Raw genomic sequence first — 288,358 nt, 5'->3', positions numbered from 1 at the left:
CCACGTGACACATGTGCGTAGCTCTGAAGGGCGCTGTGCGCCTGCGCACCTCCTTCGCTGCGCCACACTTGTACAAGAAGGTCATCAGGAAGGACGTCATCCACACTGCAGGCTGGGGCACACTTGATGCTAAAGGGGGTCCTCCAGGATCCCTACCCTGTGAGAAACAGAGCTGCTCTTCCCGGCTGAGGGAAGAATGAAGAATGAAGAATGAAGCTGCCATTGGGCTCCAAGAAGGTCATCTCCTCAGCCAGCAGAGCTGTGGTCTGTGTAGTGGCCTGAGGTGGCTGCACTTAAAAGCCCATCCTGAAGGCCACTGTGCCTACCACAAGTATAAAGATGCACCACACATGCAGGATGTGACCATGAACCCTGTGGAGCGTCTCCTCAGAGGTGGTAACCACCAGCTTATGAGCAAACCTGGTACCATCCTCAGAGATGCCCCCACCGGCTGCAAAGTGGGTCTCATCACTGCCCAGGGGACTGGGCATCTCAGAGAAACCAAGACTATGCAGGAGAACATGAATAGGATTGAGGAGGCTCAATAAAGTATCTTTCTGCCACATAAAAAAGGTGAAAAATAACAACAAAAAAACACACTTCTGGGAGGAGACGGGGATTGTAAAATTGCCCATCTCCCATATAGAAGTATTTCGCTGATAAGGAGGCTCAGAAGAAAAAAGGAAGTTCCTATCCACCCTCTGAAGTCACTAGAGACTATTCACACCCTTGGGGTATATGAGGAATCGGGGCCTAGAAGTTTAATCCACTTACCCCAGGTCTCTTAAGTCCCTTAGATACCAAGGTAAAGCTAGGACTCTAATTCAGACCTCCCTAGAAAAGCAGTTATCCATTTATCCATTCATTCTGTTTGTCTGTATCTCTGCCTCTCCTATCTCTATTCCTGTCTCACTTCCAGATTTCCCTCCCTATAAAGCATTAGGTCACTTATGTTTGAATAATTAAAGTCCCCTGAGATTCAGTTGGCCAATCAAATTAGATTGAAAGGCTTGAAAGTGAAATTGCCCACTGAGAATTTACCAGGTAAAATAACCTGCAGTGTTTTCTGTCTAATCCTTAGCACAAATCCAGTTATGGGAAATGTGATTTTTGAAGGATACCCAGAGACAATAGAGCTCATGCTCTAAATACTACAACCTTAACTCTTAGATTAAGCCAGAGCATTAGAGACTCTAAGCCTCTGTTTGACTTTACTGAATTGTAAAACATGTGACGTCATTAATCTGCACTGAAAGTTAATATAAAAAGCTAAAGTCTACTTTTAAAGTTCTCAAGCAAAATCTTAAGTTCCTAAATACTATAAATCAATTCCTAAAGTGCCCAATTCACTACTTCATTCCTTTGAAACAGTATGAAGAAATTTCAGATATTTCTAAATAATTCCATGATACTATCAGAATTTGCATGAATTATATCCTACAACTCTGCCCCATAAAGCTTTATGCCTCATAAAAATATATACCTGAATTTGAAGCAATGTAACTGAGAATGACACCGTTTCCCATTAGTACTCTTGTTAGGATTTTTGAAAATTTTGTTAATTTCTACAGAAAATAGAGAAATTCTAGTGGGTATAAATCTCAAACTATAAGCGCAGGGTGACCACTAGCTTAAATAGGCAGGGGAAAAGTAGAAGAAAATTAAAAATATAAGTAAGTACCTGAAATATTATCTGGCCACACTTTTATTTTTCAGTATTTACATGGGTTCTCAGATACCTTTCTGAAACATTTTTGTATCTGTTATTAGCATCCTTATTAAAATAAATAAATTCATTTTTACTTCTAACCCCACTTCCCTCAAATTGAGTATTTCTCTGCTGTGTCCCTATGTTTCCATACTACCAAGAATCATAAGACTTGAAAAGATAAATTAAACCTGACCCACAAAATCAGGGCATCTGATCATCTGCACTAAGGAAACTGGGAATAGTAACATCTTCTAATCATTTATTGATTTATCATAGAGGTGGGCAGGAGCCTAGAATGCTTTTGCCGCATTATTTATATTAGCAAAAAATTAGAAACAACTTGAATGTCCAATTATAGAGAATTGTGGTTTGTTGGGGTTTTTTTAGGATTTTACTTATTTGACAGAGCGAGAGAGCACAAGCAAGGGGAGCAGTAGAGTGAAAGGGAGAAGTATGCTCCCCACTGAGAAGGGAGCCCAATGTGGGGCTCAATGCAGGGCTCAACGCAGGGCTCAATCCCAAACCCTGGCATCATGACTGGAGCGTAAGGCAGATGCTTAACCATTTCAGCTACCCAGGCGCCCCTGGAATTGCTTAAATAGTGTGAGATCACAGGATAAAATTTTATGCAGCTGTTAAATGCCAAAATGTGAAAGAATATCTGATGATATAGGAAAATATTCACAATAAAAATAATAAAGCTAGTACAATCAATGCAATTACAACTTTATAAAGTACATATTTGAATAGCACCTATAGAAAAAGGTTGGAAATTTCCTTACCAGAATGTTAAAAATGATCCTTGTGTGGTGGTATTATGAGTGAGATTATTAAGTGATAATTATTTTCTTTCCATATCTTAAAATATCTCTACAATGTGCATGTATTTTTTCATAATCAGAGAAATAGTGTTATTTGAAAAACCAAAGGAATTTATTGAGATTATAATTTGTGCACCGTCTATATGCTATACCTCAACAAAAGGATTTTTTTTTTTGGAAGATTTTATTTGAGAGAGTGAGTGAGCAAGAGAGAGGCACATGAGCAGAGGAAGAGGGAGAAGCAGACTCCCCAGCTGAGCAGGGAGCCCGACTTGGGACTGGATCCCAGGACCCCGAGATCATGACCTGAGCTGAAGGCAGATGCTTAACTGACTGAGCCACCCAGGTGCCCCTACAAAAGGATTTTTTAAAAAATAAATAAGAGCAGGGGCACCTGGGTGGCTCAGTGGGTAAAACATCCAACTCTTTGATTTCAGCTTAGGTCATGGTCTCAGGATCGTGGGATCAAACCTGGAGCTCTGCACTCAGCACAGCATCTCCTTGTCGCTCTCCCTCTGCTCCTTCCCAACTCATGCACTCTCTCTCTCTCAAATAAATATAATATTTTTAAAAAATAAGTAAATAAACAAGAGCAGAGATCTTCAATAACAATAATAAGAAAGAAAAGAAACATTTGCTGAGATAATCTCAGCCCTGGTTAGGTTCCTTGCTCACTAAAGAAATGTTTTACAGTAATTAAATTTCTTAGCTAGCCCATAGAAAATATAGTACTGATTTTTTTAAATTCTCAAGTATTAATATGCTTAGTAAAACCATTTTGCAATTCGTGGGCACACTAATTGCTGATCCAAAGAGATTGTACTACAAGAGTACTGTCTCTCCACAGTACACTTCAGAACTAGGAAGTAACTTGAATATGTCATACAGATTTCCAGTGTGCTGGTTCACAGGTTAAGTGAGTCACCAAGAATCCGTTGAGTAAAATTCTGGTCTGACGACTTGTCTTGGACTTCATAACTCCTGACTCCACCCTTTGTCTCCAGGCTCTGCTCTGGCTGTCCCACAGCCCCACCTACTCACATAGGCTTGCAGGTTAGATGAGGAGGAGCAATGGTATTTAGAAGGAGGATTGGAACTTGATCCAAGCATGTCTAGTGAAGAATTATGAATGTGAAGGATAAGAACCCACCTGTCACCCTGAATCTGGGTCTGATTTCAACCTACAGCCACTTTATTTTTCTTCTTATATCTGAGTCAGTTATCTTTAGCTCCCTTTGGAGTCATAAAATGGTTTGCTTCATTCAGCGATGTCATCTTCCGCTGTTTTGTTTGGGTTTAGCATTGCTTTGTAACTAGAGTGGTATAAAGGGGATGGTTTCTATCTTTGTGCTGAGAGCTGTACCATGGTTAACATTCTTTTAATCAACTCCGACACTCAAAATTACATCCTGGATATTTAGGTCTAGTTGACGTTTGATAAACATTAGTTTAACCTCCAGGATTTTAATTATCCTCAATTCATTCATTCCTTTCATTCAACTATGTATTGAATGCCAGGAAGTTTAAGACTATGTGAGGCACCAGGGATAAAATCTTGAACAAAACAGATACAGTTCCTGCCTATGAAACTTTAGGTTTAGACAGTACAGACCAAAAACATAAAAGCAACATAAATGATTTAAAAAACAGAAAAGAAAAGAAAAACAGGCCATCCTAATACACCGTAGTAAAAGGTCTGATAGAGAAATTACAAAGTGCTACAGGAGTAGGTAATAGTTTGGAAGTTTGAGATCAAGGTGTCAGCAGGGTTGATTTCTACTGAGGCCTCCATCCTTTCTATGGTCATCTTCTCCCTTTGTCTTTCCATGGTCTTCTGTCAGTATGTTTGTGTCCTAATTTCCTCTTCTTATAAGGACACCAGTCATATTGAATTAGGGCCCACCCTAGTGACCTCATTTTAAATTAATCACATCTTTAAAGGCCCAATCTTCAAATAAGTCCCATTCTGAGGTACTGGACATTAGGGCTTCAACATGAATTGGGAGGAAGGGACATAATGTAGCCCATAACAGACCTGACAGATAAAGAGGAGTCAGACAGGCAAATGGAAGCACAGAGAGGGGTTCCCAGCATAAGCAAAGAGGCAAAGAGAAGGGTACCTTAGGAGAATTTAGCAAGAACCAAATCAGAAAGTTCATATAAGCCATGTTAAAGGGAGACAAGTGTACCCTGAGAACAATAGAATGTTATTTTAACTAAGGAAACAATATGATCGGATTTGCTTTTTAGAAGACATATTTGGCTGTTGTGTAAGGATGGAGCATTGTCAAAAGGGGAAGACTGGAGAAGCTACGGCAGTTATTCAAGAGAGACATAATCATGGCCCGAATGTGGGTGGTGCAATCCAGATGGAAGGAAGTAGATGGAGTCCATTGTAACCGACAGTAGATGGTGATCACTTCAAGAGGGGGCTGAGAGTGGGCAAAGAGTGAAGAGTGACACCCATCTTTCCAAGTTGGGAAATGAGAGGACCAAGACGTGGGACACAGAAGGAGAAGAAACAGAAAACGAAGGGGGTCATCAGAGGTAGATAGACCCTGCAACCAAGAGACCATCCATCATTACCTACCCAATAACTCCACTAAGGACCACACATTATATCAGAAAAAGAAAGAAGAAAAAAAAATACTTAAGTATTCAGCCTGATATGGTTAATGATAATGATGAGGCTTTTTAATCTCGCCAATCTCAAATATAAAAAATTAATCCAGGGGCGCCTGGGTGGCTCAGTGGGTTAAGCCTCTGCCTTCAGCTCAGGTCATGATCTCAGGGTCCTGGGATTGAGCCACACATCGGGCTCTCTGCTCAGCAGGGAGTCTGCTTCCTCCTCTCTGCCTGCCTCTCTGCCTACTTGTGATCTCTCTCAATAATAAACAATAAACAAAATTTAAAAAAAAAAAAATTAATCCAAACCCCAAATGCATTCTTCCAATATGTTTTATTTTCTTTATCTCTCTGTATATTTCTAGATCCTTCAAAGATGCAGTTGAGGATGCAAAATGTAAGGATGCTTGCTAGGCTATCTGGAAATGAAAATACAACTAGCTTCCATTTATGGGACACTACATATGCCGGACACGGGGAGAAATGCTCCACACGCATTCTCTATTGAACCTTCACAGCCCTGTGAGGTGGTTATTATTTATATTTCACAGACAATTAAACTGGTGCTCAAAAAGGCAAAGTCACATACCCAGGGTTACAGAACCAGACAGATTCTTGAGCCCAGCCATCTCTGACTCCAAAGCCCATTTAACCACTGTGCTTTCTACCTCCAGTGACCTCTCCTTTGAAAACATGGATGACTTTAAAGCCATCTCATAAAAGCCTTCTTGCCCATTATGTACATTTTTACTGAAAAATAAGAAACTGTCCTTAGTAAAAACATCCCACAGACTGGAGCTCCACTTTAGAATATAGTGCAAAGAACACCCCTGGAATTGTGTAACCTAACATCCTCATATCTATACCAGCTTAGATCAAACTATGAGGCCTTCAGCTTAAATTCAGAGCAGGCATACAGACTGCCAAGCAACTCATTTATAAGAACAGATTAGATGAGCAAACTGTCGAAACATCTGGACCAGCCCTTGGCCAGCAGAGCAGAGAATCTGAAGCCCAGCTGATTGTCAAGGCTGCCCATCTGTGAAAAATGATTATGGAAGAATGTTTAAAGGAGATCCAATGAATCTAGTGTTCTGGATACTTTAGATTTTAACTTTGAATTAAGTGAGCTCAAGGGATTTTCATGCTGATCATTTTATTACTCAAAATTGCTTTTGCTGAACTGCCCTTCAGCCAATATAAAAGAAACAGGATTTCTAAGTCTTGTGGAACTTGCGTGTAGCATAGGGATATGGTGAAGGCAGCTCTGTCACTGCTTTTCATCTCTCCTCCTGTAGGACTATGGAGGAAATGTCCATCAGGCCTTGCCCTCAGGGAATAGCTGTGCTTATCAAAAGAAACTGGTTTGTTTTTATTTTCTCTTCTCCATGAATTGTTTAACTAATCTTGTTTTCCCTCTCTGCTTTGGCTTCAAGGACTTTAAAATCCAAATCTGTGGCTTGCCTGGACAACTAGCCCTACCTTAGAAAAGCCACCATTTCGTGTAAAAAACCACACCTTGGCTTCAATTTCTTTTCTTCTTTTATTTTCTTTCTCTCCTCCATTCCCGATTTCCCCAATTGCATACAGTACAAGTTCATTTTGTTGCTTTGTCGGAAGCACCTAGGCATGCTGATTCAAATCCTTTTTAGAATATTGCAGGGTAAAAATAGAAAATTCTTTCAAGACAGAGAGTCTAGGGTTGTGTGAATTATATTTAAACCCAGACATTAAAGAAAATAACCAGTGCCAAATAATCATTCTGTTTGCAACTATAAACCCCTCTTTAGTTGTTTCACAGGTTTCTCAATTCTGGCCAGGTCCCTGGCTTGTCCACAGTTGTTGCCCATAACAGAGACTGCCAAGGTTCTGGCTACCGACCATTGGCAGGGGTGCCCTGCCTTTCTTGCCTGGAAGCTGCTTGTCTCTCTGGAGCACAGCCATTTTCTGTCTGAAAATACAGAAAATATTTCTCCACTTATCTGGAAAGTATAAGCCCAGCTTATCTGTAGAAAGAAAAGAAAAGCCGGGAAAGAAAAGAAAAATGTGACCCTTCCCATTCTCGCATCTGTGAAATTGTGTTTTATCACTAGAGAGACACACATATGCAGATGGACACCAGAAGGAGTTCCAACCTATTGGCAAAGTGATTGACTGGATAAACCACGGGAAGTTCCCAAGTTGTGGAGCAACATTTTTTTTTTAAGTATTTGAGAAAGAGTTTGGTTTTCCGGAGGAGCTGGAAGGGTGGGATCCAGCCAGGAAGTGTCAGCAATAATCTGGTAAGGGTGTGATGAAAGCTTTGTTGAAGTGGCACCTGTGAAACAGCAAGGAAGGGTGAATTTGAGAGACTTGTGAAATCAGAACTGCAGTACATCTGAGTGGTTCCTAGCGATATTGCCCCTGGACTTCTATACACTGAGCCTTGAGGATAGAGTTTTTTAGTATCTCCGAAGTATAATGCCAAGAACTCATTTATTCAGTTTAGTGTAAGGTTTATATTACTAATATTCTATTTCAGTCTTTAGAAGGTCCCTCTATAAAAATAGAGTATTTCCAAATATCAATGAATTTGACATAAGAGTTTTAAAGTTTAACTCTGCCTTCCCTTCCTTCCCAGGGTGGCTAGTTCCGTGGAAGGGAAAAGGAACACAGGAAAGGTTAAAATGGTGTAATGTAAGCCCAAGGTAGGTTTTTCTTTTCTGTAATGCAAATGCATGACAGAAGCTTTGATTGCTGGGACATCCACTTCAAAGAAGCATCCACTTCAGAGATGGCTATCTTGAATAAATTCATTGCCAGCTACAAGACTAGACAAAGAGCCAGGCCACTCCTCCCCCTCTCACCCGCACCAGGGCTCCTCTGTTTTAGAGATCTTGGTCGGTTTTAACAACTGAGTGGGCAATTTATTTTTTCTCTTACCACACTTTAAATTCCTGCTCTTATGTTTTAAATTCACCAGTAAAGAATAACCCTGCAAAACCTCACCCTCGACCTTAATAAAAGCAGATCCGCAGGCACACGCTTGCACTCTCTCAGGCTCCCTCTCCTACCTCTCTACCTGTGACGTCACTGTGTGGCCCCACATGCATCACGTAACTTCCAGGACATGTGAAGAGTATACTCCCCACCCCCCAAAGTATACTGTTGCTGAAGGTGTCCTGCAATCATAATAAAAACCACAGGCTGAAAAAAAAGTAAAGAAAAAAGAAAAAGAAAGAAAAAGAAAACCAACCACAAGGCTGGTCCGGCCACACATTGGTTATCTATAGGGCACAAAAACAAACGGAAACGACACAGAAAGCAAAGGGACTCCACAGGTTGTGGAGAAATATTGCTCAGCTTGGTTTTCAATAAATGATGTGGTAGTGTTATACTTACCATCTGTCCCCTTCTGATTAAAGAGCTCCACCTGCCCAGGGACACAATCCTCAGCTACAACGGGGGGTGTGGTCACTGAGTTAAGACAAACACTTTTAAGTACCAGCCCATTACATGGCCTGCATTGGATGTTCCACAACACAAACCCAGAACCCGTGCACGTAATTGAAGTAAATACCATGCGTTACCAGCATTTGCCTTAACTCTTTCCTTGGGCTGTTTTCGTTTGTTTTCTCTTTGTAAAAATGGCTGCCTTCCAGCAATGAACTGCTCTTCCAGATTTCCAACTGTGCACCTCCCTAATGTATCCACAAACTCAGGACACCAACATTATAAGTTGCTAGGCCTCTAAATTTAGTACGTGCAAGAATCATCTAGGGAGCTTCTTTAAAATGCAGTTTCTAAGACTCACTCCCATGGGATATGAATTTAATAAATATGGGATAGAGCTCAGAAAGCATCCCAGGGGATTCAGATCATATGTTGGGAAGTACTACTAAGTTGAACCCAGCAATACAATCCACAAAGCTAAAACTCATAAATTACCATTTCCCAAGAATCCTTTGAGAGCATGGCCCTATGCTTATGCATGAGTCGATTTTTCCCAGGGCGTAAACTGACACAAAGTCGTGTTGGGAGATGCCTGTGATCCCAGTGTGTGTTTGGGCAGGGGCAGAATTTTCTCCCTAGGGAGAGGTGCAGCAACACTGATTGCTTAATATTACTCCACCCTGGCTTTTATTATTAGTCATATAAATTGACCGAGCCAACTCCAGTATTGCCAGTTTGTTTTACGAGCATTCACAGTGGGTAGACCCTACAATTCACTTCCCTCTCCACTCAGAGTAAACGTGCAACCCAACTCATAGACCAGGCTACTGAGCAAAAGTCTGAATGATCCCCAAGGTCATACAAGCTTTTCTGCATTGTTTTGGAGACTACCCAAAAGCTACCAGGGTTGCTGAGAACACCAGTTACTTTATCCTGTGGAGTAGGAGGCGAATGATTGCTGTTACACTCACTTTAGAATTAAGAAAAACTGTAGGTTCCTGAAAGATTTATTCTTGAAGGATGACAACCTGGTTGTTTCTACAACCCTCCAAACTATGTTCCCAACCTCACCTAATGTCCTGGCACCAAGAGGGGTGCTCTAGGGCCAGCATGGCACTCAGACTTGTTGGCTTTAAGTACATTAGTCTCACCTTCATTCTCAGCATACATGGATAAATCTCAAAGTTAGGCAAGTCAGGGACCATTAAAGCAGCTGTGGGTTAAAAGCCACCTTATATCCCCATCCCAGCCTTCCCTACCCCTAGTGCGTCTCCATGCCTAACCACCGCAAGGTATGCACCTCTAACTCATGAAGTTCAGAACTCACCTTTTGGGAACATCATGAACACTCTATGAAGGCACACACATGAGTTGTGTCTCTCCACAATGTCCACTTTATTTAGTCATAAAGCAAAGCTGACAGAATGATAAAGCAGGTCAGGATTCTAAACTCAGGGACATTTCACTACGTGTTTAACTTGGCTTCCTACATGTCACACAAAGCAAAGCACAAGACAAGTCACACAACAAACAAGATAAAGCAGAGGGTAGGAGGTTAACAAATCAAACGCAAAGTCAGTCTGTGAACATGCAGTTGAGGTAAGACCTCGGTCCTGTACGGATCAGGTCTTGGCACTTACTGCTTCTAATGTTCAAGCGGTGAAAGACCTTTGTTCTTTTCAGAAATTGATCAGGCAGAGCCTTCAGCAGCAGCTCCCTTTCTGAAGTGGTCAGACACAGAGGGATTAGTGTCTGAGGAGACTGACTTGTAAAAAACCTCTCTTTTTAAAAGGACTTAATCAGTCTTGGGCCTTTGCAGACCTCCTCTGTTTCAGCTGGTTATAAGTTCTGAGAGTATCATCAGCTAATGCTGGTCTCGGAGATATCTGGTGTTAGCTGCAATGCCCTTAGCTGCTTGAGTCATTGCTTAACACAGCTCCCTGCTTGACCCTAGTGACTCCATCTAGCTCTCTACAGGGGATCTCCTTGGGGGCTTCACTCTCTGCTCATTACTGGCAACCACCACCAATGGATAGCCAAAGTCCTCTATGGCCAGAATTTTTTTTTCCTTTGCCTTGTCTTGGCTAGAATTTTTGTTATCTTTTGCAATGGAAAGATTTTTCTTGCAGTTTCAAGGATTTTCCATGGACAGAGAAGACAGGGACGTTGAGGAAACTCCAAGAAGCTAGAATGCCATGAATCCAATAATTAGGATGTGATTGGCTAAGAAATGCTTTCATATGTACCTTCTTCTTTTTTATTTTTTTTAAAGATTTTATTTATTTATTTGACAGAGAGAGAGAGATCACACATAGAGCAGCAGGCAGAGAGAGAGGGGAAGCAGTCTCCCCACCAAGCAGAGAGCCCGACGCGGGGCTCAATCCCAGGACCCTGAAACCACAACCCGAGCCAAAGGCAGAGGCCCAGCCCACTGAACCACCCAGGCACCCCATGTACCCTCTTCTTTTTTAAAAATTATTTTATTTGTTTCTTTGAGAGAGTGATTGAGCAAGAGAGAGAGGGAGAAGCAGACTCCCTCGCTGACCAGGAGGCTTATGATCCTGGGACTCGATCCTGGGACTCCAGAATCAAGACCTGAGCCAAAGGCAGACACTTAACTGACTGAGCCACCCAGGTGTCCCTGTACCTTCTACTTTTTAAAAGAGTTACTATCCGCTCAATTAATGATAATCCTTTAACATCATACTTAGTGGTGAAAAGCTGAAAGCTTTCCTCTAAGATCAGTTTTTTTATTCAATATAATCTCACCAATTTTTATTCAATATAATCTTGGAAGTCCTAGCCAAAGAAATTAGCAGGGTGGTGGGCTGAAGGCATCCAAATTGGAATGGAAGAAGTAAAATTGTCTCTCTTTGAGAATGAGCAGATGATATAATATATAGGGAAAATTCTTAAGACCCCATCAAAAATGTGTTACAATTAATAAATTCAGAAAAGTTGCAGGATTTAGCACCAATATACAAAAATCAGTTGCATTTCTATACACTACCAATGAACTCTCAGAATTTAAGGAAACAATCCCATTTACAATAGTATCACACAGAATAAAATACTTAGGTAATGATTTAACCAAGGAAGTGAAAGATCTGCACCCTGAAAAGTATAAAACATTGATGAAAGAAATTGAGGAAGACACAAATGGAAAGATATCTTGTTTTGATGGACTGGAAGAATTAATATTATCAAAATGCCCATGCTATCCACAGTAATCCACAGATTCAATGCAATCCCTATCAATAATCCAATGGCATTTTTCACAGAATTTTTTTAATCCTAAAATTTGTATGGAACCACAAAAGACCCCAAATAGCCAAAGCAATCTTGAAAAAGAAGAACAAAGCTGGAGGCATCATATTTCCTAATTAAAGGCTATATTGCAAGGCTAATAATCAAAACAGTATGGGATTGGCATAAAAACAGACACACAGATCAATGGAACAGAATAGAGAGCTCAGAAATAAACCCACAGAAATATGCTCAATTTGTTTTTTAAGTTTTTATTAATTCTAGTTATTTAACATACAGTATAATATTAGTTTCAGATGTATATGGTCAATTAATTTTTGACAAAGGATCCAAAATATACAATGGGGAAAATATTCTCTTCAATGAACGGTGTTGGAAAAACTGGAGAGCCACATGCAAAAGAATGAAATTGGATCCCTATCTCTTACCATATGTGTAAATCAAATCAAAATGTGTTAAAGTCTTGAATATAAGACCTTCAGCTGTAAAACTTCCAGAAGAAAACACAGTGGGTAAACTCCTTGACATTGGTCTGAGTGATGATTTTTTTTAGATTTCACACCAAAAACAAAGGTTAAGAAAGCAAAAATAAACAAGTAAGACTGCATCAAACTAAAAAGCTTCTGCACAGCAAATGAAACCGTTATCAAAATGAAAAGGTAACCTAAAGAATGAGAGAAAATATTTGCAAACCACACATCCAGTAAGGAGCTAATAACCAAAATACACAAGGAACTCACACAACTTAATAGCAAAAAAAAAAAAAAAATTTTTTTTAAAGGGCAAATGATCAAAGAAGACATACAAATAGCCAACAGGTACTCAAAAAGGTACTCAAGATCACAAATCATGAGAGAAATGCAAATCAAAACTACAATGAGAACATCTCACACCTGTTAGGATGTCTACTATCAAAAAAAAAAAAAAAAAAGAGAGAGAGAGGTACCCAGCTGGCTCAGTCAGTAGAGCATGTGACTCCTGATCTTGGGGTCATGAGTTCAAGCCTCATGTTGGGCATAGAGCTTATTTTAAAAAAAAATTTAAAGACAATAGATACAATAGGATATGATTCAGCCATAAAAAAGAAGGAACTCCTGCCATTTGTGACAACATGGATGGATTTCAAGAGCATTATTTCACTAAGTGAAATAAGTCAGACAGAGAGAGACAATATATGTGTAAACTTAAAAAAATGGAACTCATTAGAAACAGTGATTTGGTGGTTGCTGGGGGAAGGGGTGGATGGATGGGTGAGAGTAGTTAAAAGGTATAAAATTCCAGTTATGAGATTAGTAAGTTCTGGGAATGTAATGTACAGCATGGTGACTATAGTTAATAATATACTTGAAAGTTGCTGAGAGTAAATGTTTAAAATTGTCACCATAAAAAAGAAGTAACTATGAGAGGTTATGGTTGTGTTAACCTTACTGTGATACTCATTTTGAAATATGTATATATGTCAAATCATCACACCTTAAACTTACACAATATTATATGTCAATAATATCTCAATAAAGCTGAGAGAAAAAAGAGAAGAGATAACAAATCCTGTCTAGGATGTGAAGAAAAGGAACCCTGCACAGTTGGTAGGAAGGTAAACTATCAGTTAGTAGGAAGGTACAGCCACTATGGAAAACAGTAGGAGGTTCCTCAGGAGATTAAAAATAGAACTACCATATCATTCTGCAGTCCAACTTCTAGATATATATCCAAAGAAAACAAATCACTATCTTGAAGAGATACCTATGTTCCCATGTTCATTGCAATAATATTCACAATAGCCAAAGTATGGAAAAAATCTGTGTCGGTTGACAACTGAATGGACAAAGAAAATGTGAACACACACAGGAATATTATTCTGCCTTAAAAAAGAAGGAACCCCTGCACATGGCTGAATTTGGAAGGCATTGTGATAAATGAAATAAGCCAGACAGAGAAAAACAGATACTGCAGAGTATCACTTATATGAGGAATCTAACAACAACAAAAAGTCTAACATGCAAAAACAGAGCAAAAGGATGGTTGCTAGATGGGACACTTGAGTGGCTCAGTTGGTTAAGTATCCAGCTCTTGATTTAGGCTCAGGTCATGATCTCAGGGTTGTAGGACCAGGCCCTGAACCCAATAATTAGTGGCAAGTCTGCTTGAGATTCTCTCTCTTCCTCTCCCTCTGCCCCCCACCCCTGCTCGATCTGTCTCTCCTTTCACTAAAAGAAATAAGCAAATCTTTTTAAAAAATGGTGGTTGTTAGAATTTGGGACTGGGAAAAATAGGGAAAGGCTGGTAAAGGGTATAAATTTTCAGTTAAAATACAAATAAGATCTGAGGATCTAATGAATAACATGGTAACTATAGTTGATAATTCTTACTATATAATTGAAATTTGCTAAGAGAATAGAACTTAAGTGTTGTCTTACACACAAAGGTAACTATGTGAGGTGATGGAGACATAGATGTATTCATTACCTCTGTGAGAATTCTTTCACAATGTATACGTACATCAAATCATAGTGATATACACTTTTTTGTTTATTTAAATTCAATTGGGCAACATACAGTGCATCATGAGTTTCAGATGTAGTGTTCCATAATTCATCAGTTGCATATAACACCCAGTACTCTTCACATCACGTGCCCTCCTTAATCCCCACCCACCAGTTTATCCCATCTCCCCACTCATCTCCCCTTCAGCAATACTCAGTTTGTTTCCCAGAGTTAAGAGTCTCTCATGGTTTGTCTCCCTTTTTGATTTCTTCCCATTCAGTTTCTCTCCCTTCCTTTATGATCCTCTGTGCTATTTCTTATATTTCATATATGAGTGAAACCATACAATTGTCTTCCTCTGATTAACTTATTTCACTTAGCCTAATACTCTCCAGTTCCATCCACGTCGATATAAATGTTAAGTATTCATCCTTTCTGATGTCCATTGTATATATGGACCACATCTTCTCTATCCATTCATCTGTCAATGGACATCTTGGCTCCTTCCACAGTTTGGCTATTGTGGACATTGCTGATATGAACATTAGGGTGCAGGTGCCCCTTCTTTTCACTACATCTGTATCCTTGAAGTAAATACCTAGTAGTACAATTGCTGGGTCATAAGATAGCTCTATTTTTTAACTTCTTGAGGAATCTCCATACTGTTTTCCAGAGTGGCTGCACCAACTTGCATTCCCACTAACAGTGTAAGAGGGTTCCCCTTTCTCCACATCCTCACCAACATTTGTTGTTTCCTGTTCTTGTTCATTTTAGCCATTCTGACTGGTGTAAAGTGATATCTCTTTGTGGTTTTGATTTGTATTTCCTTGATGACAAATGATCCAGTCATGGATTTGGTAGAAGACATGAACAGACATTTATCCAAAGGAGACACACAAATGGCCAACAGACAAGTGAAAAATGCTCAACATCATGTCATCAGGGAAATACAAATCAAAGCCACAATGCGATGTACACTTTAAAAATATTATAATTTTGTCAATTATACCTCAACAAGGCTAAAAGAATCATTAAAGAAGATTTAGTGCAGACACTTACCAGTCACTAAATTGTATATTTAAATAAAGTTTATAATCTAGAGAATATGTAAGTAAATATAAACACCTGGGGACAATTAGATATATTTTTCATTAAGTTTTCAACTATTCTCTAAAATTATTTAATCCAACGTTGTTTTTTTCCATAATATAAAACTACCTCCCTCCTTGTGAGCAACTTTTGCCAACTTTAGACTGTTGGAATGGTTAGAGATGGGTCCCTGGGGAAGGATGGAGGTAGAAGAAACATTTGGGGTCTAACAAGTTAGAACAAGTTTTTGAAGCAGGGAAACACCAGCTTTAACATGTCAACAAGGTAGGTGAACACCAAACTGGTGTGATCAATAGGTACTATGAACACTCTACTTCCTATAATTTATTTGTTCATTGCATGCATAAAACTTCACCATTACATTTCTTCATCTCAGCCAAATGTCAACACTCATGGGTGATTTTTGTTAGTCATCTATACTTTTTTTTTGTGAAAGATTTGCAGATTCTTTTGCAAGAGTAAGTTTTAATAGATGAGATAGGAAAAATAGGTGAGTACAGTAACCCGTAAGGGTATTGGGGGAGGGACGGAAATCTGAGAGTCTCACAATTTTGGCTACAGCACTTCTTAAGTTCATGTAACTGGTTACAAGCAGTTGGCATTTAGGGCCTTTACCAACAGCAGACCTATATACACAATAGGAACATTGTTCTTAGGGGCAATAGAATAAAGTTAACAACCATATACCATTTCCTTCCACATTTCTTACTCTTTGGATCTAGATTTCCTTGGCAAGATACCTGATATTTGCTGCCTTCCCCCATTCTCTTGGCTTACCAGGCCCTGACAGGGAAAAGGCCTTAATAATAAGTGCATAAACCCACGTTTACATAGTCAACTTATTTGCATAAGATATCAAGAAAATTCAATGTGAAAGAAAGATGGATTTTCCCCCCAATAAGTGATATTGGAACAACTAGCTATCCATAAAGAAAAACAAAGGAAATTTGACCTCCCTCACACACCATACAAAAATAAATTTGAGATGGATCATACATTTAAATGTAAAAGCTAAAATCATAAAATGTCTAAAAGGAAATATAAAAAGATATATTACTGAATCTTAATGTCAGTGAATATTTTTTAAACATGACATAGGCAATAACCATGAAAAAAAGTGGACTTCATCAAAATTAAAAACACCTACTCATCAAAAACACCCATTATGAAAGTAAAAAAGACAAGCTATAGACTGGAAGAAAATTCGCAATATAAATATATACATGTGTGATGAAGAACTCACATCCAAAATACATAAAGAACTTTTCCATAGAGAAAAAGAAGGAGGAGGCAAGACTTGAAGAGAGGCTTCATGAAAGAAAATATCGAAATGATTCTTACACCACATACAAAATAGATGGAAGACCTAAATGTGAGACAGAAAACTAAAACTCCTCCAAGAGAGGATAGGCAGAAACCTTTTGACATCAGCCATAGCAACTTTTTTTCTAGATATGTCTCTTAAGGGCAAGGGAAACAAGAGCAAAAATAAACTATTGGGACTATCTAAAAATAAAAAGCTTCTGCATAGCAAAGGAAACAATCAACAAAACTAAAAGACACTCTACAGAATGGGAGAATGTCATTTGCAAATGACATTATCTGATAAATGGTTAGTATCCAAAATGTATAAAGAACTTATACAACTCAACATTCAAAATATACATAATCCAATTAAAAAATGGACTGAAGACATGAACTGACATTTCTCCAAAGACATACAGATGCCAACAGATACATGAAAATATGTTCATCATCACTTACCATGAGGGAAATGCAAATCAAAACTACAATGAGATCTCACCTCACACCTGTCAGAATAGCTAAAATTACGAACATAGGAAACAACAGGTGTTACCAGGATGTGGAGAAAGGGGAACTCTCATGCGCTGTTGGTGGGAATGCAAACCGGTGTAGCTACTCTGGAATACAATATGGAGGTGCCTCAAAAAGTTAAAAATAGAACTACCCTACAATCATAGTAGTACTGGTACTACTTGGTATTTACCCAAAGAATACAAAAGCACTAATTCAAAGGCATTTGGAAGTAGCCCAGTATCCACTGATTGTTAAATGGATAAAGAAGATGTGGTATATATATATGATAGAAGATTATTCACCCATAAAAAAGAATGAAATCTCTCCATTTGCAACAACATGAATGGAGCTAGAGAGTATTGTGCTAAGCAAAATCAGTCAGTCAGAGTAAGACAAATGCCATATGATTTCACTCATATGTGGACTTTAAGAAACAAAACAAATGAGCAAGCAGAAAAAAGGGAGAGAGAGAAATCAAGAAACAGACTCTTACTTATAGGGAACAAAGTGATGTTAACCAGAAACATCACTTAAGTAGGTGATGGGTATTAAGGAGTGCACTTGTGATGCATAATGGGTGATATATGGAACTGTTGAATCGCTATATCATACAAATGAAACTAACATAACACTGTATGTTAACTAACTGGAATTAAAATAAAAAAGGAAAATATCCAAGTGATTGATAAGCACATGAAAAGGTGCTAAAAATTATTACTCATCAAGGAGATGCGAATTAAAATCACAGGGAGATACACTATATATTCACAGAAATGTCTAAAATTAAAAAGGCTAACATAACAATACCAATTTTTGAAGTGGATAGTGAAACCAGAACTTTCATGAACTGTTGATTGGAGTTTGAAATGGTAAAACTACATTGGAAATTTTTTGGCAGTTTCTAATAAAGTTAAACATACACCTTCCTTATATCCCAGGATTTCCACTCCTAGGTATATACTCAAGAGAAATGACTTATTTATAGAAGATTTATTCAAAATAAGCAAAAATAGAAATAACCCAAATGCCCATCAGTAGAATAAACAAACATGGCTTATGCATATAATGGAATAGCATACAGAAATAAAGGAGTAAACTATTTGATAAAAGCAACAGCATGGGTGAATGTCAAAATCATTTTGCTGAGCTGAAGAAGCCAAACACAAAAGAATATCTATAGTATGAGATTTCTCTCATATGTGGAATTTAAGAAACAAAACAGATGAACATAGGGGAAGGGAAGGAAAAATAAAATAAGATAAAAACACGGAGGAAGGCAAACCGGAAGAGACTCTTAACTATAGAGAACAAACTGAAAGTTGCTGGATGGGAGGTGAGTAAGGGGAAGGGATAATTGGGTGATGGGCATTAAGGAGGGCATGTGATATAAGGAGCGTTGGGTGTTATATGCAACTGACGGGTCACTAAATTCTACCTCTGAAACTTATAATACTCTACATGTTAACTAAATTGGATTTAAATTTAAAAAAAGAAAATCTATAGTATGAGCCCACTTATATAAAATTTAAAACCTGGAAAAGTACTGGTTGAGCAGACTGTAGTGACTGGGAAGGGATATGAGGGAACTTTCTGAGATGATGAAACTATTCTATAACATTATGTGGATGTATACAACTATAAAAACTTAAGCACCTATTATTGAGGTATACATTAAAAATGTGTTCATCTTGCCACATATAAATTGTACCTCAATTTAAAAGAAGTGTGGGAGGGGGAAGAATCCCACATGGAACCCCAAATATATGCCATCCAGATGGGAACTGGGAACTGCCCAGCCAAAGAGACCAGTTTGGAGAGGAGGAAGTTCTATGCCTCCCCAGGAGTTTGGCGGAGCTCTAAGGGCTCACTCTACTTATTCCCTCCTATCTGCTCTATTTTGCTACGCAGCAATTCAGGCATGAAACTCTGACAACGAGCTCTGTTTAAAAAAAAAAAAAAAAATCCACTCCTACCAAGCATTTTGTAAGTTTAGTCAACTTTTTTAAGCTCGAGGTTCAAAGTCACAGAGAACAGTCTCATCTTAAAGCACAGGCTGGCCCTCTTGAAACCTGGCTAGCTGAATGGTCTCCCCTTCTCTCCAAATGCAGAATAAAAACTGCTTTTCTCAAGACAAGATGCCAACTTTCACACCCAGATCACAGAGTCACAGCTTTCTCCCCAAAAGGCCTGGACAAGGAAGTTCTTTCATAAGAATAGAGCTCTCCTTCTGAAAGGAATTCTTTCAGAGATCTCCCTCTTCTCTGTGCTTAGCCATACCACTCTGGCTGAAGCAAAGAACGGAGACAAAGCTTTGTAGCTAAGTGCTCTTTTCCCCTCCCCCATTTCTTCTCCCCCTCCCCTCCAAGCCCTGGGGGAGCTCTGAGAAACCTTTAGAGCCCTTGAGGGCAATTTGAAAACTACTGTACTAATGTGGGGGGAGGAAAGACTGACAAAAGTTGAGTTTGAGAAAGGAGCCCTTTCTCCTGAGTATGGAGTTGGAGTAGAGCAAGAGCAGAGATTCTAGTTCCATGAGTGTTGATGGCACTGGGCCCTTTGAGGTCTGCCATGGTCACAGGCTGCCACCCACCAACTGTCTCAACAGCCCACGTGCATCTCTAACATATTATCTGCTGAACAGGGGCTGTTGACCCCCAACTCTCCTCCCCTCCACTGATGCTTCCTCACCTTCCTCTGGGCTCTTACTCCCACCTCCCACTGTCTTAGCCCCTCCTCCAGGTCTACCATGATTTCAGTTGGCAGGACTGGCATGGCTTTCCTCAGTTCCAGTGTTGGCCAACACCTCCTTGAAGGCTGGTTCTGCAGTTCTCTGCAGTTCTCCGCAAGGCCTTTGTCCAACCCTAATGATGACAAGGGAAGCCTGAGCTTCGTAGTCCTCTGAAAAGTATGAGAAACTTATTCGTATCATTTATAAAAAGTAGCTATTTTATGAGAAAATAATTGGGTTTGCCAAACAAGTCTTATCCCTGTCAAAGTTCATCAGAAATTTGTTTAAGTATGTTATCAAGAAAGCTAATTTCTTCTCAGAAAGAGATTATAAATTATATAATTATATAATACAAATATATAAATAAATTATATAATACAAAGAAAGTTCTGTCCTAGACCATATTTGAAAAATAATTGTATTTCATGGTAGCTAACATCTGGCTACTATGGGAGAGACTCTTGTGCTTCTTAATGAAGTAATAAGACAGAAGTTCAAATTTTTGGTGACTTACTAAGATGGAATAAATTCAAATTAAGCAAGAACTTCATATACCCAGCACTCCTGTTTTGCCCCAGAGATCATTGGTATGTTAATGTTCCCTAGCCTTCTCTCCTTTCTCATTTTCACGGAGTTAGAATGTCCAGTCTAGCATTTTTTTTTATTCCACAAGACTTTTTATGAAATATGATTGAAAATCAAATTTTTATAACTAAGGCCTCTGAAATATCAAGACTCATTATTTCTGATTTCTGCATTACATTAACAATCCTTTGACTAAATTCTTTTGCCAAGGTCTTCATTCTCCCTAGGATTTGCCTGGAAAAGGGGGAGAGGTGGTTTTCTTTTCCCAGTTATACACTTATATATTCAGTATTGACCAACTTGTTTAAATATGTTTTCATTCCTATATATCCAAATTCTATTTAATGGTACAGTTATCTTCCTAGTCATCCAAACAAAATACCTACATCAAACACTGATTCCCTTTTTTCTTGTCCCCGCTTCCCTCCCAATACTCTTTTTTATAAATTGTCATACCCATTCCTCTCCAATTCATTCAACACAACATTGGATCAGGATTAACTTTTCATTGTTCCACTTCGAAAACTCTCTGATCAATCTTTCTGTCTTTAAGATCTTGTCCCTCAATTCAGCCTACACATTGCTTCCAATTTTATCTTTCTAAAGCACACATGGTTTCTGTACAGTTCAAAAATTTTAGTGAACTCTGTTACCTGACAACTAAAGTTTAAAAACTTTCACCTGTTTCTATGACCTATCTTCAATCAACCTTACCTCTTACTTTTCGCCTCACCATGAGCATTGCCAGGAGGAATAACTTTGTCCTCCTTTGGGGCACACACTTCAAATGGGGTCTTTACAACCATTTTTAAGGCAACATGTTGATACGGTGGTAGCTGAGACTCTAATGGAAGATATTAGAGGAAGCAGTATAAAATATAAAAGCGAGGGGCGCCTGGGTGGCTCAGTTGTTATGCATCTCCTTTGGTTCAGGTCATGATCCCAGGGTCCTAGGATCAAGCAACACGTCAGGCTCCCTGCTCAGTGGGAAGCCTCCTTCTCAACTCCCACTCCCCTGCTTGTGTTCCCTTTCTCACTGTGTCTCTCTCTGTCAAATAAATAAATAAAATATTAAAATATATATATATATATATATATATATACATATATATATAAAAGCAAGAACAAGAGACACATAAACAAGGTGTTTAAAAGGTAGTGCTTTTTTACCTCAGCTTTTTTTTGGGGGGGGGTGTAACTTACATACAATAAAGTCCACCCATTTTAAGTGTACAATTTCATGAATTTGGGTAACTGTATACCATTGCATAACCACCACCACTATCCAGATATAGAACAGTACCATCTCCTGAAAATATTTCCTGTGCCTCTTTGCATTATATCCTTTCTCCCACTTCCAGCCAGAGGCAACCTCTGATCTGTTTTTGTCACTTTAATTTTTATTAACAGAGATATTAATTTTTGTGCTTTTCTTTTCTGCACTTCCATGTGTATGACTCTTCCCTATCAGAGGCATCCATACTCCCTTGAGAAGAGCTAGGACATAGTAGAAATGCAAAGACAAAAGGAGTATTTACTTTGAGTCAGTTTTTTCTTCTAAAAGAAATTTTTGAGACTCAACGGGGAATACCCAAGAGTAACAAGCATAGAAAGAGAACAGAAGATATGCTGCTTACCCCATGCCTGACCACCGGGGAGATTAGATAAGTATCTCCTGAGCCAGTTGGTAAACAGAGAGGCAGAAATGGACGTGGCCTTGAGAAAAAGTTGAAGGCCTAGATATGAGAGGACCTGACTTAGAAAGGTCACAGGAAGATGTGAAGGATTATCTATGGCCAGAGCTAAGTCTTCAGATGACCCGTGGCCTCTTGAGTGAGCACCATGTCATTCACATTTGCTCTTTCTCTCAATACATGGATGAGGGCATTCCGTGGACATCCATCTGCATAGCAAGACTTAGATTATCCTGTAAGACACCCACCTATCTCCAAAAATTTGTCAAGCACCTGCCAAACTTTATAAAGAATGAAGCACCTTTCTAATATATAATTTATATAATATATTACACATCAATTATAATATGAAAGTATCAATGTATAGTATAATAATATAAAACAACCTCCAAAATATATTGTTAGGGATAAAGCAAAGCATATAATAGATGATGCGGTAGGGTACCATTTGTACCATTTATAGAAGAAAAGTATATACACACATATATGTATGTGTGTAGTTAATTATTTACATATTTATACGTATAAAGAATAACTCTGAAGGATACAGAAGCTGATGACAGAGAATAGAAGGGTGGCTGAGGAATGGAGTGGGTGAAGAATTCCTTATACTGGAAACTCTTTCATTCCTTTTGAACATTTTTATCATGTGTGTGTGTTATACACTCTAAAAACTGAATAAAATAATGCAGATAAATATTCACCCAAAACAGCAATTTTGCTTCAAGATAATTTCCCTCCAGAAGCTGTTACATATGTACAAAAGGGAAAGATGCAATATTGGGTTTTTTTTAAAAAGATTTTATTTATTTATTTGACAGACAGAGATCACAAGCAGGCAGAGAGGCAGGCAGAGAGGTAGGCAGAGAGAGAGGAAGGGAAGCAGGCTCACCGCTGAGCAGAGAGCTCGACGAGGGGCTCGATCCCAGGACCCTGGGATCATGACCTGAGCCGAAGGCAGAGGCTTTAACCCACTGAGCCACCCAGGCATCCCGCAATATTGTTTATAAGGGTAAAAAACTAGAAACAACCAAAGTCTTCATCAGTAGGGGAATAAGTATGTAAAATGTGGAATAGCATATAGCAGTTAGATAGAATAGATGATGGTAGGTAGGTAGGTAAATAGATAGAGATCAATCAATCATCAAGTAACAATTAAAGGAAATAAGCCAGATTGATCTATCTGTGTGTCAACACAGAACATCTCAAAAACATGCTGGACAGAAAAAAGTATATATAGAGTACATGTTTATCATATAACATATGCAAATTTTTTAAAAAAACACACTAAGTAAATGTATGAAATGGCCTAGAAGGATACCAAACTCACAGTATAGTTTATCTCTGCAGAGGGCAAAGTTGGGGGGTCGGGGGTGGGAGTGGGAGACTGGTAATACTGTATTTCCTAACAACAACTACGAAAGAAGAAGGAAGGAAGGAAGGAAGGGAGGGAGAAAGAGAGAGAGAAAAAGAGAGGGAGAAAGGGAAGAAGGAAGGAAAGAAAACAGGGAAAGTAGGTAAGATAAAATGTTAAAAGTTTTAAATCTGGGTGATAGGAATATAGGTGATTGTTGTTTTACCCTTTGTGTTTTTCTATAGTTCTAGAAGTATAAAACAAACAAACAAACAGTAAAATTCAAGTATCCAGCCAAGGTTCTCCAGACAGACCCTTTTGCTTTCTTTATAAAGTCAAGTAAATTCTAAACAATCAACCTTGACATTATTAATACACGTACCTTTAAAGTATAAAACTTTGTATTAGAAGTTTTAAACATTGGGAAACTCTGGTCATTGCTCCAGATTTCATTCTTCAGATGCAACAGGATGGAACCAATGTCGAAGAGAACACGGGGAAGTCTGACTCCCTGTGAGGATGTGACTCGCTGGGCACACCCATTTGTTCATCCTCAGCCCTCAATCTCCCCAATTCCTACTGGCATATTCTGTTGAGGAAACAGCATGGCTTGCTTTGAGAATTATTCATTTTCCCTGTGCCTTTTTGCTCTTTGTGAAAAAGAGAACTTTCTGGAGGCGGAGCTTGTTGAGCAACACCCTCTTTAAAAACCAGAGTCGCCACGCTTCCTTGATCACTTCAGTTCCAGCATCCTGCCTAGCAAAGAAGCAATTAGCCAAAATGATACCTGGAGGCTTAACTGAAGCCAAACCGGCCACTCCAGAAATCCAGGAGATTGCTAATGAGGTGAGTTGGTATATCTCATGAAGAGGATTGATCCAAAATCTTGGTTCCTAGGGGGGCCGTGTTAAGTGTGTGGGTGAACATGAAAACCAGCAGAACATTGGGAAATGTGCGGTTTTGTTCGGGCTTCCTTACAACTAAAAACCTTTTCAGCTGAAACCTCTAATAATCCCAACCATGAGAGTGATCTTGAACATGTAACACCCCTTCTCAGAGCCTCGGTTTCCCCATTTATAAAAGAATTTATATTGGGTCATCTTTATAGGCTTACAATGTATGATACTAGGATTATTAATTCAGTTTCTGATGAAGCTTCTAATCTTACCAAATGGAGCCAACATGTAATTAAAGTCAGCTTTTTAACAATTTGACAAACTAGACTTCACACGCTCTGTGGGGAAATTTTTTTTAAATGGGTTAAATGAAGAACAACATTGCAAAGACAATCCACTTACACACTTCCTGCCAATTTGACTACATAGAAAAAAATTATAGTCTTATCATATTTAGAATATGATTAAACTAGAAGGGAAGAGGAGTGGCATAGTCTATGCTGATTTGGAAACTGATGATGGTGAAAACAGAATCAATGTTTTTAGCAAGTTGATACATTTTTTACATGTTTGATTAGCTATCAGCTATATGATAAAATTTTATTATACTGTTTATTTTATGAAAAGAAAATATATATAAATTACCATTTTAGGTTTGTAAATTGTTTCCCTATTTTCTTGTATCATTCCTTGTTTTTTCTCTCTGAAACTTCTATGACCCTGGCAAATAAGACTGGCTTCTTGTGTAAGTGAAAGAGATAGGATTTCTATGTTAGGGCTCTGGAATGCTCTCTAGAGATGCGATGCCTAGATTTCTGTCAACTCATTCTTTGGGGATAAATGTTTCCCTTTCAAGAGTTCTTTTTGAAAAAAGATACTTTTGTAGCTTTTCTTCTTCCAAAAGATAATGTTAAGTCATTAGTACCTTTATTTGAGGTCAGAATTCTCAATCTTCAATGTACAGGTCAGTATTCGCAAACTTCAATGTATACATATATTACCTGGGGAGTCTTGTTAAAATGGAGATTCTGACTCAGAATCTGGGGTAGGGTGGGTCTGAGAGCCTGAATTTCTAGCCCGCTCCCTGGTGATATCCAGGCTGCTGTCCATGACCTCACTGGCTACAGATCTGGAGATACATAAATCCAAGAGGCCTATGGGAGATGGGTTTTCTAAAAGCAGAACACTGGGGGCACCTGGGTGGTGCAGTCTGTTGAGCCTCTGAATCTTGGTTTCAGCTCAGGTCATGATCACAGGGTCTGAGATCAAGCCCTGCGTCAGGCTCTGCGCTCAGCACACAGTCTGCTTAAGACTCTCTCCCTCTCCCTCTGCCCCACTCCCTGCTCTCTCTCTCTTTCAAATAGATAGATAAATCTTTTTAAAAAATAAATAAAAAATAAAAGCAGAGCACTGCAAAAAAAAATTCTTAATTCTATTTGTGAGATGAAGATCACACCTCTTGCTCTGCTGATCTCAGAGCTGTAAGGACTACATAAGGTGATGTGCATAAAATGACCTGGAAACAAGAAAAAAATATGCATAGGTGAGTCTTCACAGTTATTTGCTTCAAATCTTTGCCCAAAGTTACCCGTGACCCTGGAAAATCCCCCCTGAGACTTTCTAGGAAACAGAGCTATAAGGGAAATGGGGGAATAACAGAGATTCCACATAGAGAGAGTGTGCAGAAAATTTCAATGATTTTTAAAAAGCCTATCTTGGTTAGCAAGAATAATTTTTTTAGTAAGAAGCTATAAGAAGGCCTTGCATTAAAAAAAAAACCATCTGTGAGCCACATCTTAAATTATGAAATTAATTTGAAAGTGTGTTTCTTGCTGCTTACCTCAGGCTCCAGCCCCATCAAGAAGGCAGAATGAGAGATAGGTATGAACAATAGTTATATCACTCTAGAAAGGTGCATTGCAGTTTTAAAAGCCTTGTCCTCCATTTGACCTCTCATTTGGTCTTTATAACCCCGGGCACAGGGAAGGAAATCATCATGTCCATATCTCAGATGAGATTTCAAACTGAGATTCAAAGAGGTTAATATCTGCCTAGTTAAGAAGCTAGCCTATCTTCAGATTTTTGACCACTTGCCTTTTCCACTATACAGTGGCAGGAGCATCGAGAAGCATGGGGGTTGAGGGAAATATGTGGTATGGCAAATTGCCTTATTTGTGTGAGCAGCCAGGCTCAGATTTCAATCAATTTGAGAAATGAATATCAATGAATCATTTCTTGACTATCTCTTAGGTGTCCAGCATTGTGTTAAATGTTACAGAAGACACATAAGGACTTTAAGACATGGCCCCCTTCCTCAAGGGGTTTAGAGTCCATTTAGAGAAGCCAAGATAACTGGGACATAATAAAACAACCTCCAATTAGGAACACTGTTTAAATCATAGGTTTGGGACCAGGAAGGACATTAGAGTTTGCCCATCAAAGCTCCTAACTTTCAAGTGAATAATTACTGTGTAGTAGTTCAGCTTCTCAGGTATTAAGCTCCCAGTTATCATTTGGCTTCCCTCTCCCAGGAGAACCTTAGGGGGGCAATTCCCAAATAACTATTAGAAGGCAGAAGAATTGGCAGTTTAGGAAGCACTTTCCCATGAAGGATAAAATTAATCTCCCCACAAACAACCTCAAGAGGCAGGTATTACCAAAACCACCTGTAGGTGAAGAAATATAATCAAACACCTTCTCCAAGATTACAGAGTTAGTTAGGGGCCCAGTCAGAGTCAGACAAATGAGTAAGTTTTGGTAGTCATACGCTTAGTATGATCTGAGGTGGTCCTAGGGAAGACCACCACTACCTGTCGTTTACCTTGTAATTTTATCCCTTTGTTTTTTAATATATTCTAATTTTTTAAAAAATCACTTTTTAAAATGCAGGTATTCTTAGAGGAGCTTAAGTTTATCAGCTCTCACTCTCCTTAACAGAGAGTTTTCTTAGTGGAATGCCAGCTGAAGGAAGAACTCCATTTGGGAGAGAAGGGAAGGAGGGGAAAGCCATCTCAGAGAGGTGAAGCATCAAAGAAAAAATGAGAACTGCAGGTTTAAGGAATTTGACATCAAAATGAAAAAGGAAGGGATGCCTACATGGCTCAGTCAGTTAAGTATCTGCCTTCAGCTTGGGTCATGGGATCGAGTCCCACATCAGGCTCCCTGCTCAGCAGGAAGCCTGTTTCTCCCTCTGCCTGCCATTTCAATTCCCCTGCTTATGCTCCCACTTTGTCTCTCTCTCTCTCTCTCCCCCTGATAAATAAATAAATAAATAGCTTACTTTAAAAAAAAAAATTGAAAGAGGGGTGTTGGGTGAGGTCAGAAAGAGAAGAAAATCAAACAAAGAGTTCCAGGTTGAGGAGACTTGAACATTTCTGAAGGCAGGAGAAAAGAGTCCCCATTCTGAAGATGAAGGAGACTGAATGGTAGTTATGTATCATGGATCACTAAAGGATGCAAATAGAGCTTGGGTCCCAAGTACACATGGAAGAAATCCCCTTTTCCAGGATTCTCTATATTAGTTGAGTGTCTCTGCTATCCCCTTCTATCCTCTTATCCTTTCTAGGAAGACAAGGTGCCATGAAGAAAAACAGCCCTGGTTTCTTCATTCAGAAAACATTATGTACACAGTACTGTGTGAATTGCTATAGGGACAGAAGGGACACAAAGATGGTTCTTGCCTTCAGAAAAGTTTACAAAGGGGATACACTCAAGGAAATAAGGACTATATTTGACCTGAGAATTGGGATGAGAATTCTGAGTATGTTCATTGCAGGAAAAAACTGTTATTTCAATAATTACTCTTGGAAATGAAGGGTACTGTTACGTACTCACAGGTAGATACAGACAACACGCACATGCACACGTGCACACACCCCTACGTCAAACCTAATTGCTGAATGCCATTCCTGTCATCCACACAGACCATAACATCATACAAACACCCCCTCTGCATACCATCATGGATACCACACCCAGAGCTTAGCATGTCACCGCTGTCACTCACCCACATATTTGTGTTCTCCTCTCTGACCAACAGCCTCCCCATCAATCACCTCTCCCACTGCCCCACACCCAGAGAACCTGCCATTCAGCCACACCACAATTTTTCAGGCCCTCACCCTCCCATCTTCATCATCAGAACATGCTCAGGCCCACTTGAGGGCTCATCCAGCCTGGACCGTGATTGGCTTCATGCATTCTTCCACCCTTGATTTCTGTTGACCCTGTGAAATTCTGGCATTCCAGTCCTCAATTAGAGATCACTCCCATTGCCACCACTTCCTCTTCAGCTTCTGCTCAGGTTCAGAGAACTTTGCTCAAGGAAGTTGCAGAACCACAGAAACTCAGTACAAATTTATGAATGTATGCCAGCAAACAACTGCAACAGGAACCTAGGGCTGCCGGAACATCCTTTCAGTCATATCCTGTTGACCCTTTTCTAGAAGCCCCAGAGAGGTGGACCTGGGCCTTCTCTCTTCTTGGCTTCTCACTCTCTCCCATCCCCATGGCCCCTCCAGCCTGTGCCTCAGTTCCATCTCTTAAAGATTGCAGTCAACTGGTACAAGAAAATACTCCCAATTTCCTTATCCCTTGCTGGATCTCATTCCTCCATCCAGTCGAAGACTCTGCCCTTCCTCTCTTATGTGGGGTGCCATCATTTCTTGCATAGTAGGTGCCTTGCCCCACACTTGGCCTTCCCTCAAAAACATAGTCAGATGACAAATGTCTGTAGGTCACTTCTCATCAGTCCTACTATACTTTCATGCTATACCCAAACTCTCCTTCCTTACTCTGTAAAACATGCCAAAATATGGCCTACCCATGTTGCCACTATTAACTTTCTATCCATTCTTCCCTATTTTATGCATAGTCCAAAGTTTCTGCAGAATGATTTTAGATAGGGAAAATGCCTAGGTGTGTTGGGTGCAACGTGGCTCAAATCCTCAGATCTCAGAGGACTAACAACTCACCAAGATTCATGCTCTACAACAATAAAAATATATGAACAGCCCTAGGGTAATTGTATTTTACCAGCTGCTCCTCCCTGAGAGCATCCTTTTCCGGGCTGGGGCCCGAGTGACAGTGGCTAGGCCCATACTGTTTCTTCCATCATCTCAGCCACAACTGAATATGGCAGGATGGGGAAGGTGAACACCAACTGTGTTCAGTCCAAGGTCTGTCTGTATTCCAGCAGGTCCCAGACCACCACTCCCAGCTGACATCCACCCTCCCAGCACCCATCCCTGGGGTAGTCTTTCAATACCAAGCTTGCCTTCTGAAAATTAAGGTTTCACTGACCAGTTCCTTCTTATTCTGCCCCCTTTCCTGCTCCTCAGCTTAGACCTCAACCTCCACCCCTCCCACACCCAGTTCATAGCATCCAACATTAGAAGAATACCAGCCTGTTCTACTCAGAAGAGAGAGCAAGGCTACAGGCTCTAGGTACAGTAAACCTGAAATCACAGCACACAGTCTGAAGGTGTCAGCGCACTTACCAAAACAAACCAGGACATTGGAAATCAGCTCTCTTATGGAAAATTCTGGACTTGTAAACTGCACAGATGCAATGAAAAGGTTAGAGATTTTGTCTGTTTTTTAAGACAAGGACAAATAGAAATAAAATTTTCTGATATGTGGTTAAAAAAAAATGACCAAAAGACTGGAAACCAGAAGGAATACAGATCATTACAACAGATAAATCAGATACTTAAGCTACCAGGCAAGGGATTAAAAACCTTAAATAACTGTAATTAATAATTTTTCAGCCTTAAGCAGTCATAGTCTCCTCATAGCCTCGGGTCCCTCATTTGTAAAATGAGGTTTAACTAGATAATTTTGGGTTTGGAGATTAACCCTTTCCAACTCAGCTTCTAACTTGACCAGTACCCAGCATTGATGCAGAAGTGTTAGATAGGAGAAGCAAGAAGACAGTAACTCTTCTCCTTACTTGACTTCTCTCTGCACTTCTGTCTACCATTTTTCCTCTCTCTCTTGCACCCACCTCTTCCCATTTCTGATTTTTCCCCCTTACAATTTGTCTTCTTCTTTTCTCCACTCTGAAGCTTCATTTTCCATCTCAAGAAAGCAATATCACATTCTTTCCATCTATTCTGAAGGTCACAGGAGAAATGGGTGGTGGTCCGTGAGTGTTTTACCCTCAAAAGTGGTCTAAGAACTCAAAAAGTTGGAAAACATTTACATCTTTGAAAACCAATTCTGGCACCCAAACCACAGGGCCGATAGAAAAGGAATTCAATATGTCCGCCCACTGATGGGAAGGCCTGAATGGCCTTGGGAGAACTAGATGCGTGGGAGGCCTGCCTGAAAAACGTAAAATGCTTTAGTGAAGAGCAGGGAGACAACTTCCCAATAAACAAGGTATATTGAACATACACATCTATTTTCTTTTCCCTCTAGATGACAGGAAAAAATAAGGGGGGAAAGGGCACAAACCCACACATAGAAAGACAACAGAGATAGGCAAACACCACCTCAAAGATACTGACCAAACCTTGGAAGATGGGAAACAGATGAACAATGGAAAATGACTGGCCACTTAGGTGGAGCCCAATACCAGATGGGAGTGATAAGCCAGCAGCAAGCGGATTCGTGGTGCAGAATTCCAAAATGGCTCAAACACGAGCAATGCCAGAAATGTATGACAATGAGAGTGAGGCATGGGGCTAAAGCCAGGAAAACTGAGAGCAGATCTGTTTGAGGAGCAGTTAGGCCACCCCGAGATCTTTCCCTTTCATTTCTTCCAAGCTCTGGCAGAATTCTGGAGCCCTACTCTTCACAGAAAGTGAGTCAGAGAGAACACAGTGGAAAGTAGCATATCAGGCTCAGCTGAGAGAAGGAATGAAGGACCGATACTGAAAACTGATAGATCCAGTAAAAGTTCACATATTGAATTTGAGGCACACCATTCCCTTGTCATGTCAGGTTTAGGCATGCTGCCACCAAAGTTTATAATCCCTCTGTGGTAGACAGAATGGTGGCCAACATCCTAATCCCTGAGTCTTGTAAATGTGCTATCTTACATGGCAAAGGAAATTACAGATGTGATTAGATCAAGGATCTTGAGGTATACTATACTACTTTTGTAACTTTGAGTCTGAAATTACTTTAAAATAAAAAAAATTAGGTGAAATAGTAATTATTGCTCTCCCATTTTTATTACTCAAAGACATATATATCAGAGTTCTACTAGTGAAAACATTACCATGTTGCCATATTACCACACTGACTTGATGCAAATTCAGCCTAAAGCCACAAAATTTAACATTTTAGTTAGCTCATGTAATCTTATTAAAGGCAGATCTTTTCTTTTCCTTGAAATACTGTAAATAGCTCTTATTATGATGTTTGAGGACCTTTAAAAGCACGAGTTTCCCAGACCTGAAAATCACATAAGTGGGGTCCATTATAGCTTTGATATAATGTGTTTCCTTTTTTCTCCTCCTAAGGTTAAACCTCAGCTTGAAGAAAAAACAAATGAGACTTACGAAGAATTTGAAGCTGTAGAGTATAAAACTCAAGTAGTTGCTGGAATAAATTACTACATTAAGGTTAGAGTTCAACATCCTTGTTGGGTTCACATTGGTACTAAAAGACACTGCATTTCCCACTTTGTGTGATGTTCCCTGTTACCCCGACCATATATTTTGTCCCTTCTGGTTGTCCTAAATGAAGGTGCTTCCCTAGCATGAAATTTCCCAAGTGTTAGACTTTCAAATTTGGCAGATGATGATATATTTCCACCATCTGTTTCCTGTGAATTTAGAAAGCTTTCCAAATTGACTCCTTCCAAATTACCATTACAATTTACAAATTACAATTTTTGGAAATTGTATAGAAAGAAATTTCATAACGTTTCCAAGGACGCTTAGTTTGTGGCCATGGCACTTTTTATGTGAAATGAGAAGATATCTCGGTTGCCTGAAGGCCTGGAGCTGGACCAGATGCTATCTTGAAACTTATTCCACTTTTATGGAATCCTTGTGAATCTATGTGTCTAAATTAAATGGATTTTAGGAATGATTTAAAGTAATTTTAGATGGGAAAATAGCTGAAGCTACTGTTGTTCTTTACACAGCATTTTGATTAATAAAATTTAAATAATTTGGCAATTCAAGTAAGTGGATTCAATTTGTGGCACTGTAGGTATAGTTTAAAACAGTGGAGCATTTAAAATAATTTTAAGATTCATTTTATAACTATATCATTAAACTAAATGATGCACTATGCAGTTCTAATTGAAGAAAATGGTTGCGAAGTTGAGAGGGAACCAATTCAACTAGTCAACCATCTATATTTGAGAACCATCTTCATTCTTTCGCACTGAGATGATAATTCCGATTTAATAAATCAGATAAATAAATAATAACAACAGACATTCAAACACATGTACTTGAGATTTACAAAACCATTGGACCAAGGCACAGTCTGGCTTATTCCTCTTTAACAATTAGCTACTTAAGAAATAAAATGTTAAAAAAATGTTTTCAGGGACGCCTGGGTGGCTCATGTCTGCTGTTGGCGTCTGCCATGGTCTCCAGTCATGATCTCAGGGTCCTAAGATCGAGTCCCGCATCAGGCTCCTTGCTCAGTGGGGAGCCTGCTTCTCCCTCTGCCTGCTGCTCCCCCTGCTTGTATACTCTCTTTCCCTCTCTCTCTCTCAGATAGATAAATAAATAAATAAATAAATAAAATCTTTTTTAAAAATGTTTTCAGCAAAAAATAAAATAAAATAAAATAAGAGGTCCTAACCACCTCAGCATAGGAAAACTACAACATTGGGTCATGTAAATGGATCAGCCCAGTCCTACCAAATTTGAGCTCCTAGTATATGACAGGTCCTGGGGTGGCTCACATGAATGAGATCCCGCCTGATACTCCGAAAGCAGCGACATTGTTTCCCCCTTTCTCAATCTGCTTTCTTCACAGCTGAAAAATGTATTTCCAGTTAAAAATGATTTTGTTCAAAGACAAGAAACATTCCACCAAAATTGGGATCATTATTTTAATAATTTACAATTAGTCCAAGTTCATAAATTTCATATAGTAACCAGCTGATGCATTTCTTAAAAAACTCATCAGAAAACTTAAAATTTTTCATCCCTTAAGACCACTTGCCTGAAAGGATTAAAAAAGAGAGAGAGAGAGAGACCACCTGCCTTGTCAAATTTCTCCTACTGGATTACAACTCCTAACTCCAGTTCCTTCATTATTTCCTGGCTGTCTAGTTGATCTCTGCTCTGAACCGCTCTCTACATTTAAGGTCTTTCTGGTGAAGTGACCTTCTGTGTTCTTTCCCAAGTATCTGTCTATCAAGAGGCAGGTGGAGGAATGGAAGGGCTGCAGGCTTTCTGGTGTCAGACAGTTCCGGGTTGGAACCCTTATTCAACTTGTTCCACTAGGCAGTGCCTGGGTGATCACAGCCCCTCATCTTCCCTGAGCCTCAATGCCCTTATCTGCACGATGCAGATAAAAACCTACTTTGTGGGGCGCCTGGGTGGCTCAGTGGGTTAAAGCCTCTGCCTTTGGCTCAGGTCGTGATCCCAGGGTCCTGGGATAGAGCCCGCACCGGGCTCTCTGCTCAGCAGGGAGCCTGCTTCCTCCTCTCTCTCTCTGCCTGTCTCTCAGCCTATTTGTGATCTCTGTCTGTCAAATAAATAAATAAAATCTAAAAAAAAAAAAAAAAGTAAAAATTTTAAAAAAAAACCCTACTTTGCCAGGTGTTATGTGAAATAAATGAGCTAGAAATTTACTGAACACTTAACAACGTGCCAGGCTCTAAGAGTTGAGCATGTATTATCTCTTTTAATCCTCTCAACAAATCTATGAGATAAGTATGATCATTTCCCTTGTGTCACTGATGAAAAAATGGAGCCTCAGGGAGATGAGGTAACTAACAAAGGTCATACAATTATAAGAGCAGAGCCAGGATTTGAACCCAGGTGGTCTGATTCTTATGTACTGGCTATGCTGCTTCTAATAATGTCTGCAAAGGCTGATGTCCTGTCCAAACGCAGAATACTTTTTTTTTTTTTTTAAGATTTTATTTATTTATTTGACAGACAGAGATCACAAGTAGGCAGAGAGGCAGGAAGAGAGAGAGAGAGAGGAGGAAGCAGGCTCCCTGCTGAGTGCAGAGAGCCCGAGCGAGGCTCGATTCCAGGACCCTGGGATCACAACCTGAGCCGAAGGCAGAGGCTTTAACCCACTGAGCCACCCAGGCGCCCCGAAACGCAGAATACTTTTAAAATGTTAAACAGTAAGGGAATCTGGGTGGCTCAGTTCGTTGAGCATCCAACTCTTGCTCTCAGCTCAGGTCTTGATCTCAGGGTTGTGAGTTCAGGCCCTGCACTGGGTTCCATGCTGGGTGTGGAACCTACATGAAAAAAAAATGTGGTTACACTATAGAGTGAAAAGAACATAGATGTTGGACTCTAGATTTAGGTTTTGACTCTGTCGATTATTAGTTGAGAGATTTATGGAAAATTATTTAATCTCTCCTAATCTGCTTCTCCATCTGTAAAACTGTCATTGTTCTACCTTTGTTCAGGCCTATAGTAAGAAGTATATACAATGTTCATCATAGCCTTCAAATCATAGTAAACATTTGCTGAATGGTATTTGTTAATTAGGAAGGGACATCAGAACATAAAAAATATTATTCTAAGACAAAAATTTTATTGTCCCAACCAAAACAAAGGTAGAAATTCTTACCATGATTTTCTAGGTTTCAGATTCATGCCCATACTACCATTTCAATTTTCACACCAATGACTAACCAGCAAAATCCCTTTACTTTAAAGGGACACTAGACTGTCCATCCCCTGCTGTCTGCTCAGTCCTATCAGTGGGCTTTTATAATGTAGGTGCTAATATAGATATGGGAACCACACCTCCCAAATTTTCTAGGACAATTCTGACTTTCTCCTCCCTTTTCAAATCATGTGGCTAATAAAGTACCTCAGTTTGGAAGTCAGAAAACAGAATCAATAAGGAGACTGTCACTTGTTTTCTTGCTTTGTGCATCTTTGAAAATGAAATGCACTTTCATTGTGCCCAAGCAGTAGGAAATTATAAAATAAAATAAAATAATGAAATAAAATAAGGGCTTATGCCTCTAGCCTGTCCTTTCTCATAAAATAAGGTGGTAGGTTTATGAAAATCAAGGTCTAAGAATTCTGATCTAGAAATACTGTTCCTGAAAAGCTTATTTCACTTGACATAGATCCATCTGAATGAATCTCCTTTTCATTTTTTTCTTTTTTTATCTTTTAGGTGCGAGTAGGTGATAATAGTTATATTCACATGAAAGTATTCAAAGGCCTTCCTCAACAAAATTCAACTTTGACACTTACTGCTTACCAGACTGACAAAAGCAAGGACGATGAGATCACAGGCTTTTAGCAGCATGTTCCCGAAGTGGTCTGATATTTTCCACTGGCTACTGATTATGTTCCCTGCTAATAAATGTAACTATCAATAAAGAAGCATTCCTTTTCAAATAAATTGATTTCTTCAACCATTTCTCTTTTATTGTACTAAATAGTATTTACCTTTTCTTTCTCAAAGTCAATGTTATTGTTTTAGAGAAGAAATTCTATACAACTTAATGTCAATTGGAAATCTTACAGAAACTGGTCAGGCCCAATGCTACCTGCTAAAGGATAAGACCACCACCACGACCATTCCCACACACCATAGGCAGGCTAGATCATGGGCTAGCAGTGCCCCGTGGTTGAGGAGAATCCAATATTCCATCCCCTAGCCTCACATTTTAAAATTAAATCAGGAATTTTACAAAAGATATTTATATTTTGAAATGCCTTCAAAATTACAGATAAGTGGCAAAAAAACTTTTTTCCCAGACATTGAGAGTAAGTTACCTACAGTGATGACCCATCACTAACAAATACTTTAGAGTGCATTTCCTACAAACCAGCATTTTCTCCTGAATAGCTGAAATACAACCATCAAAATCAGGAAATTAACACTGATACATTTACTAACATTTAGTCCCCAGACACCATTCAGTTTCCCCAGTCGTTCCCAAAATGTCTTTAATTGCTAAGGACTCCAGTCCAAAACCACATGTTTCATTTAATTGCCATTTTTCTTTTTTCTAACACTCCATTGAGAAATAATTTATATACCATATAATTCACCCAATTAAACTATACAATTCAATAGTTTTTCGTATATTTAAAAATGTGTGTGACTGTCGCATAGATAATTTGAGAACATTTCCATCACCTCAAAAAGAAACCCCCCACACCTTTTAGCTATCATCCCCCATCCTCCTGCACATCTTCACCCCTAAGCAACCACTAATTTACTTACTTTCTATGTGTCTCTGTAAATTTGCCTATTCTAGACATTCCATATGTATGAAATTACATATGGGTTTTTGCAACTGGCTCCTTCCACTTGGCATGTTTTGGAGATTCATCTATGTTGAAGCATGTGCCGATATTTTATTCCATTTTATGGTCAAGTAATATTCAGTTTTATGGATATTTTGCTCATCCACTTATCAGTTGGTGGATATTTGGGTTGCTTTCACCTTTTGACTATTATGGACAATGTATAAACATTTGCATACTTTTTTTTTTTTTTTGCCCGTACATGTTTTCATTTCTCTTGGGTTGATACCTAAGAGTGAAATTGTTGTTTCATATGGCAACTCTGTATGTTTAATTGTTCAAGGAACTTACAGACTGTTTTCTAAAGTAGCTGCACCATTTTACATTCCCATCAGCAGTGTAGGATAGGAGGGTTTGGATTTCTCCCCATCCTGAACACTTGTTATTATCTGCCTTTCTGAATCTAGCCATCAAAGTGGGCATGAAGTGGTATCATATTATGGTTTTGATTTGCATTTCCCTGATGACAAATGATGTCAAGTACCCCTCATGATCTTAATATCCATTTGCATATCTTCCTAGTTGGAGAAATATCTATTCAGATCCTTTGCCCATTTTTATATCATTTTGTCTTTATTATTGAGTTATAAGATTTCTTTGCAATATTTGGGATACAAGTCCCTCATCAGATATATGATTTGTAATTATTTTCTCCTCTTCTGTGGTTCTTTTTACTTTTTGATGCTGTCCTTTGAAGTGTAAAAGTTTTTGATTTTAATGAAATCCAAATTATGTTTTTTTTCTCTTAAGTTGTGCTTTCTCTTAAGTTGTGTCAGATTTAAGGATCCTTTACCAAATCCAAGCACATAATGATTTACTCCTATGTTTTTTTAAGAGTTGCGTAGTTTTACTTTTTAAGAAAACTTAGAGAGTTGGTTTTTTTTTTCATTTTTAAAAACATTTTAATGCTTTTTAAAAATTAACATAAAATGTATTATTTGCCCCAGGGGTACAGGTCTGTGAATCATCAGGAGTTGTGTAGTTTTAATATTTACCTTTAGGCGCTTGATCCCTTTTGAGTTAATTTTTTTTTTAGTTTATTTTTATAAATAGTACGAGGTAAGGATCCAACCCGATTATTTTGTAAGTGGCTATCTAGTTGTTCCACCACCATTTGTTGAAAAGTCTATTCATTTCCACATTGAATGGTCTTGGCACCCTTGTCAAAACATCACAGTCACATAAATTCATTTCTGGACCCTCATTTCTATTCCATTAATCTACATGTCTTTCTTTAGCCTGTACCATGCTTTTTTTTTTTTTTTTAATTTTATTTATTTGAGACAGAGCACGAGCATGAGCAGGGGGGGCGGGCAGAGGAAGAGGGAGAAGCAGACTCCCTACTAAGCAAGGAGCCCAATTTGGGACTTAATCCCAGGACCCTGGGATCATGACCCGAACATGACCTAGGCAGATGTTTAACTGAGTGAGTCACCCAGGTGCCCAGTACCACACTTTTCTTGATAACTGTTGCTTCGTGGTAAGTTTTGAAATCAACAAGTTGGAATCCTCCAACTTTGTTCTTCTTTTTCAAGAATGTTTTGGTTCTTCTGGCCCTTTGAAATTCTGTATGAATTTTTGAATCAGCTTCTAAGTTTCTACAAAGAAGTCAGCTAGGATTCTGATAGGGATTATGTTGAATCTGTAGATTTGAGGAGTAATGCCATTTTAACAACATTAAACCATGAACATGGGATATTTCCTCAAATATTTACATTTTCTGTAATTTCTTTAGACAGTGTCCTATACTTTTCAGAGTATGTTTTGCACATATTTGTTAAACTTATTTCTAAGGATTTTATTCTTATGGATGCTATTGTAAATGAAATCATTTTCTTAATTTCATTTGGCTTGTTAATTGCATGTGTATAGAAAGGCAATCAATTTTTGTATATTGGTCTTGTATTCTTCAATCTTGCTGAACTTGTTTATTGGTAGATTTCTCAGGATTTTCCTATACAACAAGGTCATGCCATCTACGAAGAGAGATAGTTTTACTTCTTCCTTTCCAATCTGAGTATCTTTTATTTCATCTTTACTGTCTAGAACCTCTGGTATAAAGTTAAATAGAAGTGGTGAGAGTGTGCATTGTTGTCTTGTTCCTGATCTTAGGAATCAGGATCCCTAAGGGATTCTTAGGGAACAGGATCTTATCCAGTCATTCACTATTTAATATGCTATTAGCTGTGGGGTTTTGTAGATGCCGTTTATCAAGTTGATGACATTTTCTTTTGGGTTTTTTTTTTAATCATTATTATGAAAAGCTATGGATTTTTTAAAAGATTTTAATTATTTATTGGACAGAGAGAGAGATCACAAGTAGGCAGAGCAGCAGGCAGAGAGGGGTGGGGGGAAGCAGGCTCCCCGCTGAGCAGAGAGCCCAACAGGGGACTTGATCCCAGGATCCTGAGATCATGACCTGAGCCGAAGGCCGAGGCCCAACCCACTGAGCCACCCAGGCACCCAAGGCTATTGGATTTTGTCAAATGCCTTTTTTTCTATGTCTTTTAAGATGTTCATGTGGTTTTGTTTTTATTCTTTCACTATAGTGCTTTACATTAATTGGTTTTTGAATGTTAAACCAACTTCACATTCCTAGAATGAATCCCATGTGGTCATGGTGTGTAATTATTTTTTATGTGCTAGATTTGGTTTGCTAGCATTTTGTTGAGGATTTTTACATCCATATTCATGAGAGATATTGATCTGTAGTTTTCTTATGATGTCTTTGGCTTTGGTATCTATGTAATACTGGTCTCATTGAATGAGTAGGAAAGTCTTCCTCTTCTACTTTTTGGAAGAGTTTGTATAGAATTGGTATTTACTCTTCTTTAAATGTTTGGTAGAATTCAGCAGTGGAGCTATCTGGGCCTGGGCTTTTTTTTATGGGAAGTTTTTGATTACAATTTTAATCTCTTCACTTGTTGTAGGTCTATTTAGATTCTTCTTAAGATGGTTTTGGTATTGTCTTTCTAAAAATTCATCCATTTCATCTGTATTATCTAATTTATTGGCATATAATTGTTCATTGTATTCCTTCCTTGGGCCTACCTAATGGATTTTGGACTGAATTGTTAGGAAGGAGTATAAGGAAGAAGTAGAAGGAATGGGACGGAGAAATGAGAGGAGGGAAAAGAAATTCGTTTTAAAGATGCCCTAAATAATGTCTCCCTCTGTGTTCTGCACTATGTTCATCACCCTAATAGTGCCACTTGTTAATTTCCCTGCCCAAATAGTAATAGTATATATTAAGTGCTTATTATATACCAGGTAGTAAAGACTTTACACATACAACTCATTTAATTCCCATAACAACCTCATGAGTAAACATTGTTATTATCCCCTCTTTACAGAAGACTGAGTGTAGAGAGGTTAAGTTACTGCCCCGGGCCTCATGGCTAGCTAATAAAGTGAAGATATAACCCAGGCTATTTGCCTCCAGGACCAATGTTCTTCACCCCTACACTCTACTAACACAAGCTCAGAATTCATTTGCTCAGCTATTCTGACCCCTGGAGGAGGCAAGGGAGAGCTTGAAATAGTGTAGTGATATATATGTATGTAATGACCCCTGCTAGATGCTTCATAATAAGGAAACTGTCCTATTCATCTGCCTTCAGCTCCTAGCACATAGATATTAAGTTCAATCAATGAACTAAAAGATCTCCACTAAATGGCTAATATTAATGCCATAGGGCTCTTAGGTAACAGAGACTACCAGAAATTATCTCACCGCCTAATAAAAAGAATCCTTTTCTGAGCAATGCAAACATGGACACAAACATCTGTAGTTATAAACTCAGAGCAGGATACCTAAAACTCTATAATCAGATTGATTAGATTTATTTGTACTTTATCCTGATTTTGGTATAGAAGACTGAATATAACACATATTTAAGAATTAATCTAATAGGGCCCCTGGGTGGCTCAGTGGGTTAAGACTCTGCCTTCGGCTCAGGTCATGATCTCAGGGTCCTGGGATCGAGGCCCACATCGGGCTCTCTGCTCAGTGGGGAGCCTGCTTCCCCCTCTCTCTCTGCCTACCTATGACCTCTCTCTCTCTCTCTCTCAAATAAATAAAATCTTTAAAATAAAAAAATTAATCTAATAAGGGACATACAGAACATATGCAAAGACAATTACAGCACTTCATTGTCAGAAATAAAAGACTTAAATAAATGGATAAACACATCTCATCACTGGTTAAGCAGACTTCCTATTAGCGAGAACATAGTAACAAATAGGAATAAGTAGGAAAGAAGATCAAGTAATGTGTGCAGTGATTCTCAATCATCCCTGCATATTAGGGTCACTTAATTTATAAATTTTTTAGATGTCCCAAGTCAGGGGGCATCTGGGTGACTCCATCCGTTAAGCATTTGCCTTTGGCTCAGGTTATGATCCAGGAGTCCCGAAATGGAGCCCTGAGTTGGGCTCCCTGCTCAGTGGGGAGTCTGCTTCTCCCTCTCTGTGCCCCCCCCAACCCCCGCTCATGCTCTCTCTCAAAGAAATAAAATCTTTAAAATAAAAAGTCCCAAGTCAGGCCCCACACAGATTAATTGAATAAGAATCTGAAATAGATTCCAGATGATTCTAATGTCACCCAGGGTTGAGTACTAGAGTGATATAAAGGAAAGGGGAAAAAGTTTAATGGAAATACTTGCCCTAATAGAATTGAAAATATATTTCAAAGCTTAAAATATTATAAAAAAATTCTGATAGTAGGTTAAAAACAGAATAGGTGTGTAGGGTAAACCCCGACAGTTGTTTGTTTGCTTTGCTTTTGTAATACAAGTGCCTCATTTAAGCTTTGGTGAGGCATCCACTTCAAAGACCTATCCTCTTTGCAGATAACGATCTCAAATAAACACAGCGCCACCCACAGACCAAGTGAAGAACCAAGTCACCTCCCCCAAATGTGGGCTCCCTTGTTTTAGAGATCTCGGTTAATTTAGGTAACTAACCATCTGGGCCACTTCCTTTCTTTCTCTCTTCCCATGCTTTAAATTTCCACTCTTACATTTTAAATTCACCAATAAAGAGTGAGCCTGCAAAACCCTAGGTTCCCCCACCCTCTACCCCAATAAAAGCAGAACTCCTGGCCGGTACAATCTCTTTCTCTCTCCTTGCGACTTCACTTTGTGGCCTCAGGTGTGCTTTGTAATGTCCAGGTCTTGTAAGTAATAATGCTTCTCTTCCAACATTTCTTGAGTTATTGCTGAAGGGCTGAAGGGTGTCTTGCATTCATAATAAGAACTGCAAGTGCTGATCCAGCCACATTGGTTATTTTTAGGCTGAAACCAGCCTAAAACAAGATGATGAAAACAAAATAAAACAAAAAATGCATGTCAGAAAATGTAACCCAAATCTGTTTAGTCCCGGTAAAATATAAAGTGTGAAAATAATTTTTCATTTACTAAATGTTATTGGAAAATTACACTATTGTTGAAGATTTACACTATGTTGAAAAATTAAATTATTCCTTTTAAAAACAATTTTAACATAGAAGACAACTTTTTAAAGGGAGTGACTTATTTTTAAAAATAAGGAAGTGGTATTTGAACAATTAGACTTGTTTTCCAAGAACTGTTGGGATTCCAAGAAAAACAAAAAATAGGTCTAGAACTGGATAATTGTAGGCCATCCTGTTGATGGAAAGGGTGTTTAAAAGTTTATTGGTCATTGAGGGCTTATCCAGATAAAGGAGCAATTTCTCCAAACAAAAACAGAAACACCAAACAAAAAATCCTTGCCTTCCTTTACAGTACCATTGCAACCAAAGGCAATATTGCATTTCTGAAGCATTTCCCCCATCAAATTTGAAATGGAATCTGGGAGCAAGAATTGTACTCTACGGCAAAAATTGTCTTGTTTAACCCAAGAGAAAAACTGAGAGAATGTACCCTTGCCTTGCAAGGGTGAAGGACTCAACCCCAGCTGTCTGTCAAGCCCTCCCAAATTCTCTGCCACAGACTGTTTCTAAATGAGCAGTATTTGGCCAAGTGACAACTCAGAGGGTGTGATTCTGCTCAGGGTTGTAGGCAAGGCCTTTTCTGTTCTGTCTTGGGAAACAGGTTTCTTCACTTGCCTGAGGGAGTGAATCTATGATTTTCTGCCTGGTTTCTTATTTTAGGAGAGAGCCAAAGACTCATCCTGGACCGTGGAGGCTTCCGAGGCTTCCTGCTGGAACTTGGTTCAGACACAGTGGGGAGTTTTTCCCAAGGAACTATCCAAGCACATAGCTGTTGCTTTAAATGACATGAGGAGATACTGGATGAGGAAAAATGTCCAAATGTCAATGGATAGTTAAATAGGGAGATATTGGGTACAATATTGCACCATTTCCTAAACTGTTATCTTTGAAGCATGACTTAGAAAAAGAGAATGACCACAGCGCCTCACTGGCGCTGGCTCAGTTGGTAGACCATGCGGCTCTTGATCTTGGGGTTTTGAGCCCGTTGGGTATACCGACTACTTTAAAAAAAAGAGAGAGAGAGAGAGAATGACTTACTAGGACACTTCCTTTTTATTACTGCATTTATTTTGTATATTTGTCTCTATTTAGGGTTTTTCAAAGGCGAGGGCATTATAATATTCTCTAATCAACTGAAATTAGTCATTGGCCACCTACTCTCCAGTCCCCATTCCAGATTCTCTTTTTGGCGCGTAGCTTTATTACCTTTTAGCATACTATATGCTTTACTTCTTTACTACTGTCTCTCTTCACCACATATAAGTTCTTCAAGAGTAGATTTTTTTTTTTAATGTTTTGTTCAGTGATGTATTAGTATTGGGTAACAGTGCCTAGAACATGGGAGACACTCAAACGCTTGTTAAAAATCAGTGTTTCTTCTATGGCTATCTTCTGTCCTGCCAAGGAAGAGCCAAACTCACCTCTGAACTTTTGTATTCTGCTTCTTCTCCCTCTCTCCCTGACCATCCTTCAAGCCAACAAAATCGACAATTATTGTTAAGGCAGCAAGTATATGCAAGACACTTTCCAGAATCAACTTTCAATAGCATGCCCTCCCTTTCTCTTCATATGTGAGGATTTAAATTCTATTCATCACAAACTAAACATACTAATATTCATTATACTAAAAGTCACTGATTGCTGCAATCGCACCTTTTTCATGTTACATTGGGATGATTCAGGCATCCTACTACCATAATTGGATTAGCTAGACAGTATTTTAGCACACCTGAAATTCTGGAAAAGCTGTTACAAATCCTTTCCAACGACTGTTTCTCAATTTCCTCTTGATCATCAGGAAGATCTTTATTTATTGAGTCTTTTTTTTTTATTGAGTCCTTTCAGCGAAAGGACACATGCAAGAAAAAAAAAATATCAACTTTCTGTCAGGCACCATTCACTTTAAGTCCTATAGAAAATCTTTTTTTCTGCTCGCCCTAAGAGATTTTCCCTCTTTTAAGAAGACTAAATTATAATCTCCACGGAAGTAGGTTTTATGTATCAATATCCCCAACAACTAAGACAATACTTGACCACAGTAAGTGCTCAAAAGATCTGTTGAAAGAATGGTGTACATTTTATATTTTTATTGCTCACTTCTAAGTGCATAATCTGGTGAGTTCACATACTGAAACATAGGCCAACCTATGACCCAGGTGGTCAATCTAACTGTGCCAGAGCCTGGTGGCTTGTTTAAATCATCATGGTAGGCAGAATCCTAAAATGTCCCACTGTAATCCCTTAGACTGTGACTAGGCGACATTATATCTCTGATGTTACCTTACCCGGCAAAAGGGATTTGCAGATGTAATTAAGGTTATCATCATTTGACTCTGAGTTCATCAAAAGGAAGACTGTCATGGTAGGCCAAATCTGATCACACAGACCGTTTGAAAGCAGAATTTGTCTGGTTTATAGCAGAAAAGGAAGTCAGTTACCAAGCATGAGAATTCAATACACTGCTGCTAGCTAAAAGGAGGGGGCCATGCGCCAAGAAATGTGAGTAGCTTCTAATTTAGAGTGGCCTCTGATTAACAGCAAAGGAATGGGCACATCAGTCCTACAACCACAAGGATCGGAATTCTGCCAACAAACTGAATAAGCCAAGAAGCACATTCTTTCTATTGAGGTGCCAGACAAGAGCCCAGCCTCGCTGACCTGATTTCAGCTTATGAGACCCCAAACAGAGAACCCAGTCTTGGACTTCTGACCTACAGAACTGTAAAACAATAAAGGTGTGATTTTAAGCTGCTCAACTGTGATAATTTGTTAAGCAGCAATAGAAAACTAATATGATCATCCTGTACTAGAAAGTACTTTCTCTGCAATGACAGAATTCTGCAATGATATGTTTTTTACAGACTCATCTGAATACTATCATCAAGCCCTCCTCTGCCTTTCCCAAATTTATTTTACTGTTTTCTTTTTCACTGTCCATGGAAATATTGTCCAGGAAAATTCCACCCAAAATTAGTTTTTGCATATGAAAACAAGATAAATTAAGGTATCAAGAGAAAGTTTCTTTGGACAGTAACCAGCTTATCATATTACCGTCCTACTTATTAGGATCAATAAACCCCACAAAGATAAATGAAAGGATAAAATCATCAGTGACCCAAAAAGGTCCATGTTCCTACCAATAAATGTGTAAAAATCAAAAAGCTGTAATACAAATCAAATCAGATACTGAAACTATATTCAAATTCTGTTATAAGAACTTATTATCTCAACTTGGAAAACAATCAAATAAATATGTACACTGAGTCAGAAAATTATTTTAATAGTTACAAAACATCTTTTTTTTTTTTTTTTTACAGAATCAGTATAAAATAGCAGTTGATTTCTCCATAATTATCAGAATTATTTGTACTTAAGGTCTTGGCTAAGTGGGGCTGAAATCAACAAAAGGTCTTGGACTGTTGGCTCAGAAATCATCCTAGGAAGCCCACCTTGTTGATGTCTGTCATGCTTAGCTCTTATGAGATGTCCCGGTCCTTTTTTTTTTTTTTGTAAAAAAAGTATCTTTTTATTCATTCTTTGGAGGCTTGAAGTGAATTCGACAGCGTTCATTAAACACCTAAGGTATTTAAACAGAAATAAATGTTGTTGAGTCATCTTATATAAATCGAGCCTGGAACTAAACTAAATTTAGCATGGTTCAGGAGGATATAACTATTTTTATCCCAAGTCAACAGATTTAGGGAACAGAGATTTTTCCTCAGGAGTTCAAACTGACTTACAGGCACTAAGAATACAGAAGACTTTGATATCTATTTATAAGACAATTTTGATTTTTTAATAAGATTTATATTATTCAAGGAAAAAATCATCATAAGCTAGCTTATTTAGTAATAGTAACTAACAAACATTTTCATTACATATTCTGGAGAGTTAGACAAAAATATCTAAAATGGTTTAAGATAAAGCTTTTTTCCCTCTTTTTATAATGTGTTTTTTATTTAGCTATCTGTTGTGATTTTCTAAATGAGTATTGGATCCTTTTCACAAGTAGGTATACTTGAAGAGAGATCAGGTCTTTGTTAAACTGTGTAAATTTGTAAAATGTTTTGTGCTATATATCTTGCTTCCTAAAAATCTAAACAAATAACATAAATGTTAAAAGAACATTCTATTATTCAGTGTCTGTCAGTATGGGACTGTGTTAAATAAAAATTTTGGTATAGCCCTTCAATGGAATATAATGTAAACATAAAAGAATAAGGAAGCTCTGTATGTTCTGATTTAGAAAGCTCTCCAAGATATATTAAAGAAAAAAAAAATGTGGATAGTATACTTTCGTAGATGTGATAAATGGGAAACACACATATATAAAATCAGAAAAGGTGCAAATATCTAAAAAAGCATGTACCATCGTTTTAGAAGTAAGGGGAAGGAGGTGGCTGAGAGGGAGGAGTGAGAAGTAGAATTTTTACATTTTAATATTTAAAAAAATTTTTAATCATTCCTAAAAAATTTTAAGTGTTCAAAATAAAAATCTGAAAGAATTTCTTCTTAGAATTTACCCTCATACTTCACTGACATAAGGAACAAATCATTTTTAAGGATAAAAAACAAAACACAAAAAACAAACTATATTGGTCACTGTGAACTATCATAAGAAAATAAAAGAAAAATCTACACAGGGAGCTTAATATTCCTTAAATTCTATATGTTGCATACTCTTTGATATGTGCTATCTCATAATTAAAAGAAAAGAGTGTAGAAATTATACAAGACTCTTTCTGGCCCTTCTATCTTATAGCTCATCTCTTGTCAGTTCCCAGCCCTGATATCTCCCTTAAGTTCCCAGTGCTCAAACTGGGGAAGGCTTCAGATTAGTGGCCTTGGAACCCTGGGTGGCATGGTACATATGACTTGGCCAAACTTCTCCAAATCCTTTTCCTAAATTCCTTCCTAACCACTTTTGCTGACCTAGTGTACCATAGTCACATTTTCTTTTTATACTATCAGGTAGGGAACCTGAATTTTTGTAGACTGGATGAAGCATATTTTCTTTAAAACTAGATCAAATCTAAAAATGCTTCACTTGGGGTGCCTGGGTGGCTGAGTCAGTTAAGTGGCCAACTCTTAATTTCAGCTCAGGTCCTTAGCTCAGGGTTGTGAGCTCAAGCCCCACTTTGGGCTCCACACTAGTCACAGAGGCTACTTAAAAATAATTTTTAAAAATAATAATAAAAAAATAAAAATGCTTCCCTTGTCCCACTACATTTGACATGTATCAACCTCTCCATTGGGCTTTTCTTTTCTTTTTTTTTTTTTTTAAAGATTTATTTATTTATTTATTTGACAGACAGAGATCACAAGTAGGCAGAGAGGCAGGCAGAGAGAGAGGAAGGGAAGCAGGCTCCCCGCTGAGCAGAGAGCCCAATGCGGGGCTCAATCTCAGGACCCTGAGATCATGACCTGAGCTGAAGGCAGAGGCTTAAGCCACTGAGCCACCCAGGCGCCCTCCATTGGGCTTTTCAAACCAGATATTCATTGTACTCCTCCCCTATCCCATCCCATGAGTAAATATTCTCTCTCTGGAGAACATAAATGAACAAGTAACACCAGAATCTTTCAAGTAGCAAACACCTCCTCACATTGGTAGAAAGGGCAGAAATAGGAAACACTGGCAAAGTGGACGGAATAAAGAAAAGTGATAAGGCAAAGAAAATCAATTTGTACTTTGCAATTTATAGCTCTGCAAGTTGAGTCATTCTAGTTTGTGTTCAGTTAACCTCTGTCTGTGTTTAACCTCATTCCACTGGTCAATTTCAAAGGATGAAACAGAATTTCCCATTTATTCCTTCAGATTTAATAGATTATTTCCCTTCGGAAATCTCTGAACTTTTAGAGAAGGGTATAAAAATACACCATTTCATACAATTAAAGTCAGCATTTTATGATATTTAACTACAAGTAAAATCCTGGAATCCTGGTCCCCCGATCTCATTCCTATTCAGAACTATGCAGGTGGTAATAAGGAACATGTGTACCTGGGAGCCATAAGAAGCCCTACTGTCAGATATGAGAAAAGTTATATGCAAACAAGTCTCATGATCAATATGTTAGAAAGCAAGCAACTGCAAAGGGTAGCTAATGATATGAAAATTTATGCAAAGTAATAGGGTTCAAAAAGTTTAATTTTAACAAATAACACCACTGAAGGTTCTAAGTTAACTAGTAATAACCCTAATAACAAGCCCATTTAGTATTAAGAAACATACAGAATGCCTCCAGTTCTGTTACCATGACAGGTCATACAATCTACCATATGACTGTAAAGCTGGTTTTTATAAGTTGGCTCTATTCAGATGCCAACTGTGCCCCTTCTCAAAGTTAAAACCTTCAGTTACTTATAAATGAAACATGTCTTTTCTAAAGAGGCCCAAGGCACTCCTTACTCCCCCTCCCTTGGTTTCCCTTTGCTAGTTCAGTCATAGTTCTCTCCAAGAGCCAGCATTATTTTATACCTTCCAGCTCCTGTCATTTACAACTTCTTCAACATTTAGTTCTGACTGCATCCATTTCAACTGCAAAAAGGAAAAGAAAAAAGTCAGAGTTAGGAAAATTCAAATTAAAGAACTAAAACCAAATTCTATTTATAGTTTCCTAATAAAAGGAGCTCCTGCTGCTACATTCTTTGTTAATGGTATCACCTGGGCTAGATCTTGGATACAGCCCATTCTCCCCATATCTAATCAGCTGTTAAACCTTCTGAAGCCATGGTTCTCAAGCATATTATAATCACCTTGAAGGGTCATTAAAAAAAAATCAGATGTCCAGGTAGTTCACAAAAAATACAAATGGCCAATAAACGTTTTTTAAATGTACAATCTTACTTGTATATAAAGAAACACAAATTAAGCCACAATATGACAAAAATTTTTAAAAATGAGTACTTCTGATAAAACCTACTACTAGTAGGGCGCCTGGGTGGCTCAGTTGGTTAAAGCCTCTGCCTTCGGCTCGGGTCATGGTCTCAGTGTCCTGGGATCGAGCCCCGCATCGGGCTTTCTGCTCAGCGGGGAGCCTGCTTCCTCCTCTCTCTCTCTCTGCCTGCCCCTCTGACTACTTGTGATCTCTGTCTGTCAAATAAATAAAAATAAAAAAAAAAAAACAAAAAAAACAAAAACCCTACTACTAGTGAGGGTATGGAAAAAGATACACATACACATTTTTAGCATGGAAGGCAATTTGGTAAGATTTATAAAAACATAAATTCACATGTCCTTGAACTCAATAATTTCAGTTCTAGTTACTGATCCTATAATAGTGATTTGCAAAGACAGCACAGAGGAATAAAAAGAAGGAGGTGGCAATCTAATTTGGATGAAGAAAAAAAGAACCAGGAAGAAAGAGAAGAGAAGGGGAGAACATAAGGCCCAAAAGATCTAGAAAGGCATGAGCTTTCCACACCTTGAGCATACAGGCAGAGGTCTGAGGCTAAAGATGCTAAAGTCTTTCTAACCTTCTTGATAACTGGCAACCTAATTACACCATCAGAAAAGTAGCTAATTCCACTGCCAGGCCCAGATGGCAGGGTCCATCATACTCATAGCCTCTTCTAGTCACAAAAACTTAAAAGAAGCTAGCTAGTTCCAGGAAGGAGGCTTGAAAATATTCAGGAAAATAAGGAGGGAAAAAGCATGAGCTATAGGTCAAAGCAGCCAAGAGATTAAAACCAGGATGGTCTCCTTAGGCTCAAGACTCAGGCCAGGAGACTTGGGAACAAAATGCCAGAGAAATAGACAAGATCTAGGCAACCATGAGTTAGGCACCCAGACCAAAGGACCTGACAAGTCAGGAGCAGAGCTCAGGGGACATTTAAGCAATGAGCATATAACACTAATTAGACAGGAACTTGGTACTGATCCAGTGGCTCTTTGTAAATTCCCTTGCTAGACTCAGAAGCAGTGCCGGAGTATAGACAGGCATAAAAGACTCAAACGAGAATGAGAGGAAGAACTGCATTTCTGACAACCAGTATCATGCTATAAAATAGTAACGCACCTGAAGAAGCCCCCCTGCTTATATCAAAGCAACCGCAGTTTCAGACTGGGATCAGCTACATGGACCAGAAATCAGTAAAGCTTCACTGCTCTCTGTTAAAGCCCGAACTGAATGCAAAAAAAATTAACAAGCTCAGTCAAAAAACAGGGTCATGGGACACCTGGGTGGCATAGTTGGTTAAGCCTCCTCTGACTCTTGGTTTTGGCTCAAGTCATGAAGTCAGGGGCGTGAGATCGAGCTCCACATCAGGCTCTGCACTCAGCGCCGAGTCTGCTTGGGATTCTCTTTCCCTCGCTCTCTCTGCCCCTCCTGCTCATGCTCTTTCTCTCAAATAAATAATAAAATAAATCTTTAAAAAAAAAAAGTTTACCACATGCCACTAGGGCAGTCTTCATAACTGCTCTCAAATATTTAAAGAGAGGTCATACAGAAATGCATTTCAACTTATCCTATATACCCGCAGAGGGAAGATTAAGGAGCAGTAATCACATGTTACAGAGAGGCAGATTTTCACAATATATAAGAAAATCTCTGAATAATTACAACCATCCAAAAAGGGAATACACTGCTACAGAAGATTCCAGTATTCCTCCTCCCCTGCCCCCTTAAGTAGTAGCTAAACATAAGGTAGAAACCACTGGTTGGGAGATACTGTAAGGAGGATTAATATAACAAACATGGATCCCAGAGACTAAAAAAGGAAAGGAAAGCAACTACTAAGTGTATCAGGGATATGTGAGCGCTTACACACATTATATAATTTAATCCTAAACCCTAAAAATGAAAATGTAAAAGTCCCAATTGCATTTTACAAACTAAAAATCTGATTACTTCAGGGCAATTAATTTATAAGTGTACAAAGCCACCACGTGGTGAATGGGATTTATTTCCTTTGAGCTATCTGCCTTTATAACCCATGTTTTTTCTATTCTTGAATGCTGCAGATATTACAACCAACATCTAATATAATTTTAGTGCTACTGACATAATGTTACCTCTGAGAGGATTGTTTTTGAGGCTCTAGGTCTTAAACTGGTAAACTTCCTTTCAAAGGCCACTAACAGGTGACAACAGTTACATAGTTTCAGCAAGGAATGTATTTTTTCTGCATTAAGAACTCAGGGAAAGAACTGGGACTTTTAGACTGGTGTTTCTGCACATAAATATGTTCACTTAAGAATGAGAATTTGAGGGGTGCCTGGGTGGCTCAGTGGGTTAAAGCCTCTGTCTTCAGCTCAGATCATGATCTCAGGGTCCTGGGATCGAGCCCCGCGTCGGCTCTCTGCTCAGCAGGGAGCCTGCTTCCTCCTCTCTCTCTGCCTGCCTCTCTGCCTACGTGTGATCTCTGTCTGTCAAATAAATAAATAAAATCTTTAAAAAAAAAAAAAAAGAATGAGAATTTGACTATCAGTAACAATTTAATGTACAAACAGGAATCCAGAGTCAGAAGAGGTGGGTTAAAGTCCCAGCTCTATCACTTTGGGGATGTCAGTATCTCTGAGTCTCAGTTTTCCCATTCAGAAAAGGAAGAGGTAGAGCTGGATCATCTCTAAGAGTTCTCTTTCTGATTCCTTAAGCTTCATGACAAACTTGAAAATTTAAAAAAATAATTCAAGCTTCCTTATTTGGCTAAGTACTATTCATAGTCATCCTCTAGTTCTATAAAGTTATCAGTCTAGAAAGCTACCTTTTATAACTTGCTAACTGGTTTTTTTTTTTTTTTTTTTTTTTATTTACTTGGCAGACAGAGATCACAAGTAGGCAGAGAGGCAGGAAGAGAGAGAGGGGAAGCAGGCTCCCTGCCGAGCAGAGAGCCCGATGCGGGGCTCGATCCCAGGACCCTGGGATCATGACCTGAGCCGAAGGCAGCGGCTTTAACCCACTGAGCCACCCAGGCGCCCTGCTAACTGGTTTTTAAAACTACTCCTTGCAATGGTCATCCTGGTGATTCTCTCTGGGCCCTAAAGTCTAAAGGGCAGAATGATATTATGTGATATATCACTCCCAAGTACTCAATGGTTTCTGAACTTTGCTCTCCACTAACAAGAGTCATTCTAGTCTTTGTTTAACTTAACATGCAAATAATCAGTTTTCCGTTTCAGATATAATAGGCCTGCCCTGGTGTTTCCTTTGTCAATACCTTCAAAAGTCTGTTAAAATACAAAATCCAAAATAACTAGATTTTATCCTGCTTTATATAAATCATCTGTAAGACTTCATAAACACTGATTAAGATGACCATTACAGCATAAGTTCACATGAGGAACCCTCCACTGCCTGGTGAATGGAATACAGGACTGAAGCAGACATCATGAACAAAGAACAGTGAAGACTGGGGATGAATCCCACACCCAGCAAGACATGCTGTATCAGTTGGACGACTGAGCAAGCATGCATACTCACTGGTGGGCAGTTACAAGAGTAAAGGCTTAAGAGAGAAGATAAGGTCCCCTTTTCAAAGTTTGGCTACATTACTAAACAAGGGGCAGACTTCATGACTGTTTAGTAATGATAAATACTGGATTTTCAATCACCTGAAAGGTGACTACATGCAAGGATCAGTAAGTCACCTATTGTGCCATTTATTTATTTATTTATTTATTTATTTAAAGATTTTATGTATTTATTTGACAGACAGAGATCACAAGTAGGCAGAGAGGCAGGCAGAGAGAAAGAGAGGGAAGCAGGCTATCTGCTGAGCAGAGAACCCGATGTGGGGCTCGATCCCAGGACCCTGGGATCATAACCTGAGCTGAAGGCAGAGGTTTTAACCCACTGAGCCACCCAGGTGCCCCCTATTGTGCCATTTAAAACACAGACATCATTTTGATAATTGCTCAGTGGTCATGCAGAAAAAAGCCCCTCTTCTTAGGTAATGACCAACATATGTAAGGGGCAAAGGAAGCCTGTATCCAACATTCTTGCCAAATGGTTCAGGAAAAAAAATGCCTACCTGTAGTAGGAAGTGGCTGAAAACTGGGAAAGGACAGAAGGAGGAGGGAGAAGGAGGCGTAGAGAGAATGTATTGCAAAGCAGGTGGGGCAAAATGTAAACAATGGGTGAATATAGGTAAAGGGTACATGTGAGCTCCTTGTACTATTCCTGCAACTTTTCTGTAAATTTGAAATTATACCAAAATAGAAAGTTACTCTTTAAGCACCACCCCCAAAAGGAAGACAGCAATGCATTCCACTTAATAAAATATGGTACACATCTCAACTGTTTTGATATGTCATCATTAAGAGCTATAAACAAACTGTTCTTTTCCATTTACCATACTCTGAGGTCTGTCTACACCCTATCTACATTAGCTGACTTTGGGAAAATATGGCTTCCTCTGACACATCACTCAGTGGACACTTGTTTTCTTAAAAGCAAAAACTGCAGGGATGGGAGATGAAGTGGAAACAAAAAAGTGTCCAAAAAGGGCCAAAGACCCACAGCAACTTCTCTGCAGTAGGGAAATAAATTATAATGAGGTTCTAGTATATCTGGTTATATTCAAATAGTACTATATTTTTATGGCTGAAGAGGGTACTATTCTGAAATATCTGTATTCCATTTCAGCAAATTCCTACACATGAAACCTCAAAACTATCTCAAAATATAAATATATTTTTAAAAGTTTATTCTCAAGTCAATCCTTCAAACATTGATACAGATGTATTTCCCTAGATTTTCTGATGTAGTGTTGGGTCAATACTAATCCTTTTATCTTTAACAGTATAACATATAAAGAAATGGAAAGAAAATATGACTACATGCTTCCTTAAGCTAAAGCTACTACACAGCATATATGCATGAAATGCACATTAACTTACCAACTAATACCTAAATGTAATAAAATAAAGCCCACTAAAAATGAAGTATTACTCTCCCAGTCACTTTTGTAAAAAAAAAGTAATGACCATTTCTTACTCTAAAATTTTCATATTAAAAACTGCCTTTATAAAATCTTTAAAAAAACCCTGACTTTATTAAATTTGGAAATCAGAAATATAATCTTGTTCAACTTACCTTTGTCTGTTCTTTTCTAAGTTGCTTTAATAACGTTAAATCATCCAAATTCTTTTCTCTTTCTTCTCGGAGCTGTTTTACTACTGATGAGGTCTGAGCTATACAATTTTTTATGACTCTGTCCCTGCTGGCATGAGCCTCCCTCAACTAAAAGAACAAAGGAACACAAGAGAAAAATCACATCAATTTTTCACATTTTAGTTTTTTTTAAAAAATCCTATTTTTAGGTTACAGAAATGTATTACTTTCTAAGCAATTTTTAAAAATTCAATCTTTTGAAGCGAAGATTTTGCTGAACCAGCTAAACACCTAAAAACAGATCAAAGGAAGCACCTCTCCTGGTGGAAAGTATGTGGTCAGGTTGCCTTCTTCCTCAATATGCTTCCGCAACTTATCACTCCCCAAGGGGCTTTTCATGTCAGTCCTTTCTCCCTACATTTCTCTCCCCAGTTTTCCAACCCTGTGTTGTGTTCTTCTACCCTCCACCCACCCCCACACACTTTCAGGGCCATTACTGCTATTCTTCCTCTTTTTTTTGTCCCTTCATGGTTTTTTTTCAGCCCTACACTGTCACTAGGTGCAAGAAATTATACAGTAGGTGATGTAGAGAAGCAGTTCACTACAATGAAGAAAAACAAAGAATGCTACATTTACCTATGTAAGACAGAGCCCTTTCCAAGATTTCAAAGTTCAAGTATTAATATGGAAAAACTGTGTATGAGGGGCAGACTACTGGTTTCATGAAAGGACATCTGGCAGGGCAATTCTTTACTAAACTTTCATCTTTATATAAAAAATCCAATACATCAATTTGCATCTATTTTCTTCCTTGATTCACAAAATATGATGGCCATGACTCAAATACATTCCCATGATCATAACCAAATTCTGATGACAACACCCCAATAATCTGGGGGGGAGGAATAACCAAGTAATAAAATGTATATAACTGCCATTATAACTAATGGAGCATTAAAAAAGGTGATTCACCACCAACTAAAATTTAGGTATTAACTTGCTCCAAGTAATCATGTTAAATCATTCCTCCTTCCCTCTTACGAGAGAATATCTTAATGCTACCCTAGTGACAGTTATACTAGGGATAACCTAACCATTATGTATATATTTATACAAAATTTAGGACTAAACCATTCTATAAGCATTCTTCATAAGTTAGCTGAAACACATCTCTTAAATGATCATCTCAGGACCCTGAAGTTAAGAATTACTGGTCTAATATGCACCAGAAAAAAAATACATCTTTGCATTTTTAGAGTGCAATAGTACTAAAAGTGTGTTGGTTATAAACCATACTTATGTGAAGAGAAGGAAATTAAAACAATAGACATTAGCCCCACAGTAAATTTCTCTAATATGCTAATTTTTTTCATCATAATAGTTAGGATTCACAAGGACAGCCCAAGGCCTATATTTCACTGGCTAATATGCTGCTTCTGTTACTTGTTTCCTCCTTCAGGTATAATTCCAGAAAATGAAAGGAGCCATTGAGGGTAGGAAACTTCCCTAAATAGAGTAAGAAGAACCATCATTAGAGTTAAGACGCTCTTCCCGTGTGAGACTGGCTAAATGATTAGTATTTCCAGGCTTCAGCTTCCTCTTTTGCAAAACTATGGATTATGAGTAAATCATCACTAACATCTTTTCTACCCCTAAAATTTAAGGGTAATTCAACTCAATACACTGCTCAGATGACTGATATTTTGTCCAAACCCCCAACAACTGGTAAAGTTACATTAACACCAACTAGGAGTCTGTCACAGTACTTTCATTTTTCTATCTGCATTTTAAAATCAAATTCAAATTGTGTACATTTTGTTAGAATGTTCAAGGTTTTCCTTCTAGTCTCTCTCACCACAGAGCTTCCTCCCTTAGCTGGGCTTTCATCCACTGTTCCCGTCTTTAACTTGGCCCCTTTCCTGTGGATACACTTCTAGCTGAAGACCACCCTCCTACCCTCACCTGCATAGTTTTCCTTCAGATTAGCCCCACTGTGAAGCCACTCCCCTGTGGACAGAAGTTACTGATCAAATCATCTTTTACTCAGTATTATCAATTATTTTAGTCTAGTGGTCATGACCATCCTTCAACAAAATTCAGAATTAAGAGCCATTGGCAAGAGGATTATGCATGGACTTCTGTGCACATATGTCAAAGAAATGAGGACGCTTGATAACTAGTATTAAGACTGTGTGACATAAACCTACCAGAGAAAAACAGCACAAAATCAGACTTACTAGCTCATTAGTAATTCAGATGTTTCAGAAGTTGGGTCACATGAGAATTGTTTCTGATATGCAAAGTGCTTGTCAAAGGAACGAAGATAAAATTTATCAAGAAACTTGGTAAGGTAAAAGGCAAGGCCTTTGGTTAGAGGAGAAAATTCCTGAATGATAACCATTATCATAACCAAACTTCCTTTGATTTGGGGTAAGCAATTCTGAAATGAAGGCATTTGGGATGGGGCAGGAAAATGATTCAAAACTAGTAACAGGGGTCTACCTAGGACTTCCCAGTTTTATTTTACTTTACCAAAATGCTAAGAACTTCTTTTAGTCAAATTTTCACCTATTATATCTTTTAACCACTATTTTATAACAATGCCTTTTGCCTTTAAGGGAAACAATGCCTAGAGTTTTTCTGACTGTAGTTTTTTTGGTGTTTTTCTTTCCAGAACAAAGGTTGATTCTAAATTAACTCTGCACTAAATTCTAATTTCCCGAACATCATTTGTTTTAGAACCCTGACAATGATCCTTTAACTATCATTAAAAACAAAATAAAAACTACTAAGTTTTTGTCATGGCACTTTGTTTTAAATCTTCCTCTAGAACTTCTGACAAAAAGATGCGAGAGGAAACATACCATTTAAACATAGTTCCAAAAATTCATTATATTAAAGAGATACCTTTAAGAATTACCCTAAATCAATCACTGTGACACTAATAATAGTTTTGCATTTGTAAAGCACTGTTCCAAGTTCATAGACTTTTTAAGGCTCAGTACTGAATTTTATATTTAACTTGAGAATAAACAATAAACAATGTACAACTAGAAAAACTTCATAAATTCAAGGGAATATGCTCTAATAGGGATATCTCACTAAAATTATTTTTATTAAGAGTATACTTTTAAGATGTGGAATTTCTACAATTAGTGCTTCATAATAACTTTGCTGATCATCTGCTATGAAGAAGTATTATCATTAGAGAGTTCAAACATTCCTTCCTTAGCTATGGAAGGAAGGGCTGGGGTTAAAGAAAGTCAAGGTAGCCCTAAGTAACCTGGACATTTCACAGAGTTCAATTCTTAACTGCGACAATATTTAAGGGAACTCAGTGAGACTTCTTAGCATGGGCACTCTGCTGCAGGCTCGATCACAGGCACAAAACTACTAGATAAACAATCCTTTCTCTGATGGTCATGTCACTGGAGGCCTTTAGGGTTCAGACAGAGCAAAATCCAAACACATACATAATATCCAAAACAGAAAGATCCTAAATATCCAAAACAAAAGGTTCTAGTGTGCAAGATTATCCTCGTCCAACAAAGCGATAAGAAATAACAACAACAGTAATAGAAGCAGCAAACATTTATATGTAAGACATTTAGTACAGTAAGCACTTCACATTACCTCAGTTAGGCCTCTAACAACCCTATGAACTAGGGACTATTATGATATTATTTTACAAATAAGGAAGCTGAGGCAAAAAGTTATGTAACATGTTCAAGGTTACCAGCTAGGAAGGTAGGTAGGATTTAATCTAGATGCAGAATCCATGTTGTTAATCCCTACACTACAAATTTTCAAGTTAATAAAAAGACTGTAAATGGAAACAACTGAATAGATTACAGAGATTATATAGTTAGTGAGATCATAAATTTCCCATTCTTCAGACAGAGCTACCCAAAGAAACTAAGTGAAGTGTCAAAACAACCTCAAAATAAACCAGGGTTTGGACTCTGGCTCCCTACTTCCAATGCTGGATTCTACTTATTAAAACCTACAACCCTGGAATTTTCAAGCTACAAGAATTACCTGACTACTCAATGAAGTAACACACTTTCACATAAAAGCAGAGTAAAAATATCAGCAATTATTAATGCTTTGAATTTAACTGATATGATTAAGCTTATCCAAAACTTTTTTTTCATAACTGACAAATAAAAAATTTATGTTTATGTAATACCTTCTTTACAAGAATCCAAATAGTAATCTTGTGCTAAAGAAGCAAATGCCATTTGAACATTAGCTTCCAAGTTAACGAAAAGATATAAGTAAATTACAAAAAAAAAAACTTAGCTACATTACTATTTCCTTCTGCTTTTGGAAATTATAAAGAGACATAAAGGGGATCTTTAAGAGGCAATGAAAAAATATGTACTTGAGAAACCAAAGCCTCAGGAAAGGACAATTTATCAGTGTCTTCTCTCCCAACTGCTAAGTGCTTCTATTCCCCTTCCTGATGATTGAGGGAAGAAAAAAGATATGGAAAGTGTGAAACATTTTAATTCTTCATTGTATCAGGTGTCTGGGTTCCTAGGATTGATTCATTCAAAGCCCTTGCTCTTGTTTCACTGCTTTACTTGACTATTTCACTCTCTCCTTCACTGCCTGGTGCATAAGATTTCCTTAAGTTAAAGGCCACCCTGGATGGGGCCAAAACAACTACTGCTCTCATTCCTTAGAATGGTCTCTTCACAGACTTGTGCATAAGATCACACACTTTCTTTAAGTTTGTAGCAACCAGATCAAAACTTATACACACCCCCAGATGTAGGCAAGAAAACATGAAGATGTCATACTTTTATCCAGTTTAATTATAGGTCAGTTGGTTTCTTATTTTGCCTGCAAAGAAAGGCATAAAGGAAGCACAAAAGACTCAAAAGATACACTTACAGACTCATAAAGTTGTTTACAGGTTTGGCTTGCATCAATTTTCCCTGCAAAGGAAGCTGTTGGAACCGTAGTGTTTAATTCATGTACTATTCTGTCATCAATCGTCCTCATCACCTTGAGTAATTCCTATATATGTTTAAAATAAAAGAATAATAACCTGAATGGAAAGTTAAGTGATAAAAAAGAAACATTTAAACAAAAAAAAAATTATAAAGCTCTTGGATATTTTACAACTTTCTAAGTTAGGAGTAGAGAAACCATGCTTAATTTAGTGCAACCACAGGAAAATCTTTATTACAAGAATAGGTACGTTATGTAATAGTAATTCTAAGAATGGGCACCAACACTGTTTCCTCAGCTCAAATGTGACCATCTCAAGGGTCAAGATTGTTTTATTCACTTTTAAACCCCACCTGCTAACACAGTGCTTCCCAAACTGTGTGTGCTCTTTCCATTCCCAGCACACAGAAAGGGTTCTACTGAACTCAATTACCTCAAATTGTCCCAGATAATCCAGCATAATTGCTTGCTCTATTCCCTCTTTGTCTATTGTTCTAAAATGTGGTGGTAGATAGAAAAATTCTGTAAAGATATATAAGAAAACTCAGTTGTGGTTCACTTGTAGAAATTAACCTATAACCTTTCAGTCTTTTTGTTTTTTTTTAATTTTTTACTATGATTGTGTATTATTTTTGTAACAAAAATAAGTAAAACAAAGCATGCTGCTTGAGAATGAATCAAATCTCTTCATGGCTTTCTTGTTCTCAGAACAAACAGCAATTAGTTTTACCTTTTCTTAATGACCCTACTCAGATTTCCCAAGGATCTCCCACTCCTGAAAAGGCTCAAACTCTCAAAAAACCAACCAAAAGAAAAATAATACCGAAAGGACAGAGGACTTGGAAAGACTCTGGTAAGTATACCTACACAGGCTAGTCCCTTTGCTCTCCATTTTGATTAGGGTACTTCTTTTCACTTGTCACTAGAGAAAGGCTGGGCATCAGCTACCCTCTGTCTCCAGAAAACACAAACTCTACAACCAGTTTCTACGAGTATACCCTTTTCTTTTCTTTTTGTTCTCTCTGCCTCTGAGCCCAGCAAAACATAATGACTAAAAATCATAAGGAAAACTGAAGTATATAATGCTAGAAATATATCTATTAAAAAGCTCCAACTTCAATATTGAAGTGTATTAAAAGCAACTTTGCTTGAACCTCTGCCTCACCTCCTTCAACATACCAAACCATTTCTTTCCTTTGCCAAACTGAAATCCACGACTGAAACCAACTTCTTCATTTCTTTCTTCATCCGTTTGTTAAAATAAACCCTTTTATTATGATTAAACTATTACACAGTCATTTTAGGAAAATTAGAAAAACTTACAAATAAAGATCATCCACAGTTAACCATTATTAATATTATAAGATGTACCTTTAGTTTTTTCTGTACATATTTATATTTTTATAAACTTGAGGTCCTTTGTAACACTCTAAAGTCCTGCTTAATGACATTATGCCATTAGCATTTTGCCTTTCTTACTAAAAGTGCCATGAAGACATTTTTAATAGTTGCATGAACATCCTATGGAGGTGTCACAACCTGTAAGACGACTTCCCCAATAACGAATACTTAAGTGTTTCCAATTATAATAACTATTTAAGCCAGCCAGTCTAAATCTGCAGTTTAGATTCTGTTCCTATCAGTCTATTAATCTTTAATTAGTAATTTAATGGCCTTTTTTAGATCTCAATTTAGAAGTTAAACAGCTTATAGAAGGCTCATAATTTAGACTAATAAACATATGCAAATGTCAGATCTAAAACCAATTTCACTATCTTACCCCCTCTTCCCGTGTCCTTCTATTTTTGTCAATAGTAGTATTATTCTCTGTAAAATGGAATTCTGAAGGGATAATCTCAACGTACTCCTTAAGAAACCACCACATTAATTGTTTTTTGTACAGTGGAGGATACATGTGTCTGAGTGGCAAATTCCAAACAAACAGTGGCAGCACCACCATTTGGTGTCAAAAACCAGGTAAGTAGCAGTATTAGCAGACAGGGACCTTCCTTGAAACTTCAGCACCTACAACTTGACTATTCAAAAAGCAGCAGCAGCAGCAGCAGTAGCTGCTGTGCCACCTCTTTTAAAAATCTCTTTTCCCCTAGATAAATAGAAATGATCTTCTGAGACTGAGGTTTAAGTTACACTTTCCAGATAAAGCTTTCCTTGGCTGAGAGTCCTTGCAATCTTTCTTCTTTAAACATATGCAGCAGTTAGATTATAGCACAATTCGTTTACTAACTCACACTTTATTCAAAAAACATTTGGTAATGTCTAGTATGTGTCAGACACCATTCTAAACACCAGGGCCACAGTGGTGACTAAAACAGAAAAGGTCCTTACTCTCTGGAAACAAAATTCTCAAATAGGGAGACAGACAATAAGCAAGTACCTCAATAAACAAGATAGTTTTAGTACTGAATAATGCTATGAAAAAGAAAACAAACTGAGGTAATGGGATAAAGAATGGCAGTGGGGCTGAGAGGCTAGCACTTAAGACAAGGAGATCAAGAAAGGCCTGAGGATGCAGCATCTGAGCTGAGAACTGAATGATAGGAATGAGCCAACTTAGAATAACATCTGGGGAAGTAAGTCACAATGAGGCAAGAACAAACTGGGGTCTATGAAGAACTAAAACAAGGCAAATGGATTGGGAGTGAATCTGGGAGAAAGTGGTGTTAGCTGAGGTCGGAAAGACCAGAAAATGAGGAATAACAGAGACCAAGAAAACAATTAAGGATTCTGTTCTAAAGGAAACAGGCTTTTAGGCAAGGGAATGCTGTTAACATGATTAATTCTTTAAAAGATAACTTCGCCTCTATGTGGAGAATGGACTATAGAGAGGAGAATGGAAATACGGTGACTATATTAATATGGTGGTCTAGGCAAGAGATAAAGATAGTTTGGGAGGTAGCAGTAGAGTTAGGGAGAGGAAGCTGGATTCTAGATGTATTTTGAAAATAAGAGTAGATAGGACTTGTTGATGAACTGGCGGTGGGGAATGAGAAAAGAAAACAAGATAACTGTTAGCTATGAGGCCTGAGCAACTGAATGGATGGTAGTGCCGTTAACATATGTTGGGGAGAGACTGGAGGAGGAAAAGATTTGTAAGGAAAGAGAAGATCAAGGTTGTCATGACGCACAGGATATTTGATGATACTTAGGATTACTGTTAATTGTATGTGATACTGGTATTGTGTTCAAAATTACAATCTTTTAGAGATACAGACTAAAACTATTTACAGAAAAAAGATAAGATATCTGGGGTGTGCTGCAAAATAATCTGGATAGAATGGGGTGAGTGGTAGAATATAAATGAAAACAAGAGTGGCCATGAATTGATTGTTGAAGCTAAGGGTTGGGTACATAGAGATTCATGGCAGAAACTCTCCTTTTGGACAGGACTGAAATTTTGCACACAAAAAAGTTTTTGTTTCTTTTTTTAAAGGTTCTGTTCTGGACATCTTAAGTTTGAGATGCTTATTAAATATCTGGTTGACAAGTTGAAGAAAAAGCTGAAAATACCAGTGTGACACTGAACCAGGCTAGAGTTACATTAACACACTGATATTATTAAAAGCCACGTGATGAGAAGAGATCACGGAGGGAGACTGTAGGGATGGGAGGCGGGTGTCAAGAAAGAACTCTAGCAATTAAAGTACAGGAGAAAAACTGTGATATCAAACAAGTCAGAAGAAAGGCTGCAAGGAGGGAATGGTCACCTGTGTTGAATGGTTACAAGGAAGTTAAAGAATAATGAGAACAGAAATTAACTTTCAGATTTAGCAGCATGGAAACCTGGGTGATCGTAATAAGAGTCATCTGAATAGAATGTTTAATGGACTGAAAGTTAATGTGGCTTATGTACAGAGAGTAAGAGAAAACAGGGTATAAAATGAAGCCCACCATTATAGGTCACATTATAGGATTTTAATCTTTTTCCTGAGAGAATGCAGAACCAAATAAGTGTTTAAGTATGGTGGGGTTATATGATCAAGTTTGTACTCTGAAATGATTGCTTAGGTTAAAGTATTAAAATACAGAAAATGAATTAGATAGGAACAAGAGTAAATGCAAAAGGATCAGTTAGGAGATGAATACAGCAATCCAGGTAAAAGATTATAAAGCTTGACATTTCACGGGATTTTTATTTACTCAGAACTTTAACCAGTTTTGAGTCTGAACACTGGCTATATAGCCAAATTCCTCTCCATTAAAACAATGTGGACATAACTGTTAAGTTCCTTTATACAGCAACGGGAATTTATCTGCATTAAACTAGGTAATTTCACAGTCATACCAATGGAACCTACAACTGTGGATTTTCAAATATACCAATTCTCAGTGTTCTAGAGAACCATCAATATATGATCTAGAGATTGACTTTTAATATGGCAGACACTAGCTATGAGGTTATTTTAATTAAAATTAAATAAATTAAAATTTAGTTCCTCAGTTGCACTTGCCACATTTCAAGTGCTCAAGAGCCGTATATTGCTGGTGGATGGCACAAATTTCCACCACCACAGTTGTAGTGGACAGTGCAGAATTCAAGAAAATAGAATGACAATTTCTGAACTGATAATGCAGTTGTTCAGGGATTGCTGAAAACTATAAGCTATTCTTAAATGTCTCAGAAAAGATACCCAAAAAATAAAGGGGAAAGGGGGGTAGGTAAGATTCAGAAAGGAATTTCTTTCAAAACCACTAAGGGAGAAGGAAAAGAACTATAAACCACTTCACTAGGTACACATTTTTTAACAGTGTAAAAAGTGCCAGAGCTGTTAAGGCAGCTGCAGAAGGGTCTAAAGAAAAGCTTGAGTGGCCCTCACAGACTGAGAGTGAATGAAGGTTAACGCTGACACCACAATGCCGCCATTAAATCATGTGTTATTATTCATAAGGAATTACTGATTACCTATCTGATGCCTGGCTCCAATGGCACCCTCCCCTCCCTTTCCCTCACAAATTCACTAAGAAAATATAAAGAAAACAAGAAAACACCCCTGAGTAGACACCATACACAATAAACCAGATTCTGATAAATCATGAATCTCTAATTTTAGGCTGGCCCTTAAAAATTATTCAGACACTTATCTTAGAATTGCATTTTATGTCTTACCTGTCATTGTGGGGTGAAAATCTCATCCACTGAGAAGCCAATTTTGGTATCAAAGGAGTGTCCATATTTAGTAGGGAGGGGTAGAGAAAACTTTCTATTGCCCCTATAATTATACTACAACACTACCCCTAGGGTTAATCCTCAGGTAAATGCCTTTTGTTATTTTGGGCAGCTTCTAGGGTGGTAAAAGGTCTATTACACGACAGTAAAATAAAAATGTACTTCAAAGAATGCCCCAAATACGTAAAATATGTAAAATTTTCTGCCTACATACTATTCCTTCTATCTAGAATTCCCCTGGTCCTGCCCACCTAAGGCCCAACTTAATTGCCACCTCTTGATTTATTTCTCCCTGACCTGTTAGAGCACTTTATTCACATTCTCAGTATCTTCTACATGTTTTGTATCCTTGCTTGCATTACATTCCTTATTTTATATTCTGTCCACTAAGTCTTCCCAAGTGCCTGGTACCTAACAGTATCTGTTATGAACAGACATGTGTCCCCTCCCCACACCAGATTCATATATTGAAGCCCTAACCCCCAAAATGACTGTGTTTGGAGACAGGGCCTATAGGAAGGTAATTAAGGTTAAATGAGGTCATAAGGGTGGAGCCCTAATCCTACAGAACTGGTGTCCATATAAGAGGAAGAGACACCAGCCATCTCTCTCTCTCTCTCTGTGCACAGAGGCCATATGAGAACACAGCAATGAGGCTGCAATATGCAAGCCAGGAAGAGACCGTGAACCAGAAACCAACTCTGAAAGGACTTTGATCTTGGACTTTGAGCCTCTGGAACGGAACTGTGAAAAAATGAATTTGTTGTTTAAACCACCCAGTTTGTGGAATTTGTTATGGCAGCCCTAGGAGACTAATACAATATCCAATAAATTCTTGCTAAATGAGTGTTCAAGTGGAATCCCAGAAACTCAATTTTAAACAACGTTTTGTGGATTTTTATGTCATTTTAGAAACAGTACGTTTTCCAGGAGTATTAAGTCCAACTTTTATAACAGAAAAATAAAAATTGTAAAAACTTAAAATAACTTAAAAATTCTTAAGCTTTAAAACATGCACATGGAAAAAAATCAGGAAAGTAGTTCTAAGAAGGGAGGAGGAGGGATATATGGGCAGGGATTGACTGGGAAGGGGCATGAGAAACTTTTGAGGGTGACGGTATTACTCTCTGTTAATAGAGGTATATGTAAATGTTAAAAGAACGGTGTGCTTAAGATTAGTGCATTTCACCGCATACAAATTTTATAGAATGAATGTGAGCAAATATTGAACTACAGTAAATGATATGAATAGTGACATGTTTAGGAGTGATATGGATGTTTGCAACCTATTTTGAAATGCATCAAAAAAATAAAAAGGCGGGGCATGGTGGCTCAGTTGGTTAAGCGTTTGCCTTCAGCTTGGGTCTTGATCCTAGGGTCCTAGGATCTAGTCCTACATCAGGCTCCCTGCTCCATGGAGAGCTTGTTTCTCCCTCTGCCTCCACCTCCATCTCTTATGAATAAAAATAAATCTTAAAAATAAAAAAAATCTTTTAAAAATAGTAAAATAAAATAAAAAGGCAGGGCGCCTTTGTGGCTCAGTCAGCTAAGCCTCTGCCTATGGTTCAGGTCATGATTCCAGGGTCCGGGGATGGAGCCCCCTATAGGCTCCCTGCTCAGCAGGGAGTCTGCTTCTCTCTCTCCTCCTACCTGCCCCCCTCCACCGTGATGTCTCTCTCTCTCTCCCAAATAAATAAATAAAATCTTAAAAAAAAAAAAAAGTGAATTGATGACTATATTGAGAGAGGGATATGTGGTAATAGTAACAGTAAATACAGCAAATCACTGATTATAGAAGCTAGATGTACAGAGGTGTTCATCGCAAGATTCTTTCAAGTTTTCTATAGCGTTTGAACATCTTCACAATAAAATTCTAAAGTACCTAAATCTTTATAATAAAAATACATGTTTTCCTGTTTCTCTTCCACCATATTCAGTGCAGTGCTTTTCACATTTAGGTTACTTACATACAAAATGTAATGGTTTCATAGCTTTAAAAAAATACTAACTTTAGGACACCGAGGTGGCTCAGTGGGTTAAAGCCTCTGCCTTCGGCTCTGGTCATGATCTCAGGGTCCTGGGATCAAGCCACAAGTCGGGCTCTCTGCTCAGCAGGGAGCCTGCTTCCTCTTCTCTTTCTCTGCCTGCCTCTCTTGCCTACTTGTGATTTCTGTCTGTCAAATAAATAAATAAAATCTTTAAAAAATATACTAACTTTAATTGATAATCTGTGAGTATGTCAGTTAACCACAGCTTATAATTTTACCCAATTCACCTAAACCTAAATGTTATACTAAATTTTTAAGTTTTACAGCACCTTCACTTATGTTCACGTGTGCCTGACATAGTTGGGGCAAATGTTCTTATACTTATTTACAATGAGGTTAAATGATATGCCAAGGCAGCTCTGGAAAACCAGATCTGACTTTTAACCCATGGTATTCTCCATTATAAACCATGAAACTGATTTTATGATCTTTTTATTTACATTTTCCTGTGAATGGAATGGTTCTACAATGAGAGTTTAGCTTTTCTTCCCCTTATATCTTATGTGACTTCCAAAAGAAAAATACAAGTGTTTTTTCAGCACTGCTGGGTATTTTAATAGAGATCCTTTGAAATTTAGTTTCAGAGGGGCATCTGGGTGACTCAGTTGCTTAAGTGTCCATCTCGGGTCAGGTCATGATCATGATCTCACGTCATGATCTCAGAGTGGTGGGACTGAGCTTCCCCACTGGCCAAAGCTTGTGCTCAGCGCATAGCCTGTTTGTCCCTCTCCCTCTGCTCCTCCCCCCACTTGTGCACAATCTCTCTCTCTCTCTCAAATAAATAAAATCTTAAATTCAGTTTTAGAGATTCAAATAATTATAGAGATGGAAGCAGTTTTAAATGTTACACAACATAATCTTATTTTACAGATTCAAAAGTTAATTCCTAAATGTTAAGCAATTAGCTCAAAGTTCCAAAGCTGTTAAAGGCAGAAGCAGTATTAGAACCCAGATCATCTAACTCCCTAACCAGTGCTCATTCTAATAAACCTTAAAGCTATCACTGCTCAGTTATCTGAGCTCATTAACTCAAATCAAGTCACAGTACTAATGTGAAAAACCAAGGCCACACATGGGCCGTTAACCTTAAATATTCCATACACATTATACTCTAATGGTCTTTTTCCATTTCATCTAAGATTTTTACAAATATCTGTATTTGTAAGGCACTTTGATCACATGTGAAGTTGGCTGCTGTTGTGCTGATCTAATCTGAGGAGCAGCTGAAGGGTGAAGAGGGTACAAGTAATGGTGGAAAGACCCCATATAAATTTCTTTGGCCAAATAGTATCTGTCAAATAATTCAGTCTGCTGAGGTTATCTTCAAGAATACCGCTCTCTACAAAATGGCTCACATCACAAAACTTCCTACAGATAGATCAGCGTTACTTTAAATTATTTTTCATTACCTTTGATTAAACATACATTCGTAAGGTCAGGATTTTTAAAATTCAAGTCTTTATCTAGACAGCAGCACGTTTATGCCTACATTGGAACAGAAAACTTTTATAGCAACTTAGAATCTAGACCCTTGTTCTTTAATTTATAGCCTGATCTTAGCCCTAGTCCTCTGGTATTTGAATATAAAAAAGATACAGCCTTTTCCTTACATGTTACATTTCCTCTAATTGCTAGGAAGGCAGAAGCACTACGGCAGGTACTAAAATTAATCGCCCCTCCAAGGCTCCAAACGTTCTGCCCCACTAAAATAGTAAAACTTTTACCAAGTTTGTTTTGTTTTATCAAGCAAGTAAGTTCTTCACTTTCCTCTCTCCTACCAATGCTCTACTTAAGTAGGAGGAGTACCGAAGAGGCTAGGAACTGGGTTCAGGGGGTGGCTTAAAAGGTGGTTACAATCCCTACCACCCGGCCCAAGCTCGGTTTTACCACCTCGGAAAGTTACTCAAGGTCTGGGCGCTGCAGAAAGAACCATGACCCCCACGGAGCTGCCTTGCTCTCTACGGCCAAGCCCGCGCCCCCGTGACCTCCAATGACTGGAAAAAGGAGCCTTGAACTGCCCGCTTCTTCCACAACTGGTCCGCACTCCCTCCCAGGCCACAGCAGGGAACAGAGTACGGGGACAAACGGAGGGACACGCCTGCCACATGAGGAAAACCCCATCACCTGGAACTCGGCGAACTCCTCACAGTTCACACCGCCACTGGGCGCCGCCATATTGGACAAACGCGAGGCCCCCGCCGCGAGCCAATCACCACGGAGCAAGGGTGTCCGCGCCGCCGCCTAACAAAATTTATTCTGAAGGCAATCAGCGAGGAACCTAAAGTAAGCTAAGCTAAGGTTTGTCTTTCCCCTGGATTTTATCTACATCCAAACCTGTAACTCTGCTGTCTTTCCTTTCGCTCCGACCCCTTTAACACGGCTTCCTGGAACCGGCCTAGATGTATCGGAGAGTCTTGGAACTTGAAGGAAAGTTTTACTCCAATCCCATTTTTTTTTTCTTTTACACAAAGGGAAACGGTTTCTTGGCCGCAGCTACCTGGTCGTTCGAGTAGCAAATTTAGAGTAGAAGTGAGATTTTTCTTAACCCTCCCACTTCATTATTTACCAACCGTCCCTTGAGCAGAGGGGCCTTTGTTCATCAAGAACTTGGGACTACTAAGAAAAGTTTTTAGAAAAGACTTTGACTGGGGTAAGAGTTGAATAAGGTGTTCAGGTGTGGAAATAAAATGTTTGGTTTATAAAAATAGGCAAATCAAAGAAATAGGAAAGCATGTGTGTGAATTTCTCAGGTAGACTAAGAAACACTCTCAAAGCCAGTAAGACGTGGGGTCGCTCAGTTACTAGGAGCCCGACTGTGTGGTTTTGATGAACTGATACATACCCATTGAAAATGCTGGAAAAACAGTATTGAAATACTGGTTTTCTAAGCAGTGCGATTCCAGGGTCTACAGCTCACAAAAGCTCTATAGTGAGCACATTTCTTCCATTTTAAATGGCGCTTTCTTAGACTCAGGGAATGACTACAAAGGCCCGTGATACCCAGATCCCGAAAGCCATTCCTAAACACTCGTCAAGCACTGTGCGGGGAGGAACCGGGCTCACCTCCCGCATAGTCCGCGCGTCACGCACGTCCCACACGCTCCGCGCGCCACGCAGGCTCCGCCCACACGCCCAGCCGCGTCACGCCCGACCTGCTCGGTCCGCCCTCAAGTAGCCCAAGTCCTCCCGCCTTCGCAGGCCGCCTCTTGCCGATTGCGGGCGTTTGGTGACATTGAATGCGGCCGCGTTGTCACCGCCCGGGAGGCGCTGTCGGGTCAGCGGAGTAGGTGGCCATGGGGAGCCTGCGCGGCCTGCGCCAGGCAGCGGGTGAGACGCGGGCCGGGCTTGGGGAGGTTGGGAAGCCAGTTTGGCTGCTGGAGATTGAGGAATCCTGCAGCTTCCCCAGGTCTGGTAGTTGCTCGGTTTTACCGCGCACTCCGAAGTTGCAGGAGAGAGTAAAGGCTGAGCGAGCAACTGCTAAGCAGGTAGTAGGGAGGGGTTGGCCCAGAATGACCGTCGCGCCTGGCCCTCCATCCACCCACCTCCCACCAACTTAACAAGCCCTTGCTCCCCGATCCTTATCTACCCCCCATTCCCAGTGTCCTCTGAGTTCAGTGCTTAATGCACCTGCCATCCCTAGAACTCCCCCGTTTCCTGATTGATTAAGCTTTCCACCCTGACCTCTCGCGTCCGTAGCTCTACTTGAGTCTCTCCTGCCTCCACCATCTCAAGAGTTTATACCTGCTCTCAGAGAAAACTTAAGAGTCTAGAATTTCCTACTCACTTAGTATCTGATTGGGCAAGGGATTTAAAGTCTTACCGAATAATACTAATTGTTTTCCTAAAATGGGGTATACATTTCTTTTAAACAATTCGACAGTTAAGTGTTATGTAGAATCTGCAGTTTATTTTTCTTGTAGACATTTGTGTAATGAGTATTTGGAGTCAGAGCTTAATTTGTCTTCTTGGGGAACCAGCACAGCCTTTGCTTAATAGGGGCTGAGAAATGAGAATGTTTGCCGCTTGGCTCTTTTCTAGGCACCTGGGCGAATCACTTTTGGTCACCTTTATGAACTTCGGTAAGGTGTAATGACTGATCTTTTATTTCTTGGCAGCAAATTATTAAAAAGTTGTTTATTTAAAATTTTAAAGGAAGAATCACCCGAGACTTGCCTATTGAAATAATGTAAATGTACGCTGCAAATGTAAATGAAGTTATGTACAGTTACCTTTTATATCCTTATTTTGTGTTCCAATGGAGAATGGACTGGAAAACATGTCTCAAACTGGAGAATATTATTTACTTCCTTTAAAATAAACATTTCCTCCTCTAAAAGAGATTGATTTCATTGATTTCTTTAGCTTCTGTTGAACTAATTTACCCTAAAATCTTTTGTGTACATCCTTTTGACCTGTTAGCTATTACAAGGTAAATCAAAGAATCAGTGCTCTGTAAAAAAGCTAAAATACATTGAGTAGAAGGGACTTTGACTGTAAAGGAACTAAGACCCTATGGTTTTAAGTAGTCTATCTTCCTGCCTTGAAAATATATTTATGCATTATAAAGATTCCAAAGCCTCTCTGCAGACTTTTGATATTTAAGAACCTCACTTTTGGGCACTCAGTCAAAACAAAATTCCTTGAGCAATTTAAGAACAATTTATTTTATTCCAGATAGATCCACTAAGAATGTTTTATAAAGAACTCTTTCCAAAGGAACTTCTTTGAATGTCTGATGTTTTGTGAGCAACTCTAAGCAATCTGCCCTTTCACCTACTTGTGTCCATTTTATAGCTAAATACTTTGACATACATTATTTTACTTGATTGATTTCTTATAGTACCCTTCTTAGGTAAGTCTTATCCTCCGTTTTCCAATGTACAAATGAATAAACCTAGGTCAGATGGTTAAATGACTTGTTCATGATCATTTAGCCATAAAATGTTAGAGCTAGGAGATGAGTAAGTGCCTTCTAACTCAGGAACTTGTGCTCTTTATTGCATTCAAGATGCTTATTCAGGATATGTGTGTATTGTGTCCGTGTTTGTCATAATTGAGTCTCTCTGATACGAAATGGAAGAGTCATGAAATGCAGATTTACTTGTGAAATGGAAGCACACATTTATGTGCAAATGGATTTTCACGTAAGAAAACTGATTTATCAGGCAACCTTAACCAAAGGAAAGGCAGATCAAATAGAAACCTAATCTAGGCATGCTTCACTTATCCAGAATATTATATGGAATAAGATATTCTAGGTGAGTGAAATTTCAAATAGCCAAAGCTTAATCCTTTAAACAATGGACCTTTTTAAAAATTGTTTCTGTTACGGGGCGCCTGGGTGGCTCAGTGGTTTAAGCTTCTGCCTTCGGCCCAGGTCATGATCTCAGGGTCCTGGGATCTGAGCCCCGCATTGGGCTCTCTGCTCAGCGGGGAGCCTGCTTCCCCCTCTCTCTCTCTGCCTGCCTCTCTGCCTGCTTGTGATCTCTGTCTGTCAAGTAAATAAATAAAATCTTCTTAAAAAAAATTGTTTCTGTTAGTAATCTTTGCTGTATTTTCTTAGCAAACAATACAGGTTTTTATGAGCTTGAATTTGTTTCTCATTTTGCGGTTGTAGCTGGAGATACAGGTCAGAGTTGTTAACTTGTGGTTCTTGGACCCTTTCACAGATGAGTGGTCCTGTGAACCTCTGAAAATTGTATTCATTTTTTATGTTTTGGGAAGAGAGGATCCATAGCTTGCATCTGTTCCTTAGAGCAGTCTGTGTTCTTTAAGTTAAAAGGCACTGATACATGATTTGGACCTAAATGGCTACTGACCCATACTCCTATGGGTTGCATGAGGGTAGAGACTAAACTGTTTTTACTAAATCCTTAGCACTTACCAGTGCCGAGCTCACAGACAGGCAGTAGATACTCTATGGAATAATTATTATTTTTTTAAAGATTTACTTATGAGAGAGAGAGTGCGTGCGCTCAAGCAGGAGAGGTGGGTAGCGGGAGAAGCAGACTCTCCACTGAGCTGGAAGGCCCATGCAGGGCTCATCCTAGGACTCTGGGATCGTGACTGGAGCCAAAGGCAAACGCTTAACCTACTGAGCCACCCAGGCGCCCCTCTTTGGGATAATTATTTTTAATTATTTTAAATAATTAATAATTTTTTAAATTAAAATTATTATTTTTAGTAAGTTATTAATTTCTACAGAATAATTATTAAGTCAAAAGAATGGAATGGCTTTACAAGAATGTTTCTTCCCACCTTCAGAAAAATTTTGTTGTCCTAAACTTTGCTGGATTACCAACAGATTTTTTTTTTTAAGATTTTATTTATTTACTTGACAGAGAGAGAGATATCACAAGTAGGCAGAGAGGCAGGCAGAGAGAGAGAGGAGGAAGCAGGCTCCCCACTGAGCAGAGAGCCCGATGCGGGGCTCGATCCCAAGACCCTGGGATCATGACCTGAGCTGAAGGCAGAGGCTTTAACCCACTGAGCCACCCAGGCGCCCACCAACAGATTTTTAAATGATTTAGTTATTATCATTATTATACCAATACAGTGGACCATAGACAGTGTCCTTGTCAATTTAACGGACATTCCACAGCATTAGAATCAAGAGATAACATTTAAGTCTTGTAGTGTAGTCCCCTAATTTTATAGGTGAGGAAACTTAAGGCTTCAGAGGGAAATTAACTTGACTTCAGAAGAGTCATACAGGTACAAAGCTGGGACATAACCAGTATCTCCTGACTCCCATTCTGATTTTATTTCACTTACATGCTACTCCTTCATTGTCCTTTCTGTTGGTTCTTGCTAACCAACCCTAAATGAGTACATGCCCATTTTTACTGCTCTTTGGCTTTCACTCCCACCAGGTCTTGTCATCAGGTTTTTATTGAGCACACACTATGTGCCCTGTACACTATGAAAGCTCTAAAATGAGTGGACTCCCACTCTTCCTAGAGCTGGAGTTTGTTGCAGTGAACAAATATACCTGTATAATACATCTGGAGAGCTTATGCATGACAGTATATTAAGTTCTGGATTGCAGAACAGATTTTAAGTGCTGCTCTGGTGCCTTGGAGCCGATTCCTATTGGCTTTGTGCACATCTTTTCCAAATTAGTCATGTTATATTGGTAGCTTAAAATCTACTGTGGTGAGGATTATTGACAAACACTACAAATCAGGGCTTTTTCCCACTGACCTCCTCCCAAGACCCAGCATAGCACTGGCTTTAAGAAAGGAATTGAAGTATAGGTTCAAATTATCGAAGGCATCGTTAAAACAGAAGGCATGGGAGAGAGACAGGAGCAAAGGTAGGGGCAGTAATGAGTCTGGAGGGGATGTGGAAGGAGAAAAGATAGTAAGGAGGAAGGGTTACCTTGGATTTCAGTCAGGAGGTAATAGATAAGGTGTGGCCTTTGAGGGTTTTGAACCACTTGAATTTGGGCAAAAGGAAGTCTTCCAGCAGAAGTCATTAAAGAAACATTTTTGGAAAATTAACATGGTTGCTACATACAACATGGATAGCTATGTCCTGTGAAGATATTACAGAAATCCATGTGTGAGTTGATGATGGAAGTGCCAGAAAGGGAATATATCTAGGAAGTGTTTTTGAAGAAATCAGTGCAGCTTTGTGAGACATAGGGTGATTTAAGGGAGACTGAAGTTTTTGAGTGTGGAGAACTGAAGGAGTATTGCCCTGTTGTCTGAAGTAAGGAAGGTAAGAAGGGATACTGCTGTGGCAGAGAGGGTCATGCATTATTGAGTGGTAGGTGGCACTGAGTTATAGGTGAATATGGGACCTCTTAGTCAAAGACCAGGGGACAAAGGAGGGAGTCTTCCCCGAGGCAGATGAATGTGGGATAGAGGCAAAGACTGAGTCTTGGAGGCCTGATATAATGTAAGTAATAGGACGTGACAAAGAGGACATTAAAGATGTACATCATACAGGTCAGAGTTGAAGGGAGAAAATGTAGCAGTAAAATGTTAGGAGAGACAGAGGCCTTGCAGAAGGCTGAGGTCAGTAGAGTCAAATGGCTTTAAAGATGGGAGGAGTAGAATCAAATGAGCTAATGATGAGATTCTAAGAAACATAATCATGGGACTAGAAAGAGATCACTAATGTTAGAGCAATTTTAGTAAAATGAGTGGGGGAAGAAACATTATAGTAAAATGTGTGGGTAGTGAGGCCAAGGTAATAAGTTAAATACATGCCACTTATTCAGTCATTTGAACTATGAAATGAAGGAGATTAGTATTTTATTTACAGAAACTGTTGAGAACAATTGATTGGTTTTTTGTTGTTGTTGTTGGTTTTTTTGTTTTGTTTTTGTCAAAGATAGTGTGCCCTCAGTGCCACCGTGGTATAATGAGATAAGAATTCTCATCAACTACAGGTAAAAATGTAAATCCGGTTCTGCCTTTCTAGAAAGCAGTTCTGTTCTTAAAAAGGTTCATATTTGCTAACCCTTCACTACCAGGATTCCGTATAAGAAAATAATCAGAAACATCATCAAAGATTTATGTAGAAAACTGTTCCTTTGTAGTAGTGAAATTGGGAAACATAAAGTCAAGGGAATGATTGAATTAGGCTTATATCCATATGTTGGATGTTATATAGCTGTCAAAAGCAATTTTTAATTAATATCTTGGAGAAGTATTTTGACATAAGCAAGATGTAGTAGTACTTATTTATGAAAAATGTGTATGTTGTATGTAAGCATAGGAAAAAGTCTGGGAAAGATATATCAAGTTGTTATCCCTGGATGATGTGATTATAAGTGTTTTTATTTTTCTTCATACCTTTTTTTAAGCTTCGAAATTTTCTGTAATGAACAAGTGTTACTTTTGTAATTTAAAGTTTATTTTTTTAAGGGCAGGCAGACATTTGGCAAGAAAGGGGCTGAGGGAAGGATCTAGAGGTGACAAGATAAGTTTGGTACAACATCCTTTAGTAAGAGGGATCACAGATGGAACATTTCACTAGTTTAGAGTGAAGGAAGGCTTAGTGTTCTTATAAACCTGAAGGGAAGGATGAGAAATAGATGGAGAAGGGAATCAGTTTCTGTCAAAAAGCAGATTTAGGTCAATGGCTAAGGCCAAGAGAATTTCAAATAACCACTCTTGGGAATGGGCTGGAATGTTAATGGGAGTGAAAAAAGTCGCCAAGAAATGGCCCCATCTCACTAAAGTTTGGCCACCAGATAGTTTCCTCCCCACTTAAAAACTGGCCAGGTTTCAAAGGTTTATTTTTAAATCTGTTTTTTGAACTCCAAGTTTTTTTCCCATAGAAGCAATGTTACAAATGGTGATTAGGGTTCTGTCCAGCCCACAAAAGTTCATAATGTCAATCTCTCTTGCCATTTTTCCTCCGTAGTATTTTTGACATCTGTTAGGTCCTCTCTGTTAGGACCTATAGCTGTCTTATTTCCTTTATACAACCCACTTGAACTACAGTGTTGTGACACCACCAAAAATGAGGTTTCCATAATTATGTCTTGCTACTCCTGCTCCCTTTACCCTGACTCGTCCCTTGCCCCTGGCCCATCCTGCATCCTGCACTTAGATTTACTTTATGAAATCACCATTGTTAGTGTTTTTTTCCTGCCTAAAACTGCTCGGCCTGTTTCCCAAATCCTTTTGGGAGTTTGGCAGACAAAAGGAATCTTACTGTGGGGGAAACATGGATAGGCACAGTACCCAGATTCAGAGTGAGTTAGGCTAGAGTCTTAACTTAAATTCGAAGCCCTAGAACATCAGCAAGGACCTTATTAAGAAGGCAGGTTTGTGAGTGATGGGAGCCTGGCAGGCAGATTTGGAAATCTTTGTTGCATACAAGAACTGGGCAAATCAGAGTGTGAAGCCAAAAAATTCCATCCTTCTCAGAATAATTGCAGATAGGAAATATCAAACCTGATCATTGAAAAAGCTCAGAGTAAGTTAATACCTCAGGTTCATTTGTTTGTTTTGTTGTGGCCAGCCTTTAGAGTAGCCCAGTTTTGCTTATAATGTGGAAAGTAAATCAGTGGTTCTCTAATTTAAATGAGTTCTGAGTAGGGATAAGTCTCTAATTTCTCTAATTACCCTCACTTAGTCATTCTTCTAGGTCTGCTGAGTGGCTACAAACATTTGACATACAGTTTCATCGTAATGATATAAAATATAGTATTGATTAAAGAGTGTATGTATATATGCTTTGCGGTTGTCAGGGTAAGCATACATTTAGCTTTGTCCTCCTGACACTTAAAAATGATTTGATTCTCAAAACAACCTTTCAGTTTTCCTTCCTCAGATTTGCCCTTTCCTATCATAGCAAACATTTTAGGACTAGCAGTATCCTATTTGAATTCTAGGAGGATTAAATAGGCATTTGTGGGCTAACATGAGAACCGTTCACCTAAGTATTTAGATTTTAAAAATCTTTCCACAGGGATGCCTGGGTGGCTCAGTGGGTTGAGCCGCTGCCTTCGGCGCTGGCCATGATCCCAGAGTCCGGGGATCGAGTCCCGCATCAGGCTCCTTGCTCAGTGGGGAGCCTGCTTCTCTCTCTGCCTCTGCCTGCCACTCTGCCTGCTTGTGCTCTCTCTCTCTCTGACAAATAAATAAAACAAAATCTTAAAAAAAAAAAAAAAAAACCTTTCCATAGGACATGAAAAGGGAACATTGTTCCCCAGAAACAAGCTGTTTCTCCCAGCCAGGGTTATGGTAGCTCCTGACCTTCTGGTACACTAGGAAAAGAGAAGGTGGTTGGGCAAACAGTCTCATAGCAGCATAGTAGGATCAGCCTGGTGGGCTCTGATCATTCATTGTGAGATAGTCAGATAGTGGTCCTTTACCAATGAGGGGTAGTCAGCTGCTGTGGAGGCTGGAGGAGGGATGTGAAATAGAGCCTTTTCCAAAGGGAATGAGGAGGTAAGACAACTGTAGAACAATTGACAGTGCATGTCGTTAACTACTAAGTAGTGGAGGAGTCTACATGCTCCCGTAAAATCTGAAAGTCGGGTATACAACTCTACAGAGATTCCAAACTTGCAATGTAGTGAGTTATATATTATTGATCTGCAGAAGTTAGAAATAAAACAGAACTTATTTTCAGTAAATGAGTTGTTGAAAAGACGGATTTTGAACTCTGCCAGAGACCAGTATTGAGCTCTGGAGGTGCCCTGGTCATCCACGTGACCTGTGCTCCAACAGGGACTCCCACTGATTGTGTTGAAGAGCAGTGATTCTCAAACATGGCAGCACATTAGAATCACTTGGAGAATTTTAAAAAATATTTATGCCAGACTCCTACTCCCAGACACTGGGATTTAATTGGATGGCCTTGTGCATTTAAAAAAATTTTTTTTTAATTTTTAAAAAAATACTTAAAAAAATTTTTTAAAGCTACTTTGGTGATTCTTTTATGCACAGTTTGAAATTTCACTTTTCTAGAACTTTGGTGATTTTTTTATGCACGATTTGAAATTCACTTTTCTAGAACACTTGCTTCTTAAACTTTAGTGTGCATAAGCATCAGCTTAGAGGGCTTATTAAAACATTTTCCTAGGCCATACTCCAGGAGATTCTGAAGGTTTGGGGTGGGGTCTGAGAACTTGAATTTCTATGAAGCTCCCAGCTGAGGCTGAATAAATAGTACTGTTCTAGACTTCAGAATATGTGGTACTAGTCTCCATGTGTCTGGCACATAGTGAGTACTCGTTAACTGTTGAATGAATATGGGTATCTATTTGCTTCTCAAAATTTAATGTTCATATGAATCATGTGGATGTCTCACTGAAGGGTGTATAAGCTTTGCAATTGTCAGGATAAGCATTCCTTTAGCTTTGTCCTCCTGAGACTTACAACTGTTCTGATTCTCAAAACAAAAGTAAAAAATTCAGACTCAGAATCTGTAGGTCTGGGGTGGGGGCCAAGAATCTGCATTTCTAACAAGCTCCCAGGCAATGTCAGCCACATTTGAGAATAGTGAGGTGTGACAAGATACATACCAACATGTATAATTTTCTCCTCTCCTTTCTACCAGTGTACATTAGTCAGAGGACCTTCATTTTCTTCTACCTTAGATTGGGCACATTCCCGACTATACCCTATTTTTTTCTTTTTCTGTCTCATTCCAAAAGCATATTAGAGTGCAAGTGAGTGAGAATGACATTTTTATAGAGATAACATCAAATTCTTGCTAATTTTAAAAAAGAATAAAAATCAAGTAAATATAAAATATTTATAAAACATGTAAGAAGTAAAAACAAGATATACTGATAGCCAAGTACTCATTTTTTTTTTAAGATTTTATTTTATTTGACAGATAGAGATCACAAGTAGGTGAGAGGCAGGCAGAGAGAGAGAGAGGAGGAAGCAGGCTCCCTGCTGAACAGAGAGCCCGATGCGGGGCTCGATCCCAGGATCCTGGGACCATGACCTGAGCCGAAGGCAGAGGCTTTAACCCACTGAGCCACCCAGGCACCCCAGTACTCATGTTTTTAAAAATGTTTTTATTTTGGAATAATTTTAATTTACAGAAAAGTTGCAAAGATAGTACAAGAGTTTTGTATACTTCTCACCCAGTTGCCCCTAATGTTAACATCTTGTAAAACTATAGTGTATTTGTCAGAACTGAAAAATTAACTGTCAGCTAAAGGACAGACTTTATTCGGGTCTCACTGGTTATTGTACTGATGTCCCATTTTCTGTTCCAGGATGCCACATCACATTCAGTTGTTACGTCTCTTTAGCCTCCTCTGATCGTGACAGCTTCACATTTGATTGTCATGATCGTGATACTTTTGAAGAATACAAGTCAGATATTTTTGTAGAATGTCTCTCAGTTTGGGTTTGATGCTTTCTCATGATGAGACCAGGGTTATGGGTTTGAGGACAGAGTAACTAGCAGAGAGGTCAAGTGTCTTTCCGACGGTACACAGTATCCAAATGATTCATGACTGGTGATTTAACCTTGGTCAGTTTGTTCCTTCCTTGTAAAGTTACTGTTTTTCTCTTCCCATATTCTGTTCTTTGGAAACAAGTTCCAAAGTCCAACTCGTACTTTCCCACAAGAGGAAAGGAATCCAGGAGGAAAGAGAATCTACTTGTATTTGGGATTTTTTCCCAAAAGACAAGATTTGTCCCTTCTCCCTCATTTATTTATTCAGTTATTATTTATATTAATATGGATTCGTGTATTTTATACGTTAAGTTGTAATCTATTACTACATTATTTTGTTGCTAAAATTATTCCAGGTTAGGCTGTATCAGATCAGCTCTTAAGTCTCTTTGCATGCCCCTACCCAAAAACATTCTTGTGTTTTTTGCATATTTCCTTTCTGGCATTACAGGGTATTCTTGATTCATCTCGTATTCTCTCTGCTTCAGCCTAGAACCAGTCATTTTTCTCCAAGGAGCCCTAGTTCCCTTTATTAGGTAATGGTATTTAGAAATCAAGATCTGGGCACTGAGGTGAGCTTGTTCCCACCGAAGTGTCACTGATTCCAGGCCCTCCCGCTGGTAGAGCTAGGAAATACATGTACTACTAACCCGTGTGTACACACATACTTAGGATTATGTCTGTATCTGTCTTACATCTATCAACTCTTCATACACATACATGCATACAAATAACATATAACCTATAAATAAATAAATGTTTATTTATATATGTTAATAAACAGCAATGTAAAACTGTTTATTCTGAATTCTCTGACTGATCCAGCACCTCATTCATTCTAGCCTTCTCCCCTTGCTTTTGGAACTTCTTTCTCTGGGCTGTCATTATCTACCACTTATTTACTTATTTGTTCAGTCCTGGTTTACTTGTAGTTTCAGGATTGTTAACCCATGCTCCTATAAGAAACAAATTGCCAACTAGAGTGCAGTGTTTATGTATAGTTCTTTTTGTCTTTAGTCTTAAAGTTTCCAGTCAAAAGGATGTTTCCAAAGTTAACTTAGGTCAGCTTCTTTTTTCCCACCTTGAAGGTTGTGGGGTTAGGTCATGTTATACATTTCTAGTACAGTTTGATACATTTGTCACAATCTGCATTCCAGTCTGGGATTCTCCCAACATCCTGCTTGATTCTTAAACATTTGCATATATTAAAGCTCTCTGTGATATACAGTTTTATGAGTTTTGACAAATGCCATGATTTTATTTTTAAGCAAATCATTAGGGCCTTCGTAGTTAGCAACGTACTTACAACACACTTGGCAACTGGTCTTCACACAGGTTATAAAACACTAAATTAGATCATCTAAAAGCCTCTTTCTCCCATAGCATTCATTGAACCTTCATTTATCAATTCTAAGGTCACATCACTGATGGTTTTCTCCAGGAGTGTTGAAAGATTCTGAGAAAAAAAGCCTCTCCACCTCTCTGCACTGTCCATCATGAGGTTGGAAAGGCTTTTTATGGAAAGGAGGGGGCAACAAGGCAAAAGCCAGTACTTGAACCAGACTCATCCCAGCTGACCCATTTCAGTCTCCAGCTACTGGGAAAACCTGTAAGATACTGGTTTTCAAATTGTGAACCCCCAGAACAATAGTAGCAGCATCACCTGGGAAACTGTTAGAAATAGGAATTCTCAGGTTCCACCCATACTCACTGAATCAAAAACTCTGGAACTGGATTCTGGTAATCTATTACAAGTCCTCTGGGTGATTCTGAGGCACAGTAAAGTTTGAGAACCTCTACTCTAGGTTAACCAGACATTCCTCAGTCACATCCTTAGAGGCAGGAGTGAGGGTTCATATTGACTTCCTGTTAGGGCCCTGGGGGATCCAGAACCGGTCAGCTGAGGGCAGGCTGCAAGTGCAGCCATAGGGTTAAAGGGCTGTTTTCCTTTTGGTTTGTATGTTTGTTCTTAATTGTGATCCACCAAAGGATGGAAAATTTCTGTCTTGGATGTCTGTAGGGCAAGATATGTTATCTCTTTGAGACAGAAAAGGAAGTCTTAATGATACTAAAACTTTCATGTGCTTTTATTTTTTTGTAATTGCAAAATAACAAATCACGTTAAGTATGTCACAATTTTCTTTAGTGATTTCAGTTTTTTTAAATTATTTTTTACATTTGTTATTTCTAATATATATAATATGACCATATTTGCATGTTTTAATTAACCTTTATACTTTAGGGAGGTAAAAATTATTGGCATCCAGTATGAAGTTGTAGTAAGAAAAAAGTTGGGAGATATTTTCTGATCTAGGTAAACCCTCATGCCTTCAAGTCCTTAATTTCACCTCCACTCCAGGTACTTCATTGGCCTCAAATCTTACTCCTCTTACTCTGTTCCAGCCACACTGGCCTCCTCTTTGAGGTTCCTAGAATATACTGTAGGGCCTTTGTACTTAACAGTTCTTTCTGTTTGGAATATCCTGCCACCACATATCTGCATAGCTAGTTCCCTCACTTCCTTTGACAGTGGCATTCTCAAAGAGAGCTCACCCTGCTAGTCTACCTAAAATCTCATACACACACCCCATTCCAAGCACACAAACACTTCTGCATGTCACGTTCCCACTGTTCATTTTCTCTCTCGGTCATTTATTGTCTAACTGTGTGTGTGTGTGTATCTGTATGTGCGTATATGTATATATGCGTGTATGTGTGCATATGTGTGTATATTTTCTCTCCAGTAGAAAACGTAAGTTTTACTAGCATAGATTTTTATCTGTTTGTATATTGTCTAGAACAATGTCTGATACATAGTAGGTACTCAGTTATTATTTGTTGAATGAATATCTCCAAACATGCATTTATATGACTGGTAGTAATTAGGGGTACACGATAGCATTTTTGCCTTGTCAGTATTACCCAAACTGAGCTGAGAGGCATCTTGTCGTCTCTCCTCCTAAGCTGTCTCTGTTCTAATTAAGAGGGATGGGGAAGGGCAATACCTAAGGAAATAATTCCTGATTCTTCTTGCTTCCTGTGGACCTTGCAGCTCACTGCCAGTTAACCTTGTTCCTTTCTGTCTCAGTGCCTGCAAGAAGGGAATGGGGCAGGCTGATGCGAGATGGGGACTTGTAGGTCACAGTAAATAAGGGATTCTCTGGGGAAGATGAAAAAGTCCTGGAGATGAATGGTGGTGATGGTGTACAACAGTGTGAATATACTTAATGCCACAGAACTGTACACTTAAAAATGGTAAAAATGGTAAATTTTATGTTACGTATATTTTACCACAATTTTAAAAAAAATGGGGGCACCTGGGTGGTTCAGTGGGTTAAGCCTCTGCCTTCGGCTCAGGTCATGATCTCGGGGTCCTGGGATCGAGCCCCGCATCGGGCTCTCTGCTCAGCGGGGAGCCTGCTTCCTCCTCTCTCTCTCTCTGCCTGCCTCTCTGCCTGCTTATAATTTCTGTTTGTCAAATAAGTAAATAAAATATTTAAAACAGAACATAGTGGTTCTGAAAGGGTAGTGTCAAATCATTAGTAGCGGCTTCACCTAGGAACTTGTTAGAAATCCAGATTCCCAGCCTCCACCCCAGAACTGTTGATTCTGAACAAGCCATTCAGGTGGTTCTGGCACACACTGACGTTTGAGACTCACAATATTACAGCATTTTGTTTTAATCCCAAGAGCTATGAAGAACTGTTGTAAAGTTTTATAGAATATCTTTATGCCCTGGTAACTGCATAAAATTACCTTGGTGAGAAGTTCTGACTACTCTAAAGGTAAAATTGAAAAGTGCTATGGAAATGTTTTGAAAATTACTGGTTTAAGTCATGCTTCAAAAACAAACTTAAAATTTAGAGGAACCTGCCGTGTTTCAAGCATCTTGCCAAATGCTCTCACGTTTGTTTTTCCGGTTCCCTCAAATCAGTGCTGGAGCAGTAAATACTACATTATCCACATTTAAAATGAGGAAAGAATCAGAGATCGATTACACTGTGATTGATCTACTTTCTTCCTGGTGCACACTTACTGTCACTAGGTGGCAGTGGTGGCGTGGTTACCCAGACTGGGGTAAGGCCTTCTGGGATTAGACTTAGAAAATGAAATAAATGTAGCCCCTTACAAAAGAAATCAGATGGCAAATAACCACAATCTTTATATAAACAGGTTCCAATCTCCAGTATGTAAGAGGACCTCTGAAAATCCACTCCTATATAAAAACAATGAGGGGTACCTAGGTGGCTCAGTCGGTGAAGTGTCCGACTTTTGATTTCAGCTCAGGTCATGATCTCAGGGTCGTGGGATAGAGCCCTGTATAGGCTCGGTGCCGAGTGCGGAATCTGTTTCTCCCTCTCCCTCTGCTCCTCCCCTGCTCACACACACGCTCTCTCTCGCACTCTCTCTCTTACTCTCAAGTAAATAAATTTTTAAAAAGTAAAATCAATGAAAACACTGCCAAAAATCCTTAAAGTCAAATTTTTTCGGAACTAGAAAATAACCAGAGGCTTGTGACAATCTGAGTAGCATTTACCCAAGAAAAATGACTTAATCATGGTAAGAATAGCAAAGTTTATAATAGCTTTAACAGTTTTATGTCACCTGTCAGTTTCCCAGTAGCTTGAAAATGAATAGCCTCTCAATGAAAACCTGCAGTTCTAGCAGGCACTGAAGAGGGCAGAATGGGTTTGGAGCTCCCTAAAGTCCCCAGCCCCCAAGAATTGTTACAATTAGCTTGTCTGGCACTTCCCTGGAAATTCCCACTCACCGGACTTGCCTGTTTTTCACCTGACTCAACTAATTCAGTGGAAACAGCTTCTCCCCGACCCACCCCAGAGCATGCTACAACAGGCACATGAAGCCCTTTGGCAAAGGCTGGCAAATTTCTTGGTGGAAAGCATCAAAGGACATCTCTGTCCAATGACTAGGTAACCACTAAGCTAATACATCATAGAATAGAAGGGAATATAGATTAATGGAACAGAATTCAGAGTCCAGAAATAAACCCTCACATTTATGGTCAGTTGATTTTTCTGTATTGTGCCAAAATAATTCAACCGGGGGGAGAATCGTTTTGTTTTTTTTTTTCAACCAATGATGCTAGGAAAACTGAATTTTGAAAACCTGCAAAAGAATGGAGGTGGATCCTTTCCACACATAATATACCAATATTAGCTCAAAATCGATCATATCTAAATGTTAATAATAAAACAGTAACTTTCTAAGAAGATAACATAGAAGTAAGCTTTTGTGACCTTGTGTAAGACACCAAAAGCTCAAGCAACAAAAGAAAAAATGGTTAAGTTGGACCTCGTCAAAATTTGAAACATCTTTCTGGGATGATGAGAATCTTTTGGAATTAGATGGTAGTGATCAGTACACAATTTCGTGATTAAGCTAGAAATCACTGAGTTGTACACTTTAAAAGGACGAATTTGGGGTACCTGGTTGGCTCAATCGATTAAGCATCCGACTCTTGGTTTCAGCTGAGGTCATGATCTTAGGGTCACAAGGAGTCTGCTTTAGATTCTCTCTTTGCCTCTCCCTCTGTCCCTCCCTCCCCCCAATTAAATAAATAAATCTTTTTTTAAAAAATGAATTTTAGGGGCGCCTGGGTGGCTCAGTGGGCTAAGCCTCTGCCTTCAGCTCAGGTCATGATCTCAGGGTCCTGGGATCAAGCCCCACATCGGGCTCTCTGCTCAGCAGGGAGCCTGCTTCCCCCCCTCTCTCTCTGCCTGCCTCTCTGCCTACTTGTGATCTCTGTCTGCCAAATAAATAAATAAAATCCTGAAAAAAAATGAATTTTATGATACGGAGTTACATATCCGTAAGTTACTTTAAAAATCTTTACACAAATATAAACATATGTCCATATAAAGTCTATAGAAATATCTTCTAAATTGTTACATTAAAGTTTTTTTTAACAGCAAGGGAAAAAAAGTGAAGAAGTCATGTTTCTCACCAGCTTTGGGAAGTCTACCTCTAACCATATTTTATTCCTATTCCCTCTTTTGCCTCTCTTTATTGCTCCAACTCTGAAGCTACAAAGATATCCAAGTTGGAGTTTGGAAATCTATTAACAAATAGATTTCAAAAACTACTTGAACTTTCCTGTGAGCTTTTATCCACATAGCTGTGAGAGCACATTCTTGTTGCATTAAAGGCAAGTCTTGGGCATTCCTTTTTTGGTTACACAGAGCATCAGGCAGTGCCAGGACAGTAATCAGATTTATCACTGGTGCCTTTCCGACTTTCTTTCTCTGTTCCATTGTACTTCATAGTGCTCCACTTTTTCCATGTTCTAGGATTGTAGGGCAATTCTGATTCTGAATCCTATACCAGCCTTGGTCTCTCCATACCATGACTCCTATACTCAGAATCACACACCCCCTTTTCTCTCATCCTCATCCAAACTATTTTTGGCTGTCTGTGCTTTGAATTCTGATTAATTATGACTGATTTTAAAATTTTATGCTAAGACTGAAGGTGAAAATGGCTAACTAAAATTAAATATTTTTTTAAACATTTATTTTTATTTTAGAGAGCATGAGCAGGAGGGGCAGAGAGAGGGGAAGTGAGAATCTCAAGCAGACTCCAAGCTGAGTACAGAGCCCAACACAGGGCTCAATCTCATGACCTTGGGCCAAAACCAAGAGTTGGACGCTTAACTGACTGTGCCCCATAGCCCCCGAAACTGAGTTCTTAAGCATACATTTGTTTTAAGAATGAATTAGTTTCCTAGTTTTGTTCACTGAGAAGGCATGGAAACAATGACAAACTCACTAACAATGAGCCTTCCTAAGGCATGTCTAAAAATACTTCCTCTTTAAAGGAACCAGAGCACACTCAAGGAATGTCTGATTCCAAATCAGGGGCAAGAAGCATTCAAAATGAATCTGGAATGTCATGTCAGAAAGTAAGGAAAGTATCAATGATCACTGAGCACATGTTGAAAGTACTCAGGAGCCAACATAGAAGGGTCCCTAATGACTAAAAATGGGATTATCTGAGCATCAAAAATAAAAATGACTCAAATGGGCTGGGGAACATGTGTTAAAATGCAAGAGTTATGTTATTTTTATTTATTTTCTTTAAAGATTTCTCCGCTTAATCCAAGAGAGCGCGCGCGTACAAGCTCATGCATACAAATGGGGGGAGGGGCAGAGGGAGCGAATCTTCAAGCAGACCCTCTGCTGAGCATGGAGTTGGACATGGGGCTCAATCCCACAACCCATGAGATCATGGCCTAAGCCAAAACCAAGAGTTGGAACCTCAACCGATTGAGCCACCCAGGCCCCCTACCTTTATCTTATTTTTAAACAAATTATCACTTGCTACAAGGAAAGCAATCCATTAATTTGAAAACTGGCAAATAGGAAGAACCAAGCATTTATTCCACATTTCTTGCGGACTTTTACCTTAGGATAATCAAATAGTTAATGTAGAATATGACCATTTTACAATCCATTTTGAAATAATAGATCTAGGTAACATCATCAAGGTCTGCTAAAAACATCAAATGAAAGGTTGACGGTGGTGGTGGTCTTTATAAGGTATGAGGAGTCAGACTGATACAGTTGGATCAGTACAGTAGGATACAGTAGGAATATACAGTACTGCCTATGGCATATTCTTGCTAAAAATTCAAAATCTGATGAAGCCTCAAAAATCTGTTTATAAGGAAAAGAATTTAGAAGAATATGTTGAACAACATCAAGGGGACACCATCAGCAAAATCCCAAATGAGGGAAATTCTATAGAACCTAGCTTCTTCAACAAATGATAGGAAAGGAGGGGGAGACCTACACGGGACACATCAACCATATTCAGTGTGCACCTATTTAGAATAAACCAACTATTAAAAAAATTATAAGCCCATTGGGAAAATTTATTATTTGATCATCACATGCTAATATAAAGGATGTAATATTTTCAATTAAGCTAATAGTATTCTGGATAATGGTTTTGAAAAGTTGCTGTTTTGAGATGCATACTGAAGTATTTATAGATGAACTAATAGGATATTTTGGATTTGCTCTAAAATAATTCATCAAGAGGTTGCCTGGGTGGTTCAGTCAGTTGAGTATCCAGCTCTTGACTTTGGCTCAGGTCATGATCTCAGGGTGGTGAGATTGAGTCCTGGGTTGGGCTGTGCGCTCAGCACAGAGTCTGAGGATTCTCTCTCTTCCTCTTCCTCCCTCTCTCCCGACTCTCTCTCTCTGTCTCTCTCAAAACTAAATAAATTAAATCTTTAAAAATAAGATAATCTAGATGGGAGTTGGGGGTGTTCAGATGAAACCGTATTTATTGGCTTAATTGTTGACACTGGGCAGTGAGTACATGGAGATTTATAATACTGATCCCTATGTGTACTTAGATTTTCAAAATTTATATATATATACACACACATACATATATATATGTATGTGTATATATATACACACACACAGTTTTATACAGTTTTAAATATATAGTTTAAAAATTTTACACAATTCATGACTACACCTAAAGTTGATTTCCAGTTGGAGAATTACAGCTTGGGTGGGAGAAGGCTTTCTAGAGCCCCTTGATGGCCATTACAGCCTACCCAGAGTTTACCAGAGTAGTACTGACATCTTGGCATCTGGTTTAACTGCCCAGGGCTATAATATGTAATATTTCCACCAGAACCATTGTTATGACAAGATACATGTGAGAAGTACTTTTATAGAACTTAGAGCTGATAAAATGTTTATAGTATAAATTGCTAACATATAATATAAACATGTATAGTTTAAAACAGCACCAAGTATCATATCTTAAATATGTTTATCTTACATAGTAGTATGTTCACTTTTTAAATGAGTTAATTTTTATAAGTGAAATATATATTCTGTAGGCATTTTTATTTTGAGATATTAGATTTCCTTTCTCTGAAACATGTCTCTGTCTTTTCTAGGAAGTTATTTTAGGATATATGAAAGAGGTGCTTCCTCATCTCTAAGACTTACCAGAAACTCTAATTTGAAGAGAATAAATGGATATTGTGCCAAGCCACAAGAAAGTCCAAAAGCTCCAGCCTGTAAGTTTTTATTCATTTTTCCAGATACAGATGAAGGAGTTCCCAAAGAGTGAAACAACTTGGAATCAAAAGACCCTAAAAGACAGGTTGTTCCAGGGGTTCCTACGTCCTTCCCTATCTTGTAGTTCATGCCTCCCAGATTGTACTTATATTGGCTCATGTGAAGCTTTGCTTTCTTCATTTTCCTCGTCTGTCATTTTTAGATTGGACCTTTTTGTTGGAGAATAAATGCACCAAAGTAAATAGTGATTTCGAAATGGTCTTTTAAGGAACGCCAAAGATGAACCAAATTGGGAAACGGGATTTTAGGTACAATAAAACTAGGGCTAGCCTCTGGCTTGGGAATTAATTTCAGCTATCATTAGTCTTATTCTTAACTCAAACACTTGTCACTGTCCACTGTGGAAATAAGGAGTATAATATATAAACTGTAGGGTCCCATGAACTATTTGCTTATTACTTCTTCATGGGAGTATACTAGCGTCAGGCAGGTCTTGGTAAATAGAAAAGAACTGTCCTCAAAGAATATTTATCAAGAGTTTAAAAATGTTTATACCCTTCAACCTGGTATTTCATTTCTGGGGAATCTATCCTCAGGAATAATCCCTATATGTGGAAAAAAGCTCTGAATATAAAGCTCTTCCCATATTTTGTGTATAATAGGAAAATGAGAACTGATCTAAATGTCAGATAATGTGGGAATGATTGATCCGTATGTTAGATCTACTTGATGAGATTGTGCAGCTGTAGGAAATGGTGCTTATAAATACCATGTACTAGCGTGGGAAATGTTTGTCATAATGTCAGTGAACAAATCAGGATACAGACTTTTATATCGTGTGTAAGCGTAGCATGATACCCATATAAATATGTAAATTTATATAAAAGGCATATAAACCCCCATACTTATGGGGCTAAGACTTAGGAAACACTACCAAAATGAAAATACAGTGATTCTGCTATGACAGGAGAATTAGGGATAGTTTTTATCGTCTTTTTTTACATCTATACTTTCCAAATTGTCTTTCATGTACTTAAAATGAAAACAACAAAAAAACAGTAACTATAGAGCTGTGCTAAGTGTTGGAAGGGTTAAAAGATAAAACTAGAGCAATACTATTTCTATACTTTTAAACCTCTTTTCTCACCTTCAGTTCTTTATGGATTTTTCTCCTAGGGACTTTACATCTGCTTTGCTGTTGCCTTCTGATTAAGCGAAAAGAACAGCACAAGCAAAGGTGCGGAGGTGGGCATGAGCGTGTCATATAGGCAGCAAAGTCAAGGAGATCGTCTGTCTGCAGGAGATGTAGGCAGTATATGGAAGTTGGATGAAATTATCTTCAGGGTCCCTTCTAATGCTAACATTCTGTGACTCCCTAACTTTTTCTGCTCCTTCAGTGACATCTCCTTTTTTTTGAAGGAGTCTACAGTCTGTGGTTGTGCACCTTTCTTATTCATCTCCCTCTGTAGCCACTGCATTTTCCTCTGCTGCCCCTTTCTCCTGTCCCCTCTCTTGGGTCTTTATCACCTTCACTGGCTCTCCCTTTGCACTGTTATCTCGACTCTGACTTCATTAAGGAGGCCTATTCAGATGGCATAAATTTAGACTCAATATAAAAAGGCATACATACTTTTTCCTTTTCCTAACTGGTTCTTTTCACAGTCTCCTTCTCTTGGTTAACAGTACTGCTGTTGTCTTACTCATTCACGTTTGAGGTTCTTCTTTGATCCCTTCCTGGTCTTAATTTAATCAGCCTCCAAACCCTTTCAGTCATCTTCATATAGACTTTTTTGTCTCTGTTCCCACCGTTACAACTCCAGTTCAGAACATATCACCTCATTCTCTTTACAGCTTCCCATTTGAACTTGTTGCCCACTCTATTCTATCCTTCTTTTCTCTCTTCCGTCTATTATGCAGATTAATCTTCTAAAACATTAACTTCTTCCTTACTTCAAAGTGTACAGTGGTTCCCAAATCAGGTTTAAAAAGCGTAGCCTGGCATTCAAGGTCTTTTGTGATCTTATTTTACCTTATAACCTTTCTCTTTTTCTACTGAAGTCATATAAGCTTCTCATTGTTCCCTTCTTAGTTCATCTTTACCTTTTTTTTTTTTTAAAGATTTTTATTTATTTGACAGACAGAGATCACAAGTAGGCAGAGAGGCAGGCAGAGAGAGAGGGGGAAGCAGGCTCCCTGCTGAGCAGAGAACCCGATGCGGGGCTCGATCCCAGGACCCTGGGATCATGACCTGAGCCGAAGGCAGAGGCTTCAACCCACTGAGCCACCCAGGCACCCCCATCTTTACCTTTACGTTTGTTTCTGGTGTTCTTTCAACTTTCAGTGGCTAGGAAATATTTTTATTTTACCTCAGTCCCCACAGAATTTTGGAACCTCATTTGAGAAATAAGGCATCCTAAGAAATCCCATTAGAATAAAGCTCAAATTAGCTGGAGGTTTCTCAATGTTTCTGTTTCATGAATAGCTAAAAAAGCACAAATAGCATTTTTTAATTGCTAAATTTGAGAGTCATAACCTCAAATAAGATACCTTGTCTTATTTTTTCTCATAGACACTTACAGCCACAGAGTGCCATTACACAAACCTACAAACTGGGAGAGGAAGATCTTGATATGGTCAGGCCGCTTCAAAAAGGAGGAGGATATCCCAGAGACTATCTCGTGAGTGCCGAACATAGGGGTTATAAGCAGCTTTTCTTCCTTGCTGATTTCAAAGGCAAAACATTTCCTTTGAATCTGACTAAGAACTTTCAACCAAATTTTAGAATAGTTGTCACATCTCAAAATGTTTATTCTTTGGCAAGTACCTGCAATAAAAACAGTGCTGGAAGACCTTGTATCTCATTGATAGGCTATGTTGTGCCTACTGGAGAGCTGTCGCATACTCTGAAGTCAATTGACTGATTTCTTTCCTGAGCTACAGGAATGTGACTAAGCAGTGATGGTCACTGTTCTTAGCTTATTTTTAATCTGGGTGTATCAGTTAGGTGCCATTGACAATAATTAATAGTTATATTCTATAAAATCCACTCAGGTATTCAATAATACTTGAATAAAAAGTTATTTTTTTATTCATAATAGCATAAAAGTATTTAAGAGTAACATATTCTCTTACTGTGATCCCAGAAAGCATGCTTTCCTATCCCTCTCACCAACTTCCTTAAACCCAGCCCTCCCAGGATCCTGGGACTTTTTCAGAGTCTGTGGACGAGGGTAGATTCCTCTAACCCAGGGTTTCTCAACCCCAGTGCTATCAGCATTTTGGGCCAGATAGTTCTTTGTTGGTGGGTGCTGTTGTGTACATGGTAGGATGCTTAGCAGCACCTCGCTTGGCCTTTTCATTTCCCGAATGCCAGTAACACTCAGTGAAAAAGGTCTCCAGACTTTGTCAGATGTCCCCTGGGGGGACAGAAAAAAACCCTGATTAACAACCATTGCTCCAGCCTGATGTTAAAGACCCTGACTGGTTTGCATCTTAGCCAAGAGAGATTCTGAGAAGCAGGTGCCATCTCCCCTGTGGGGCACCATCCTCTTCGGAGATAGGGACTCGGGACAAAGCTTCTAGACTTTCCCTTCTGGTAAGAACCTATTCCTTGAACTTCTGGCTTCTGGTTTCAAGGCATGATTTTAAGCGATCTGAGTTCATTCAGGGTTATCTTTTCCCAGGAAGAGAAGTGTTAATTGCTTTTTTTGTTTACAATGGCTTTAACAGCCATTCTACTTCTGCCGGTCAAAATGACAGTGTACTCTCCTGGGAAATAAGAGCAAGCTGGAAATAACAATGATATTAAGGTGGGTTTTTTTTTTAATATTATTTATTCATTTGAGACGGAGGTACAGAGAGAGAGAGAGAGAGCAGGAGCAGGGGAAGAGGCAGAGGAAGAGGGAGAAGCAGACTTGCTGCTGAGCAGGGAGCAGGACTTGGGGCTCCATCCCGGGACCCTGAGATCATGATCTGAGCCAAAGGCAGATGTTCAGCCGACTGAGCCACCCAGGCACCCCGATATTAAGTTCTTGCCTGTGTCTTAATTTCTTCCTCAGTATTCCAGGAGAAAACAAGCTACTGCATACCCATGGCCCTAATAAGTGCTATATAGATTTTTGCCATGGAATACCTTCCTCAGTCTGCCTTACGGGTGGTTCCAGGATCCCCCTCAAGCCTAAAGTACTACCTACTGAGTCACCCTAGAATGTTCTGCTGTGAGCCTGGGCAAGTGTTCATCCATATGCTGGTAGTTCTGAAAAGGCACTGCTTAACTTGCCCATTCTGATTGCTTCCCATAGAATGGAGGGCAATCTCAGGACCTTATTTAAATGTATTTTACTTTTATAATGTAAAATATTTTTAATGTATAATACTTAAAAAAAAAGATTTATTTATTTGACAGACATAGATCACAAGTAGGCAGAGAGGCAGGCGGGCGGGGACGGGGAACAGGGGAGCAGGTGTCCCATTGAGCAGAGAGCCCAACGCAGGGCTCCATCCCAGGACCCTGAGATCATGACCTGAGCCAAAGGCAGAGGCTTAACCCACTGAGCCACCCAGATGCCCCTAATACTTACTTGTTTAAATTTTTTAGAGAGAGAGCACGCTGGCATAAGAGCAGGTGGCGGAGGGGCAGAGGGAGAGAGAGAATCCCAACCAGGCTCCATGTTCTGCGAGGAGTCCGACTCAGGGCTTGATCCCACAACCCTGAGCTCATGACCTGAACCAAAATCATCAAGAGTTGGCTGCTTAACCGAATGAGCCACCGGGTGCCCCCAAATGTAAAATACTTCTAATGAAAAGTAAAATATATTACTTTTCAGGAATATCGCAGCACTTTAGTTGGAAATGCCAGTTCACATAAAATACTGCCAACATGGGTAGTTTGTGGTTGGTGGACTCTCAGGTGCTCTTAATAGAGCAATCCATTGTCCTTAGCAATTGTCCCTGGTTCCTCTTACCCTGCTGCAGGCCGAGCTTCAGTGCCTGGAGAACTCCGTTCACATGGCTGCCTCCCTGGGTCCCCTCTTACATCACAACATCTATCCTTTCAGGCTTCTCCTACCACCTGCAATGCCTGGACCCTGTACCTCCTTCCAAGCATTTTTAAAGTACTTTTTCCCTCCCGATTTGAAAAGTATTGTGTGTTAAAAATCTGGGGGTGGGGGTGGGGAGAAAGAAGGAAGTTAGCACTTTAATCCCACCATCTCGATATAATCACTTCCTATCCACACCCCTACTGAGTAGGCCTGTGTTCGTTCAAGAGTCCATTTGGACTCTTCATGCCCGGCCCTGAGGATCTGCAAGACTCTTGTAACAGAACCACAGTTCACTGGCTACAGACGGACTCACAAAGGTGGAGTGGCCTTCCCTTTAGACTCTTCCTTGGTGGACCTCTTCGCTTTCACACAAGAACAATAATCCAACCCTCAATTTTCTGTTAAGGCACACGGGGTCTCTATTCAGTGGACAGGTTCAAAGAGGAACTTTCCAAAGAGCACAGTCTCAAGTTCACTGTCATGCAATTTCAGCAAAATGTAAGTTAAAAGGTAAACACTGAGGGAGTATTGCTTAAAGAATCTTTCTGCTGTTTCAGATAGTCTCTGGAATCTATACCTGGTTCTAAATCTAAGTATTAGATTTAGATTATTAAAACTATGCCTGTTTCAAGGCAGAGAGCGAAAACTTAGGTATAAAGATCATATTGTTTGACTTTCTCCCACATTTGTTTTCTGAACTGTGATTTGTGTTGAAATGTACAAAACTCAAGAAGTTCATTGCAGTATCTCTTATTATTAGACAATCACTGTATCATGTAACATCTTCTTAAGAACCCCCCGGGAGAAACAGCTCCGGTTTTCACTTTAGCATTCGCTGCTAGTGTGAAACTTGGAAGCCAAAATTGGCTTCCAAGCCAATAGCAAGCATAGAGTAATACCCCTTGCCTTTTTTCCCCCTTTGTTCCTCGATCCACTTCCTGTCTTTTGCTTTCTTCTCTTTTTCTTACTTTAAAGTTTGTGTTATCTTACTGGATTTTATTAATAAGTTTAAGGTGCGTTGTGAAAATGCCTCATCTTCCCCCTCACCTTACCCCCAATCCTTCAAGATTTCCAGGCCCGCATCTTTTTTTTCTATTTGTGGTACCACTCCATTTCTGATTTGTGTTACACAGAGTTTTATTCCCTACTGGAAACTTCAGAAAGAAAAAGTTAACTTTCCTTCGTAATCTCATTGTGTTATTAGGTTTGAGATGCTTGATGCCGCAAAGAACAAGATCCGAGTGAAGGTCAGCTATGCAATGATTGCCCTGACAGTGGCAGGATGCATCTGGATGGTTATTGAGGGCAAGAAGGTGAGCACGGATTTCCTCTCTGCCACTGTTTTCTACAAAGGATCTACAGGAAATCAGGGGTTGACCCTTTTATTTATTCTCTTGAGAAGAGGGGGCTACTTTCTACATGAGAAATGATAAAAAACAAATAGTGATAAGAAATGAGACACAGTAGGGGCAAACCTGGGATGTCATGCCTGGGGATAAATAGCAAATCCTATTTTTGGCAAGGTAAAGGACTAAATTAGTTTCACACAAAGTAAAAAGCAAGTGTTTAGTTATCACAGATGTCATAAATAATGTGAAACCAGAAAAATGTCCCTGGTGTATCTAATGATGACACCGGCATGTCTGTACAGCACTCCTGGTAAGTGAGTGTCTTTATCCATGCTCCAGCTGCCTTAGCCCTGGTGCGCATTCTAGTCACTGCTCTGGACTTGAAGTTTGGCCGTACGGGGCCATATGTGTAAGGACAATAGCTCCTAAACAAGTACATAGGCATTCAAGTCTAGGAATCTTTGTTTTAACCTAGACCGTTATTAATAGCTGTCATTAATTAAATACTCACTGTCTTCTAAGCACTTGGCTTTTCTTTCATTTGAACCTCACAGCAGCATGGCAAAATAGGTACTATTATTAGGACCTCATTTATAGATGAAACATAGCTAAGAAAGCGCTGCTAATTTGCCCAAGGCCACACATCTCCTAAACGGCAAAGCCGCAGTTTGAAACTAGACCTAACTGAGGCGATAGTAAAATTGCTCCCACTTATCAAGGGCTCATTATACAGCAGGCACTGTTAAACTCACCACAATATCCTAATAAACTAAGCAGTAGGTTCTCTTATTATCCATACTTTATAAAAGAGGAAACTGAAGCTTAGAGATACTAAGTCATTTTCCCAAAGTCACATAGCTGGTAAGTGGCAGGATAAAAATTTAGAACCAAGTTTGCAAGTTCCCAAACTCTCATAATATTATCTTGTGCTTAAAATAAAGGGGTTTTTTATATGCATGCAGCAATGGTCAAACCCTTATTTTAATACCATGTCTAATTTTATATATCACAGCTTCCATGTGCAAAGAGATGTCTTGTATCTGTTATCAGATATTAAAAAGGCTCTTCTACCATCCTAGCAGTAACTGACTTCCCTTATCTCCAGTGAGTGCAGAGTAAAAGGAAATGAACTTCTGGCTCTCTTCAGACTTTAGGAGTGGAAAATACCATTTAGATTGAGCTTTTGGGAGCATGAAAGACAAGTGTGCAGGACTGGGTGAAGCTCTTTTGACATCTCTATTCTCCCCCACTTCAGATTTTCTTCTGGCTTCCTCTTTGACTTCTCATGCTTAGTTCTCAGACTGAAACTTACAGAAGCATGTGGACAGGGCATAGGGACTTCTAGAATTCCAAGAAGTCTGCATTGCTTTTGTATACCTGATTGTACTGAGTCTAAATACTGTAGAAACAAGTTACCCCTTGGGAATTCTTCTAGCCTCATCTAATGGTATACACCATGAACTTTAAGAGCGTTTCTCTCCTTTATATGCCAGAAAACCGTCTCATTTGTTTGACGTGGAACTATCCATTCCTTACAAGTTGGTAAATGCTACTAGAGTGGAGAACTTTTAGACTTAGTGCTATTTAAAAGAGAGGAATTAGCCATTGTATGTTTTGTCCTCACCATCAACTTAAGATTCCCTTTCTCCTCTCCCTTCCCATACCTAATTCTTTATATGTGAAATTACACAGATAGAAGAAAATCCCACCTTATATATAGGGTGCTAGTTTCATTTATTTGGTATAAAACTTTGGAAACTGGTCTGCTTATGTAAGCTTTACAAGTATGTAACAGTTCACATGGAGGAAAACAAGGGAAGAGGATGGTTGGCTCTCCCCCACTGCTGTTTGCTGTCAAAGAATGGAGTAGTGCAATAGATACTGCTGAGACTCATTAATCACAGTATTTGGTAAAGTCTGGGATCCCAAAGCTGAATATTTTTGGTAAAAGAGGAATAAGGAGTTAGAAGGGTATGAAAGTATACAAATGAGTTGGGGAAGGAGAAATGGTAGCAACAAAGAACAGGGAAAGGGAAAAAAGGATAGAAATGGAAACAAAAAGGTATTCAGTACTAAAGAGCGGAAAAGGGAAAAGATAAGGGAAGAAATTATAAGGGAAGAAGCTGGATTTAAAGAAATAGGCCAGAAAAAAGGTGGAGGGTATGGCATTTCTCTTGTGCTTGACTGGATGGGCTATTGGACTGTGAAGTTCTAGAGGAAGCAGAAGGCACCCAGAGGGGGCTTCTGTGCTCAGTGTGCCCACGGCAGAGCATTTTGGGACTGCACTGGCCTAGTTAATCTGCTGACATCAGTGTAGGGTAATGACATCCTCCCCAAACCCGCATAAATAATCACTTTTTCAAATTTGTTTTATTTTAGGCTGTCAAAAGAAACGAGTCTTTAACAAGCCTGAACTTAGAAAAAAAAGCTCGCCTGAGAGAAGAAGCAACTCTGAAGGCCAAAACAGAGTAGCAGAGGTATCTGTGTTGGCTGGATTTTGAAATTGCAAGAATAACGTTGCAGCAATTAGCCTGTATTAAAAAATACGGTATGAGGATCCATTTCATGAAAGTATGGTTTGCACAGATTTGTAATTTCCCCATTCCTGATATAGTGGGACGAATAAATGTCTTTAAAGAAACTACTTGTCTATATTTTTGTGGCTGTGATCCAGGTTAAATGCAGCCTTCCAGCTTTTTGGAGGAAATGAATGAAAAATGGGGCAAGTTATTTAAACTTTAGTATTAACTCTTTAGAGAGTCAGATACCCTATCTTTAATTTCCATTACCAAAGTGATTTTCTGTGCAGAAGCTAAATGGCTTCTAGTTCTGTATTTCTGTGTATTCATTTCTAGAGAGATAAGGAAGGCCAGCTGCATACACTGCCTAGGTGCATCTTGGAGAGCTAACCTCCCCAATGCAGTGGTGCTGCTAAGAGTCCTGCAAAACAGCCTTATCAGACTCTTCCATCTTCGGGCATGCTGACAGACAGAGGCTTGTCAGAGAGCAGTCTTGTAAAAGGTTCCTGTAAGGTGATGAGAGTGTTCTGGCCAGAAGTTTCTGAGAACTCTGAAATCCCAGCACCATGAAGTTGCTTGGGACCATCAGTCACCTTTTCTACTCCATAGCTTAGAATTCCCAATTAGTCCTTTTCCTTTTGCCTTTACACTGAATTTCTCAATTATGAATATCTTTCAAATACATTTTCTTACAAGTTTTGAAAGATAAGCATTTGCATGTGGTTATATATTTCATTTACATTTTGGGATGCCAAGCCATTTCATTTTTAGGTATTGGATGCTGGTTTCTCTTTTAAGTATTTCATATATTCTCACATGACTCATATTTATGGATGACATGGACAAGTTTGCATAGCCATCCCAACCTGCCAGTTGTCTCCAGAGGAGTATAACCGATAGAAAGTAATATATGCATCTTCATTGGAACTTGACTTAATAAACTACTAAGTGAAATGGAATATACCACATTTGATTTCATTATCTGATGATGTCGGTGATGTCTGTTGATACTTTTAGAGTAATTTGACATCAGCTTTTTAGATACCAACTTCTTTGATTTTAACCTATTTCTTTCAAAAATAAGTTAATTTTTCTTCATAGAACACTATCATTTTTAACTTCTGAATAAGTATTTTAAAGTGTTATCTTGGAGATTTATTGCCAAAAAAAAAAAGTTTCATTAAACCAAAACTCACAAATGTTACTGTTCAGCAAGAATTTTCATGATCATATTTCATTTTGTCTCATTCTCCTAGTCAGTTACTTAGAGTAACTACTTCTTTATGGATTAAATATAAATTTCTTGGCCAGAATTTTGGACTTGTCTCTGTCCAATCCAAGTTTTCTCACTACCCTCACATAATACCTTCTTGACAGTCATTCCTTACTAATAACTCTAATACCTCATATTCCTCAGAATTTGTCTAACAAATCAGACTTTATGTGCGCTATTTTAAGATACTAAAGCATACAAAAAAAGGCAGTTTGCCCCTGTTACTTTCAATTATTGTTTTACTATTTTTTGCTTAATTTCTATTTTTTTTCACATTTATCATGTCTCTGTAGGTAAAGTGGGCAGAAACCATTTCCCACTTTTTATTTCCTATAAGCCCTGTCTGAATAAAGTTAATACACAAGCCTATGGTCAGATACTTTTTTAATAAACAAAAATAGTATGGGGACATGATTCCAAACGTTTATTGAAAGTAGGCAAAGAGTGAATAAAATGGTGGTATAATTCATTGTCATTCATCAAACATTACCTTAATCCCTTATATATATATATATAAATACTGAGAATACAAAATGAGTAAAACATACTTCTTTACAGAGCTCATAATTTATGGAAACATGGCCCATGAAACAGCTACAATACAAACTGGTAAAAGATATATTCTGAACTTTATATAACAGTAGCTATAGAAACAAAACCTCAGCTGTCAGTTGTGGTTCCAGTCAAGCAGGCAGTGCTGGTCCACAAAGTAGTGATTTCTGTTTGAAGCATGGGTAGGAGTTACTAGGTCAGACACATAGTGAAAGAGAATAGCCACACCATTTAGACATTTCGTTTGCTTGATAATCATGAGGCACAGTCTGACCAGGGTAGTGAGAAGTCCCTCAGCAAAATGCCATTTATAATGTTTTGGTTTACTTTCAGTTTTTATCTCAATACAAAACTTAAGATGTTTAACAGACCTCACCAATGACTTATTTTTCCCAATTTATAGACTTGATTCCATGGAACCATTTCATGTGTGAGTGGCATCTGCCATACATCTCCATTCCATCACTATCCCAGGATTATGTTCTTATTCATCTGATCTCCCAAATCAGGAGCACTAGAGTTATGGCAAACTCTGGCTCCCCTCACTTAATAAGTCATTCTGTTTTGTAAACCTTACTTTCAAATATTTCTCAAATAAACTCAGAGGAACAGAATGGGAACCTATTCAGGAATAGACATGAGTTAATACCAGACCTGAAGATTAAAAGTCAGAAGCCCTAGGTTCTAGACTTGCTTTTCCAGTTGTCTTGTTTTGTAAATTTAGGTTATAGGTCTGAAATCTTTTAATCTAAGACAATGGGTTTTTTTGGTTGTTTTTAAGATTTCGTTTATTTGTCACAGAGAGAGAGAACATGTGAGCACAAGCTGGCTCCCCTCTGAGCAAGAAGCCCAATGCGGGACTTGATCCCAGGACTCTGGGATCATGACCTGAGCCGAAGGCAGGCACTTAATTGACTGAGCCACCCAGGCATTCCACCACCACCCCCCTTCTTTTTTTAAAAGATTTTATTTATTTATTTGTCAGAGAGAGTAAGACAATGTTAAAAAGAAACACAAAACCATACCAAAATTAAGAGAAACCATCTTTTTAAATACCTTTTTTTTTTTTTTTTGCCAACTTGGCTCTACTAGTTGATTTCTAAAGGGTTTAGTAGTTACTCATCCACAGTTTAATTGTTCTGTCATTTCCTAATGCTGCTGATGCAATGATGTTTTCTGTAGGATGACAAGCTGCTGAGATTACAACATCTGTATGACCTTGTAATTTCTGTACAATCTCTTTAGTCTGAAGGTTCCAAATGTAAACCAGATTATCTTCTGATCCAGACACAATCCATTTTCCACCAGTAACTGAAAAATTGGCAAATATGCAGTATTTCTCATTCTTATGACCAGTGTATGTTTTCAGACATCGGCCTCTGCTATAATCCCACAGTTTAAGAGTATTGTCCAAAGTTGCAATTAGAAGATATCTTCCATTTGGAGAAAATTTTACAAAAGAGATAGGAGGGTTATCATCATCAACAAGTGTTTTTAAACACTGACCTGATGCAGCATCCCAAATTCTACAGATACCATCATAGCTACCTGACACAATCAAAGAACCACTACAATTAAAATGAACAGCAGAAACTGGGTCAGAATGAGCAGACAAAGTCTTAAGGCACTTTCCTGTTTTCACCTCCCATATTTTCACACTCTCATCAAAAGATCCTGAAATGATGAGATTGGATGGTGGATTGAAATTACAGCAAAAAACATAATTACTATGCCCCTTCAGCGTTTTCAAACATTTTCCAGATCTCACATCCCAAATCTTTAGCGTCTTATCATCTGAGGCAGAAACAAGGCGACTGGAATCTGATGACCAGGCAACATCTGATATTTCCAGATTGTGACCATGAAGTGTTTTCTCATACTTTCCATCATAGGCTCCCCAAATTATAATTACTTTGTCAGCAGAAGAACTTGCTAACCATTCTCCATTGGGACTAAACTTAACCGATGATACTGCTTCCGTATGTCCCACGAGAGTAAATTTAAGAGCATAGTTTGGTTTTTCAGACATTTGCTTGTTCGGTTTGGCTGATGAGGGGAGGAGGCCCAACTCTGCTGCTCTAGCATCTCCGGCCTCCTTTGTCCCCATGGTTCTGAAGCTCCCAAGTCAGTAGGTTAGGTAAGCGTCCGGCCCTGAACCAGGAAGCTCAATATTCTTTCTGCCCAGCAAAATGAAGATAAAAACATCAGACTCAAAAATAAACAGCCTTTTAGTGATTATTATTTCCGGACTGTCGTTAAACTTCTCTATACAAGGATTCAGCAGCACGGCATGGACCTCTTTTTCCTGACTTCAACTTTGTAAACAAATACTTGATAAACACATTAAAAGGGTCCAATGCGCTGTCGGCAAGTGAGGTACGTTTTGAGTATTTTGTGAACGTATAAAGCCGTGCAAAGCGAAGAGAGGCAAGGGTGACCTACAGGAAGTATTTTCTCACCTCCCCTCCCCCTACCCCGAAACGTTTAGAACACCTAAGCAAGCCTACCAGTCAGATAGACTTTCGGTACTTGAGCATGAATGAATCACCAACTTAAACAAACGATTTCAGGAGGTTAAAAAAAAGTAATAACGACAAACAAAAAAACCTGCGTAAGCATCCTGAACTGCGGCCCGGGGAGCCAGTGGGCTGCAGTCGGCGGATAAACACCGGGGCACACGTCTGCGTCAATCCAACCCAGCCCGCAGGACAGCGGAGCGCATGAGCACGCCAACTTCGAGCTGAGAAGACCAATGGGAGAGGTCGGCCTGCGCTTGCGCAAAGAAAGGCGCTGGCGTTCTCTTCCGGTCGTCTTCGCCGGAGGCTGCCGCACGCAAAAGCGGGGCTTCCTTGTTTGGCGTGTGGGTAGGTCGAGTGGCATTATCCCAGACCTGACTGACTAGCGTCAGTAGCAGTGAATGTTTCAAAGAACATTCATTTCATTTTGGAAGCCGTGTCACAAGAAAGAACTGAATTTTCCGATTCCGTTAGTGGAAAGTTAGCTCACATTTGGCACTAGCTAGTCGTCGAGTCCCCCGCCCCAGGCGCCGGTGACTGAGCGTCAGCTTCACCGGCGGCTTCTGCTCCTCTCTACTCTTGTGGTACAGAGCTGGTGGCGTGTACTTAAGACTGCAGATAGGCAAGGGGGAGGTTGACTGAATTTATGCCCAGATTATAAAGCTTCTGGTTTAAAAGTTTGGGGTAAACATTTCGGGAAGGAATGTGTTGTGGGCCTCCAGAAGCCAGTGCTTTGGGCGTGGTAGTGCCGGGGAAACGAGCAAACGTTTGTTTTAGCATTTCCTTACGCTTTCTTAAACCTTCTGAGAGAACAGGTCAAATCTGCATAGGTGCTTGAGACCGAAAAAGAGAAGTTGGTGGGACGTGGTTGAGAAATGTGTAAAGTTAACTCGTAATTGGCTGCAGAGTCTGAAGCTTTAAGACCTGTTTAATGGCCCTTAGAGTGCTATGTAAAGATGTATGCTTTTCAGATGTTAAGTTACTGTCTTTAAACAAGAATAGGTTTACTGCGGTGTCTGTCTGGTTCAGTCCCTAGAGCATGCAACTCTTGATCTCCGAGTCTCGATTTCAAGCCCCACCGTGGGCGAAGAGCTAACTTAAAAAAAAAAAAAAAAAAAGTTTACCAAAAAAATTGGAAGCCTGATGAATTTCTACTTACCTGTAATTGCTCAATAAAGAGTGCTCAAGAATGTTGTTGTTTACAAGGTTTCCCCTTTCGCTGAGCTAAAGTCTAGAGGCAAGTATCTCTTTTGCTTTTTTTTTTTTTTTCTTTTTAACGTAAGCGCAAGAGTTAACGTGCTCTAGCACTTCGCCAGCCAGGCGCCCCGCCGCAAGTATCTCTTAATGATGTTTTCTGTTAGCCAGCAGTTAAAAGCATTTGGGAACGAATTCTCTTAGCCTATATTTATTAGGGATAATTGAAAGTCTGGCCTTTAAATGAGGCACAACGACATAATTAAATCACCTGTAACAATCGTATAATAGTATAATCGTATAATAGTATAAGCTCATTACCTTAAGACCCTACTACTCTAGTTTGGAATTTGGACAGGAATTGGACAAAAGCTTCAGTCTTAGGTAGTGCAAATTAACGGTGTAATGATAACGAGATGCTGGAAGTAGGAAGAGGATCTTTTAAGTGGTTTGGAACATCATTTATATACATTAAATTAGGATTCTTCTTAGATCTTTTTTAAGGCAAGGCCACCATGGACCTTTCCCTCTAACATTTGAAAAGAACTTTTCCCTTTTATGTATCTTAAAGGTCAGTTATGATTAAACTCTGCCATTTCCCTCTCCTTTCTTCCCGTTAGCCTGAATTGGTATGATTTTTACTGGGAAGCTTAGAAACACTCTAAAATTCTGCATCAGTTGAGACTATTTTCATTTTTACTGACTCATTAAAAAATAGGGGCGCCTAGGTTGGCTCAGTGGGTTAAAGCCTCTGCCGTCGTCTCAGGTCATGATCCCAGAGTCCTGGGATGGAGCCCCTCATGGGGGGGGGGGGCTCTGCTCAGCAGGGAGCCTGCTCCCCCCCACTGCCTGCTCCCCCCCCCACTGCCTGCCTCCCTGCCTACTTGTCACCTCTTCTGTCAAATAAATAAATAAAATCTTGAAAAAGAAAAAAAGTGCTATAGAGAACAAAGTGTAGGCTTTATTTCAAAGATTTTAATTTGTATTTTTCCAATAACTTCTATACAGTAGGAGAGTAAAGAAAGAAATTAGACAAGGTAAATTTGTGACGTGAGGGCTAGGACGGGGTGTTGGTGCTGGAGTATGTTTTAGTAACCCACTAGAAATGTCACACCAGAGGGACAGTCAAGAATGTCTTGGTAGGGGGCGCCTGGCTGGCTCAGTACAGCTTGCCACTTTTGATCTAAGAATGGTGAGTTCAAGCCCACATTAGGGGTAGAGTTTACTTAAAAAAAAGAAAAAAATGTGTTGATAGGAATAACTAGAAATAATTTTTCTCCAGATTTTCCCTGAATGTGAAGAAATTTCCACTATTAAAATCCATTTCTAGATGTCAGAATTTTTTGTTTACAAATAGCATCAGGAAATTGTGTAAAGAAATTAAAGCTCTGAATATAACTAAAATCTTTTTATCATGTTCTAATATGTAGTCCTGATATTGTAGTCCTTATGAATTGGGCCTAAGAATTTTGTGGCATAGGTCCTTGGGAGGAGGGGAGCATCAGCAATGTGGAGTGCATAGCAGTAGGAAATACTGATATGGGTAAACCTAAAGTGGCAGAAACCATAATTAGAGCTTTGCATTTGCTGCTGTCAAGCAAAGTTCCTCACACGGTCCTGTTTTTAACTATTTATATTTTTGCTGTTCCTAATCTTCACCAGATAGGTGATTTGGAAGTTTCCCTCTCTGTAGAAACCAATTTTTCTTTAGATTTCCCACAAAACTTTTAGAACTGAAAGTCTCGGTGGTGGAAAGGTTTATTTCCCTTCCCCTCAGTCAAGTTTGCTGCAGATATTATAAATAGAAATGCCACAAGTTTAGGTCATTTTGTTTTTTAATAATTTTTTTTTGTAATGTATGTCAGGATTGAGATTAAGTCCTATTTTAAGGACTGTCTTGACCAACTCCTTTCATTCAATTCCAGTTACCAAATCCAGTCCTCAAAAATCAACCACAACAGAACGATGTACAGTTGCTTAGGACCATTAGCAATTTAAATCTATAAAAATCTAGTTGGACTAAATATGCAGTGGCGCAGAATTTATCTAAACTGAGACCTTTTTTAAAGTGAAGGGGGGAGACACTAAAATAATCAGCTGATGTTAATTGATCTAAAACCCAGGACTATACCTAGCAAACCGGTATAATCACTGACTTTTGGAGAATTCTCCTCATAAATCACAACTTAATTTTGGAAAATTCTACACTCTCTATATGGTGATAACCCTGTGCCCCTTCCCCACCACTGTAGTCTCCTGGGTTTCTATTTTCTCCTCACCCAACACTAATGCTAGGCGCAAGTGGTTTAGATAAGGCAGTGATCCAAACTGGATTTCCATGGGCTTCCTCAGGTGAAATGAGTATATAAAGGAATTTAAAGAATAATTCTATTCTCTGCAGAAACATTCAAGATCACAGATAGGACTTTATATTGACTTTAAAATCAGAAAAAAAAAAAAGACTTTTTCAAATTGGCAAATGAAAAAAGGGGCAACAGTCATCTATGCTAGCTTTAATAAATTTGTAAACTCAGCCATTCTGCACTATAGATGGCAGTGTAGTCTGCAGGAACTAATTCTATTTTGCTTTAAGATTCTCTTTTCAGAAAAAAATACCTGGCCAGTAGAATCAGCAATACATACAATAGTAAAAATGTTAAAAAAAAAAAAAAAAAAAAAAGGAAAAGAGAAAGAAAGGAAAACACACCCTATTTAATAGCCTAAGGCAACCATTAGCTTCCACATAAGTTGGATGTAATTAACAAAATTGTTTTTCTTAACTTTAGAATAGGTCTGAAGAGATTAATGTGCTATTTTTGATAATACAAACACATGGGGTTGATTATATAAGTTATCCTGTAAAATATATCCATAACTTTTCACAGAAGGCGTAAGGTTTTTTGTTTTTATATAATGAACTGCTATGACAGTGTCTTGCTTTTGTAAACTAAAGGTCAAATTAATGTCCTCCTGAAAGATAACCACATATAAAACATAAGTTGAGACACTAAGTCTAAGAGCTGTTAATTTCTGGCTTCAAACAGCAGCATAAAAGAATTCCTTTGAATTTTCTTTTGTAACCAAGTACCCTTTACTAATATCACATCGATGCATATTCCTTCAGTCATTTAGTATTTATTGAATAGTCTACTATGTGCAAGGCACTCACCCATGGCCTGACAGACCACATTCAAGTACAAAGAATCATCAGATCCATTCCAAATCAAAGCGTAAGAACACTTTGAACAGCAACATAGAGTGGTCATAATGATGAAGTAAGCAGAACATAACAACATACATTAAAAGGTGATCTTTCTAACTTTTGATATTCCTGGGGACAATACTCCTTTAGGAAGTCAGCTGTGTTAAATTCACGTCCATGGATGGCACTGCTTTCTAAGGCAGAATTCTTCATTCCAAAGCCTTTCACTGTGTCAGTACCTTCTACATTTGAGTTTGTTGAATGGAAACATGTTTACCCATTATGCTACTAAACTCAAAATCTATCGTTTGTTTAATGGAAACATGTTTACCCATTATGCTACTAAACTCAAAATCTATCATTTGCATATATATTTTTTTGACTTCTGTTGTTTTGTCAGGTCATATACAGAATTTTAGCACCACAGAAGGGAAAAAGAAGTTTGGGCTGAAAAGCTCTACTTTACCAAATTATGTAACCTAAAAGCAACTTCATACCTTAGTTATTTTAAGGGTGCTCTTGAGACAGAGCCAGAAAGACTGGTCTGACAAAAAGCTGGACCAGCTCTGGCTGTTGTGTAAGTCTAGTTCTGGGAGTTCCTGGCCCAGAACACCACCTCCACCGTGACTGCTGCTTTCTTCCAGACACAAACTGCATAGCTCTGTCCCACCACTAGACAGAGTCTGAGGTTATGACCTTGGGGCAAAATAAACTCTCCTAAGTCTTGACTCTGTCACCTATAGTGACAGTTATCCACCTCAAAGTGTAGTTGGAGGATTAAAAGAGAAAAAATGGAAGCCCTTACCCAGGCACCTGGCACACAACAGAGGCTGAAAGACTAGATGCCTTTTTGACCTACGGGAATCTACCCATAATCTTTTCTTCTTGCCCCACACTTCCAAATTTTATACCCAGTAGCAATTTGATATTGTTAAAATTAGCACATATTTGCTTTACTTCATGACACATTTTTGTGATGTCCTGGTACCCACTACTATTACCTATCCTTTTCTGAAATAAAGCATATTATAGAATACTCTGCGTTAGCGTAGACTTATGGTACTGGTGTCCCATCTGGCCTTCCACTAGTTGAACTTTAAAAAATAATTTTTTTTTTTTAAAGGACTCTCTATTCCCAACATGGGGCTCAAACTCATGACCCTAAGATCGAGAGTTGCATGCTCTACTGACTGAGCCAGCCAAGCACCCCATGAGGAAGCAATTTTTTTTTGTCATTCTTTTTCATTTTTAAATTGTTTTTAAAGTAAGATAACTTTTGAGTAGGCTCCACACCCAGCGTGGGGCTGGAACTCAGGACCCTGAGATCAGGAGTCACATGCTCTACCCACTGACCCATCCAGGTGCCTGATAAACACTTTAACTTTTGATAGAGAAATGTAGCCAAAAATATTTCCCAGGTTGGCAGATATGTTTTTACTCTTCTCACCTAACAGCAGATGAAAGTGGCTCTGTTAGTTTCAGGTGGCAAAAAATTCAGATTTGAGACTTCATATATAGATAAGTACACCTGTTTCTCAAATGAGCAAATTTTGGAATGTAGGAGGTAGAACATAGTATATAAATATGAAAAGCAAACAATGCCCCTTTCTAAAAGTGGATCCCTTTTCTTCACTGAAAAACATCCTTACACATCAAGATTTCATATATATATGTATATATACACACACACACGTGTGTGTATGTATGTATCCACAAGCCCTAAAACATCAACATGCAATGACTTGCCTACTGATAGAAAAAAATGTCACAAAACTAATCAAGCAAGAAAGAAAAATCTTTCAACTTGAGGAAAACCCTTTTATAATGCAATCCCAAATTGAGGGATTATAAATGTTTGTGTAGCACTGGAAAGTAAATTCAAAGTTGCCTGTGAGTGGTCACATACAACAGGATTTAACTGACAAAATTTAGTTTCTAAAGTATGTTACATACTTTTTTCCTCAGGCAAAATCAGCAACAATCTGGAATAATAATTCAAATTTACTATGGGGTAATAGTCATTGCTTGTATTTGTGACAATATGAAAAAATGGCCCAGAGCCCATTTAGCTTTATCTGGCACAAGACAATCCTAGGGCAATAGTTTTCAAAAACAGTGTAGCTGACAAAGGTTTAAAAAGGCGCCCTATGTAGTGACAAGAAGATGAGTTAAAATGTTGCACAGAAAACTCTCTCCTTAATCTCTTTTCCTTTCCTGGTATTTCTCAATCTAACCATATCTACCCTGCTGGTCCTTCAAATACAGGGTACCTTTACATCCTAAAGGCTTTCAATGCCTTTCTTCCCCCACCTAAGTTTTCATTTCAAAGAATATACTTTGAAAATGTGGAGGAGGAAGAAGGGAGGGGGGTGGATAATCAAGCTACTCTCCCCCCAGATTAGTATATATTGCAGAAGAGTTTTCTTATGTTGAAATTAACACACTTTTGTAATAGGTAACATCTTAGTGATAGGGTTTCAATAAATGCAGTGTAAATTAATAGAATCTGCCAGCCAGAGAACTAAAATTAGGACTCAGTTACCTCCTAAAGTCTCACTTCTATAAACAAAAGGGCTGCTTTATTTCAAACTGTTATGCTGGGATTTAACTTTGAGTTAATTCCAATTTTTATATTAATATTTTATTGCAAAAAAAAATTTAGCTAATCTCTCATGAACTTCCAGGACAGGAACAAGATAAATTCCTGTTTTCGACAGAAAACAGACCAAAATAGTTAAATGGACTTTAATTCATTCAACTGAGACACCCACAAATGCAAAACTCCCGATGTACACTCTTCTTACTAACCTAGGGAAACAACTTTGTGTGCTTTATCCTTTTTCCATTCAAATTGGTTTACCAAAAATGAATTGAAATTTTTTAAATTATCTAGCAGAAGGTACATAATTTAAAACATCCTAGAGAAACGATGTGTTACCAGTGATGTACAGGTTAAAAAAACTCAGCCACAAGAAAAATCAAAGCTAAAAACAAGATTTTTACTATGAATCAGTGCTTCTATTACCCTTCTGAAAGAAGTTATATTTTAATGTGATGTAAAGGCAAAATTTAAAGTCTTTCTTTAAATTAACCACCTAATTTGTCCCTAAAATTACAAAGAATCAAAGTCTTTTACAGGTCAAGTGCAGTAAACTAAAATGTCCTTTCAGCACAAAGCAGCACTAGAAAAAGTTATAGATGGGAGTTGACTAGTTTTGCAGTGGCTGCTCCATCAGTAACAGGCAGACGGTATCCATCCAGAGCACAGACACAACTACAGACTAGATGCGAAGAATGCGTCACACACTTGGCTGATAAACGTCCTTTGTCTTTGTATCTTTCTACTTTGAATGAAGTGGACTTTTTTAAAGTTTAAATCAGGTCACGTAAGTTGGCTGTTTAAATAACAACATGATGAGGTATGAAAGCTCTGAATATCCCTAACATTCAGCAGGATTTACCAGAGATGCATAATAACCTGTCAGGGGAACTTCCAAATAGTTACATTTTGGGGTTATAATGAATTCTAGAAGAGGACAAGATTAAAGAGGCTTTAAAGGATATTTCTCTGAAACAGAAGTGAGCAACTTTTCCTTCAGAATTCATTTTGAACAGCATATCAACAAAAAAATCTTCTCTGATAGTGTGTCCCAACATTGAGCCAAGATGGCCAACTAGCACCAAGAAGTCGTATTGAACTCAGTTGCAGTTCTCTTGGCAATTAAGCTTATATTTTCATTCCAGTCCAAGCACAAATGTGGATCACTGAAGACAGTACTGGAAGCGCCATTTGCAGGTACATTGCAGTTATCATTAAATGAGCCAGAAGGTAGAAACTTTTCATTTTATGGGGGGACTTGACTGGGCAGTACTAGTAGATGAAATGATTAGGGAACAGTGAGGTTATTTAAAAAAAAAAAAAAAAAAATCCCTGCCCTTATTTGGGTTGAACAGGTCATGTTGAGAAGATGATTATTTGTTTAAGAAAGGATGCTACATTAAAAGGATCATGTGTGTAGCATGAATACATTAGAATCAAGCTGCACTGGGCTATGAAAAAAGGTTTCCCGAAGTAACCTTTAAAAGTATGTGTTATCTGCCAGTCACAGTGGGGGAAAAGCACCTAGGGTGAACTCCAATTTAATGAGGACCTTGATCAGGACCACAAAGCCTGAAACATTTGTTTTAATGCAGAAACACAGCCTCTAGTCACACTGGTTGAGTCTGGGGAAATTGGAGGGATTTTTTTTGTTTTTTTGGGTGTTTGGTTTTTTTTGTTTTTTTTTTTTACTTTTTTACTGAATTACAGGATATTGTTTTGATTACTAAGGATTCTAAATCTTCATACCAGCATTAAAACTGAACCACTTCCAAATCCTAAGACACATAAGACCAAAGAGAAGCAATAGCCATACAAATTAATGTGCCCCTCTCCTTTCTGCTCTAAGGGAATCTTCAAACCAGTATCACATTTAAGAGTCAAAGTGTTAATTCTTCAGCATTCCTGACAACTAGAAAGCACATTCACTGAAGGCTGAAGGTGAGGGAGCGGATGGTTTAACTTTAATATCTGTGAAGAATGGCGCCAATAGAGGAAAGAAAACCATCCAGTCTCAGTAAGGATTAATGCAAATTTGGCTAGAAAAGCCACCAGGTAATCCAAGGGTTCACTGTGGAAGAACTCACGAGAAGTACTCTGAAGTGTACACAACAGGTCTAAACATCTCCCCTTGTTGCAAGTAGTTGTGTGAAATTCAAGATAAAGGTTTAGTCTCATCTTTTAATATCAGTGTTTTTCCCCACTTTAAAGGGAATGAGGAGGAGTCCTCTTTTTCCCCCACAAAGACAGGGAGCCACATTAATATGTGTATAATCCCATGACTCTTATAATATATAAGTGCGGATCTCCAAAGCCTAGGGATTTTCCGTGAGAGTGGGCCGTTCTGGTTACCCTTTTTATTAGAAGGGTATTCCACCACAGAGAGCCAGAGGTTTTCCAGATGTGTGTAAGAGAGCAGGTGCGCAAGGCAAGCATATGAGCGCAAACAGTATTATGGAAAACATTTGAGAAGTTAGCTCCATGAGGACTGTGGGCTCCACAAGAGGACTTGACTGGGTAGCCTGGTCTGACACAGGAACATGAAAGCAGAGTATTGCTTCAAAGCTGGAAACCTTCCATAGGAGCCTCACACTGCTGGAAGATGTACTGCTGCTGACTAAGATCAACCTGGGGCGCAATGCTGCTGTCCTCATCCTCGGTCCCGAAGTAATGCTCGATAAGATCAAAGGCCTTCTGGTAGATCTCCTGGTTTTCGTGACTCTGTAAGAACTCAATTTTATCCAGACCTAGAATGAAGAATAAAGAAGAATCTGTGTCTATGTACATACACATTCTTTGTATGTATCTGTTGGAAATGCCAATGAAACTGTATTTTGCCATGACTCCTTATTGTAAAGGAAGATTTTCTTCTCTATATCTCGTTAGTATTTTGTAACAGCATAGAAAGTATCACTGGGATTATATCTGAATGCTCATATTACAAAATGACATCTTAAACAATGCAAGCAACAATCAGTCCCCAGAAGCAACAATTTCCCTAACAGTCTTCACATATCATCCAGTGGCTAAGGCCAGTAGCAGAAGTGTTCCTTTTGACCTGTATCTATAACCTAATTAATTCTTGGCTCTAATCCTAAGTTCTGAGCTATCCAATATGTCAACAAATGTATATAATACCCTTAAAATAGCCAGAGTCAATTTCTACTGCTTAAACTAAGAAGTCCAACTAGAACAACTAGCCAACATATTCCCTTTACTAAGTTTAAGCCCATCTGAGCTAGGTTTTTCTTTTACTTAAGTAAGCAGCCATAAGCAACCTAATCGCTATAGCAATACTGGAAATAAATGTTAATATTGCTCAAAGGAAAAAAATACATATTCATACACATCACCATGTTAAAATATATATACTTCAAAAAATTAACAATAGCTATTTCTGTGGAGAAACATCTCCAGGTAGAGGAACTGTAAGGTTTTTTTTTTAATGGTAATTTGTTAAAATCACTTTGATACAATCAGTTCTGTATTATCTGATAAACGGGAAGACAAACATACCCTATGATCCCTAATTCTAATTTTAGGAATAAACCCTAGAGTAGTGGTTTTCAACCCTAGGTATTAATATCACTTAGGGAACTAAAACGTACGTAAGTAAACAAGTAACCAAGTTAATACTGAGACTGGAAGAATGAAGAAACCAAAAGGCAAATAGTGACTCTTCAAAATGAGACCTCTAAATCTTACAAAAGAAAAGGAGTAGAATCCGGCATCATCTACAGTAGATGCAGATGTTCTTAAGCTCAGATGGACTAGTAAGAATATAAAAGCACCCACAAAGGCAAGCAGAGTCTAGGAACTGGGAAGATCCTTTAAAGCCCAGTGTAAAAATGGCTAAACTGAAGGGTACTCACTTCTCTGAACAATTAATGCATATTCTTTTCCAGTCATTCTACCTACTAAATGTTATTATTCATAAGAGAATAAATTTTTCATATGAGTTTGTGCTCATGGACAGATATGGACAAGTCAGAAAACCAAAAAGAAAAATATAATTTCAGGACATCTACTAAACACTCTGTCTTACCATAAGCTTCTTCAATCAAAGCACAGTAAGGGTTAATGCCAGTGCCATTCCTTTTGGCTTCTTGTTCTCCAAGCCTCAGGATATTTTCCAAGCCATTTAGGGCAACCTGTACAATCTTAGAGTCCATGACCGTGAGGAGATCACAAAGTGGCTTGATACAACCAAGTTCTACGAGGTACCTAAATTAATACAAAGAACAATTTAGTCAAAGCATTCAATTTCATAAAACTTTCATGAAATAAGTGGGTCATCCTCGAACTGTAGAGATAAAAATAAGCACCCATTCAACCATATAGGCCACATCTTACCACAAAGCTACAAATAAATGAAACAAAACCAATTCTCTAACACCATCTCCATTTGTTCCCCCTCCACAATTACCGGATTCCAAGAATCTGAATACCCTCTTACTCTGAATATGAGCAACTCATCAAAACAGTATACTTCTGACTAATTTCATCTTTGTTTCTGTAGAACCACACCTCTGAAACAGGTGCTAAAGGCCAAACAGGCCAATTCTATTTTGTACAAAGATCTCTTAAAACTCCAAGAAAACAAATAATTTAAAAATGGGCAAAGGATATGAACATACATTTCACCAAAGATCCGATGGCAAATTAAATATGAAAAGATGCTCAACATCATTAATGTCATCAGGGGACTGCAAATTAAAACAGTGATACCACACCTATTAAAATGGCTAAAATGCAAAACAATGGACAATACCAAATGCTGACAAGAATGAGGGGCAACAGGAACTCTCATTTATTTGCTGGTGGGAATGCAACATGGGATAATCACTTTTGAAGACAGCTTGGCAGTTTTTTTTACAAAGCTTTCTGTATAATCCAGCAATCATACTGTGGACACTCACCCAACTGAGATGAAAACTTAGGTCCACACCAAAACCTATACACAGATATTTGTAACAGATTTATTTGTAACTGCCAAAAAACCAGAAGCAACCAAGATGTTCTTAAACAGGATAATGGATAAACTGTAGTATATCCAGACAATGGACTATTAGTCAGTGATAAAAAGAAATGCACTATCAAGCCATGAAAAGACATGAAAGAAAACTTAGACATGCTAAGTGTATGAAGGAGGAGTCTGAAAAGACTCCACACTATATGATTCCAAACACATGACATTCTGGAAAAGACAAACTTTTATAAAGACAATAAAAAGTGGGGTCCCTGGGTGGATCAGTTGGTTAAACATCTGACTCTTGATTTCAGCTCAGTCCTGTGCCAGGCTCCACCCCTGGCATGGAACCTGCTTAAGATTTTTTCTCTGACTCACCCCCTGCCCCTCTCCCTTAAAAAAAAAAAAAACAAAACAAAAAGTATAGTGGTTGCCAGGGGTATGAGCTGTGGGGGTAGAGGACTACTCAGGAATAGGTGAAGCTGACATAATCATACTGTAGAACTATTCTTTTTTTTTTTTTTTTTTAAAGTAGAATTATTCTGGGGCGCCTGGGTGGTTCAGTGGGTTAAGCCTCTGCCTTCTGCTCAGGTCATGATCCCAGGGTCCTGGGATCAAGCCCCGAGTCGGGCTCTCTGCTCAGCAGGGAGCCTGCTTCCTCCTCTCTCTCTGCCTGCCTGTCTGCCTACTTGTGATCTCTGTCTGTCAAATAAATAAATAAATAAATCTTTAAAAAAAAATCTGTTAAAAAAATAATAAAATATAGTAGACCTATTCTGTGTAACGCTACAATGGTCCCATTTCTACCATTCCAATACCTATAGAATTACACAACACAAAAATTGTATACAACACAAAAAGTTTTCAGCTCTGATCATGATCTCAGGATCCTGGGATCAAGCCCTGCATCAAGCTCTGCACTCAGTGGGGCATCTGCTTCTCTGCCCCTCCCCTTACTCGCACTCACACTCTCTCTCACATAAATAAATCTTAAAAAAACAAACAAACAAACAAAAAAAAAACCTAGCCTATTTTACGATTATAAATGTTAGTTACAGATTTGAAAATCAGAAAAGCATAAAGAAAAAGTACACAGAGATTAACCACCACTATTATATCCTACTATTTCTTCCTCTTTGTCCTAATTAAATACACCTACCATTTTCCCTAGTTACCTTAGACTCTTCCCTTTCCTTGCTACTTAAAGCCTGCCAGCAAGTCCTACATATCCTTCTTTCCTGTACTGAGACTCGTTATCTCATGCTACAACTATTATGTTAATCCTGGCCATATACTAACTACTGTAATGGCATCTTGATTACTCTTTCCTCCTCAAAATATTATGTTCTTCATATTACTCTCAAGGCTAAAGACACTGAGGCTTCCCAATACTCAAGACGAAGGCCTTCTGGGGCGCCTGGCTGGCTCAGCGGTTAAGCTTCTGCCTTCGGCTCAGGTCATGATCCCAGGATTCTGGGACTGAGCCCCACATCAGGCTCACCGCTCAATAGGAGGCCTGCTTTCCCTCTACTACTCCCCCTACTTGTAGTTCCTGCTCTCGGTGTCTATCTCTCTGTCAAATAAATAAAAAAAAATCTTAAGAAAAGAAAAAAAAAAAAAAAAAAGACTAAGGCCTTCATCCCAGTTTCCAAAGCCCATCAATTACTTAATTCCTCATCTTGCAAAAGAACAATTTATAGTAGGGTGCCTGGATGGCCCAGTTGGTTGAGCATCTGCTTTCATTTCTGGTCATGATCTCAGGGCCCTGGGAGCAAGCCCCACGATGGGCTCTCCACTCAGCAGGGCATCTGCTTTTCCCTGTCCCTCTCCCTCTGTGATAGCTCTCTCTCTTGAATAAATAAAATCTTTTTTAAAAAAAGGTTCTTTTTTTAAAAAAGATTTTATTTATTTATTTGACATTCTTAAGAATAAACATCAAATAAAAAAGCTTTAAATCTTTAGGCTAAATATAATCAAATGCTAATCTACAGGTTCTTAAGAATGACATTTATTCTTTATATTTAACCTAAAATTATTCTTAACCTAAAATTATGAATATTTCCTAAGTTACTCTAGTTGGTTCTTACATCTAAGTCTTGTCTACTCATTAAGAATAAGCAAATCCACACAGATGTCTTTTATCACTGATAAAGCCAGTTTATTTTCTATAATTTGGACTGTAATGTTTTTGTAATTTTTTTTTTTAATTTTATTTATTTGACAGAGAGAGAGAGATCACAGGCAGAGAGGCAGGCAGAGAAAGAGGGGGAAGCAGGCTCCTCACCAAGCAGAGAGCCCGATGCGGGGCTTGATCCCAGGACACCAAGATCATGACCTGAGCTGAAGGCAGAGGCTTAACCCACTGAGCCACCCAGGTACCCTATTTTTGTAATATTTTTCAAGGTAACTCTTCATCTGGTTAAGAAGAAACTGCTAGGAGATTGATAATGAATTTCATTAATATAAACAGCTATGCTGAATTTTAAAAAGGAATAGTTAAGGAGCCTTTCTATTCTTCTCTAACAGAGCAAAATACCCCTGAACACTTTCTGATGAAATCTACCACAGTATCTTAAAAATGTTTTAAAAATATGTGTATAGTTTAACCACTTCAGTTAAGAAACCGTATTATAACTTCTACAGTACTTCTACTACCATCACTGGGATAAATGTCATTACCAGTGGTGGCATACTTATAATCATAGTACTCCAGAACCAGAATCTTAGGAGGTTAAAAAAGACCTTAATCTCATAAAAAATGCCTCTGAAGACCACTTAGTCTTCCTTGAAAACCTGTCCATGATGAACTTTACCAAAACAGCTATTTGCAGTGTTAATTTATTTTATTATTTTAGGTACACAGTTACCTTCTCTACCTAATCAACTTCTGAAATGTTAGGACTACCTTTTACATTCCTACAGAGACCTAAAAATTAGTATTGGTTAATTAGTGCCAATACTTAACCCACAAAGCAACAATACAGAAGTAGCTGTATCGTTCTGATAGTATATATAAGGAAGGGGTAAGAACTTCAACGTTCATTTTAAATCACCTTCCCCTCATCTGAATTCCCCATAAAGAAAGTTAAGGCAGGCTAAGAAGAGTCTAAGTTCCATTTTTTCTCTTCATCATTCATCTTTTAATTGAAAAACTCAATGTCCATAATTTAACATTTAAGTATATGATGTTTTCTTTGAGGAACTGATTCCTATCCATATTTATGCCTTCTCTGGCCATTAAGATTATAAACCACCCAAGGGGCCATTTAAGTCTCAGCTACTACAGCTCTCTCCCTTTACTGAACATTACAGGAATTTAGTATCCACTGACTCCAGTGAATTTGGCATTTTATTCTCAGATATACCTCTCTTTCAAAGTCTGATCAAAATCTATTAAGACATCGAAACTAAAATAGCAAAAGTTAAATACCAAAGTGGGACTCTAAGGACTCTACTAACCTTCTAGACTACCTAAGATTTTTCTGATCAAAAAGCTCCAGAGTAGGCTAAAGCCACCCCATAAATACTTCTTTTCTCTCAAACCTCAACTGTGCCTTACTTCTATTATCCTGGAATTATTTCAGCAGGAAGGAATGGGAGAAAAATTAAATACACATTTGAGTCTAGTTAGGAAACTCAGAACAGTCTTCCAAGAGGTTAGAACTGAGCATTCGTAACTAGCAAACCTGATTTTTCCTTTAATTTACAAGATGCTACCTAGCTAGTACTTACTTGATCTGTTCAGCTGATCCTCCAGAAGTTGCATTTGTGATGGCCCAAGCTGCTTCTTTCCTTGTCCGAAACTCAGCAGTTTGTAATATACTAATGAGGGCTGGAAAAATGTTGGCATCTATCACAGTCTGAAATTAAATGAAAAGGGAAATTACAAATTTCAAAAATGTTCATGATGCTAATTATAACTTTATAGCTGGCTTCACTAATGACACCCCTCCCCCTGTTAAAAATTAACTGGAAGGAGTTTAAATTCTCGTACCCATAACCTTTCAACCATACTTGGTATCACTGGTAACACTCCCTGGAGTCTGGGATCTTTTTTTTTTTTTTAAAGATTTTATTTATTTATTTGACAGACAGAGATCGCAAGTAGGCAGAGAGGCAGGCAGAGAGAGAGGAGGAAGCAGGTTCCCCGCTGAGCAGAGAGCCCGATTCGGGGCTCGATCCCAGAACTCTGGGATCATGACCTAAGCCGGAGGCAGAGGCTTTAACCCACTGAGCCACCCAGGTGCCCCTGGAGTCTGGGATCTTATAATCTCTTAGTTTTTCCTTGAGTTCTTTTCTCTTTGATTGTCCTCTCTTGTTTCACCCACAGTAATAAATTACAAAAGTTCAATTTTCTGTTCCTCTGCTAGTCTCATTTCTTTCACAGCCTCCAACTCTGACATGTGTATTGTAACCCTCCAGTCCTCACTTTTGGGTGCCCCAGCCCATGGTGGCCAACAGCTTGCTTAAGATCTGCTAACCACTTTAAACCTCATCCACCCTCTATATAAGGTCTCCTCTCAAACACCTCTTTTTGTATTTACAAAGGCTCTTTTTATATTTACTTATTCTAAATATTATCAGTCACTAAGTCTCCTTTACATTCTATATTTAAAACATCCCGATCCTATTCCAACCTACCACCTCCCACCCAGATTACCAGCATAGCCTGTAGTTGGACAGAGTACTTTCACTCACTTCCCCTTCATATATGAATACTAAACAAACCTGCCTCATTTTTCTCCTAAGTCCAAAAACCTAAAATGGGTTTTGTATCATTTCCTCTATCAAGAAACTGAGAAATTCTACATGAGAGCCTGACAGTAGCAGGCAATCAACTATAGCTTAAATCACCTCGTATGTACTGTTAATAGCTATCAATCTCAGTCCCTGGCAGCATTCTGGGGATGACTAACTATGCTTTTTTTGTTTTGTTTGTTTCAAGTTTGTATTTAAATTCTAGTTAGTTAACATATAGTGTAATATTGGTTTCAGGAGTAGAATTTAATGATTCATCAACCACGGTTTCCTGATCAAGAACTCTGTTACACTGGTGAAGGAAGTCAGCAAAGTTAGTGGAAAGACACTTCATCTTGATCCTGTCATTTACTAGGGGTGTCCTTGAGCAAATTACTTTCTCTGATCCTCAGTTTCATCCTTAAAAAAGAATACTGGATGAGATAACCTCTATGATTCCACTCAGCTCAAAGTCCCACAGGTCTGTGTTTTATCTTTCATAACCAGTTGTTAGCTTTTCTTAGGACCCATGCGACCTTCAGCCCACTGCTTGCTTTATCTTCCACTTGGGTTACTTTCCCACCTAATAGAAGAATAAAATTAAAAGGCAGATAACCATTTAGAGAAAAATGGGTCCCCAAAGGTTTTATAAAAAACTGAAATTACCCAATACATGGGTCTACTAGAAAAAAAATCTTATTTGGCAAGAGTAAAGCCAAGCTGTTTAGTAAAAAGATCATCAAAACCTTTAGAAAATGTAAGACACTATCTACTGGGTCTCAGCAAATCATCAAATATTGAAGGCAAAGGGAAAAAACCAAAGTTTCGAAAGTCTGAACTTTTGTAAGGTAGGTTAAAATAAAAAAAAGTAAACTAAACAAGACAACAGTGTTGGAAGTTCATGGTCTCCAAGGTAGTAACGAAAAAAAAATTTAAGGCTAACTGAAAAAAACCTAAAACCTAAAAATAAAAATAGAAGAAAAAAGATAGATGCTATGGGATTACCTGAATCTGTGCTCTATTTCCAGCTGTGATATTAGATATTGTCCAACATGCTTCCTTTTTGATAGATTCCTTTGGGCTACTCAGCAAATGCAATAAACTCTGCAGAGCTGAGCAATTCAAAATTACCTAAACAGAGAAGTTTGAAACTTACTCTCTATTGACCAAACAGGTAAATCTTTAACTCATTTATTTTAGGAACAATATAAGCAAAGAAATGATGTCTCCCCTTGAAATTTTAGTAAGAAATAACTTTATACATGTAAAAAAGTATTCAGTGCCAGTAAGTATTAGTTTCTAAGATTATCAAAGCAGTTTTGTTATACACATTACAATCGTATAACTGCTACCTCATAAGGCATAATAATGTATTAGTCCTTCACCTTCCTATCCTCATAGGAATGAAAAAGTCTTTTGGGTGGGTAAACAGATCAAGTGGCCAGAAATTCAGAAGTGGTCTCAGATTTTTAAGTCTTCTGATAACACTCTAGCTGGTCATCAATCAATACCCACTTACTGAAGTACACCAAGTGCTTCAGAGGACAGAAAGACAGGATATGTCTCCAGCTTTCAAACAGCTTACAAAGCGGAGGGAGAGTAAGACAAAGACACATGAAGGAGATCTAGTCTACCAAAACTAAACTCATAAGTTACAATGACTGAAACAGTATGTGGTAGGCTCAAGAATCAATCACTGAGTAACAGTAATAGAACGGGCATCTAGTCCAGAAACTAATGCAGGTCTTTATAAGGAATTAAATACATAATAAAGTTCCTCCAGAGGTTAACTAGTTGAAAAACATTTCTTATTTTTAAAAAGTATTTTTTAGAAAGTCCAATTCTTGACCCATTACCAAAATAAACTCACAACTAATTTAAAGAGTACACATACAAACACACCAAAAAACAAAGAAAATACCAGTAAATAACTGGTTTGGGGATAGTGAAGGACTTTACAAGCATAAAAACAATGGAAGAAATTACAGGGGAAAATAAAACTTCATCAAATATTTGCATGTCAAAAAAATATAAAAATTAAAATGCAGACTACATAATGTAAAAAAAAATTTCAACAGATAAAAGGATTGCTGTCTTTAATATATAAATTGTTAAAAGAAACAATTTTAATAGATTACCTCCCTCACAAGTAATGAAAGAAATGCAAATTAAAATGAAGCCATTTCTGCCTATCTAATACAGCTCAAAAAATAATAAAACATGTGGTTAAAGAAACACAATTTTAACAGCATAAGATACTACAAAGCAATTTTTTTTAAAGATTTTACTTATTTATTTGACAGACAGAGATCACAAGTAGGCAGAGAGGCAGGCAGAGAGAGAAGGAAGCACGCTCCCTGCCAAGCAGAGAGCCCGATGCAGGGCTCAATCCCAGGACCCTGGGGTCATGACCTGAGCCGAAGGCAGAGGCTTTAACCCTGAGCCACCCAGGCGCCCACAAAGCAATTTTTTAAATCCAAAGATGTGATTTAGAAAATACACATGCCAAAAAAATAATAATAAACCTGTCACCAATTAAAGACAATACTCTCGGAGTTGTCAGGAAAAAAGGCTTTGTGGGGTTGGGGGAAGTGCCCTGAAACACAGATAGGATTTCATAAGCAAAGAAGAGGGAGGGCACAGCAGATAAGAAAGACTGGCAATGAAAAAGTGCTGAGACAAGCTACCACAAAGTACCAAAATAAGGAAAGAATAGAGCAATAAGGCTTTATTAAGGAAGAGTTCATTAACCCCAAAATTAACAGTAGGGTCCAAGAAAGAGACTTAAAATCCTTAAGTACAAATTCTTTAGTCTTTCAAGATTCTTTATCTCATAATCATTAAAGAAGTTCACTGTTTCTGAAAGGAAGGTAATGTGAACAAGGTTGTTGTAGGAAAGATTAAACTATTACTAGGAAGAGTCAAATGAGAGGGGTAAATGCTGGGGAGACTAGGAAGATAAATCAGGTAGGTACAGCAGTGACCCTTGTGTGTGAGAAAACATAGACCAAACTAAGGTAATTAGATGAAGATATTGAGACACCAAGAATCAACGAGAGATGGAGACACCAGATATGACTGCAAACTTTCGGGGGGGGGGGGCAGTTGAATAGTTACCTCATGAACTGAAATGGAGAAAAAAAAAAAGACTTGGAACCAGCCTTCTGGGGGGAAGAAGATAAACTGTGAGAGACACAAACGTGAGACACACAAGCAGAAATATCTTATAGGCTATTGGAGACCCAGAAGCAGTACTTGAGGGACATCAGAACTAGATATATAGATACAGAACTTCCTTCATTCAGTAATTTTTGAGTCCTTCTACATTATGCCAGGAACTATTAAGACTACAGAAGGACAAAAATGAACAAGACTGACACCACTCCCCCTCTAGGAGCTCACAATCTAATAATTAGACAGTTAGGATACAGTGTGGTATGTGCTATGATGGATGAAACAAAAGAAGGTGCACCTAACTTAAGAGTCTGGTAGCAAACAAGGCCTCTCAGAGAAAATAATATTAACGGGAAGACCTGAAGAATGAGAGGACCTTAGTGGCAGAGTGTGGATTCATGTAAGGGAGTGGTTAAGCGCAGGGATGGGGATACAAGCCTATGTTTGGTGCAGAGGGAAGCAAGTATGTGTTAAAAGTTAGGGCTGAGTATACTCATAGTGAATTCAAGGAATAAACATGGCAAAAGCACAGAGCATGGTATAGGGAGGGAAAGACAAACTTTTTATGAGTAGCAAATAAAGGACTACAGAGGCAAAAGCTTCCTTTCCATTCCTGTACCCCAGCAACCCAGGTCTCCACAGAGACAACCAATGTTACCAGTTTCCTGTGTTTCCTTCCAGAGAAATTTTATGCAAATATAATCAAGATATATGTTGGGTTTTTTCTCCTCTCCTCCCTGCCTCCTTTTATATAAAGAGTAACAGATTCTATACACTTTCTGCCTCTTGTTTTTCTTTTTAAATGATGTAACCTGGAGATATCTCTGTATCAGTGCTTAAGAGCTTCCTCATTCTGTTGCACAGCATTCCATTAAACAGGTGTGCCACATTTTAAAGGATCTCAAACACCCTCAAAGGACAATAGGGGACCATAAAAAGATTTTAGGTAAGAGAATGACCTGATGAAGTTTGCATCTTGCAAGCATCCTTCTGGTGACACATGAATGGAACAAGAAATGTGTGAACTAAGCTTTGCAAAGGATGAGGAGGGATGGCACCTAATAACTAATGAGAGAGCTAATGTACAGGTTTTGGACATGGTCAACTGTTGGTGTCCTCATTCACTGAGGGAGGTAACATAAATAAGCAGAGGTCCAGATATACCAGGGAAAATAATGAGTTCCCTTCTGGACAGCATAAATTTAAAGTAAGTATTAGAGTTGGAAGACACCTTCAAATACAAATCAAAATTTCAGGGATTAGAAAAGTGCAGGCATTAAATGCCTTCCTGCGAGTCAGGACTGGCTAAGCACTAAGGCTAAAACCTGAGTCTGAGTTCTCAATCAAGCTGCACCAGGGTGATGGCTTAAGTTATAAATAAGATCAATGAATAATTATCCCCTTCAGGGGATAATCTCACAAACAAGAAAGAACAGGAAAAGGAGCTTGCTAAGGAGAAATGGTCAGTGAAGCAGGAGACCCAAAACACTTAAACACCATGGAAGCCTAGGAAAAGAATGTTAAAGACAAGGCCAATGCATATGAAAGAGAAAGAAAAATACCTAGAAAAATCCACTGTGAATATATCTCGATACAAACATGTGCAAAGAAAAGGAAGATATTAAAGATGAAATGAAGATGACAGAGAAAAGATGTTCCTCGAGGCTCTGACAAGAACCACTTCAAGCAGAAGCAGTAGTGGGAAATAAACTGAATAACCAAAGGGGAACCCAAAACTGCTGTAATAGCAATAGGTCAAAATAAAGCCAGTGAGGGTACTGAAAGTAGCCAAGGCAACATTTTTAACAAACATTAATGAAACAGTGTCAATTCTCCCTAATAACATGGAGTTAAATACTCTTAATAGGAACATAACCATGGGGTTCAATGTACTGTTTCTGAAGGAAAAAAAAAAGTTACCACTTATTCATACCTGCGTCTGAATATCATCGCCTGTGACAATGTTTCCCACAGCCCGCAAAGCAGGAGAAACCACCTTATAATCATTATGCCTGCAACCATAAAAAGAAATATTAATCCAACAGTTCTATCCTAAGTCTCTTTTCTTTAGGGCTGAAATCCAAACCAAATAATGCGACATAACTTTAGAGCACAAAGGTACCTGTCTGTGGTGGTTCTCAAGGGAACCCTGCAGGGATGGGTTTGGTATTCCCTAGGAGAGCTCTCTCTGCCTTTATTATTTTTGGATAAAAACTACAAATCTTTCTTAATAATCCTTCCCAGGTATTCTATCACCTGGATTATAAGATTTCCCTCTCATTTATATAGTTTTCACTTCCGCTTTACTTATTTAAACGGGGAAGGGCAGCAGAGGGTGAGGGAGAGAAAATCTTCAGCAGCCTCCACGCCCAGTGCACAGCTCGACGCAGGGCTCATCTCACCACCCTGAGATCGTGACCTATGCCCAAATCAAGAGTCGGACATTTAACTGACTGAGCCGCCCAGGTGCCTCAGGATTGACTCTTTTAAGTGGCAATATGCCTTTTGCTATCTATCCTGAGGCTGGGTTCAGGTCATTAAACATTAGCTTAATTACACAGATGAGAGTTTTCCAAATGTTCCTGCTGAAAGACTGTTCGCAGCAAAAGAAAGCAGTTCTTTATATAAGCCTCAAAACAAACAGATTTGATATCAATATAAGTAACAAAAGAGAGCAGCCCAAAGCACAATAAATCAGTATAACATATTAGCATTTATCAGTATCTAGAAAACTAATAAACTAATACAAGGACAAAAGAAGAGACACATTTTAAGATATCTTACATCAACAGCTCCACAAGTCTCCTACATACTCCAGCATCAATGACGGCTTGGATTTTATCATTAGGTCCATCCGATAGATATGAGAGGGCCCAGCAGGCATCAGCCAGTACATCAGTGTCACTGACAAATAACAGCCAGGAAAGCACATTCAGACAGGGGGAAACCTGTAAGGGAAGATGATATGATAATGAAATTAAACAGAATAAAAGCTAGAAGTGAGGAGAGAAACTCCAAAAGGCAATCAGGCACACACGTGGTAACTTCTGGGGTGATTAATACTTCTAGAAATGGAGTAGCAAATGGCCAAGTGGCATTTCCATCTTTGGGAATGCTGTCAGTGCCTTGCAATTTACTTTGATGAGGTAGTCAGAGACCAAGGAAAATAATTTCAAAGACTGAAGTATATACCAATTTTCAGAGTGAGGTTCCTTGTTGAAACACACTCCTTCTGGACCAAAGAGGTAAAGAAACTTTCACAAGTGGTAGAGCTAATAAATTTTTGTTTTAGATACTTTGCTATAAATAAAAAATGCTAGGTTTTAAGATTAATTTAGAGCTTTTTACAGTCAGTGAAAATTTATCCCAAATTAACACCAAAAAAAAAAACAAAACCAAAAAGCCCTATTTCTCCAGAAACAGATAAAATTCTAACATTTTAGATTTTATGAAAAATTATCATCTTTTTCTGTTCATATTAATATTCACTGCTACATTCTTTTAATTGTACTTTTTCTGCTCATTTCCCACAAGCATAATCCTTACCTTTGCAAACTCTGGAGGTGGACTTTTCCCTCTACAGAGATTAGACAAAGCCCATACTGCATTCCGGGTCATGGTCAGGCGGTTTTGCTTTGAAAATAACCTATAAGCATGATGATACAATGGTAAACTATATAATGGACATTAATTTTCTCCTAGCATAAGATAAATATTAGAGCTACTGATCAACACATGTCTTTAAATAGCTTTTCTCCAGAACAATAAAGCTGAATTAATTCTAACAGCACTAATCCAGAATTTTGGCACTGGAGTAAGGCAGAATGCCTGAAGAAATGATCTGAACAAGTTAGTAAGAAAGTATCTGTAATAAAAAATAACAACAGAAAATCCAAAATTATTTCTAAAGATGCACTACTTTCTGAGAAATTTCCATATTTTTACTACTCAAAAAATAGTAATAATAATAGAAATAAACTTACTGCAGAAGAGGGGGAAGAATATTGCAGTCTAAGACATAGTCCCTGCACATGGTACTATCTCCAGCAATGTTGCCAAGAGCCCAAACTGCCTGCGAAAGAATTATTCATTAATGATAGGTTGTGTAGTATAATTCTCTCAGAAAAGATGTCAAAACCACCATAATAACTCTTTACAAAAGTATATAGTAATTAATCAACATACACATAAGCACTATTAATACTTCTAATAGAAGTTCATTATCAGGGAATCAAATGAAATAGTTGTGGGATTGAGGGAAGAAGACCAATCATTATAAAGTGTGTATTTGAACACTCATGGTATAAACTTATTAAAGGGAGGAACCAGTTCTTATATACTCAGCTGATTAAAAATGTATTTTAAGCTTGCTTACAAAAGAAAACAGTGAACAGAGATTTTAAAAGCAATCAAAATGCGGAAAGCTGTCAAACTTCTGGGGTAATGGATATAGATCTTGAATGTGATGATGGTTTTACAGGTATATACATACGTCAAAACTTATCAAATTATACTTTTTAAATATATGCAGTTTTCTGTAAATTATAGCTCAAGCTGCAGAAGAAAATCATACTCATTTAGCAATGATTTATATTTATGAATTTGACAAAGTTTGCAATAATAAAAAATTCATGTTTTCTAGGTCCTTTTCTACACAAATGTGGCAAAGACCTGCTCCTTCCATCAACACTAGAGATCCCTACAAGTAAATGCTCAGTAACTGCTTACATCATCTAAAAAAGTATATAGGGCTGGGGTGCCTGGGTGACTCAGTTAAGCATCTGACTCCTGATATCAGCTCAGGTCCTGATCTCAGGGTCTTGGGATCCAGCCTTTCATCAGGCTCCACATTCAGCAGGGAGTCTCTGCCTGGGATTCTCTCTCTCTCTCCCCCCACCACCCCCGCCTTTCCTCCAACCCCTGCCCTTGCTCATGTGTGCTCTCACTCTAAAATAAATAAATCTTTAAAAAAATAAAAAGTATATAGGGCTCGGGGTGGCTGGCTGGCTCAGTGAATGGAGCATGCGAGTGTTGATCTCATGAGTTCAAGCCCCACACTGGGTATATAGAGTACTTAAAAATAAAATCTTTAAAAATAATAATAATAATAAAATAAAAATAAAAAGTATATAGGAATTTTTTAAAAATTCAGGGTTGGAAGGGGAAAACGGTTTTATGTTTCCAGAAGAGATTCTGCCTACATTCACTATGAAATTTTCCATTTTGGTTTAGATTTCTAGAACACTCCCTGTGATGAATCATGGATTGTCAAGGCCAGGTGGCGAAACAGGCCCTGAATGTAAGACCAAAGGAAAAAATGGTATTCTTTCATCTGCTTCTCTGCTTCATTTTTTTACCTGCTCCTGGACATCTTCAAACTCTGAGCTGAGCAACTCTATGAAGATAGGCACAGCTCCTGCCTGAATCACAATCCGCGTCTGAAGAGAATTTCCTGAAGCAATATTTGTCAATACCCAAGCTGATTCAAACTATAAAGATAAAAATAATTTTATTATATTATGAGCACTTAAGAGCTTGTTTTTAGCTATAACAATAAGGTTTTCTGTATGTGAAAAAAAGAATCTGAAATCATTATTTACACACAATCTATCAGACGGATTCTGTATCAATTTTAAATGGAGAATTCCCAGTACAAAAACCTTGATCTAGAATATTCAGTCTAAAATTTGGTCTAAAATTTCAGACCAAAGTAGAGCTGACGTAATAACATGAAAAAAGAATGAGGGACTGCTTCATATGCTGACATAAATGATCTCCCAAGAAACAAATGAAAAAAAGGAAAAAAAAAAGCCTAATAGTGTACATTAAGAAGGCATCATACTGTATTTTCTAAAAGGGTTAAGAAGGAATATATGCATTTATTTATGGTACAGAGTATCTCTGGCACGAGTCATAAGAAACTGTAAATACTTGTTAACTACATGGAAAGGTAAGGGTGAATGGGAAACAAAACCTTATGTATCATTTTGGCTTTAAACCATGTATATTATCTAATAAAAAAATAAAAGTAAATAATTTCTATAAGATGGACATAGAGAAAAGTGGAGAGGATCTTAATGTAAAATGTGTAAGACACAAGGACAGTGAAAAAGGTCAAAGATATTTTAAATGATAAGTGAGCCAAAAGGAGCTAACTGGCATTCAATTAATAGAAATGGCAACATTAGAGCATAAGAGCTTCTGACAAATGAGAGGGCTCCAAACTAAAGTACAGAGGTAAGATTTTTTTAAATTATTTTTATTAACATATAATGTATTATTTGCCCCAGGGGTACAGGTCTGTGAATCGTCAGGCTTACACACTTCACAGCACTCACCATAGCACATACCCTCCCTAATGTCCACCACCCAACCACCCTCTCCATACCAGAGGTTAAGATTTTTAAAAAGAGCATTCTTTAAGGCTGATAAGCTGGTAAACAGAAAGTATGAAAAGAAATCATGGCCAACAAAAAGTACAGCATTTTACTAATCTGTCCATCTGTGCAGTAATTTGACTCTACCCTAAAATGGAGAAATCCAAGAATGAACTCCTAAAATTCTATTTACTTAAAAGAGTTCTTATTCTTACTAAACTTTAGTTCTGTTTCCTTCTTCTGTTTTGTCTTCTATTTATCCTTTAATAAAGCACATATACAGAAAAAAATTCAGTGGCATGTCCCTTGAATGAGAGATCAATAAAAAGTCACTGAAAGACAGAGCTGTGACTCTTCTAAAAGCTTTTGGGTCAACTGAAAGGCAGCTGTCATATGGAAAACTAAATCATCAACCATTGGATTTGGGGGAAGGAAAGCAGAAGACATGGGAAGACAATCTGATTATCATAATCCAAAGCATGTGAATGACAGCAAATTCACAACAGAAGATGCTTAAAGAAGGGGACGTTCCAAGAAACCTATGAAAGTGATATACACAAATGAGTACAAAGGTTAGGCAGCCTAACTGGACAATGATATTACAGTAGCAAGGAAGTCCAGACCAGGAGCACCACAGTTAAAGGGAAAATATTTTCTTTTTGATAAGTTTGTTAAAAGAGAAGTTCAAGAGACTTCTAAACACTGAATATCACAACATAAAAATTCCATTACATACCATGTTCATAACTGAATCACTCCTGAAACCCATGCTCAAAGCCTTTTCAATCTGACTGAATTGAAACCTTACATTTGTTCACTCCTTTGTATTTTCAAAGCATTACTTACATATGTTCCTCACAACATCCCAGAAAAGTCTGGCTTTGGTAGTTTATGAATGGGGAAACTATCAGAAAATGGGCCAATAATCTAATTATTTATGTTATGCAGCCATTCAGAGAGAACTAGATTATAGCCTCCCAATCGAGTATGCTTATGAAGCCCAGCCACAGTCTCATCTCAGACACACACCTGTAACACTGACAAGAATCTTTCAGTTCCTTGAGTTTTGCTATCTACGCAAGAAATTTCAAATAATGATATGCGGATTATTTAGGGGATGCTAAAAAGAAAACAGTTCACCTAAAATGCAGTTTCTTTTGCTTTCTAGGAAAACTAACTAGCAAAGTTAAAACTAAGAGACAGATGATGTGAATACAAAAGCAAACCTTCCTACCAGACGGCAGGCTCCAAGCTGAACAAAGAGTCATGAGATACTGCAGAGACCAAGTCAAAGAAATGACAACTGTGAGGAAAAGCTGTGTATGAAGAATGAGTGAGATGGGCATACATACCAGTCTCTGTCAAAAAGAAAACAGACTGTGATGAGATTCTGATGTAAATGAAATGACAACAATAACCTGCGTGGATAAAGGCTTACTAAAGAATTACCAATGAGATAAAATTAGAATAGTCATTGCTGCCAGAGTTGAAGCTGCTCTCTGTCTTAGGAGGTTTAGTACCAGGAATCTCACAGGAAGTGAGAGGGAATTCCAGATGCTACTTAAGAGAATGAAATGGAAAAGCAAAAGAGAGTGACAATGAATAAGAAAATAGAGAATAAGTGAACAGGGATGGAAGAAAAAGGGAAATTAGGCTATCTAAGCAAAAGAAGAATATACCAGAGTCATGTTTATTAAGAAGTACATAGTGATGATAATCTCCGAAAGCAAGATTCAAGGCCTCCTCTGGTGAGAACAAAAACCAGAAAGCATCAGGGACAGAAACAGATGAATACCTTATAACCAGAGAGCCACTGAAAATCATATTCATGCATGAATAAGGCATTCTCTCTTTCATACGCGCGCGCGCACACACACACACACACACACACAGTGTTTACCCTATAAAAACTCATCAAGCTGTACTTGTGCAATTTTCTATGCCCATCTGTGTATTTATGTAAAATGTACATATGTAGAGAGGAGAGAGGGAGGAAGAAAACTATCCCCCCCCCATCATACAGGCCCCTGTTAATAAAGTGCTAAAAGAAACAACTTTCAAATGTGTTTAATATGGATTTTTTTTTAAAAACAGGGTGTACTTCAAACTAACCTCTCTTTCACAGACTATTGCCATCATTGTGTTGTTGTTAATGTTTCAGTCGTGGGTCCCAGATTTGAATTTAACATGCAAGAGAGCTAGGAAATGTGAAAGTCCAGAATTGACAGCAAAAACGACTGCATAAGGTTATGAGAGAAATGGCCAGAAAAAGTAATTTAAGTAACCATGAGACTCAAAAAATCGGTAACATGATGAATAAAGCCTAAGAAATGGTATCACCTGAAGTAAATAAATGGTAGCCAAAATTACTATGATCCTTACTTCCTCTTTTTTGTTTTAAACTACTATGTTTTTTAATGTTCCAAGAATGGTACCATGCAAGGAAAACAACCTGTCATGCTGTGATTACTTATAAATTATAACTCCACTATTATTTTTCACTGTCCAGACTTGCTCAAGAAGGCTACAGTTGAAATCTGAAGGTCACACTGAAGATTTGGTATTTTCTCTCTTCCCTTTCTCAGTCTCTACCTTCTGGTGCTCAGTTCCTTAAATAAGGAAAATGAGAATCCAAAGCTGAAGTACTTCTGACCTCCTATCAAGTTTCCCACTCCAGGTTGAGGTACGCCTGGTTCCCTTTCTCCATTTGGATCAGGACTCTGTTGCTGGCCACTTTGCCGGGTCCACTCTGGCTCCTAGCAAATGCCAGGCTCACCTGGAGAGCAAGTGAAAAGAGAGGCTCACATCAGAAAAATAAACCCAGATATCAAACTCTGCAGAGAACAGTGCCTGAGTCATCTGAGCAACCTTTCAAGAAAGGCAGAGGGATCAATGAGGATGGGAAAAGGCACAGGAGGATGAAGGCTTACTGCAGTTTATCACATTAAGCTTTTATATGGGACAAGAAAGGCAAGAATGGGGAAACTACATCAATTTTATCTAAATTTACAATTTTAGGAGGAATACCTAATGAATGGAACTAGGATGCAATTTACTTACTTCTAGCTATTTTCATAATAAGCTTCCATAAGAAGGTGTGAGACTGCAACATCTCAGCACTACAAAGGACAGTACAAACATGCAGGGCCTAGACTCAAAAACCAAAAAACAAACAAAACCCGCCCCCCCGCCAAAAAAAAAAAAAAACCAACAGAGCAGCCCAATCTCATATTAAAGGTTGAATTTGTCTGAGGCCTACATGTCACTGGACTTGAGAATGCTCTTAGCTAGATGACATTATTTGCTGCGAAAATCCTAGATTCCACCCCTGTTCATCTCATTTGAGGGCAAATGAGCAAAACAGGCATTATCTCCCTGTTGTGAGGTACCTCACTGATTCCGGCATAAGGAGAGCCAGACCGTAAGTGAAGAGAGCCTTCACTAGGATTCACAGTTTTTTATCTATGGAATGAAGGGATTAAGTTTGTCCACGGGATTTATCAATGAGATAAGCTATTATTATGACTATATATTATTACACTCTTTCTGGAAGAGAATTGGCAAAACCCCCCTTCCAAAAACACACTATTCATATTTCTAGTAAGCAGGTAGGAGTATCAGGAACAGCTTACATTCTAATGCTCTCCAAAAAGATAGAGGAAGGAGTACCCTCCAAGTGTCCCAGAGCATGTCTAATTATGTGGCACAAAGCCGCCTGGTTCTCCCTCAATGTATCTGTTCCTTCTGCTTCTGGAGTGGTTGACGTTAGCCACTAATCACACTGGAGAAAGAATACCATGTTGTACTTAAAATATACACCAGAAAAAAGCTGGAGATGATGACCTTTAGATAATAAACAGACTGGGTATTTCTCAGTCTTTGGAGAACTAAGTTGAAAATCATAAGATGCTCACTTCCAGAGGAATCATTTCTCAATCTTTCAGCCTATTAGTTTACACAAGGGTGGAATCCGAGAATTTAGATAGAAGCAAATTAGAGATTTCCAAAGGCTTTCACCTTCAGAAGATCCAAGTTCTAGGATTACAGAATCAAAAAGATGTAGAATTTACATGTGGTAGCCAGGAGAGGGGCACTGTTGAGAGAACATACTGCACTCTTTGGGGTGCACTGGAAAATGGAGAGATGGGGAAAAGCCCATTTCTCCCTTTTCATTTTAGGCCAGTGAGGTTATACCATCATTCTTTAACAGATTAAGGAACTGGACCTCTGTGACCACCTACTAGAAACCGCTAGATCCAGGAGTAAATTCAGTATCTCTCAAGTACTCTCATTATCAGAGATAGGATACAAACATATTTTCACATGACCAAAATGGTAATTTTCCCTACCTCCCTCTTCCTACAAAGCTTTTCAAATGATAAACTGCAGTAAGGCTCTTCATTTGGTCCCTCTGGTTCTCTTGGCAGGTTGCTTAGGGCTCAGGCTCAGTACTCTGCAGTGTTGGTTGTCTGGATTTCCTTTTTTTTTTTTTCCTGATAAAAGTCTCTTTCCTTGCTCTCTAGGTGAACCTGATTATTTTTCAGGTGTCCGACGATCCTGGCCTTAGATGGGGACCAGAATTACAATCCAAGAGGCAGCTAGCAAAACAGAATCTTAATTCAAATGAACTTGGGGATTAGTAAATGTCAAGCTGGAGAAGAAAAACTGATGGGACTTTGAAGTACTCTACCTTTTCTGGATTTCTTGTTTTTCTTCTGGAAAGAACTCATCACCGCAACAAAGAGAGTAAAAGGAGGAAAAAGATGGGGTGGGAGGAAAGGAGAGAAAATATCAAGACAAAGCATCAGGTCTTATGAATCATCTACAATCCTCTGGACAGTAAAGAACCTGGGAAGAGGGGTTATTACCATTTACAAAATGCCCCACTCCCTACAGCCTTAGGAGAGTAAGGCAAAAAAGAACAAGAAGGTCAAAAGTTATCTTTAGGATTAACTTGTTATTGGCAAATTTACTTGGAAAGCTAACCTCATTTGTGATCTACCTTGCACCTAACCCATTTTTACAGTTGCAGTCTCTCTCCAAAGGGCCTGAGCCCTTCAGATTAGATCCTACAGTAAGTGAGAATTTAGATATCACAGGTACTGGTTAAAGAATAACACAGAAACTGATACAACGGGTTACTCCAAGGAAGCACAGCTCCTGAAAAATTACCAGTTTACCAAAAATCCAACTTCATTCAGGAAAAAAACAAAACAAAACCATATTTTAAAATTTCTAGGTAACCACCAGGATGAGTCAGTTGACAGCTGGTTCTTTGTACTATGAAAATTATACAATCCAGAAGTCGCAGAATTTCCTCCTGAAAACCCTATATAATACAGTACTGACAGACTAAATTTACCTAGCACCGATCACCAACATTCACGACAAGGCTATCTGCTTGTCAGCTCTTGAGGGGAAGGGGAAGGATTGAATTAGGACCAGGTTTGGGGATTATTGAGTCTCTAACCTAGCCCATGTTATGAAGCCTTGCAAAGCCAACAAATACAATCTAAAAATTCTTCAAAACCAAATTTTACATAGCCCACACTTAGGTTCTATCTATAAGGATTCCTCTACCACACAAAATTACCTATTAAATAAGTATTATCCACAATCACCATAAAATAATCTTTCTCATGACTAAAAATGACAAGAATTCTAAAGAGTAAAACCAGGGCCTAGATGTTAACAAAGCTACCAAAGCTGCTTGCAATGTGGTTGTCAGGAACACTGTATCAAAAATGAGCCCCATATCAAGAATGAACCCCCTGTATAAGTTAATATAAGTAACAAATCTGTATATAAATTTATATACAAGCTTGCAAAGGAATTAAAATAGGAGGCAAGAAATGAAAATGGCTCGCACCTGCAGTGTACAGTTCTCTTTTCGTTTGAGGAACTCCACAAACCTGGCCACTACTCCTGGTGTGCTGATGACTTCATCAATAGGAGGATTAGGTTCTGTCTCCCCATAAAATGAAAGGAAAGAAGAAAGAAGAAAAATAATCTGGTTCAACGTTTTTATCAACCATTCAGATAACACAACAAATAAATTTGATGATGGTAATAAAGATGAAGTAGTTAAAATGCCAGATTACAGAAATAACATATAGGAAGAATAATAACCTGAAGTTGGCAGGGATAGAGCAGGATTGAGCAACTGAATTTTTTAAAAAGCAATTTAAAAAAATTTACAAGACTTTACAGACAAAACCTAAAAACAGTACATGAAGAGAGGTTCTAGGGAGCTTAGATGGGTGCAAATATAATGAACCATTACTGTGCCATGACTAACAAAATAAGCGATGCTATCTTAGAGTGCACTCCTGGAATGTGTAGTCTTGGGACCAGGAAGGCAACCTCTCCCCACACCTTACAGTAGTAAGAACACATCTGAAGTACTGTATTTTAGTTATCATATTTTTAAGAGGGATAGCTGGCAGATGATCCAGGCAGAAAAGCAGTAGAGAGCAATGGAAGGTCCTAAAGAGCCCCATGGTGTGAGAAAGGCAGTAGACTCAGCATGCTGAAAAGAGACAAGGGGAATGGGGAAGCTGTACATGATAATGGCCTTCAAATGATTAACTTATAACACAAAAAATTAAATTGTTATGTCACAAACAATTTTGTTATGTCTATTATGTTATAGAGGTTTTTATTCCAGGTCCCTCAAGGGATATATTAATTTACCACTTATGACTCCAAAAAACAATACCTTACTACTTGGGGGGGAGGGGTGTGTGTGCTGTTAATTTAATGTCAATATTTACCATCGACATTTTAATGTGGTTCAGAGTTCCACAGTTCTTTTTACTTGTCCAGAATGGCAAAGTTATCATACTCTAGTCTACCCCTAATTATACCAAAAAGAAAAAAAAAAAGGTAATTACCCTGACCACCAGTAAATCCATTCTTAAATTTCATGATAAAATAATAACATTAAAACCAACTATTACTGATCTTTCAACTGTTATTTTAAAAGTTTTCCTTGGGGCACCTGGCTGGCTCAGTTGGTAGAGCGTGTGACCCTTGATCTCAGGATTTTGAGTTCGAGCTCCATGCTGGGTACAGAGATTACTTAAAAATAATAAAATCTGGGGTGCCTGGGTGGCTCAGTGGGTTAAAGCCTCTGCCTTTGGCTCAGGTCATGATCCCAGAGTCCTGGGATCGGGTCCCACATCAGGCTCTCTGCTCGGTGGGGAGCCTGCTTCCTCCTCTCTCTCTGCCTGCCTTTCTGCCTGCTTGTGATCTCTGTCTGTAAAATAAATTAAAAAATAAATAAAATTAAAAAATAAAAATAAAATCTTTAAAAAAACAAAAAAAGTTTTTCTTAAAAAAAAAGTAGTTTCTTGATCTGAATTAACATGAAATACTGACTCCTGTTCTTATCACTTTAAAGGTCTTTTCTAAAATAGCTCAGAAATGAAAAGAATACTGCTTTCTGGTCCTGGTAAGATTGCATAAAGAAATTCAGAAGTTAGCCATGGCTCATAATTACATATATATCTTTATGTGTCCTTTTATTTTGTTGATAGACACATTCCAAAGCAATTTATCTGTGATATAAAAAATAGATTATGGGAAAGCAGCATTTTTTTAACTAAATGAAAAGATACACAGTTGACCTTTGAACAATACAAAGGTTGGGGTGCCAATCCCTGCACAGTCAAAAATTTTTATATAATTTTTGGCTTCTCCAAATCCTAGCTACTAATAGCCTACTGTTGACAGGAACCCTCACCAATAACATAAACAGGCAATTAGCACATATTTTGTATGTCTAGGTATTACATACTGTATTCTAACAATAAAGTAAGCTAGAGAAAAGAAAATATTAAGAAAATCATAAAGAAGAGAAAATACACTTACAGCACTGTACTGACTTTACTGAAAAAGATCTTCAGCTCTGTCACTCAGGGGCCAAATGTACTTTAAGATACTCAGAACTCACCTTTTGAAAGTAATTTTCTGAATTTCTGTGTTGCTGAAAGCTGTTGCTCTGGACTATTGGAAAATATCATTTCAATCATGTCGGAAGTAATAACACCACCCTGGGAACACAAACAAAAGCAAATTTATAAAATTTTAACTTTAATTCAAAGGAAAACAAAGATAGTATAGTTGCAGCCACATTATTAAGTTAATCATATTTATCTAGAGGAGTTACACAAAGGCAGGATAATCTTTACACGAAGAAAATGTCTGAGATGATTAGTAATGTGATGAAGCCAAATACTTTGTCTATCATTAAGAAGCTCAAGACAATAAGAAAGTAATCTTAGTAGTAAATATTAAGACAAGACGTTTATTACTCTTCCTCCCTTGCTCATCACTCGCTTGGTTGGTCCTTCTCATTCAGGTTCTAAAAGGCGGCTCCTTATGACCTCTAAATCTACAGCAGTCGTTCCATCTCTATATCACCTTACTTTAATCCTGTCCCAGCCCTTTTCACTATCAGATATTTTTTCTCAGTTATGTGTTTAAGGCCCAGGTTCCTCCAGTACAATTTAAGCTTCTTGAAAGCCAAAGACCCAGCCCATCTTTCCATTCTATCACTGATGGTTGGCATACAGCAGATGCTCAACAAGTATTTACTGAGTGAATATAGAATAATCTTGTATAAATCACAGATTCTAGCTACTATCAAATTCAAATGACTCAAATTTATTTAAAATTTCTATTTTCTTTATTAAAACTTTTCAGTTTTCCACTATTTTCTTGCTTTGTTAGAACTTTTCCATTTTCTACAACCCATCTCCAGTATTGGTAGTTAACCTTCTCAGGGTCACTTGTCATAATGAAATAAAGTTCTTATCGTTTCATGAAGGGTTAAAGTCAACAAGATGAACTATGAAAAAAGTTGCACTGAGTTATAAATGCTGGAGGGTTGGTAAATACCTAACACTTAAGAATCCCAATGGGAAGAGTAAAGCATTCTACTCTTAAGAGTCAGAAAAGTAACTAATTTGAAACTTACAAAACTGATTCCTGAATAAACAAAGGTACCTATATGATTCTGTTATGAATGTTTGGATACACTTAGATACATTCTCTCTCTCTCTCTATATATATACATATATACTCTCTCTCTCTCTCTCTCTCTCTCACACACACACACACACACACACACACACACGTTCTCTTATCCCCTAATATAAGATGTATTGACTTTACATTCATGGTACTGAAGTACTGTTAACTTCGTATCACAGCATTTAAGTTATAAGAGATCAAGGAGAGGCATGAACATCACTTAAGGTCTTAACTTCTTCTGGGAAAAAGGCTAGTGCATTTTTAGTTGCATAACTCCATGTTACATGGAGGTATGACTAGTTATTTCTTTTCCTGACACTCAGTATAGTTTAAGGAATTCTGTAGGGGGGTCAAGTTGCCAAGGAGTATACTAGGATGGTTAATTTTATATGTCAACTTGGTTAGGTTACAGTACCCAACTGTTTGAACACACAGTGGTCTAGACTTGCCATGAAAGTATTTTTTAGATGTAATTAACATTTAAATTCATATACTCAGGTAAAGCACTTTACTATCCAAAATGTGGGTGAGCCTCATTCAATCAGTTGAAGGTCTTAAGAGCAATGACAGGTTTCCTGAGGAATTTCAGCCCTAGAACTACAACATCAATGCTCACCTGAACTTTCAGCCTACTGACTTGCCCTACAGATTTTGGACTTGGCAGCTCCAACAATTAATGAGCCAATTCTTGAAAATCAATCAATCAATCAATCAAACAATCCCCTATTGGCTATTTCCTCTGTAAAACCCTGACTAATACTAGAGTCCACAAAACCCTTTTTATTTATTTTAACATTCACTAAAAGAACAACAAAAAATGGATAGCTCAACTTTCTGAAGGTCCTAGAAGAATTCAACGCAAAATGATAGCGCTGGCTACAAAGTCTATATAGATTCCAAAGTGATTTAAACTGTTCTCGTAATTACAAAAGAAAACGGGCCCATAAAAACTGGAGATCTATGAAGAAAAAAGAAAAAAATATATATATAGGATACTGTGCATAACATGTCACAATTTGCTTAAAAGAGGTGTGGGCGGGGGGAGAGAAAAAACTTATTCTCTCACAGACAGTAAGAATCTAGTAACAGTGGCGGCCCATGAAGAAAGAAATTGGGTGGAAGAAAAATTTCTTCTTCTGAAAAACCATCTGTGTGTGTGTGTGTGTGTGTGTGTGTGTGTATGCTCTATTAATTGACTATAATAAACTAGAACTACAGACAGGTATAACCCATATAAATAAAGCATAATTTTTATCTGCTTATATAACCGCAAGAAAAGTTACAAAATGGGTTATAATAGAAAACTCCAACAGCTGTGATGTGGAATCAATTTTTTAAATCATACAAACACATCCAATTTGATAAATGAACAGCAAACTGGAATTTCCTTTAAAGTATCCCTTGTTACTTAACTTTTAAGGAATAATTTTGTAATTATATTTTTAAGTTTTAATAGCGAATTAATCTTCATAATTTAGTTAATTCTGTTTAATTGCATGTTATTCAAACGATAACAAACATCTAACGAACCATGAGATTAAGTATATGGCTTCTTTTAAAAATGAAATGCCAAGGCACCTAGGTGGCTCAGTGGGTTAAAGCCTCTGCCTTCGGCTTGGGTCAAGATCCCAGGGTCCTGGGATCGAGCCACACATCGGGCTCTCTGCTCAGCAGGGAGCCTGCTTCCCTTCCTCTCTCTCTCTCTGCCTACTTGTGATCTCTGTCTGTCAAATAAATAAATAAAATCTTTAAAAAAAAAAAAATGAAATGCCAAGTACTTTCTACAACCATCTACTAACACCTTTTTAAAAAACCAAAATAGCAAGCTACACCTCCTTGTCTTCTTCAGAAAAACACTAAAACAGAGTTCCTTTCATTATCTTACTTACTGGTGCCATCTCCATGTTATTAATCTGAGCCTCATGGAAGCCTCCATCCGACATAACTTCTTCTTCTGTTTCTTCCTCTGCTGTAGCAACATTTCTTCGCTTGAATAACTGAAAAACAAAAGACTGTGACTCAAGTATTCTAATACAAACAAGTCCAACATGCAAACACTAGGAACTCCATTTAAAAGGCAATAAGGAAGGATGGAGTTTTTTGAAAATCATTTTAAAACTTCTAAAGGCTGTGCCACCTTTGACCTTTCCTGATGAAGAACTACTTCAGAATTCTCCAATCTTATAATCTAAAGAAATAAACTATCACAAAATGCTGTTACCAACACTTGATGTGATAAAATTGCTGAGAGAAGCCTGACACTGCATGACACATAAAAGGGCAAGGTTGAAAAAGGAGTTAGGGTATGCCTGGCCATTCACCTCTTTCCTCTATGTTAAGTTGGTGATAGTATAGTCTTACCAATACATTAGGTGAAATGATAAAAATGATGTCAAAATGACTTAATACTCCCTCTTAACTCTCAAAGATTATGAACTGAGATTTCCCAACCTTTCCAACCTGCCCAGCAACCAGTGATAACAAGTGACCACTGCTTCAACACTACCTTTAAAGCATCTATTAATTTGTGTAGGCAAAGAATAGTTCCTTCCAAAGGTAGCACACTAAGGTGCCTTCATTCTATCTTTAAATAGAAACAGTTCACTTTTTCAAGCAATGATGGAGTAACAATAATTTATCCTCTCATCCTACACAACTCTAAAAGCAGACAAAATCCATAAAATACTGGGTTTTAGCTAATAGGTAACAGGCAGCCCAGGCAGTGATCCTTCAGAAAAGAAAAGAAATAAGACTGGCCCTATGATTAGCTCAGATTATTGCCTGGACAGAGTTTCCATGCTGTAGCATAGGGAGGGCAAAACCCAAGCAGGACCTACAGACTCCCTCAGTTGAGGAGACAGAGTTTAGAAATGAGGAGGCCAAGGCAACTAGTTTCATAGGTAAAGTAATGAAGAGAAGAGATCAACAAAGAAAGAACTCTTAAGGCTCTGCAGAAAATTCCCCATGAGTCTTTAGCTTCGTACTACAAGCACAGGTGTATAAGGGAAATACAGCTGGGAAAGGAACCACCTCCAACAAACATGCAGAATAATTTTTCGAAGTTATATGGGTCAAGTATTATTCATGTTTCAACCATACAATAAAAAAAGACTTCCTAATATACATAGGGCATTTAGTAGAATTCTCAGAAGGATACTGATTCAGAAGTGAGGCTCAATTAGCTCTAGGTTAAAGGGTATTAAAAATCCAGCCCAATGAGGGGCACCTGGGTGGCTCAGTGGGTTAAAGCCTCTGCCTTCGGCTCAGGTCATGATCTCAGGGTCTTGGGATGGAGCCCCGCATCATGGGCTTTCTGCTCAGCAGGGAGCCTGCTTCTCTTCTGTCTCTGCCTGCTGCTCTGCCTACTTGTGATCTCTCTCTGTGTGTCAAATAAATAAATAAAATCTTAAAAAAAAAAAAAATCCAGCCCAATGAAACATAAAAACAAACTGGTTACAAGTAATTTACTAAATCCAAAGACAAATTCAGAATTACATATATATTAAAAGATATAAGAACTCTAACAATAAGCAAGGTAAAATTCATAATGCTTGGAATTCAACTGGAAACTACCAAGCACTAAAAAGAAGAAAAGACTATCCATGAGGAAGGAAAAATAAATAAATAAATAAATAAATAATCAACCAATCAAAATCACCTAGAAATGACAAAAACAATAGAAATAGAAAAGAACACTAAAATTGTTGTTATAAATATATTCCACATGTTCAAAAAGTAGAAGTATAAACACTAGGAGAGACAGGAAGAGATAAAAGGACTAAGCGAATACCTAGATGTGAAAAATACAATTTTTCAGGTGAAAAGTACACGGGGTAGGATTAACAGCAGATTATATATTGCAGAAGAAGAGATTACTGAATTTAAAGACACAGCAACATAAACACTCCAAAATTAAAGACATGTTGAAAAAAGGGTGAGAAAATAGGTACAAAATATAAGTCAGCTGTGGGACATCAAGTGACCTACTATACAGATACTGAAGCCCTAAGACTGGGGTGGGGGAAATATATTTGGAAAATGGCCAAAAGTTTGTTGTTTTTTAGTTTCAAGTTTTTATTTAAATTTGTTAGCTAACATATAGTGTAATGTAACTTCAGGAGTAGAATTTAGTGATTCATCAGATATAACACCCAGTGATCAACACAAGTGCCCTCCTTAATACCCATCACGCATTTAACCCATCCCTCACTCGCCTCCCTCCATCAACCCGTTTGTTCTATATAGGTAAGTGTGTTTTATGGTTTACCTCTCTTGTTTTCCTATGTTCACCCATTTCATTTCTTAAATTCCATATGAGTGAAATCATATGGTACTTGTCTCTTTTTTAAAGATTTTATTTATTTATCAGAGAAAAAGAGAGCACACGAGCATGCGCAGGGGAAGTGGCAAAGAGAGAGGGAGAAGCTGACTCCCTGATTAGAACAGAGCCTGACACAGTGCTCAATCCCAGGACCCTGAAATCGTGACCCAAGCCGAAGCCAGACACTCAACCCACTGAGCCACCCAGGTGCCCAGTATTTGTCTTTGACTGGCTTATTTCGATTAGCGTAATACACTCTAGCTCCATCCACGTCATGCAAATGGAAAGATTTCATTATTATGGCTAATAGTCTATTGTATAGAAATACTACTACTTTTTCCATAGGCTATTTCCATCACTTGGCTATTGCTGATAATGCTGCTATAAACATCAGGGTGAATGTATCCCTTCTGATCAGTATTTTTGTATCCTTTGCGTAAATACCTAGTGATGCAATTGGTGCATCCTAGGAAACTCCACAGTTTTCCAAAATGGCTGCACCAGTTTGCTTTCCTACGGTATAAGAGGTTTCCCCTTTCTCACATCCTCACTAACATCTTTTGTTTCCTCCATTACTAATTTTAGCCATTTTGACAGATGTGAGGTGATATCTCATTGTAGTTTTGATTTGTCTTTCTGTGATGATAAGTCATACTGGGCATCTTTTTGTGTGTCTGTTAGCCATCGAGATTTAGATGTCTTCTTTGGAAAAATGTCTATTCGTGTCTTCTGCCCATTTCTTAACAGGACTGTTTTCTGGGTGTTGAGTTTTTAAGTTCTTTACAGATTATGCATACTAACCCTGTACCATACATGTCATTTGCAAATATCTTCTCCCATTCTGTAGGTTGCTCATTGTTCCCTTTGCTGTGCAGAAGCTTTTTATCTTGAAGTCTCAATTTTGCTTTTGTGGGAATTCCCTTACCTCCAGAGACATGCCAAGTAAGAAGTTGCTACGACCAAGGTCAAAGAGGTTGCTGCCTGTGTTCTCCTTTAGGATTTTAATGGTTTCCTGTCTAACATTTAGGTCTTTCAACCATTTTGAATTTATTTTTGGGAATGGGGTAAGAAAGTGGTCAAGTTTCATTCTTTTTGAATGCTGCTGTCCAGTTTTCCTAACACCATTTGTTGAAAGGACTTTTTTCCATTAGATATTTTTTCCTGCTTTGTAGAAGATTAGTTGACCACATAGTTGTGGGTCCATTTCTGGGTTCTCTATTCTGTTCCACTGATCTACTATCTTTTTTTTTAATATTTTATTTATTTGTCAGAGAGAGAGTGTGCACGCGCGCACGTGCACACAAGCAGGAGGAGTGGCAGGCAGAGGGAGAAGCAGGCTCCCCACTGAGCAGAGAACCCAATGTGGGGCTCGATCCCAGGACCCTGGGATCATGACCTGAGCGGAAGGCAGAGGCTTTAACCCACTGAGCCACCCAGGCGCCCCAATGCTGGTGGTATTTTGATAGGAACTGCACTAAATGTGTACACTGCTTTGGGTGGTATAGACATTTTAACAGCATTTGTTCTCCTAATCCATGTGCATGGAATGTCATTCCATTTCTTTGTGTCTTCTTCAATTTCTTTCAAAAGTGTTCTATAGTTTTCAGAGTACCAATTTTTTTTACCTCTTTGGTTAGATTTATTCCTAGGTATCCTATGGTTTTTGGTGCAATTGTAGATGGGATCAATTCCTTGATTTCTGCTGCTTCATCGTTAGTATATAGCAATGCAACAAATTTCTGTATGTTAGATTTTATATCCTGTGACTTTACTGAATTTGTGTTATCAGTTCTGGCAATTTTTTGGTGGACTCTCTGGGTTTTCCACAGAGAGTATCATGCTGTCTGCAAATATTGAAAGTTTGTCTTTTTCCTTGTCAATCTGGACGCCTTTTATTTCTTTTTGCTATCTGACTACTGAGACTAGGAGTTCCAGTCCTATGTTAAATAACAGTGATGTGAATGGACATCGCAGGTCTCATTCCTAACCACAGAGTAAAAGCTCTCAGTTTTTTCCTATTGAGAATATTAGCCACGGGTCTTCTGTATATGACCTTCTGTGTATGATGCTGAGGTATATTCCTTTTACCCCTACTTTGTTAAGGTTTAATCATTTTACTTTGTCAAATGTGTTTTCTGAATCAATATTGAGAGAATCATATAGCTCTTTTCCTTCCTTTTGTTAATATTGTGTACTGCATTGATTGATTTGTGAATACTGAACCACCCTTGCAGCCCAGGAACAAATCCCACTTGATTGTGGTGAATGATTCTTTTAATGTATTGTTGGATTTGATTTGCTGGTATTTTGTTGAGAATATCTGCATCCATGTTCACCGTGATATTGACCTGTAATTGTCTTTTTTAGTGGGGTCTTTACTGGTTTTGAAGTTAAGGTAATGCTGGCCTCAAAGAAGGAGTCTGGAAGTTTTCCTTTCATTTCTATTTTTTGAAACAGTTTGAGAAGAATAGGTACTAACTCTTCTTTAAATGTTTGGTAAAATTCCCCTTGGAAGCCATCTGGCCCTGGACTTGTGTTTGTTAGGAGATTTTTGATAACTGATTCAATTTTTCTTTGCTGGCTATCAGTCTGTCAAGTTTTCTATTTCCTCCTGTTTCAGTTTTGGTACTTTGTATGTTTCTAGGAATTTATCCATTTCTTCCAGATTGCCCAGTCTGTTGGCATATAATTTTTCATAACATTCTCTTGTAAGTATTTGTATTTCTGTGGTGTTGGTTCTGATCTCCTCTCTTACTCATGATTTTATTTGGGTCCTTTCTCTTCTGGATAAATCTGGCTAGGGGTCTATCAATTTTATTAATTTTTTCAAAGAACCAGCTCCTGGTTTCATTGATCTGTTCTACTATTTTATTTCTACATCATTTATTTCTGCTCTAATCTTTATTACTTCCCTTCTTCTGCTGGCTTTAGGCTTCACTTGTTGCTCTTTTCCTAGCTGAAAAAAGCAGGGAAAGGTTAGATTGTGTATTTGAAATTTTTCTGCTTCTTGAGGCAGGCCTGTATTGCTATATACGTCCCTTTTCTAATCCCTTTTACTGCATCCCATAGGTTTTGGACTGTCATGTTTTCATTTTAATTTGTTTCCACATAGTTTTAATTTCTTCTTTAAGTTTCTGGTTGAACCACTCATTCTTTAGTAAGATGTTCTTTAGCCTCCTATGTATTTATGGTCTTTCCAAATTTTTTCTTGTAGTTGACTTCAAGTTTCAGAACACTGCAGTCAGAAAATATGCATGGCATGATCTCAATCTTTTTGTACTTGTCAAGGCCTGATTTGTGACCTAGTATGTGATCTCTTCTGGGTAATGTCCCATGTGTACTATGTGTGTACTAGAAAAGAATGTGTACTATGCCACTTCAGGATGAAATGTTCTGAATATATCTATTAAGTCTATCTGGTCTAGTGTGTCATTCAAAGTCATTCCTTGTTCATTTTCTGCTTAGATAATTTGTCCTTTGACGTAAGTGGGGTGTTAAAGTCCCCTACTATTCCCGTGTAATTATCAATGAGTTCTTTTATATGTTTGTTACTGTTTTATATGTTTGGGTGCTCTGAAGTTGGGGGCATAAATATTTACAATTGTTAGACCTTCTTGTTGGATAGACCTCTTTATTATGATATAGTGCTCCTCTTCACTTCTTGTTACAGTCTTTGTTTTAAAATCCAGTTTGTCTGATGTTAAGTATTGGTACTCCAGCTTTGACATTCATTTATATGATAAATGGTTCTCCATCCCCTCACTTTCAATCTGCAGGTGTCTTTAGATCTAAAATGAGTCTCTTATAAGCAACATGTAGATGGGTCTTGTTTTTTTAATCCATTCTGACACCCTATGTCTTTTGATTGGAGCATTTAGTCCATTTACATTCAGAGTAATCACTGATAGATAAGAATTTAGTGTCATTTTATTACTTGTTTTGTCATTGTTTCAGGAGATTTTCTCTGTTCCTTTCTCATCTTCATTGACTTTGATCTTTCTTTCCCAAAGAGTCCCCTTTAAAATTTCTTACAAAGCTGATTTAGTGGTCACGAACTGCTTTAGTTTTTTTCTGTCTGGGAAACTATCTCTTCTTCTACTCTGAATGACACAACCTTGCTGGATAAAGTATTGCTGGCTGCAGATATTTCTCATTCAGCATGTTGAATATATCATACCACTTGCTTCTGGCCTGCCAAGTTTCTGAGGAGAGATCTGCTGTTAACCTTATTTGTCTTCCCTTGTAAGTTAGGGACTTCTTCTGTCTTAGCGCTTTTAGGACTTTTTTCCTTACCTCTGTGTTTTGCAAATTTAACTATGATATGTCTTGGTATTGGCCTGCATTTGTTGATTTTGATGGGCGTTGCCTGTGCCTCCTGGATTTAGATGTCTATTTCCACATTAGGAAAGTTCTCAACTATAATTTCCTCAAATAAACCTTCTGGTCCCCCCCGCCTTTCCCTCTCTACTTCTGGGACTCCTATGATACAAATATTATTACACTTTATGGAATCACTGAGTTCCCTAAGTCTACATTCGTGATCTAATATTTTTCTTTCCCTATTCCTTTTAACTTCCTTAATTTCTATAATCTCTCTATCACTTATTCATAGCCCTGCTTCTTCCATCCTTGTGGTCATTACATCCAGTTGGTTTCAAATCTCCGTTACTACATTTTTCATTTCAGCCTAATTTGGGGGGGATTCTAGCTCTACAGTAAGGGACTTTCTAGAGTCTTCTATGCTTTTCTCAAGCCCAGCTAACATCCTTATGATACTTCCTTCCAATTCTGAATGAGACATATTATTTCTATCTGTATTGATTAGATAGATCCCTGGCCATGACTTTTTCTTGTTCTTTCTTTTGGGATGAGTTCCTCTGCCTTGGCATTTTGTGTAGGTCTTTGCTTTCTTCTGTGTGTTAGGAAAGCCTGTCATGTTTCCTGCTCCTGTAAGTAATGACTTTATGTAGAAGAGGTCATATACTGTCCAGAGCCTGGCACTTAGAAGTGGTCTCTGGTATATGCTGTGTACACTCTGCTCCTGTGTTTTGGCTGCTCTTTTCCTCAGGTCAGTCCTCTGCAGTTTCTCCTTGCCTGCAGTGGGGAGTGTTTGGACGGTGGCCAGAGTGTGGTGAGTTTTAACCAGATGCAGCCTGGTCTGCTTATTAAAGACACTTAATGCTATTTCCACTAGAGCCGAAGCTTTGCAGAACTCTATGGTCAGCAGACATGTTGTGTGCAGGGGTGTGTGCTGGTCTTCTGGAGGAGGGGCCTGCTACTCTAGGGCTTGGTGTAAGCAGTTTAGGCCACTATTGCTGGCCTGTGCTGCTTACTGAAGTGAGTTCATGCTAAGTGAAGAGGGAGGAAAATGGTGTCATCCAGCTCCCTAGTCCCCAGAGAGGGGAGTCTGCATACACCACTATCAGGAAGCCATCGGAGAAGAACAAACAATCTCCCCTCATATGTCCCAGGCATCCCTCAGCTTGCTGCTTTCACCCTGTGTGTGTTCCAGCTATCTGTCTATCTGGAGGGCAATGCACCTTGTAGTCTATCCCAAGCAGGCAGTACTGAGTTTTGAAACTCCAAATTTTAGGGACCTGGCATGGCATGGGCCTGTGCTCGTCTTCAAGGGGAGGGTCTCACTGCACCAGGACTGATGCGGGTTTGTCCCAGAGGGGCAGTCTGCACCAAAGTGCAGGTGCATGGAGTTTGAAATAAAGCACAGTAAAGAGCAGTGTCCAAGTTAGTCACCCTCAGCAGGTGTCTCTGCACCTATGATGAGGGGTAAGGGAAGGAAATGGTGCCCACTGACTCTTTTGTCCCTTGTCACCTCTCCCAGATGAGCTCCAAGATTGGGGAACCATCTCTCCCGGTGAGTCTCAGGGGATTCTAAATATTAACAATGAACAATCAAAAACTGAAATTCAAAAGATACCATTTGCAATAGCATCAAAACTACACAATACTTGGGAAGAAAATCTCACAAGAAAAACTGCAGATCAGGGCACCAAGGGCAGCCCAGTCAGTTAAGTGTCCGACTCTTGGTTTTGGCTCAGGTCCTGATCTCAGAGTCATGAGACTGAACACCATGTCAGGCTCCACACTCAGCAAAGAGTCTGCTTGAGATTCGCTCTCTCCCTCTGCGCCTCCTTTCTCTCTCTCTAATAAATGAATCTTTTTAAAAAAGCAAACCTACAAATCCCTGAGAGATATTATAGGTCTAAATAAATGGAGATGTGGTGCTTATGTATGTATGTGCTCACAAGAGGAGCAAATGAAAGTCTCATACACTGCTGATGTGAAGATAAAGTTGTATAACCCATTTTAGCAAACAGCTGAATAGTGTACACACCTACTATACAACCCAGCCATTCTCCTCCTAGATATCCATCCTGGAGAAATGGAAATATACATCCATACAAAGAGCTGTCTATGAATGTTCAGAGCAGCTTTACTGATAATCACCCAAAACTGGAAACAATCCAAACTGCCATCAACAGGTGAATGAATAAACCAATTGTGGTTTTATCTTTACAAGATAGCTACTCAACAAGAACACGAATGAACTACTGATACACACAACATAAATGAATCTCAAAATGATTAAGCTGACTGAAAGAAGCCAGATAAAAGAGAATATATGTTATAACAGTCATTTATGCAAAGTAATCAGTAGTGACTGAAAACAGAATAGAAATTGTTTGGAGATAGGTGAGGGATGGGGAAAAGGTACTACAAAGGTACACCAGAAAAATTTTGAGAGCAATAAATATGTTCACTATCTTACTTATGGTGATGGTACATATGTCAAAATTTAACAAACTGTACACTCTATTGTATGTCAACTATACAGCCATAATGTTTAAAAACATACAAAAAAACAGCTGAAATAAACTGCAATACATCTATTTTAACACTATGAATTCCTAATATTAAAATACACACATTCCTGTTCCCTCTGGAAGATGCTAAGAAACCAACTCATTATTTTGAAAATGAGGAAATGAAGAAATTCAAGTATTTCTTCTTCCTCATATGATTACTAATTAAGAAAAACTAAAAACTGCAGTTTGATCAACCTCTTGGATCTTGCTTTTATGCTCTGTTAGGGAGGTCTGGAGCAGTAGTTTGTCTACGGCTAATTAATCTCCACTACTGAGGCAAGAGTCTCCTGAATACACTACCTAATGTCCTGTGGAAGATGACTTTTTCCAGTCTGGCTAGAAGAACAAGCACTATTCTCAGCACTGTGCAAGGGCTAGGCAGTGTTCCCTCTATCATCTGTGGAAGACAGTTTCTCTAGCCTTGTGCAGTCTCCTCAAGCACATCCGCTGGTCAGTACTCTGCTGAATATTCAAAGAAAAACTCTGAAGATCTCCAGGCTTCTTTCTCTATATACAGTTCTCTCCCTTTCGGTATTCCCCCCTGTGAATGGATGACTTGATTTCTTCTGACTCTCAGCTCTGTCTCTTCAACTCAGGAAGGCTGTGTTCTTTAGTTCCCTTTCTTTGTGTTGCGACTTGGAAACTCTCTTGGGCAGTAAGGGGTTAACAATCATAGGGCTCTTCTCATTGGCTTCCTATCTCTAGAGATCACTGTCCTTCACTGGTTAACGTCTAATGTCTTGAACTGCTGTTTCATGCATTTTGTCTGATTATTTCTAGTTTGTTTCAGGCAGCACGGTAAATCTGGGCCCTGCTATTCCACTTTGGCTGGAAGCAGAAGTCCTCCAAGTGCCCTTTCTAATACTCAATATATCCCACTTACAGCTAATGGGAGCCTGTTCAAGCTATCTCCTGAGTCTATTCAACATAAGCTTTTATAATCTTAAACCTCCTTGCTCTATGTTATGAAAAAAGACTACACATTCACCTTGAATATTCCCTATCTCTAATCGAGAATCAGGTGTTTTTTCCAAGAAGCCTTGATCCCTTGAGAGAAAAATTCTGTAATGGCCAATACCTCAGGGTCCTCAAAGTGCTCAGTGATATAAGGTGTTTTGCTATTTCTAAGCCTTTCTAAGACAGAACTGGGTTTTGTGTGTGTACGTGTATTTCAAAATACCTCATGAATCCCTACTGATATTACCTATTCAAATTTATCTAACTTCTTTGATTTTATACTTCTATTCTTTCTTAACCTAAAAAATCTAGGTTCCTAATACTAACATAGTTATTTGCTATATCTATATACAAATATACATGGTTTCTGGGGCGCCTGGGTGGCTCAGTGGGTTAAAGCCTCTGCCTTTGGCTCAGGTCACGATCCCAGGGTCCTGGGATACAGCCCCGCATCGGGCTCTCTGCTCAGCAGAGAGCCTGCTACCTCCTCTCTCTCTGCCTGCTTCTCTGCCTACTTGTGATCTCTGTCTGTCAAATTAAAAAAAAAAAAAAAAAAAAAAAAAAAAAAAAACCTTAAAAAAAAAGAAAAAACAAATACACATGGTTTCAGAATCAATCTTATATGATTACTAAAGCAGTTGAAGATTTGTTTATACTTCTTTTTGTCCTTAAAATACTGCCCAGTAGAGAAAATTAATCATTTGCCATATTTTAAAGTGTATTAAAGTATTGCCTCTCTGTGTGGTTTAGCTACGAGCATGACACACAGTTAGGGCCATTAAATTCCTCGTTTATTTTTAAGGACTTCTTCCTTCATTATTACTTCTTTTTGTTTCACAATTACTTAAAAGCATTTGCATGACTCCAAAATCACACCTAGTAACTAAAATTACATCCCCTGTATTGCAAAATTTACATCCATAAGTAGCGGTCTTTAATACGGCAGGATACAATTATGATCTGTAATACAACTGTTGATCAACAAATAGAATTTGAAATTGAAAACACCATACCATGTACATTATAAGGAGATGATGACAAGATAAGACCTGAGAAATACTACCAACAGGAAGTCCTAAGACTACAGCTATCCAGCCAGAACAGAGGATTAACAATTCTGACTGGTGCAAGAGGACAAAAAATGTAGGGTATAGGTCTCCAGCAGAAAAAACATAGAACTGAGAAATTATTTGAGAAGTTTAACCACACAGAAAATTAGATAAAAATTATTTGAAAGAGCTGTAGAAGAGAATTGAAACAAACAAACAAACAAAAAAGACAGCTAGGAATATGAAACCAAGCAGGTAAAAAAAAAATCAGACAATTAACTCCAGGAAAAACAAAGTATAAAGAAAGGAAATGTAACCACAGTATCCTATTCAGTTCAGCAATAAATAATACTTATGTACTGTAGTATAACTATACTGAGAATACAAGCAAGGGAAAAGTAGTGTAAGAGCTTAAATCTTCACCTACCATAACAGAACATCAATAGGTAATATTTTAAATTGATAAATAAATAGTCAAGAGGATTGAAAGTGGTTTACCTTGGGAATGAGACCAGGAACACTGGTGGTTTGGTTTCAAGTACTACAGTACTATTTAACCTTTTCAACTGTGCATGTCTTACTCAGAGAAAAATAGGTTTTAAAAAAGAAAAAACTGGGGCACCTGGGTGGCTCAGTCGGTTAAGCAGCTGCCTTCAGCTTGGGTCATGATCCCAGAGTCCTGGGATTGAGTCTTGCATCGGGCTCCCTCCTCAGCAGAGGGTCTGCTTCTCCCTTTCCCTCTGCTTGTGCTCTAATAAATAAAATCTTTAAAAAATAACAATAAAAAAGAAAAATCTGCCAAAACAATCATGATCTATACACCTTAACTACAGACTACATGTTAACTGAACTTGTTAACCAAGTTAATCAATGTGGAAAGTTGCCTGTCCACAAGTTTATCAACTTGCCCACTTCACAAAATATTTCTCTTAACTAAAAACATCAAGCAAACCTCCATTCATCATCATAATGGGTTTTATGAACTTTTCAGCAGCACTAAGTTACCTGTTCACTCTGAATTAACAAGAATTTGCATAATTCAAATTAACAAGTACTGGCTTAATCAGAATGACGCCAACTAGTATAATTTTTGCCAAAAATAAATTTTAGATTGGTCTGTAAGGGCCAAATGGATAGAGGTCATTTATCCTCTATCCATTAAGTGCTCTATCCTATAAGTGTTGCCTAGATATAACAAAAATTAAATGTTAGTCTGATAAAAGGACAGCCCTCAAAGATGCAGTTAGTTATCTTTTGAGCACTTGGCAACATCAACTCCTGTGCTACCCTCACATCTAGCTTGTCAGCTGGCTTAAGCCTGTGACTTTTCCCGATAAATGACAAAGCAACTGTGGAAAGATAAACAGTACCTAAATGAATCTATATTTTACTAATATTTACTGTTTTACAAATGAGGCATCAAATAAGTACTGTTATGATATTAAGAAGCCTGATTGGTTTTACCAGTTCTCTCTATATAATAAAGAATGAAATTTAAAAAATCAAGATTTTAAATAGAGCGATATTCCAAAAACTTATCACAGAAACTTATTAAAGCCATAGTATAATTTCAGATCTCATACAATGAACATGATAGAATTTCATCTACAAATATTTTCAGTTCAATATATGGGGCTATACTTGCCAGTTAAGGATACAGAGCATTTGTCTTCAGGCAAGTAACTGAAAACAAAAAATTTATCTTATTCATGTAACATGACATCACCTATCACCAAGAAGACAATAAAATGAATACTGTTCATAGCAGAGGATCATTATTACATCTTCAAATGGCTTTATGCGAAATATGATGCATAAGCTGGTGGTTATATTCAGACCTACACTTGGGCTCAGGTGTATATATTCATGTATTCACATTCACATATGGGAATATAAATATGTAACAATGTTATAATGATTTCTGAAGTTTACCTCCACAATAGAAGCTACTACAAAAGTTCAATGAAAGGTTCCACTTCAAATAAGACTCAGAGATGAAAAAAGAGATAATAAGAAACCCAGAGAAACTCATCCTTTTATGAATAAGTGATAACTCTTAATTTACTCCACTTAATATAAACTCCATTATAATATTATAAATTCTTTGCCCCCAAAATAATAGTATAATGAGAGTGTTTGAGTCAAACATCTACAGCTCTAACAAAAAAACACTGGGGTTGTAATGTACTCTTGGACTTTAACTAACTGGATTCTGCAGTGCAGTGTTACCCAAAAGAACAGTGTATTTTGAGACCAGCTCACTATAAATGCAAAATATTTATGACAGATTACTTTATCTCTCATGTATGAAAAATTCTGACTCATTCATTTGTCTTTTATGGAACTTTTGTAGCATGGGGATCAAATGGTCCTTCCAAGCTCAAAAGTCTCTCCTTAGCAAAAAAAAAAAAAAAAGTCACCTAAGTGTCTTTAAATTTCTTTGCCAAAAGGGATATACTATTCCTTCTAGGCATTTTAGGAGGAAGGTAGAGTGAGAGTGACTCCCAAATCCTTCTGTAGATTTTCAGACATTGTCAGTTAAAAATGACCAAAAATTTTTAAAAAACAAAAAAATCAATGTCCTAATGATTCATATAGAATTAATTTAGGGGTAAAAAGACATATTCCTTGAGATTTTTGTTTTAAAATACTACATAATAAATGTAAAGACAGACACGAAGCAAGTACAACAAAATACTATTACTGATTGCAAAGGAGAGTTTATGAAGTTCACTACTAATTTTGTATGTTTACAAATTTTCATATTAAAGATGATAATGAAAAATAGCATTTTACTGGTCACTTGAGAATTCATTAACAAACATGCACATAAAATCTTAAGCAAGTTGCAACTTTAAAAAAATAAAATACACTAAAAACAAACAGGCTGAAATATTAAACAGTGGTTGTATTGGAAATATGAGAACCCGAGAGATTTCTTTATTCTTGTATTCCACTTTTCATCACTTCCTCTTCCCCATTCCCAAAACACGATGATTTTATGACAGGGACATATATTTACACACATACACATATCTAACAAAGTCAAAATTAAAGTGGTTTCAGGCTTAAAATGGAAAATTTAGTTCTTTAAAATAAATTAATAAGGATAAAGGATTTACCTGCTCTTCTCTTTTCTGCTTGCGTAACTGCAATCCCTCTTCCTCCCTCCTTCTGCGCATCTCATCAGGATTCAGGGACTTATTTTTGTAACTTTTCAGGCGAAAGTTCTCTTTTCCTGGGGTAGTCATGATTTCTACAAAAATGAGAAAAAGGAAGAGAACAAATGAGCTTGGCTTATGGTAAAGAGTTCTGCTATTCTAACAGCACAGCTGAAATCATTACTTTTTTTTTTAGGAGATTAAAGTGTACATGTCAACAGCTTTCATATTTTCACATCTATGTGCAAACCATTACCACAGTCAATTTTTTAACGTTTTCATCACCTCAGAAAGAAACTATGTACCACTTGGCTATCACTCCTATCCAGGACATTTCATACAAACAGAATCATACACGTGATCTTTTGTGCCTCGCTTCTTTCACTTAGCGTATTTTTAAAGTTCATCTATGTTGCAATATATATCAGTAGTTTATTCCTTTTTATGACTGAATACTACCCCATCATATGGATATACCCCATTATATTTTATATCTACTCATCAACTGATAGACATTTGGGTTCTTTCCACTTTTTGACTATTATGAATAATGTTTCCATAAACATCTCTGGACAGGTTTTTATGTAGATATATGCTTTTATTTTTCTTGGGCATATACGTAGGAATCAAACTGTTAGGTCACATGGTAACTCTGTTTAATCATTTGAGGAACTATCAAATTATTTTTCCAAAGTGTTGTGCTATTTTACATTCCTACCAGCAGTGTAAGGGAGCTGACAATTTCTCTATTATCACAATTTTTAATGTCTGCTGTCTTTTCACATATTTCATTTAAAAAGTCTATTCAGATTCTTTGCCCATTTTTAAATTGTCTTTTTTTTTATCATTAAGGTTATAAAAATTCTTTATATATTCTAGACTGAAGTCCCTTATCAGAGTGGTGCCTGAGTGGCTCAGTTTCTTGAGCATCTAAATCCTGGTTTCAGCTCCTATCGTGATTTCAGGGTCACGGAATCAAGCCCTGCATCGGGCTCCCTGCTCAGTGTGGAGTCTGCTTCCCCTTTCCCTCTCGAGTGCTCCTCTCTCTAAAAATAATGGACTTCTTTTTAAAAAAAAGAAAAAAAAAGGTCCCTTATTAGATTATACAGTCTTTAAATATTTTCTTCCACTCTACGGGTTTTCTTTTCACTTTTTCCTTTTGATGATGTACAAATTAATCTATTTTTGCTGTTGCTCATGCTTTTAGTGTCATAATTTGGGATTCTTAACCCTAAGTTTCCTTCTAAGAGTTTTAAAAAGTTTTAGCTCTTACATTTAGGTCTGTCATCTACTTTAATTATTATTTATGGTATGAGGTAAGGGTCCAACTACATTATTTCACATATGGCTACCCATTTGTTCCAGGCACCATTTGTTGAAGACTATTCTTTCTCCACTGAATGGTCTTGATACCCTTGTTGAAAGACAAATTAACCACATCTATATGGCTTTATTTCTCAACTCAATTATATTCCATTGATCTAATCTGTATGTATATCTTTGTGCTGATTCCACACAATCTTGACTACCATTTTTGTAGTAAGTTTTGAAATCAGGAAGTATAAGTCCTCCTATCTTAGTCAAGATTCTTTTGGCTCTTCTAGACACCCTGCAATTCCATATGATTTTTAGGATCAGTTTGTCAATTTCTACAAAGAAGTAAGCTGGGATTCTGAAAAGGACTACACTGAATCTGTAGGTCAATGTGAGGAGTAGTGCCATCTTTTTTTTTTTTTTAATTTATTTATTTGTTAGAGAGCGAGCGAGCGAGCACAGGCAGACAGAGTGGCAGGCAGAGGCAGAGGGAGAGGGAGAAGCAGGCTCCCCGCCGAGCAAGGAGCCCGATGTGGGACTCCATCCCAGGACGCTGGGATCATGACCTGAGCCCAAGGCAGCCGCTTAACCAACTGAGCCACCCAGGCGTCCCGGAGTATTGCCATCTTAATGTTAAATCTTCCAATCTACAGATAGGATATTTTTCTCTTAGATCTTCTCTAGTTTCTTTCAACAATATTTTATAGTTTTCAGTGTTTTATAATTCTTTTGTTAAATTTTTTTTCTATTTTAATTTTTTTGGTGCTATTATAAATGGAATTTTTTTCTTGATTTCACTTTTGGATTGTTCATGACAAGTCTATAGAAATACAATAAATTTTTGTATACCAATTTTGTATTCTGCAACTCTGCTAAGCTTGTGTATTAGTACTCTAATATTTTTTTAGTGGATTCCTTAGGATTTTCTAAGTCATTTCATACAAAATCATATCATCTGCCAGAGACAGTTTTCTTTCTTTCCAATCTTGAGGCTTTTGTGTATTTTTCTTTCTTTTCCTTATTTTTTTTTCCCCAAAATTGCCATAGCTAGAACCTCTAGGTAGAAATGGAGAAAGCAGGCACTCTTGTCTTATTCCTGATTGTGGAGGAACAGTGTTCAGTTTTCCCCATTAAGTATGATGTTGTCTTTGAATATTTCCTAGGTGTCTTTATTCATGTTGAGGAAGTTCCGTTCTAGTCCTCGTTTTTTGGGTGTTTTTATCATTAAAGGGTGTTAGATTTCATCAAATTTATTTTGTGTCTATTATGAGAACAATGTGACTTTTATTTCCTGATATGTTATATTAATTGGTTTGTGCACTTCACACTAACCTTGCGTTTCTGGGATATTATGCCACTTGGTTGTGGTGTAAAATTCTTTTTATATGTGGTGAATTAGGCTTGCTAGTATTTTGAGGATTTTTGTGTTCATCTTTGTAAGGTGAAGTCTGTAGTCTTCTTGTGATGTCTCTGGTATCAGGGTAACACTAATACTAGCTTCATAAAATAAACTGGGAAGTGTTCCCCCTCTCAGTTTTTAGGAAGAGTTAGCATTAATTCTTTAAATGTTTGGTAGAATTTAGCAGTGAAGCCATATGGGTCTGTGCTTTTCTCTGTGGGTAGCTGTATGATTAATCCAATCTCTTCACTTGCTATATAGGTCTATTCGGTCTGTCTATATAAGACAGTTTCAGCAGCCATTTTTCTAAAAATTTGTCCATTTTGGGGGCGCCTGGGTAACTCAGCCAGTTGGACGTCCAACTCTTGGTTTTGTTTCAGGTCTCATGATCTCAGAGCTGTGAGCTCAAATTCTGTGACAGCCTCCACAGCAGGAAGTCTGCTTGAGATTCTCTTTCTGTCCTACCTCTGTTCCCTCCCTCCCCCTTGTGCACACTCTCTCAAAAATAAATAAATAAATCTTTAAAAAATCGCCCATTTTATCTAAACTATATAATTTATTGGCATGCAGTTGTGCACAGTATTCCTTTATAAACCTTTCCATTTTTGTAATCCCAGTAGTAATGTTCCATCTGTTATTTGAACTTCAAGTAATTTAAGTCCTCTTTTTTTCTATGTCAGTCTGGCTAAAGGCCTACCAATTCTGCTGATCTTTTCAAAGAACCAGTTTTTGGTTTCCTTAATCTTCTCTATTTTTTTCTATTTTCTAGTTCATTAATTTCTACTCTATTATTTCCTCCTTTCTGCTTGTTTTAGGTTTACTTTGCTCTTCTTTTTCCGTGACTTAAGGTGGACAGTTAGTTATTGATTTGAGATCTTCCTTCTTTATATAAGCATTTATTACTTGTTATTAGTTTCCCTAAAAGCACTGCTTTAGCTGTATTCCATGTTTTCTTAAGTGGTAACTTCATTTTTACTTATCTCAAACTATTTTTTGATTTCTCTTTTCATTTCCACATATTTGTGAGTTCCCCAAATTTTTGTTAGTGATTTCTAGTTTCTTTCCACTGTAGTCAGAGGACAATTTTTGTATTATTTCAATCCTTTTAAGATGTTTTGTGGCCTAGCATATTGTTTATCCTTGAAAATGTCCCACATTCACTTGAGAAGAATATATATTCTATTGTGGCTGGGTGCTGGTGGTGTTCTACAGATGTCTCCTAGCTCTAGCTGGCTTGTGGTGTGGTTTCTTTGGTGATCTCATGCCTAGTTGGTTTGTCTATTACTAAAAGTGGCGTAGTATAGTCTCCCAACCATTACTGCTAACTGTCTATTTTTCTCTTCATTTCTGTCAGGCTTTGCTTCTTGTATGTTGGTGCTGTTACTAGATCCATATATATTTAAAACTTTTACCTTTCTAATGGATTGGCTCTTTCATCCCTTTCTCTCTACTGACATTTTTTGTTTTAAGGTCTACTTTTTCTGATATTAGTGTAGCCACTTCCGGTTTCTTGTGGTGGTTGTTTGAATAGATATATTTTCATCCTTATACTTTCAATGTATTTGTATCTTTAAACTTAAAATATATCTCTTGTAGAGAGCATATAGTTGGACACTGATATCTCTGCCTTTTTTTATTATATAGTTTAATCAATTCATGTTTAATATTACTTACATAGTTGATTTATGACTGTTTTTTCATTTTCTATGTGTCTCATGTCTTGTTTGTCCCTTTACTACTCTTTGACTGTCTTCTTTTGCATTAAGTGACTATTTTCTAATGCAGCACTTAAATTTCTTTAATGACCTTTTCACTGTATTTTTTTGTTTTGTTTTTTTCCCCTAGGGGCTGCTCAAGGGCTTACCATACACATTTTAACTTCAGACTTATAGCAGCTTCAGACTTATACTAGCTTAATTCCAGGAAGATATAGAAATGTTGTGCTATATAGTTCAATTGCCTTTTCCTCCATTTGACAGCATTGTTGTGATATATATTACATTTAATGTTACAAATCCAACAATGCATTATAATTATGACTTTAACACCTGTAGTCATTTTCTTAGTTTGACATAGCTTTGCCTCCACTCACCTTCTATGTGCTGCTATTGACAGATACATTACAAATATACTACGCTTCTACACCTTACAGGCCTAAGAACACATTGTACATATATTATTTTATACAACTTTTTAAAAAGATTTATTTACTTTAGTGAGAGAGAAAGAGAGCAAAAGCTAGCACAAGCAGGAGTGGCACAGGGAGAGAGAGAATCTGAAGCAGACTCCATGTGAAGCACAAGCCCAACACAAGGCTCCGCTCATGACCCTGTGATTGTGACCTAAGCATAACCAAGAGTCACACACCTAAACAACTGCACCATCTACACACCCCCAAAACTACTTTTAAATCAGTTTAAAGTAAAAAGAAGAAAATACTACTATATTCTTTTATTCTTATATTCGTATTCTTATATTCCTTTAAAATTACCTTTACTGGTACTCTTTCCTCATATGGATTCAAATTACCATCTGGGATCACTTGCTTTCAGCCTAAAGAACTTCCTTTAGCATTCTTGCAAGGGTCTGCTAGTAATAAACTCTCTCAGTTCCTGTTTATCTGGGAAAATCTTCATTTCACTGTCATTTTAAAAAGAGAACTTCGCTGGATATACAGGATTTTTGGTTGACTGTATTTGTCTTTGAGTACTTGGAATATATTATTACACTGCCTCTGGCCTCCACTGTCTGCTGAGAAGTCAGCTATTACTCTTATCTGGGCTCCCTGGTAAGTCAATTCCTTGAGCTATTTTCCGACAGGCTTTTTCCCCTAACTACCCAACCAAATCTCTGAACCAGAACCCCAAGGTGGGAGTGCAGACAACAGCACACTTCTCTGAGAGCTATCCCCTATAGGAGTAGAGTATTTTGTTTAGGGTAGGCAGCAGCCTGAGGTCTTAACCAGCTTGTCTCTTCTGACATGGAATCACCACCTTAGAAAACAGAAAAGATATCTATTCCCCAGTACTCCCACCAGCTCTGCACCCAGGTAGAGCCTCTGTTCCACAGTGGGGACTGGACAGAAGGTAATCCTCTGCCTCTCCACCACATATACCCAGAACTTAGCCTTAGCACCAGGCAGCTAGGGGTAGGACAAGAAATCCTGATATCCTGCTCCTCCCAAAAAAACCTTCTCTCCAACTGGAAGCTCTTCATTTACTGTATGCCCTAGGATCACTTCCGGAAGCTTTTAATAGTTGTTTTTCAAGTTTCCCCCAATTTTACTAGGGAGTGAGGCTGCAGAGCTCCCTGTACTGTCGGGCTGGAATTCATAAAACAATTATTTTTAACATGATTTTACTGCAAGCCTGGATTGAGAATCATTTGATTTATAATGTGCTATGTTGCAACATCTATTTTACCTGACTCTGTTAACAAACATACAAGGCAAAATTATTCTCATCCTTTACAGTTAAAGATTCAGGATGCTAAAAAAGTTTAAGTGACTCAGCCAGGGTTACACACTTAATACAAGACACAGCAAGGATATGAACCTAGGTTCCTGATTATAAACCTGATGTTCTACTGTTATGGACTGAACTGTGCTCCCTCCTACAAACTATATATTGAAGCCCTAAATTCCATAATGACTACATGTGGATACACAGCCTTTAAGGAGGTAAGTAAGGTTAAATGGGTTTGTAACAGTGGGGTCCTAATCCAGCAGGATTACTGTCTTTACAAGAAGAGAAAAAGACACCAGAAATCTCTTCCTCCATCTCCCCCTGCCATGTACACACACAAAAAAAGGGCATGTGAGGAAAGAGGGAGAAGGTAGTCATCCACACGTCAGGAAGATAAGCCCCACCAGAAACCAGCCCTGTTGGCACCTTGATCTTGGACTTCTAGGCTCCAGAACTGGGAAAGAATGAATTCTGTTGTTTAAGCCACCCAATCTGTGGTATTTCTTATGGCTGCCCAAGCAGACTAATATATACACTCATTGGTATTTTGTCAGATTGAGCTTTATCAGAATGAAAGGCAGAGGAAGTGCAGATGAAAATTTGAAAATAATTATGAAGGAATCATTTAACAGTGCTGAGAAATGGTCTAGAGAAAAAAGCTGGATTCCTGAAGCAAGTAGTATTTTGGCTCTGAAGTATCACAGTATAGCATTATAATAGCAGTGTTACAATGATGACCCAAGTTCAAGAATCAGAAGTTTTAGGTCAAAGAAAGGAGAAAGACTATGGCAACAGGGCAAGACCTAGATAAAGTTTAACAATACCAAAAAACAACTGGGCTTCAGTAACTGCAAGCCTGTACTCAACATGGAGCGGGAAGGGCACACAATTAAGGGATATACAGAGAGAAAGAGTTAAGTGATAAAATAGATGGAGTTAAAGGTAAAATGAACAACTGAGGAGTGGGGGTGAAGGGTAAAAAGAGGACCTTTGTACACTTCTTGAAACTCCTATAAGCTTGAAATTACCGCAAAAAAATTTTTTTTAATTAAAAAAATTCTAAAAGGAAAGAAATGCTCATATAAAACTACTATTTACTTGCTTCCTTTTATTACAGTGACTTAAGAAGCTAGCCCAGAGGAGAGGGCTGGCCTTGAAGTCCTGTTTTCAAATTTACGTCTCAGCACAGTGATGTAGAAAAAATACTAAATTCTGTGAGCCTTGGTTTCCTCATTTGCACAATGGGGATATTACCTTCTAAGGTGAAGAGAAGATGAAAGCATACTCCCACTGTCCAGCCCATATATAGCTCACACCTGATATTTGTGTAATGAAGAAATGGCTATAAATAGCTCTAAAGGTTCAAAAAAAAATCTCTTCTGACTAAAGTGATGGGGTATAGCTCCTTAAAGGAGATGGTGTTTCAGCTAGGTTGTGAAGGATAAATAAAACTTCAGCAGTTGAAGTTAAAAGAGAAAGACCCACAAAACATAAGAGTACAAATTAAAGGACAGACGTTAGAAAATACAACTCATGAAAAATAGCAGTAAGTTGATTTGATTAGAAAAATTGCGCTTCAAAAGTACACAGACATGAGAAAAGCAAGCACCTATTTTCTTTCTTTTTCTGCTAAACTGCAGTATCCAAGAACTCACAAATGACTCTAATGCTCAAACTAATAATTTCTATCATCCATATAGTGCATTTGTGCCTTTGAAATATTCTTCCCTTTTAAATTACAGAAAGGCTCACGTTAAAAAAACAAACAATACGGATGGGTATAAACAGATAAATGAAAATGTACCCCCGCCTAAAGGTAACCACCATCAAGCTCTCTGCATATCCTTTCAAAAACTGGTTATACAACAATAAAACGTTTTGGTTTTTGTTGTACACTGATGGGAAATTATAAACACAATTCTGCACTTTTGCTTTAACTCTGGACAATCTTCCATATAATGCCTACAGAGTTAAATTACTTTTAATATACTAATTTTTATACCATAATGACCAGACCCTAAACATCACTGACCTTTAAGCTTGTCTCCAATTTTCTATTACAAACAATGCTGTAACCAGTATTCTCCTTCATGTATTTACACATATTCTGCAATTATATCCAATAATGAATTCTAAACAGTGGAACCTAAGATCTAAAGTATGTGCACTCAAAATTTTGATAGTCCAAGTACCCCGTAAAACAATGTGTTTAGTGTGCCAATGTACACCAGTGAATATGAGTGCATCAGTTCCCCACCACTATCACTGTTCACTCAAAACTGATTCAAACTTTTCCACATTTGACTGTATCATATGTGAAAAAATACTTCTCATGAAAACTATTTTCATAACACTAAGATGTTATATATGCTTTTTTTTTTTTTTAACTTTCATGCCTAAGCTTTTCAGAAGCTTCATTCCATGATGACATTATCACTCTGACACCTAATGGAATGTGTGCTGTATATTTCTGTTTTAAAATTTTGTTTTAATTTCTAATACAGTAAATAGTAAAAAATACAAAACAGCAACATAAACAAAAGTTCTCTGGGGTCCTCAGCAAATTAAGAGTGTAAACAAGTTCCCAGGCCAAAAACTTTAAGAACCCTTAATCCAGTCATTTTTGGTTTTTTGAAAGATTTATTTGTCAGAGACAGAAAGAAAGAGAGCACGCATGCACAAGCAGGGGAAGCAGCAGGCAAAGGAGAAGCAGGTTCCTCGCCAGGCAAGGAGCCTGATTTGGGACTCGATTCCAGGACCCTGGGATCATAACCTGAACTGAACGCAGACACTTAACCAACTGAGCCACCCAAGCGTCCCCAATCATTTTTGTCTTAAGGAAAAAATAGTCATTAGACATTCAGATAACATTCTAATCACAGATTAAGGAAACTCAACATCTTTAAAATACTGTCTTCTTGGTCAGGAATTAAACATGTATTTACACTTATCTTTTTTTATTGCAATGATAAACGTGAAATTTCCTTCCAATATATTCTAATTGGCTACTGTCTATATTTGAAAAAATTACTATGCATAAATTTTTTAATCCAGCCAATGAATTAAATTAGCTACTGAATTCTGTTTCTGATACTTTCAGCTGACACTCTCAATATTTAATATCTCTAAACAATTGTAACTTCTGCCTCCTCCATTCTAAAGTTAGTATTCCATTTCACTTCCTATTTAAAAATATTTAACTAGTACTTCTAGGACAAAGTTACAATGTTAATTAAGCAACAAAGGTTAGAGCAGGCATTTTTATCTCATTTCTGGTTTTGATCTATGTCTAATATTTTATTAACTAAACATGATACTAGGGTATTTTTTTAAAAGTCAGGTTTACTAAGGTACTATTTATAATTTACATAAAGTAAAACTTAACATTTAAGTAAATACCACCACAAATAGAATATTTTCTTCACTATGAAAAGTTCTATCAGGTCTCCTTCTAGTAAATCCACTCCCTCTCCAACCCCAGGCACCTAGTGATTTATTTTTGTCCTTACAGTTTTGCATTTTACAGAAAGTAAAATAAATGGAACCATCCAATATGTAACCTTTTGAGTGTGGCTTCTTTTAGTCAGTATTAACTAATTTAATATTCATAATGTTGTTTTATCTAGCAGTAATTCACTCTTTTTATTGCTGAACTGTATTCCACTGTATTCCACACTTTATTCACCACTTGATAGACATTTGGGTTGTTTGCATTTTCTGGTGATTATGAGTAAGCCACTATAAACTTTCATATACGGTTTTTGTATGAACAAGTATTTTCATTTTTCTTAGGTAACAACCTGCGATGACACTGCTGGATCATATGGTAACAATATGCTTACTTTTATAAGACTGTCATACTGTTTTTCAAAATGGCTGTACCACCATGCATCCCTACCAGCATTCCATGAGCTCCAGTTGTGTTGCACTGCTGTTCTGAGATACTTTTTAAAAAAATGACATCTACAGACAAAGGGCTGATATCAAGATCTATAAAGAACTTCTCAAACTCAACACTCACAAAACAGATAATCACATCAAAAAATGGGCATAAGACATAAACAGACACTTCTCCAAAGAAAACATACAAATGACTAACAGACACATGAAAAAATGTTCATCATTAGCCATCAGGGAGATTCAAATCAAAACCACACTGAGTTACCACCTTAACACCAGTTACAATGGCCAAAATTAACAAGACACAAGTGTTGGAAAGGATGTGGAGAAAGGTGAACCTTCTTACACTGTTGGTAGGAATGCAAGTTGGTGCAGCCACTTTGGAAAACAGTGTGGAGATTCCTTAAGAAATTAAAAACAGAGCTACCCTATGACCCAGCAATTGTACTACTGGGTATTTACTGCAAAGATACAGATGTAGTGAAAAGAATGGCCATCTGCACCCCAATATTCATAGCAGCAATGGCCACAGTCGCCAAACTGTGGAAAGGGCCAAGATGCCCTACAACAGACGAATGGATAAAGAAGATATGGTCCATATATTCTATGGAATATTATGCCTCCATCAGAAAGGATGAATACCCAACTTTTGTATCAACATGGAGAGGACTGGAGGAGATTGTGCTGAATGAAATAAGTCAAACAGAGAAAGTAAATTATCATATGGTTTAACTTACTTGTGGAGCATAAGGAATAACACAGAGGACATGAGAGGAAGAGAGAAGTGAGTTGGGGGAAATGGGAGGGGGAGATGAACCATGAGAGACTATGGACTCTGAGAAACAAACTGAGGGTTTGGGAGAGAAGGGGAGTGGGGGGTTGGGTGAGCCTGGTGGTGGGTATTAAGGAGGGCACGTATTGCATAGAGCACTGGGTGTGGTGCATAAACCAATGAATCTTGGAACACTGAAAAAAAAAATAAATGGAAACAAACAAAAAATGACATCTAAGTACCAGCCATCCATACCTATTTTACTAGTTTTTTTTTTTAAGATTTTATTTATTTATTTGACAGGGAGACACACAGCAAGAGAGAGAACACAGCAGGGGCAGTGGGAGAGGGAGAAGCAGATTCCCCGCTGAGCAGGGAGCCCAACACGGGGCTCAATCCCAGTACCCCAGGATCACGGCCTGAGCTGAAGGCAGATGCTTAATGATTGAGCCATCCAGATGTCCCTATTTTACTAATTTTTAAAACCTGAAATGTGTGTTGAATTTTATCAAATCACTTTTTGGTGGTGATTAAAATGATCAAGTTTATCTACTCTGACATATTAAATATGGTGAGATATTAATAGATTTCCTGATATTGAATGACTAATTCTTAAAGTAAACACACTTGGTCATGGTGTATCATCCTTTTAAACTCCATGTTAATATTTTCTTAAAAACTTCTACACCACAAATCAAAATCACAATGAAGTATTACCTAACACCTGTCAAATATGTATCAAAAAGATAAGAAATATCAAGTGTTGCAGAGGATGTGGAGAAAAAGGAACCCTCATGCACTGTTGGTGCAAATTCAAATTGGTGCAGCCACTATAGAAAACAGTACGGGGACGCCTGGGTGGCTCAGTTGGTTAAGCGGCTGCCTTCGGCTCAGGTCATGATCCCAGCGTCCTGGGATGGAGTCCCACATCGGGCTCCTTGCTCAGCAGGGAGCCTGCTTCTCCCTCTGCCTCTGCCTGCCTCTCTGTCTGCCTGTGCTCACTCTCTCTGACAAATAAATAAATAAAATCTTTAAAAAAAAAAAAAGAAAAGAAAACAGTACGGAGGTTCCTCAAAAATTAAAAATAGAATCACCAAATGATGCAATAATTCCACAATGGGGTATTTACCCCCCAAAAAATGGAAACACTCATTCGAAAAGATATATGCACCCGTATGTTTATTGCAGCATTGTTTACAACAATCAAGATATGGAAGAAACCTGAATGTCCACCAATGAATAAATTAAAAAGACACGGTGTATATATACACAATGGAATATTACTCTGCCACAAAAAAAGAACCTTGCCACTTTGCAACAACATGGATGTATCTAGAGGGTATTACACTAAGTGAAATAACTCAAAGACAAATACCCTATGATTTTACTTATATGAGGAATCTAAAAAACAAAGCAAACAAGCAAAAAAGCAAAAGCAATCCAAGAATATAAAAAACAAACTGGCAGTCTGCCAGAGGGAAGGGGAGTAGGGGGATGGGCAAAAGAAGTTAAGGGGAGCAGGAAATACAGGCTTTCAGTTATGGAATGAGTAAGTCACAGGGATGAAAGTACAGTACCTTCTACAGAATACAGCCAATGGTACTCTAATAATGTTATAAGGTGACATACAGTAGCTACACTTATGAGCACTGTACAGGTATAAAATTATAGAATCACTACCTTGTATACCTGAAACTAATGTAACATTGTGTCAACTATACTTCAATTTTAAAAAAACCCATAAAAGAAAAATTTCTAGTATCCATAATTTCCAGGAAAAAGAAAAATTTCCAGTATCCATAAATGAGATTGATTATATAATACAATACCCTCCTCCCTGCCTTTTTGTGGAGGACAGGGTATCCGTCACATTGAGAATGTTTTGAAAAAACATGTGGGTATGATTCCAATTATATGACATTCTATAAAAGGCAAAGCTATGTAAACTGTTTTTTTTTTTTTAAGATTTTTTATTTATTTATTTGACAGAGAGAGATCACAAGTAGGCAGAGAGGCAGGCAGAGAGAGAGGAGGAAGCAGGCTCCCCGCTGAGCAGAGAGCCCGATGCGGGGCTCGATCCCAGGACCCCGGGACCACGACCCGAGCCGAAGGCAGAGGCTTTAACCCACTGAGTCACTCAGGCGCCCCAGCTATGTAAACTGTTAAAAGATCAGTGATTGCCAAGTGTTTATGGGGTGGGAGGGATGAAAGGCAGAGCAGAAAAGCTTTTTAGGGCACTGAGAAACTATTCTGCATGATACTATAATGGTGGATACCTGTCACAATACATTTGTCAAAACCCACAGATGTACAACATGAAGAATGAATATAAACTTAATGTAAACTATGGACTCTAGATAATAACAATGTATCAGTGTTGGTTCCATTAAAACAAATGTACCAAGCTGATGCATATGTTGATGGTGGGGAAGGTAGTGGGATACATGGGAACTCTACTTTCCACTCAATTTTGTTATGAACCTAAAAGTGCTCTAAAATAGAAAGTCTAGGGGCACCTGGGTGGCTCAGTGGGTTAAAGCCTCTGCCTTCAGCTCAGGTCATGATCTCAGGGTCCTAGGATCGAGCCCCGCATCAGGCTCTCTGCTCAGCGGGGAGCCTGCTTCCACCTCTCTCTGCCTGCCTCTCTGCCTGCTTGTGATCTCTGTCAAATAAAATCTTTTAAAAAAAAATAAAATAAAATAGAAAGTCTATATTAAAAAATCTTAAATATGTATTTACTTATATTGGTAACTGAGATTGGTTGGTTTCCCCTCCCTGTGGGTTCAAGAGGGGATTTGATCTGTCACGTGGGAGAGCTTTTTAAAAAAACAGACACCTCAACTGTCCTTCCAAAGAATTTGATTAGTAAGCCTGAGGCACATACTAGGTCTCTGGTGTTTTGTTTTTTTCTTTCAAAGACTCCCAAATAAATTCTGATACACACCTGCAACTGAAAAATCCTATAGGGGCGCCTGGGTGGCTCAGTGGGTTAAAGCCTCTGCCTTCAGCTCAGGTCATGATTCCAGGGTCCTGGGATTGAGCCCCGCTTCGGGCTCTCTGCTTAGCGGGGAGCCTGCTTCCTCCTCTCTCTCCGCCTGCCTTTCTGCCTACTTGTAATCTCTCTCTGTCAAATAAATAAATAAAATCTTTCAAAAAAAAAAAAAAAAAGAAAGAAAAGAAAAACACTATAAAGGAGCAAAAGCCTTACCAAAAAGCAACGCAAAACACAGCTGAAATGTAGGCTTAAGTTGGATTGAAAGGAACTTTGGTAACAAAGAAATGAAACAAAATCTACAGAGAATTATAGGAGAAATAACAAAGTAATAGTATGAGAATATTCCTAATACTAATCAAATACTTTTATATTATCACTTAGACAATTAATTAAAAATCCTAAATTACTGTTAATAACTTTTCAAAATACCTTCTCAAGAACAAGAAGCCTTTAAAATTAAAGCCATTATGCCTAATTTTCCATGTTTTCTAGGGAAATAGAGCCAAGAAAGCAAAAAATTAAAAGCCAGATGCAAACTTTGTGGTAAATATAAATGCATTTCTCTTCCGAAATGAAAACTTCCACTTCCTCCTTCATGTTCATTTAGTTATCAAATTTTCCTTATTAGTCTATCCAAAGTGTTTGACTTTATCTGCTCCTGTCTATTCGCACTGCCACCAGTCTAGTCTGGGTCCTTGTTAATCCTATATCCACAGAACTACGAGAATTCTAACCCACCCTTCCTTAACCTCTGGCTCTCTGCTCTTCAAGTCATCCTTCACACAGCTCTCTATTAATCTCAACACCTTTTTCACTATTACTTCAATGCCTAAGGATCTAAGAATGAATCTTTAGCACATCTTAAATCAAATTTGAACTTCTTCGTCCTACAAGATCCCTTGGCTTTGACTAAGTCAATAAATACTCTCTCCATTCTACATCAATCTATACCCAACACACTGAATGTATATCTTTTTATATTTTATTATATTCAAGACGGTACATATTTAGGGTGCTGAGTCAATCCACCCAGTCCGTAAATCACAAACACACACCAAAAATTCTGAATATTTAACATTCAACATATTCTTTGTGAAACACCATGAAACGCTAATACAGTTAATTTACTTAATCATATAAACCAAGCATAACTGTATTAGAAAACATGACCACAAGAAAGTATGACTACAAAATAAGTTATGGACCTATAAATATAAGCATAAATGAATTTAAGTATAAAAAGGTTTTAAGTTCATTTGTGACTATTAATTACTCATTTGCCACCAACTTCTAATTAAATGGTAGCAGGTCCTTTTAAAAGATTTTTTTTTTTAAAAGATTTTATTTATCTATTTGACAGAGGGAGAGAGATCACAAGTAGGCAGAAAGGCAGGCAGAGAGAGAGGGGGAAGCAGGCTCCCTGCTGAGCAGAGAGCCCGATGCGGGGCTCGATCCCAGGACCCCGAGATCATGACCTGAGCCGAAGGCAGAGGCTTTAACCCACTGAGCCACCCAGGCACCCCAAAAGATTTTAATAAAAATAGAGAAGAAAAGTAAAATTGAAAATATCCTTCTCATTTTCTTTCCTATAAAATAATTCAAAGAGTTCCTTTATTTTAGTGACATTCTAGTGGGGGCAAAGTCTGAAAAACACTGCCTTTAGTCTCTCCTATGAGACGTCAATGCTGCAGACATGATTCACTGTACCATCTCTGGTTACATCTTAGAGCTCTAACCCCACAATCTAATAGAAATACCTACTTTCTTTCAAGTCCTAGCTTCAAACTTTCTTCCACTGAAGAGCTGACTATAACCTCTGACCCTAAAGTTGACCTCACCTTCCAGTGTCTCTAGGTTCCCAAACTGCAATGTTCTCCAAAGACCTTCTCAATAGCAAAACACTTAAGGGAAAATATTTACTAAGGATTTTAGAAACCCATACCCTAGGATTCAGTAATTCCATTTTTGGAATATACCAAAAGGAAATAAAATTAGCAGTAAGTATAAGACTGTTCACTGCACTGTAATTATTACAGTGAAAAATTATAAACCTAAAAATTCCAAAATGAGGATTAAGGAAATGACATACTGAGAAATGAGAAAAATAACACAAACATACAAAAAATCTGGATGTTGGGAACAAAAACCCAACTTATATTATTCTCTATACCTTTAAAAACACTCATAATTTAAAGTGGTATATAAAAATTTCAAGAGCAAGTTAATATTTTTTTCTATCTTCCAAATTTTCTCCAGTAAGCAATATACTATTTATACAATAAGAAATACTTCCAAACAGTAGAGCTGAAAGCATATTATTTACTATAGTGAAGCTTCCCAGCCTACCTGAAACACTGAAAACTGCGTTCTTCACTTTTGGCTAGAATTTTATCAACTCAACGTTCTGCTATTTCATCAAAGTTCTGATTGAACACTTTAGGTCTTAAAAAAGAAAAAAAAATCTACCTCTTCCTTTATATGTAGTTGGATTTTTTAATTTTTATTTTTTAATTTCTCTTTAAAGATTTATTTATTTAAGAGAGAGAAGGGCACGTGGATGGCTCAGTAGGTTAAGTATCTGCCTTCGACTCAGGTCATGATCCCAGGGCCTGGACCTGGCCACTTCAGGTTCCTTGCTCAGGGGTGAGTCTGCTTCTCCCTCTGCTTCTTCCCCTTCCCTTCCTCATGCTGTCTCTCTCCCTCAAATAAATAAAAATCTTTAAAAAGAGAGCGCACAACTGCATGCCCATGGGGGACAGAAGAAGGTAAAGGACAGAAGGAGAGAATCCTGGAGAGAGCAGACTCCTCACTGAGCGCAGAGCCTGAAGCGGGGCTTGATCCCAGGACCCTGAGATCACGACCTGAGCCAAAATCAAGAGTCTAACGCTCCACTCATTGATTGAGCCACCCAGGACCCCTTGGATTTTTTTTTAAATAAATCTTTCTCCAAAATGGTGTAATACATGTAAAGCGTTCTTTCATGTGAAAAAAGAAAAACTGCAAACTTGCCTTAATCCAATTCATATTCATTACTGAAATTAATAAGTTCTGTAATATATCTATCACATGGGCACTCATGAGGGTTTTCACATTTCAAATTAAGCATCACATACAGGATATAACTTTCTTCCCAAAATATATTAACAACTCAGAAATATATTAACAAAGCTCAGAAATTTTAATTTTTTAAGATTTTAATTTTAAGGGACACCTGGGTGGCTCAGTCAGTTAAGCAGCTGCCTTCGGTTCAGGTCATGATCCCAGGGTCCTGGGATCGAGTCCCACATTGAGCTCCTTTTTCAGCAGGGAACCTACTTCTCTCTCTCCCTCTGCCTGCCACTCTGACTGCTTGTGCTGCCTCTCTCGGTCAAATAAATAAATAAAATCTTTTTTAAAAAAAAAGATCTTATTTTTAAGTAATCTCTACACCCAACATGGGACTTGAACCCACAACCCTCAAAAAAGCTGCACACTCCACCAACCAAGCCAGCCAGGTGCCCCCCAGAAATTTTAAATTTTAATCTTCAATATTAAGCATAGGACTAGGCATATAGCAGTCCCTCAAATGTTATGAAAAGAATGAACGTTCCAGAATATAAAGTTTATGTACTAATGTAGTACTGTGTTTCAACTAAACTCAAATTTTTTTTTAAAAAGTCTATATAAAGAAATAAAACGGTAAATATGGTAGACTGATTAACACTAAAATTTTAACTTAAACTTCTTTTTAAAGGAATGACCCACGGGATAGAGAGAAAAGGAGAGAATCACATATAAGATGTCAAAACCTTGTCAGAAACTATAAAACAGATGGTCAAGTGAAATTATACTAGCAAAGTGGAGAACTCTAAAGCCTAAGCACCTGCAAAGAAGCTGAGTCACACTGTCCACAAGCGGGAGTCCTCATAGGCACCTCTGAAGGATTAGGGAGGAAAAAACCCATAAGGTTAGCTGAAAGTCTACAAAATAGTCAACACAGCCAGATTTCCTCCCCCACTACTCCGAAGTAGGCAACCATCCCTCCTCTAACCCTACAATTGTGGAGATTACTCTGAAGAAACCAAACTAAAGAGACTCCAAAATGGAGGTCTCCAGTACAGGTAAATCGGGAGTGATATGCCACACAGAAAACAGGATTACAAGAACACAATGAACAGCAGAACTCCAGCTCCTTTTCTGTAAGTTCTCAAAACATAGCAGCCAGGTGTACATAACCTCCCCTCAAGGGACTAGAGGCTCTCTTTCTCAAGGAAACTGACCAGCCCAAGAAAAAGACCTAATAGTGTCCCTTCCTCCCATAAATGACCATCTTTTTTTTTTTTTTTTTAAAGATCTTATGTATTTGACAGAGAGAGATCAGAAGTAGGCAGAGCAGCAGGCAGAGAGAGAAGGGGAAGCAGGCTCCCTACTGAGCAGAGAGCCGGATGTGGAGCTCGATCCCAGGACCCCGAGATCATGACCTGAGCCGAAGGCAGAGGCTTAACCCACTGAGCCACCCAGGTGCCCCCATAAATGACCATCTTTAATAAGCCACACCTACAGAATTTTCAGTTCAGTTTTTGGCACTTCACTCTTAAATATGAATGGACAGCCATATAAGATTATGGCTGGGGAAAGCCTCTATAGAGAAAAGACCGCAATAGAAACAACAAAAAAAGGAACTTAGAAGAAACAGAGCAAAGAGGGAAGAAAAAAGAAAACTTAAAAAAAAAAAAAAACTATCATTAAAATCTTCAAAAGGATTATAGTGTCTATGAAACAATATAAAGATACTATAACACAGAATGAGCTCTAAGAAACTTAAAATATAGATAGATTAAAAACTCAATAGAAAGGTTGGAACATAACACTGAGGAAATTTCTTAGGAAGCAGAACAAAAAGACTAAGTCATGGAAAGAATGAGGGGGAAAAAAGGAAAATTAAAAGAACAACCTATGGGTGGCTCAGTCAGTTAAGCATCTGCCTTCAGCTCAGGTCATGATCCCAGGGTCCTAGGATCAAGTCCCCATCAAGCTCTCTGCTCAGTAGGGAGTCTGCTTCTCCCTCTCCCTGCCATTCCCCCTGCTCGGACTCCTTCTCTCCCTGTCAAATAAATAAAATCTTTTTAAAAGATTTTAAAAAAATAAAAGAACCTATGAGTTCCAACACCCAAATAATACAAATTCCAAGAGAGAACAAAAAAACTGATGAAGAACATACTATCAAAGAAACAAGGTATCAAATTTAGAATATCCATTCAATGAAAGACACTACAGACAAAATTAACAGAAAGACAGTATCTTAGAGAAGATATTTTCCAAGCCTAAAATCAAGAGACCACTCAAATTTAACCTCCACAAGGAACTTCTGCAAACCAAAAAGAAAGACAGCAACCCAAAGGAAAAAGAAACTAAGGGCAAAACAGACAGTTTTCAAAAGGGAAAACCTGAATGAATCCAAGAGGTGCTCAAACTCATTAGTAATCAGAGAAGGTAAACTGAAGCAAAGAGACTCCTACTTTATATCCGTCAGACTGGCAAATACTAGAAAGTTGAATAAAACCAAGTACTGACAAAGATGTGGGCACACAACACCCTCCTGTAGTTCTAGTGAGCACATAAACTAGTGCTCCCTTTCTATGACCCAGGAATTCCACTCCTAGGTATATACCCCAGAGGACTTTTCACATGGGTCCATAATAATATACAACTAAGAGTATATTTACTACAGTGTATCTATGATGCCAGCAAGGTGGGACAGAAAAAAATGTGGTAGATACATATTATGGAATTATATTATATACAACTATATGTACACAAAACAGAGCAGAAAGGTCTCCAAAACAATGTTGAATAAAAAAAATAAACAGAACAAGGTCTACAATACATAAACTAAATACATACACACAGACACAAAACACAACATATCTCACAATGATTCAATGATTCACATATAATCAGGAAATATATCAATCACAATGCAGTGGATATCTACTAAAAAGGGCAATGGGGAAGTAGGGCTTAGAAATGGAAGGAAAATTTAAAGAACCCTGTACAGTCTCATGATAGTACATCAAGAACTGAGAAGCATAATTAACTTTAAAACCCTTTTTAACTAAAGTCCAAAAAATAATAAAAAATGTTTTTCCAGAACTAAAGGACATAAGCTTCCAACTCCACGGAGTTCCCTTAAATTAAACAAAATAAACAAAATAAAACAAAAACCCCTATCTAGGCACATTATCATTCAATTTCAGGTGTTAAAAATATCCGAAAAGTTTCTAGAAGATGGCAAGGTCACAAACAAATAATCAAAACAGTTTTGATTTCAACAGCAACAATGGAATGCAAGAAAACAAGCTAGGACTTTTTAAGCCTACAATTTTATACCCAGCCAAATTATTGATGAAATGGTAAGACAGAATGGAGATTTATTTCAATCATGCATTCAGAAAGTTTTTACTTCCCAGGTATCCTTTCTCAGGAGGCTAAGAAAATAAGGGAAATAGGAGACCCATTATAGGAGAGAGGCAAAGAGAATTTTAAGAGTGATGTAAAGAGAAGTTCCAGGGTAACAGGTGGCAAGTAGGCCTCGAAAATATCCAGTCAAGACAGCAATAAAAGCACGGAGAGTTCCAGAACAACTATCTCAGGAAACGAAGGGAGGGTAAAAAAGGTATTAACTCCTGGAAAAACACAAACTGGTTAACAGAAGAAATGACATCATAATAAAGTACATGGTGCAACTGTGAATATTTACATGGCTATAATACTGTGAACACTTTGAATATTGACTTAAAGAACTATGTCAATTATATTGGGAGGATGGGAGAGGCAATGTGTACAGAGGAAAGTCAACAGATAACGCCTGAAATTGCTATATCAAGAAAAAAAACAGAAGCAAATTATTAATTAATATGAAAGTAAACAGCTTAAAAAAAAAAAAAAGGTAGGGGCACCTGTGTGGCTCAATCATTTAAGCATCTGACTCTTGATCTCAGGGTCATGAGTTCAAGCCCTGCATAGAGTTCCACACTGGGCATGGAGCCTACTTTTTAAAAAAAAGAGGGGGGGGGCGGTAGGCTCTAAAAGTGCAGGGGCTGGGACAAGGGAGTTGTTTTTCATACAGTATTCTAATTAAAAAACTGTATTTTTTTAAATGGCAATATAGCAAGGACTTGAACAGTCTTTCTTCCCCTGTTAGCAAATTAGATCTTCACACTATCATTTCATGATGCTAAAAGAACTACACCTAGTTTGTTCTGCTCTGGATAGTGAACTGCAAACTAAGACAAAAGTCAAGCTTCAATGGTTGATGTGAACATAGTACAAATAGCCCTGTCTGAATTCCAGCTCCATCACATACTATGTGAAATAGGGCAAGTTACCTAACCACCCTGTACATGAAACTACCTCCTCAAAGTGGTTTTGCAAGGATAATTAAGTGAAAATACTTAATGTAATGCCTGATCCATCAACAGATGTTAGTCCCTCATGCTTGTCTTTCTGTTCCCTAGCTACAAGCCCCCATTCTGGCCCCAAGCTGCCTTGTTGGTCAGAATACAGAGACTCATGGACAACTCAGCACATATCCCTCCTCATGCTGGAAAATCAATCACGATGAGTAAGCAGACTTATCTTTGTATATGAAGGGCAGCATTATTCTTGTTATGTGAAGAAGATTATCCCTATTATCCACATTCTGGATTACTGCCTGCTTTCAAGAACTGTCCTAATTAATCTACTACACTAGGTCAGAAACATTTTATCACTTCACTGTCTTTTGTGGAGTTGCAACATCTTAAACAAAAACAAAAACAAAAAAAAACAGAACAGTAGGTTCCATCAGTCTTCATCCCTGCTCTTCCACTGCAGGGCCTCAAAATTGTCTAATGCAGGCCCCCCATTGGCCAGGGGCCACCTTCTGCTTACTGCAGCAAGAACTGAATGAAATCAGCCCCAATCAGCTAATTGAATTGTTTACCATTTCCAACGTTTTCTTCCATTATTATGGCTGAATTCATAATACTTGCAAAGTACAGCAATCTTTTTTTTTTTTAAGATTTTATTTATTTATTTGACAGACAGAGATCGCAAGTAGGCAGAGAGGCAGGCAGAGAGAGAGGAGGAAGCAGGCTCCCCGCTGAGCAGAGAGCCTGATGTGGGGCTCGATCCCAGAACTCTGGGATCATGACCCGAGCTGGAGGCAGAGGCTTTAACCCACTGAGCCACCCAGGTGCCCCAGTACAGCAATCTTATAACAAAGACTTTGAGTAATAGGGAATTACCTTGATCACTAGGTCAGTCACTTTTACTTGCATGACCCAAAGTCTTAAAACTGATTTTATACAAAGTATTCTCACATATTTCTAAAAACAATCTGACAGACCTAACACAAACATCATAAATCATCATGACAATCATTAATTTAACAAACACTATGCTAAAACAACTGGAGCTAAAAACAAGGTATAATCCTTAATCTCAAATGAAGGGGAAAAGGTAGAAACTAAATTGAGAGCAACAGAGAACAAAGAAAATAGTCCAGGAAACAACTGACAGAAATTCCAAACTATCTGGTATAGTTTGTAACAGTTGAGGCTAAAGAAAATTATAAAAACAGGGGCGCCTGGGTGGCTCAGTCATTAAGCATCTGCCGTGGGTTCAGATCATGATCCCAGGGTCCTGGGACCAAGCCCCACATGGAGCCCTACACTGGGCTCTCTCTCTCTGTCAAATAAATAAAATCTTAGAAAAGAGAAGAGAAAAGAGAGAAAATTATAAAAATTGGACACAGCTCTGAACCTCCTGACAGCCAAAGTGTAAAGAGCAAGAGGAGGGGGCTTACAAAACACAAATGACCTAATAAAAGCAGTCACTTGTTTAAAATAAAAAAGTGTATCAATTTGTCTCAAAAAGAATTTGTCTCTAACTTATCTACTTTATGAAGACCAATAAATAAATGAGAAAGTGTCTTGGATGGCAGTGAAGATTTTTTTTGTTGTCCTTTATTATATACCAATTCTAGATAAAAGCCAATGCCCGTAATATCAAATCACAGGTCTATGAAGAGGACCTAAGTAACAAAATGCAAGTATACTGACTTCAGGTGAGCTTTTTACTTCTGTCATTTAGTTTATTCTATGTTTTTATATGTTTTGTTTCTCTACTAGACTGTAAATTCCTCAAGGCTCATGTCTGATTCCATTTGAACTTCCTTTGCTGTTTACTAGAGTAAATTACAGTTTCTGCTCAATTACAAAGACTGATAGAATGCCATGCAGTTAATATATATATTCTTTACATTAGATTATCATTTCCATGACACAGTAAAGTGTTTTGACCATGTCTGTGTCCCTAGTCTCAGCACACACTCAGTAAGTATTCAATGAATGAACATTAACAAAAAACAGAATGAAACATGAAAGAAGAGGAGAAATTTTTTTTTTTTTTTTAAGGAATAATTCTTAAAATGGCAGTAATCTTCGGTTCTAAGGCTGGTTCCAACAAGAGCTACATAACCTTACGTAAGTTACTTTTCTGGCCTTCATAGTTTTATCGGTAGAATCAAAAAAATTAACATCTACTTCAAAGTTACCATGAGGATTAGATGTTTTACTATACCTAAGGGATTCAGCACAGTATCTGGAAAGGAGGGCAAATGTTCATTCCTTTCTCTCAAGTCCTCCATCTTACAATCAGGTATACACAGTGCCCTCCAAGAATAAATGATTTCAGTAAAACTACAACGGACTTCATTATCACTTTCCTTTGAAAAGTTAAAATTTAAAAAAGTTAAAATTTCATCTCCTCAATTTTTAAGGGGAAATAACTCCTGGACCCGTTTCAAAATATTACAAACACAAGAACAAGTTAATGTCAAGAAAGAGCCTTGAAGCAACAAGAGAGGGGAAAATCACTTACTCATCTACTGATGAGAAATAGGGGTTTTGAAGGAACTGTTTCTTAAAGAAAGAGGGGACGGGGAAAGTTAAGAATAGTATTTATTAGCATGTTCTAGAAAAATAACTTCAAAATTGTTTATTCCGAATTTAAAACTTAAAAAACCCACGATTCTGAAATCTTTCCCTGAAAAGTGGCACATTAAATACTTTCCTTCCAAACGACTTCCCTGACTCCAGTCATCCTTGGGTTTTCTCCTCCCATTTTGCGCTTCATCTCATACTTTGCTGTTTCCCTCGCATCACCTCTTACGCTCTGAGCAGACGAAGTTCAGTCATTCCTATAATTACCACACCCCGGTCAGCCGCTTCAGGCCCATGTTGTTATGACATCTGTAAACTGCAGTCGTCCCTCTCCACCCCCGCCCCTCTCCCTCCCAACCACCGGCTCCGGCTCGGGCTCTAACTTGTGAATTCCCGAGACCGTCCCTTCCAGCCTCGATCAGGATTTCTACCCGCGCCCCCCGCTCCCTCCTGCCTTAGTCCCAGCACTGTGCGCTGCCCACCCCCGCCCCCCGTCCGCTCACGCCCGGCCGCGGCGCAGACTCAGCGCTCGCCTCCTCTCCGCCCCGCTGCCTCGGCGCCCCGCAGTCCCCGGCGCCGCTTCCAGCCCCGCCGCCGCCCCGCCCCGCCTCGCCTCGACCGGCGTTCCCGATGGCAATCACACCAGCGCTCCCCACCCCCACCCTCCCCTCCGCCGGCCGCGCGGCCGTTAGGACAGCCGGGCCCGTGACGCACGGACGAGCCGCGAGCGCCCAGGCCCTGGGACCCGAGCTCGAGGCCGACCGGCGCCCGCCCTCGCCCCGGGGCCTCTCCCGGGTCCCGCCGAGGACTGCCGGATCCGCCAGGGGGAGGGGGAGGGGCCGGAGCCACGGGGCCCCGCACTCACCAGGCTCAAGGCAACCGATCCCGGTGCCGATGCTGGGATGAGGCGCTCGCTCGTTTGTCGGCCCGCCGTACCTCTCCCGCGCACAAGCTCCAACAGCCGGCCGGCGCCGGTGCTCACCAGGCCTCGCTCTCCGCCGCCGCGCACCCAGCAGTGAGACCCAGCTCAGCGGGCGTTCGCAGTGCGCCTGCGCGCGGGGGCTGGCCCGCACGCCTGCGCGCTTTCTTCTGCTGCCCTGCTGCAGAGCCTGCCGGGAGTTGTAGTTTTCCACCGGTCTTTCACTGGAAGTCCTGGCGGCTAGGGGGAACCAGTGAACAGCCGGGGATCGGAAAGGTCTCCATGAAGAGATTCACAGTCAATGGCAAAGGTTGGAGAAACGCGGTGGAGTGACCACAGGACGGTACTTAGGTTGAATTGCAAAGTTATGTCTACAAATCTGTCTTCACAGCTCTTTCTAGGTGAATTGATCCTCGCCTCACCTGCCTATAACTAGCCTCTAACAGAGCTTGTACCTAATACACGTTTATTGAATGAAGGATGGAATGAATGAAGGCTGAGGGAGTACTGCAAAAGTGTCAAAAGTCAATACCTCGTGTCTAAGGCATTCACAGGCAGCCCGCGTGAAGAGGCTTCTGGGTATTTTGTTGTTGTTGTTCTCTCCCTTCCCTTTTGCCTGATAATGTATGAGAAGCATCAAAATAATTAAGAAATTAAATAAAACATAAATCGTTGCTTCATTCCCAAGTGCTCGCAAACAAATTTTGGGCAAATAATTGTTACCGTTAAATTTGATGGAATTCTTTTTGAACTGTGCTTTCCAAAGAAGAAGGACTGAAGCCAACCAAACAGAGGTCACAGAATAGAAAGTCTCACATGTGACATGGTTTATCAGATTGATTTAAAACACTGGCAGGGCGCCTGAGTGGCTCAGTTGGTTGAGCGACTGCCTTCGGCTCAGGTCATGATCCCGGACTTCCAGGATCGAGTCCCACATCGGGCTCCCAGCTCACTGGGGAGTCTGCTTCTCCCTCTGACCTTCTCCTCTCTCATGCTCTCTCTCACTCATTCTCTCTCAAAAAAATAAATAAAATCTTTTTTAAAAAAAATAAAACACTGGCAGAGAAGCAACGTGAAAGAAATCTGGTAGGTTAATTCATTTACAAGTGTGGGAGGGAGGACCACTCATTACCTGAATCCTAGGCTATGAAATATTCATTTGTCCTGCATCTCTTCCTGCAGCATCAGCATTCTCCATTGGTGGATGGTACGTTTTTTAGGAAGAATTGAGTGTGAGCAAGGGGACTGGGGAAAGGCAAGGTGTTCTAAGGGAGAAACTTAGTGGCAAGTATACCTGACCACAGCTAAACTGTGGAGAGATCACTTTATTCGAGTCAGAATTAAGATTATTCAGAGCTGGGCTTTGGTCTTTGTGAAAACTATTTTCTTTCCAGTACACCCTTACTCCTCGCTGGGGGCCTTCTTCCTTGGCCCCGCCTCTCTTTCTGGGCCCAGCTTCCTCAGCCCCATGAGACAGCCAAAAGCTCTACTCAGTTTTTCAGCCACTGCTTTCAGACTTAACAAGCACCTCAGGTGGAAAAGTGATGGCAAATGTCAGGCTTTCCTCTTATGGTTTCTGTTTTCTTCCAGATCTGGGACACACAAATTCTCACTGCCTTGGTGGCTCCTCCATGCCTTAGTATTTTTATATTTTGTCCAGTTATTCTCAGTGCTAGGAGGATTTGCTCGACAACAGTAGGCCACTGATGAAGCAAAATTCTTATGTATATGTTACTTCTACAAAAATGTTATCATACCACAGAACATATTTTATTAGTGAATATTTCTCTGACTTTATCTTTTTGTAGTTTGAGAAATTTTAAAATTGTAGAAGAATAATTTTGCTATTACAAACAATACTGCTATGAACATTTTTGTACACATCTTTGGGTGTATAAAGAAACTGCTAGATCCTGGGATCTTTAATTTCACTAGCTGTGGTAGGCAGAATTCTAAGATGGTCCGCATGATCTTTATCCCCTAGTGTTGTGGTATTAATCCCTACCCCACAAGTGTAAGTGGGACCTTTGACTTAATCCCAACCAATAAAATATGGCAAAGATAATCGGATGTCAGTCCCATGATTATATTTCATCTTAGCAGACTGGGACTAAACATGCTCCTACTGGGCTTGAAGAAGTGAGCTGTTATGCTGTGAGCTGCCTAAGAAGATGGTCACATGGCAGGGAACTACTGACGGCTTCTAGGACCTGAGTGCCTCCAGCTGACAGCCAGTAAGAAGCCAGGATCCTCAGTTCTACAACCAGGAGGAAATGAATTCTGTTGACAACCTTAGAGAGTTTGAAGTTACTCTTCCCCAGGCAAGCCTCCAGATGAGAAGACAGCCTGACTTATACCTTGATTGCAGCTTTGTGAGACCCTGAGCTGATGAAATAGTCAAGCTGTGCCTAGACTCCTAGGACACAGAAACTGTGAGATAATATGTTTTAAGCACTAGGTTTCCGGTAATTTGTTACACAATAATAGAAAACTAATATACTAAATACTGCTAGATGATTTCACAAGGTGGTTTTATCAATTTATACCGCACAAGCAATATATTAAGATTCTCTTCTCTAAACATCTTGCTAACAGTTGGAAATGTCTGGCTTTTTAAAAATTCTTTGTCAATCTGATAGATGTAAAAATAAATAATAGTATAATTATACATATATGTTATTACTTTAATATAAAAACATGTATTTACTTGAATTTATATATGCTGTTGTATTTCTTTTCTGAGCATTAATGCTTTTACTTAAAATAACAATAGGACTAGGTGAAAGTGGCAACTAGTAATAACAGGAAGACTAAATATAGTTAAGCAAATAACATATGTGAGAAAATTAAAACAATTTTTGAAAGAGGGGGAGAGGCAAAGGGAGCAAGAGAGAATCTTAACCAGGCTCGGTGCCCAGTGCAGAACAGGACATGAGGCTTGATCTCACAATCTTGAGATCATTATCTGAGCTGAAATCAAGAGTTGGGCATTTAAAATTTTTCTTACTTTTTTTTTTTTTTTAAGATTTTGTGTATTCATTTGAGAGAGAGAGAGAGCACATGCACAGCACAAGTTAGGGCAGGGGGCAGAGGGAGAGAGAGAAGCAGACTCCACTGAGCAGGGAGCCTGACACAGGGATTGATCTGTGCCTGAAGGCAGACACTTAACCAACTGAGCGACCCAGGCACCTCAATATTTTTATAACATGATATCTTTATGTTCTTTTCTGTCCTCTGATACAGCAATTTATTTTAACTGTATGAACTCTTTTTTGCATATTTAAATTTTGTGGGCTATATTATTCTATATTTTTAAGGTACATAAATGTAAGAATTTTTTAAAGGAGAATGTAAATACAATAGAACTAATTAAACAGATATTACCTATATTAAATAAAAAATAACATTTTTTTCTGTTCTAGGATACAATGGGAGTTTTTTATTCTTTATTTCCTTTTCAATTAATACTTCTCTGAACTGCCTGGAACCTTTAGGAATCTTTTTTTACATAATAGTTAAAGTGAATACATATTCTCTCAATGAAAGCGTTTGAACACAGAATACCTAGGATTTTATTTATTAGCACAGCACATTTCTAAATTGTAGTGTTTTGTTTCCAGCTCCCTAAAGTGTCTACCTACTTCGTATCTACAGACTTGCTTTGGTAAGCCAGATGTTTGTCAGTGAGGTTCTTTGCTTCTCTAAATTAACCATGTAAGTTATCCCTATCCAAAATGCTCACTGTTCTAAAAACATTCTGAAGCACATTTTATGTCATCATAAGTTAAACCTCTCTTTCCCAGGGAAAGTGATTTTAAAACACAAAAGTAATTTAAACTTGTGAAATTGAAGTTAGCTTCCAAGTAAGTTTAGAGTTTCAGTAAAGACATTCCCAAATGTTCTGCTAAACTTGGTTGCCTTTTTTTAGGGACTTCTTTTTTTCCCTAAGATTTACTTGTTTATTTTAAAGAGAAAGAGAGTGTGTGTGTGCAAGCAAGGAGGACGAGCAGAGGAGAAGGGAGAGAGAGTCCAAGCTGACTCCTCCCAACGGGGCACAGAGCCAGACACAGGGCTCCATCTCAGGACCCTGAGATCATGACCTGAGAGGAAAGAAAGAGTTGGGTGCTTAATCAACTGTGCCATTCAGGTGCCCCTCTTTAGGGACTTCTTAAAAAGTTCTGAAATAATTTATTTCCCCCAAAATTCATCTTTTTCTTTTTATCTGTTGGAGTTTTGACTCAATCTAACATAACACTGAATAACTCAGGTGCAGTTGGTTCATCTTTTGCTAGATTCCTCGTGCCCTCTTCAAGGATTGTCAGACAGTTTTAAAGAACCAGCATGTTTATTTCTGTTTCACTGTAGTCCTCTCCATTCTCATCCTCAACATATTTCCAAACTGAAGCAGGACATTCTTCTTGTTTCATACTTTGAAAATATGATTTTATGGCAGGCCATGATTTTAACGTGTTTTCTATGGCTAGCAACAATGATAGTCATCTTTTATATATACATATATTATATATATATGTATTTGTATATGTGTGTGTATATATATATACACATATATATGCACATATATATGTATGCATGTATAAAATGTGGTTTTATTTATTTACTGACTTATTTTTTTAAGTAATCTCTATACCCACCTTGGGGCTTGAACTCACAACCCTGAGATTAAAGTCATGTGCTCTACCGACCAAGTCAGCCAGGCACCCCCCATTGACAATCATCTTGTAGGCCCATGTTTCAGGTAGCTATCTCCTTCCATTTCTATAAAGTCAAATTTTAATTAAATGCTTCTGCACATTTTGAGGAAACTGAAATGACCAACTACTTCCATTATGGAAACCTCCATATCCCAGGTAAGAAAACCACACCTTTTTTCTTTCTTTCTTTCTTTTTTTTTTTTTGGTAGTGTAGTGTATAAGGTGTTATGCAGATGAGATTGTTTCGTTTTCTTTGGAAGTTTAGAGACTGAATAGAATTTGTCAAAATTAACATTTGCACTGAAAACAGATAAATGAGCCAAGTCTACTTTGTCTTTGGACAAAATAGAACACCCTTTGTTTTGTGTGCATATGGTTTCATTTAAAATCTTAATCAACATTAGGAAGCCAATTTGAAACTCCCATTTTTCAGGTCAAATTGCCTTAGGAGCTAGAGGGAAGTTTTATTTTGTTTTGAATCAGGAAATGTAACCTTATTCAGTTCCATAGAGCAGTCAAAGTTACCATACAGGCATGCGCACTGGTTCATGGGACACCCCAAGCTGATTCAGCAGCTGCTATTTACAGCTGAGCATTGGTGTCTTTGAGAAGCTAAAAACTTTTGACTGATTCTGGAGTCCTTGTCTCTCTTATCCCAGATTTGGAAGATGTGGTCTCCATATGCGCTTTCACATCCTCTTCTCCACAAGAGCCAATCTGAAATTCTTCTCCGCGTAGTTTACAGTATGCCCTATTTCTGTCCGTTCCCTCCCTAATCCAGTTATACTGTCTTCCACTGGTCATCAACATTACAGAGTTATTTAGCTTTCTTTTGCAGTGATGTCTGGGTCATGCTGCTGCTGCTATAACCATTCTCATCTTCACAGTCGCCACTCTCATAAAACATGGTCACTACATTAACAATGTTAAAAAAAATTCAACTTGTATGAAGCACAGCAGTTAACCCACAGGCAAAGCCAAAGATAGACTGCTGATGCTTCTGATTACAGTGCACTTAAACTGCACCCTTAACTCAGATCCCTCAGAATGATTTAACAGTGGATGACAATTATCATAAACTGCAAACCATGGTTATCAGTATCAATGGCGAGGGGGAAAAAACACCGGCAGTAACTACAGACGTCAGAGAATCAATGCTTTATCTATTTGACACTCAAAGCAGGGTGGTTGCTTTCAGGCCCTATTTTTTGGGCTGTCATATGGATGGGTTTTGTACTTTCCCCCCAATCTTCCACACCCATCATAGATGAGGATTCTTTGTGTGTCCTGCAAGGGTTTCCCAGGATGTGGGAATTTTTGGAACCAAAACCTGGAAAGACAGGTAAATCAGAAAACTTGTCACTCTTCCCTACCTGTATTGAAGTCAAACGAATTCACTTCATCTAGCTGGTATCCCCATTCCCCAACCTGATATGAGTGCTGGCAGGTAACTTTCATCTGCCCCCTTTTCTGAAGAAGTATAGGCCTCACAGGCGCCAGCTTGCTAGAAAGCTCCTACTCCTAGCCCCCAAGGACAGAGGGAGGCCAATAACTGACATCACTTCAAAAGACCAACTGCTGTGACAGTGTTCAACTTAGTTTAACGGTGCAGTTTGTGCCCTAGTGATTTCCCTCGGAATTATACTGAAGCTCATCTTCAGCTGAAACCATACTTCTGCTAGCTTTCCCCCTGCCCTTTGCTGCCTTTAACCCCCTATTTCCGAAAGCAGTCCCCCAATAAGTCACTTGAACAAGAATCCCCATCTTAGGTCCTGTCTAGACCTAGAACAAGATCCAAATTTATGGTTTTCCATGTCCTTAACCAGTTGTCTAAGACCATTTATTTAGATTGGTCCATTGTTTTCCCAGAAATCCATAGTTTTTACCTCTGTCATTCATATATCTACACATTCTCAGAGCTCTATACTGAGAAAAGTATGTATGTAGTCACATGATACTCAGAAAGTAAGAAGAACTAGTGAGCAAAAATGTAAGCATCAAATAGCCAGTTTTGACTTGATATGGAAAACTTGAATAAGAAATCAACTGTATTCTGTATCATGTGAATTCTGACTTTTGAAGATTTTTTTTATTTGTTTGTCAGAGAGAGTGAGAGCACAAGCAAGGGGAGTGTCAGGCAAAAGAAGCAGCAGCATCCCGGCTGAGCAAGGAGCCTGATTCAGAACTCTATCCCAGGACCCTGGGATCATGATCTGAGCCAAAGGCAGACGCTTAACTGACTGAGTCACTCAGGCTGAGTTCTGACTTTTAAATGGCACTTAGCTTCTAATTGGAAATATCTGCTGCAAAATTTTATAAATGTACCATAAAAATATTGACACCATCAAACCTGCAATGTGAAAAGTTATGTCATAAATATTATAGAATATATAATTTTAATAGTATATAATAGTATATATCTATAGTATATAATTTTTATAATATATAAACTTGAGAGATATACTTCTCAAATAAATATATTTATAAATTTATATGTATTTTATATGTATTAAACTAATATCTATTAGACAGAGAGAGATATATTTGAGATATATATGTATGTGTATATATATCCAAGTATTCTCAAGTTTCTACATGGACATAGGTCTGTTTTGGAGCTTTCTATTCTAGCCAGTTGGTCTGTTTGCCTATTCCTGCACCAATAACACATCATAATTACTATAGATGCATACAAGTCATGGTATGTTATAGTCAAATGACCTCTACTTTGTTTTTCTTCTTTAAAATTACCTTGGCTCTTCTTGAGCCTTTAGATTTAAGATAAATTTTAAAATTGCTCCATCAATTTCTATGAAGAAAATGTTATGGTTTTGATTGAAAGTGTATTGAGAAGATTTATTTTTGGAGAATAGAGATCTTTATTATATTGAGTCTTCTTTTTGATGACAATATAGTATAGCTCTCCTTTTATTTAGGTCTTCTTTAATACCTTTGAATAACATTTTGTGATTTTTTAATGGAAGTTTTATACATCTTTTGTTAAACTTATTTCTAGTCCCTCTATTTTTTTGATATTGCTATTGTAATGGTAAAAAAGTCATTATCTTTGGGGCGCCTGGGTGGCTCAGTTGGTTAAAGCCTCTGCCTTCGGCTCAGGTCATGATCCCTGGGTCCTGGGATCGAGCCCCGCATCGGGCTCTCTGCTCAGCGAGGAGCCTGCTTCCTCCCCTCTCTCTCTCTGCCTGCCTCTCTGCCTACTTGTGATCTATGTCTGTCAAATAAAGAAATAAAATCTTTATTAAAAAAAAGTCATTATCTTTATTCTCATGTATAAGAATGAAATTGCCTCATTTATAACTTCTATTCATAACCTTACAGAATGCTCTTATTCATCCTAATAATTTGTCTCCAGATTTCCTTGGATTTTCTATAGACAATCATATTTCCTGTGATTAATGACATTTTTATTTTACCACCACTAGTTATGTTTTTCACTTGTTCTTCTTTACTGTGTCGAACATGTGTCCTAACTCATTGCGGAAGGTTACTGGTGATAGAAAACAGCCATTGTCTCACTCCTGATTTTGTAGGGAATCATTCTAATGTTTTACCATGAAATATGATGCTTGCTCTGGGTTTTCAATATCCTTTTATGAATTGCTTATTAAGTGACTTTTCTCTGTATATTGAAGAGAGCATACTCTTTAATACACTTATATGGTGAGTTACACTAGTAGATGTTCTTAAATAATCATTGCATTTCTGAAATAAACCCAACTCGACCATGATTTACTTATTTATACAGAACTGAATTATATTTATTAATGGCTTGAGATTTTGGCCTTGTACATCTATTTACATAAATGAATCAGTCTGTGTTTTTCTTATAGATACTGGCTGACTGTTTTTGCTATCAAGTTTAAACTAGCCTTGAAAAATTCACTGGGGAATGTTCTCTCTTATTTATTAAAATTTTCCATGAAGATTTAAGATTTTATATGAAATTGGAATTATCTTTTCTTTGAAGATTTGGTAGAAGTCACTAGCAAAATCATCTTAGCCTGTTGTTACTTGTTTACTTGGTAGGTAAAACTTTAATTGCTAATTCAAGTTATTTTTTTAAAGATTTTATTTATTTATTTGACACACAGAGAGACTGTGTGTCACAAATAAGCAGAGAGGCAGGCAGAGAGAGAGGGGGAAGCAGGCTCCCTGCTGAGCAGAGAGCCCAGTGCGGAACTCGATCCCAGGACCCTGAGATCATGACCTGAGCTGAAGACAGAGGCTTAACCCACTGAGCTACCCAGGTGCCCTAATTCAACTTATTTAATAGACATTAGAAAATTCAGGATTTCTAGTTCCTCAGTCAACTGTGGCAGTTTGTATTTTTTTAACAAAATCTCTATTTTTTCTAAGTTTTCAACTTATTAGCATGAAATTGTTTCTAGTATTATCTATTATCTTATTACCTTTAGATCTCTAATGTATTTTAGTTACATCCTTTTTTATTCCTCAAATTCTTTATTTGACCTTTGTTTTTTCTTTATCAGTCTTACCAAAGATTTGTCTATTTTTAAGAATCTTTACAAAGAGACAGCTATTGACTTTTTTATTTCTCTCTGTTGTATGTTTTTGTGTCTATTTCATTATTTTCTGTTTTTAACCTTTCAAGTTTACTCTGACTTTCTTAAGTTGGGTGCTTAGTTAATAATTTCTGCCTTTATTTTTTCTTAATACAAGCTTTAAGTTTATAGATAATTTAAACACTATGTTAGCTTTATGTCACAAACTCACACACAGACATGTGACCAACTCAGCCGTCATGTCTAAGCTCCATCCCTGCAAACAGTCACCCTTTGGCCATTCTTGATGCAGACTGTGGGATAATCCACCTCAAGAGGACAGACCCAAGAAAGAGACTCAATTTAGGCCGTGGAAACAGACTTGGAGCTGTTTAGGCAGGAGATTGGGGGGTTCCAGCTCCCTAGTAGGTGGTTTAGAAGGGAAGTATGCAGGCTTCAAATGGATATATTCTCTTGACCCTATAGACTACTCACTTTGTAAAGATGAGAAAACCTGGAGGAAGGCCAGAGTGGGGTCCTCTCAAACTAGAGGTTCAGGTCAGGGCCTCTCTTGTTCATATCCAAAGACAGTATCGTATAAGACAGGAAGCACGCTTTTTTCAAGAGGAAGAATGCTGCCACAGAAATCAAATAAGAAAAAGAAATAAAAGTTATCCAAATTGGTAAGGAAGAAGTAAAACTTCAACTATTCACAGATGATATGATACTATTTATAGAAAACCCTAAAGACTCCACTAAAAAACTATTAGAACTGATAAGTGAATTCAGTAAGGTTGCAGGATACAAACTAAATACACAGAAATTCACTGAATTTCTATACACTAATAATGAAGTATCAGAAAGAGAAATCAAGAGAACAATCCCATTTGCACTTGCATCAAAAAGAGTAAAACACTGGGGCACCTGGGTGGCTCAGTGGATTGAGCCTCTGCCTTTGGCTCGGGTCATGGTCTTGGGGTCTTGGGATCGGGTTCTCTGCTCAGTGGGGGCCTGCTTCCCCCTCTCCTTCTGCCTGCCTACTCTTTCTGTCAAATAGGTAAATAAAATCTTAAAAAAAAAAAAAAGCAAAATACCTAGGAATAAATTAAACCTTGGAGGTGAAAAAACCTCCATTCTGAAAACTATAAAACACTGATGAAAGAAACTGAAGATGACACAAACAAATGGAAAGATATTCCATGCTCATGGATTGGAAGAACAAATATTGTTAAAATGTTCATACTATCCAAAGCAACCTACACATCTAATGCAATCTCTATCAAACTACCAACAGCATTTTTCACAGAACTGGAACAAATAGCCCTAAAATTTGTATGGAACAACAAAAGACCCTGAGTAGCCAAAGCAATCTTGAAAAAAAAAAGAGCAAAACTGGAAGTATCACAATCCCAGATTTCAAGATATACTACGAAGCTATAGTAATCAAACCAATATAGTACTGGCACAAGAATAGACACATAGATCAATGGAAGAGAGTAGAGAGATAATAAACCAGAAATAAACCCACAATTATAAGGTCAATTAATCTTCCATAAAGGAGCCAAAAATATACAATGGGGAAAAGTCTCTTCAACAAATGGTGATGGGAAATACTAGACAGCAAAATGCAAACGAATAAAACTGGACTGCTTTCTTCTAGCATACACAAAAATAAACTCAAAATGGATTAAAGACCTAAATGTGAGACCTGAAACCTTAAAAATCCTAGAAGAAAGCACAGGCTGTAATTTCTCTGACATTTTTCTAGATATGTTTCCTCAGGTAAGGGAAATGAAGGCAAAAATAACCTATTGAGACTACATCAACATTAGATGCTTCTGAGCAGCTAAGATGGTGGCATAGTAGGAGGACCCTATGCTCTTCTTGTTCCTAGAGCACAACCAGATAACTATCAAATCATTTGGAATACCTGTAAAAATGACCTGAGTACTGACAGAACAAACTGCACAACTAGAGGGAGAGAAGAGGCCACATTGAGGAAAGTATGAAGTGCAGGGACATGGTGTGGGAGAGAAACAAAATGAAAAGCTTCTGCACGGCAAAGGTAACAATCAACAAAACTAGAAGGCAACCTACAGAATAGGAGAAGATATTTGCAAATGACATATCTGATAACAACTCAGGATCTAAAATATATAAAGTTGCATAATATACGACTTAACATTCAATAAAGCAAATAATCCAATTTTAAAATGAGAAGTCATGAAACTTCAAAGAAGTCAGAAACTTCTTTGGACGTTTTCCAAAGAAGACATACAGATGACCAACAGATACATGAAAAGATGTTCAACATCACTTCTCTGGGAAATGCAAATCAAAATCACAATCAGCTATCACTCGCACCTGTCAGAGTGGCTAAAGTAAAAAACACAAGAAACAATTTGTACACCTGAAAGTCATATTATATGGTATGTTAACTAACTGGAATTTAAGTAAAAACTTTAAAAAAAATTTTTTCAAAAACACAAGAAACAACAACTGTTGGCAAGGACGTGGAGAAAATGTACCCTCATGCAACGCAAATTGGTACAGTCACTGTGGAAAACAGTATGGAAAACAAAGTATGAAGGTTCCTCAAAAGATTAAATATATAATTGTCAAATGATCCAGTAATTCCACTACTGCCAAAGAATACAAAAACACTAATTTGAAAAGATATATGCACCCCTATGTTCATTGCAGCATTATTTATAATAGTCAAATTATGGAAGCAGCCCAGGTGTCCATTGATATAGATGAAAGGATAAAGAAGATGTGGTGTATATATATATACACAATGGAATATTACTCAGCCCCCCAAAATAATGAAATCTTGCCATTTGCAACAACATGAATGGAGCTAGAGAGTATAATGCTAAGTGAAAGTCAGTAGGAGAAAGACAAATACCATATGATTTCACTTACATGTGGAGTTTAAGAAACAAAACAAAACAGAAAACCGATAGAAACCAAGAAACAGACTATAACACTATAGAGAATAAACATGGTTACCAGAGGGGAGGTAAGTGGGGTGGGGAAATAGGTGAAGGGGATTTAAAAAAAAAAAAAAAGGAGGCAGAACACTGGTTACAGTAAGATGAGGCAGAAGAAATATTCTGTGCAAAGAGAAGAGGGTCAGGAAATTTGGGAAATATAGAGAAATATGGGTTTCAGAATAGGCAAGAGATACCTGGTGAGATCTGCTGGCCTCTATATTGTAGAATTTTGATGTAAAATTTGGGCAAAGTCACAGAGGATTCAGCCTTTATAAGTACTATTCTCTGCATCCCTCATTCACATAACTCTTATAAATACTTCAGGTCTCAGCTAGAGTTTCACTTTCTCTTCTTCCTCCCATCCCTTGATTAATTTATCCCTTCCCTCTTAAATTTTTCCAAAGAATCTGTACTTTCTCTTTTGTTATACTCAATTACATAGCTGTCTTTTTGATTATTCAGGCTGAAAGCTTTCTGAAGACTTTTGTCTTGTCCTGCATCATATCCCCAGCACCCAGAAAATGACTGAAACTCATCTAGTGATCAAGAAATATTTGATGAATTAATAAGTTGGCCTAGGGACATCTGGGTGGCTCAGTTGGTTGAGCATCCAACTTGATTTCAGCTCAGGTCTTGATCTCCAGGTCCTGGGACTGAACCCCACATCAGGCTCCGTACTCAGCAAGGAATCTACTTGAGATTTTTTCCCTCTGCCCGCCCCCTTACACTCATACGCTCGCTCTCTCTCTCTCATCTGTAAATATATCTTGAAAAATAAATAATTTGGCCTCATGATGCTTGAGTGGTATTGCCTGATATGGTCGAATCCAAATAGGGTATCAGTAGAATATCAGCCTTTTGCTGTCCTTCCACTTTGAATAATGTCATTTTACACAGAACTTTTCAAAGCCAGTTACTCAGACAAAGGTTGTGTATTTTAATATCTAAAATGCTATATAAGATTTTCTGGAAAATCTAAAATCACCCACGTGTTACACTATCATTTAAAAAGGCTTGGATTATATACTAGAAATTCCCCTTCATCACATGTAAAACATTTTTGTTGTTACCTATAGTAAAACAGATGAAAGGACAATTTGAAGGAGAGGGAACAGACCTGAGAGTGTTTGGGTTGGGATCTACCCACCCCAATCCCAAGAGGTAAAGACAAAGATGAAAGAGCCAAGATGCTAGTTTGTGCTGGGTCCCTTCAATAACCCAATTGGTCCATACAGAAAACCCATCTGACCTATTCAAACCACTCTCTGACTCACTACTGGTCATTATCTGGAGAGTTCCTCCAAAGCAAGCACATGGCACTTGTTAAAATGATGTGGAATTTAGTCAACAGAGCTACCCCTTGAGAATCTTGCTCTAGGCTGCTGTGAAGACAGCACCCTTGGTCTTGATGAGTAATCCCGTGGCTGTACACGATCCTGGCTGCAAGTCCACAAATACTGGGGCATAGCCTGAGTGTTACTAAAGATAACAAAGGTTTCAGGGCTGGAGACATTGTCAACCACACTGTCATGGCAGTCTGTGTCTCCAGGACTCAATGGTGGGGGAGTGATCTGTAACTGATGACCCTGACAGAAGGAGCCCGTGAGTACTTCAGCTTCAAATACGTATATCAGTTCGTCTGTGGCTGATGTTTCCTTGACCCGGTATGCTAGGTTTTTCAGGCTCTTGGTGAAGTATATACCCACTCCATATTTTGGGTCTGAGAAAAGAAAAAAAAGTTAAAAGATTATTAGGATCTGATGAATCGTATTGCCTACGTGGGTACTACTATGTAATCTCTCTCTAGTCCTCTAAATAATCACCACCTCCTGGTCTCAAGTCCCTGTCTGTAGCAAAGACACCTAAAGTTGTCCTACTGAGACAAATTATCATCGATATCATCAGCCTAATAACAGCTTACATTTATATACCTACTTTCCTTTTTATTTCCCTTTCTCCTTATTTTTTTCTTTACATTTACTTTGGATTTAACCAAATATTGTTGCAGGCTCAAGAGCAGCACTGCACAACAAAAGTTCAATGTAAGCATATATGTAATTTTAAATTTTCTAGTAGCCACATAAAAAAGTAAAAAGGAACAGGTAAAATTAATTTAGTAGTTTTTATTTAATCTGTGTTATCCAATATGTTACCATTTCAACTTGTAATCAATATAAAAAATTATTAAGGACATATTTTACATTCTTTCCTTGGGTAGTGGTCTTTAGAATCAGTGTATATTTTGCATTTACAGTACATCTCAGTTCAGATTAACCACGTTTTAAGTGCTCAAAAGCCACATGTGGCCAATGGCTACCAGTTGGACAATTCAGCTCTCGGGCTTCTAGAATAACTAAGACATGATCCCTGTTCTCAAAAATTCACAAAGGGAAATCCCCACACGTAAACAGGTAAAGTACAGCACAGTTTTATGTGGAGAGAAAATATTTTGAGATAAAAATCAAAGATTTCTTTCCTGGAATTTTCATCTTGCTCTTGGTTTCTCCACCCATTGAGTTCTTGCTACTCATTATGTTGGGGCAAAAAAAGATAAAGCTTATAACAAAGTCAACTGAATACACACACACACACACACACACACACACATATTCAATTATAAATTTTTTTTTAAACTTTATTTTAGAGAGTACAAGCAGAGGGAGGAGCAGAGGGAGAGGGAGAGGGAGGCAGAGAAGGAGACTCCCTGCTGAGCACAGAACCCAGGATCATGGCGGGGTGGGGGTGGGGTGGGGGGGGTGGGCGCTCGATCCCAGGATCCTAAGCTTGTCACGTGAGCCAAAACCAAGAGTCAGAGGTTCGACTGACTGAGCCACCCAGGCACCCCAGATATCATATATAATTATTTTTAATCAAAGCATAGATTATGGTCTTGAGAGGCTTCCTGGGAGAGGAAAAGGGTTTTCTGAACCAGAAGTCTAAAAAACTAAAGGATTCAGAGCGTGGAGTTTATGCCATATATAACAGAGGAGAGAAGGATAAAAGATATTCTTAGAATAGTTTTCTCACTTCAAAATAAGTAAAAGTTCTTCCTTCCACCTGGTGGAAAGATAAGAATCAGAGAGGACATGACTAAAGCTGTTGGGGACTCTGAGAAAGGACTCACTTCACTACCCCACCCCTCAAGAGAGCCCTGGGAGTCAAGATAGGGCAGAACAACAAGAATCTCAGAAAAACAGGGAGTAGGGGACTTCCAGAGTAGAAGGAACCATTGCCTGCCTCTACTGGGTGCAGCCCCCTCAGCCAGCCAGGCTGCTAAATGGAAAGCAGCGATGACCAGGGAAGATGTCCACAACAGGTGAGGACTTGCACTTCAGCTTGGAAGATGTGCACACTCAAACATTTCCTGCTTTGCAGGAGGGGCACAGACAATGGCCTAGAAAGGAACTCCTTTGGTATGAAAACCGGAGTGCCCTGTGTAGACACTGAGAACAAAGGGCACCATAAATTTAAGCATAGGAGGGTGCTAATGACCAAACCCCAGGGTAGTTTTTCTAGTAGAGGACATCAGGAGACAGAGAACAGACAGATGCAGAACCAGACCATTCTCTCCACAATGCCTGTCCTATCCTCTAAAGCACTCTTAGAAGAGAAGAAGGAGAAAAAAAACCTTGCAGGAACTGAGTTTAAACCCCCAAAGGACTGAGAAAACTGAAAATGACTGAGTTCATCTTGAGCTGTCAAGATGGGATTTTTCCACTCTGTGGACATGGGGGCAGGAAAGGTGGGTAAAATTCCATTTTCGAGCTAATAAGGAAGATAGGCTCCATAGCTGAGTTGTGTGGAACTGTAGATTTTTGTACCTGTTGGAGTTACAGATGCAGTAACAAGGGAATGTAGGATATGTGGGAGCACAGAACAGAGAGTGACTCCCTGGGTGCAGGTGTGAGGGAACGTGTCAACCAGGAGATGCCATTTCAGCTGTGTCTGGAAAAAGGAATAGGACTTTGCAGGGCTAAAAAAGGGTGAGGAGGGAAGGCATGCCACATGCAAAGGCATAGAGGCATGAAATATCCAGCACATTTAGGAAACTCTAAGCAGTTCCTGGCTGACGTGTGGATGAACACAGTGAGTGATGAGGGTGGAAATAATGGGGGAGCAGCGGAGCCTAGTTCCTTACATGCTCTGCCAATGGGGTTGGAGTTTTACCTCATAGGCAGCTAGGTAGGTAGATATTAAACAGGCATGTATGTTTTTAGCACAACAATTCCAGAAGCAGAGAAAAGGATAGGTTGGATAGGGTTGTGGTTTTGAGGCAAGGAAAATCATCTGGTCATCATCTGGGCCCAGGAAAAGAAGAACAAAGGTAACAGGAATAGAGAGGTGAGGCTGGGCTGAGAACGTTTCAAGAGGGAACCAGTAGGGTTGTGTGACTGCCTGAACCTAGAGTAAGAAGAAGGAGGAATGGAAGAAGATAACGTTTCCAGCTAGGAGACCTCAAATATAGATGGTGATGGTATTAGCCAGGATAGGGGGTATGGGGGGGGGGTAAGGAAAAAGCACCTATTTCTTAGGGAAAAGTATGGCCAAGGAAAAAGTTCAGTCCAAGGTGGTTATCTAGGCAGAAATATACAAAAGACAGTTGGAGATATGGACTTGCAGGTCAGGAGAGAAGAAGGGGCTTCGAGTTACAAATCTGTAAGTCATCAGAGGTAGGAGTTGAAGCTATAGGTACAGGTGCAATCACCCAGGGGGACATCACAGGGTTGAAAAAAAAAGCTTCCTTTAGAACTCCAGAAAACACCCAACAGATAGGCTTACTAGATTATAAATTATAAGGACAGGAACTCTGTGTGTTGTGTTTACTGTTGTATTCCTCCCACCAAGCACAGGGCCTGACTTACAGAATGTGCTCAAGAATGAATGAATGAATGAACCCAATAAAACACATTGCAAGCATGGAGGCTCCCTCTTGCTACATTTAGGCAAATCCTGCAAGCAAGAGATGAAATCAGAACTGGCTGGAATGTAAGCCAAGACAGAAAATATATATATAAAGCTTCATTCATAGAAGCCCACTTTGCCTATAGTTAGCCATCTAAATTGACCGAGAATCCCATAACTGGGAAACTTGCAGGGGTAAAAAAGAAATAAATAAATAAAGCCAAGAACCTTTGTACTCCAAATGAAAACTAGGTTAAAAAAGAAGAGTTGCAAAATAACTTCAGTGGTGATAAATGTCTCCTGGGTTTCTCAAGCACCTTTGGTTACGCAAACTCACTAGACATGTAGGCTCAAGTCCCATTATGGACAGTATCTCCCCAATGAATCTATTATCTGAATCACCTCAGGCAGCGGCTTTAAGCTAAGAGCTAGGGATGTGGACAGAGCGCCGAGGCCAGTAGGTAAAAGACCAGAATCTTGAGGCTTAAAGACTAGATGGAGACAAGACCTTTGGCTGGGCTTTGAAGGCACAAACTTGACCAGCAGTAAACAGGCTTCATGCCTGCTAAGGTTTTAAAGGAACTGTATTGCTGAAGAAACTGTAAGCCTGGCTGTCAGTAGCCTGAGAGCATTCTAGTCCCTGAGGCAATCCACAGACCCCTGATAGGCCACGGGCCCCAGTGGGTCCAGAAATGACCAAAGATGGCAACGCATAGGGAAGATTCTTCCCAGAGTGCAAAACAAGGGTGTTAGTCCACTCCCGGAATACCGTCTTCACTATCCCTGTCCGGCAACATGTGATTAGTGGTATGGACCAGTGACTTTCCTTCTCCCCTATAGAAATGGGAGTGTTTTTGGTTTTGTTTTTAAAGAGCTTATTTATTTTTTGACAGAGCGAGAGAGTACAAGCAGGGGGAGTGGTAGGCAGAAGGGGAGGAAGAAGCATGTGAAGCTCCATCCCAGGACTCTGGGATCATGACCCGAGCAGAAGGAAGACACAACCCTCTGAGCCACACAGGCATCCCTAGAAATGGGAGTTTTTATTGCAGTTTTCCTGGTCTTCCTATCATTATATAATGACTGGGTTTGGGCAATTACCTTGCTTTTAAGCTTTAAAAGAGGAAGTTCTGGACTTGAGGCTGATGATGAGATAGGATGAGACTTTGGGGCTATCTTCCTTGGGAGGTGATGTGTGTGCCTTTTAGGAAGAAAGATGTGTGCAGATGTCAGGCAATTTGCAGCATCTGCCACAGGACTGAAAAGAAGGCACTACTGGATTTGATAAATAGGAGGACAGAGATGGTCTTAGTGAGAGTAGTTTATGTAGGGGTGGGAGGGGGGAGTGCAGAGAAGAAGCCAGTTACGACGGGTTTGGGAGCAAACAGAAGTTGTGAATATTTAAGACTTTAACCAATATCACTCTTCTGGCTACACTCAAAGACTTCTTTTCTTGGTAGGGATCCATTTAAAAATTTTTTTACCCCCAGGAACTTCCCATGTTCAGTTTTTACTCCAGGTATTGTTTATGTTCTCTCTGGGGGCAAAGAGATGATGATTTCCAGACCTGTTGCTTTCTAGAAATCAAGACCTGGAGTTGGCTTCACAGCAAGGATCATGCTACGTATTTTGAAAGGTAAAAATCAAGAACAGAATCAATGGATCAGGCAAAATCAAGCTGTGTGGCTGGTATCCTCCATGATTACTACTAAACTTCTTTGCCCCCTTTGGAGAGATCTAGAGGGGACAATACAGCAATTACGTATGCAGCTGAATTATGTAAGCAGCTGAAAAGGATCTTAAGGGGTTGTTTACTTCACCTGCCAGATGCTATCTAATTCATTCACTAGCAGGCTACAGGAAATGAAGAAGATGGAAGAGAAAAGAACAACTTTATTAAGCTCAAAAAAATGCCCTTTTAATTAAGGGATGAGGTTTGGTAGTGTCGATAATTATTTTGTGGAGCTAAGAAAAAAAAAAAGCTTCAGGGTGCTTTCGGCAGGTAAAACACATAACCACAGAAAAGAGAAAAACAGTGAACTGTACATCTTACCGCTAAAGCTTTCATCAGCATTAAACCCATCAGCAACAAAACAAGAAGGACAAACAAAAAATATGACCCTTTCCAAATGACTCAATCACTATATCCCAGTTGCAAGGGTTCCCGTCACCAAAGCAACAAATACTACAAATGGTGAGTCATCTGCTGGGGTCTGCTCACCACTCCCCACATACAGAGACCCCAAAGATGAGGAGCTGACACCTACCGCAGGGCGCCGAGTACATTCTTTGAAAGCCAACTCTGCATACAGCTTCGCAGAACTGGTAGGGAATTTGCTGAAACAGCCTGTGGCTCACAGGCTTCCCCTGTATTCTCTCTTCCATCATTTTCTTCTTTTTTTGGAAGACAGCCATGAGAACCTCATTGTCTATTTTCTCCACCTATGACCCAAGGATATGAAAAACTGAAAAAAAAACCTGGGGAAAAAAAGTGAGAAGCGCGATATATGTTGCTTGATACTCTGCTTCAAAGAGAAAGGCTGTGTGTACTACTAAGCATGCAACTTGCTTTTCATATAAAGTGTTTTAAGAGTCCCTCCTGGCCCCCACCTACGTGCCAGGCACTGGTAACGAAAGGGTCAACAGTGTAGACAGTCTTTGCCTTCTTAAAAGCTCACGGTTTAACTAGAGGTAAAAAATAGGTGAACAATTATAATACAGTGTAATAAACGCTATTCCATTTTTTTTTCATACTGCTTCGAGATAGGCAGACAAGTTTGCTCTGAGGCTTGATGGGTGCTTCTGTACCTCCTGCCATCATTCCCACCTCCTGATTCCAACTATACCCTTTGTGTCCGCCCTACTTTCAGTCTTAATCCTCGGGGTCCAGGTCAATGAGCAGCTGGCTTAGAATCCTCAGCAGCTGAGTTTTTCTCTCAGTTACAGAACCAAATGAAAGCAAGATGAGTAGAATCCTTCCCTCAATTAAGTATACCTTTATAACCTGCAAACCACAGTTCTCAAACTGTTTCTTCTGAGTCTGAATTTCCTCCGTTGAAAGCTTTAGGCATTTCAGAAACGTATTCTTCTTCATTTCATCCTGGTTTGGGGGTTGCCAATTAGTCCACTGCCCTAAAAATGAGTAACATAAAACTTTGTCTCAATGTACTGTGAGAGGAAAAAGATTTATAAAGAAATTTAATAAAACAAATTATAGAAATTTAAAGAAACGGATTAGCCAGTTTAAATTGTATGCTTTATATGTTTAGGACATGCAAGGAGAGTACAGTATAACGAGAAGGCATGGGATAGAAGAGGGGGTTAATAAATTTGTCCTCACGTGATTTAGATCACGAGCCTGAGGGGGTGAGAGAAAAAAGAGCATTAGTATATACTTCCCCCATCGATGTTGTAAGATAATGTATAATTGTGTTGCCAATAGGAAATGCTTATATTTCTGGCCAGGATGCTCATCAACAAAAACACACAGGCATAATAAAACATTAAGGAATGATGAAAAATAGTATGACATTTATATAAAACTTAAAGATTTTCAAAAAGATTTCATATCTCAACTTCATTTGACTATTACAACACTGCCACTGAAATAACTAACACACCTTGACAAAAAACGAAATTAAAACTCAGAGAAGGGGCGCCTGGGTGGCTCAGTGGGTTAAAGCCTCTGCCTTCGGCTTAGGTCATGATCCCAGGGTCCTGGGATTGAGCCCTGCATCAGGCTCTCTGCTCAGCAGGGAGTCTGCTTCCTCCCCCCACCTCTGCCTGCCTCTCTGCCTACTTGTGATCTCTGTGTGTCAAATAAATAAATAAAATCTTAAAAAAAAACAAACTCGGAGAAGTTATGTGACTTGGCTGATATCACACAGCTAATATAAACCTGGCTTTCACCAGTGCTCTCTGTAAGTGGAAAGGCAGAATATTTGGTACACACATCACTCACATGCACCCAACCACAAAAAGGAAACTTTGGAGGTTAAGAGTTTATGTTCTGTCTTTCCTCCCTTCCTTCCTTTCTTCCTTCCTTTGTTCCTTCTTCCTTAACTTTCCTACCTTCCTTTTTAAATTCAAGGGACAACCTGTTATTGCCTACCAACTGCTTGTTGGAATAAATATACATACATGTGAACAAACAGAAAACCCCCCCAAAAACTTATTTTCTTTCAGTTTATTTTCTTTTTTTTTTAAAGATTCTATTTATTTGGGGGAAAGAGAGCATGCTCACATGAGCAGGGGGGAAGGGCAGAGGGTGACTGATGCAGGACTGGATAAACCTACGGAGCCACCCAGGCACCCCTCAGTTTATTTTCAGTTTGACTTAAACTCAAGTAAACAAAAATGACATAATTCCCAACACATTATTTAATTGAACGTGCTCAATCTAACCACAGAAAGCAGATGATAAATCTAAAGAAACTCACTAGAGGGGCCAAGCTGTAAATGTGGAAAGCAGGGGGAACAAAATTCCATAGCAGAGAAATTTCAGAGCCAGGAAATTTCAAAGGAGGAGATTATAAGTTAAATCTCAAGAGCAACAGCCGACATATATAAGGTATAGTAATAGAGTTCAGCTCACTTGAGTTCAGCAACCATTCACTGGGCTCCTATTACCTGCTGGCACTGGGTTGGGCACCCGGGTTGAGCACTGCAGACTCAAAGATCTACAAACTCCGGCTGTCAGAAGTGCTTCCCAGGAAGGATTACAATAGCAGCATGGAAGAGGAAACTCCTAACTTCCATATTTAAATTTTATCGCTCCGATGGATAGTTGACATTCCTTGTAGTAATAACTCACTGAAAATGTATCCATTTTACAAAAGACCTCAATATGAGGCACAAATGTATCAAAATCCTAGAGGAGAGCATAGGCAGTAAGCTCTTTGACATTGGCCACAGCAACTTTTTTCAAGATGTGTCTCCAAAGGCAAAAGAAAAAAAGCAAAAATGAACTCTTGGGACTTCATCAAGATCGAAAGCTTCTGCACCACAAAGGAAACAGTCAACAAAACAAAGAGGCAACCCACAGAATGGGAGAAGATATTTGCAAATGACACTACAGACAAAGGGCTGATATCCAAGATCTATAAAGAACTCAAACTCAACACTCACAAAACAGATAATGACATCAAAAAATGGGCAGAAGACATGAACAGAACACTTCTCCAAAAAGACATACAAATGGCTAACAGACACATGAAAATATGTTCATCATCATTAGCCATCAGGCAAATTCAAATCAAAACCACATTGAGATACCACCTTACACCAGTTACAATGGCCAAAATTAACAAGACAAGAAACAACAAGTGTTGGAGAGGATGTGGAGAAAGGGGAATCCTCTTACACTGTTGGTGGGAATGTAAGTTGGTCCAGCCACTTTGGAAAACAGTGTGGAGACTCCTTAGGGAATTAAAAATAGAGCTACCCTATGACCCTGCAATTGTACTACTGGGTATTTACTGCAAAGATACAGATGTAGTGAAAAGAATGGCCATCTGCACCCCAATATTCATAGCAGCAATGACCACAGTCGCCAAACTGTGGAAAGGGCCAAGATGCCCTACAACAGACGAATGGATAAAGAAGATATGGTCCATATATTCTATGGAATATTATGCCTCCATCAGAAAGGATGAATACCCAACTTTTGTATCAACATGGACGGGACTGGAGGAGATTATGCTGAGTGAAATAAGTCAAACAGAGAAAGTCAATTATCATATGGTTTCACTTACTTGTGGAGCATAAGGAATAACACATTGGGAGAAGGAAAGGAAAAGTGAATTGGGGGAAATCGGAGGGGGAGACGAACCATGAAAGACTGTGGACTCTGAGAAACAAACTGAGGGTTTTGGAGGGGAGGAGGGTGGGAGGTTAGGTGAGCCTGGTAGGTATTAAGGAGGGCACGTATTGCATAGAGCACTGGGTGTGGTGCATAAACAATGAATCTTGGAACACTGAAAAAATAAAATTAAATTTAAAAAAAAGAAGAAAAAAAGAAAATGTATCAATTTTGTTAACTAAGGTCCCAATCTGGTTGAGAGAGGGTAAGTGTGTAGGAGTCTCTGAAACACAGCTGTGGAATTATATGCTTAGTCATCAACTATCAAAAGTGCCATCTTGCAGCAGAACCAGGGACTTAACAGGACTAACTGTCAATAGCTGGGAGAATAGGTCAACCCTATGAATGCAGTTAGTTTAAAGCGATGCCACAAGCTTTATAGAACAGTGTTTCTTTGTCTCTTGTTCTCTTGGGAAGTGTACTCTCGTGTTAGTTTAAATATCCACAGTTATTACCTTTCAAAAGCTAAGTAGAAATCATAATCTTTGGTCTCATTCTTGTGTATTACTTTTGAATACTATTTCTTTATGTTCAATGTTTTTAATTTTTTAAAAATGTTTTTTATTTATTTGAGAGAAAGAATGTGTGTGTGTGTGTGTGTGTGAGAGAGAGAGAGAGAGAGACAGAGAGACAGAGAGAAGAGAGAGTCCATTTTTTTAAAAAGATTTTATTTATTTATTTGACAGAGAGAGATCACAAGTAGACAGAGTCAGGCAGGAGAGAGGCGGAAGCAGGCGCCCTGCTGAGCAGAGAGCTCCATGCGGGACTCAAGGCCAGGACCCTGAGATCATGACCTGAGCCGAAGGCGGAGGCTTTAACCCACTGAGCCACCCAAGCGCCCTGTTCATTTTTTTAACTTTTTTTTTTTTAGCCACCCAGGTGCCCCTCTTGTGTATTATTTTTGTCCATGTTTTTACTTACTGTAAACTCCCACTCACTTTGACCATGTCTGCCTGAATTATTTTTACAAACACAAGTGAAAATGAGGTGTCCTTTGAAAATTTGCATCTGAATTTTTGTACCAAACCCATGAATGTTACAGTGAAACTGACCTTATCTTTGCTAAAATCTGTCAAGGCTCTCCCTTGTTTCAAGAAAAACTCTGAACTCTCATGGAATTTATTAAGTCTTTCCTAATCTAGACCTTGCCATGGTCTGATTGCTTGAAAGTATCTTTACCTTACTAATTTCTTTCTATTCTTCATTCTCCATTTATGACACCTCTTCTGAGAAGGCTCCCCTTGACCTCCCAAGTCTGGGTTAGGGTATTCTGAGACCCAATTCCAATGTCTGTGTGGGTAGGAGGGTTTCCCATGTATACAACCAAGCCATTCTGCTACTATCTACCCAAGGATAGAATCAGATTTCTCAGGTCAAGAGTTCAGTCCTACAGGACTGCTCTCTTTCTCTCTCTCTCTTTCTCACACACACACACACACACACACACACACACACACACACACACTTCAGACACCAGTCGAAAGCCAGGTTGTTACCTGTGCTTCTGGCTGACTAGCTACAAACTGAAGGTTCCAATGATCTTCTCCTTGGATTTCAGACACTGGTTGCAAGTTCAGGTTGTTAGCTGTACTTTTGACTGGCTGACTATATATCAGAGGATCCCATGATCTCCTCCTTGGGTTGAATTCATTTGCTAGAGCAGCTCACAGAACTCAGAGGAACATTTTATTTACCAGATTACTGCTTTGTTATACAGGTATATTACTCAGGAACAGCCAGACTGAAAAGATGCATAAGGCAAGGAAGGAATGGGGAAAAGGTGTGGAGTTTCTGTGCTCTCTCTCAGCAAACCACACTCTCTAGCTCTCCACATGCTCACCAACCTGAAAGCTCTCTGAACCTGTCCTTCTGGGTTTTTATGGATGTCCGTTACCTAGTCACAGCTGACTAAATCATCAGCCACTGGCAACTGATTCAACCTCCAGCCTCCTCCCCAGAGGTTGCACTGGGGAATATCAAAAGTTCCAATCCTCCAATCACAGGTCGAGTCTCCTGGTGACCAGTCCCCATCCTTAGGTGCTTTCCAAAGTCACCTCCTCAATGTAACAAAAGACACCTTTATCACTCTCCACACTTAGGAAATCCATGGGCTTTGAGAGCTGTAAGCCAGGAATGTGGAGGAAGACCAAATATATATGACAAATATGTTTGGATCATATGAATGAAGAAATATATATTCTAAATCGCAACATGACTGCGCCTGTCCGAGGTGCTCCCACAGAGCATTTTCACCCTCCTCTTTCATAGCTAACCTGCTCAGTATCCTCAATTAGATTTTGAGTGGAAACAATGTCCATCTCATCACTATATCCCCAGAACCCACCACATGCTTGACACATATCATGGATATAATATACATTAGTCAAGTAAATAAATGAAATAAGCTTCTGTTTCCCAAGCTGACATTTGCAACAGTGTAATTTTCCTACTTAGCTCTAGGGCCATGTCGAAAAGACTTCTCCAGACCCAAATTCCCAGTCATTGTGATGATTTTTGCCCCCATTGAATGGGAGATACTTGAGTGTACTTCACACTGTGAATGAATAATTTACTGTGATGAGAGAGCTCAAAGTAATTTCAAGACTCCTAATGCTGCCAGCAACAAATATGTAAATGCAATAAAACTCAAAGAAATGAATTGATCAAGTGGAATGTGTGTATGTTTGAATGCTCCATTTGTGGAATTAGAGATGTACATTTTTCCCCAGAGCCTGGGCTTGTGTAGCTGGAGGCTTTCCATTTAATTGCCTCTGAGGCAATCCATGCCATTGTAAGTAAATCCAATCACGTGTGTGGGCGTGAGTGTGTGCATTGTGTGCGTGTGTGTTTTCATTTACTAATTAACCTTGCTGGTAGAAAGACAGCTAAAAAATGGTTATAAAAGGTTAGGCCTAACACAGAACCAGCATGGTCTGCTCTCTCTTCCACGGTATCTCTGACCCACACGCATACAGAAGTCCTCACACCCATAAGGAATAGTTTGCAAGAGCTGACTTTTCAACTTAAAGTCACTCACCTGACAAGCTCCAAAGGGCTAGTTCCTTTTTTCTTGCCACTTCCTCTTGAACTTCACACAGCATATGTTCAATGTTCATAACAGCCTCAATGACGTCAGCTTTGGCTCCTTTAATCTCTAAAATTGCCTTTTCCAGACTGATAATCTCTGAGATAGAGACCCTCAAGGTATTCTGAAGCCGAGTCAAAATGTCATGTTCTTTCTTCCCAAGGCAGAGGATAAGATTATTCTCAATGATATGGTGGTCCTGGGGGGTCAGTATCCTTTGGATCCACGCTTGGGCCTCCTTCATCTTTTCCAGGTTGGATCCCATCAGACTAATGGCAGGAGACTTAGCTTGGAGCCCATTTTCTCTTTTCTCCTCTCTGGCCAACTGGGGGACTGAAAAGACTGTCATAAACATCCACAGAAGGCAGGTGGGTTTTAAACCAGGGCTGAACAAAACACCAAGGCCAATGTTTGTCCCGAGGACATTATGACCATTGCCAGCGGCAGCAGCTACAATTAAGTGCCTAGCTCTGATTGCTGTGTCAGATATGAAGGAAATCTAAATGTATGGTCTACAGTCTCCTTGAGAGCAGAGTTTAGCCTGTGAGGGGTTGGTTTTATCATGCCTTGCCCCTGCTATGTTGCATTTGTCAGTTCACGGATGAGCTCACCTTGTGATATCACCACGGATGTTAACCAACGATTATAGGCATGCCTCAGAGACGCAGGTCGGGTTCCAGACCACTGCAATCAAGTGACTGTTGCAATAAAGCAAGTCAAATGCATGTCTTGGTTTCCTAGTGCATATAAAATTTGTGTCTACACTATACTGTAGTCTACTAGGGGTGCAATAACAATATGTCTAAAAACCAATGTATCTACCTTAATTTAAAAACACTCTGTTGCTAAAAAAAATGCTATCATCTGAACTTTCCATGAGTCATAATTACTGAACACAGATCACCGTAACAAATACAGTAATAATGAAGAAGTTTGAAATATTGCAAGAATCATCAAAATGTGATATAGAGACATAAAGTGAGCAAAGGCTGTTGGTAAAATGGCACTAGTTGGCTTGGTTGATGCGGGGTTGCCACCAACCTTCAATTTGGAAAAACAAAAAAACCCAGTGGTATTTGTGAAGCACAATAAAACAAAGTACAATAAAATGAGGTATGCCTTTATGTCCCGGTGACTGAGATTTTCCTTAACCTCTTGCTACTATCAAGTTTGAAATCAAACATCTCTGAAAGCCATAGAGCTTAAAAAGGGAAAAATTCCTTTTGAAAAATATGTACTTCTGATTATAAAAGTAATACATTTATTTTGGAAAAATTAGAAAATTATCCAAGTTTAATGAAAAGAAGAAATACCCATAACCTCATTACCTGGGATTCCTTTTGATTTCGTATCTGTATGTAACAGGACAATTTACGCCTCCACAGAATTTGCAGCTTAGCAGCTTCTACTACTTGACATGGTATATCTCAGCAGAACAGGCCATGGAACTTGATTCCAACCCACCCATGTGTATAAGGAGCAAAGATATATATAAAGAATTATAGGGGCGCCTGGGTGGCTCAGTGGGTTAAGCCGCTGCCTTCGGCTCAGGTCATGATCTCAGGGTCCTGGGATCGAGTCCCACATCGGGCTCTCTGCTCAGCGGGGAGCCTGCTTCCCTCTCTCCCTTTCTCTCTGCCTGCCTCTCTATCTACTCTGATCTCTCTCTGTCAAATAAATAAATAAAATCTTTAAAAAAAAAAAAAAAAAAAAAAAAAAAAAAAAAAAAAAAAAAAAAAAAAAAAAAGAATTATAATCTCTGATGGATTAGGGTAACTCTCAACTCAAATTGCAAAAAAAAAAAAAAAAAGAAAGAAAGAAAGAAAGAAATTGGGGGGACTAGCTGAGAAGAAATTCATAGGTGAAGCAGTATCCAAAATATATAAAGAATTCTCTCGAATTATCAAGAAAAAGGAATAACCTAATACTCAGCTGGACAAATGATTTCATAGAAAAGGAAACACAAATGGCCCAGATATGTGTGAAGAGATGCTCATCTTCATTGACAATCAGGGATATGAAAAATTATCCACCAGATCGGCAAAAAATAAGTCTAACAATATTAAGTGTTGGGGAGGATAGAGAGGAACTGGAACTTCTGTATATATTTATGATGGGTGTAAAACTGGAACAACTACTCCCATAATTATGTTCTGTAAGAAATTTTTTTATGTATGCATCAGGAGATATATACAAGAAAATTCACCTTCTCCTTTGTGACAGCAAAACCCACTGGAAATGACCCAAATGTCCTTCAGCATTGGAATATTATTAAAGCAATGAAAAGAAGTGAACTTTAGCTATTTGGATGAATCTCAAAAACATAAGTATACGGGGATACATAACATAAGGGGAAAAGTAAATTGAGCACCTACTATGTTCTAGGCATTTCTAAATGCTTCACATAAATTATTCTGTTCACTCCTCACAACCTTATAAGTACTATTAACAGCCTCATCTTACAAATGAGGAAACTTATTTAAAGTTATTAAGTAACTTGCCCATTAAAGGACTAGTAAGTAGGAGCCATGGAGCTAGTAGGTATGGGCAATCTGACTCTGGTACTCACATAATTCTGCCTCCCCATAAATGATCTGAGGTTAGTAGTGGTAATTACCATCTTTCCCCCCATGGAATAGTTGGGTGGTACCAGGAACACTGAAGTGGTACCAGGAGAGACACAGTAGGAAGAGGGTCTGAGTTAAAAAAAAGAAAAGAAAAGAAAAAAGAAAAGGCCAATGTTTTGGACAATTGAAGTGACAAGATTTCTTAAACTGGAGACATAGGGATTTTGTTTGTTTGTTTATTTTTTAACCCTTGTTCTCCCTGGGAGTTTATATTACTTTTTAGGAGAAAAGAGAAGCAATACATGGTGATACTTCATTTACCCATCATTACCGGGGGCAGGGGGGGGAGAAATTGTTCTTCTGGGAAACTAATTTTTCAGATCACTAAGGGATACACTTCTAGCACCAAATACCTTAGTTAAATATTTATGAGTTAGATTACTTAGTTTATTAGTTAAATATTTATTAGTTAAATATTTCTAATGAAAACACATTTCCCTGCCTTCCTAAATAGTTCAGCTTTTCCTTGATAATCTGAGATCATCACCATTAACCATCATTAGGGTCAATTATTGTCCTGTGCTATAATTATAATTCCTTTACAGATGTTCTTAAAAATGACCGAAGTAAATGGTAACACGTGGTCCTATTATTTGGACTAAAAACAGAGACTTTTGTGTGTTCCTTTTCCATATTAGCCTCACCTAAAACTCCTGTCTACCTTCCCTTGGTTCAGTGTGGTTCCCCCCACATGCACTGCATTTGTTTGCTTCTAGGCATTTTCTTCACCTTGGGTGCCCCACCGCAACAGCTCGAGCCACTGAAAATCTGCCATCCTCAATAAAGCCCAACTTAGATCCACTTGTCCAGGAAGTCACTCTTGATCCCTTTAGGTCAGAAGGACTCTCTGCCTCTTCTGGGCCCCCTGGTAGTTTGTCCATCCTCTCACTCATTATTCTTTGGCCTTCATTCAACGCTTTGCAACAGAACATTTTTACATGCATAATCTCTATTTATGCTGACAAAAGTCTGTCTTTATCATCATTTTACGGATAAATAAAGAGGTTCATAAGAGGCACAGTGACAGACCACAGCTCTCCAAGTAACCCCTCCTTTGTTCCCAGCACTGCTGGACCACAGCCCATCTATAAGTGAACTCTTCTGTTAAAGGGTATAAGCAAATCATTGTGACCCTAGTGGGAAATACCCCAACAGTTTCTATTCCTCACTGAATGTCTAGTGTTCTTGACATTTATAGGCTACTGTAGATCAAAAGACCATTTCACAAGTACACATCCTGGTTGTCATGAAGCAATTCCAACTCCATCAACTCCAACTCAACTAAAGGAAAGGAGTTACATGACACAGTTCATCTTTCTCCAACATCGGCCATGGTTAGCTAAGTCCAGGGATCCCCAAACCTAGTTCAGCAGCAAAACTGACTAGGAGCTACTGAAAAATACACATGCTTGGCCCAGATCCAGAGGTCCTGAGTCAGAATATGTAGAGTTGGGGGCCATGCATATTTTTGTTTGTTTATTTGTTCAAAGTTTCTATTATGATCCTAGTGATTCTCAGGTTTGGGTAGCATCAGGTGAATCCATTTATTATTATCTGGTATGACTGAGATGTGTTTTCTAAAATGACTCATTTAGATGTGACCCCATTCAGAGCAAAAAGAGTAACCGGCTCAGTCAGCTTGTGAAGGACAGAACTTTTTCTTAGAGAAAAATTATAGAGAGCTATCTGTGAAGCAAATAACCACACTGTGGATTACCCACCACCGCTTAGCCTCTCTCTGTTCATATCATGAAACTGGACTGGGCAAAAACAGAATGATGTTCAGACACCAAGCAGGTTAGTATCCGAACAGGAGAAAATATATTGGGCTTAGTTCTTCCTCTTGTCCCTTCTATTAGTTAAGATGATGAAGAGGATGAGCTTCTGGTGATCAGACTACTTCTTTTTTTTTTTTTTTAAATTTTTAAAGATTTTATTTATTTATTTGTCAGAGAGAGAGCACAAGCAGGGAGAGTGGCCGGCAGAGGCAGAGAGAGAAGCAGGCTCCCTGCTGGACAAGGAGCCCGATGCGGGACTCGATCCCAGGACCCTGGGATCATGACCTGAGCCAAAGACAGTAGCTTAACTGACTGAGCCACCCAGGCGTCCCGCGGACTCTACTTCTAGACCCGGGAATTTCTTACTCACCATTGTAGTTACTGAAACCACGTAGCTTGGATTTAGTCTTTTCCATTTCAGTGCTGAAAGCCTATAAGAAGCAAAACAGAGCGGAGTCGTAAGTGGGGCTTTTAGCCATAGTCCTCAAAATCCCTCTTCCTACCTGCACAAACCACACCTGGCCTCATCCACTCTGTCAGTCTCCATCCCCATTGCCACAAATCTACAGCAGCCTTTCGGAAAGTCCTAAGAAACAGCGATCACAGCACCAAATCATGTAGTACCATGATCTATTAGAACACGTAGGGGAAACAAGTATAGAAAAACCGGACAGAAAACCGAAATCTGGTCTTAAAATAAAGAGAATATATGTGTATATCCCAAGGCAAAATATAATCATTCATTCATTCCACAAATATTAATGCTCTGGTTATTGTCTGCGAGGCACTGAGCCAAGTCTGCAGCCACTTCACTGGAGAAGACAAAACTAGGCAGGTGCTCTTGTAGTTAATAAAATGGAAATTCATTTGAAAAAGATTGTTCTGCAGCTTCGCCTTAGCCCAGGGCATGGTTGATGCAGCACACGGCAGCTGTTTTTATTATCATCGCCTAGGGGAGCACTCAGACTGCGGTTGATCTTTCTATGTTTTTTGAACTGCCACGTACATTTTTGTTTGTGTATTGAAGAGAACGAACCTTCTTTTCTACACGGAGTTCATTCCCCTTGTAGGAAGATGGTTCTTCCTGAGCTCTTCTGGAATGTGCCTGGAGCACCTACCTGGGCCCACCGATCGATCGATCGATCGAGCTCTGCTTTAGGGAGAACTTCATTTGCAAGACTGGATGATTCCCTGTGTCTGGAAAGTGAGCTACTTGACGGGGTAACTGGCTTATAAGTCTGTGGGTGAGACACCCTGGTGTCCCGGAGCTGGCTGAAATGGGCTAATGAGAGCTCATGTGGGCATCTCTTCCCAACTCCATCTTCAGAAATGTCAGCAATGAATATCAGCATATGCTACAAACTTCCTTGTGCCTAGTCAAGCAGCAAAAGGAAAAAGAACCTTAACACTTGTTCCAGGAAAAAGCAAGCTGGAACAAGAGTAAGTTCGTTTTCTTGTCGGGAGAGAGAAAATGGCAACCACCCACCTGGAGACAGGCTGCAAGGTGGAAGAGTAAGCAGTCAGAGGACTATTGTTCAGAGCCACTCTCTCTGCCAGGCACCGAGCAAGGCTCTTTATACCCAATACCCGGACCCACGCCTGGGAGGCTGTGCTAGCACTTGGATGTTGCTATTGGCAGAATCAGAAACCTGTCTTGAAAATCTGTTTTAAGTCACTGTATCTTATTTCATTTCCTTTTTAATTCTTCCTTAACATCAGGACAAGTTCCTTCTCGAAGTGCCAGTTAAGTGAGCATAAAGCCCAGAGATGGTACGTTAAAGGCAGAACATCACAGCACTCTATACTAATTATGCTGAATATATCAGGGACCTTTTCACATGTTAGAAACTCAACTTAATCTGCCCACTCTAAAGCAAAAAGCTGAGATGAAGTGACAACTAAAGCAGCTGGACACACAGATCTCTGCATTCAGACACACAGACACACGCCCCTACACACTGGTCCCTCCCTTTCGTATCATACCACAACTGACCTCCCTCTGGGGTCACCCACAGAGAAGTTAAACAATAGATTGAATTTGGGGACAGTACTGGGGACATGGCAAAAGTAGTCAAAGATACCTCTGCTGTGAAATAATTAATAATCTAATTAGGAAGAAAAGATAACAAATGGGTCACTTGGTTTCCTCTTTAGGTCAGCACTCTGTGAATTACAATTCATTACAGCTGATGCAACAGCTAGCCCTCACGGAGGGCTTCCCTGCATGCCTGGTACTGTTCTAAGTGTTTTATACGTATTAACTCATTTAATGCTCGCAACAGCTCCATAGGATGGTAGTTATTATCCTCACTTTATTCTACTTTTTTTTTTTTCAAATAAGCTCTATGCCCAAAGTGGGGCTTGAACTCATGACCCTGACATCAAGAGTTTCGTACTCTACTGACTGAGCCAGCCAAGCTTCCCTACTATCCCACTTTAAAGATGAAGAAACTGAAGCACAGAAAAGTATATTAGCTTGCCCCAAGAAGTTGATCAATAGGAGAGGAGAAGACAAAGAATTTGTTTTAAATATGTTGGCTTTAAGACGACAATGGGATAACCAAGTGGAAATGAGACAGGATTAAGTGTATGGGTCTGAAGGTGGCTCAGAAGACAGGACTTTGCAGAAATTGTCAGAATACTTGTGTTCTCAAAGCGGGAGAGAAGACAGACGAGCAGAGGACCCCCACACTGAAACAAGAAGGTTGCTTATCTTTGAGGAGCAGAGGGGAGAATAAAGGCCAACAAAGGAAAAGTCGGAATTTAGGGAGCAGGGTAACGTGGCTGCTTTAATGACATTCTTCACTAGGTCAGAGGTGAACAATTAAAAAAATATTAAATTCACCAAGTTAGAACATCACTGTGCTGTACAGTGCTTAGCTCATGTCTTACATTGGAGATACTACACAGATGTTATGGAATGAATGAATGAATAAATGGGACATTCCTTTCCTTTTTTTTTTCCCTTAAGATGGATAGGTAACAGAATGCCACCTTTCTTTTTTTTTTTTTAAGATTTTATTTATTCATTTATTTGTCAGAGAGAGAGAGAGAGAGAGCGTGCGAGCAAGCGCACGCAAGCAGGCAGAAGTGGAGAGGGAAGCAGGCTCCCCGCCAAGCGAGGAGCCCGATGTGGGACTCGATCCCAGGACCCTGGGATCATGACCTGAGCTGAAGGCAGCGGCTCCACGGACTGAACCACCCAGGCATCCCTGAATTGGAAATTTCTAAATATCATCTTACCATGTAGGTGTCCAGTTCTTCTGGAAAGATCACAAACTTTACAGTTAATTGCTTTTTCAAATGGCATTTGGCAAAAGTTAAAACTTCATCAAACATAATCTCGGCTGCTACACTCTTCTGTATACCAAAGTTTCCAGTCCCAAGGGCAGGAAAGGAAATAGAAGTTTTATTTAGTTCAAGGCATTTCTCCAAACATTCCTTCACTGCAATTCTCAGTATCTGTAGGAAAAACAGATCAGCCTTTGAGTCAAAATAAAACTTTACTCACCTCTCGATCCTGCCCACATCTTACAAAGCCCACGTCTACTCTCCCTTGGGGTCATAGCTATGCCTCCTTAGAGAGCCCATGACAGCCATATGGTTAGGTGATGAGAAACACAAGTCACTGAGGGGTCTGTTTGGGTGCCATGATTTCTGCCAGTTTGTATAGCCTTGTTCATCTCCCCAGGACTACAAGCCAGCCATCAGTTTATTCCCATTTACCTGCTGCTTCCAGGTTGAAACAAAGAGCTCTCGGAAGTTTAACAAAGGAGACAGAGGGAAAAATAAGTAAGCAGTTTTATCCAACATCTTAAGATATGTCCTAACGTCCTGTGTAATTTCTTCTCAAGAAGTGCTAATGTATTTGGCAGATTTAAACTTTACATCAACATTTCAACATCCACACTGAAGTACAGGAAAGTTGTCTGTGGAAGGGCCCTGGAAAACTGGGGGGTAGAGAGTGACTGGAGGGCCAGTTTGGGACTAGAGGGCTCTTAGTCAAAGAAGGCCCAGAAATGGTGACAAAATAAAGATAAACAAAGGCAGGGAAGGAGATTCTTTCCCTCTCTCCACATTTGAGTGGGTCCCCCCACTCTTTAATGTGTATATTTTACATGTCTTGGGTGAAGAGTTGGCCAGAAAGCCAATCTGTCCATCTCTACCTCTTCTCTTGGTGGGAAGACACCACAGGTGATAGATTTACCAGGAGCAGTACTGGAAGGGAAGTCCCCGGTGCCCCTGGCACTTAACTGATGCAGGGAAATACAGAGGCTGAATTCCAGGTCCATTTAGGGAAAGGCCAACAGGGTCACAGAGGGGTGAGGTGAACAGATGTGTAGACTGAGGGAACCCACTCTTTCCAGGTCTGTTTGCAGTACGCTTGCTTAAAATTTAGACATGAGTTAGGTAATATTTAAAATTAAATTTCTTAAGATAACTTGTGACAACAATGCTTTTCCTGTATTTCAGAATGGTAGAAAATGAGGACTATCTCACTTATCAAATTTTCATAAATGTAATGACATGATGGAAATTCAACAAAGACTATGTAGTCTACGGGACTACATAAAGATAAACTTATGTTGAACTTACCTTAGTCGGTTTGTGATGTCTTGAATGCCACAACACATGGTATACGTACTGACAGGACAATTGAAATCCTCTTGTGACCAGTACCAACTGAGAATCAGGTATTTCAGTAGTTTTTTCATTAAATTCCAATTCCATTTCATTTCCTGCTTGTTGTAGAATTGATATTGACACATCTCCAAATCTCAAACCACAGAGCGGATTTACAGAATTAACAATTACATCCGTCTGAAAAGGAAAAACAAAAAACAAAAAACAGAGGATCCATTGTTAAATTACTTTTTCTTCAATCTTTAGTTTGCTGAGGAGCTTTGAAAAATACTTTTGAAGATCGTAAATTCACAAGACATCTTTTGTTTGTGTGTTTGTTTTGCACAAGGTTATCATTTATGGGTGGATAGAAACTCATAATTTCACTTGATTGCCATGAGTCATTTGTCCTATTCAGAAATTAGTCAAAGTGTGTGGATAATACAGTTCTGACCGCAAATGTCTGTCAGGATCTTGCTGCTTTATACCCCCCATATTCCAAGAGTCTGGGCATTCCTTGTGATTTGTTTAAACCTTCATCAATACATGGTTTCATCCCCTCCCCCAGTGCTATCACTTTTTGCTATTTCTGTGTGGATTTTCTGTTTGGTTTAAAGAGAGTGGAAATAAAATTTCTTGGGAAATTTCTATCTCCTAATGCTTTTCTTTTTAAAAAAAAAGCAGTACATAGTCAAAGAAAATACAAATGAGACAAAAAAGTCTTACGTGGAAATAGGCCTCCCTCTTGCTGGGTTCCTTGGATGCTCCACGCACTCACCTGTCTGGAGGGCAACCACTTTTACCAGTTCTTCATCTGTCCCTTTGGAAATGGACTGCATACACATGGGCTGTGTTTTCAGTAGTATCGCCTCCTAGTTAGCCCTCAGGCCTGGGCTACAGGGGAAGGTCTCCTTTTGCTTCTGCCCAGTGCTCAAACACCCCTAAGTCATCCTGATTGCTTTGTTTCCCTTTGAGGGCAACCCAGGTACTTCTAATGGACGTTAATGAATACTTCACTTTGAAAGTGCAATCAGAAGTTCCAGTTTGGGAGCATTGGCACCCTTGAAAAATTTTAAGGTTCTCAATGTTGCTGGCAACAAAGAAATATAATAAAAGTTTAGTTAAAGGGTAAGTTATTCAACGAGGATGTTTCCACTTTAATTTTAAAGTGGCGTATTAATGACTTATTGAATCAATGTTTCATCCTGTGGGGTCCCCTGTCTTCTTTTCTAATTGTGTCTTGTAGAAAATAAGTGGCATTTTTGGGAGCCTGGTTGGCTCAGTAGGTGAAGTGTCTGCGTTTGGCTCAGGTCATGATCCCAGGATCCTGGGATTGAGCCCCACATCTGGCTCCCTGCTCAGTGGGGAGTCTACTTCTCCCTCCCGCTGCTCGTGTGTGTGTAAGTGCTCTCTCTCTCTCTCTCTCAAATAAATAAATAAAATCTTAAAAGAAAAAAAAAAGAACAAGAAAAGAAGTGGCATTTTTTCACTTATGATGAAGTCTATTTGATTGTGGCCATAGGAGAAACTTAAGAGCGACAACTCTGATGCAGAAATAAAAAGAATATAGCCTTATATTCTTTCTCTTCTCTGCTGCCCCCTTCACTTTGGCATCAATAATTTGCTGAACACCCAGATGCATGCCGAGACTGGGCCCTGGGGCTACAAAGATGAACATGCCTTGATTCCTAGCCTTAAGGTGCTCTGCCTAGCAGGAGAGTTGCGCCAACCCAGAAATCCCCAAGTTCACTGTTACCATGATTCCCTCCCCTCCTTGCCAGGGCTCTGGCCTTGGCTTTCCATAAGCACTGGCTAAACCCTAACTTGCCCTCTGTATTCTCTCCAACCCCTGACAGAGAGCAGTATACTAAGTATACAACTTATAGCTCGACCTAGATCTCCTGACTGGTCCAGTCCATGATTTTCAGGCTCTTACCACTTTTGTGGATCTCTGATCAAGTCATTCTAACCACCCAGTTCATACCCATCATAACTTGAGGTCATATTCAAACTCCTAGCTTCTGAATTAATCTTTCTTGGTCCACTGCCTTACACTCTTGTCATATATTTACATACTCTTAAAAACTATGAGTTCATTTTTTATTAAGACTTTTTAGTTTACTCTTGATAGGTTGCTTCAGAAATGTTCAGATGGTTTGCTTCCCCAATGGGATTTTTCAAATCGAGAATTTTTTCTTACATAAAAGAAGTCTAATTGATTTTAAGTTCCTTGGAATCAAAGCTTGTTCTATTTCCTCCTGGTGCCCAAGAATAGTGGCAATAATCATCATAAATAGTTACCATGTGTCAAGCTCTATTCTAAGTATTTTAGGTGTATTGATTCCAGCTCTTTGATACACGTGATCTTATTATTCTTATTTTACAGATGAGGAGACCAAGGTCCAAAAGATAAAATAACTTGATTCAGATCACCCAGTTACAAATGGCAAAGCTAGCATTTAAATCCGGATGGTCTCTCTCTAAAGTCCATACTCTTAGCTTAAACAACATGCTTTCTAAACAGCATCTTAAATAGTACATATTTTAAAAAAAAATACCTGATAGGTAATAAACAGTTCAGGGACCTCCTTTGGCAGTACAAGAAGACAGAAACAAAGACTTACCTCCTGCAGCTGGATGTAACCCTGGACAATCTGGAGAATCACATTGTTCACAAGAACGGTCTTGAATGGAGGGGTGGCCTCTTGACTCATCCGGGATCCCAGCTTGTTCATCCTTAAGATTATTTCTGAAGCATTTTTAAAGGCAACAACAGTAGGGTGCTCATTGCTTACCAGGTGAATTTCTTTCAAATTGGTGGCCAGTTGCTTCCCTTGGTAATAAAAACTGATCATTTTCACAATGATCTGTGTACACAAGTCCAGAGGGAACTGGAAAATCCCAGAGCTCAGGGCTGGAATTGCTACTGTCTCAATGTCTGGATTGTGAAAGGTAACATAATTCAGAATATTTATAATGGCCTCCTGCAGTTTATAGGTACATGTCTGATAATCTTTCGCTATCCACCGAGGCCCAACCGCATGGATAATTAATTTGCAGGGAAGTCTCCCTGCTTTCGTGATAGCTATTTCACCAGTTGGTATTTTACCAAATCTGGAAACAAATCTTCTGCTCTCCTCTTGGATTTCAGAGCCCCCGGCTTTCACCAGGGCCTGGGCCAGGCCTCCCGCATGAATAAGGTCTCCGTTGGCTGCATTCACCACAGCATCAACGGCATGTCTGGTGAGGTCGTCTTTCCAAACAGATAACTCCAGCCCAGGAATTAGCATTTCTCTGAAGACTTGCAGAGACTCACTGTTCCTTTCCACGGATGGAGAGACCAGGGTACAGATACACTCAAATTTATTCTGAAGGACTTCACACAGCTGACTCTCATTGTTTTTTAAAATTGTGAAGTCACTGTGATTAATGGGAATCTGCCAACTGTGGCCTTCTTCAGGAGTGGCCATCTCTGGAAAAAGAGAGAAGATAGAAAATAAAGGTATGAACGTGGGATCCTTTGAAAAGGATGTCATTCCACTTCACACCAGAAGACTGTTTCCCATGTGCAAAAGTGAGATGACGGTCCTCTCGCCCCCTTCCCTATCCTCCTTTTCAACTGGACATGTAATTTGACCGAGGATATATACGAGTTTTTCATGGTGGGTCACCCTAATATATATGGAGGTTTTATTCATAACTTGTTTGCTTTTGTCAGTGTCTCGGTTTGGGGTTCTTTTAGAAGCAGACTCTGAGATGAGGATTTGAGGGTCAGTTTATTTGGGAGGTGATCCTAGAAAACACCAGGGATGGGTGAGGATGAGGAGGGAGGAGTGGGAAAGACAGGACAAGGAAGGAAATGAATAAAAGGTGTGTTACAAAGCAAATGAAGCCTAACTCCACTAGGGGGCAGTGCAGATCACATGTCTCATGGTTACACCACCAGTGGGGTAAAAAAAATTGGGACCTATTTTTCCAACTGCCCATCAGTCACTGGGCTGGTCCAGCAAGTGTGTGGAGCACTGATGGGGCGACAGTAAATAAGTCTTCATCATATTCCAGTTTCATGGCACAATTCTGGTGGAATTAAAACTGACCAAAACTTATTTTTCCTGCATGTGGCTGACGGGAAGCTGTGCTGCTTGGGCCCCCCCACCCCCAATGCAGTTACGAAGGGGCAATATGTCTAGGCAACAGCGTCCAGTGGTTAGTCACTCAGGGTCTATTTCCGCTTTCCAGCCAAGGTGACGCTATTCTCAGGGGTGGCCCTCATCCGTGGCTGAGCAAGGCCATTCATGTTCAATATGGGACTCCAGAAATGAGCGCTCTTGGGCTGGCAGAGCTTTTTCAGGTTTTCATTATGGTCTGATGGCTCCACCTGCCCAATCTGGTTTCTTCTCTTGTCCTTTCACTATAAACCTTGTGTACCCCCAACTCCAGGTCAGTTTATGCTTCCTGGAGAACCCACCCTGTGACTCTGTATTTCATGGAGCTTAGGGCATCATTATTATATGCTACTTCGAGAGGAAAAACTATGCCAATTAAACCATGGCACTCTATGGACTGACAGGGAGGAGTGGCCCTATTTCAGAGATGCAAAAAAACCGGGAGTCCTGAAATAGATAAAATAGGGTCATTAATGACATTTTACTTCAACTTCCATTTCTAATCTAAGCCACCTAGGAAGATCTCTGGTGGGCTCAATGACCTAAAAGAAGCAGCACATGGACAGACAGATCCAGCTGACCCATGCTCTGGCTGAAAACCTCAAGTTGGTCACCAACTTGATTAGGTAGGTTCTATTCAGCTCATGGAACCCTTGTTAGCAAAGGGACATCAGAGAGTCACCTCTTCTGGCCTGAATCAGCTCTAGGGCCATGGGCAAAAGATTATCACATTGAGTGGGCAAAGGCAAGGATCAGTGGGACTGCTGAGAGAGCACATCTGCGGGTGTCCCACTGCCCATGAAGCAGTCTCCTTTATGTGCTGGGTCCCACATGCCCTGCAGTCACACACCTGAGCACCCGGGGAGCGGGGCAGACATTTTGCTTCTATATTCCCCTTTCAGAGCTCTTCTGAAACAAGAGTGAGGTGATCCTACCTGATTTCTCTTGGTGAGCCACTGCTCCATAGGAACCCTACAAGAAATAAAAGCAGTTTTTGAAAAATTGCAACGGAATGACTACAGAGTCCTGATAGCTAATACAGCCTAATAAACACAAAGCTACAACAACCCTGCAAAAACCACTAGGTCTGAGGGAGAAGGGGAACTCGTGTTTGTTTAATCTGTGTACCCGACAGACTTGAAATACTCAATGTCCCAGCAAACAGTACCCTGCCCTTCCCTGGAGGCCAGTGAGCTTCTAATTCAGGATGAGATGAAGAGTAGGAGATTAACACTTGAAAAGGCCCAAAGGTCACAGACCAAAATGATCCCAAACTCTCAGGTAGGCCTTCAATCTCCAAAGGCTTGTGGGGTTTCTCTGGACAGAAGAGGAGACAGGGGAACATGAACCTCATCAGCCATACCTCCCCATCTACCAATAGGACCTACTTTCAACTGCTTATTTCAAGATACAACCCTGAATGTGGAATTTTCCATTTAAACAAATGAGGTTCCTTTTCTCTATTTCCTTGTTTTCATTCCTCCCACTCCTCCCCTCATCCTGCAAAGGCAGAATTGTTGAGTAAGTAGACACAATCAAAATGACACCGAGGTCACGTTTTTAAAAAAAATCACCTATCCTCAGGTAGACTCTGTTGCTTACATTAGCATATTCTTGATTTCCCATCTCCCACATGGTGCACAAGAAAAACTGTCATTGGGTTGTTCAAACGAAAGAAGAATGACAAGTACAACTAAAGACCCCAGGTTTCTAGCTGTTACAGGAAGAACTCTTCGTGTGTGGACCATGGTTCATCATTTATACACACTTAACGTTTTTTACCTCAGGAAAGTCCATTCTCCAGGTCCCTGGGGTCTTTAAATGTTTACAATCCGTTTGGCGTTTCCCAGTGTAAACTGTTATTCCCAGTATGGTTGCCTGCTTCTAGGAATGAATAGAAAGGATGCAATAAGCACGGGCTAGTGTCTTTGGGAATTTGGTAAGAAAACACTGTAGGAAGAGTAAGTACGATTTCTGATCTTCAGTAGTTTTCAGTTTCATCGGTGAAGATGCACACATTGTTTTTGCTGCTGTTGTGCTGTTTACATTCCATCCTTTACAAAGAAGTTCCCGTTGAAACCGGAAGCGCGGTTCTGAGAAGGAAAAGAGCTAGGTGGACAAAAGCAGGGAAAGCTTTAGGGAGGAGCTGAGGGCAGAGCCATCCTTGAAGGATGAAGCAAACTTTTTTACATATCTAGGACAGGAGGAGGAGGGTACCAAGAGGTACTGAGCACAGCATTAAAAGGTTGGGGGAGGGCTGGGTGCCTCAGATCATGATCTCAAGGTCCTGGGATTGAGCCCCCCATCAGGCTCCCTGCTCAGTGGGGAGCCTGCTTCTCCCTCTCCTCCCAGCTTGCGCTCTCTCAGTATCTCTCCTGCTATCTTGGTGTCTCTCTCTCTCTAAAATAAATAAAATCTTAAAAAAAAAAAAAAAGATTCTCAAGATTCTCCATCTACCAGGGAGGAATGAAAGACTGAATTTTAAAGACAATGCTGATGAAAATGCTTAAAGATACAGTTATGCAACCCGGTCACCCACATAGCTGCCTTGAGGCCTCAGAAATGACTTCTAATACCTTTGTTGCAGAAAACTTTTGTTCCACTATCTACAGCGGCAGAGATTATTCTTACAGGTCAGGAAAAGCAGAAGTCAGGTCGAATCCTAAAATGCGAGGACAAGACACATTTTTGCCTCCAGAGGGCACTGCTGCTTTCACAAAAGAAGGATAACGTCGGTGTCCGCTTGGCTGTGGGCGTCCAATGGGCTTTTGTTTTAGATGTGGTTGCACTTGTTTTTTCCTTCAGACCTAGGGATGTTCCTTGAAGACCCAGGGAGAGACTTGAGCGTGGGGGCAGCATTCATTTAACCCTCCCAAAATAAAAAGGAGCATAATGCCCCATTCAGTCTCTTCTTTTTTTTTTTTTTTTGAGAGAGAGAGAAAGTGTGAGAGCCAGCACATGTAGGGTGTGCGCATAGTAAGAGGGAGAGAGAGACTCTTGAGCTTTGGCCATGCTCAGCTCAGAGCCCCACCTAGGTCAAAGGTCCAACTCACCAGCGGCCAAGATGAATCCCACACCTGTCTCTAGGCTATGCTTCTCCTGATCCTCAATTTTCAACTCTCCCTGAGCTGAGATCAAGAGGTGAAAGCTTAACTGACTGAGCCTCTGGGCTTCCCCTAAATCGCTTTCAAATATGCCCCTACCCTCCTTTTTTTTTTTTTTTCCTACCCTCCTTTTGTACTGACACCATTTCATTTCAGGGCCTCAGAGCCTCTTGCCATATATTCTTCTTAAGGATTGCAATGTATTCAATTTTACATCTTATTGTTTGAATAGGTATAATGTTTACTTGTTCAAATTTAGAAAAACTTGAAAGCCTCCCTCCTACCCCTCTCACTACCTTTCCCTCCCAGATGCAGTCACTGTCATTATCATCTCTTGGATCCTTCCAGAGGCATTTTTACACACAAGGTAGCATCTTTCACACACTCTTCTGCATCTTGCCTTTCTTATGTCATGCATCCTAGAGCTCTCTCCATGTTAGCACATAAAGAGCTTCTTCATTCTTTTCACTGTTCTTCACATTCCATTGTATAGATACACTCTTGGCTGTTAAACTTCTAGGTCCCCCTATTTATGGACATTTAAGGAGTTTCCAATCTTCTGCTATTGTAATAAAGGCTGTAAAGAACAACTGTGTACACAGGTCACTTCACACAGGTGTTAACTGATGAATGGGCATACACTTTTAAAAATATGGCTACTGAAACACTTGAAATAACATATGTCCCTCCTCTTCTATTTCTATTGGTCAGCACTGATCTAGACCCTTCCTAGGTCCCCTGTCATTTCCTACAAGGCCAAGTGCTCCCTTTCTGCTTCAGATCACAGGGATTCTAGCCCCTTCAACGCTCCCCACCTCTCACGGTTTTTGACATTCCGCTTCAAACTAATTCTTGGAGGCCTTAAGAGATTTTGCTTCCTTACTCACAGGTCCGCCTTCCTTTACCAGCCCCTGAGGGCAGGGCCTCTGCTCTCACCTTTCTTCCCTAGGGCAGGGGGGCGTTAGGTTAGCCAAATCAAGGCATGATCGGAAGAAAGTCCCGAGAGCCAGTCTAAAGGATCGGTTGGAGGGAGGTCACTGATGACCTATGATAATGCAGGTGAACGAATTCAAATTTTAAGACAAATGTGAGTGCGTTTCACCTGAATTCAGAATGTGAGTTACATTTTCGTTGCAAATAATAGTAACAAGAAGAAGAATGTAAAGGAATCATAAACACAGGAGACGCTTAGTTTGCTTAGACCTCTGAGCCGTCCCCATCCTCACAGGGGGCAGCGAGCCCTGGAAACCCGCTTCTCGTCCGCCGCCCACCCCCACCCTCCCCCCCGACCCTCCCGACTACCCCCCCCCCGCCGGAGCCCGCAGGAGAGAAGCGGCAGCGACAGCGGCCACCGCCGCCGCGGGGCGCGGGTCAGGGGCCCGGGGGCCTGGACCTACTCACCCGTCGAACCGCCGCAGGAAGGGCGCCCAAGGGAGGGGGGGAGCGGCTCTGCCTGGCGCGGGGAGGGATTTCGGGGAAAGCGAAACTGAAACTCTGAGGGCCCAGGACTGCCGGGCGCGGGTCGGACCCGCTGCCCCCCCACCCCCGGAGCCCGACGCCGGGAGCCATGGCCTCCGCCCTCTGCCCGCCGTCCCCGCTGCTCGTACGGGTGTCCGAGTCCAGCCGTCGAACACGCTGGAAGCTGGAAATTTACTTCCAGAGCCAGCAGTCCGGCGGCGGAGAGTGCACCGTCCAGCCCCTCCACCACAGGGACCAGGTCACCTTCCTGGTGAAGTTCGCGGAACGGGCAGGTGAGCGGCGGGCCGGGGCTGCGGGTGCCAAGGCGCCTGGCCCCGCGGGATTCCAGGCAGACCCAGCTCATGCTGACCTAGGAGAGACGGCGGGAGAAAGTATGGCGCCGTCTGATGGGGCCAGGACCCGGGGGCTGCTGCTGCCCAAAGACACAGCCCGATGGGGAGGGTAGAGCCCAGAAGCGCCCAGTCGGCGATCTGGTCTGACCACATTTTAAAGTTGATGCTTTCCGGTATCCTCACCCTAACTCAAATTTCTCAGCTCTGGGAAGGACACCTTACCCTCCCGCCAGACACCGGTAAACTCTTGTCATTTAGGTATTCTATTTATATGTTTTAATTACTCCATTGATTTGTTTTTGAGAATTACATAAGTAATATATGCTCACTATAGCAAAGTGGGAATAGAATAAATAAGACCATCTGGAGGTAAACAATATGACACACTTCTTTGCAGCCTTTTTTCTATGACTGTCAGTCAATCAACATATATTTACAAAATTCTGAGGCTATACCTTTGATTCCTGCTTTTTTCACTTAACTTTGTATGAGTATTATTGCATATCTCTGCAATGGGAAACTGGAGACAGTTTCAGAAATGTGACTTTTAAAGAGTGTATTCCCTTATCATGAGCTTTTCATTTCTACAGTAAAACATAAGCCAGGGCACCTGGGTGGCTCAGTCAGCTAAACATCCACCTTCAGCTCAGGTCATGATCCCTGGGTCCTGGGATCCAGCCCGCATCAGGCTCCCTGCTCAGTGGGGAGTCTGCTTCTCCCTCCTCTCCTCCCCACTGCTCATACTGGGGAGCGTGCATTCTCTCTCTCTCTCTCTCTTAAATAAACAAAATCTTTAAAAACAAACAAACAAACAAACAAAAGCATAAGCTGCCCACATTAGAGTTTGAATAGTTCTTGCACTGCTGGTCCCCAACCCACTATTGCAGGATGCAGGGAACTGCCTTCTTGGGAAGCTGCTGGGGCAGGGTACAGACACATGAGTAAGAGGTTTATTTAAAGTCTTTCCTGGGGCGCCTGGGTGGCTCAGTGGGTTAAGCCTCTGCCTTTGGCTCAGGTCATGATCTCAGAGTCTGGAGATCAAGCCCCACATTGGGCTCTCTGCTCAGCGGGGAGCCTGCTTCCTCCTCTCTCTCTGCCTCTCTGCCTACTTGTGATGTCTCTCTCTGTGTCAAATAAATAAATAAAATCTTAAAAAAAAATAAAAATTGGGGCGCCTGGGTGGTTCAGTGGGTTAAAGCCTCTGCCTTCAGCTCAGGTCATGATCCCAGGGTCCTGGGATCAAGCCTGGGATCCAGCTCTCTGCTCTCTGCTCAGCGGGAAGCCTGCCTCTCTTCCTCTCTCTCTCTCTGCCTGCCTTTCTGCCTACTTGTGATCTCTGTCTGTCAAATAAATAAATAAAATCTTAAAAAATAAATAAATAAGTAAAAATAAACATAAAGTCTTTCCCATGTGTATGTGTGTCTATAATGTCTCCACCAAAGCTAAAGAGAGAGTCTTGAAGAAAGAAAATCATGAGATTATGGTTGAAAACAAACTTGTGACTATTTTTCTGGAACCCACTAAGAACCCAATGGAGAAGAATGCAAGACCCAGAACATCTTTTTTGCCACAGTCACAGGAAAGGGTGAGGTCTGGTGAGAAGCATCAAAACGAAGAACATATTCCTGATGTTATGGATTCCTGTCTGCAAAAGGTAAGGTTTGAAAGAAGGAGGGGGGAGGGGTATGTTCCTGCACCTTCCTCTCCGTTCACCATACCTTTCACTATTGATCTGACCACCACTTGCTGATGATGTACTAGGAGGCAGGCCCTCTTCTGGGCATGGGGACACAGAAGTGAACACAATAGACAAAGTCCCTGCTAGGTGGGGAGGTACACAGAAAGACAACAAGCAAGTAAACAAAATAAAAGCAACAGTTTCAGGCAGTGATATGTGCTAAGAAGAAAATAGGGTAAGGTTTGGCCTTAGAGAGTGACAGGGCCAAAGTGAGGAAGGGGAAGGAGTGGTGCTGCTTCTGACCAGAAGTCAGAGACAACTTCTCTGAGGAGGTAACATTTGGCCTGAGACTTGAGTGATGAGAAGGAGCCAGCCATGTAGTCATTTGACAAATGAATATCAACTTCCTGTTGTGTGCCAGGCACTGTCACAGGAGCTGGGAATGTAGCCAGGATCACAGATCCTGCTTTCAGGGACCTTACATTCTAGTGAGGGAAACAGATAACAATAGTTAAAAAAAAAAATAGATATATAATAAAATGTTTGCCAGTGATAAGTGCTAGGAAGAAGAATAAGACAGGATAGATGATAAACAGTGACTTCATTGTTTTATTTTTTTTCAGACCATTATTTTAAACAAGATATCAGGAAAAACCTCTCAGATGAGGTACTGTCTGAGTAGAGATATGAATGAAGTAAGGGAGCAAGCTAAGTGAGGTAAGAATGTTTGAGGCAGAAGGAAGCACAAGTGCAAAGGCCCTGAGACAGGAGCTTCTAACCTGAAGCCCAGGGGCTTCAAGGAGGGAGACTGTTGTGGCTAGAAGGCAGGAGGGGAGGGAAGAAATGACAGGAGAGGAACTTGGAGAAGTAGCCAGAAGTCAAGTCTTTGGGGGATGAAGGCAGGGACTTTGGATTTTAACTTCAATCTTAGGGGGTTCATCTGATGGTTTTGAGCCAAGGGAGTGGGGTGATCTGGTTTATACTTCTGGAGGCTCACTTTGGCTGCTGTGTGGAGGACTGAGTGTAGGAAGGGGCCAAAGTGGAAACAAAGTGAGAGCCCAGATAGGAGGGGTTGCGGCAGGAGGGGAGCAAGATGACATGGGCTTGGACTGTGGGTGGTCCTGATGGAGGTGTGAGAGGTGGCTGGATTTGGGCAACATTTGAAAGAAGATCTGGATGAAGGATGTTGTATGCAGAGGAAGTAGCATGTACAAAAACCATGAGGAAAACAAAACAGAGAAATCTTGCTTTTCTGTTACATTCAGTATGCATCTGTCCTTTTAGCTTAATCTGGTGTTTCTGTCCTATATTTGAGCTTCTAAAGGACAGGACTTAGAGGGCCCAGCAATACGGCATGCAGTTAGGTATTTAGTTTTTTTTAAAAAGGGGAGGAGGACTGAAGATGAGAAAAAAGCAGCAAATAGGAAAACATATCCTCTTCAGATTTATAGCTCCCCTTGAAGCTCATAGACCCTTTTGAGAACCGTAGCAACTTGCCCAGAAAGCTGATGTACCTTCCCTCCACCCCATTCCCCCATAGTGGACACAGAGGATGGCTCTAGAATCCAGACTTTGTGTCCACATCACTTTTTAAATATGCTCATGCCCAGGCTCTACATTTACAACAAAATCTCTAGAGATGGACCTGGGCCTTGGCTCTTTTGTTTGTTTGCTTTTCTTTTGTTTTAATTCCCCAGGTGATTCTAATGGGCAGAATGAGCTGGGAACCTTTAGGCTATAGCCTGCTGCATCCTCTGCCAAAAGGATTTGAAAGCAGTCACCCTCTGGTTGTTTCTCTGGTCTCTAGACTTTGTATTTTTTTTTTTTAAGATTTTATTTATTTATTTGAGAGGGAGAGAGAGCATGAGAGCGGGGGGAGGATCAGAAAGAGAAGCAGACTCCGCACCAAGCAGTAAGTCCGACGTGGGACTCGATCCTGAGAGTCTGGGATCATGACCTGAGCCGAAGGCAGTTGCTTAACTAACTGAGCCACCCAGGCTCCTGAAACCTAGGTTTTTTGTTTTTATTGTATTTTATTTTTATTTTTATTTATTAAAAAATTTTTTTAAAAAGATTTTATTTATCTATTTGAGGGAGAGAGAGACAGAGTGAGAGAGCATGAGAGGGGAGGTCAGAGGGAGAAGCAGGCTCCCCATGGAGCTGGGAGCCCGATGTGGGACTTGATCCCAGGACTCCAGGATCATGACCTGAGCTGAAGACAGTCGCTTAACCAACTGAGCCACTCAGGCCCCCCCCCTTTTTTTATTTCTTTTCAGTGTAACAGAATTCATTGTTTATGCACCACACCCAGTGCTCCACGCAATACGTGCCCTCCATAATACCCACCACTTGGATACCCCAACCTCCCACCCCCCGCCCCTTCAAAACTCTCAGGTTGTTTTTCAGAGTCCATAGTCTCTCATGGTTCATCTCCCCTTCCAATTTCCCTCAACTCCCTTCTCCTCTCCATCTCCCCATGTACTCCATGTTATTTCTTACGCTCCACAAATAAGTGAAACCATAAGATAATTGGCTCTCTCTGCTTGACTTATTTCACTCAGCATAATAGACTTTGTCTTGATAGAAGACTGGGGGACTGACGTGTGAGAGATTTTATTTGTTCCTTTTAAAATTTCAGATCTTTCTTAGCGTCACAGCGGACCTGAACTGTAAGCTGTTCTCTAAAGAGCAGAGGGAACACGTAACCACTATCTGCCCCAAGGTCAAAAAGATGGAAGGGGACGATGGAATTGAGAAGGTGTGCGGCACCTTCAGAGATATTGAAAAAATACATCACTTCTTGAATAAGCAACTCCAAGAAAGTGGGTACAAATTTGAATCTTCCCCTTTGACAATGGAGAGGAAGCCACTCCGTCAGCAGAACCAGAAGAACAGCTATGTTTCTCCCTTGGAACCAAAAACCAAGGCAGAAGACGAAAGCAACCGTCTTGAAATTCCCTTGCCTTTCTTTGAGTATTTCCAGTATACCTATCCTGATAAAATAGACTCGATACAGAAAAGATTTGGTGTAAAAATTAAAATAATAACTCAGGAGAGTTCTCCGAATAATGTCTATTTAGACTTCACCTCCAATCCATCAGGTGAACCCCAAGCCGCTAGAGAGTCTTTTGTCAGTGAATTTCAGAAAACTGTGGGATCTCTGGAGCAGAAATGTGTTGCTTTCGCAGACAGTGAACAGGCAAATAAGATCAAACAGGAACTGAATCAACGATTTACAAAGCTCCTTATAAAGGAGAAAGGAGGAAAATTAACTCTCCTTGGGACCCAAGATGACATTTTCGCTGCCAGATATTTTTTTGACCTAAAAGCCTCTGAAAGTCTTGTCACGGGACCTGTGAAAATATCGACTCCCACATGCCTGATGAATGGAATTGAAGTTGACATGGCTCACTATATGCTTATAAAAGCTGAATTACTCCAGGAGATGACAGAGTTAGAAAAAAAGTACGATACTCGTTGTGAGGTTTGGGGAGACGATAAGAAAATCCACATTCTCTTTGAACCTAAGGACAAGGAATTCGATCTGTCTGCTCATGCTTATTCCGGTTTCATCGATGCCTATCAATATGTGTCAAGTCAGCTGATGAAAGAAGTTCTTTCACTGAAACCTCTGGGCAAAAAGAGAAAGCACTTACATCAGACCAAGTTTGCAGATGACTTCAGAGAAAACCATCCACATGTACACTTTGTACTAAATCAAGAGTCAATGACTTTGACTGGGTTGCCAAATCACCTTGCAAAGGCAAAGCAGTGTATCTTTAAAAAAGTGGGAATGTCCCTGTTAGCTGGAGATCAAAAGAATGAGGACCAAGAAACATGCACGGACATTGATAGTAATGACTCAAAAATAGCTTCTTTGACATTCCAGCACTCTGCCAGTTCTGGGGCATCAGGAGCGGAGGAGGAAGAGGACATATGTAGCATCTGTATTGACATCATTAGTAATAAACAAGTGCTATCGAAGTGTAAGCACGCATTCTGCACCTCTTGTATCAACAAAGCTTTTTCCTATAAGCCGGTCTGTCCTGTGTGCCAGACTTCCTATGGTGTCCAGAAAGGCAATCAGCCAGAGGGAACCATGACTGTCACCGTTCTAAAAGACTCACTTCCAGGTTATGAATCCTGTGGCTCCATTGTGATTACTTATAATATGAAAGGAGGCATACAAACAGTAAGTGTTTCTGAGGTACATGCGTTTCTTTTCAATATGCTACAATTAGCAGAGCAAGAGACTGTCCTGGTGCCCATTACTGAATATCCCAGGGAATTATTTCCATGTGTATTTCTATGTGCAAGGGCTTTAAATGGGAATAAGAATAATATCAGTAATAAAGGCAGCAATGTTTGCTTGTAACTTAGGTATCTTTTGTGTCTGTTAAGGCAGAGAAGAGCGAGTGGTGATTTTGTGTTAGAATGGGGCGCCTGGGTGGCTCAGTGGGTTAACCCTCTGCCTTCAGCTCAGGTCATGATCCCAGGGTCCTGGGATCAAGCCCCACATCTGGCTCTCTGCTCAGCAGGGAGCCTGCTTCCTCCCCTCTCTCTCTGCCTGCCTCTCTGCCTACTTGTGATCTCTCTCTCTGTTCAAAAAATAAATTAAAAATCTTAAAAAAAAAAAAAAAGAATGCGGCAAGTCAGAAGATGGATAGTATTTCCAGCATGAATTTAGGCAAAGAGAGAAGTATGAATTATTGGGAATAAGTGCAAACATCCAAAAAAATTTTTTTGTTTGTTTTTGATTTGCTCTATCTGCAAATGAGCACATCTATCTGTATAGTAAACCTTAGACTTGGGAGTGTTTTCATGTGTTATTTTCTTGTCTTCATACAGAAAGAGCACCCAAACCCAGGAAAGAAATACTCTGGATTACAACGAAGTGCTTACTTGCCTGATAATGAGGAAGGAAATGAGGTTTTGAGACTGCTTCGTAAAGCCTTTGATCAAAAGCTGATTTTCACAGTGGGGGATTCTCGAATGCTAGGAATCTCCAATGTCATTACATGGAATGATATCCACCACAAAACGTCTCCGTTTGGGGGACCACAAATGTGAGAAACTTCTGAAACATAATGATTATTAAACGGGATTTAGAGGTTGTAAAATATGGCGGTTTGAGAGGGTAGCTAGAAGGAGACTTTATAGCAGTGGCGTTGGATACAGTATTTTTTGAAGTAAAGTTGACTACAATGTTACATTAGTTTCAGGTGTACAACAGTTGATTTGACAATTCTGTACATTAACTCAGTGCTTACCAAGGTAAGTGTAGTTACCATCTGTCATTTATTCTACAACTGGAGGTTTGAATCTTTTAGTCCCCTTCCCCTCTTTTGCTTATCCTCCCAACCTCTAGCCCCCTTCCCCTAGCAACCACCAGTTTGTTCTCTATATTTATGAGATTGTTTCTGCGTGTGTGTGTTTCGTATTTTAGATTCCACATATTTGTGAAGTCATATGGTTTTGGTCCTCTAACTTATTTCACGCAGCATAATAACCTCTAGGTCTATCTATGTTGTTGTGAATGGCAAGAATTCATCCTTTTTTATGGCTTAGTATTATTACATTATATGGACCATGCGTGTGTGTATATACACACACACATATAAAAATATATATAAAAATGTATATTTTATATATATATATTATATATGTAATCTTCTTAACCCATTTATTTATAGATAGACACTCAGGTTGCTTCCATAGCTTGGCTATTATAAATAATGCTGCAATAAACATAGGGGTGCACATATCTTTTAGAACTGTGCTTTGATTTTCTTTGGGTAAATACCCAGCAGTGGAGTTACTGGATTATACAGTATTTCTATTTTTGCCTTTTTGAGGAACCTCCATACAGTTTTCTACAGTGCCTGCACCAATTCACATTCCCATCAACAATACACGAGGGCTCCCTTTTTTGCACATCACTGCCAACACTTGTTTCTTGTCTTTTTGATACTAAGTGTGAAGTGATATCTCATTGTGGTTTTGATTTGCATTTCCCTGATGATTAGGGATATTGGGCATCTTTTCGTGTGTCTTTGGCCGTCAAATGATTCCATTCATTTTGTGATTCCATACAAATGTTATGTCTTCTTTGGAAAATGTCTATGCAGGTTCCCTGCTCATTTTAAAATCAGGTTATTTGTGGGTTTTTTGGTGTTGAGCTACAATGAGTTCTTTATATATTTTGGATATTAACCTCTTATCAGGTTTATTGTTTGCGAGTATCTTCTCGTATTTAGTAGATTGTCTTTTTGTTTTATTGCAAAAGCTTTTTAGTTTGATGTAGTCCCAATAGTTCATTTTTGCTTTTGTCTCTCTTGCCCAAGGAGCATATCCAGAAAGAAGTTGCTGAGACCAATGTCCAAGAGATTACTACCTATGTTTTCTTTAAGGAATTTGCTGGTTTCAAGCCTTACATTTAGGTTTTTAATCCACTTTGAATTCATTTTTGTGTCCGGTTTAAGAAAGTGGTCCAGTTTTATTCTTTTCCATGTAGCTGTCCAGTTTCCCCAACACAATTATTGAAGAGATTGCCTCTCCCATTAAATATTATTATCTCCTTTGTGGTAGATGAATTGACCATATAAATGTGGGTTTATTTCTAAGTCTCTGTTCTGCTCCATTGATCTAGGTCTGTTTTAGTGCTGGTAGCATGCTGTTTTGATTACTATAGCTTTGTGGTATAGCTTGGAAATCTGGAATTGTGACGTCACCAGCTTTGTTCCTCTTTCTTAAGATTGCTTGGCTATTTGGGGTCTTTTGTGATTCCATACAAATTTTAGGATTAAGTGTTGAGGTTCTATGAAAAATACTATTGGTAATTTGAGAGAGATTGCATTGAATCTGTAGATTGCTTTGGGTAGTAAGGAAATTTTAACAATAGTAATTCTTCCAATCCATGAGCATGGTGTATTTTTTCATTTGTTTGTGTCATCTTCAATTTCTTTCATCAAATTTCAGTTTTTGGAGTACAGCTCTTTCACCTTCTTGATTAAATTTATTCCTGGGTATTTTATTCTTTTTGATGCAATTGTAAATGAGATTGTTTTCCCAATTTCTCTTTCTGCTTTCTTATTAGTGTATAGAAATACAACTGATTTGTAAATATATGGATTTTGTATCATGCAACCTTACTGAATTCATTTCTTAACTACAGTAAAGTATTTTGAGAGATGCTATTCTGGAATGATAATATCATAAAGCAGAAATATTGGTTCTATCACCTTCTACCCTCCAAACCACAAAGTGTCACACAGTTACTAAATTTTGCATTAAAGGGAGGGAACTTCAAAATATAGGATGAATGGTATCTAAGGTGATTTAATTTGGGGTTTCCTGTCTGTTTGGAAGATAGATCCTAGCAATGTTATTTACTTTGCCTTCTTTTAAAATCACCCTTTATTTTACCCTCCCCTCCCAATGGTCCATAGAGATCCTAAATTCACTTGGCCAATAGTACTCTAGGAAAAGTCTCAGTTAATGGTGATGGAAGTTGTATCCCTTAGTGTCCAAAAGGGAATGTGCCCTGAGAATTTTGAAGATTTCCCAAATTAGAAAATTCTCCTGTAGAATATGATTACCCTTCATAATATATAGTGTAGTATGACTTTAGGAGAGTCACTGCTTACCATGAGGTGAAAATTAAAAACAAATTTTTATTGGAAGGCAGATCCTGGGCAGAGAGCTAGGCTCACTTATCAGCTAAATGACTCACATCTGCACACTTACAAGTGATTGTAATTCATCTGCTTGCAGTCTTGTTTTTGAATGTTTGCAACACTGAATGTTAATGTCAGGGATCTACTGTAAAGATTCCTCAAAACCGTTTGTGAAGAAACTAAGGAGCTTTTTCCTTCTGCAGGTATGGCTACCCTGATCCCGATTACCTGAAACGTGTCAAATGGGAGCTGAAAAATAAAGGAATTGAGTAAGAAGACCACTGGAGGGATGTCTTGAGCCAAGCTTTCAAAAGATACAGTTGAAGAAACATTTTTAAATTATTTCATCTCAATGGGGCACCTGGGTGGCTCAGTCAGTTAAGCATCTCCTTCAGGCTCAGGTCATGACCCGGTGTCTGGGGATGGAGCCCTGAGTCAGGCTCCCTGCTCAGCGGGGAATCTGCTTCTCCCTCTCCCACTCCCCCTGCTTGTGCTTGCTCTCTCTCTCTCTCTCTCTCTCTAATAAATAAATCTTTAAAAATTTTTGTTCATCTCAAGAAGTGGTTTGTGTAAGAGTGAGAATGTGCTAGTCTATCATTTCTGGAGTGTTACTTTTAATGGAAGATAAAAGCTCCAAAGATTTGTGTGATTTTGTAGGTGTTATGCCTCATTCTTGGGTCATCTTTGGTGGGGGTAGAGGGAGTGCTGTGGTTCTGAAATCATATTCTGTGTTCTTCATTTGAGATAGTAGCTGTCTATCCATCCTCTTTTTAATGCCATCTCTGTGGTAGCCTTTTGGTTTTTTGTTTGTTCCTTAAGTACCCTAAAAGTAAAATCCTAATGTGAAGGGGGCCTGGGGGGAGGGGCTTTGGTTATGGAAAAGTAGAAACACACATTTCCCTCCCTCCCTCATGGCCAGAAAAGTGGCAAGAAGCAGAGATTGGGCAACCTTTGGTAATAAATGGAGTAAGGCTATTATTTTTCACAGTACAGAGCCTGATACACAGTTGGTGTTTCATAATTTTTTGCTGCCTGCCCAGGCTGCTAATAGCCCAGCAGAGGGATATATGTTCCCTAAATCTTTGACAGAGGCTAGAGTTAGGAAGCCATTTCTGGAGACCTCACCACTGATTTGGAAATTTTGAGTTTCTTACTCCAGAACACTCAGCCTCTGAACTCTCAACTCTGAACGTTGACCAGCCTCTAATTTGTCCTTGCTTCCTCCTGATTCTTTAAATCTGCTGTATGGGGTGCATTTTCCCTGTATACTAATGCTACCAAAAATGTTTCTGAACATTTTTTTCCCTATGGATATTACTGTACTTTTTAAGTATTCCCTGCTTCCAGTTCAACAAATAAATTAGTTTTAGTTTCCATAGACCATCATTTCCTTAGTAGTGTAGCCCCCACCATAGTAGTTTTTCCATGCTTTTTACTAAAAAGTCCCAAGTCTGGTTTTCGCCCTTAAAGTCTCTCCATGATACTCTCTGTAGACAGAGACAAGGTTGTAGTTGAGCCTACTATTAGGGATATATAGCATGTCAAAACGTACTTTTAAGTGGTTCTCGAAGTCTGAAGAAAATCATACTAGCAAATTATCTGGTTATCCATGTCCCAGCCCCTCACCAAAGAAGATGAAAAAGAAGTCTTTTTCTTTTCCTAAAGATACACATACACACATGTCTGCATTTGTTAATCAGATGGTAGTAGCTAATAGTTATTATGGATTTATTTTGTCCTCTTTATAAGAGCTTTATATCTGTGATTAATACTGTTAATATTATCCCCGTTTTGTAACTGAGAAAACTGATGCATAGAGAGGGTAAGTACGCTGACAAAGGTCACATAGTTTATAAGTAGAAGTGCTGGGATTTGAAGAAGATAGTCTGGCCCTAAGGCTTCCCCACCCCAGAGTTACCCTGCCTCCTAGAGGGGACTTCTGCCTGGAGCTGGCTGAGGAATTCCCATGTTTTGGGGTTTCTTTCAGAAATGGATTCCTGCACAGTACTCAAAGTAGATTTCTTCCAAGGATGTCCTGTTTGAAGAATTTAAAAACCCAAAATCTTTTCATTTGTCCAGAGAGCTAAGGAAGCTTAAGTTAAGTGACAGTTCATTTTTTTAAAAAATCAGATTATACATTTAGTTTTTGATGATTCATTAAAGTCTTTACTGTTATGATGGTTTTCTGTCTATGATCTTTTAGCTGAATTTGCTTCAGAAAAGATACAGTCCGGGTCCTGCTAAGTTCCAGATCCTTGACTGCAATGTGTGTGCAAAGAAAGTTTCATGGTGAGACTGGGTGGTGAGCCTTTGGATTACTGCTCTCATTCTGTGGAAGGTATTATCATCTGTATCTGCTTTAAATAAAGTTATATCAGGGGGCGCCTGGGTGGCTCACTCACTTGAGTGTCTGACTCTTGATGTTGGCTCAGGTCATGATCTCTCGGTTGTGGGATGGAGCCCCAAGGAGGGTTCCAAGCTCAGCAAGGAGTCTGCTTGTCCTCTCCCTCTGCTCCTCCCTCTCCACCCTCTGCTTGCTCTCTCTTTCTCACAAATTAAATAACTAAATAAGTAAAATCTTACATAGAAAGAAAGAAAGTTATATTCATATAAGAACAGATTGTTCCTCCCTGTACTCCTTCTTTCTCTTCCCTTAGGATGAGATTCTGGGAGTTCTGCACAACACCACCAGTGTATAGCAATATACCATGTGAGCAGATGTTTGCTGTTGATTTTGTGTGTAGCTATTTGCTAAGTAGTATCGCAGTAAAATGTAATAGATTGACTTCACTACCGCCAATTTCAGCTATGAAAATCACATTCTTTAATATTTTTTTCTCCTTAACACATAGGGTATTATAAGATAAAAGTAGGCTACAGGCTTCATCTCTTCTCTCCTTCTAGAGAAAACGGATGCCATACCCTATCAAATAGCATTTGTCTCCTCCTTGCTCCTAGAGTTTCTTTTTCACCTTTCTAACATCAGTGCCGGATTACCCAGATGGCTCATTGGGTACCAGCAAATCAGGGCACCTTCTTTCCGAAGGAAAAAGAGAATTGCAATTAAGATATTTAATGTTTTTCTAAAGATAGAAGTCTTCTGCATCCAATTCCCATGTGTGGGTTTTCCCTCCATACATCCAACCAATTCTTTTACACCAGTTGGGGTCCTATAATTCAACTCAATTCTGGCACACTCTACTCAGAGATAGCATCAGATTCCACAGGCTGATGGGGCTGCATCCCCACAAGACTGCCATCTACTTTGGATTCCAAAAGCAAGTGTAGGATGTTACCTGTGATTCTGGCTGAATGGCTGTAAATCTCTGGTCCTCCATGACCCCCTCCTTGAGTTTGCTTAATTTGCTAAAGCAGCTCACAGAACCTGGGAAACCAGTTTACTCATTACATCACTGGTTTATTATAAAAGCATATGACTCATTGATTTCCAGATGGAAAATATGCATAGGGCAAGGTGTGGGTAAAGGACATGGAGCTTCCACGGCCTCCAAGCAAACCACTATGCCCAGATCTCCACCTGTTCACTCACCTGGAAGCTATTCAAACCCCATCCTTTCCAGGTTTTTATGGAGTCTTCAAAACGTAGGCACGATTGATCAAATCTCCAGTCATTTGTGATTGAAGTCAACCTCCACCCTCCCCGCCTCCCCAGAGGTCAGGGATTGGGACTGAAAGATCCAACTGTCCAATCATGTAGTTGATTCCTCTGGCAACCATCTTTAAGTCCTCTCACTAACAAAAGGCAACTTTATCACTCTCAGCCATTAGGAAATTTCAAGGAGTTTAGGAGCTCTGTGCCAGAAAGAGGGATGACCACCAAATATACATTTCTTACAATAAATCACAACACAGAGAGCACTAAGGCAGTCCTGAGGAGAAAAACAGAACCTTCTGTTGGGCTTCTTTACACTTACCTTATGGATAAGTACTGTTTTTGCTTTGATCTCCCTATGGGAGTTGGGCACAATTTCCTTTACTACTGATTGGGGTCCCGAGTCCTCCAAAGCACAGAGCCTTAAGGCAAAGATCAATTGTTAACAGTTTTGGGGGGAGATGCAAGCCCAGGTCAGGGAAGTTAGTAAGGATGAACAGAAAGGGAAGCCAGGCACACTCAGAAGCAAGGCAGGGCCATGCAGCTTCCCACCCTGGCCAGAGAGAGCCTTGAAAAGATCTAGCACGTCACTCAGCAGCTTCGTTCGCTTGGCATATGTGTTGAAAGAGACTGTAGGAAGCATTTTGTTTGAACGTCTTCTTTCATAGAGGAGGAAACTCAGTTTTATTTCCTGGGAAAACACCAGACAATGTAAAACCAGTTCCATTTGTTATATTACATTAAATATATTACGTATATTATATTACATTAAAATGTGGCCTTTAGTGGCACGTTTGACTTCTCCCTGTCCTGCTTCCTGCGTATCCGTTATCACCAGCCCTGTCTCTCCTTCATTTCAAATCTCACTGCACAGTTGGCATCTTCATAGTTCTGTCACCAGAATCTCACCTCTAAAGACTTTCTCAGTCCCCATCCCCCCCTTCCTTATACTTCAAACTGCCTTTTGTAAAACAATAGCTCTGGGGTGCCTGGGTGGCACAGTCGGTAAAGTGTCCGACTCTTGGGTTCAGCCAAGGTTGTGATCTCAGGGTCGTGTGATCGAGCCCCATGTAGGGCTCTGTGCTGCTTCATATTCTTTCTCCCTCTCCCTCCACCCCTCTTTCTCTCTCTAAAATAAATAAATAAAATTTAAAAATATATTTAAAAGAAAAAAAGAGAAACAATAGCTCCAATCTCATCTTTTCTCTGAAATATGCCTTCAGTCACTCCCGGGTGCCTAGAGAAAACTTGATCTTGGGTCAGAATCACTGGAGGGCTCCATAAAACACAGAATGCTAAGATCCACTCCCCATCCCCTACCCCCACCAGTTTCTAACCCTGTAGATGTGAGATTGGGCCCAGAATTTGCATTTCTGATAAGTTCCTGGTGATGCTGATGCTGGTGGTCTGGGCACCACATTTTCAGGACCACAGGCCTGGAACATAAAGTTCAAATGACACAGTATGGCCATTAGGCATTTCTCATTCTATTTTGCTCACCTCATGTCCCTTCCTCTCCACCAAGCCCCTACAGTCCACTCACACCAGACTACCAGTTTCTTCTGGCCTTTGCTCTACCTGTCCTTTCTAGAATACCCCTCTGCCTCGTTCTCCACTTAGATACGTCCTACTCTTCATTCTAGGTCTCACGGGAACGTCACTACTATGGAAATTTTCCTTCAATCTTGTCTTCAGATTTTGAATCCCTTATTTCCTTGTGTTCCTAATACTTATACATACCTTTATTAATGCAGGTGTGATATCAAAATCCACCACCTTGAGACTGCATAAGGTCTGTGCTACGTCCATATTGCTGGTTGAGTTCTGCAGTGGAAAGTACCCGCAAGAGATAGGAAGGTAGGGGGAGCTAGTGGGAACTTACGTGGGAAACCTACTTCCCTTGCTGTCTCCAAAAAGCAGCCATGGCTTCCCTGGAATGGCTCTCTCCTATGGGTAAATGGCACGCACCAGGTTTGAAGCCACCGCCTACACCCCTCTGGCCAATTTAGTAGTCTAACCTTTAGCACCTTTAAGCCACGTGATTAACTAAAACTTCTTTTGTGTGTCTATAGATAATGCATTGTTTCCTAGAAAGGCTTGGAACCAAATCCTCTTGCACAACCTCCTGCGCCAGCCCAACCCCCCCCCCCCCCATACACAGGTTTGGAACACCCTGATAATGTCTGTAGTTGGCACCATTGAGTCTGCAGGCAATCAAGCAGTGCTACAAACCACTATGCTCCCCTTTTTACCCATTAACTGCCCGAAATTTTCTTAATAAAGAAACCTCTAAGTTGATTTTTGGGCGAGAGTCAGCCTTCTCCCCAGGAGGCCGGCCTCCTGAATAAAGCTCATACTCCTTTCCAACTTGCTCTCACATAAAAGGTTCAGTACACACTCTTTCCTTTCCCCTTTAGCCTAGAAGGGAAGGGGAGGGGAAAGGGGAGGGGAAAGGGGAGGGAGAAGGGGAGGGAGAAGGGGAGGAAGGGGAAAGGAGAAGGGGGGCTGCTTCACTATTTCTCGCAGGTTTCTCTTAGCCCTTTGCCTCCACTTACGAAGGTAATTCCTTTTTTAAACTCTCATCAGTTACCCACGTTGAGTATACAGGTTGCTCAAACTCCTTTTCAAAAGTTCGCCTTCACTGCCACTTTGCTTTTATGCCAGACCTACATTAGTACCTGTTTTCGTTCAGGGAAAGAAATCCAAAGAGTATTTCAGACTTGCCTCATTTAATTCCCATGATAATACGAGGTAGCTATGCCCACTGACAGATTTAATTGACTGGGGTTACATGCCTGAAGAATCTCAGAGCCCAGAATTTAGACACAAAATTTGACAGCAACGTCTGTCTCAAATGGATGAGATAATCTATTTTTTTTAGATGTATTTATCTATTTATTTATTTGACACAGAGACAGAGGCAGAGAGAGAACAGGAGCAGTGGGGAGTGAAAGAGGGAGAAGCAGGCTTTCCCCTGAGCAGGGACGGCGATGCGGGACTCAATCCCAGAACCTTGGGACCCTGACCTGAGCTGAAGGCTGAAACGTCTGAGCCACCCAGGAGCCCCTGGGTGATAGAATCTTGAGGCAGCTGTTTTTGAGGTCTGAAAAGCATAACCTAGGGAACAGTGATTTGCAGAGAAAAGAAAGTGAAAGAAAGGGCACGAGCCTGTTGGGTGGGGCTGGGGCCCCATGAGTGGAGGAGTGGAGCTGGGGAGGACTACACCCTGCTCCCCTGGGCCCAGATGCCGGAAGCCCGACACCCCACACTCGAAGAACTTGCTCAGGAACTGGTGGCTGTGCCGCTGTGTACAGAGCCTAGGAGATCCAGAGGCCTAGAGCGTGAGGTCCGCCTCAACTGGGCAGCATGTCTGGCTGGCTGGTGTTCTTGCTTAGAGGAATGGTGAGCAGCGCCATGGGTGGGAGTGCGGAGGGCGGCGTGGGACACTGCAGGGCTGGGCTGGGGGAGACCCCACAGCCCTCTAACCCCTTGTCTCTGTGGAGGAGCTTACCACCCTGACTTGTCCCGGTAGAGGGTAGAGTGCAGGGCATCATTTTCCATGGAATCTTTGGTCTCTTTCCCCTTCACTTTAAAAGTTCCTCATACATTAGGGATAGTTATCTTTTATCTGTGATATATATTATGGCTATTTCCTTTCAGTTTGTCATTTGTCTTCTGAGTTTGCTTATGGTGGCTTTTTCTCCCATACAAACAGTTTTTTATTTTTATGGTAAAAACTTTTTAAAAAGATTTTATTCATTAATTTGAGAGAGAAAGAGAAAGCATGAGGGGGGCGGGGGCAGAGGGAGAGAGAGAAGCAGACTTCTGGCTGAGCAGGGAGGCTCAGTCCCAGGACCCTGAGATCACACCACCTAATGCTTAACCCACTGAGTCAAAAAATGGTGCCCCCCCCCCTTTTTTTAGTAAAATTTACCAATTTTTTATTTTATTGCATTTGGAATTTTGGTCATATTTTAATAACTTTCCCCAACACCTGGGTTATGGTCACCATTTTCATTTGTAATGGTTTATTTTTCACATTTAGATCTTTGATACATTTGGAGTTTATTTTTGTTTATGATTTGAAGCGTGGATCAAATTTTATCTTTTTTTCCGAATGGGTATCCAGTTGTCCCAACACTGTTTATTAAAAAGATTAGCACTGCTCAAGATACCACCTTTATCACTTACTAGATTTTTATATGTATTTTGACTGTTTCTGGAACTTATGTTCTATTGACATGTTTACTCATCTGTTGCAGAGGCTTTATTATATATTCTGCTGTCAGGGCTAGTTCCCCTAAGAGCTCTTCCTTCCTGCTGTTTTCCTAGCTGTTCTTGTCTGTTTATCTTTACTTATGAACTCTGGGACTGACTTCTGATTTATGATCAGTGACATAAAAAGCTCACTGAGGTTTATATTGGATTTGCATTAAATTTATAAATTACAGATAGCTGACATCTTGAGATGGTGTTGAGATGTTCTAACCAAGAACAAAGGATGCCATTTTTTTTAAATTTTTTAATATTTCTTTATTTGTCAGAGAGAGAGAGAGAGAACACAAGCAGGGAGTGTGGCAGGCAGAGGGAGAAGCAGGCTCCCCACTGAGCAAGGAGCCTGATACTGGACATGATCCCAGGAAGGGACCATGACCTGGGCCAAAGGCAGATGCTTAACCAACTGAGCCACCCAGGCATCCCAAGGATGTTGTTTACTTCTGTGTCTTTAAGGAGTGTTTATAGAGGTCTTTCCAAGGTAGTGGAGGAGTAGGAGACCTTAGTTTTCATCTGGTCCCAGTTATTCAGCTAGATAGCTATCACATCATTCCGAATACCTGTGAACTCAATTGCCGATCCAAGAAAAGAATTTCTATAATTCTACAAATAGAAAAACAACAACTTTCCGCAAGGTAGAAGTACAGAGAAGTGAATCCCAGGCAGTATATCAGAAGATAGACCTTGGGGGGCAAGAGCCTCTATAAGGTGGCTACCAGCAAGTGATATAGGAGTGGAGCACAACATTGGAACTTTTAGCAGTCTGCTCTGGTGAGGGACGTCCCTGCCTTCAAACTGCTCAGGGGGCAAAGTGGGTGTAATCCTGGGTGGGACAGTGTGGTCGCAGGATCCCTGGGGTCACAGAAAGACCCGGGGTGCCCGAGGGTGACATAGCTTCCAGGTATTGACATGGGAAAGCCAGCTACTAACGGTGAGCCCGGGAGTGGAGCTCTCAGCTTGGGGTTTCCATAATCTGCAAACCATGACACAGTCCAGCAACCGATTTCCAAGCAGGGGCCCAGAAAGTGGCAGAACCGTAGCGAGATCCGCCCCCCACAGCAGCATCGTGGGGCAAGCCACAGGAGAGGGTTTGGAGACTCAAAGTGGGGTCACGTGCCTGAGATAGAAACATTCTGTTACAGGCTGGGTGAGCATGGAGTGCAGCCAGAGACCAGGGAGACAGGAGTGAGTGACTGCTTTTCTCTGAAGGCTCACTGAGGAGTGGGACCCTGAGCTCTTGGCTCTGGGACTGAAGATTGGGAGGCCGCCATTTTCATTCTCATCCTCCAAAGCTGGCGGAAAGCCTTCAGGGAACAAAAGCCCTGCATAGATCAAATGGGAGCTGATAACTTAACCTGGCCACGGCAAGGGCGGTACAATTCCACCCAGGGCAAAGGACCTAAGATTCAGTACAACAGTCAAAGATCAGGAGAACATCTAGCTAAGACTAAGTTTACCAATTACACAGAATTGCAAAACTCCAGCACTAGGGGAAAATAGTATATAAAATTCATGGGTTTTTTCCCCTCATGATTCTTTAGTCTTTCCATTTTAATTTTTTTTCTCTTTCCTTTTCAAACGAGTTCTTATTTTATCAGCTTTTTTAAAAAAGTCTTTTTAAAATTTTCACCTTGACAGTTATAGTCTATCCTTTCATTATATTTAATTTTATTTATTTATATATAGAGATAGATTTTTCTTTACAATTTTGGGATGTAGTTTCTTTCTTTCTTTTTCTTTCTTTTTTTTTTTTTTTTGAAGTACAAGAGATAATTTTTTTAAAAAAATATTTTATTTATTTATTTGACAGAGAGAGATCATAGGTAGGCAGAGAGGCAGGCAGACAGAGAGGAGGAAAGCAGTCTCCCCGCTGAGCAGAGAGCCCGATGCGGGGCCCGATCCCAGGACCCTGGGATCATGACCTGAGCTGAAGGCAGAGGCTTTAACCCACTGAGCCACCCAGGCGCCCCAAGAGATAATTTTTTTTAAACTGTGGTAAAATATATACAACATAAAAGTTACCATTTTAACCATTTCTAAATGTATAGCTGTATGGCATTAAGTGCATTCACAGTGATGTGCAATCATCACCACCATCATCTCCAGAACTTCATCTTCCCCAACTGAAGTTTGGGAAGTACTCTAATTCCTAAACACTAACTCTATATTCTCCCCACCCCCCAAGCCCCTAGAAACCACCCTTTTACTTTCTGACTCTATGAATTTGACTACTCTAGGTATCTCATGTGGATAGAATCGTACAATATACAATCCTTCTGTGATCGGGTTATTTCACTTGGCTTCATCTCTCCAAGATGCATTCATGTTGTAACATGTTTTAGGATTTTCTTCCTTTTTAAGGCTGGATAATATACAAGTTTTCCATTTTGGCGAAGTCCAATATTCCTTTTTTTTTTCTTTTGTCACTTGTATGTTTGGTTTCATAGATAAAAAAACCATTGCCTAATCTAAGGTTACACATGTAGTGTCTTCTAACAAACACACAAAAATAAATCCAGGATATAGTGTATTGCTCTATTCTTTTCACCTGTCCCATTATATCCTCTCTCTCTATTTTTTTTAAATTTTCATTTAATTTTTTTCAGTTTCAGGTCTCTTCTGATTTATTTAGTGTATATTTCTGTGGGCTCATTGTTGTCATTTTAGTATTTTGTTCTCTTGTTCGTCTGTTCTCTGGATAGAATGAGAAGACAGAAAAACTCACCTCAAAAAAGAGAAAAGAGAACAAAATGCAGTACTGACTGCCGGAGACCTAATCAGTTTGGATATAAGTCAGTTGTCAGAACTAGAGTTCAGAATAATGATTATAAAGATACTAGCTGGGCTTGAAAAAAGCATAGAAGACACTAGAGGATCTCTTTCTGGAAAAATAAGAGAACTAAAATCTGATCGAGTTGAAATTGAAAAGGCTATTAATGAGATGCAATAAAAAATGGAGGCTTTAACTGCTAGGATAAATGCAGCAGAAGAGAGATTTAGTGATATAGAAGACTAAACAGATGGAGAATAAAGAAGATGAGGAAAAGAGAGATAAACAACTACTGGATCACGGGGGGGGGCGGAATTCGAGAGATAAGTGATATTGTAAAGTGAAACAATATTAGAATAATTGGGATCCTGGAAGAAGAGGAGAGAGAGGGGTGGGGCAGAAAGTATATTGGAGCAAATTATAGCTGAGAACTTCCCTAATCTGGGGAAGGGAACAGGCATTCAAGTCCAGGAGGCACGGAGAACCACCCTGAAAATCAATAAAAATAGTCTGCACCTTGACATCTAATAATGAAGCTTGCAAATCTCAGAGACAGAGAAAATCCTGACAGCAGCTCTGGACAAGAGATCTTTGACCTACAAGGGTAGAAACATTAGACTATTCACAGAGACCTGGGAGGCCAGAAAGGAGTAGCATGATATACTCAGGGTGCTAAATGAGAAAAATATGCACCCAAGAGTACTTTATCCAGCAAGGCTGTCTTCAGAATAGGAGAGATAAAAAGGTTCCAGGACAAGCAGAAATTAAAAGAATTTGTAATCACTAAACCAGCCCTGCAAGAAATATTAAAGGGGACCCTTTAAGTGAAGAGATAGCCCATAAGTAACACAGACCAGAAAGAAACAGAGACAATACACAGAAACAGTGACTTTACAAGTAATACAATGGCACTAAATTCTTTATCAACAGTTACTCTGAAAGTAAATGGGCTGAATGCCCCAATCAAAAGACACAGAGTATCTGATTGGATAAAAAACAAAACAAAACAAGACCCATTGATATGCTGTCTGCAAGAGACTCATTTTATTTATTTATTCTTTTAAAGATTTTATTTATTTATTTGTCAGAGAGAGAGCACAAGCAGAGGGAGCAGCAGGCAAAAAGAAAAGCAGCCTCCCCACTGAGGAAGGAGCCCAATGCGGGACTCGATCCCAGCACCCTGGGATCAAGATCCGCGCCAAAGGCAGACGCCCAACCTACTGAGCCACCCAGGCATCCCAAGAGACTCATTTTAGACCCAAAGACACCCCCAGATTTAAAGTGAGGCGGTGGATACCATTTACCATGCTAATGGACATCAAAAGAAAGTTCATAGCAATCCTTTTATCAGACAAATTAGATTTTTAAACCAAAGACTGTATTAAGAGATGAGGAAGGACACTATATCATAATTAAAGTGTCTATCCAACAAGACGATCTAACAATTGTAAATATTTATACCCTTAACATGGGAGCAGCCAATTATATAAACCAATTAATAACAAAATTGAAGAAACCGGATGATGGACATTAAGGAGGGCATGTGATGTAATAAACTCTGGATGTTGTGTAAGACTGATGAATCACTGACCACTACCTCTGAAACTAATAATACACTATATGTTAACTAATTGCATTCAAATTAAAAAAATGTTTAATGTTTTCTTATATAGAATATTTCTTGTTAAGCTTGTTTCTAAATATTTTATTCATTTATTTATTTTGCCATTTTACATGAGGTTTTTCATTCACTGTATCTTCTGGATATATGAATGCTATTGGCTTCCTCTCATTTAAAAATTTAAGGTATAATTTACATACAGCAAATTCATACTTCTTAGTGTACAGTTCTTTGAGTTTTGACAAATGCATACAATCATGGAATAACCACAAGATATAAGATATACAAAGATATAAAGATATAAAAAAGAGTTCCATCACTCCCCAAATTCCCACTGGTTCCTTTGTAATCAACTTCTGCACTCAAGGTGAGTGCCTGGCAAATAGTGGTCAGATTTTGGTCCCTATAGACCATGCTGCACGTGGTCTTTTGAGCCTTGCTGCTTTCACTTAGCATAATGCCATTGAGTTTCATCCATGTCGTTGGACCTATTGCTAATTTGCTATTGCTTTCTGATTTAATTCCACAGTGGAAATCAAGAGATGGACACTTAACTCACCGAGCCGCTCAGGTGTCCTTACTTTTGGAGTGTTTAAAGTTAACATTTTTAACCTATCAGGGGCTAATATATTGCGGTTAGGTGTTGATTGTGAAGTATGAATTTATATCTAATTTTATTTTCTTCATAATGAAAACTAACATTCTGAACAATATTTATTAAATTATGATTCATCTCTTCACTTTCTTGTTCCTTCCTCTTAATACTTATGTAAGCTTTTTGATACATTGATGTTTATATCTGGAATTTCTATTTTGCTTCTTGTCATATCATTTATTTTTAATTTAGGAACTATTTAGCTTTATAATTACTACTTAAAGATTTTTGTTGATTGAGTGGAGGATATAGAAAGTTCCCATATACCACCTGCCACCCCCCAATTCCCCCATTATCAACATTAGCATTTACTCTTGCTGTTGTACATTCTTTGAGTTTTGACAAATGTTTAATAACATATATCCACCATTACAGTATCATACAAAATAGTTTCACTACCATAGAAATCCTCTGTGCTCTGCTGTTTATCCTTCCCACTCCTCTAATCCCTGACACCCACTGACCTTTTTACTGTCTCCATAATTTTGCTTTTTCCAAAATATTATATAGTTGGAATCATATGTTAGCCTTTTCAGGTTGGTTTGTTTCACTTAGTAATGCGTATTTAAGTTTCCACCATGTTTTTTCATGGCTTGAGAGCTCATTTATTTTTAGTGCTGAATAATATTCCATTGTCTGGATATACTAAGGTTTATTTATCCATTTGCCTATTGTAGAACATCTCAGTTTCCTCCAAGTTTTGGCAATTATGAATAAAACTGCTATAATCATCCATTTGTAGGTTTTTGTGTAGACATAATTTTTTTAAGATTTTATTTATTTATTTGACAGAGCAAGAGAGCACAAGCGGGGGGAGCAGCAGGCAGAGGGAGAGAGGGAGAAGCAGACTCCTCGCTGAGCAAGGAGCTGGTTGTGGGGCTCCATGCAGGGCTCCATGAGGGGATCAATCCCAGGACTCTGGGATCATGACCTGAGCCAAAGGCTGACACTTAGCTAACTGAGCCACCCAGGCTCCCCTATAGACATACATTTTTAACTCTTTTGGGTAACTACCAACAGCATGATTGCTGGATTGTGTGGGAAGAATATGTTTAGTTTTGTAAGAAACTATCAAACTGTCTTGCAAAGTGAATACCATTTTCATTCCCACCAGCTATGTATGAGAGTTCCTGTTGCTCCACATCCTTTGCCTGCATTTGCTATTATCACCATTCCACTAGGTGTGTAGTGGTATCTCATCGTTTTTCTAATTTGCATTTCCCCAGTGACATATCATGTTGAGCATCTTTTCATATGCTTATTTGCCATCTCTCTATCTTCTTTGGTGAAGCATCTATTGAGTGACAGGGTCCGTGATCAAAGGAGCGAGACTGATACAAAGTGAAGGTCAAGCAAAGCTTTATTTCACGCCAGCACCGAGAATCAAACTGACCGGCGAGAGCCATCTCTTACAGAGAGAGCGACCACCCCCAGCTTCATAGACTAGCTTTTATAGAGCAAAGGCCATGTGGTTGAGCCTGGCCAATGAGATTGTCTCCACCTGGCCTGACTCATCCTTGCGTTCTGGGCTCTGTTATCTCCACCTGACCTGACCCGTCCTTGTATTTAGGCTCTATTATCAGGGACTGGTCAACCATATTGGTCGACCAACTTGCTTTTAAGTAAGTTCCTCTGGGGGGGTGGCGGGGATCAGTTTAAGTTTTACTGCACAAACAACAAAAAGGCTGTTTAACCAAGATGGAGTCGCTCTGGCTAAGTAGGTCCCTACATTGAGGTCTTTTGCCTGGTTTAAAATTAGGTTGTTTTCTTATTGTTGAATCCCAAAGGTCCTTTATATTTTGGGTAACAGTTTTTTATTAGTTATGTCTTTTGCAAATATTTTCCTCCAGTCTGTGGAAAATGGATTTTAAGGTGTAGTGTGCCGAGTCCCTCATCATTTCGTTTGGTATTGTCTTGTTTTTTAAAACACAGTTTGCTTTCATTTTGTCAAATTTTATAAATTACCACTTAACTGGACTTAAATTAAGAGATTTTATATATTACAATCTGTAATTTGGAGAGTATTATCATTTGTAATATATTTATGCAAGGCTAGAGACTATTGAGACTATTTTTGCCATTAATATTTAGATATCTTCTTAAAGTGATCTCATATATCTTTATCTATATTTTCTCTAAGAATTGATTTATTGACTCTTATTTTTTTTAAAGATTGTATTTATTTATTTGACAGAGAGAGAGAGATCACAAGTAGGCAGAGAGGCAGGCAGAGAGAGGGGGAAGCAGGGTCCCCACTGAGCAGAGAGCCTGATGCAGGTCTTGATCCCAGGACCCTGAGATCATGACCTGAGCCGAAGGCAGAGGCTTAACCCACTGAGCCACACAGGCGCCCCAATTCTTACATTTAAATAACAGTTTTGTTGAGATATAACTTACATGCCACAAAATTCACTCTTTAAAAGTGTACAATTCAGTGGTTTTTAGTATATTCATAGTGTTCACCACTGTCTATTTTTAGAAATTTTCATCACCCCAAAGAAGCTCCAAGTGCATTTGCAGTCACTCCCCTTTCCCTCCTCCCCACAGACCGGTAACCACTAATATACTTCAGTATTTGTGAATCTATGTATTTTGGACATTTCAGATAAATAAGATCATTTAGTATGTGGCCTTTTGCCACTGACTTCTCTCACTTAGCAGGTTTTCAGGGTTCATTAATGTTGATGAATATATCAAAACTTTGTTAGTTTTTAATGGCCAAATAATATGCCATTGTATGTATATACCATTTTTTATTTATCCCTTCAATTGATGGACATTTGGTTATTTCCACCTTTTGACTATTGTGAATAATGCTGCTGTGAACATTTGTTGTCTCAGTCAACTTGGACTGCTAGAACAAATACCATAGACTTGGTGGCTTAAACAGCATTGATTTCCCATAGTCTGGAGGCTGGAAGTCTGAGGTCAGGAAGTCAGCATGATAGAGTTCTTGGTGAGGACTCTCTTCCTGATTTGCAGATGACCCCCTCTTGTTTTTTTCTCAGATGGCAGAAAGGGAGCTCTGGTAGTTTCATCTTCTTATAAGGACACTAGTCCTTTCATGGGGGTTCCACTTTCATTACCATTTAAACCTAATCACTTCCCATCTGACCCCATCTCCAAATACCGTCAATCACATTAAGGATTAGGACTTAAGACCTGAATTTGGGGGATACACAGACATTCTGTCCATAGCATTTGTGAATTAGTTTTTGTGTGGACATATGTTTCACATCTCTATGGTATATTCCTGTCTGAGTGTAGAACATCTGGATTATATATGGTAACTCTAAATTTTTGAAGAATTGCAAAACTGTTTTCCTAAGTGGTTATACCATTTTCTATTCCAGCAAGGTATGAGGTTTCCAGTTTCTTCACATCCTTGTCAACACTTGTTATTGTCCATCTTATAAAATTTTAGTTATTCCAGTACATATGAAGTGTTAGCTCATTGTGGTTTTGATTTGCATTTTCTTAATGATGAATGGTGTTCAACATTTTGTTATGTCCTTATTGACCATGTGTATGTCCTCCTTGGAGAGGTGTCTATTCAAATCCTTTGCCTATTTTTAAATTGGATTATTTGGTTTTTTTATTGTTGAGTTTTAAGTGTTCTTTATATATTTAGATTACATGTCCTTTATCAACTATGCTTTGCAAATCCTTTCTCCCTTTCTGTGAGTTGTCTTTTCACTTTCTTGATGGTGTTGATGATTTAAAAAAATTTTTCACAATATGTGACTATGGTATTTGTAAAGAATGTTTTTGTTTTCCATCTTTATGTTTATCCCCATCTTTTCCATCTTTATATTTATCCCCATTTCTTTTCACCACCTTATTTTGATGACCAGGAAGAATTCTGAAAAATATATCAAATAGGAGTGGTAACAGAGCACATTTTTAGTTTTTGTTTTATTTCCTCTACTTCTAAGGAGAGTGGCTGTTTTGTTTCCTTTTTTTTTAATTGTGTTATGTTAGTCACCATAAAATACATCACTAGTTTTTGATGCAGTGTTCCAAGATTCATTGTTTATATACAACACCCAGTGCTGCGTGCAATTTGTGTCCTCCTTAATACCTACCACCAGGCTCACCCACCCCCCATCCCCTCCCTTCCAAAACCTTCAGTTTGTTTCTCAGAGTCCACAGTCTCTCATGGTTCATCTCCCCCTCCGATTTCCCCCAATTCACTTTTCCTTTCCTTCTCCTTATGTCCTCCATGTTATTCCTTATGTTCCACAAGTAAGTGAAACCATATGAGAATTGACTTTCTTTGCTTGACCTATTTTACTCAGCATAATCCCCTCCAGTTGGCAGGAAACAACAAATGTTGGAGAGGATGTGGAGAAAGGGGAACCCTCTTACACTGTTGGTGGGAATGCAAATTGGTGCAGCCACTTTGGAAAACAGTGTGGAGATTCCTCAGAATTAAAAATAGAGCTACCCTATGACCCTGCAATTGCACTACTGGGTATTTACCGCAAAGACTGTCCTGTTTCTTCCCTGTGAATACTATTAACTTCTGAATTCAGAGTAAGTCTCTTTATCATACTAAAAGTTCCTTTATTTCTCTTTCAAGGGTTAAAAACAATGAAAAATGGAAGTAATAATCTCTGTTCTCCTCATAAATAGCTATCCCATACCCAGTCTTCTTTATGACCATGCAACATTTTTATTTTGGTTATCTGTAGATTGCCCTTTCATTATGCAGTAACAGAAACTTCTTTCTTTTCAGTAATGAATTGTAACACTAGTAATTTATGTCAGTGGATGAGCATCATCATTTATTGTCTTGGTTGTTATTTTTTTTTCCCTCTGATTTGGTGAGTAAATCTGATTTTACAAGACTAAGGTATTACTTTACGCAATCATTTAGCCAGAATTACTATTTTCTTTCTTCCTTCCTTCCTTCCTTCCTTCCTTCCACAATGAGTGAAATCTATTTTCTTCCAAAGCATTGAAAACATCAGAAAGTAAGATACAGGCCAAATCCTTTCAAATCTCAAATCAGATGTAAAACTAACATCTTAAGTGTTTCTGTGTCTCTAAAAATTGCTAAGTTGGAAGACCTCATGCAAAAGTAATGCTTTTCAGAAGAGTGGATAAAACAGATGAATTGAAAGTGGATGAAACAGATGAATTTTCAAAAGACCATTCACGAGCCTCCCTTTTGGTTGCATTTCACAATATCCAAGGGCACCATGATGAAGAATGTGCTCTCTGTGCTTATGGAGTTTATTAGAGGCCTGTCAGAAGCCAATGGTGACTTCAGTGTGGAAGTAATACCTAATATTAAAGTTGCTGTCATGACTTCTCTCAAAAATACTGGTAAGGCAGACAATATCTTTTAACCTTTCATTTGCAAATCATGGTTGTATCCTATTTTGAGATTCCAGGCATCCCACAATGGGTTTTGTTTAAAAGTTGTGCTCTTTCTAACTCCCAGTAAGATGATTGCAAGGGATAACATATTATCACTTCTACCCATAACTAGCATTTATCAGGTGCTTTGCTCTATGCTAAGCACTGTGCTAAGTAAGTTTTTACTTACTTCACTCTCAAAACATATAGCACTATGAGATAGGTACATTATTATTTCCATTTTATAGATGAAGAAGTCTAGGTTTAGTGAAAATTAAATGACTTGTTCTTAGGCACAAAGCTAGTAAGTATTTGAATCAGAATTCCAAATTAGACATTCTGACTTCTGAGTGTATTTTCTTAACCACTGTGAATATATCCTCAAATTTCCCATGAGCTTAATAGTTATAGGAGCTTATTTTTATGACAATGACATGTCCAAATAGAGACCAAGCTATGGTGAAGTGGGGGGGGGGGAGGAAATTAGATTTAGGAAACAATATTATATTATAATCATCATCATTATTATTTTCAGCTTACAAGTGGTTGCATGTACTTGATTTCATTTAGAAAGGTAACTGTTGATCCATGTTCCCAAAATGGTCTTAAATGGAGGCCACTGTTAATGATAGCTATGTACTCATGCTCTCACAGTAAGCAATGTGGGATAGGCTGAGGTTGACACTGAAATTTAACTTTATATAGAAATTTAGTATCCAAATTTTAATTCTTAGTTATAGCCTCTAAATCAAATTACACTTCAAAATCTGTTTTCTTTTGCTATGAAATGAAATTATAGTAGCAATAAGCTGATTTTTATTTGTAGGTGTCAAGGACATCTGTTAATGCTTGTGTCGGACACAGTAGAGTTCAGCAATTTGAGATTTTCCCAAGACTTCTGGAACTGACAAGAACCATTAGGGTTGAAAATCTGCCACCTCATATTAATAATAGTGAATAACAATTTTCTTTGAAAACCCCACAAATGGAAGAGAAGGAGTAACCAATGTGCAGCTTTTCCCAGAGGAGAGTTCAGCCCTGGTTGAGTTTTCTGACTACAAAGGTAATCAATTTCTCTTCTTTCTTGATCTTTACAGTTATTATTACCCATTTCATAAACAAATGAAGTCAGATTAGAGGCCACACAAGTGCTTAGGAAATCCATCAAAGCCACCCATTCTTACTGGAATTATCTCAAGGCTTTGAACAGTTCTCTGTGAAGACCTAGCCGAAAGAATTGTTTTTTGTGCAGTAACAAAAAAACAGACAGCGAAACGTCTCTTGACCTCAATTTCTCGGTAGTTAGCTGCTTCTTTTCTTTGTTTCCCTTTGCAGGAAAATTTCTCAGTTGAATTTGTCATTACTCATCCCCATTTCCTCCCCTCTTATTCTTTCTTAAATCCATTCTAGAAAAGGCTTTTACCCCATCATTCCACCAAAATTATTCTTGCCAGTGACAAGAATCATTTATTGCTAAACTCACTAGCCACTCGGCAGTCCTCATTTTACTTGATCTCTTAGTAGCATTCGACTCAATATTCAATGGCTCCTTCCAAATGCATTTTCTCCACTTGCTGCTAGGATGCCACACTTTGTGTTTTTTGTTTTTGTTTTTGTTTTTGTACCTCTGTGGCTGCTCATTCTCATTCTTTTTTTTTTTTTTTAAGATTTTATTTTATTTATTTGATAGAGAGAGAGCGTGTGCACCTGTGCATAAGCAGGGGGAGCAGCAGGCAGAGGAGAGGACAAGCAGGCTCTCCGCAGAGCAGGGAGCCTGATTAAGGATTCCATCCCAGGACCCTGGGATCATAACCTGAGCAGATGCTTTACTGACTAAGCCACCCAGGTGCTCCTCATTCTCATTTTTTCCTCATTTACCTTCTTTCCTTCAGCTCTGAAGGTAGAGCTCAGTTCCTTTCTCCCTTTTGTCTTCACTCAGTTCCTGGGAGGTTTCATGGCTTTAAATACTGTCTATGTATCCATGACTCCCAGTTCATATCTGCAGTCAATACTCTCTCAGGAACTCCAATGTCTACACTCACTGCATACTAGACTTCCTCACCTGGTTGTCTAAAAGTATGTGATACAAATATAACATGTCTGAGACAAAACTCCCCATCCTCCTCACCCTATGAGACCAACCTACATTATCCACAGTCTTCCTGATTTCAGTTGATAGCAACTTCATCCTCCTAGTTGCTCAGACCAAAACCTGGGAGTCTCTCATATCCCATACCCAGTTCTTTAGGAAAACCTGTTCACTTTACCTTCGAGATGTATTCAGAATCTGATCACTCCTCAAAGAAGACAGTAAGAATTTAGAAAATTAAATGAACCATTTTAAAGGTAATAAAAGTCTCCCAAAGAACTTAAGCCACAAAACAGTTTATATTTTAGATAATATAACTAAAGAAATACCATTTTTAATGGCCATACATCACCTGCACATCCCCTCCCAACTATGATCTTTAGGAAGAGTTGATGAAGCCAAGAAGTATCCCTGAAAGTACAGGTGGGGATAGAAGACTTGTTGGGGGGTGGGGAGTGCTAGGGAATGAATGAGGTCAAGAGAAAAGAAGCAGAAATTAGGATCTTCCTCACATAGCTTTGAATGAAACCAGTCAGTCAGGAAATCCAGAAATTGAGATGCTCTCTGGAGAGAAAAGAAGCTCAACTTTCAATAGTGGTTTAAGAAGCTAATAGTCTTAGAACCAGACTAAAATAATATCTGATTCTTTATACAGCAAGGAATTGATACCATTGGACATTTTTAGTTGGTACTTTGTGAAAAGAAAAACATTTGGTATCCCTCACTTAGCAGACTTCTACATTTAAAACTGTTTCATTCTTGGGACTTGTACCAACCTCCCAAAGTTGCAAAATACGAAGGCCCCATCTCTCTCCACATACTTGCCACCTGAACCTGAAGAGTATTGACATCTGAAGAGCTTTTTTTTTTTCTTGCTAACAGTTTTTTATGGGTATACTCTGGTAAGTGGTTAATATCTAAGCATATTCAGCACCTCCAGAGTTAACATGTACAAGTTGGGTTAGTTGAGAGCCTCAGTCTGCACTCCAGCCATCGTGAGCTGAAGAAGCCAGCAGGGGAGGCAGAGTGATATAGAGTGTAGCACAACAGTTTACAAACTTCTCGTAAACCACAATGCACCCTAAAAAGATATATATAGTTTATATCCCAACCCACACCCGTTTTGCAAACAAAAACATTTGTTGCAATTTGGAAAAAAAGTTTTGCTACAACATGCGTTTCTTGCTAGGGAACTGATGTACTCTATTTTCTATTCTATTTTGTTTTGTTTTTGCTTGGTTGGGTTTTGAGTTTTGTTTTGTTTTTTGTTTTTAATTTTTTGTAAGATCCTTAAACATTCATATTGCTGGTATAGTCATTAGAGGTTGGCTTTCAGCAATGACTCTGACACAAAGGGTGAGGGGGGCGAGGTTTTAACCTTATCCCTGCCATCTCCACTAGCCTGCCTCTTCAAGCCATCCTAAATAAGCATGCAGTCTGTGTTAATTTTTTATTGCTGCATACCAAAGTTAGTGGCTTTACATAGCAAGCATTTATTGTCTTATACTCTCTGAAGGCCAGGAATTTGGGGGCAGCTTAATTGGGTAATCCTGGCTGAAGATCTCTCATGAGGTTGCCATCAACCTGTTCATCAGGGCTGCAATCATCAGAAGGCTTGATGAGGACTGGAGGGTTTCTTCTACCTTTGCTCACATAACTGCTGTTAGTGGCTTCAGTTCCTTGCCACTAGGACCTGTTCGTATGGCTGTTCATGACATGGCAGCTGGCTGCCCCCAGACTGAGTTATCTGAGGGGGTGCGGAGGGCTATCATGCCTTTTGTAATCAAGCCTCTGAAGGGATATAGCATGACTTGTGCCATATTCTGTTGGTCACAAAGACCAACTCTGATACGATATGGAAGGAAACTATTCAAAGGCATGATTACCAAGTGGTGGGGATCATTGGGTGCCATCTTACTTACACAGTCCGAGAAAGTACAGCTTCAAAACAAGTTCCATTTATCGCCCCCTACTTCTAGGCAGATTGTCACATCTAAGCCTTCTCTATCAAAATAGAGCACCACTGGCCTTTAGAATCCCAAAGGTTTATATTTATTTATTTTTCATTTCTTATTTTAAAAAAAGATTTTATTTGTTTATTTATTTATTGCTTATTTATGAGAGAGAGAGAGAGAGAGAGAAACAGAGAGGGGGAGGGGCAGAGAGAGAGGGAGAGAGAGAATCTCAAGCAGGCTCTGCATTGAGCATAGAGCCCAATGTGGAGCTCGATCTTGTGAGCCCAAGATCATGACCTGAGCTGAAATAAAGAGTCAGACGCTTAACTGACTGAGCCACCCAGGGACCCCCAAAGGTATATATTTAAATCCTTCTGTAATTAGCTGGATAACAATGGCAACATTACTTCTTTATTCTCTGTTTCCTCATTTAAAAAGTGGAGATAAAATCTATCTCACAGGGTCACTGTAAGATTAAATTAAGTAGGATAATATTTGTTAACTGACACATAACAGGTATTCAATCAATAAAGATATAATTATCAAAGTAGGAAAGAATGGAAAACACAAGTTATTAATTTGATGAGAAATGATAGATATGAATTATGCTTTAGATAGCTATATGTCTCAGCTGCTACAGGGTCAAGTATTATTATTGAATGGTGTTTGAATAGTTCACTGTCCTTTGTTTTGATGTTGTTATGATTTCCAACAAAAAAGTACTGTAACAAACTATTTCTACTAGGTAACATGCATTGGAAATGGGTTCGTGAATTTCATTTAGAAAAAAATTCCCCCTGCACCTCTCAAAACACAAAATAGTTCAGATGTAAATCAGACCACTAAGTGATTGTCCTTCTTCTGCTTGGCTGCAAACCCCCTGTTCCCCAAATTGACTCATTCTACCTTAGGACAGTACTAATCACCAATAAATAAATAAATAAATAATAAATAAAAAGAAAAAAAATAGCATTGTATGAAGCCCAAACATATTTTACTTACTATCCTTGTTCTTCCTTTTAGGGTTGTAGAAATAAATCCTTTATAAGATAGTCCTTCAGATGTTTAAGGGTGGCTCCCTGCATTCTATCCTACCTAATATCTGTACTTCTGCAAGTTAAATATATTCAGTTCCTTTTTTATATCCTCATGTGATATGGTTTTGAGTCCTTTTACAGCATCAGTTTCCCTCTTCTGAACACCATAGCTAGTTTTCATAATCCCTTTGCAAAGTTTAGCACCTTGAACAAAATACAATACCCCAGGCATTGCCTGTTTTTACCAGTGAGAAGTAGAATAGGATTATTATTCACCATACCTATTCTTGTTATTATGTTTTTCCTATTATAGCCCCAAATCTCATCACTACCCATTTTTAAATGAATGGACTTTATTTTTAGAGCAGTTTTAGGCTTATAGAACATTTAAACAAAAAGTAAGGATAATTCTTCCTGCCCCCAGTTTCCCTAATATTAAGATATTGGATTAATGATACAGTTGTTAACAATTGATGAAAAGTATTGCTACATTATTATTAACTAAAGTCCATTATATTAGAGTTCACTCTTTGTGTTGGATGATTCTCCGGGTTTTGACAAATGCACAATGTCGTGTGTCCTCAGTAACAGTTTCATATGGAATAATTTCAGTGCCCTGAAAATCCCCTGTGCTCCAGCTATCCATCCCTCCCTCTCTCCTCCAAATTGCAGGCAGCCACTGATATTTTTTTTAAAAGATTTTATTTATTTATTTGACAGAGAGGGATCACAAGTAGGCAGAGAGAGAGAGGGGAAAGCAGGCTCCCTGCCAAGCAGAGAGCCCGATGCGGGGCTCGATCCCAGGACCCTGAGATCATGACCTGAGCCGAAGGCAGAGGCTTAACCCACTGAGCCACCCAGGTGCCCCAGCCACTGATATTTTTAATGTCTCCACAAGTTTTGCCTTTTCTAAAATGTCATGTAGCTGGAATTATATAATATGTAGCCTTTCAGATGGGCTCCTTTGCTTAACAATAGGCATTATATTTCTTCCATGTCTTTTGGTAGCTTAATAGCTCTTTTATTTTTCTCTGAATAATATTCTGTTTTATGGAGGCATCATGTCCATTATTTATCCATTCATTTATTGAAGGACATCTTGGTTGCTTCTAAGTTGTGGCAATAATGAATAAAGCTCATGTGCAGGTTTGTGTGGACATATGTTTGCAACTCATTTAGGTAAATACCACAAAACACAAATGCTGGATCCTATGATAAGATTATGTTTAGTTTTATAAGAAACTGCCAGATTGTCTTCTGAAGTGGCTGTACCATGTTGCAGAATTAGAGTTCCTGTTGCTCCATGTTCTTCCCAGTGTTTGGTGACCTTTTTTTCTTCTTAAATACAGCTAAATCACTGTTGATTTATACAGAATTTATCATCAATCAAAATCCCTTAGATATTTTTATATGACTTAGCTGCTAAGCCACATTCTCTTTCTCCCAAACTTGTACAGTTACTCCTTGGACCTCGCTTAGTGCTTTCCCTTCCTTTTGATCTTTTCCAGATGTGCCAGAGTCTCTTTTACTTATTAGGTTCATTCACAGTCCAGCTGCTATATATATTGCTGTGAAGGACTCATACTTACAACCTTCTCCAGAGGGATTGCCTTTAGCAGACTAAAGGTCTGGAGTCTGGAGGTGCCTGGGAGTTTACATTCATCACCCAACCAGGATGACCCATAGACAAGGATTGGTATGCAGGTGCAAAAACACAGCTCCCTGTTTCAAGGTTAGGACAACACCATGATGTAATTTATATACTCCAGAGTCCTTGCAGGATCAGGCAGAAACTAGTTTTACTTAAACCACATTCTCTGTCTTTTATCTCTCACTTCCTACATGTTTTTCCTGAGGGTACAACTTTAATAATTCAATTGCACATGAATCCTCGTCTCAGGCTCTGCATCTAGGGAATCAGACCTAATTTTGTTACCTTTTTTATTATTACTGCACACAACTGTTTTTGATGTTTTTAACTATTATAACTATTAAAGAATAGTATTGTATTTGCTTCTTTTTAAAAAAGATTTATTTATTTTGAGAGAGAGAGAGAGAGAGCACCCAGGCAGGGGGTGGGACAGAGGGAAAGAATTTCAAGCAGCTTCCTTGTTGAATATGGAGCCCATGGCAGGGCTCAATTTCACAACCCTGAGATCATGACCTGAGTGGAAGGCAAGAGCTGGATGCTCAAACAACTGAGCCACCCCAGTGCCTCAATATTGTATTTACTTCTAAAAGTTCATTTTTTAAAAGATTTTATTTATTTATTTGAGAGAGAGACGGGGGGGGGGGGTGCACAAGCAGGTGGAGGGGCAGAGGGAGAAGGAAACTCTTTGCTGAGCAGGGAGCTGGATGGGAGGCTGGATCCCAGGTCCCTGGGATCATGACCTGAGCCCAAGGCAGATGCTTAACTAACTGAACCATCCAGGCACTCCTTAACAGTTCATTTTTAACTACTCATGCATTACTGTGTACATTTATTGAATCTTTAAGAGCCAGGTTTTAAAAAAATTTTTTTCAGAAAAAAAAAATCACCTCTCCAATATTATAATGAATGTCCGTGGGAAAATCAGATTAATTGTACAAACCTTCACTGCTAAGTAATTATTAATGGAATAGATCTATTCCATTAGGTGAGGATTAGCTCCATTGCGTTCATGAATACCACATCTTTCACTGAGCTGTCTGACAGTGGTACCATTTTAGGTAGACATACTATATTTCAGAGTCTCATTAGTATGAGGATTTCTTTCTTTTTTCTTTATTAAAGATTTTTGTTTATTTATTTGACAGAGACACAGTGAGAGAGGGAACACAAGCAGGGAAAGTGACAGAGGGAGAAGTAGGCTTCCTGTTGAGCAGGGAGCCCAAAGCGGGGCTTGATCCCAGGACCCTGGGATCATGACCTGAGTCATAGGCAGATGCCCAATGACAGAGCCACCCAGGCACCCCAATATCAAGATTTCTTTTTATGCCAAAGATTTTGTCTGAATACCTGCATTTTGCTTTTTATTTTTTAGTGGTGGACACCTGCTTGGGCTAAGAGCCTGTCTTCAGTGAAAGGCCCATCTCTGTGTTCCCATATTATGTGACTTTGGTCGTAGCCTTGTATGAAAAAGAGAAGCCACTGAGAAAGTTGCCAGTACCATTTCTGGTGGCTCTGGATCCTCTCATGAAGATCTTGCAGAAGAAGCATCACCTGGTTGAAACGATAAATTATAAAGGGACAGTGTCCCTGTGAGGTAACATGGCCCCAAGTCAGCTGTTAAGGAGTTAGAGGTATTATTCGGATCTGTGGCCACTGAACTCAAGGAAGAACAAAGATCAATATCACCAAACCTGGAATGAGGATATTTCTAAAACCTTCTGCCATATCATTTCTAAATATCAAGTCACCAAATTGAATGTGAAGTCGATGCTATGGGAAGACATAAAAAACAGCAGAGGATGATGGGATTTGGATTGAGTTTGATATATTTAAGGAGAAGATCGTGATAACAGGTTGTTTGGAGGAGGTGAAAAGAATTCACAACAATTAAAGACACCAGCCATAACACTGAGAAGGAAAAAACAAAATTTGACAGGGAATGTGGCTGGTTCTTTTTCTGGTCTTCATATCAGTGCTTTGAAAGAATCTATACCCAAGGAATTCTTGGGGTGGGAGGTCATTAATCATGCTTGCACCAAACATACCACAGTCCATGCAGGAGAGTACAAAGAATGAAATTCCTGAGCTAGCGAAAAGGACTGCTCAAGAAGTGCATTCCCAGTTCTTCTGGGGTTCTCTGTTTGTTATAGAAAGTAGAGTGTGGAAAATTCTCTAACATTGTTTTGTTTTAAGCAAAGAAAACTCATAACCTTTTTGAGTTAGATCAGGCATGAAAAGTACATTTCATTTCACGGGTTACTTAGCACCAAGAGACAGTTGTTGCCTGGGGCTCTGTGTTGACTAAGACTCTGAAACTATCTGGATTGATTGAAAAAGAGTGTTGATACCAATTAACATCTGTCACATGTGTGAATGATGAGGTATATGAGGATGGGGAGGTGATGTGCACCATGTTTTTACCATTGGTAAGTGTGAAAATACAGTCAGATAGATCAGCTCCTCTTCATAGATTCTCTGAAGAGCAGATTAAAGGATTGTGCCTTCATCAGCTACTAGTTTGACTTTGAGTAAGTGGTTTCATCTCTGTACACTGTATTTTCTTTTTCCCCCAGGAGAATGAAGTTTCTGTACTGGATGATCTGTGATGATCCTTTAAATTCTAAAACTGGCTGTCTAGGGACGCCTGGGTGGCTCAGTGGGTTAAAGCCTTTGCCTTCGGCTCCGGTCATGATCCCGGGGTCCTGAGATCGAGCCCCACATCAGGCTCTCCGCTCAGGAGGGAGCCTACTTCCTCCTCTCTCTCTCTGCCTGCCTCTCTGCCTACTTGTGATCTTAAAAGAAATAAAATAAAAAAATAAAATAAAACTCAAACTACAAATGCATTACGCCTAGAACTGAGGGGTGTGTCTTAGTTTGGGTTCCCCCAGAAGAGAACCTGAGACAGGATTCAAGTGCAAATGGTCTAAATAGGGAAGTAAAAGATACTGATAGGGTGTGTTACCAAATCAGTTACCACTTAATCTCACTGGGAAAACTCAGAGCGAGTCAGTCCTACCTGAGGGGCAAGGTTGCTCCGTGGTTTTAAACGAACTGTCAATCATTGGATTGACAATGGGCTTGAGGGGGTGGGAGGGTGGCTTAATTTACCTGCAATTCCTCTCTGCTGTGCCAGCAAGCAAAGCAGGCTTTGGCACTACGGGAGGTCTTGAGACAAGAAATACAATGGGAGGGGCGCCTGGGTGGCTTGTTGGTTGAGCGTCAGACTCTTGATTTCAGCTCAGGTCATGATCTCAGGGTCATGGGATTAAGCCCCAAATTGGGCTTAGCACTGAACTGGGAGCCTGTTTAAGATTCTTTCTTCTTCTCCTGCTTCTCCTCTATCTCTAAAAAAAAAAAGAAAAGGCGGGGGGGGGGAAAGAAGAAAGAAAGAAAGACAGCTGGAAATATGACGAGTGCCCTTAAATTGTAAGAGCCAGGGGGTATGAACAGGGTCTGCTAAGCTAGAATTGGGGAATAAGTAAAAGAGCTCACAGGCAATTGGAGTATTAAATACAGTTGATGCTAAAAAAATTGTGGTAACAAATTATTTGCTTTTGAATCTTAAGGTTGGATTATGAGTTGAGTTAGACAGGTGTGGAATCTAATAGCTATTTTCTGTTTGGCAACCTAAGAGGAAAGTCTCCAGATAGCGTTGCCTGGTCATTATTTTTACTGTTTTCTCCACAGTCAAAAGACCAAGTCAGTGGGAAAAATTGTCTTCCAGAAGGAAATGTGATAGCCTCAGCCCAAACCACAGAAGGTCTAAACCTCATATTAATGGCTGGAAATGTTACTAATTTCCAGGTAAGTGGCGCTGTTCAGCAAATCCAACAAGAAACACTGGGGTCTGATTCACTGGTTCTATGACTTAAGGTCACAACAGACCCCACAACAGACCACTTTGAATTTTATCTCACCCAGTTAGTGGTACAATCTAGTTGAGATAGAAATTCCATATCCTCATCTTATAAACGAGGAAACTGAGGTGTTTTCACTACATAGTCTGTTAAGTTGATTATTAAACTCTTTTCATCCCTGTCAGGGTACCTATTCTCACCATTGGATGGTACCATATAAACTTTGGAGTCCTCTAACTCTTCTCTGAGTTCCTTTCTCTATCCAACTAGTTTCCCAGCCTCCTCACACCCTCTCTCTTGTGTATTCCCTTTCATTTTCATTGTCCTTCAGCATCCCTAGTCGCCTCTCTTACCCTCCAGTCTGCCCTCTCCCTAGCTGTTTGATGCATGTTCATCAGGTGCTTTCCTCCTGCCTATATCAGAAAGTCCAAAAAAGTATGAGCTCTCAGAGTCTTCCACGGTCTGGCCCCAAATCTCTTTCCAGCCCTGTCTCTCACCATTATCACTCTCTGTTAGCTAAATTGGACTACTTTCTGACCTTTCTCAATTCTATGTGTTTTCTCAAATATTCACCTACCCAGAATTCTTACTGCTTTCTTTCTCCCTGTCCCAGCTTTATTCCTTATCCTCTTTTTTTTTTCTAAGATTTTATTTATTCATTTGAGAGAGGGAGAGAGAGACACACACAAACAAGAGACAGAGGCAGAGAAAGCACAAGCAGGGGAAGAAGCAGAGGGAGAAGGAGAAGCAGACTCCCCACTGAGCAGGGAGCCTGATGTGGGACCTGGAGATCATGAGTAGAAGTAGACGCTGAGTAGAAGGAAGACGCTCAACCGACTGAGCCACCCAGGTGCCCCATCCCTTATCCTCTTTGTAAAGACTTTACTAAGCAGTCCAGTCTAAAGGATTCCTGCTGTATTGGAAATTCTGTAGCAATTACTAATTGTATTTTTTAACACAGAGTTTCTTTCGATTATCTTGAACTGATTTAAACATTAAGAATATTTTACTGTTTTACATGTTAATATATTACTTCCCCAAACTGTGTAGGAATCAGTAAGCAGAGAGTGGGGTGAAGGTGGGCTGGATCTTGGTTTTTTTTGCAAGCTCATTGACTTTTGTCCCTGCGGGGAGCTTCTCAGGTCCTGAGATTAGTTTATGTTAAGTAACCTCATATAAGATTGAGGTGGACCCATGAGAGTCAGAAATGAAACTATTAAGTGGCCCAATGACATAAAAACCTTTTAATTTACGATGAAGAAGTGCTCCCCAAGGAACCAGAATACTCAAAATCCACATGATCAAAGCATTCTCCCCTCCAAATTTGAATATGAAACCTGAATAAATGGATTTGGATGAATTGAATACTTAATATCTATTGGCATCAGGTCATGACCCCATCTCACCAAAGGTATAGCCTCAGCAGGCATTGGAGAACTCTTGATACCCCTGGACAGGCTTGAGGGGACACTGCTTACCCTCACCTCAATGACTTTCCTTTATCTAGGCCTTCAGGGCTGATCAGACCTCACTCCCCCTCCCCTTCAGACGGACCCATTCTTTCTTTAGGTATGTTAATAAAGTCAGAACAATTGCTCTCAGTTCCTACCAGCCTAAAAGCAACTCTTTCTTCCAAGGTCTCTCTCAACATTCTGTGTTTTTGTCTCTGTCTGTCTCCCTGTCTCTTTCTGCGTCTGCCTTTCATTCAGATTCTCCTTCTTTGTCTATGGTCTCTGGTTTGCTCATTTTCATAGCCCTACTCTGACTCATCACATGTTGACTTGACATTGGTGGGTGATGTATTTCCTTTATTTCTAAGTTTTGGGGCTCAACTCATTATGGTAACAATAGATTGTGAGCCCCCGAGGGTAGGGTTGACAGGTCAGTATGACAGACAAAACATGTCTTATGCATTACCCCACAATACTTGGCAAGTTGTAGGTGCTTAATAATTACTGATTCAATCTCTAACAAAATGTTGCTGTTTTCCTTAAGGCCCATGTGATTGTCAACACCGTTTCCCAGACACTTCAGCTTGGGAATGGACCACTATCTCGGGCGATTTTGCGGAAAGCTGGTCCAAAGCTCCAGGAAGAACTGTATGCTGTGAAGCAGGGAACAGTGGAGAAAATGGGTAGCATATTCATAACAAGTGGCTGTAATCTGAACTGCCAAGCTGTCTTCCATGCCGTGGCACCAACTTGGGATAATGCAGCAGGGCACTCTCAGCAGGTAGAGAAAATCCTTCGTTCTCTACTTCATTGGTAGCTTTGGTAGTCTTCTGGCACGGTAGAGATCTGTGGTTCTCAAGCAAAGTGAATTTATTCCCCAGGGGACGTTTGGCTTGTTACAGGTTACTGATCACTAGGAAGCAGGGACCAGGGATGCAGCTAAATGTCCTACAATGTATACATCAGCCTCCACAACGCAAACTTTTCTGGACAAGGTTGAGAAACCCTAGTATTGATTGGACCTTGTCCATTTATTGACATCTTTACTACGTTCTGTAAACAGTCCATCATAGCTACCAGTGATTTCAGAATAATTGACCCCTGAAAGTAGTAACCATCCTTGGGGTTCTCCAGGAATGATATCTGAAGATTAGTATAATCATCCTTCAGTATGACAACACGATGCAGCCAAAGCTGTGGTGAAGAATGAGGGGTCATTGCTCTTCTTTGGATGACTTCTCACCTCTACTCCCAACTTTCTTTTTTCAGAATATGAAAGTAATACGGGTATATTGCAGGAAATACAGGAAGTACAAAGACGAAAATAAAAATTATAATCCAGCCACCTGGAAATGAATGTGGTTAACATTTTATTGTATTCTCTTCAGAGCAATTTTATGAATACATATTTCTTAGTTGGGATTCCCTCCCAGACATTTTTTTAACTCTGCTTTTTAAAAAATTAACATAAACATTTATCCAATGTCCATAAACATTGCTTTTAACTGCAACAAGACACCATTGTTTATTTAGCCATTCCCATACTACTGGAGCCCCCTTCCTGCATGAATTGCAATTTCTCTGGAACATCCTTTCTCCTCTTGTTTTCCCTTTCTGACTCCCTAGACCCAGACAAAGCCAAGAATAACAGAGGAGACCTAGTCACAGTTGCTGGAGCCATAGCTCTTTCTGCTTCCTGCCAGCTTAAGCCCTAACTTAGATGAATGTATTTTGTACATTTCAGATCATGGCAAATATAATCAAGAAATGTTTGGCAACTGTAGAAGAGTTATCTTTTTCATCCATCGTATTTCCCATGATTGGAACAGGAAATTTGAGATTTCCCAAAGCTATTTTTGCCAACCTAATCCTTTCGGAATTGTTCGAATTTAGTAGCAGAAGCTGGCAGAAAACCTTACAAAAAGTTTACTTACTGGTACATCTAGGTGATGATGAAATCCAGCAGGTATGGTTACATATCTCTTCTAATCATTCTGACAAGTGAACCTAAGTGCAACCGGATGTCTTTGTGGATCTGTAAATAATAATGTTTTCACTTCCCTGTCGATAAGTGTTGGTTGCTGTGGGGGGGTTGTCATAAGACTTTATGAGATAATGCTGATAACTCACACAGTCCTTCCTAGACAGTTTAGCAAGAGACGAGATAATTGTACTTAAATTCCTAGGAGGAAGCAGAAAGTCATTGGCATAAAAGTGGCCCAGACATCTTAACACTGACTGAATGAAGCCCAAGTTATAGCTCTGTTTATAGGGAAAAGACCAAATAAGAGAAACCTCAAGAATTTAAGGGTTTTATGGATAGAGCACAGCCCATCTATAGACGTCTCTGAGGGTCTAAAGCTAGAAATACCAGTACAGTCTTCAGTAGCAGAGAAGCAGTCAAAGCACGTGAACTAAGCACTGAGTCCCCTACACCAGCCTTGTAAATGTTGACCTAGAGCTGGTTGGCCCAGTCTGAGTACCAAAATCTGGTTCTCATTCTTGAAAAGTTATATTGATTTTATAAATTGTGCATAGTTATAGCAAAAATGCAAACAATATAGAAGTGCAAAGAAGAAGGGTACAGCTAGGTTTAAATTTCGATTTTGCCACTTAAAGGTTGAGGGAGGCCACCTCTCTGAATTTCGATTTTATTGTGTGTCAAGTGAATGTGGCAAGAACACCTCTCAAACTCGATGTGGAAGCTAAGAGAAGATGTATTTGACATGTTTTGTGTGGTGTCTGGCATGTAGCACGGCTCAACCCTGGTTGCAGAAGTAGTTATTACCTTTTTGTTATCTGACTTTAAGGGCTATTGTTACAAATTATGAACATTAGCACTTTAAAAAGATAGCAAATATAAGGTTCTTTTCTGAGTTCTTAGTTACTCTCAGGCGTCTGGGATAGAACTGTGGTTTTCCCATGAAATAAAGGAAATCAGCACTGGTATTTATTGAGAAAATGCCTAGGTTCAATGGCAATCCTGTAATGAAAAATCTCTGGGTAAGAGGAAATCTAGGGAAAACTATTGTTTCTAATTGATGTCTGGTGATCAGTACTACAAAGAATTGGATTAATATATTTACAGAACATTGTTGTAGTCAGTAACTATATTTGTTTCTATTTCCAGGCATTTTTAGATGAATTCACTAAAGGGTTGTATGGAAATCCCAACAAGGACAGGATTCTCACGACTGAAGGTAACCAAGGTCTGGAAAAGTTGTTCTGCTCAGAAAATATTTTGTTCTACCTAGTGGTTCTTCAGTGGTAGCTGACATCAATAGAAAGAGACAAAGCTAATTCACATGCAGGACAGATCAGCGATGAAGGAGGTGTTAGAGCATGTTCCACTGTCTGAGCACACAAAGAGTAAGTTATATGAATATCGTGCTGCCGCACCCCGCAGACTCTAAGCCTAGGGTGGGTCACATCCGGTGAGTCCAAAGAAAAGACCCAGAGACACCAATGGCAATTCAGGTCTATTAGCGGAGCTATGTACAGGGAGTCCGGAGTGGCCGACTGGATACAGCGTCCACTGCCAGGATCTACACACAGCAAGCTTTTATATCTTAGCTACTCACCCTAGCAACTGTCAAGGGCCCATCCCCCTCCTTGCATGGCCAGCGTTTCCAAGGAGATCAAGGCCTGCCTCTTGAACGGTCATGGTTATAAGAGAGATGTACAGGGCTGGTCACCTCCTCCCATACCCAGCCCCTGACCTTGAACACTGAACAACATGCTTTTCTGCATGTTCTGCTTGGTGGGAATATAGAGGGAGGACGGGATCTCTACATTTTCAAGACCGTGATTAACGGGGGCCTTTGGGGTATGCTTGCACAAACTAGCAATCCAACGCGTACCGCACCAGATGTGAACCAAAACTGATAATGAGGCCAGAGTTTCTCAGATATGATAATGAAAGATAACTGAGGATGGAGGAGTGGGGCTGTGGCCCGGGGTGAGAGCGGTGACCGCCCTGCACCTTCCTTGATCATCCCCCGTACGCTGCTTCACCTGCAGCAAGATTCTAGCACGAAGTGAAGGCCTACCTGGGGCTGCTGTGGGCTGAGTGCACGGAGGGGGACTCCCTGGACAGGCTGGGTCTGAAGCACTGCTGTTGCCTCCACATGCCATTGGCTCACGTGCTTACGATCAAGAAGCTCTGAACCTGCAGAGGTGATGGTGCTGGAGCCTGTCCACCATGCTGACCACGGGCAGCTGGGGTCTTGCCCAGAGTTCATTCCACGGAGGGGTGGGTAGCTGAGAGCAGTGCCCCTCCTCCACAGCCTCCTGGGTGCCTGTCCTCCCGCTCTGAGGGAACCATCCAGTAAAGCTCTTGAAGAACCACACCCCCACACACAGATAACTAAAATGTGGATGCACACTAAACTCTGATTGCTTTTCTATATATATAATTTAATCTATACAGTGGGCTCCCGGGTAGGTGATTCTCTTGCCACTGCATCACATGGAAAAGGAGACTGAAAGGGACGAATAGAAAAGGCACAGCTAGGCTATAAAGCCTCAGAGCAGACAATAACATTATGCCAACACAGTAAGGCTGATTTCCTCAGAGCAGCCTCGATCCTGCTATGCCAGCGAGATGTGAAGCCACAGGAAAGCTCCTATGTGAAGTTAATGAGCTGTTATTTAACATTGGACGGAGGCGCCTGGGTGGCTCAGTTGGCAGAGCATATGACCCCTGATTTCAGCTCAGGTCATGATCTCAGGGTTGTGCGGTCCATGCTGGTGCAGAGTCTGCTTGAGATCCTCTCCCTCTGCACCCTGCTCCCAGCCCCCTGCCCTGCTCCAACATGTGCATACGTGCTCTCTCTCTATCTCAATTAAACAAATAAAAATAAATCTTCCCCCCAAATAATTGAACAAATGACCTCCACACTGAGTCCATTTCCCTTTTCTGTAAAATGGAAATAAAAGAATCACCTGGAGGGACATACTTTCTGTCATAAGATGAATAAATTCTGGAGACCAAATGCACAGCATAGAGCTGGAGTTAATAATAACATTCTGTATTTTCGAAGCTCACTTAAGAGAGTAGATCCTGGGTGTTCTCACCATTCCCACGTGCATGCACGCACACACACACACTCCCCACACAAAATGGTAACTGTGGGAAATGATGGGTGTGCTATGAGCTCAATTGGACAATCATTTCACAGTGTACGTGAACATCAAGAGTCACATTGTACACCTTAAATATTTACATTTCTTATTTGTTATAGTTCAAAAAAGCTTGAAAAAAAGTTTCCCAGAGACATGAGCATGACATGAGGGGACACTTGGCCCTCTGTCCTTCCTTATGCTTTTCTCATGAGGCTGCAGCAACGTTTGCAGACAAGCTGACAGTCCAGTCAGGCATTTCTGCCTCATCCTATCTAACTGAGAAATTGATCCTTCTCCTGCCACGAAGCTTTATTTTTGAATTTCCTTAAAAAAGAAAACCCAACCAGGCACGGTACAGTTTGGGTTTATGTAGGTGGAAAGAAAGAAGACTGGGAGGAGAACAGCGGCTCCTTCTTGTTCGTTCTCCAGCTACTCTTTTGTTTGGTCGCTTTTTTTTTCAGGAGCCTTCAGCCCTATCTCCAGCCCTGGAATCATTTCATATGGAATGAAAATCGGTGCAATTACTTTCCAGATTGCTACTGGAGATATTAGCAAAGAAAAGGCAGATGTGATTGTAAACTCAACAACGAGAACATTTAATCTGAAATCAGGTACTTTATTTAAGCAATGTACGTGACTGTAACTATTAACATGACTCACGTGTGGGAAGGAAATTGTGGCTAATGTTGCCCAAGTAGAAGAGTGTTGCAGGACATATGTAGGCCCTGGAATCAGAAAGACCTGGGTTTGAATCCCAGCTCTGCCACTTACCATTGTGTGGCTTTGGGACAATCACTTTATCCCCTCTGAGCCTCAGTTTCTCTGCCTGTCAAATGTTGATTTCCCGGAGGATTAGATGGGGCACAGCAATGTGAAGGTGAGGTGGGAGCCATGCACTGGGCTTAGTCTAGATTAGCTCTCATCCCCTTTCTAGCTCTGAACGATCAAAATTCCACACTTCTAATTTAATAGGCTTGTTTTGTTTTTATTTCCCTTTCTGTGTAACTGAGTTGGCACTCATATCTCACTTCTTATAATCTTCCTTATGTTACACTGACCCAGAAATGAAATTCAACCCCTTTTTCTTGACTTTTGCTGGAATGTCTGAGCACCTCCAGTGAAGGAGCATCTTTGAGCATGTCCTCCCCACGTGCCTATTTGTGTATAACTTGCATACATATACTCTCATGTTAATATATTTTATTACAAAGTATTAAATTTTAAATTAAAAGGGTAAGATAAAACATAAATAGAAAGAGAAGTTTCAATATTTTCTAAGCTGCAAAATACTACAGCACTTACTATGTAGGAAGTGACTATGTAGACTACTCATCCAATGTATCGGTCATTCACAAATGCAGACATAAAGGACATTCAATTATGTGAAATGTGACAGGTTGAACATAGGCATTTTTACCTGCCTTGTTTTAAAATCCCATTAAAGCAACAGTAAAGGAAATAAAAGGGTGTAAACCCAAAAGGAAAAAGAGAGTTGGAGGAAAACCAATAATGAACAAGGCACAGCAGTGTATTTTTAGAATATGAGAAGAAGCTAGCCAGTGGAGAAAACTTAGAATATGCAGGAGAGAATGGTAGTCCCTAGAGACACAGAAGTTGGAGCAGCAGGTACCTGGGAAGGCAGGGGACAAGTGAAAAGATGGAAACAGAATCAGATGCAATTCTGTATTAGCAACACTTTGACCTCTTTATTCTGTTCTCCATCCATCTGATGCCCCAGTAACTTCCCTTGGTCTTCCCTGGCAAGAGATGGGAGGTTTATTCTGCAGGGAAACCAACCAGAGAGATTCTGGACTTAGAACAGCAGGCACAGGTGAGATGAGAGTGGGAGCTAGACAGTGTTCAAGTGAAAGCTTCCTTACTGAACAGTGAGGTCCAGCCCCGTCCCTGTGCAGCTCCCAGAACGGCAGACGGGTGAGACAGGAGACTGGAGGATTCCTCTGGAGAGAAACCGGCTGCCCTGAAGTCTAGTACTTACCACCTGCTTACCTTACACTAAAGCCTCCTTTCAGGCTGCTCCCACACTCACTCTGAATAGGAATAGACTGGTGAGGGTCACCTGATAATTGAGGAAAATCTCCATTCTTGCAAAGTCAGAGACCAAAAGAAATGCACAAAAAAAGGTATTTTTTAAAAAGAGACAATTCATAACACACATATATAATCAAGGAGACCTAGATAGATGATAGATAGGGATATAAATAGATAGAGGATAGATTGATCTTTATAATGATAAAATAACTAAAAATTATTCAGTGCTTTCAGTGGGCCAGATTCCGCACGAAGCATCTTTTATCCATTGTCTCTTTTAACATTCAAATAACCCATGTTAGGAAAGTAGTGTGCCAGGCTCTGTAATAGTTGAGGAACTGACTAGTCCCATGTTAGACAGTAAGTGGCAGAGGTGACCCTAACCCAGGCTGTCACATGCATAGTCTGTGCTTTCAACCGCTCAACCCCGCCGTCACCAGCAATAACCAAGTGGTGAAGCTCCAGCCTCCACTGGAAGATTCACAGGACTGAAGGCAGCCAGCTGTGTGTCTACCTGTGAAAAAACAACACGAAAACCGCAGAACTTCTGTAGAATGCTCAGTGGTATTTCAGTTTTGAGCTCCATGCTTCTCATTAGTATCCGAACTTTCATTTTTATGTTTTTCAACTTTATGAAATAATAAGGGTAGAATGCAAAACAATTTCAAATAACTGCAAAAATATCCCTGTACAGATAGAGCCTGTAGAGCTCCAGACACAGGGGACTGTCCACTGTTGGGCAGTTCCCTCACACTGTAGCTCAGAGTGTTTATTACTCAGCCTGAATGAAAGTTGCTATGGAAACGGTGGTTTTTTCTGTGGGGGGCAGCAATGAATTATGCACAAAGGGTGAGCTGGACGAAAGTCTAATGCACAAAAGCTATAATCATGCATTGCATTTGAACTAATGCTTTTTATTTTAACTAATTTAAATTTATTTTAATTTAATTAATTAAAATATTACATTTAATTAATTTAAAATAAGTTTAATTAATTTTAATTAATTTTAACTAAATGTTTTTTTCTTACTTAGGGGTGTCAAAAGCAATTTTAGAAGGTGCCGGACCAGCTGTGGAAAATGAATGTGCTGTACTAGGTATGGTTACATGTTCCTTTTGGTTACGACTCCTAGGAAATTAGAGAGCTGAGAAGACTGTAATAGGACCTACAGGAGGAGTAAGTGGTGAGCACTTTGGAAAGAGGTTGATTCTCTGGGAGAGCAGATACAGGAGGTGTGACTTTATGGCTTTGGGAAGTAGTCCTTCCTTTCACCATCCCACCTGTCTCTTCCTAACTATTAAACAGAACCCAGGCCTGGCTCCTAATAGTTCAGCCTCCACCACTTACTGAGGGATCCTGAGCCTGCCGTCTGATCTGTAAGAGCTTTGTTTCTCTTATCTGTGAGCTGGTTCTGGGTTCTACTAACCAGGCGGGAGTATGGTAATGGCTTCCTCGCAGGTGGGTGTGAGCATCCGGACAGTGAACGTGAAAAGTTGTCTAAAGTGCTGTATAAGTCATCTTGCTCTTTCCCCAACCTTGTTCTACTTGTGATAGCACATCGTCTACCTGACGTGAGTCAGGGTAGAACCTGGGTGGGTCTGAGGTGTTCTCTGACACCAATTCTCCAATTCTTGCACACCACCAAATGCATTGCTTTTCTCTCCTTGAAAAACAAATCTAGCCAAATGAGCATAGACATTGCTCTTCTGGACAACAGCTTGGGGGTTAAGAGGTCTGGACACTGACTGCTTGAGTTCAAATCCCAGGCAATCTTTGCTGTGGACCTTACCTTTCTGAGCTTCTGTTGAATCTGTGAAATGGACAAAATAGTACCTACCAATAGCCTTGTTTTGAGGATTGAGTAGACCAAAGGAGGTAGAGTGCTTTTGAATAGCACCCCACATATTCAACAATGTAGTTGTCGAGTTAAAGAATCCTGGCTGTACAGAAAATGAGCCTGGCACAGTCCCAGCGAGTGAAACCAGCTAGATGGAGGGAGGCTGGACTTGTTCAGAAATCATCACAGCTTTCTTCAACGGCAGCTGCTTTCATGGCTCGGTGATCCTCTTGCCGCTTCCTCTAAGTAACTGCTGTGTGTTTCCTTTTCTTCCCTTGTTACAGCTGCACAGCCTCACAGAGATTTTATAGTTACACAAGGTGGAAACTTGATGTGCAAGATAATAATCCATGTTCTTGGGGAAAATGATGTCAGGAAAACGGTCTCCACTGTTCTAGAAGAGTGTGAGCAGAGGAAGTACACTTCTGTTTCCCTTCCGGCCATTGGAACAGGTTTGTAGCCTCTCATCAATCCAAGATTCTGAATCATCCACATTCCCTTAGACTTCGCCTCACTGTTAGTGAATTCATTGCTGAGTCCAGGCAGCGATAGTGATGTAAATCAGAGAGTGGGCCAACTTGCAGACCCGGAGGGCCATCTCTGGGGCCTATGCCTCTTTAATACATCTTTACTCTTTATTGTATGTTCCCCAAGTATCTTTGCATGTTTGGCCCTTAACGCCATGGTGTTCTTACTGTTCATGTTTTTCCTTTGGGTGATTTGTTTGCTCTTACTGTATCTGTTAACCTTTTTGCACTGATTCTCGGATCAGCATTTCTCCTTCCCCCGGATCTCCTCTGGCAGATTTCTGTTACCAGAGACTTTATAGCAGAATCCAAACTCATCCTCATCATCCCTTGCAAACAGCCTTTCCTAAGTTGTCCCATTTTCTGATCTCCTCCTTCAGTGGTGCCACGATGCTCTGGCTATCCTGCCTGTTTGCTTCTTTGTGCCCCCAGACCCCACGGTCAGCACATTCTACTAAGTCTTCTCCCAGGGAAGAAGTCAGCCTTGCTTCTGGTTTCCAAACCTTTAATATGTCCACTATTGGGTTGACCGCAGCATCTCCCACTGGCTCTCACTCATGCATTTATTAGATTGAAAGGCTGTTTCCCAGGCCCACTGCTAGTTCCTAGGCATAAAATTGTGAGTAGCTTTCCTTAATCAACAAGCTCAGGTCCATCGCGCTCCCAGTTTCTAGGAACACTTTCCCCCTCATCTCTATCATAGCATACAGTAATTTGCTCTTAGTTGAAGGTGATGCTAATGACCAGTTCCCTGATTCATTCACGCTCAGTTGCGGCAAGCTTTTTAAAAGGGCCTGGGAGGGCCCCAATAATGCCATCACATGATGTATGATTTAATAAAGTTTCAAAAGTAAGATATTTTAACCGCTGTAGATTAGGATCACTGTTTCTTCTCACTTTGACTTCTCAGATTTTCCTGGCACTGAGCATTGGAAAGGCTGTGAGCATTTTTGGGATATAGCTAAGGAAAGTTGAGGTGGGAATACGGTTTTTCAAAATTTCAAAATTTATACTTTATTGTGATTTCTTTTTTGATTATAAATAGTCCCTTTTATACATAATTTTATGTTTTTATTTTGTGTTCTTTTTCTGAGATGTATAAATTTTAAACCCTACAAAACCTAGACCCACTCATGACTCTTAGTTTCCCCATTTTGAAGATAAGAGTTTGAAGTATTAATGTACAAGGTCACATAGCTAGTCAGCACTATAACAAGGTTCAAACCCAGGCAGCCTGGTCTGTACATTTCAACCATTACATTGTTTTTTTATGTTACACTTTTTTTTGTTACCATTATGCTCTTAATTACTATATTATTAGCTGCCACATTCTTATCTCTATGAGCTATTACTTCTATTATCACCCCAATTTTATAAAATTGAGTAAATTGAAGTTTGGAGGTGTTGTGGGCTGAGTTATGTTCTCCCTGCCAAATTCACATGTTGAAGCTGTGATTCCCAGTACCTCAGAATGTAACTATATTTGATGAGAGGGTCTTTCAAGAGATAATTAAGTTAAAATGAGGTCATTAGGGTGGTCCCTAATCCAATATGACCAGTGTCCTTGTTAGTTGGGAGATTAGAACATCCACAGATACAGAGAGAAGACCATATGAAGATATAAGGAAAAGACAGCCATCTACAAGTCTCAGAGAACTCAAAAGAAATCAGTCTTTCCAAAACCTCGATATCAGACTTCTAGCCTCCAGAATTGTGAGAAAATACATTTATGTTGCTTAAGCCACCAGTCACGGCAATTTGTCAAGGCATCCCTAGCCAACTGATATAAGAGGGATTGAATGACTTAGCCAAGATCCCACAGCTAATCAGTGGAGAGGCAGGACATGAACCCAGTTCTGCACCCAGATCACATGCTCTGTTCTCTACGCTGCCAATGCCCTACAGTTCAAGACCACCAGGAGCACACACTATGAGGAACTATGCAGCATCTCACCAAGAGGTCATTAAGGACTATTAATAGATCTGAGCTTGTGTTGGGTAACTTTGTGGTGGTCTCAAGTACATGGGGTTTTGCTCTGGATTGGATTCTTTGAGGAAGCAGGCATGGTTCTATGATTGGATATCTTACCTGGAAGAGGGGAAGAAAATGGCCAAAGTTGTGATTATTAATGAAGCAGCACTTGCTCCTACTAGTTAAGAGGGGGAATGTTTGGCCTTTTTTGTGGTTTAGTGTTCATGTTTTTGCCTGTGATCAGACATGATTATTCAGTGGTTGTGCTGGGCTAAATTGATCACAGCCACAGAGTGGTTACATCAGATGATATTCTATGAAATTGTTTGTGTTCAGCCAGAGGACACGAACACCCAGCTGGAGTGCCAGATCCATTTCTGGCTGTCGGGCTGCTTGCTTCTTTCTCAACACCAAAGACCACATTTGCCAGATCTCATCACTTGACTAACACCAGCTAAAGCTTCTTTTGGTCACTTAAAAAAATGTTTCTTTTTCAGGAAATGCTGGAAAAAACCCAACCACAGTTGCTGATGACATGATCAGTGCTGTTATAGACTTCGCACGGAAACATCCCATCCCATCATTACGAAGAGTTAAAGTTGTCATCTTTCTATTTGAATTGCTACATGTATTCTATGACAGCATGAAAAAGAGAGAGAAGTCCACGTCACCTGTCCTTCAGTCCACATGCTTCAAGACTGCATGTAAATGATCTTCTTCAGAAAATCATGTGGTTATCTCTCCTATCACTTCGCAAATGTGTAGCTATTAATGCTCGTTGTTTTATCAGTTTTAGGATTCTACAGATAGCCTCCTGTAATATGTGGGAAGATACAAGAACTATGGAATGCAGCCTCCTATCTGCTGATTATTCTGAGGGCAGAATCACTCCTGGGAAGCAGGAATAGCAAAGGAACAGGAAGAAAATAGAAATGAGAAAGCAGAAGAGGGGGGTGGGCTTTGAAAATCCTAAGCCAGTTACCTCATTATTTAATTATGGATTAGTATTGACCCTCAGTGCTTCTTGTAGCTGTGAACCAGAGGACCAATGCTCATTTATTGATTATCCACCACTAGACAAGTTGGCCTGACAATGGAAGCAGGTGGAAGAAGGGCGTGGTCAGGGTCATTTGGTTGTACTACTTCCTGAGCAGGCAGATTCCTAGTTTCTTCTCTGTAAGATGGGTGTTTATGCATAATGTTTAAGTATCTATTGACCTGCTCCTCTTTCCCCATTTTGAGGCTTCTGTACTGCTGTGAAAATAACTAGAAAAGCAGCTTCCTCTTGCAGTCACGGTTTTTGCCCATTTTGGGCACTCACTCATAGAGCACTGTGGGTTTTACTAGTGATGAAGTACACCTGTCATCAGCAGCTGTCTCTAAAGTGGAAATTATTGCCTGACCCTGCCAGTAGGAATTTCAGTTCTCTCTATACTTAACTTACTGATAATTATTCATTGCGCCTTCACATATAGCACATGTAAGAGCTACACACACACACACACACACACACACACACACACAGAGTAAATAAAAATGAAAATAGTAGTTGGATCTGTTAATGTTCTTGCAATAGCAAGTAATAGAAAATCCAATTTAAACTGGCTTATAGAAAATGGAATTAATTGACTCACATGACTATAAAGTCCAGGCATACCTGGCTTCAGGGGCAGTTTGATCCAGGTGCTCTATATCTATAGATATATCTATATATAGATTTCTTCATCTCTCTTCTTCATCATCTCTTCTTCATCTGAATTTCTTCATCTCTCACTCTCTTGTCAGTTGTGTTGTCTTTATTCTCAGGTTTCACATGGTTAAAGATGGCATCTAACAGTTTCAGGACCATATGCCTACATGGTCAGATCCAGTAGGAAAGGGTATATCCGGGGGTAATATATACTCATCACAGGAATGAGCTGTTCACATAAGGCAGAAATTCCTTCCGACTGAATCAGCTTAGGTCATCATTGCAGCTAGGGAACTGGAATTACACAAATCAGTCAACCCAGAGTCACATGCTCTATTCTTGAACTGAAGGGGATCACTCTGAAGAAACGAGGAAGAGTTCACCAAAGGAAATTCAAGATGCTTTTAACAGAAGAAGGGGGAGAGGCTGCTGGATGGTTAAAAATAACACATACGTACTAGAGTACCTAGGGATATATAAATTAACATTTCCCCCTTAGGTCCTTGCAGAAGAAAATTTGTATTTAAATACAAATTAACTGGTTCATCCACTCCCTGCTTACACCAAGAATTTAAAATGACTTCTGCAATTTAAAAAACAGGAAGGGGCACCTGGGTGGCTCAGTCAGTTAAATGTTCCAGTCTTGATTTTCCCTCAGGATGTGGTCTCAGGGTCATGAGATGGAGCCCCAGGTTGGGCTCTGCCCTGGGCATGGAGCTTGCTTAAGATTCTCTCTCCTTCTCTCCCTCTGCTCTCCCCGCTCATTTCTCTCTCTTAAAAAAAAAAAAAAGAATAAGAGATAAGCGAACAAAAGATAACTAAAACGAGCAGACCAGTGACCCAATGAAGGGCACTTGGGGCAAAACCAAACAAAAACAAAACTGCCTTACATAATCTTTGTTGTTAGATGAAAGGAATAATGCAGATAAAATGTCAGATAAAAACAAGTTTGTTGGCAGAGATATACTGGGATTTTAGTAAGAATTTATCATGTGGATTTTTTTTTTTTTTAATCATGTGGACTTCTTTAAAGAGAACTTGAAGAGGACAACTTGGAGTTTCATTTGAGCAAATGATACACAATTGCTTTTCCCAAAGTATGTTTAAGCTGTTCATTGATTCAGAGCACTGTTACTGAGCACAAATTGAATATCACACCCTAGAGACACAGATTTGGAAGTCATGTAAATAGGTGGGAGTTGAAGTCATTGAGTGTGGCTCCAACTATCCATGGAGACTATGAAGGTGGAGAGAATGAAGCTGAAGTCAGAGCCAGGATTCTTGGTGTGTCGTCCCAACCCTACCTGTGGAGAGGAAACTGAGGCAGGCTGCACAAGGAGAGGTGTAGGAGGGCATTTACCCCAAACATCAGGAATGGGAAAGTAGATTGAGCTTTATCTTTTAAAAGAGATTTATAGGAAAAGCACTCAGGAAAGTGCCTGGTACCTGGTAAATACTTGAAAAAAGGTAGCCATCATGTTACCGCCGATGAAGCACTGGGCTGAGAGTCACTAGAGCACGATCCTTTTCCTTCCTTGGATGGTGGCCTTCCACATAACATTGGATATGTGAGTAGTCAGCCTTCCTGGAGCTCAGCTTTCTCATCTCTAAATTGTCCAGCCAGGGACACCTTCTGTCCACAAGCAGAGTAAGTAGCACAGTTTGTGTGGTTTAAGGGTGTGATTTAAGTTGTTCATCTCAAGAAAATACCCTTGTCTTTAAACTTTCCTCCCTTTTTATTTTTATTTATTTATTTTTTTAAGATTCTTCATTTTAGTTTAGAGAGAGAAAATGAGAGAAAGAGAGAGAGAGTGCCAGAGCAGAAGGGTGGGGAAGGGCAGAGGGAGAGAGAGAAAATCTGAAGCAGACTGTGCACTGAGCACAGAGCCTGCCACTGGCCTCGATCCCATGACCCCCAAATCATGACCTGAGCTGAAATCAAGAGTTGGACGCCCAACTGACTGAGCCACCTAGGTGCCCCTTACTCCTTCTTTAAATACAAATACCTCTGGGATGTAGAAAATGTCAAGTTTAATTTTTTTTTTAAGAATAATAACTATGTTTATAAAGGATTCCCTAAAAGTGTTTTTACAACCTTTATTATATTTTAAACTTGAAACAATCCCATGAGGTGACAAATAGAGCAGATTTTATCAGTTCCATTTTACAAAAGAGAAAATGAAAATTCACTCAGAATTGGTACTACTTGTTCCATACCTTATGGCTGGCCACACGTTGAGGCTGAGCAGGTCTTCTGATTCCAAGTACTGGTATTTTCCGCTCTGCAACCTCATGACATGAAAGGAAGAGAGAGCCCAAAGAAAAACTTGACTTGCTTCTCAGGCTTGCCTCTGTATTTAGAGAAAAGAAAGTAGCAGGTTTGAGGAGACTCTAAGACCTAGGACTCCACATTATTAGGCCAAAGCTTTGGAGGGAGTGGACAGTGGGAGAAGGGAAAGAATTTAATTTGCACAAACTACACATCCTGCTGTGGGAAACTTCTCCAGAAAAACTCTCTTAAAGTAGAATTTGAAGAGATTAGGCTTTGATGCTTCCGTTTGTGAACAGAACTTCATTCCCTGGATGGACTTGCTAAACAGGAAGAGAGTACCTCATTGCTCTCTCAGCCCTGGATGAGTAAATTCTGGCTTTGTTTGGAAGGAGAAATCCTTTGGCCTTTACCTGTGGTGTTGTGCCATTTTCTGGCATTTCCTTCTCTAACACAGTCTGTCCATAGTTCTACTTGTCATGCCATCTCAGCAACTTGGTGTGTAGCCTCAATGTGTTAGAAGGTTCTGGAAGCCATTGGAAAGCAAAGGAAAATTTTGAGCATCATCACCTTATGTGAAAGTGTTCACTTAGTATTTCTGCTGTTTTCTTTATATGGTGCTTTCTCTACTTCGGAAATAAAAGGTAGGGTATAGAACAATGTCTTTAAATAACTTTAACAAGATAATCACATTTCAAAAGAAAAATAATAACCACAATAAATAAAACTGATAAACATGAAAACATTGATGAATTGGCTTTCATGTTTGCACATCAGGTTTTTTAAAAAACTTTTTTTTAAAGTGGGCTGCACACCCACTGTGAAGCCCAGTGTGGGGCTTGAACTCACGACCCTGAGATTGAGCCCTGAACTGATATCAAGAGTTGGATGCTCAACCAATTGAACCACCTAGGAACCCCTATACATCAGTATCTTATGGAATTAATTCCATAGAGCTTTCTGGGGAAATTATAATTTCAAGCTATAGTGAACGAAAGTATACCTAAATACTTGAGCTAGGTCATTAATTAATATATGTCATATTAACATCAGAACCATTCATTTCATCTGTGTTTACCAGCTGAGAATGGATAAAAGCAGCAACTGAAATGTGTAGCTTTCTTGTTTTTGGTTTTGTTTTGTTTTGTTTTGTTTTTTTTCTTATCCGAAAGACCAGGATTAGATGAATGTGAAATAAGAGCATAAGAAGTGCCCTGATTTTCAGAGATCCCTGGAAATGGATATTGTGTTTTCACCAAATGCTGACTTTTCAGGTAATCTTCCTGAACACTGGGCTGACATGAATCAGCAGCTATCCTGTGTGATTGAGCTACTCCCCGGACAGTCAGAATATGACACCGTAAAGGACAAGTTCTCTGAGACTTGTCCTTCCTACGAAATAGAGAAGGTAATATTTTATTTAAAAATTACTTCTTTTTAAAAAATTACTTCTTTTAACTATCAAAGAACTACTAACATGAAAGCCATCTTTTTAAAATAACACTCCTCCTTCCTTTGTACCTTACTGTATTTATTTTAATTAGACTAACTCAACCTCCATAGACTTCAAATCTAATGGTTCATTCATTAACAGTAATGAAGAATATTCCCCAAAGTGACATTTATATGTTTGGATACTTTCACTTACAATTTATAAACAAACCCATTCAAACTGATTAAATAAGGAGAAATGTGTTAGAAATGTCCAGAAGTGGGATGGTCTTTGGAATAGTTGGATCCAGTTTCTTTGGCTTTGCCATCCACAGGGTCAACTTCATGTCAAAGTCTTCATAATTGTAGGATGGCTGTACGTGGCAATCAGGGGGTCTCTGCTTCCTCCATTCACAATCCATGGAAGGGACACAACCACTGGATAAGAGTCCCAGGCTTTGTGTTGAGCGGACCACTCCAACCAGTCTATGTCAGGAGAGTGCTATTTGCTGATTGCCTTGGACCTGGGCTATCAAATGCCATCATTGTACGGATCCCATCATGAGATTACCGTGATTGGTAGACCCAATTAGGCTCTGCCTAATTCTCCACTTAAGTGGAGAACTGTAGTGAGTCCCACTCCACCCAGACCAGCAGTTGCTGTACAATGGGGATGAATTAGAATGGATGTTCAGGGATTCTCACAATGTTCACCATGCTGCATAAAAATTTTAGCCAGCAAAGTACAAGAGTTTATTAGAAGGTCATTATCATACCTTATTATCAGAGTAGGGTGTGACATCCTAGTCATTTAAAAATCTGGCTGCTACTTCCATAAAGCTGTGTACTCAACCACATTATAGCATTTAAGAAATTGTGCTTTCATAAGCTTTCATGTGCCTGACTCCCCCATTAGACAGTGGGGTTCTTAAAGTAGGAGTCGCATTCCCATTACCTATCCTGGTGCCTAGCATATTATAGGAAACAATACCTACAGAATGAACTTTCTTCCTGAGAAAGAAAGAGAATCCAAAGAGAGAGACTCCTGCAGAAAGGACAGAATTTAAAGGAGGAGATGCTTCATTGATATTAAAAGCTGTCGAGAGTATAAGAACCTTGTTCAATTGTGTTTACCCAATATCTGCAACTTTCTTGGCTCTTATTCTTCTATTATACCCATGTTGAAACACCTCACTTTTGGATTAATTTCATAATATACTTTCTCTCCTGCTGCCCCTAGATAAAATCATTATTAATTCCTGGTTGCCAACCTCTGCTGGACTCTCCAGGTGCCTGGAATCCTTTATTGCTTCTTCCAGTCAACTCCTTCATGCATTCCCCTTTGCAAAATTTCAACACTCCACTTGAGGTCCTCATTTGTCTCAAAACAACTTTCCCTCCTGCTTTTATTACTTGACTTCTCCTCAACACCTGCTATAGGTAACCGCTCCATTCTTCTCATTTATGTATTTATTTTTAATTATTTACTGAAATTGAGGCGTAATTGACATATATTAGTTTCAGGTATATAATGTATTTTAATATTTATATATTGCAAATTGATCACCATAGTAAATCTAGTTAACATCCTTCATCATACCTACTTACAAAAGATTTTTTTTTTCTTGTAATGAAGACTTTTCAGATCTACTCTCTTAGCAACTTTCAAATATGCAATTCAGTATTATTGACATAGTCACTATCCTGTGTATTATATCCCCCTGACCTATTTCTTTTATAATTGGAAATTTGTACCTTTTGGCCCACTTTCTCATATGTCTACCCTGCACTCCTGCCTCTGGCAACCATCAATCTGTTTTCTGTATCTATGAACTTGGGTTTATTTTTGTGGATTTTGTTTGCTTGTTTTTGATCCAACATATAAGTGAAACCATATGGTATTTGTCTTTCTCTGTCTGACTTATTTCACGTAGCATAATGCCCTCAAGGTCCATGGTAAGATTTTTTGCTTTTTCATATCCAGATAGTAGTGTGTGTGTGTGTGTGTGTGTGTGTGTGTGTGTGTGTATGTCATTTTCATTACCCATTCATCTATCAATGGACACTTGGGTTGCTTCCATATCTTGGCTATTATGAATAATGCTGCAGTGAACATGGGGGTGCACACAGTTCTACTTGAACTCTCTTCTTTTGTTTCTAGGACATCATGCTTTCAGATTTCTTCCTCTTTCCCTAGACTTAGATTACCCGGATCCTTTTCTTTTGCTTTCATACTCTGTGTGTTCTCCTAATCGATCCCTTATCACTCTGAGAGGCAGAGATTTTTTTACTTGTCTTTCTCCCCTACTAGACTGAAAGTTTCTTTCAGAGATCCAACACAGTGCTTCATTCATAGTAGATATTCAGTACATGATAACTGAGTGTATGTTAGATTCATTTTCTAGAAGGAAGGAGAACCAGTAGAGAATGATATATTGAAAAAAAGTTAAAGGAAGACAAAATTTCAAGGAGGGGATGATTCATGGTTTGAAATGCTATTGAGAGTCTAGAAGGAAATAGTCATTAGATTAGGCAGTTATGAGGTGATTTGTGACCATAATTAGAGCAATGGAGGAGAACTGTTGTTGGAAGAAGCCAATGGAATGGTTTTAGAGATCAGAAGGACTAAGGAAATAATTACTGAATGACTACAAATTTTTGAGTAGGAATTTGTTTTTATTTTCTTTTAATTTATTTAGATTATTATTATTATTTAAGTAAGCTCCACGCCCAGCATAGAGCCTAATACTGGGCTTGAACTCACAACTGTGAGATCAAGACCTGACCTGAGATCAAGAGTCAGTGGCTATCTGACTCTTGGTTTTGGCTCAGGTTATAGGTTTATGGTCATGAGATTGAGCCCCACCTCTGGCTCCATGCTCAGCATGGAGTCTGCTTGAGATACTATCTCCCTCTGCCTCTGCCCCTCCTGCTTGCACTCTCTGTCTCTGTCTCTCTCAAATAGATAAATAAATCTTAGAATTAAAAAAAAAAAGGGGGAGTCAGATGGTTAACTGACTGAAACACTCAGGTACCCCTTATTTATTTATTTATTTATTTATAAAGGTGAGAGAGAGAGAGAAATGGGGGAGGAGCTGAGAGAGAGAGGGAGAGAGAAAGAATTTAAACAGGCTCCAAGCCCAGTGTGGAGCCTGACATGGGATTCTATCATAACCCCGAGATCATGACCTATGCCAAAATCACGATTTAGACACTTAACCAACTAAGCCACTCAGGTGCCCCTTGAATAAGAATTTGAATGTGAATGAATCTCCAGGAATTCTGGATAATATGTATAAGTAAATGTTTTTATATAACTTGTAAGTTCTGTTATATAAAATAGATTATAATAAGCACTGTTACAAAGTATAAATACTCTTAACCTAGCCTTTTCCTAAGGGCAGAAAGCAGAGATGCCTGGGTGGTTCAGTCAGTTAAGTGTCTGCCTTCAGCTCAGGTCATACCTCCTGGGATTGAGTCCTGCATTGGGCTCCTTGCTCAACAAGGAGCCTGCTTCTCCCTCTGCCTGCCATTCCCCCTGCTTGTGCACTCTTTCTCTCTCTCTCTCTCTCTCATTCTCTGGCAAATAAATGAATAAAATATTTTTTAAAAAAAGCAGAAAGCTACCTACTCTGGTAGTAGGTAGGTAATTGGCTGTTGATTTGCATTTTCTTTTCTTTTTCCTTTTTCCCCTCCTCCAGTCCTCCTTCTTCTCCTCTAAATTGCTATTTTAAATCCACAACAAACACAATATACTGAGCTCTAAAGTCATTTTCAAAATATTTTGCTTTTTGTCATTTGTAGATTGAAAGGATACAGAATGTATGCATCTGGCAGAGCTACCAGATAAAGAAAAACCACATGGACATGAAGAATGGCCATACAGATAATGAGAGAATCCTGTTCCATGGGACAGATGCAGACTCAGTGCCATATGTCAATGAGCATGGCTTTAACCGCAGTTATGCTGGGAAGAATGGTAAGGAAGCAAGTAATCTGGCTGACTAGAATGAGATGAATGAGAACTCTAGTGTTGACTATGCACAGCCAAGCAGTGTAGAGCCATAGATGGCAGCCATCTTGTCATTATCAGAGTAGAGTTCCTTGTGTTTCACCAGAAGGGAGGCTGGCAACCTTCTAAGGCTAGAGGGACTGAATTGTAGGAATGATGAAAAGTGGCTTGGGTGGGCAAGAACAACATTAAAAAAATGTGTCAGGTTTGGGCATGGTTCTACATACTGTGATAATTTTCTGTTTTTAGGAAGACTTTTTGTCTTTCTCTTTATAGGAGCAGCCTATGGACAAGGAACCTATTTTGCTGTTAATGCAAAATATTCTGCTAATGATAAATACTCCACACCAGACAGCAATGGAAGAAAGCATGTTTATGTTGTACGAGTGCTTACAGGAGTCTACACATGCGGACATGCAAGATTAGTTACCCCTCCATCAAAGAATCCTCACAATCCCACGGATCTCTTTGACTCTGTTACAGATGATACACAACATCCAAATCTATTTGTGGTATTCTCTGATAATCAAGCTTACCCAGAATATCTCATAACTTTTAGGTGTTAAAAAATAGGTTGTTGTTTTTTTTAACCTCTAAGAGATTGTTTAGTTGTCTATTTATAAGAACAAATTTATAGAATTTTTGTCTTTGCCTTTGGCTTGTTTATGTAGATAAAAATGTCCCTGTTAGGTGCGAAAATGCTGAAAACAGCCTTTCAAAAACTCTCTATTGCAATTTGTAGCATACCTCTTTTCTGAGCATATTGATGGGTGGAAGCTAAGAAATGTGGGTGACATAATTATAGCTACAACTATTTACAGATACCAAATGTGTCAGAGAACAAAGAGCACATTACTTTTGTCTAGCAGAGAAGAAATAAGACAAATCTCTTTAAAGCCAAGATGTCATTGCTCTAACAGAGCATGTTAAGACATCACACTGTGCTGGGCTCAACTGTACTATTAAATGAATAGGCTGCTACTGTGTATCTGTAAGAGCTAAGAATTTTGCCCCCTGAAGAAATACTTAGTAGCTATAGTTCAGCTAGAATGACTGAATCAAATCTGTTATGGAGTAAATCAGGTAAAAATGTATTGTACCACTATCTGATGCTACATGACAACTTACTACAAAATTTAAGGGCTTTGTGGGTAAGGAATTCAGGTGTGGCTTAGCTGGGTCATTCTGACTTAGGGTTTCTCTTAAAGTTGAATAAAGATGTCAGCAGGGGATGCAGTGTTCTGCAGTGGCTTGGCTAGAGCTGGAAGATCTGCTTCCAAGGTAGATCACTCAGATAGCTACAGAATCTTTGCTGGTTGACAGAAGTCCTCAGTTTCTCTCCCCATGGTCCTCTCCAGGCTGCTTACATTGCTCATGATGTGGTATTCCACAGCCAGCAATTTGGGAGAGAGACAGGCTGAAGCCATGATGTCTTTTATGACCTAGCTTCTGAGTCATACTCCACCTTTTCCACAGCATCCTGTTGGTTCCACAGATCAGCTCTTTCAGTGTACACAGGAATTACACAAGGGCCTGGACACCAGTGGACAGATTGTTGGGGACCATCTTAGAAGCTGTATAGATGAGTGAAGGACTGATACATTGATGAAATGTTAGCAGTGAGAAGGACTCTAGAGGTCATCTAAGCCCACTGCCCCTCATCTTTCTCCTCCCCCGTCCGTACTCCCAGGGCAAAAAGCCCTCGAGTCTCTGCTTGACCACTTCTACATCTTAAGGATAACTTATTCCATCCCAAGACAACTGTAACTATTGGAAAACTCTTACTTACACTGAGTCGAAATCTCTTCATCTGTGTCTATTTCCTGCTGGTCACTGTCTCACCTTCTGGAGGGCACAGATCATTTATCATTCTTTTTACAGATGGTGGCCCTTCAGATTCATCTCTTCCCTCTATTATACTAGAGTTAGGTAAATTCTTGAAATACTTAGAAGCTTATCCTGAAGCATTACTTATCAAGAGTTGAAGACATTTAAGAAGTGTTTACATAATCATAAATAAGCAGATGCACATTAAAAGGAGTACAGGGAAGTTTAAAGAAAATAACTCCCTTCACCATACTGTATCACTCATAATTGCAACATTCAGAGGAAACCACTGCCAACATTCTTCTTCTTTTTTTTTAATATTTTATTTATTTGTTTGACAGATCACAAGTAGGCAGAGAAGCAGGCAGAGAGAGAGGAAGAAGCAGGGTCCCTGCTGAGCAGAGAGCCTGATGCGGGGCTCAACCCTGGGACCCTGGGATCATGACCTGAGCCAAAGGCAGAGGCTTTAACCCACTGAGCCACCCAGGTGTCCCCTACTGCCAACATTCTTATGTTCTCTTCTCCCTTCTCCTTTCTTCTACTTCCACCTTTAACAAAGTCAAAGTCACACTTTATTCAATTACTTAATTATACAATATCATATCTACCTTTTTCATTTAACATTATGTGTTACTCTCATTTTATTAATTTTCCTGTAAACATCATCTTAATGGTCAAGTTATTCCACTGTATATTTTCCTTTTATGTATATATATAATTATAAAGTTTTTTAAAATGTCATCATCTTTCCTCATAGTTTAATAACCCAATTTCCTTTTGTAACATATCTGTATTATTTCCCCCATGTCATTAAATATCTTATCTATCATTTTGATGGTTGCATAGCATTTTATTGTACATCTCTACGTAAATGTCATGTCAAAGTAGGGTGCCTTATAATGCTAGATAAATGTATGGTTGGATTATGAGAGCCAAAGAGCACAATCTACTTTCAATGAGACACCGCATCCTGAACTTCTTGAGAGAAAATACAGTCCTAGAGAGCAAAGCAAGTCTAAATAATTCTCTGTTTGTACATGGGCTTTGGCTCCCAGCTCCAGTGTAGAATCCTAGTGAGCCAGGTTAGAACATAGAAGGACCCTTTTTACTTAGGTTAGGTAGGCTTTTAGTTGCAATGTAAACTGCTGTCTTCTGTCTCCTCCAATGCTGTTACTCAAGAACCCCACAATTTATTTTGCTGTACTCCTACTTTACTATATGACATAGAAGTCTTGAGTATAATATAGCCATGTTATTAAAGTTGTGATGGTTTCTTGAGGAACAAAATTAAGTCAGTCAATATTTATTTTACTTATTGATTTGTTGATTTATTTAATTTATATATTTGACAGAGAGAGAGAGGACAAGCAGGGGGAGCGAGAGAGGAAGAAGCTGACTCCTCGCTGAGTAGGGAGCCCGATGTGGGGATTGATCCCTGGGATCATGATCTGAGCCGAAGGCAGACGCTTAACCGACTAAGCCAACCAGGTGCCCCCAGCCAACTGATAATTCTATAGTTATTATAAATTCCACCTTCCATTAGTCTGAAGCTAAATGCCTTTCCATCCTTTATGTCCATCTCCTTTCCTGTTTGCTTGGCATTCTCCATCCATATTATTAGAATGTTCTTGATTTCTTTCCTAATAACCCACCATTTCAGGTTAATGCAAATTAGAAGTCTTTAACTTCGCTAATTACTTTCAAAATGGGTTTCTTTTGTATGAATTTCCAGAGTTCTGGCTGATGGTACCTGACTGATCTGAGACCAGAGATCCTGAGGTACAACTCTGACTGGCAGTCAGATGGCTTACTGTCCCATATATCTTCTCTCTTCTTCTTTACTTCTTTACTTCTTTCTCTCTTTACTTCTCTTAGCATTTTTCTCTTTCTCATTCCTTTCTTTCACCTCCAGTCCTTCCCTTCACTTGTGGAGGAATGAGGACACATGCTCTGCTTGGATGAATCAGAGGAAACATCTTTTAATTTTTTTCTTTATCTATGGTAGAGAAATAAAATCCATGTAGTATGTATGCGGATGTCTTAATTGAACACAGGGTCTGTGAATTCATTTACAGGTAGTGGGTTAATTATCACAGTGCTGGTAAGATCATTTCAGCTATGATCAATTCGATTTCTGCTCAATAGTTTATGTGAACAAATGCAGTTTCTTATAGTAAACAGGCTTTATGAGCTTAATTGATTAAATTATTCCGTTTACAAGCTGTGTAGGAAAACTCTCGCTGTCTGTTTCTCCTTTACTCTCCTTTCCATACTCACAACACTTCTGACACTGAATGTCTGCAGTTTTCCCCAGCTCTAAGCAATCCTCTGCAGTACTAGTTGGGGGTCCCACAATTTCACTCAATTCTGACACTATCTACTTGAAAGTAACGTCAGAGCCCACGGGTTAAGGGCTCAGCCCCACCAGACTGTCTCACCTCCTCCTGTACTACAAATGCCAACAGCAAATCCCAGGTTGTCCTCTGTACTTCTGACTGACTATGAGTCAAGGCTATGAACCCTTGTTCCCACAACCCCCTCCTTGGGTTTGATTCATTTGCTACAATGGCTCACAGAACTCAGGGAAACACTTACATTCACTTGTTTATTCTGAAAGGCTATGATGAAAGGCACAGATGGAGAGTTACATTGCGCAAGGCACATAAGAAGGGTCACACACCTTCCATGTTTTCTCAGGGCATGTCACTCTCTCAGCACCTTCACCTGTTCTTCAACTTGGAAGCTCCCTGTAGCTCATACCTTTGGGATTTTTGTGGAGATTTCAACACGCAGGCAATGAATGATCATTAACTCAATTTCCAGACCCTCTGCCCTTGCTGGAGAATAGGGAATGGAGCTCCAAGCCTTCTAATCATGGCTTGGTCTTTTTCATGACTGGTTCCCATCCAGGAAACCAGCAAAAGTCATTTCATTAGAACCAAAGATACTGCCACACCCAAGAAATTCCAAGGCATTTAGGAAGTCTGTGTCAGGAAGTAGGGTCAAAGACCAAATTTGAGAATAAAAGATGTTTTTAGTGGCTCTCATCACCTTTTAGGAGCTCTGAGCCAGGAATTGGAGGGCAGAAACCAAGATATAAAAATAATAAAGATATAAAACATAATATTTTTTATTATCTCACACAAGCTTTAGACTTTTCTGCCACTCTTAGTAAACATACAAGGAAATCTTGTAATTAAACTCTCAGAGTGAATAACAATTTTAATTGAAGTACAGTTTTTAATTGAAGTACAGTTGACAGAGAATGTTACATTAGTTTCGGGTGTACATGTAGTGACTGGACAGCTCTATACGTTATGCTGAGCTCACCATGAGTGTAGTTACCACCTGTCACCATACAACAACACTATCACAATACCATTGACTATGTTCCCCATTCTGGAACTTCTAGTGACTTAATTTTAGAAGGCCTCTGCATCATCTCCCTCTCTGTCTGTATTACCTTTGTGGTCACCA

General features: G+C 39.2%; 8 protein-coding genes across 17 annotated transcripts; 4 read left to right on the top strand and 4 right to left on the bottom strand.

The window, feature by feature from the left end:
* Positions 1 to 24,363: 24,363 nt before the first annotated feature.
* CSTA (cystatin A) lies at positions 24,364 to 36,063 on the top strand. Its single transcript, XM_080825968.1, has 3 exons — positions 24,364 to 24,472; positions 31,992 to 32,093; positions 35,818 to 36,063. Exons 1-3 carry the CDS (start codon positions 24,407 to 24,409, stop codon positions 35,944 to 35,946), a joined length of 297 nt encoding a protein of 98 aa, XP_080682094.1. The 5' UTR covers positions 24,364 to 24,406; the 3' UTR covers positions 35,947 to 36,063.
* A 9,632-nt stretch (positions 36,064 to 45,695) lies between these two features.
* Positions 45,696 to 69,800, bottom strand: MIX23 (mitochondrial matrix import factor 23). 6 transcript variants are annotated; one of them, XM_080805111.1, is made up of 6 exons: positions 68,803 to 68,860; positions 64,571 to 64,599; positions 59,386 to 59,511; positions 54,469 to 54,615; positions 48,912 to 48,971; positions 45,696 to 46,012 (listed from the first exon to the last, which is right to left on the bottom strand). In XM_080805111.1, the coding sequence occupies exons 3-6, from the start codon at positions 59,494 to 59,496 to the stop codon at positions 45,962 to 45,964; spliced, it is 369 nt and encodes a 122-aa protein (XP_080661237.1). In that variant the 5' UTR covers positions 59,497 to 59,511; positions 64,571 to 64,599; positions 68,803 to 68,860; the 3' UTR covers positions 45,696 to 45,961. The 6 variants fall into 6 exon arrangements, with proteins under 6 accessions (XP_080661237.1, XP_080661234.1, XP_080661236.1 ...); XM_080805108.1 differs by lacking the exon at positions 64,571 to 64,599 and adding an exon at positions 59,879 to 59,967 and having other exon boundaries at positions 68,803 to 68,849; XM_080805110.1 differs by lacking the exons at positions 64,571 to 64,599; positions 68,803 to 68,860 and adding an exon at positions 69,521 to 69,800.
* A 4-nt stretch (positions 69,801 to 69,804) lies between these two features.
* On the top strand, positions 69,805 to 97,657 carry FAM162A (family with sequence similarity 162 member A). Of its 3 annotated transcripts, none has more exons than XM_080805085.1 (6): positions 69,805 to 70,005; positions 70,717 to 70,757; positions 88,505 to 88,627; positions 91,198 to 91,306; positions 94,875 to 94,983; positions 97,399 to 97,657. In XM_080805085.1, exons 2-6 carry the CDS (start codon positions 70,748 to 70,750, stop codon positions 97,489 to 97,491), a joined length of 444 nt encoding a protein of 147 aa, XP_080661211.1. In that variant the 5' UTR covers positions 69,805 to 70,005; positions 70,717 to 70,747; the 3' UTR covers positions 97,492 to 97,657. The 3 variants fall into 3 exon arrangements, with proteins under 3 accessions (XP_080661211.1, XP_080661210.1, XP_080661212.1); XM_080805086.1 differs by having other exon boundaries at positions 69,951 to 70,163; XM_080805084.1 differs by lacking the exon at positions 70,717 to 70,757 and having other exon boundaries at positions 69,807 to 70,005.
* Positions 97,658 to 99,185: 1,528 nt separating this feature from the next.
* Positions 99,186 to 102,093, bottom strand: WDR5B (WD repeat domain 5B). 2 transcript variants are annotated; one of them, XM_080803273.1, is made up of 2 exons: positions 101,971 to 102,093; positions 99,186 to 101,540 (listed from the first exon to the last, which is right to left on the bottom strand). In XM_080803273.1, the coding sequence occupies exon 2, from the start codon at positions 101,468 to 101,470 to the stop codon at positions 100,472 to 100,474; it is 999 nt and encodes a 332-aa protein (XP_080659399.1). In that variant the 5' UTR covers positions 101,471 to 101,540; positions 101,971 to 102,093; the 3' UTR covers positions 99,186 to 100,471. The 2 variants fall into 2 exon arrangements, with proteins under 2 accessions (XP_080659399.1, XP_080659400.1); XM_080803274.1 differs by having other exon boundaries at positions 101,871 to 102,061.
* An 8,479-nt stretch (positions 102,094 to 110,572) lies between these two features.
* KPNA1 (karyopherin subunit alpha 1) lies at positions 110,573 to 178,399 on the bottom strand. Its single transcript, XM_080796542.1, has 14 exons — positions 178,214 to 178,399; positions 153,501 to 153,634; positions 139,057 to 139,164; positions 136,086 to 136,185; positions 134,001 to 134,095; positions 127,112 to 127,243; positions 125,738 to 125,826; positions 125,301 to 125,400; positions 124,539 to 124,702; positions 123,688 to 123,766; positions 119,586 to 119,711; positions 117,576 to 117,703; positions 112,920 to 113,098; positions 110,573 to 111,621 (listed from the first exon to the last, which is right to left on the bottom strand). Exons 2-14 carry the CDS (start codon positions 153,627 to 153,629, stop codon positions 111,434 to 111,436), a joined length of 1,617 nt encoding a protein of 538 aa, XP_080652668.1. The 5' UTR covers positions 153,630 to 153,634; positions 178,214 to 178,399; the 3' UTR covers positions 110,573 to 111,433.
* A 5,011-nt stretch (positions 178,400 to 183,410) lies between these two features.
* Positions 183,411 to 222,146, bottom strand: PARP9 (poly(ADP-ribose) polymerase family member 9). 2 transcript variants are annotated; one of them, XM_080804860.1, is made up of 13 exons: positions 222,042 to 222,146; positions 219,319 to 219,420; positions 218,472 to 218,508; positions 215,995 to 216,842; positions 213,344 to 213,568; positions 211,991 to 212,209; positions 209,118 to 209,178; positions 204,295 to 204,675; positions 198,393 to 198,529; positions 197,665 to 197,839; positions 191,856 to 192,218; positions 187,998 to 188,137; positions 183,411 to 184,309 (listed from the first exon to the last, which is right to left on the bottom strand). In XM_080804860.1, the coding sequence occupies exons 2-12, from the start codon at positions 219,331 to 219,333 to the stop codon at positions 188,049 to 188,051; spliced, it is 2,550 nt and encodes an 849-aa protein (XP_080660986.1). In that variant the 5' UTR covers positions 219,334 to 219,420; positions 222,042 to 222,146; the 3' UTR covers positions 183,411 to 184,309; positions 187,998 to 188,048. The 2 variants fall into 2 exon arrangements, with proteins under 2 accessions (XP_080660986.1, XP_080660987.1); XM_080804861.1 differs by lacking the exons at positions 183,411 to 184,309; positions 187,998 to 188,137 and having other exon boundaries at positions 191,102 to 192,218.
* DTX3L (deltex E3 ubiquitin ligase 3L) lies at positions 221,964 to 232,454 on the top strand. Its single transcript, XM_080804881.1, has 5 exons — positions 221,964 to 222,391; positions 223,894 to 224,105; positions 226,768 to 228,321; positions 228,978 to 229,195; positions 232,009 to 232,454. The coding sequence occupies exons 1-5, from the start codon at positions 222,208 to 222,210 to the stop codon at positions 232,076 to 232,078; spliced, it is 2,238 nt and encodes a 745-aa protein (XP_080661007.1). The 5' UTR covers positions 221,964 to 222,207; the 3' UTR covers positions 232,079 to 232,454.
* Positions 232,455 to 238,662: 6,208 nt separating this feature from the next.
* PARP15 (poly(ADP-ribose) polymerase family member 15) lies at positions 238,663 to 283,779 on the top strand (the record flags this gene model as incomplete). Its single annotated transcript, XM_080807061.1, is given in 20 exon segments — positions 238,663 to 238,820; positions 253,788 to 254,017; positions 258,366 to 258,391; positions 258,395 to 258,404; positions 258,407 to 258,429; positions 260,523 to 260,639; positions 262,688 to 262,924; positions 263,888 to 264,109; positions 265,274 to 265,343; positions 267,729 to 267,878; positions 270,350 to 270,412; positions 271,438 to 271,605; positions 274,150 to 274,356; positions 274,443 to 274,459; positions 274,463 to 274,481; positions 274,484 to 274,528; positions 274,531 to 274,605; positions 278,886 to 279,019; positions 282,847 to 283,021; positions 283,331 to 283,779. Coding segments are annotated over 20 exon segments (2,436 nt in total). The 3' UTR covers positions 283,621 to 283,779.
* Between the last annotated feature and the right edge of the window lie 4,579 nt (positions 283,780 to 288,358).

This window comes from Martes martes (genome assembly GCF_963455335.1).
Source record: "Martes martes genome assembly, chromosome: 1".
Taxonomy (NCBI): Eukaryota; Metazoa; Chordata; class Mammalia; order Carnivora; family Mustelidae; genus Martes; species Martes martes.
This window is presented reverse-complemented; position numbering and strand designations above follow the sequence as displayed.

Excerpts from the sequence above, each read along its gene's own strand:
- CSTA (XM_080825968.1), top strand. The coding sequence starts at position 24,407 with ATGATACCTGGAGGCTTAACTGAAGCCAAACCGGCCACTCCAGAAATC. Across the intron at positions 24,473-31,991 it reads TCCAGGAGATTGCTAATGAG|GTTAAACCTCAGCTTGAAGA; the intron begins GTGAGTTGGTAT and ends TCTCCTCCTAAG. Across the intron at positions 32,094-35,817 it reads GAATAAATTACTACATTAAG|GTGCGAGTAGGTGATAATAG; the intron begins GTTAGAGTTCAA and ends TTTATCTTTTAG.
- MIX23 (XM_080805107.1), bottom strand. The coding sequence starts at position 68,853 with ATGGCGGCGCCCAGTGGCGGTGTGAACTGTGAGGAGTTCGCCGAGTTC. Across the intron at positions 59,512-68,802 it reads AGGAGTTCGCCGAGTTCCAG|GAATTACTCAAGGTGATGAG; the intron begins GTGATGGGGTTT and ends AAACATATATAG. Across the intron at positions 54,616-59,385 it reads GTAAACAACTTTATGAGTCT|TTGAGGGAGGCTCATGCCAG; the intron begins GTAAGTGTATCT and ends TTGTTCTTTTAG.
- FAM162A (XM_080805084.1), top strand. The coding sequence starts at position 69,972 with ATGGGGAGCCTGCGCGGCCTGCGCCAGGCAGCGG. Across the intron at positions 70,006-88,504 it reads CGGCCTGCGCCAGGCAGCGG|GAAGTTATTTTAGGATATAT; the intron begins GTGAGACGCGGG and ends TGTCTTTTCTAG. Across the intron at positions 94,984-97,398 it reads TGGTTATTGAGGGCAAGAAG|GCTGTCAAAAGAAACGAGTC; the intron begins GTGAGCACGGAT and ends GTTTTATTTTAG.
- WDR5B (XM_080803273.1), bottom strand. The coding sequence starts at position 101,470 with ATGGGGACAAAGGAGGCCGGAGATGCTAGAGCAGCAGAGTTGGGCCTC.
- KPNA1 (XM_080796542.1), bottom strand. The coding sequence starts at position 153,629 with ATGACTACCCCAGGAAAAGAGAACTTTCGCCTGAAAAGTTACAAAAAT. Across the intron at positions 125,827-127,111 it reads TTGAAGATGTCCAGGAGCAG|GCAGTTTGGGCTCTTGGCAA; the intron begins GTAAAAAAATGA and ends ATTCTTTCGCAG. Across the intron at positions 117,704-119,585 it reads GAAATAGAGCACAGATTCAG|ACTGTGATAGATGCCAACAT; the intron begins GTAATCCCATAG and ends ATTTAATTTCAG.
- PARP9 (XM_080804860.1), bottom strand. Across the intron at positions 212,210-213,343 it reads GACATCACAAACCGACTAAG|ATACTGAGAATTGCAGTGAA; the intron begins GTAAGTTCAACA and ends TTTTTCCTACAG. Across the intron at positions 198,530-204,294 it reads AGCCCTTTGGAGCTTGTCAG|GGCAGTGGACTAATTGGCAA; the intron begins GTGAGTGACTTT and ends ACTCATTTTTAG.
- DTX3L (XM_080804881.1), top strand. The coding sequence starts at position 222,208 with ATGGCCTCCGCCCTCTGCCCGCCGTCCCCGCTGCTCGTACGGGTGTCC. Across the intron at positions 222,392-223,893 it reads GAAGTTCGCGGAACGGGCAG|CTAAAGAGAGAGTCTTGAAG; the intron begins GTGAGCGGCGGG and ends TCTCCACCAAAG. Across the intron at positions 228,322-228,977 it reads TGAAAGGAGGCATACAAACA|AAAGAGCACCCAAACCCAGG; the intron begins GTAAGTGTTTCT and ends GTCTTCATACAG.